General features: G+C 42.1%; 4 protein-coding genes and 2 long non-coding RNA genes across 17 annotated transcripts; all 6 read left to right on the top strand.

Moving 5' to 3' along the window:
- Nucleotides 1-50,703: 50,703 nt before the first annotated feature.
- On the top strand, nt 50,704-58,666 carry LOC128791784 (uncharacterized). Its single transcript, XR_008432142.1, has 3 exons — nt 50,704-50,789; nt 51,086-51,737; nt 58,567-58,666. It is a non-coding gene; the product is annotated as an uncharacterized LOC128791784 (long non-coding RNA).
- A 20,083-nt stretch (nt 58,667-78,749) lies between these two features.
- DUSP5 (dual specificity phosphatase 5) lies at nt 78,750-88,633 on the top strand. Its single transcript, XM_053949706.1, has 4 exons — nt 78,750-79,249; nt 83,441-83,583; nt 84,993-85,212; nt 87,001-88,633. The coding sequence occupies exons 1-4, from the start codon at nt 78,856-78,858 to the stop codon at nt 87,399-87,401; spliced, it is 1,158 nt and encodes a 385-aa protein (XP_053805681.1). The 5' UTR covers nt 78,750-78,855; the 3' UTR covers nt 87,402-88,633.
- Nucleotides 88,634-101,277: 12,644 nt separating this feature from the next.
- Nucleotides 101,278-125,317, top strand: SMC3 (structural maintenance of chromosomes 3). Its single transcript, XM_053948909.1, has 29 exons — nt 101,278-101,400; nt 105,251-105,326; nt 106,881-106,919; nt 107,731-107,798; nt 108,165-108,236; nt 108,419-108,498; nt 109,058-109,136; nt 110,505-110,622; nt 111,173-111,348; nt 111,944-112,024; nt 112,289-112,453; nt 112,601-112,722; nt 113,037-113,250; nt 114,866-114,969; nt 115,186-115,285; nt 115,724-115,884; nt 117,166-117,307; nt 117,609-117,759; nt 118,773-118,925; nt 119,779-119,930; nt 120,158-120,316; nt 121,005-121,112; nt 121,496-121,604; nt 122,110-122,357; nt 122,479-122,691; nt 123,369-123,560; nt 123,723-123,900; nt 124,418-124,524; nt 124,834-125,317. The coding sequence occupies exons 1-29, from the start codon at nt 101,386-101,388 to the stop codon at nt 124,903-124,905; spliced, it is 3,654 nt and encodes a 1,217-aa protein (XP_053804884.1). The 5' UTR covers nt 101,278-101,385; the 3' UTR covers nt 124,906-125,317.
- A 101-nt stretch (nt 125,318-125,418) lies between these two features.
- RBM20 (RNA binding motif protein 20) lies at nt 125,419-249,498 on the top strand. 10 transcript variants are annotated; one of them, XM_053948899.1, is made up of 18 exons: nt 125,419-126,105; nt 134,565-134,829; nt 135,624-135,714; nt 137,519-137,717; nt 139,287-139,437; nt 226,087-227,266; nt 228,905-228,966; nt 229,128-229,219; nt 229,567-229,655; nt 233,511-233,654; nt 234,548-234,679; nt 236,508-236,587; nt 237,371-238,055; nt 239,894-239,992; nt 241,406-242,075; nt 244,433-244,552; nt 245,247-245,368; nt 249,288-249,498. In XM_053948899.1, the coding sequence occupies exons 5-18, from the start codon at nt 139,298-139,300 to the stop codon at nt 249,396-249,398; spliced, it is 3,726 nt and encodes a 1,241-aa protein (XP_053804874.1). In that variant the 5' UTR covers nt 125,419-126,105; nt 134,565-134,829; nt 135,624-135,714; nt 137,519-137,717; nt 139,287-139,297; the 3' UTR covers nt 249,399-249,498. The 10 variants fall into 10 exon arrangements, with proteins under 10 accessions (XP_053804874.1, XP_053804877.1, XP_053804879.1 ...); XM_053948902.1 differs by lacking the exon at nt 135,624-135,714 and having other exon boundaries at nt 139,291-139,437; XM_053948904.1 differs by lacking the exon at nt 135,624-135,714 and having other exon boundaries at nt 237,374-238,055.
- Nucleotides 141,575-150,432, top strand: LOC128791334 (uncharacterized). The gene is made up of 5 exons (XR_008432029.1): nt 141,575-141,669; nt 147,973-148,153; nt 149,434-149,477; nt 149,920-150,034; nt 150,162-150,432. It is a non-coding gene; the product is annotated as an uncharacterized LOC128791334 (long non-coding RNA).
- A 14,565-nt stretch (nt 249,499-264,063) lies between the features above and the next one.
- PDCD4 (programmed cell death 4) lies at nt 264,064-282,683 on the top strand. 3 transcript variants are annotated; one of them, XM_053949769.1, is made up of 13 exons: nt 264,064-264,083; nt 267,730-267,877; nt 269,039-269,135; nt 272,433-272,729; nt 273,280-273,374; nt 275,021-275,134; nt 275,394-275,615; nt 275,882-275,979; nt 277,473-277,587; nt 278,443-278,550; nt 279,716-279,826; nt 280,578-280,717; nt 281,953-282,683. In XM_053949769.1, the coding sequence occupies exons 3-13, from the start codon at nt 269,096-269,098 to the stop codon at nt 282,011-282,013; spliced, it is 1,401 nt and encodes a 466-aa protein (XP_053805744.1). In that variant the 5' UTR covers nt 264,064-264,083; nt 267,730-267,877; nt 269,039-269,095; the 3' UTR covers nt 282,014-282,683. The 3 variants fall into 3 exon arrangements, with proteins under 3 accessions (XP_053805744.1, XP_053805743.1, XP_053805745.1); XM_053949768.1 differs by lacking the exon at nt 264,064-264,083 and adding an exon at nt 266,561-266,806; XM_053949770.1 differs by lacking the exon at nt 264,064-264,083 and adding an exon at nt 266,855-266,872.
- Nucleotides 282,684-287,746: the final 5,063 nt, after the last annotated feature.

Genomic DNA, 287,746 nt, shown 5'->3' with positions numbered 1-287,746 from the left:
TGAAATTATTGATTTTCTTTGTCTAAGGGAAACCTAGCACTGCTTAACTAACTAACAAATGATACATTTCTAAAGAAGTCAGAAGACACTGCTTGTTTAGAAACAGCTCTAAAATTTCTACCTAAAATCATAGTTCCCTGTGGGTAAGGCTCACAGCTGTTGCCAGTGATGGTCAAAACAGCAGTGCCTGGATTGTCCCTGCATTCCTTAAATGAAAGAGAGAGTGGGATTTGAGCAAGGACAAGTATTAGCAATATACATCTTACAGAGATTTCCCTGAATTGCTGTGAGGAAATGTCTCAACTTTGGCATTTAGGAAGGGTTGGGTTTCTCCAGTAAAGGGGAGGTGATGGTTTGAGGTCAGCTGTGTCTTTTCAGCAGCTCAATCACTCCAAAACTTCCTCTTCTGGGTACCTCATTTGTTAGAGACAGACCAACTGTTCTGAAAAGTAAAAGAAGAGTCCAGTCTTTCTTCCTGGAGGGTATATGAGTTATGGAGAGGCAAGAGAGGAAGGAAGGCAGGGGAAACAACTGGTCTCTTCATTGCTTTTCTTTATTTCTGTTTTCAAAAGGGTTATAAATGTCATTTCTCTTTTAATGTATCTGGAATCTGAAGCACTCCTATAATGGAAATGGTCATATGGTTCTAGCACAACTGGGTTTTTTGTGCTGTTTTTCATCTCTCTTCTTGAAAGAATCATCTAAGGGCAGGGTAGGGTAGGAGTTTATCCTTTCCCTGTTAGAAAGCTTGGATTGGAATGCCTCCTGGTTTTGGTTTTTGTTGGGGTTTTTTTTGGTTTTTTTTTTTTTTTTTTGGGGGGGGGGGTTGTTGTTGTTTTTTGGGGGTTTTTTTTGTGTTTTTTGTTTGGGTTTTTTTTTTTTGTGTTGGTTCTTACAAAGATCATCTAAAATAATTCAGTGGCCTCTATCACTCCAATAACAAGCAGGGGGCTGCCTCCTATAGAGTTTTTATTTTTCTTCTCCCTTCCCAGCTATATCCCATTAGCTGGTAGTTTTAGGACAGAATTGAATGAATGGGTGCATTCTTTCCTGTCTTTCCTGGAAAGTTCCTCAGGTTGACATGTATTGAGTAGGAGTAAAATTGCCCTTGCCCTTGGTCTGCTTTATAAGTAAACCAAAGAATTGAGCTCATTGAGATGTCAGTCAGTTTTGGTTCCTTTTGCTCACACAGAATTCACATAACTTTCTTCACAGAGATATTTATGAAGCTATAATTTTTTTTTTTTTGTGTACCTTGAAGTATTCTGGTGAGCAGAGCCCTGAGTACAAAGGTTTAAACAGCTGAAGCAAACTATACCACATGTGCTCAGAAAAGCATTTGCAAAATGCTTTGTGAAATGATAAAGTTTGCTTCCCACACACACCTCCATGTGATGCATCATGCACATCTGCCTAATGAACTCTGGGGTGGACTGGAGCAGAGCTGTATCTTCAGAGACATGCTGCAGAAATAGAGACAGTGAAAGGAGAGTTTTCTGTCTCTGTCAGCTGCTGGCTCATCCCAAGGCTTAGTCTATCTCAATTTATTTGTTAAAGGAGAATCTATGATTTTGTTTCAACTTCAGCTTGGTAGATAGCAGAGCTTGCCACCAGCTCAAATATTCTTTTGGGGCTTTGTTTTTGGGACATAATATAAATAGGTGAGAGATGGGAAGCTGAAATGCCTGTAAGCAATACAGGTAAAAATAGAGCTGAAGCAATCTTTGCTCCACAGCCTCTGGCCTCCTGTGTTTGTAATGGACGTTGCAGGCTATAGGCAGTGATGACTTGTCTGCTAGGCTGTTTCCTCCATTTGCTGCTCTTTTCACATGAGTAACTTTTTTTTTTTAAAGTAAAATTCTTTAAAAAAACTTTGTGGCAAAATAATTCAATTGTATCCTATTACACACACTGACTGCCTTTGCAATAGCATACCTGATTAATGAGGTGTTAATTACACCTGCAAAACATGCAGACTGTTTGCACATGGAGACTTTGTCATATGCTAATACTCTCATTTCCAGCATATTTGCATGCTCTGATGAATGGAATTCCTCTCCAGCCTCTCTTTTATCAGAGGCATGATTTATAGCTTTTAGCCTCCCACGGTCACAGGGAAAGTTGGGAACAGAATCTGACTCTCAGAGTTGACTTAACCATGTAACCATCCTTCCATGTGTTGAGTGGGTTTGGAAAAGTGCAGGAGGGTTGACCTGGCAGTTTCTCCTGAAGATTAGTATTTCATTTCTCACCAGAAGGTCAGAGATAGGGAAAAGAATTCAAAAATATAACTGAAATCCACCAACCTAAAAATTATGAAGTCAGTTTTGCAAAGCTGCTTTACTCTCTTGATACTCATCTGCCTTATAGATGGGACAGCTCCAGGCTGTTGGTAGAATTTCTATTCGTTTGAATATTTCTATTTGTTTGATTTACATATCTTCCCTGTTCCTTGAAAAGGAAATCTATAAAGTTGTACCTTTCTGATATGGGTTAGACTTTTCTGTCCTGTCAGATTGCTGTTTATTCTATACTGAAATTCTTTGTGGTTCATCATTTCCCAAAAATACTACTTTATATGTACATTTAGTGTCTGAAGTTAATTGACAATTATGCACATGTGCTCAGTGTCAACAGTGTTGTCCAGCTGTTTTTGTTTGAGCAAGATCTTTGTAAAAAACAACTGAGCTACTGCAGTGGGGTCAGAGTAGTTAAGTAATGCTTGCTATATCCTATTAATCTACATAATTTAATCACTGCTTTATAATCTCCCCCATGTGATGACATGAAAGAATTTTGCCAACAGCAGTAATCTGTTAATAGGACTTGGAATATGGCCCATTTTTAAGAACTTTAACCATTTTGTGAAATTCAATGAGAAAACGGGTTATAGAATGACTTTTAATGTGCTCAGCTGTGATTTCAGATAGATAAAAATTGTTCTTTGTTCAAATAATTGTTTCTTTTAATGTCTTTTAAAACTGGAAGTTAACTGATGTCTATTCTGACAGCACAGGAGTAAAGAGAAACACAGAGCTCAGCTGAACCAGTTGGAAGGTGGCATAGCTCTGTGCTTTGGTTTGCCAGACCTATGTTATTTTCAGTCTTTGGTAAAATTATCTGATCCCTTGGAGGTTTAGTCTGCCCCGTGGTGGGTATGCTATGACTGCTTCCTACCTCAGCAGTGCTTGTGGCAATAAATACCTTAAATATTATGAGGTGACAGAGCTGGGGTTACTGTTGCACCAATGATCTTACAATTAGAAATGAGGGCACAGTGGTAGTGCTGAGATTTTTTCTCTTTTTCCACTGTTCCAACTTCACCTCAGCACAAGCAGAGATGAAAAAATGTCTTGAAAGCTCTAGTGGAGTGTCAAGAATTGAGTAGCAAGTAGGTAGGCTAGTGGGATATCAGGCCCACCAACTTATTTAGGTAAATAATATCAGTGATATTATCAAGGACAGGTTTTTCTCTTGTTCCCCCCACCAAGGTGTAGCTTCAGTTTTTAATTGTGACCTTCAGCATGGATTAAAAATAAGTCTATGCCTTTTCCCTTTGTTTTTTTCCCACTTGTACAGGAAAATACCTAATCCAATGCAGCTTTTTCAACCACTGAATATTTACAGAGAGATTAGAGACCTAGTTCTACATTGGCCAGTGGTTTCTTGAGTTTCTCTGCCAATGCTTGGTGTAATAAGCAAATGTTTTTCTGCAGGGAGCCTTTGGTTCTAACCCTAATGGGAAAACTCCCTTTGCTATCTGTGTTTCTTTCTAAATCTTTTTGAAAACAATGTTTTCTGCAAGTTGTGGTGACAGGAGACCAGTGAAGAAAATTCTTGTGTCTCTGGTTCTGCAGCAGAGTGCTGGGTGACCCACGTCACCAGATTTTAATAAATACAAATCAGAGGTCATGACCAGTAGTAGAAACTCTCATGAGTTGAATCAAGCAGCAATTTGCAGTTGTGTTGCCTGGCTCCTGAAGCTACCTGGAAGATGGGTATACTCTGTAGCCTGTAAAACAGCTACAAGTCAGACAGAGATGCCAAGGGAAGGGAGTAGAGAAGTCTCTGTCAGAGAGATGCTCAAGAGAGGTTTTGAAGCAGGATCATGTCTAGCAGGGTTCTTGCCCAGTACAACCCACACTGGCTACAGATTGGTATCACACAGTGCTGCAGTCACATAGCTGTAACTCATCTGGAGTTCCAGGAATGGAAAAGAGAGAGATTCTCTACAGTATAGTTTTTCTTTTATTTATGTATCTTTTGCCTAGCAAAGAGTACTGCAGTGTTTCTTTTTTACCCAATGCAGGTTTTCTGGCTATCTCACCATCATCTTTCTTCTGTTTTAACTTCATATCAAAAATAGCCATGTTAGCAGTGAAATTGTCATTAAAGCCTCACTGAAATTACTGTGATGTGTTACTGTCAACAGATGAGTTATATGTCTTCATTTACATTTCAGGCAAGCAGTCTCTAAAAATGCAAATATATGGTTTGATGCAGTGTGGGCTGTAAGGAGGAGGAACAGATGTGTGGGAAAGCTTTTTACTACTGCTTCCTTTCATGGTGGTGATGGTAATTAGCAAAGGAAGATATAGTTTTATTAACATGTGTGTATTGCAGCAAAAAGTATTAGCCAGGGCCTGTGACTCACTGAAGCGAGACTTGGAAAATGCAAAATCTTGCACTGCACAGCCCTTGGGTTCAAATCTAGCCCAGGGTGTTTGCTGGATACTGTTGGATTTCTTAATACAGTAGCAATAAGCAACCCTATCCGGCACACGGAACAAGGTGTTAAGCACAACAGCAGTGTAGTCAGCAGTGCTCATGTTCTAAAAAGTTTACAATCTTAATACTTCTTTAAAAACAAAACAAAACAAAAAACCCAAACAACCCAAAATCAAACAAACAAACGAAGTCCCAAACAGGTTTTAGGCACCCACATGCTGGGTTTGGCCTCAGAAGACAGCCTCCCTTAGAATACCCTCGTATTCTTGCAGCACCTCTGTGCAGCTCAGAGGATACTTCTTGTGGTTCTCCTATTCCACATGAGCAATGCCCATGTAACTAATTGATATCTTTACAGGATACCAGGTCTGAAAAGTAAGCCATCCTCCCCTCTCGACAGTGATTCTCATGGTCAGAGACTTGCAGCACACCTTCTGACTATTCCTGCTCTTTCTCAGCAGCTCCATTCAGGCATTAGCTGGGCTGCCCTTAAAGGCCATGGTGGTTCTCCTCACCTTAGGAGATCCCCAGGCTTCAATGCCAAGTGTTGTGACCAGGGCAGCTGTATGGCATTTAATTAACTGAGCATCTTGCCTTTGGCAAAAGGTGTGACAAAAGCCCTGGATTTTCCAAAGTACAGAAAGCACAATTTCAGCAGTGGAATATCTTTACAGGGAGGGAAACTAGGAAAAGGATGAAGCTCCCATGTTTCTGCAATCTCTGTTTCTTCAGTACCCTGTATGTTACAGTTCCTTCAGCCTCTATGCTTTCATCCATTTTCTTCCCAATTATTTTCTGCTAGGGATCGTCTTGGAGTAAGGAAGGTGAGAGTTTCCCTTCATTTGCCCATTTCTTATTACACTAGTAAATGTAAGGAATATCTTTAGACTGTTCCCTTCCTTTATACCACTAGTTCAGCAAATCCCTAAAATAGGGAAGTACTCCCTATAACAGGACAGACAGATGGAGAAACAGCATCCATGGTATCTCCAGTAGTATAGTGTTTCTTGCCTCTTCCTCTTGTCTAGAATCCACCATGTCTGGTAGATGCTGTTAAAGAAAGGATCTGGAGCTAATGAATTTCGGGTCTAATTCAAAATACAGGTATTTTCCTGTGCATTTCTTTTGTTGTTTTTAGTTTTCATGTCTTTGTTTTATGTGTTTGTTTCATCTGTAGTACATCAAAAGAAAAGAACATACAGTTCAAGGCAGGTTCAGTAATGAAAATACGTCAATATCAAATCCAAACAATATTGTAAAGCTCACACTGAGGCTTCTCCATATGGTATGTTGATATTGCCAGCCAAAAACACAACATGCAACTTCCAGAGCTGGGTTCGGTGAACTTTTAAATCTGTACAAAAATAACTGGCGACAGCTTTCCTCATTGCAAAATCCTTTCTACTCTCTCCCAGAAAGAGCTGTTCCCCTGCCGGTTTTCAGCACCTCCTCCTCCCCGTCTGCTTGTTCCTTCCTCCCTCTGTTCTGCTTTTTCTCACGTTTGTGTGAATATTCTCCATCCCCAGTTCTTGTGACGGAGAGACGATGCTTCGGAGCTCTCTGCCCATCTTGCTTTCCAGAGACATTACATCACCTGCTGCTGAGCAAAGCTGATTCCCTGCAGCTCTCCCTTTCCCAAACATGGTCTGTCCTGGATCAGTCCAGTTGTCTGGGTGTGTGAATCAGTATTCCTCACCAGTCTGCAGAGTCTGCTGGTTTCCTTGTCCTCAAGTTTCCAAAACAGCAATTAGTTCCCAAGTCTTGGAGCAAAACACAAATGTGTGGCTGAAACCTCAGCTCAAGTTGAGGAGAGCGCAGCTGTGGGATGATGCTCACTGACCACAAGTTGTGTGAGACAAGAGGTCAGAAGCTTCCCCCATCACAGACCTGTTCTCAGGTTTGATTGGTGCTGATTTTTCTGTCCATTGTTGTTCCTAGATTTGGGAGCCTGCAACTGCTATAGTTCACAGGAAGAGCCACGTATGATGTTAGTGTGCAATAATTTACCTACTCAGTGTTGTAGGCCAGTAAGAAGTGAGGGTGATGACCTCCAGCCTTCTTTGTAGGTCACCATGATTCACTTGGTTTTTATCGGGAATTATTCTAATATTACACCTGTGGATATAATACTCAGGATATCTTTCACAGATATGATTTCCAGGAGAACTGTGGAGATCTCTCCATCCGAAGTGTTGGTGGGAGCAACACAGGAATTGTGATCAGAGCATGAAGTACTTGTTGCACTGAAGTGGGAAATCAGGGAGCAGAGTGCTGACCTGGGAGCAGTGCTAATAGCTGCATGGGCCACTGCTGATGGCAGTGAGATGAGGCCATAAGGTGATTGCAGGACAACAGTAGGTGACAACATAAAATGTTGTTTTCCTGTTGCTGTTTCCTGGGGAGGCTATCTGTCCTCAGATTGCTGTTGCCAATGATTTGATTTGTCTCTTTTCTGTCTCCCTAAATAACGCCTTTTTTTCACATCCTACTCTCTCACTACTCATTTGGGCTGTTAAGTACCACCTGTTATCTACTCATCTTTTTCATGTGAAGAAACCTCCTGTGTTAGTGCATTCGTGTTCCTTAAAGCAGAGCTTATTGGGTTAGTCTGGCTTGTGGTAACCCACACAAGTATGGGCATTAATGTGATGTCTGCCAAAACCCGTGAAAATACCAAGGACAATGATGGGCATGATAGGTTCCGTTAAACATGTCAGTGAAGCTATTTGTTGTGCTCCTTGATTAGGTCAATTACCCTTAAATCCTCCATCCCTGAAGGGGTTAAGCCACCCTTGGTGACTGTCAAAGGATGTGTGCACACCTTTGTTCCTGGTCTGTGCCAATGTGACTGTAAATGAGGGCATGTCTGCATGGCATGAGCTGTCTGCTAACTGGAGCAGTTAAATGAGAATAGAGGTCCCTACATCAGTAGGACTTATTCCCAACAAGCACATTTTTAAAGTTTGTGTTTGATAGGCATTTCCTAGAAAAATGGCTCATCTTTAACCTCTAGTTACACAAGTGCAAAAACGTGCATGGAACAGCACTGAGTGGGAACGTAGTGAATTAACAAATGGTGATTAATGACATCCAGCTCAAGAAAGGCTGTTATTTGGGGGAATAGAGGTTTCCTCCTTTGCTGATGGGGATTCTAAGGAAAAATGTGTCATTGTGGAGTAATCATCTGACATGAGATCAGTAGAAAAGTCTTTTTTTTTTTCCCATAACTTCTCCCTTTTGAGCCATATCTGTCCATCAATGTAGAAGGGAAAACGCGTCATAATACTGTAAAGCATGAATTAGAAATGACAGGAGAGATAATAGTGGACATTAGAGAGATGAGTCAATGCTGAAAGAGGTGGATGAACAATATGAGCACCAGAAGATTTTCTGAATTATCAAAAACCTTATATATTTTTTACAGTGTGGAAAGAGACAAGACACTTGTAATGGATCTGCAGTACTGTGGAATCAGTGGAAACTTGATTGTAATTTTACCTATTATTGTCATTAATAATGCTACATGAGCCTTGTTTTGGCTAATCATAGCTAGATTTTGGTGCAGGGGTTTAAGAACAGTTGTGTAGTTTTGAAGTACATCTTGGTAGTACTTCTAAGCAAGTTGTTTTTATTCTATTTCTTCTTTCTGTCCTTTCTGTCTTTCATTGGTTTCTTTCTTTTAGGAAGACTGTATCATTATCATACTAAAGTTGAAGGAATTGGGAGTTTCTCAGCAAAAGGTCTAGTAAGAAAACGGAAGTAACTTAAACCAGAAATATATCATAAACAGAGAATGGATTCAGATTTGGGGTTAAGGGCAGAAAATTAAGGTTGTAATGAATACATGTTGCTTGTCTCCTTGAGTCATCTGGGAATTTCTCCACTGGGCCATGGCAGAGCTACACTGTCAGCACAGGGAATCTCCTGGTTAGCATCGAGGTCCTCTCTGTTCTCCTCCCTGCTTACTGGCATTGCTGGGAACTTTCTTAAGTAAAGGCAAGCTTTCAAGTTGCTGCACCAAAGGATTCCCATGAATTGCTTTTAAGGCCTTTTCTGGTTTTAAGTACCACATTTCTCCCCACCTGTGCTCTTCTCAAAAGGAAAATAAAGCAATTAGAATGATGCAAATTTCATTGCAATGTGTTTGGTTTGATATCTCTCAAGCTCTTCAATCATGTTACCTTGCTTCATGCTATGTTAGTCTCTGTCAGGGTACAAAAAAGAAACTGTGAAAGGATGCTCAGGGATGCCTACGAGCTGGAAATGTGAATCTGTTGCTGCATACCCGCTGCTCACTCGTATTACAACACAGTCTCAAAATACATCCATCCTCTTTGTGGCCATTTTTAAGAGTTGAGCCTCAATTTTCTTCCTGGGTCATGAAAGGATCAGGACAAGACGGGGCTCAGGTGTGATTACACTCCAAGACTGGCATCCTCGGAGTGTGTATAAGCCTCCAACCCTAGCTCCATGGAGCCTATTCGTGCCCAGAAGATTTTGATAGCAGGTGTAGGCCAAGGACACCTAATAGTAAATCACAGGCTGAATTATTGAATTCACTTGTCACCTTCATGATTTTAAGAAATATGTGTTTTCAAATTCATGTCATCATTTAGAAGGCTTCCCCTGACTGACTGCTGTCCAACAAGGATTTATCTAAGGTGCTATGTTTAAAGCAATGTTGTGTGTATTGGCTATTCAGAGAACAGGGCTATCTCTGCAAGCATAAGTAAGACAAAGTACCCAAGGAATTTTTTCACCTACAGCCCACACTGTTGGGTTTTTGCCCCATTGCATCTGAAGCAACAAGTCTTTTTTCATGTATTTAATTTCTTTTATAGGATCCTTTGGGTCTTGTTCCCATGGACATCTACAGAAATACCCTCTTTGTTGGCACTTGCTGTGATTCGCTAATAAAATAATGTGTTAAGTTAATGGTGACATGAGACTTGAAAACTGAAACTCTGCCCTTAGCCTGAAAGCAGTGTTTGTGTTCAGAGGTACAAGCACAGCAGCAGAAGAAACTATCACTTGAAGCTTTTTCTGATAAGTGCATCTGTGTGTGAAGTCTTTCCCAGCAGTGTAGTTTGTTAAGGATTTAGACATGTAATTATTGTTTTGTTGGGTGTCTGTTGTGCATGCAAATCTTGTATGAATCACTAAGAAAACAGTTTTGTCTGTCACATGCAACTTTCACTCTGTCATCTAGGAATGTCTATAGGGAACATATTTCCTGTAGAATGCCTTGGCCCTTGAGCAGTGTGCCAGGGTCTTCTAGTGCCAAGCTGAAACTTTAAAATATTCCTCTTCTACCAGGAGCAAAAAAGGTTAACAAAATGCTTATCTTGGTCATGGCAAGATATGAGAGATTTTGTGACAACCACCATTGACAAATACAATACAAATTGATTTTAGAGGATTAAAAACGAAGGCAGAATTAATATTGAGTTTAGGCTTTATCAAGTTTTTTAACTCTGAGAAGAAAATAATTCAAAATTCATATTGTTCAGAAGAGAAATCTAGAAAATTATAAGTGCTAAAGAAAGCCAGCAGGGACAGGGAAATTAAGCAAAAGTAGCAAGAATGTCAAATTGGAGTGTTTGGAAGAGCAGTAGGTCTGGGTCTTGATCAGGCAAAACTCTTGAGTCTAGACCTGACTAACACCCTGGTCACTACCTTCCTTAGCCAGCACCTGATGCAGCCCAGAGGGTTTATGTGGGCCAAAATTAATGACAGGTCAATACAAAACATTACAATGCTTTAATTATCAGCAGTAAACTGAGTCTTAGCAGAATAAATCAGTCTGTAGAAAGTTTCCAGGTGTGCAGGGAGATTATGTGTGCCCAGATGAGCTCCTTTATAGTTAGCAAGAAAAAAAAAAAAAAAAAAAAAAAAGCATGTAGAGTTTATTCTTATTTCTTTGAAAGTCTAGCCTATCATCTATAGTTATTTTGAATACACTGGTAGTCATTTTTGGTTTGTCAAAGGCGAGGTAGTTACTTCTCTTGGCTTTCCTTCAGGTTCTTGGGGTTTTTTGAGGGGAGGAACATAAGTCTTCATATTTCCTGCCCCTTTACAATCCTTCAGTGACGTTATGGGCCTGTGCGTGGGAAGCAATTTTTCAATTTTGTTCCTGCTGTGGTTGCAGTGAAAGCCCTCAGGAGATCTGGCTACCTGATGCTTTCTGCACATTAGGGAGATAATTTACAATTATCATTTGTGACTTTAGTTATTTATATATGCAAAAGAATATAGCTGCAGTGAAGATTTCTGGGGCCCTCGGAAAAATGTGATTCCAAAATTGATAGCATTTCTATTTCTCCTTATTAAAGTGTATTTGAAGTGAATCTGAAGTTAGGAATGAAAATCTAGAATTAGTTCATTGGGCCATTTAAAGTTGTTGGTCCCTTGCACGATGATTAAATGTTCTGTCCAGGAGGAGAAAGGAAATTGCATCTTGCTGAGGACAAGAAAGAAATGGCCCTGAAGTTTTTTTGAGAGGTTCACTCAAGAACACAGCTTCGGTGAAGGTTAATGAATGAAAAGTACTTTGCACAATTACTGCTCCCCCTGCCTCATGCTGGGGACATTGTGATCGCTGCAGTGGCATGCTTTTGTTCAGGAGAGGCTCCTTCCACCACCGTGCACAGCCCCAGGCACCTTCAGATGCCTTGATTTCAGATGGAAGGGTTTCCTGCACTGGGAGACACCCACGTGCATGAGCAGCGTGTGGTCACTCCACCTCAAGCTGTGTGCTGGAAAAAGCCTCCTCCTGCATGTGTGCACATCCCCGCTGTGTTCAGGGCTGCCTTGTAGGCTTATCCTGGAGACTTAGCCTAGCTCCAGATGCCAGAAAGCTTAGGTCAGGAGTCCTTGTGCCAGTGCACACACACTGTTGGCCTGGGTGTTCTCGTCCATCTGGTGAGGCAGATTAAAGCCCAGGCTGTGTTTGAAGGTGAGCTCTGCCCTGCCCACACTGCAGGAGGCTGTAGATTAAGCCAGGGGAAAGGCAATCAGTTGTTGTAACATTCCAGCACGCTCCTACCAGTTACTGGGCTTGGGTACTCCTCAGGCAGCTCTCTTCTTTCTAAATGGGCATTTTGACCAGGAGGATTTTGAGGATTTTGCATACTGGTTTGGGATCTTAGGGTATCTCACAGTCCATCTACAAGTGCAGAGCATAAGAAGGTCCAGGGCTCTGGGTGGACTGTAACTACAGCGTATGTAAAATGGAGTTGACATCATCATGGACATATCATACCTGCTGCTCATGTGATCCCTTACATAGATGTCTACTTCCCTCTGAGGTGCCCTGTGAAAAAGTGGATATTCTTGGGCCCATAAGGAGCTCTTTCTGTGTGCCTGTGAGAGCCAAACCCTTAGTGGTTCCTGACTTAGCTTCAAGAAAGAGTGTGGTGCCTCAAGTCTGTATTCATATGGTTGTGAAGCTGGAGATGGTCCCAAGCAAAAGGTTCCATGGCAAAGACTCTTGTATTTCTGTAGCTAGTTCAACACCTTTCAGGACACCAGGAGAAGCTTTCAGAGGAACACCTGTCCTCACATAACTTATGGCACATCCAGAACTACATATCATGTCTAGGTTTCATGCCTTGCTGTACAGCTACTGTCCAAGCTCCTCTGCAGTCCTCCAAAAGTTTTGTGACAGCTCTGTACCCAGTCTCACAGGACAGATGTTCTCGGAACGACAAAGAATGAGGCTCTTGGAATCTTCTCCAGAGAATGTGAAGAAAATTTTTATCTTCAACAATTCACACGCCTGCTTTTTCCTCATTCTTTGTTTGACAAATTGTTTTCTATTTACAGCCAGCACATTTTAATGCCTTCTCCCTCCCCCCAGCCTACTGGGTTCTTTTTTTCTCCTTCTGACAATGTTACCATATGGTTCTATTATTCAGAGATTCCTCAACATGTAGTGCAACAGTCCTGAAAAATAATTAGGTGCTGCTGCGGTGTAAAAGCACATCTGTGATCAATGGCTTCCTCTGGAAATTGTGGGATAAAATGTCCTGAGACTTTTTTCTGTCTTTCTACTTTCTCTCTGCCCTTTTCTCTCCCTCCTGACCCCCAAAAGTATTATAATAAAGGGAAGAAATTCTGTGTGAACTGCTATTTTAATTTTCTTTCTTAAAAGCAGTGCACAGTGTGATTGGTAGATTTTTTGAGCTGTGACTAGGGAAAGAAATCTCTGGGGAGAAAAAGGTATATATTTAGCCTCTGTACATTTAGAATAGAACTTAATTCTATGGTGGTAACCAATGATTTACACCCTTTAATCCAGAAGTCCTCCCGTGCCCTGTGGGAAATACAACATATGTCCAGCAAATTGGTAACCATATGCTTCAGTGAACACATGCTCTCTCAGCCCTTCCCCTGCCTCATTCCATTGATGGTTCCCTGCTAAAGTGCTCTGGTCTCACAATTTATTCTGCCTTCATTGAAGTCTTTGTGAAGAGAAGAGTTATTTTCAGATTCCTTCTAGTATTGCACATTCTGTGTTTTTGCAAGGTTTCAGGCAGTTGTTTTTGCTGGGGAATTTCACAAGTGAATCGATGAGTAAAAGTTTTCTCAGCTCCTGATAAGAGTCAGCCATATCTCCTACACAACTTTTTCTCCCAAGTGTGTATTGGGAAAATAAATTAAAGTCAACTTTATCATAAACAAGTTTCACAGAGGCTTTTCAAAATGGATTTGTTTCTAAATCCTTTCTTTCACCTCCTCATAATATCAGCCCTCTAGTGCTGCCAATGAAACTGTAAAGATTGTAATGAATAATCCTTATTTGTCTATTTGGCACATGGTGAAGTAGAAAGAAAAATTACACCTATATGTATTTTTTTCCTCTTTCTGGTCACTTTTAAACAGAAATGCTATAACAGAGCAGTAACACTGGCTGAAAGATAAAACTAGTTCATGCAAATGGGGACCAAATACATTAGCCTGCAGCTACCCTCCTCCAGCAGGAAAGATTATCCCAGATAAGCAACAGCAGGGTAATGTTGAACAAATTAGCTTGACTGATGAACCCTGAACTCTCGTCAGTATTAATGACTGCTAAGTTAAGCAGGCCCAGGCTTTATTATGAGGACTTATCCTCAGAGGCCAATGCAATAGAACCTATTTTTTCTTACAGATGTCGTGAGGAGGGGCTCTGGGGCTTTTCCAATGATCCCAACAGGCTTTTACAGTTCTGTTTTTTTCCCTAACCTGAAGGACTCTTTGTACTGACAGTGGCTGGAGGTGAGTGGCTTTGGTGGTGCTCTGCTGCTGGTGTATCCTGTGCTAAATTCTTTGCATAAGGATGAACTTTATTCTGTGTTTGCACCGTGTGGAGGAGCCTGGGCTGGCTCAGCCCAGGACCAGCTCCTAGGCATTGCTGCAACAGTAGTAATCCAGGCAAGCCAGTCCTGATTACGTTCCTGACAACATGGTGTCTTAGAGTTCATTTGCCTTTTCCACATTTAGGCATTTGTTTCCTCCCACTGCATACCCTTAGCCCCTTCCAAATTCAGACTTAGAAAACCAGAGCCCATCAGTCCTCTGTCAAAGTGTGCTTCTGAGTGAGCATGGCACAATGAAGGTTTACCACCTGCTCTTCCTCTCAGCAGCCAGGTGCTACATGGTCATGTTGTGGAGGTTTTCTCAGAGGGAGATAGAAAAATGTATATACTGCAAACTGCCATGGCAGTGGAGTCAGCCTGCTGCCACACAAGAGCCCTGCTGCATAGTGGGATTCATGGACTGGTGGATGGCTGGGTGGGGACAGACGTGCAGAGGTGAGTGTGCTGTGGGACAGTGTTGTGGGACAGGGTGTCAAAGCTGGGAAGCCCCTCTTCTGCTTGTCTGGTCTTTCTCATGAAGGCAGCATGCTCTTTAGCACCAGCCAGGGAACCACAGGGGGTCAGTGCAATGCCACCAGCATTGGTGGGCTGAGACATCCAAAGGGGCACCACTGGGCATCTGAAGTATGGAACAGAGCTTTGATTTAATGTGTTTTAATGTGCTGAAGAACGGTTTCACCGTTCAAGTCTTTAAATTGTTTGGGAAGTGAGGTACAGGAGAACACAGAGAATCACACACTTCTCTGACTCTTCATTTCCTCCCTTATTCTTTCATTCATGGGCATTTCTTTAAGCCATCCAGAAAAGCAAAAGCTTTCCTAAAAAGGAAAGCACACCGTAAAAAATATTTACTGCTACATATCTGAAAACCACCTGGAGTGAGTGGTATGATTGGTGTTGGATGTGAACTCTCCTGGAATGTCATGAAAGGGATGGGAAAAGTTGGTGCTCTGGTTTTATTGCTTGTCTATGGGTTCCCAGTGCTTCTGAGGTGCAAGAACAAAGATCAGAGATTTTTCTTTGAGCTCCAGCATCCGCTGGAAGGGGCCTTAGAGATATATGTTCCCATGAGGAAGAGAATATTTGTCCTGTCACAATGTCAAATTCTTTTCCTCTCCTCTTCCCAATTTGGCATGGTGCTTGCATATCTCCTTCCCAAGGGTACTTGTTTGGTTTTAGTTGCCTAAGGGGCAGATTGTGAGACAAGATATCAAGATTCTTATTCTTGCCTCTGCCAGAATATTCTTGTGACCTTGGGTAAGCAGATTTCTGTGCAAGACTGAAATAATCTTTTATATAATGCAGACAGTCATTCCTTATTTCAGAGCAATATGAGGAAGTTGGTTCACATTTATAGGATTCAGACCTGAGCTGAATTTGCTTAGACCTGTTAGGGGAATCTGAGGTTGAAACTTGAGTTCAATCTGTTCAGTTCATTTTTGAGATTCTCTTGGGGAGGCTGCTCAAACTGAAAAATCTTCCCAGCAGATTGGCTAAAATATCTATGTTTATTCTGGAGGAGTAACACCAATAGTGTATATGTATGTATATATATATAGATAGACATAAAAATTCTCCAGAAATGTGTAGACTTCAGTGAAGGAGCTATTTTTATTACAGGAAAGGCTCAAAAATAAAATATCCCTGGAAAGCTGTGCTGTGTTCATTATTTCTGTGTCTCTGCTTCTCATCTGCTCACTGGAAAAGAATGGCAAACAAAAGCCCTTTTGTCATGAAAATCACCCACCAACCTCTGCCAACTGTCAGTCAGAGAAACAATAAATTTGAGAGCCAGATGTGCCACCCACCAAAAAAGGGTATGTGAGATTGGGTTAAAGGACAGAGAAAGAAATTTGCTGTCATAATAGGCCACCACAACAGTGCAAAACCAGCTCTGCCAGCACTGCTCCTCTCCCCCATTAAGGGAGTTGATGTGACCATCTGGCTTTCTCTGGGTTCAAGTTTTCATGGGCACAGTTCCCATCAACACCACAAAACGGAAATAATTTGTTCCCAGACCTGATTGCAACACAAGTTGTAATTGAGTCCTTGACTGTTACAGTCTAGATCAGGCTATGGGCTAATTTAGGATGAACCAAGAATATAGATGAGAACAAATATGACAAAGGAATGTCATACGTTGAAACTAAATCTGGCCACAGCTCATAAGTAAAAATTGAAATCAAAAATCCCCAGGCAGGCACAGAGGGGTTTATGAGGCTATTCTTGTTCACATGATGCAATCTCATGGTTTAATGCCACCAGGAGTAATGACTTTTCACCACTTCCTTTCACCTTCCTGATATCAGCTGGTACTTTTGGGGACTCAGGAGTCTCTGATAATGCTGCACCCTGCACACGTGTCCCACTGAGCCTTCAAAATGACAGCTGGAACAATCACAAATGCACTGGAGTTGAAGGTGTAGTTGAAGGGGACTATCCAAGAAAGCAGCTGGTTGCTTTAGCTATATGCTAGAATAATTGGAATAATATAATTTGGTATTGATGCTGTAGTTCTGAGACTGACTTCAGGCTATTCAAACTAGTCATCTGCTCAGCAAGCCCAAAATTACAGTGCCATGTGCTTAGTTTGCCTGAATGGACAAGCAAGGGGAGTAATCACAGTGACAGTCAATTACTGCACCAGAGCAGCTTTAATAGAGTAGGGCATTAACAGGGACATCTCCAGAGGCTTTTCAGCATTTACTGGAACAGTGGTAATTTTGAAGCAGGAAAAATATTTCACAATAGAATTAATTCCCTTTTACCCTCAGGTAAATATTTTCACCATAATAATGTTATAGGTATTATGTAATGCAGAGATAGTTTTGTTCCTGGTGGCTAGCTCAGGATTCCTGCTATCCAGTAATTTCCAAATCGTTTATTTGACGTGTCAAATCACTGGTGCTCATCTGACCCACCCTGCTGTCCTGTTGTATGTGTCAGGGGAACATGGTACTGCAGTAACTGTGCTGTTCAGGTGTGTGGTTACTTCTGTTTTGTTTTTCACACAAGAGTTACAAAGCTGCTTGTGACTATGCCGCTGTTCTAAGAAGAATTTTTTCATATAACACAACTTATTCCCTTTCTGCTCTTCAAACTGCACCTCTCTGCTAGATACAGATGGGACTCCACCAGCAGCACTGGAGGACTGGCTAATGCATAATATAATCTCCCTGTATAGGAGTGTCCTGGGTACTTTTGGGATTCTTAGTCTTCACAGCACTCAGTTGTACTTTTGCCTCACATAACCAGGTAAGAGCTGCTGATAAAATCCCTTTCTCAAGGACTGTGTTTAGAAGCTGTTTATGTGACCTGCAGCTTTGACCACATAATCTTTGGGTTTTGTTCCATTACCCACAGATATCAGATATATTCAATTCATTTCCTGCTTTCCAAAAACATTGATCAAAACAGTTCTGTGGGGCTGAGCTGGCCATTGCCCAACAATATTATATAAGGGCTGTAGAGTTACTGATGAAAACAGCAGAGTATGTCCATCAAGCCCATAACAAGATACAGACATATATATTTCTTCCCTCTCTCCCTCCAGAACTCCTCTCTGTCTCAAAAGAAATTTCTTAATATTTCCCATTGATGAAGCAATAATGTGCTACTCTTTACAAAGCCAAAAAACCTTCCTGACTATAGCACAAAAAGCTGCAAACCAGGCTTTCAAAAGATAATAATGCTTTAGTGCAGCTACATACAGGACAAAAATCATTTGAGGGAAGCAAGATGCCAGAATTAGAAATTCAATGCTGGAAAACAGCATGCATTTCCTGTCACTGTGATGTTATTATATAGAAAAGGCTGCTGCCAGGCCAGCTCTGCTGTGCATCTCTTTGATAAATAGAGAGAATCTACCCAAATATCAGCCCCTCTCTGCATCAACTTAGTAACTTGTGAATAACTGGCCCTAACAGACTTGCTCTGATATAGCCAACCTGTAAATAAGTGCTTCCTATATAAATTCCCACCAGGTTCATGATGTGACACCAAATCACTCCTTCATTTGCCATTTTGCTACCTGAAGTGTTGATTTGGGCAGCCTGATAACTAAATGGGTGACCAGGAGAGATTTCCAGGCTCTCATGGTGTTGCAGACCAGATTGACTCAATATTCATGGCAGAATCAGGGATACAGAACATCTCCTTCTCCTTCAATGGCATGAACTTTGATCACTCTCAGAATCAACCCCATTTGTGTTCCCTTTTCCCTGGTTTACAACACAGAAATTAACTGCTGCTGAAATATGTTTTTCTAGAGAAGTTCATCCTGGTGCTGAGCTCAGTAGCTTCTGGGTTTGTTTCCTTTTGTGGGTTTATTTGGAGTTTTTTTAAAGCACATTCCTCAACTATATATACATGTTTTCTGTTTGAAAATCCACAGAAGAGTCCAACTCTGCCATGGTTAATGCAGGCACAGGTTATGCAAGAGTGAAGATCTGCAAATTCGCTGTCACCTTCTTTGTGCCCACTGGGCAGTTCATGTAACATTGTAGAAGGTTTTTATAAGCATTAAGTTCTGAAGAAAGATGGAAATACTAGATCCTGTCAGTGGTTTCTTCTCCAAGTTCTGACCTGGAGGTGGGCCTGGACTGAAGATTTTAGCCTTTTGCTTTTCCAGTGTTTGTGAAAGCACAGATTCCAGTTTGGACTAAAATCCTTACAAATTAAAATAAGGTACATCTACAAATCAAAAGGCCAAATTCTTAAATGTGTGATGGGTTATAACCCATGTAAATTATATACTTTTGCTTTTTGCCAGTGCAATGAATCTTCTAGATGGGGTGAGTCAGACAAATGGGTGAAAGTTGAACTGTTACCTTGTCTCTCTGGAGAGAGATTTGGAAAAATCAGTCTTGTCCACATGCTGCAGTGAGGAAATTGTGGCCCCAGGGACAAGCAAATCCGGAGATTTCAAGTCACTCTCCCATGACTTGGCAGTTGAGAGTTGTTTCCACACTGCCAGGAACCGCCTATGCCCTTTGCACTGCCTGGCATCTGTGTTAAGGAACTGGGGAGAAATGCCTGAATGGCTCCTAAGTCTCTGCTGGGAGAGACCATCCCCTCAGGGTTGAGATATGTGCTAAAGAACATCCTATGTTCAACTGGTGCTTAAGCTGCTGCACAGGGAACCCCACAGGTAGAGGGCATCAAGCTCAAGTCTCTAAATTGATGTTTACAGTATTTCTTTATGGTTTGTGTTGTTTCCCTTGCAGCTTTCCCTGCTAAAGAAGGAAAGTGTTCATTTGGGAAGGATGTCTCATTTCAATGTGCAGATTTAGGCTACAGTCTTCCATGGCCAGTGGACCAAGGTGGACCACCTTGAGGCTGATATTCTATTCAGAAGTGCAGAACACTCTTGAAATTATTTGATGTTGCTCAGGTAAGTGGAATAGGGCTGCCACTCCCACATTCTCTAAAATTAAATATTCACAAATCATAATCTCAAAAACTCATTATTAGGATGTTCAATACTTCACATCAACCCAGCTTTACAGAACTGCATGCATGGATATCCAGCATAATGTTTGCTAAAAAGGAAAAATCTGCTGTCACAGAGCTTTCTCCACTAAAATTTAATGGCTTGTACCCACATGAGGCCAGAAGGAATTGTGCAGTGTACTGATTCTCATATTTTATTGTATAATTATGTATGTAATTGATCCTGAAATATTATTGGCTCAGTTAATATAAGTAAACCACTCTACCTTGTAATTTATTTTTATGTGTATTGTGTCAATGTGAAGGACCCTCAGCACATGCAAAGCAGGTTGGTTTGCAGCTGATGAAGCAAATATCTATTTCTATTATTATGTCTGACAGATGCAGAATGAACTTTCAGTAAAAAAAGGTCAGCATTTAAACATGTCACCTTGCAGGTGGTGCTATTATGTTGCTACTGCAGTTCAGTTTCTGGTTTCCTCTACATCATCTTTAGTTTCACATGAAAGTTTAGCTTGGAGGTGAGCATGCTCAGTGGGGATGCTGTACTCTAGCAAGCTGTTCCAAATTAAAATGGAGTCTCTAGAGTGCTTGGAGTGTGGATTTATGCTTTGGGTTTGCACTGTAGCCAAAAGCAGCAGTCCTGCCCTCCCCTGAACATCTGGCTACATCTTCCTGCCACCTCCATTCTTGGTGCTGGCACTTGGAGTGGGGAGAAAGATTCGTTTCTGCCTTTCCCAAGACTTTTCCTTTTCAGGATTTTGATTTTCAGCTGGATCAGCAGGCCAGTTTGGCACTGCACCTAACCCTGTGATGATCAGTACCCACACAAGAGACTTGATGGCAGTCTATGGCAGGGAAGAAGACTCTGAGTGTCTAAAACTGATGATGGAAACAAATCTGTAATGAAAGCTGCTAACTTGTGTTAGTGCTGGTTCTTCTTCCACCTCTGTTACAACCATCCTCCCTTTGAGTTCTTTCTGGATTTCCTGCTTGGAGATCATTGCAAATTCTTCCCTCTCGGTAACGTCCAGCTTTGAGGCAGGTCAGGCCACATTATGGAGCCAAAAAGAGATCGCAGTTTTCATCTGATTTGATCTATCTGGGGATTTACACTGCACTCTCACCCTAAGGTTTCACTTCTTGCTTTTCATTCAAAGGAAATACAAAACCTGAAACAAAAAATCGTTGAAGCCACAACAGTTCCCTTGCTATCTTTCTGCCTTTGGTAGCAAAGGCATGGAAACTCAGTCTCTGAATGGTGCTGAACATCATGTTCAACTTAATTCAAGAGGCCTTTAGCAAACTTAGTGGGCCAAGGCGTAGGTTGGGCCAGAGCAGCTGTGGATGTTTGGTTTGGTGATGAGGGCTTTGTGTTTTTAGGGATAACTTCTGCACTGGGGTTTGCTCTCCAGGTGCTGCTGTGTTTCTAAAGCACATTGGCTAGATGGCGCTGGGACACATTTGTGTCCTGGCAGGAATGGGGCTGGCTTAGGATCAAGTCAAAGGATTGTTTGAGGGTGAAAAAACACAGTCGACACTGTTTTCCAGTGCAGACATGACTTCATGAGTATCCCACCCAGGGCTGAAAGGCAACCTCTGCTATTTGTTGTACCCTCCGAGCCCAATATTTGAGACAAGGCATTGATGAAGTGCAGGATCATTCAAGGTGTCTGTGGAGGTGGGGTGAGGGTCTGTCAGCAAGTCTGCACAGGATGTCCCTTAGAGGGTCACCTGGTGGGGAATGGCTCTGCTTTTCTTCTGCATGAGAAAGGTAGTGTGAGTAAAATGTCTTTAGTGACACTGCTGCTTTCTTTGAAGAGCTGGGAGGCATGATTTAGGGGAATTAGCAAACTTACCTCATTCCTCATATCCAGGCTGTCTCGTAAGCAAAGCCTGAGCTCTATATTTTTGCAAACTGAGAACTGAAATGGGAAATATATCTTCTGTGGTTGCTTTTATGAGAAGAGCACTTTTAAGGTTTTCTCTTCATCTGAAGTTATACAAAGCTGCACTAATGTGAAGACAAAACACTTCACTTCTGTTCTGAGGGTGCTAGAAGATTGTACATGTTTTTTGTGACCTTCCATTGTCTGATGAAAGTCCCAGTGCAGCTGGGTTGAGCACCTACACAGGTTATCTATGATGGTTTCAACCACTCAGTGAGGCCCTGTGCAGGTTCTGAGTGCTTGAGCTGGTCTCCTTCATCAGACAGCATTGTGTAAAGCAACATAATCCATTCATGGCCCTATAAAACCATGCAAAATGGGAGAGGACCTCTAAAGAAGGTTCTTGAAAGGCATCTCAGGGGTTTTTTTGGCTTGTTACTAGTCATCCTTCCTGGACATCTTTTCCTGACTTAATGTGTGTCCCCAGATGGAGGTGTGTTGGTTGCAAGACACTGCACAATGAAGGGCATTTGTTTCCTGCCTGACAGTTAAGGGATGTCTGTAGCCTGCTTTGAGGCTCTCTTTCTGTGACTTATTTCTCTCCTGAAGAGTTCCCGCTGGTAATTCACAACATTTTGTTCAAAGGGCCTATGCATTATTTTGTAGGTTTCTTTCACTTGCTGCTTCCTGTCCTGCTCTCTTCCAGCAGCTGTGAGCAGATAGCACGGTTGATCCAAACTACCTCCACCAGAAGCTCTTCTTTATATCTATCCTCCCCAGGTTTCTGTGGGAAGACACACCTCTAAGCACAGATTAAATCAACATCTGAAGAACATCTGAGTCTTGTGCAGCTGCTTCTCTCTGTTAGAAGCTTGGCTGGGGGAGGAACTGAAGGCAGTCAATGAGCAGAACTGAATCTTGTCTGTATTCAGGTCATGAAAACTCTGCCTTTTTTTGAAAGCCCTCTCTTACAAACAAGTAATGGAGAGTCTCTAGGGCAAAAGATAGCATTTTTTCATTGCTATTAATAGTTGCTTGGAATTTGAAGTCCTGCAGCAATTAAGTGTCTTAATGCTGGATTCATAAGTTTGCTTTCTGGCACCTGCTTCTCTTAGGAGCTGTGTGTCTTCAAAGGCTGAGTAAGTCAGACAGGAGAACAGCTAATTGGGCATGACTAGAAATAGCATGAAAAGCTTAGTAAAGGAAATGGCATTCCTCATGGGGATATCCATGAGGCAGCATTGTGAAGGAAGTGGTTGAAAGCCATGAAAGTTGTGTAATGGCAGGCTGAGTTGAGCAAAGTGCTGAGGCAGGGAATGGTCATGGACTGCTCACAGATGACCCCTGAGTCCAGTGGATGGATGGAAAATCCTGGAGCCCCATGAAACCCCCACTTTTCATTGGCCTGGCAAGACTGGCAAGCAGGGTAGACATTCTTCAAAGTCTGGGTAGAGCTAAAGTCTATCACTAGGTGATCCTTCTGGAGTTGTCAGCAGGAATTTCTGCTGCCTCTGCCTCAGTTTAGCCCACTCCCAGGCAGAAGGGTTATGGTCAGTTGTTAACCTCTGCTGGCCTGCACTCCTCCAGAAGGCTGAGAGGCACAGGCTGCTGTGTATATGAAATTCTCAGTCTCTGAGGAAAAGGCACTGCCCAGACCAACCATTGCAGCTCTCCCACCCCCAGTTATCCCACAGCTTTGTTCCCACGTTGTAGCAGCAGAGAGGAAACAGTGAGCTAGACTGAAGGCATTGCTGCTACTTAGTCACTTCGGCCACCAAACTCCTCCTTCCAGACTTTTGTGGAAAGGTGGGTTTTTCTGTAAGTCTCAGCTTTTTGGTTCTCATCTGAGGAAAGCTCACTGGTTGTGGGACCTGCCTTTTTGGGTGGATGTGCTCTTTCTCTAATCTGCAGGTTGGAGATTCCTTCTAAGATCAATGCATATAATGAACCAGACAAGTTGTGAGGTTTTTATCAATGAGGGAAAGGAATTTTACCAGAGTAATTGCACTTCATGTTACACATGTATTTCCACTCTATATCAATTTTCTTATTTTGAAATAAGTGCGTCCAAACAGAGCTATACTGGTATTTTTAGCATTATAATTATGTTAATAAGTTCTGAGTGAAGACCAACTTTTAGACACCAGGGTTATTTTGTAGCATGAAAAGCATTATTACAGACAACCATTGTCTTCTGATTGCTAGCAATCTTGTGTAGTCTTGTTCTATTACTTATTTTCACAGTATCACTTTTCCAGACTCTTCCAGAGTTATCTCTAATTATTTGAGGACCCAATAATCTTTTTCTTTGTCTCATATCTGAAATACATGGCTTTTACTGGCTGAATTTTTTGACAATCACAAGTGCAATCTGAAAACGTGGCGGTTCTGAAAAGTGAGTGCAAAATTTCATTACACACAAGGCCCTTCAGAGAGGATATACAACATGTAGCTGTCCCCACATGCCCAGCAGCACCACACTTAATGATTTAGGCTCAGCATTATTGCCAATATATTTTGCAGATGGCAACAGCTTATGCCATGTGAGAGGGAAGGGACATTTCCTAGCAGAGTGCCCTTATGTACAAGCTTAATAAAGACACCTTTAGAAGGACTCTGTCATTAATTAGAATCACAATTCCCCCCAGGATATTGATGCAGGCTGTGCTTGCAATGTGTGCAAAACCACGACTCTTGGAAATAGGTTTGGTGAAGCAAACAAGAGACACGCGACATCCTGAAATTCTCCACCTGAGGAAAAATCAATGTTGCTTCCCTTGAAGTGCTTACAAACATCAGCACCCAGCAGCCAGGAAACCTTATGAGAGGAAAGAGCAATAATTTAACAGATCATTATCTGTTTTCCAGTATGGACAGAAGGTCAGTTTAGCTGGGCAGTGTACACACAGATTAATGCCCAGCAGCGCCGGGCCAGGGTACAGCTGCATAGTCACGTTCCCTGCCCAGGCTTAAGTGAACCTGAGATGGTCCCTGCTGATGCATCTAAATGGCTTCAGGAGCCCAGCAGCCCCCAGCCCTCTGGCAAGGCAGAGGTAGCATATGACTGTCTGCATCTGACCATGTAGACGCTTCCTGTGGTATGGGACCGGCTGTGCTGGCATCTGTGTACAGCACAGCCTGTGATGAATGCAGCCAGAAAAGTCAAGCAAAGGATCCTTCTTCTTTAGAGGCAAAGGCTTGTTCATTGTCTCACAGTTGTATCATTTCCCATCCATTCCCCTTGGTCACTGTGGAGCCCTAACAGGGAGCCTGGGCTGCACAACCAACTGGATCCCAGTATGCAGCCATCTCATCCTTGGCATATTTTTAGTGAGAGGAGAGGCACTTCGTAGCAAAGCCACAGGGTCAGTAGTCTGATTCTAAAATTCTTGTGAAACAGAGATCTAAAAAAAGTTTCAGTTACCCAAATTTCTCTGTTTTTTTCTCAGTTACATTAAATGGCCTCAAGGAAAATCTCTCCAAAATCTGCCTTCCCAAAGGGCAAAGGAAGATCTCCACTCCTCTAAAGAGCATCTACCAAAAGCCCACATTGAAGAAAGAAGCTTTTTAAGGGAGTCAGTAGGAAACTGAGAAGAATAATTTAAATTTACACCATCCCGTGGCCCATGTGGGGCCTGCTGGGCTTTGCAACACTTGAAGGTCAGTGTTGGTGCCATTTCTTTCAAGAGTCAAGCAAAAAATATTTATTTCCAGCAGAATCCAGGAGACAGGATCCCAGTAACAAACTGTTGCACACTAGGCTCTTCTCAAGAGGAGAGATGCCTTTCTGGAACCCTGACTCATCTGCCCAAGAGCTGTCCTGGCCATCAGACTAGAGTCTGCTTTGTGGAAGAAGGGAGTGTGCAAGATGTGCTCTTGATCCATCTTGTTGGAGTTGGCCACACTGCATAAATTAATTCACCACCGAGCCAGAGCTGTGTTTCTGCAGTCCAGTGGCCCAGAGACTTTATGAGAGACAGAGGTGACAGTTTCAGTGACTGCTTCAGGCCCTTAGACAGAGCTGGGAGAAATGATGGTACCAGAAAAAGAAATCAGATTTTAGCCCAAGTCCATATTGTGAATGCTGGGGTTCTTGTATTTGGCCCAGTTGTGTATCTGCTGAAGTAGAGATGGGCTCAAAACAAAAGGCAAGAAGAGTTGTGAGGGGAGCCCACCACCTCAGCAATAGAAATGACAATAAACAATGGTTATTTCTTCCCTGTTACAGGTTTTGCAGGATGTCCTAATTACCTTGACATTATTAGTGCGGAAGTTGTGCTCTATCCACCCACTAAGTACAGGAAACATGCCCAGTGTGTAATTCTATCCTTCACCTCGCATGCCTCCGATGGGCTGGAGTCTGAGAGGAAACTGAATAGCCTGGAAAGGTTAGCCAGAGACAGAGAGAAATTAACCCTTTCATTTTCACTCACTGCCCCTTATTTTCTGAAAGTAGGGTTGGTGGGTGGAGCACAGGTGTTGCCTTGGAGGTGTTTAGAGAAATCTTATAGTATTAGATTCACCAGTTTCTCATAATCACAAGAGGTGCTTGTTGTGCAGCCTGTTTGTTTCAGATATGTTCAGTAACTGACAGAAATTTATTAATGGTTTATTTCTTACTGGTTATTTACTATCACATCACTAAGGCTGAAATCAAGGTTGCAACTTCAGCATGTCAGACTGGGAACATAGACACTGCACAGAGCAAAGAGTTTGCAGTCTAATGTATGACATGTAACAGATGAAAGAGGAAAAGCTACAAGAGAGAGGCTGTGGTCATTGTCTTTGTTTTTCCTAAATATGCAAATTTAATATATATATTAATAGTCAAAAGAGGCCTTGCCATTGAGGACTAATTATTTCCTCTCCATACCCTGGTTGGAATGGGTGTCCAGCAGAGCAGCAGCTCATGGAGCCTCTGATTATTTTGAGTAGATAAATACAAACCCACTTGTGGTTCTGTGTCTCAGCTGCTCAGGGGTATTTGCACATAAAAGGGTGGTGCAGTCTGGGTAGCTGGTAAAAGAGTAGATACAGGTGGAGAAGGTAATATAGGGAGGCACAGGATAAGAACAGATGAATTCTATTGGTGCAGATGAGTGTTTGAGTTTTGGCATTGGAAACAGTAGGAATATATTCTTTAAGGCAAGAGAGGCCACAGAACAACAAGCAAGAAAACTGTAAGTTAAACACAATGGTTGAGTTGGCTTGTGTGCATTTGAAATGCTGCTCTAATTTGTATCTATAGGACAAGAAGGATTAAATGGAGATAATCTCTTTACGATGGTGTAATTGGTACAGGTGAGTCAGTTAGCATCAGGATTGTGTACGTGTAGAAATAATTGTTTAAGTAAAGGGATTGGAGGAAATACTGCAGAGTAGAGCAAGATGTACTCATAGAAATGTTTATTCCCTATTATAGCCACTTGGAAAGAGGTAAAGAGCAAGTCAGAATAACATTGCACTGTCTTATTTGCACATTGAGTTCAGGAATACAGAGTCTCTGCACAAGAAAAAAAGAATTGGCTACATTTATATTAATAGAGTGAAAAAGAGCTTTGCCTTTCACTGTTCATTCCAGCCTTGATTGTCCATGAAGGAAAGGACAGGTCTATAAATTTCGTACATATAGCTATGAAGTGTCATTGAAGTCCTCTGAAGTCTCCCATCTGTGAGGGGTCTGCAAGAGAAGAGATGCTTTTCGTGGTCCATTTTGAGGACTGCCATAGGAGGGACTTGCTATGCAGGAGACTTGGCTTTTGTTCTCATTTGTTCTGTGTGTTTCTCAATCAGACATAAAAATCATTCTGCTTGAAATTACCCATCTGCTCTCTGTAATTCAGGACAAAGCCACTAAAAAATCATCACAGATCTTTCTCCTCTCCCTACACATTACTGTGTACTTGAAAATTACAGTCAGCTCTGAAAGCAGATTTCTATTTGCATTTAAACACTTCCCTGAAATACTTGCTGTAGTAAAGTAGGAAATGAGGGAGGGGGAAAACGCAAAAGTCTGAACACAGTATGAATCCTGAGAACTCCAGGTCTGAAAGTGTTATAATTGAGTTGTTTGTGGCTTAGAGCTTTTCTCAGCAGCAATTTCACAAAACTAGACATTAGATTTACATGAAATGCTCGCTTTGAAACCATGATTTGGATGACTTGTCATGTTATGATTTGTGGGTGGCTTCTTTGTTTATTTGTTTCCTAAGGAAAATAAGTAATAATTATTTCTTTATCCCACTTGAAAAGATTCATGTTGGAAAATTAAGAACTTGATAGAAAAAGTGTAACATTTCTGTGCTTACTGAATTCATCTTTTACGTTTTCCATACCTCTGCTGATAATGCAAGTAAGGATGCTTAGAAAAGGGGTAGAAGGAGACAGCTTGGTTGTATTCCTCTTCTCCAACTTTTAAAAATATCCCGGTATTGTTTGGAGAAATTTGCAGACTAAGCACCTTCAGATGATTCAGCTGACAAATTTATTTCTGTTTTCAAACTTATTACTGTGAAAGGAAAAAATGCAATTTTCTGGTTTCAAACTTCTTTTAAGGACAACTGACTCGTGCTTATTTTGTAACATTTGTTGCATTTGGGATCAATTGGTCCTGTCATCAGGTGTCTGGCACAACTGGAATAACAGGCTCCTTTCTGCCAGTTCCTTTTACTGATTTGACAGAAAAAGCTGCTGCAAGTAGTTGCAGCAGGTCCTGGAGAAGCACAGGTCACATTTATTTTCCTACTCTTCCCTTCCAGCAACATGGGCATCACAGGAATGAGTGCTGAGGAAGTGGTGTGAGGAGGTGACACTGCAACTTCTTGATGGCACCGTATGAGTGCCCTGGGATTATCCTTTAATTGATGCCTCTGGGCTGGCGGAAGATGATGGAGGATGAAGGAGGAATGCAGGAGGTTTTGAAGGCTCATAATGCCTTCTGTGAAGCCTGGAGAACACGCATAATAGGTTTTGACCAGACACCAGGGAAATAATATTTTAAAGCCAAGCAAACAGCTGGCTGACCCAGAAAGGATAATTAGCAAAGCTGAGCAAGAGCAAGGTGCACTAAGGCCCAGCTTGCATTATGCTTTCACAGAGACTGGCTTAAATTTCTCCACTTCACTGTTTCTGTTCTCCTGTCTTGGCCCTATGTATTGTGGGGCTCGTTTGAGCTGCCAGATCTGAACACAGTCTAGTTAGAACATTTCAGCACAGATCAAATAAAATTCCCTACTTCCCCCTCCCATGACCCTTGCTGTGACATTTACAGCATTGAAGTAAATTGTTATTTTAAGCTGCTTCTGTACTTCCCTGGAGCCCAGCAAGGGGAAGGAGCCTCTTTATGCTGGCAGCGGGGTAGTTAACTTTCCAGTAAAGCCACGGAGATTCAAATAAGTCCAAATTGTCATTAGTCACCTCAGGATCAGATCAGCCAGTGGCCATTTCGGGAATCCAAAGGATTTTTTTCTGACTCTCTCTCCAGTGGTTAAATCACAACCTGCTTGAGGCCGTGATGGCTGTGCACAGTCTGGGCTCAGCACTGGCTCCTCAGAGCCTGACACATAAACAAGAACGACAAGATTTCTCTAATTCCTTACAAAAACTAGATTAGCCCATCCGTCTTCATAGCTACCAAGTGCTTGAAAAGATTGGTAAAAAACAAATCAAGCTTTTATTTACTAGCAATTTACTTCCCAGGAAGAGCACTTAAGGGGCATGCAGAGAAACTGTGACACTTCTGCCTGGGGGTGAGATTCCCTATTGCTGGATTTTTCTCTCTTCTTTTTGCCATGGCCTCACCCTGGGGAACCTCTGAGGACCCAGATTCTGCAAAAGGTGGAGAATGCTGTTAAATCAGCACTTGTGTAAAAGCCTGGCCCTGGGCATCATGCAGGGTTGGGAGTACACAGCAGTGAGAAAGCTGTTTTCCCTCTCCTCCTTGGGGATTAGGCTGCAGGGCATCCAGTTGGTCTGCACTGCAGTCCAGTAGTGGACTGAGGGGTGTGTGGGGCTGTGCTGTTTCAAGTTGCTTTGAGTTAAACTGAGCTCTGTAGAAACAAAAGCCATTTCCTCCCATCAAACCATGGTCCTATACCTGATGCTTGACCTCTGTGGCAGTGAAGTCCCCAGATCTCCTGGAGCCAGGCTGTCATCTTGGCTGGTCTGCCCACTTATGCTCTTCACTTGCAAGTGGACAGCTGATAGTGGAGTTAACTACATGCTCCTAATTTTCTCATATTAATTAATTCCTGCTTCCTCCCACATCAGCTTTTCCTTTGTCGTCATCACATTCCCCACTCACTGTCCAGCCTAGTCCCAGCCCTCTGTTTATCAATATTCTGCTATTATTAGCTGGCCCAGAAATGCATGTTATAGCACTGGTGCCACTAGAGCTGCAGGGTGCATTTTTCTGTATTATTGATGTCCTTCTCTCTGCTGTGAAAATATCACCTTCCTATTCTCTGGAACTTTCAGTCTGTAGTGTTGGTAAGGCAGAGACATCTTTCATCCTACTTTTGACCAGTCCCCTTTCCCTGTCATTAGGAGAGATGGTGATGGCTTCATAAAGAGAGTGATGGAAGTAGAAGTGGGTTCTCATAACTAGTTTGTGGTGTTTGGGGTAGATGGACTCAAAGCAGGCTGAGCTGGCCACAGAGTGCACTGGCCACAAAGCTGACAACTAGAAATAGTTGTGTTTGTTCGTGTAGGGCATCTTATGCTGACAGCCCTAAAGGTGGGCTAATCCCCCAAGGTTCAGGAATGTGGAGAACAACTGAGAAACCTTTATTACTTTGTTGCTGAAGTAGGTATTTTCAGTAGTAGTTGTAATTCTTTTCTTATTAAAGGCACACGTAATAATGTAACCAGCTTCCTCACTAGTGGTATTGAGGACATCTGAGCTCAGAATAATTATTTTTAAGTACAACATATGGTCACTTTTATGTCTGAGCATGGTTCCATTGCCGCTTCTGTTTCATCCACTCTACTGAATTTTGCTCTTGACTTCTCAAAGCTACTTTGCTGTAGCAGTTCTGATGCTGTTGTTTAGGCAAGTTAATTGTTAAAATCTGCCCTTCTAGACTTATTTAGCTGGAAGAGTTTCTCTCATGCATGAGCTTGGCCACTGGAAGCAGGGACTAGAGGCTGAGACTTCATTGCCTTCACAGGCATTACCAAACTGGTTGTTTTGATTTTCTTTTCTTATGCTTTTCAAACCTTGTTGTGTTCTAAACTACACCTATGGGAAAAATATTTACACTTGGGGCTTTCCTCAGGGGAGTTTTTCAGAGCTGGTTGTATCTCTAGTAATACCTCCTCTTCAACAGAAAAGGAGAAAATTGCTTTTCAAATGAAAAGTCCACAGGATGTAGTTCCAGAAAGAGGCTTGACAACCTTCACACACTTTATAAAATGTTTCCCAGCAAGATATAAATCTTTCTTCCTTGTTGCTGTTAGGCTCCTGCCACAGCCATATGGCACACAGACACTTGGATCCAGTGTTAATCTGTTCTCCCCCATGCCAGCATGACTCCTGGTGCAACCCTCTGGCTGTGGGGACACAGGGTACCACTGCAGGGAAAGCTGAAGGAGGGAGCCAGGGAGGGGACAGGCACTGCCTGTCTTGCTCAGATATCTGCAATTTCAAGTGGCTGTTTCCTCAACAAAGCCTAGAGGTGTGTGGCTCTTGTCATAGTGCAAGGCATTTTAGCAGCTACCCATCATCAGACAGAAAATATTTTTTCCCCCCACAGTTTTGGTCTTTGTCACCTTCTCCAACCACTTACAACAGTTCTTCGAATGGTGCTCCTTGAATGCTTTGAATGAGCTGGTTAAATTGTTATGCTAGAAAATATCTGCTCCTCCCTTTTTATAAATTTTATTTATTTCACATTTTTCTGATCTTGCAGGGCTAGCAAGCTGGATCAGCTAGAGCGTATGGCTGGGCACTGAGAGAGGAGCAGGATCTGTTCTTTTTGGGCTCACCATATGCTGTGGGGTCCCACATGACACTTGTCCCTATGCCTTGGGTGTCAGGTGATGCTACTGCAAGGCTGTGGATCCTTGCATGAACCAAGCAACAACTGAGGTAAGTGTCCCACCAGGGCACAGATCCTCTGTGACAGCAAGGAGCAAGTGTAGTGTGTGCTGGTGTCTGCTTCTCCAAGTCTGGGCCCCAGAGAGCTCATGGACTTATACTGGCCAGTGCTCTGCTCCTTGGAGACCTCAAGAGAGGATGCTGGCTAGTGCTCTGCTCTCCAAGAACCTGCTGACACTGCCTTTGGTCATGGTGAATAAGCACTGGCTGTGGCATTGACCTTTCCTGTGGACCTGTAAGACTCACAGTGACACCAAATCTCAGATGTTCTCAGATGCTTATGTTGCATTCATCTCACCTTCCCTCTGACATCCATTCCTGCAGCTCTCTGGGCACATGTGGCTTCTGCAGTCCTCTGGCCTTTTTCTTTTTTCCTAGTGTAGCCTCAGGATGGGGAGGTGAGCACATTGTGCAGCTCTGTGAGACTCTGCTTGGTGCAGGATCTTCCAATCATGCATGACAGAAATGGAAAGCTGTCACTTGACAGCTGCCTGGAGGAACAGGTCTTACCGATCCAGCTGACTGTGCAGCTGGAAGAGGTTAAAAATTAGCCCTGCAATAATATATGTGAGTAATTGACTTTCTGCTGGTTTTGTAAGTAGTACCAGTGTCATTCCAAGTAACCTGAAGTGGGAAAGAGCAGAGGGAGAGGGAGGAATGGGGTGGAGATGGGCAGGAACTAGAAATACTTGTGGTGTATTATATCAAACAAAGAAAGCCTTTGATTTTTTGTAAAGGGAGAGATGCTTTGGTCATACTTTTCTGCATGTCTCTCTTGAGAGGGTTTTATGTATGTTTTCCTCCATTACACCAAAGATATACTTATCCACTTTATTTACAGTGCCAAGAATGTTGATTCTTCTCTTTGCCATTCATACACTGAACTGTGTTCTCAAAGGGCACAGACATGAAGAGGGGACTCTTTTAACATCCCTGCCATGCAGGGACCAGGTGACTTCCCCTTATTTCAAAAATGCGTAACATAATGAGGCATTTTTGGGAAACTGTTGGATATGTAGCACAAAAATCAGTTCCCCCACCATGCTTCGATTTTACTCCACAGTTAACCTGGCCCCATCTCAAGCAGAGACCTGCCCATATTTCTGTGACCTTGATGATGCTGTGGTAATCTGTATGTGTCTGGCCACAGTCTCTGGTGCTCAGAAGATGTGTGCTTATTTTGCAGCCACTTGGCTACCACTCAGGAGCTACAGGAGGTGCATTGGAGAATCACAAGAATTTAAATTATTTTCATTTCATTTTCCTGTCTGCAGTCACAGGGTAAAGAGGTAAGGTCCAGTCCCAGGTTCTGCACTCCACAGCCAACCACGTAATCTGGTCTGGAGTAGCAGGACACTCTGGTCTGTCAGAAGTTTCTCTTCTGTGTATGGCAAGAGCCACTGATTAATTTGAGTCAGAACATGAGTTAACTGTGCAGTGGAGAAATATCCCCTGAGCAGCTTCTCAGGATGTCATCATAAGTCTACAGTTGTGGGAAACAGGGCAGTAAGACTTGAATTTCTGGTGTTAAAATTGGAGAGGAATGATATTGCAGCTTTGGTTTTGTTTGTTTTTTCTTTTTTTAATTCCTTAAAAAGAAGTCACCTTGAAGGTCACCTTTTAAGAGTTCTTTGGCTGTTCCTGACAAGATGGCTTGTGAGAAGCAATACTGTTTTCTGTGAAAACAGCTCTGGAGAGGAGAGGTACAAGTTCTGAAAGACCTGATTATGCTGGACCAAGCACAAAATCTATTATGGAGGTATTAATTGCTTGCACCATTTATGTAGTCACACATTACACCTGCTCTTTCCTGTGGGAGTCAAACACCAGTAGTGTTTTCCATCCCAAACTGGATGTGATGCTAAAATACCAGGATTTTGCAAGGAGCAGGACTGAGCTGTGTTAAACCAATGACTTAACTTGACTTAAAAAGAAAAAAGCCACACAGGAAAACCAGATTATGAGATTTGCCACCATTCAATTAAAAAGTCATCCCTTCCTGTTGTTCCTTGAGCACTGGGCTTTCCAAGTTCACCATTTTTTCCTGGGACAAGTGACTCATGAACCTGATAGGAAAATGCACCTGTTTTTAGCCAGAGGTTAGAGCAGCTCTCCAGTTACCAGAGTAAACAAAAGATTTATTTCTGTCCTTAGCAGTTACCCTGCAAAGTCCAGGAACACAGGAAAGCTGGCAGAAGCCATTAGGTTTGAGCCAAGTTTGCTGAAGTCAGTAGAAAGTTTGTGACGTCCATAGTAAGATGCTCCTAGATGCCAGTGGGATTTGGCCCATGTCTTTTGCTAGAGGGGAAATGGGAGGAAAAAAAATTGGTGCAGTGATTGTGCTGACAGCCAAGGACTCCAAGGAGCTGGAGGGTGTCACAGTGTGGGATATGTATTCCCAGAGTTGTTTGTACTCTTGGCAGAAGAGCAGCTGTCAGTCACAGAGGTGTGATGGGTATTGACACATTTGAGACTGAGACTGATCAGACACTGCAGTAATGGCAACCTTGCAAGTGGCTAAAATATTTGGAAATCAGAGTTTTGGCTGTATTGGTATGATGGAAGCTGAAAGGTTTTATGAGCCAGGAGTCACTTACTAATCCCAGAATGAGAAATGGGATGTGTTTGTTCTCCACTATGGAGACCATTGAAAAATGTAAACACATTAGCTTTTTTCAGGTCAGCACTCAACACAGTATAAAAACAACATAGATTTTAGCCTTTATTTAACTGGATTTAATTATATGCATGATCTTCAAAGTGCCTAAGGCCTAACGAATGGTGACCTAAGGTCTGATTAAAAAAGCAACAACACCCTAAGCCTTAAGCTTATTAGACCATATGGCATGACTGGACCATGCAATGTTTCAGGCAGACATGCTAAGAATAAAGCACCCAGTGCATCCAAAGCATTTGCAAAATTTCTACCTTTACTCAGAAGAATCTGAACACTGATCTTCCCTGCCCTCTGTACCAGCATGGCTCAGGAGCTTGGCTAGGATGGAAAGGTGACAGTGTTTCCAACCACACCTCCCTGAAAAGTCTGCAGTGCCCTGAGAGAGAGTATATTGACACTTGGAAAAGAAATCGACCACTTGACTTCTCAGTTTGGGAGATCCATGTGGCTAGAAAATTCCAAATAACCAAATTTCAGGAAGAGACTATCATCAAAGGCTCATTATCTTAATTTATTTTTTATTTAGTATTAGGATATCAGATATTGTGACAGCCATCTATTTGTATTTCTGTGATTGATTTCAGAGAATCCTGTTCTTGGGTCTGGATAAAGTACAAAATCTCTCTTTTTCCTTTGGATAGCACAACACAGCTTTGTGTCATCTCTGTAAAGGATACCAGCCCTTAGCAGCCTCCAGGAGTCACCTCAGTGCGCTGACTGACGTCCACCTGCTTTGTGTCTGAACCACACAGCTCATAAATGTTACATCCATATCCTCCTTGCCTGCTGAGTGCCACCCAGACACAGCGTGGCGAGGACACCTGATGGGTTGTGCTGGCTCTGTGCTTGGCAGGGTGAGATTTGCTGCCTGTTGTGTGAAGCAGTGCACCCATCTACAGCTGGGGCATGGTCCTGGGGTGCCTCCAATGCCTGACCATTTTCTGGCAAGGAGACCCAGTCCAAGGTCCATTGATGTGTGCTGGGCTGAGATTCCAGCTGGTGGTTTTGCTCTTCACACCCTTTGATCTTAGAAGACCCTCATCAGACTTCTCCCTGGGGAAGCTGGTAGTTCATAACCCTGAGGTGGGGAGTCTCTGGAATGCCAGGCTGTGTGCAATATGGCCCTTACCCTCAGTGACTTGCTTGGGTCTGCCTTCAGTGCCTCAGCCATGGGAGCAGGGAAGGACCAGCACTAAAGGAATGGGGCAGGACATCCTGACCAAGTCACAGTGGCCTCAGCTTGGGCCTGTTGAAGATGTCATGAAACTGCCCTATAAGCCTGATCCCCCTTAAAGAGTAATTCAGCATTCCAGAGGGAGTAGCTAAACAACAAATTTAATTTGATTTTCTACTATGTCCTCTCTCTCATGTGCTCCTATTCATCCATGGACCCCATTAACTCTGTCAGCTTTCTGCTTCTGCTGTCGTTGAAAGTGGCCTATCATTCCATTTTATGCTTTTAGCAAGTTGCTTTTCATTTTCTTGTTCTTTATTGTTCTTTCACATCCGCTTTGTCAGACTGTATTCTTTTGCATCTTCCTTAACTCCCTATCTTTTAAAGAAGTTATTGTTAGATCTCAGAAATGTTACATGGTTTAATCATGTTGGCTTACTTTTTCTTTCTACTTTGAGTATTTTTTATATGATGAGGAGTCTGCTGTATAGTGTCTCTAAACAATCTGATGTTATCTAAAAGTGCTTTACTAGTTTTAGCTACTGATTTCAATGAATTTCATCACTTCTATGAGATTTCCCTTTTTAAAGCCAAACATTTAGCTTGATATTCAATCTATGTAGTTCTTCTGAGAACCTGAGTCACTTTTATCTTTCTGGCATGAACTGTTCTGACATTTATACTGTTTAAATCTGGTATAATAATATTTTACTAATTATTTTTTTCTATACAGTTTCCCAGATACATAGACTGCCCATATACTTATTTGAATTCCAGCATTCTAGTTCATCATCTCTTATTTTCAGATCACTGCCATTTGTACCAAAATGGTTTTAGGAGTGGTTGCAGACTAGCAGCAAATTTTTGTGTGCTTTGTGTGTGTGTGCGTGTGCATATTACTCAATTAGGGCTTAATTTACAGAGACCTGTTTTTTCTGTTTCTACTTATCTCCATTACCTTCTGTCCTATCCTTTTTCTTAACAGAGAGGTTTGAGAGCTTCAACCAAACTGTGAATTCTTCCATCTCTTCCTTACCCTGTCTTTAATTTAAAACTCTTTTTTAACTCTGATTCCATTAAGTCCCAGATCCTTTCTGTCTAATTTACATAGATGCCTTTTTTTTCTACATATACTTCACTTTTCTCTATAACTTTCCCCTTTTCTGATAAACCCAGCAATGTCTATAACAATAGTCTTGCAAACTTCAAACATTTATTTTGCATACATGGAACTATTTAATATCACTTATCATTCATCTCCAGGTTTTGAAGTGCTCTCCCATGCTGCTCACTTGTGCTCTTCCCCTTGCCACAGTTAATAGCACAATCAGTCATGCTGGAAAGTTACACCCAACCAATATTGGGAAATGCTCCCTCCTGCCTTCTAAATCCCTGGTGCCACCAGCAAGAGTGGAGGAGGAGGAGGAGGAGGAGGTGGAGGGGGCGGCATTCCAAGCATATGGATTCTCAGGCAAGGGAAATGAAGCTGGGTACGTGAAGCTGGGTACGTCACACGTGCTGCTTATCATGGTCACATTTACTCATGGTGAAATCTTTCCCACTGAACAACGGCTGGGATTCTCACCATTTGCTGTTCCAGTGGGAATTTCATGCTCCTTGGAGATTTCACCCTTATGCTGCATTTTCACAGTACCTCTCAGACGATCGGGCAGCCCCTTCCCTCTGCCCCAGCTGTGCCGTTCTTCCTGTCCCTCCTTGGTGCAGGCACGGGTACTCACCCAGCCCATGAACAGCAAGGAACAAAGTATCACATCAGCGTCTAGGTGTTGTTAAACTGAAGCTCTTCCACACCGTGTGAGGTGGGCTCTGCAGCATAGACAGGCTTTGTGTTTACAGCATTCTCCTGTCTTTAGATGTTTTCCTGCTGTAATGCACAGGACTGATCAAAACTGGGATGCACTGTCTCATGAACAAGACAAGCACAGGATGAGGGACAGAGATGTGATACACACTCAAGGAGAACAAGTGTGACTCCTCTCTAGGTAGTTCCCAAGGCTCCCACCATGCCGACTTCCCTCTGATCCATGACCACAGCGCTGTGCGTCAGACGTCACCCCGGAGCAGCACAGCTCTTTCCCAGGAGATAAGTGAAGGGTTTTTTTGACTACACAAGAGCTCTCCTGAGCTTTCCCATGCTGGGAGGGAAGGTGGGAGGGAGGAGATCCGGCTTCCTCCCTGTCCGAGCGCCAGCCCCGTGGGCCTGCCACAGCACTGCTGGGAATATCCAGGGGCATTATGCAATTTGCAGAGGCGGTTTTTCATGCAGCCTGGCAAGGCAGCGTCTGGTAATGGCTCTCCCTTTGTTTGTAGCACACAATCGAGCTCATGATCTTCTCTCCAGTGCAGGCAGCCCACAGTGTTATGTCCTGTACCGCTGTGACGATGAGAACAGAGTTGTGCACAGGACAGGGAGCCCTGCAGCGCTTTCATCAGTGAATCACTGCTCCAAGTGCTCATTAGGCACAAATCATTAATGGTCTAAAAGGACTGGAATAATCTAGCTAGGCTCCCGGTGAAAGTGCAGTTTGTCTCTTTTTCAGGAGGCATGGGAAACCCTTCTTAAATCTGTTTTTAAACTTTGAATTTGGCTTCTGAGTAATGCCACTGATTTCATTTTTCAAAGGTCACAGGAGAATTCTCTTCTGCTATCTCCAAAGGGCATGACAAATGTTCCTGTAACAAAGTAATGAATTGTTCAACACAGTGCTCTTAGCAATTACCTTGCCATAAAGGTATTTGCAGCAGGTAACAGTAAGATAAACCAGTTTGTTTCCTATTGTTTTTCAAAGAGATAAAAATTGGGGTAAGGCTGTAGCCATTTGGTTGTGAGTTTGAGGAATAAATAGAATTTGATGTATTTGCTGAATGTTTTAGTGGGTCTTAAAAGATCCTTTAATAGATTTAAAAGTCTATTTATAGACTATCCCTTTTAGAGGTTGGAAAATGTATTAACTTCTGTATTCTATGTACTTATTTAAATTGCATCCAAATTTAAAGTTTTCCATAACATTAATTTAGCACCTTTTCTGAATGCTTCCTCTCATGTAGTCTTTATTTACAAGATCCTGTATTATTTTCCCCAGCATCATTCTGCCTCCTGCATGAGAGCTCTTTCACATTTTGGACTCAAATTCCTTTGTAACACGGTGGGCAAAGGAGTCAGCCATGCAAGAAATTAGAAGCAAAGAGTACAGTATGTTACTGGATGCAAATCTGGGTTTGTTTGGCAGGAGGGAAACCAGCCCTGCATCACCAGCAGCAGCGTGCTGGCCTGTGGGTGAGAAGTGTCACTGCGAATCCAGTTATACCAGTGTGTGCCTGCCTCCCTGACCTCTTCCACTTGGCAGTCTTTTCTCTGCATTTTTGTCTGAGAGGCTAATGTGGGAGTGAACAGTGGGAAGAAAACTGCCCCTCCAGCCCCAGGCTGAGCCCGATACATCCCAGTGCACATGCACTGGCTGGGTGGGGGCAAAGGGAGATTTCATAGCTCTGGCACGTGGGTAAGTAGAGTCCAGTGCAATCAGCCAAGTGTTTTTTTCACCAGCCTGAAATAAAAATGAGACTAGGGAAATGCAGCCACATTTGATGTAAAGGCTGTCTGTGGCTATGCAGTGGACAGATGTTCATACCTACTTTTGCTGCAGAAGGGGAGGCAGTGTAACAGCTCTCTGGAGTGAATATCCCAGGAGAACACCTATTCTCTTGGGGCTGGGGGCTGAGATGTAGCCTCTGGCTGGAGAGAGGACACCTATACTGGATTTCCAGTTTCTGTTTGAAAATCTGGGTGACCTTTACTGCTCCAGCAATTCCTGTGCAAACAGAGCTCCCCACCCTGAACTTTGGTTTACACTCAACTAGTAAAAAGAAAGATACTGTAGTTAAAGCCTCAAGAAATAAGTACAAAGAAGAAAAGTGTCTGTAGCTCTGAGACCAAGTTTGGCTGTATAGTCTCAGGTTAATATACAGAGTCTAACCCCATAGGGCACTTTTTCTCTTACCTGTTTCGTGGTGTTGTGTCTGGGCTTTGCAATAACTGTCATGTGGGGTCAACCATTACATGTTTGTATTATGTATTTGTGTCCAGCCTCCAAACGTTATTTCATTCCCTGAGGTGAATACTGTTATCAGGAGAATGAAGTATCCCAGTCCCCTGGTAATTATTCATTAGGTAAGATATAATGTGTGCATGCAGGGTTCATAGCTACCAGTGGATCCCACAGGAGAGGTCTGTGTGAGCCAAGCTTATGTCAGCTTTAGTGTAGGGATGGGTGAGTAACCGGAGTAAAAACAACAAAACTAGAAGATCAGGAGCAGTCTGCCCAAAACTAAACCCAAAACCTTTTCTTTTCATCTCAAGGCCAAACTTGCCATTCAAATCAGAAGGCTGGGATGACTCAAGGTCAATTTGTACCCACATCTAAGCATATCACAGGGCTGCACTGAGGCAAAGCAATGCATGGGATCACAAACCTGTGACTGTTCTACCCATACTTCTTGAGGTCTGAAAAATGCTTTAACTTCTTGCCTTTTTTTATACACTTGTTCCCCATCTGACACCAAGATTCTTGTTTTCCTGTTCAGAAGACTGCCTCTGCAATATTTACTGCCTAAAAAATAATTGTTTGCAGCCTTAGTTGCATGAGTTTTGCATGGTGAGTGTCTGTTAGTGGATATAGGCATAAGCTAAGGAACAGCACACAAAACTGCAGTGGACATTATACCAAGGAAATCAAGTAAGTGAGAAGATATTAATTGGCTGGAAGTTAAGAATGGGGGATTGATGAGACACAAATCTCAGACAAAATCCTGTTCTTCTGGGTGGACTCCCAGAGGAGAGGCCTATGACTGGACTGATTGATGCAGGAACTTGACACTGGTGGGATAGACTGAACTTCAAGGCTTATTTAAAGTTAGTCCAATACAGTATAGGTGTTTGGGAGTTGTGGGGAGCAAACCTTTTCTTGCATGCTCCAGCAGTGAGGATGTAACAAAGGGAAGAGCACTGGTGACATTACAGCTCTTGGGGCTCTGGATATTCTGCCTGTTTGGCTTTTCTTTTCTGCTATACTCTGTTCTATGTGTCTGTTATTCACCCACAAAATTACATGATATATCACCAGCTAGAACTGCATCTGCCTGCTTAATGGATAGTTCATTATCTAGGGAGGGAAACAGAGAGGGCAAAAGCTTTTATGTGCCAATAGCACTGCTGAGATGTCACGTGCGTTACAGGAGAAGGAAAGGGTGTAACACGTCTGTCCTAATTTATAGCCAGATGGGCTGAAAGAGTCAAGGTGTAGTGAAGGTCAGCATCGCTGGAAATGGGGTGGAGGCAGTGGAAGTTACTCTCTTGACATAAAAGTAATTAATTCTCCAACGAAGTCCCTCTCTCATGCAGCAGAACAGAGTGAGGCAGTCCTCTCTATATTTAAAAGCACTCCCACAGCTTTGATCTTTTCCATTTTCTGGAAATATAAGCTTGCAAAGAGGGTCTGGCCCCATCTGGGATGATGTATTGGGCCATGTGGTGCTGGCCTTGCAGAGCAGCATGGGCATGCCTGCTGCTCCCTGTCCTGCGTCATTCTGGAAAGATCTCCAAACACTCTGGTTACTGCAGTAAAGGCAACATGCTGCTGCACTGCCCAGGTACCCTGCCTGCTTGGAAATGCCATCACTTCTCATAACAGCAGGGTTTGTCCACTATCAGTCACACAGATGAGATTTAGCTGTGAATGAAAATGAAAAAGCAAATGAGAGGGAACACAGTCTCCTACCAAAACTCCATCTCCATGTACCTCAAAATGTGGGAGTATATAACTGTATGGGATTGAAAGCAACCCTTTAGCCCTGCATACTCTTCAGTGTCAGATATATCCCATTCCAATCAGTTAGATTATGGCAATCAAACGTGGGTTTTTCTTTTATTGATTGTTAAAATAAACACTTATTTTGAGCTCAGGATAGAGCTGTGTTGGCACCAGGTATCAGACCCAGTTTCAATAGAGCTTGTGGCAGATATGTACTGATTGAACCATATGGTGGGGGGTTTTGTGCTGCCTGTGCTGGCAGGAGACCAGAATGTTGCTTTGGGCTCCCCCAGACATAAAAATCCATGAAGTTTTGCAGCTGTAGTTTCATTTAATTTCACTGTCTGACTAACCTTCTTACTTGATTTTCTTTTATTTCTTCTATATGTTTCCCACACATAAAGTCAAAGATTCCGAGTTGCATTTTGAACAAGTTTTGAGATTAACTTCTCCAATTATGTGAAGTGACTCTGGGTTTTGGTAATAAAATATGCTGGGATTGTGGGTAGAGGGAAAAAGAAGATTCCTCAGTGGGGGTGAGTGCTGATGACTTTGTTAAAGTCATGGTGTAATATGCTATTACACCATTTCTGCTGACTTTTGCCTTGCTTAATTACCTTCTGAATCCCAAGAGGCTGAACTGTGCCTCACCAGCTCATTATGTCCCCTGGGTTTGCTCTCCCCAGCAAACAGGTGCTTTCCCTGCAGTCTCTAGAGGCTCTTAGTTGCTGTTCTGATACATCAAATATGTTTGTTTTGCACATTGATGCTTGTGTTTTCCGCACCACTTGTGTTTTCCAATTCCTTGGAGTACTGAGGATGCTGCTGAATTGCCAGAATCATGGTAGGATGCTGACTTGAGATTACTGTCAATGGCCTCATTATGTTAACAAAGGATATTTTAAGAAATACAAAAGATGTGGCATTTACTTTCTTGGGAGAGGGAGGGGAGAGAGAGATAATGTATGTGTATGAATGGACTTACACTGCAAGTCCCCCCACTCTTCAGCTGGAAATGACCGCCAGCCACTCTCCACATGGTCATCGGAGTAAGGACGGCTTCTGATTTGTATTTTGGGGCTGCTCTTAGTGTGCTTGGCTTACTCGTGCGTGCAAGGCAATTACTGTTCCTCCTGAAGAGTTCCTCACCTCTGTCGTGGCCTTCATAGGCACAGCAGTGTGACTTGCAGCATCACAGCATCTTTGTGCAGTTATAAGTCAGAGCTGCTGTGGTCTCATTCCCTCCTTCGAGCCAGCACTAGCATTGTTGTGGCTGGAAAATTAGTCACTTTGGGAAACTGAGCTGGGAGAGAAGTAATGCTGTGAGGAAAAAAGTCATTAAGTCCCTGTCCACTTCCCTTCTGGAGGAACACAGCTAGGTGTGGCCAGGGCTAGGGAGGAGTTGGCTCCTTAGTCCGCTCTGCTCCCTCCAGAAATTCTTGAGGAAGAATATCAAAGAGGAGGACATTGACTGCAAATCTTCTGTCTTTAATGAAATGGAGACTTGTGCACAGCCTGTATCTCTGAATCAAAGGGACCGAGCTCTTTCCCTTCCTCCCTGTTGTCAGGCCATCAGAAGGTAGTTGGCATATCCCTAATTAAAGGAAGTGTGGTCCTTCCCTTAAGCTTGTCTGCTCGGTGGCAGTTCTGTAAACACAGATCAGTAAGGTGTCGCAAATCCTATCCTATTACCAGTATTCAACAGCAAATGAAACACCCTCAAGCTTAGCATATTATCATTTCATGAATTTACAATTAAGGACCTAGATAAGACTAATTACTTCCAGGGTGACTCTTTACAATTGTCTCTTTATAATGGAGTTTGTAACCAGCCCACTGTGGCTTTGTCACCAAGAGAAATCACAGACAATTTAACAGTTGGATAGAAAAGTTTATTTAACAGGCCTTTTTCTTCTTCCCTTATAGTTCCCTTAAGAGAAAAAAAATTCCTAGCAAAAAGCACATCCAACTCATAGTGAACTTGAAAAAAAACCTGTTTACAACTGCAGTATTTATTTTATTTCTGTTGCACCAAGTAAAAATATTTTAGGCATTGTGTTCTTCCAAGGCCTCTGAGTCAATGAAATGTAGCAAGATTGCAACAGAAAAGATCTGTACATGCTGAATAGAGTGACCAGATCTCTGACAGCTTTTTCCATACAAAATGCTGAGACAAGGAAGAAAGGAGACTCTGAATTCTACCGCAAAACATCAACTGCATATTTAATTATTTGTTAATCTGCCTTATGCCCAGCTGCAAGGGACCGACCTAGGTCCAACAAATTGCTGGCTCCCAGGTGATGGGAAGACTGTAAGCAAAACGCAGCATGCCATGAGGAACTGGATACAGAGGGGTGGGATTTCCCCAGAGGAGATGCCGCTGCCTGAGAAAGAGCCCTGTTACTCCTGCTCAGGCAAAATGCTGATCTTTGTGTGAGAAGGAGACAGACTCTCTGCTCTGCTATGGGCTGTATACCTCAACCACAGCTTGACCAGAAAGGCTACATTAATTCTATGGTTGTTCCTGGCCTTCCAATATACAGACCAAGAAGCATTATCTTTAGATGTACATGCTAAATTTCTCCCACATGAGACAATAATTTCTTTTTTTTCTTTCCCAAGGTAGCATTCAGGGAAATTGATTAGTAATCACTGTGCTTGGGGGTTAAAGTTCAAGCAATAAAAAGCCCTTAGCTTTTTATTTTGTAGTTGTTTTTGATAGGTGGCCTGTTCCAAATTTTGAAGCTTCTTATTGCCCACATTTTTCAGTCTGTGAAGTAGAAACCTGTGCTTTTACTTTTGTATTAATTCTTGAGGGTCTCAGCTCTTGCCCAAACTCCTGAGAAGATGGGCTTCCTGGAAGACACCTTATATCACAAGATCTGTGGTAGAAGCCTCATTTAAGCTTCTGAATTGTAATGCAAAAGCCTGCAGGAGTTAGGTGGGAATTGTGCAACTCCCTTGCAATCCTTTCCCATATTCTTAATGAGCTCTTGTCTGCTCCCTAGTTACAAGATCCCAAAGCAGTTCACTTCAAATTTCTGAAATATCAGCAAACCCTCCTCCACAAAACTGGAAATATTTTGAATATTAAAATGAGGGTGAGATTTTTCAAGTTTGTCTGGGTGAGCAGAATGACTTGGCCCCACTATGATGAGGAGAGACTGTACTGGTACCGTGCCTGGGCAGCTCTGCTTGGGACATCATAAATGGGACTTGTCAGTCTGTCACAGGCTGAGAAGGGGCAGCAGCAGAAGACTTGGGCTGTGAATGCTGGCATAGAGAAATCAGAGAGCTCCTGGGCTGGTCTTCTGTGGGTGCCTGGCTGCAGCTTGTTCAACTGTAAGTCAATCACTGTAGATAGCAGCTCTGCCTGAGAAGCATCTGTATGATGGATCTATAACTGGGCTTCATAATGCATTGGCAGCAGTTTTTTACTGCATTTTGCCAGAGCACTTGCATCACGTCATTCCCAAGGCATGAGTTGTTTATCTTTGGATGAGGATTAGCACAGCACTGTACCATGGTCTAGCACAGCTGAGTAAGTGGGTTAGTGTAATCCTCCTGAGGATTGCTGTCCTGAAGGGATTCCTAGGAAGGCTTCATTATTCTGCCAGGATTTTAGATTATTTTAAATGAGATTTTTGAGAGGGGTTTCTGGCATTTTATGTGATGCAGTCTGTCCCCAAGACATCTGGGCAGTAGCTGGGTCAGCAAAGGCCATTGCTGAGCTTAAAGACAATTAGTATAGGTGTATGGGGAAAACACTACTGAGACAACAGATGACCAAAGTATTACTCTGACAATTGGGTACCCCAGTACAGAATTCAAGCAGGGTCCTGCCTGGACAGTTGTGTTTGCTGATGATGTCTGGCACTTACTAGATGTTCTTCCTCAACATATTCTTGTTTTGCATCAAAGCACTTGCAGAACAGCAAATCTTGTGCAGCACTGCTCTTCAGCAGGGGGGTAAGCATGCCATGGCACTGTCCAGACACTTTGAAATCTGTATCCTAGTGTTTAGAAGAAAGAGCAATCTGGAGTTCCTCAAAGCCATAGTAATTTGTATCCTGTATCTTCTTTTATACTATTAACTACTTGGTGAAATTCTCTGTTCTGAGTTATGTAGGAAATTTGGTCCCAGTTCAGGGATCTCAAGTGCAGAAGAGACCTTTGAATTAAAGTTACTGAACAATGTTTTCCAGCAGGAAAAGAAAGTAAGCAGTACTACTGCCTTAGAGGGACATTTCTAGACTAAGAAATGTCCTACACAATAGCCACATAGAATTATAGTAGCTACCCCAAAATGAACACAAAGAAGGCAATAGGAACTTCTCCCAGCAGTGAGAATGGGAACAGGGACAAGCAGGGATGGGAGGAGGAAGAGCATTTCACGCTTTTGGCCACAGCAACTCCATCATGACGTCTCATTTCACCCTCTGTTGTGCCATTGGCGTTGAAAATAGCCCTTTTAAAATAAAACAGGCTGTGGTTTGGACTTGGGTGGTTTTCAGCATGCACGAATCTGGATCAGCTCCAGAGCACAGTTCCACAACTTCTTGCACTGGTCGCAGCAGAGGAAGTGATTTTGGGATGCGGGAAGCAAAAAGGGGGGAGTGAGTCGGCAAGGGGGGATACTGAGCTGAAGAGAAAAGGAGTGGGATTTCTCAGCCTCGCTCAGTCAATGGTGACTTCAGCCGCGTTGTACAGACCCCTTTCCTGCCGCAGCAGTGGCGCTCAGCCGCACCCCGCTGTAGCCGCGGCCGTACGTGGTTCCTCTCGGGGCCGCCGGGCCTGGCCCGCGGGGCCGCTCCCGCAGGAGCCGCGCTGCCCGGGCCCCGCTGCCCGGGCCCCGCTGGCCGCTGCCTGGGGCCGCTGCCCGCCCTGTCTGACGGGCCGCCCCTGCCGCTGCCCTGGCAAGGCCGACAGAGGCGCTGATGGGAGACGGGCTGCGACCCCAGCGTGCGACTTCCTCTGGAAATAGAGGTGATCGCCTCCTCCTCCCCCTCCAGTGACAATTGCCGCGACCTGAGCCAGACCTCCTTACTCGTACAGAAGGGGCCTGACCTTTGGGACCAGTGGTAGCATCTCCTGCAGCCAGTTAAGCTGAGACTCTCTGGAGGTTGCACTTCAGTCAATTTGAAGCTGCAAGGCTTGAGAGGAAACAGTGACTGACGTATTAAACTTTATTCCTTACAGAAGGTCAGACTTAGTCCGCTGGCCTTCAACTGTGATGTGGGAGTTTCCATTTCACTGCTAGTTGCCAAAACGAAATATCCCCATAATGTTTCTGTCACAACCCTTACTGAAATTCAGGCTTTGATGCAATTGAACGTTGAAGAAATTTTGCCCTGCTTGTACAGTGGCTTAATTCACTATTGCAAATAAATTTAATTTCTTATTGATGATTCCTGGTACTGCTCCCAGCCCACGATCCTTTATACATCACTGCAATTTCTAAACATGGTTAGTTTTGCCTCATGTCTGTAAGAGAGGGGAGCCCCTTTCATCCCATAGCTTGGGAAATGGAGGCACAGACCAGCTACTTTCAAGGTCAGTTGTGCATGCCCCATCCCTAGCGTGGATGCCCCACCCCTGTAATTGCTCAAGGCCAGGTCGGATGGGGGTCTTTGAGCAGCCTAGTCTAGTCAAAGGTGTCCCTGACCATGGCAGGAGACTTGGAACTAGAGAATCTTTCAATCCAAACCATTCTAAGATTCTATGATTAACTAGAGCCCTGGGTTTAGATCCTTTCTTGGCCATGGACAATCTTTGTCACCTCATGTGTGTGCCTTTGGTTTTTAATCTGGTCTTAAGTGACTATCTATGGTTTATGGTACCAGACTCTCCAAGTTAATCTAAGTACCTAGGATCCCAGACAGTTTTGAGTAGCTTATGGGCACTTTGGAGAAAGCATCAGGTACCTTTTTATGTTTTAGGAGGAAAAATTTAGGTCAGAAAATAAATTTTCTTAGGGAGCAGGGGAGAGAGGACCTGAGCTCCAACCTGAGAGCATATGCTTGAAAGAATGGCTGATTAGGTACAGTGCAAATGTTATTCTTCTCTTCCCACAAGTGTAAACTTCTTGGAGTTCATATATGTTAGGCAGGAAAGACATAATTTAATATACCAACTCTGTGTATGTAGAAAAAATGTCAGGACCAAAACTGAATGTGTGAATGTGGGGAAAGAAATCCCATTTGTGCAGCAGAGCAGGAGCTTGATTTTGGTTATGATTTCTTCCCACTAGCTGGTCCAGATAACTGCATGACATGTCAAATCAAGCAATCCTGCTTTGTGTAATATGTAAATTCATTTACAGGCTTCTCTTATGGCAAAGAAGATATACACTGTGTGTCCTCTGTTAACTGTATTTTTTAAAAAAGTTCAATCAGCAAGCTTTTAATTAGCTGGTTACCTTAACAGCATCAGAGAAGTCTGTGCCTGCTTTCCTTCTCACAGACCATATACCCTGCTCCTGGAAAGTGCTGAGCTCTTGTGTCTTGAGCATGAAACAAGAAGGTAAGGTGAAAAAGTGTGAGGTCAATCAAGCTCCAATTCCCCACAAACAGGCATCTTAAGTTATGAAAAGAAAACCCCAGGGAAGAGAGGATGCCAAGAGAGAGGAGCAACAGGTGGAGCAAACATGGAACACATCTTGGCAAATCCGTTTTGGACAAGTATTAGCACTTCATTTGTAGCACATGGCAATGTATCACTGTTCCAGCTGCTGAGGCTTCAAACCATCTTGTGAAACTTGTTCAAAACTCTGGAGGAGGATTTAGCTCCTCAAGCTCCCCAACCTGTTTCAGCAGGGGTTCGTGGGCAGTCAGCAATTATTGGCAGGACAGGCTGATGACCTAATGCCTGTGCTGGCATGAAGAAGAGAAGCTGAGGTTTGATTAGGCCTCTTTTTAGGAACTATTAGCAGTGTTTGCCTTTTTCCCCATAAAACACAAAGTAAAGGAAGCAAACCAACTCTCTCTCACACACACATGCACATGTGGGTGATTGACTTGTTTGGCTCTTAGTGCCTTATCCCAGGCACCTGCTTGCATAGCTGTGACACCTGAGGTGCTTTTGGGATTTCATGAACTGCAAAGGCATATGTGGCATCCTCAAAAATCCCTGTGCTAAGCAGAGGAAATGTAAAGCTAGTGAGTATGTGATGTTGGTAATTAACATGCCAAGGAGAAAGGGAAGGTACAGGGGAAGAGGAAGAGGAAAGGGAAGAGGAAAGGGAAGGGGAAGTGGAAGAGGAAAGGGAAGGGGAAGAGGTTTTGGATGCTATTTAAGATAAGATGGCTGAATAGGGGCCCCATGGGAGTATGCCAGGAGAGGGAGAGCAGAGCTGCTGACAGCAAGTAATGCTGTGACAGGAAGCCAGTGCTGTCTGTGAGCTTGAAGAAGGAAGTGTAAGGGTTAGGGTTAGGGGTGTAAGGTCTTGAGCCCAATGCTTTTTCCTTGTGAAAGAGAATTTCCCTTCCTTAGTGGTACAAAACTTCCCTTTTATCCACCTAGTTCACAGACTTCAGGCAGTGCCTGTTCAATTGAGTGGCCTTTGTATGGAGAATTATTGATAGCTTCATGTTTTATGTGCAAAGCAAGAGTGAGACATATCCTAAAGGTCAGGAGCTGGGTAGCCATGTTGGGGTTTCACATCTCCTGTGAACCCAAATGCTTCACGGTAAAATTAATGGGAGGTCACAGCTGGGTTGTTGCCAGAGAGGGTAGAGAGGAAGCACCAGCGTCCTGCTCTAGGAGCCTGTGCCATGAGATGGACATCACCACTTGCTGGAGAGTCACACTGTGGGATCACCTGGGGCTGGAGACCAGCACAGGCAGTGGATCCAGGATCCAGGATCGTTCTCTGCATTCTGTCTTCTGTGCCTGTCACACCTTCTCTCATCCTTTTCCTCCCCAGCCATAAAACTCAACCATGTATTTGTGTGTGCCCCAATTTATTTACTGCCCAACAGTACAAGCACAGGCAGCAGGTGAGATCCTTTGTGCCAGTGCCAGCACTAGCCCCACTTTTCTGGGTCTCATCAAATCAGCTGGTGACATGTCCCCCAGCCATGCAGAGCAGGAGAGAGAACAAATAAATTAGTCTCTGTTGAGCTGAGATTGACTTTGCATACTTCACGTCCTCATAGAAATATTACAAAGAAAACATTTAATTTAAAAAATGTCCACAATCTAAATAGCAGCTGCTCTGGGCTCATTTAATTTGTGTTGTAGCTATGTGTTTATTTAAAATGTGACTTTAGGCTACAGCATTCTCTACCCATGGGTATTGCCACAGCAACAGCAGTAGCACATGCCACATTTTCTGCCTTCTGAAATGTAAAGCCCTGTCTCACAGAAACCCTGGCTTATGGGAACCTCATCCTTCTGCATGATGATTTAAAAATAACACTTACACATGGAGCAGGCTCAGCAGCAAGACAACGCTTTTCCCTGTGTCTCCAGTTTCCTGAGAGCACAGCCGGATGTTTTTAGATCATGTTAGGGATGTCCCAGGAGTTGTGGAAGGGGTGGCAGCATTGGGACTGAACATAGGAGATGGAGAGAGAAATGACTAAGCAACTATCAATTGTAGGAGGTGGTTCCAGTATCAATTTATTATTGCACATTTGATCCTCTGCTGCAGATTCTGTGTCATCATTCTGGTGCCGAGCGATTGTATCTTCACGCACTAAAAAAAGATGGTAAGAGGTTATGCTGACTCAATGTTTTTAAGGCCTGAGCAAAGTTAGAAGAAACTGAAGATAGTTACCAGCATCTGAATCATGTAGTGCTGTGGTTGCAGCAGGCAGGGCTCTTCTCTTGTGGGGGATGCTTCATAATTTCAGACAGATAATTTGTGACTTTATCCAACTTTCAGTCATAGTGGTAGGAAATTGGTAGGTCTTTTTGGAGCCTGACATTCATGAGCATCATTAACAGAGACCTCATTTGCAGTCATCATAGAAAAACAATCTGAGGTGCTAACACAGAATTTAGTGTGCATGGCCATAGTAAAAAAGGGTTTGAGAAGCATTGATGTATCCTCTCCTATGCTGTATCTTCTCCTGCTTTGTGACCTGGTCCAAGACATTATCAGCCATGGTCCTCCCTTTACTTCTTCTGGGGGGTCTCTTCCACAGGGTACCAGATTTGAGACACAAAAGTGCAAAGAACCAGAGCAGCTTCTGTACAAATCACCAAGCAGACAAGCTCCAAACAGGTGACAGGGGTCTCCAGGCCCTGTGATATGTGGGGTGACACAGGAGTGGTGATGAGGGAGCAGTCATTATACTAGGGAGAATCAGATTAAATATCAAATCAGTTTGTAGAACAATAGAGTATGCTTTTTCACACAATTTGCCTTGCACACTGTGGTGAATGAAAAATGCACTTTAAATATGGAGATAGTATCTTTGGTTCAGGAAGTCTCTGGTATTTCTGGGGAAGTGTCACAACAGGCTTTCCTGTCATTTACATCTTCTCTAGGCATCTGTCACCGGCTGCTGTCAGAGACAGGACGCCTGCCTTCAATGACCAGACAGGTTGGCTGCCCTAGGAACAGCCTGTCCCTGGCACAGGTACAACACCCCACTTCAAAAATCACCATCTTTCCATAGCTCATTTGCAGTTCCCTGCTTGGGGGGAAGCTTTCAGTGCAGTATTTTGCTCAATGGTGGCAAAGAAGTTCATCCCTCACTGAAATCTTCATGCTGTTGTAGTACGATATTTGGGAGGTGGGAAAATCTTGCGAGATGACAGTGTGGGCTATTTCTGCATGACCTGGTCCTGAGAGGGTGGTAGCCACTAGCCTGACCTCTCATGTGTGAATGGAGTGATGTTTTGCTAATGTGTCAATTTTCATATGTTCTCATAGCTCTGGAGTCTTCAGACAATGTAAGAGAAAGGCCCTGCCTGTTTTGCCAAGGGCTGCATAAGAGTCCCCAGGACACTGTTTGGAGATTTGCTAGATTTTCTTCCTTTTACAAGAAGACAAAGTGCAACCAGGAAAGACTCGGTCACTTTGGAAACTCTGTGCCCTACGGTATAAACCCAAACTTTCCTACACCATCATGGGTTTGGATTCAGAGGGGACAGTTTGGTGCACGCAAACACAGATTTGGCATCAGTACCACAACCCTTCTGAAATTATCATTTCTCCTGGACTTCTCTGACATCTCTGTTCTTCATAGGCCCTCAAGATTGAATTGACATCCCTACCCTCCCTCACCAATCCCCTGCATTTTGGGACTCCTAAAATATGGGCTTCTGAAGAGAAAAGAAGCTGCTCCGTTGACAACAGAATCTTCTGGTATTGCGCAAGGAGTAGCATTAGGGGAAAAGCCAGCAGTGATGAACCACCACTACTTTTAGACCAGCAAGTGCACGAGATCCTGCCATTCACAAAACCACAGTGGTGTCACTAGAGCAATGGATGTTTCAGACGTGGTAACCCATGAACCAAGGCAAAATTCTCCTTCAAACAACATCCCTTGACAGTCTTAACTGGCAGCCAAACTGCATTCGAGGTAATTTTTAAAGTGAAAAGAACTTTTTATTATTGTTGTTGTTGTTGTTATTATTTTATTTGACAAGACAAAATATACTGTACCAGTGGAAATCCTACTCAAAATATCCAAGCATCCACAAGCATGAACACCTAAAAGATAAAATGTGATCCTCTTTTTCTAGTATACCTGGCCATCAAGCTGATCAGCATCAATTTATTGGCATTCAGCATTCCCAGATACCTGAGCTGTTTGTGAATGCCTGTGGATGTCTGATTTACTACTGAACAGCAACCGAGCCAGAGAAACTCTATTGAGCATGAAGTGTTTCTTTCTCCTGGTTCTCATTTTTGGCTGGGCAGGCTGCGCCTGGTCAAAGTTGCAGCACCATAATGTAATAAGGACATAGACCTCTTAAAGCAGGTCCAGAAGAGGCCATAAAAATGCTTAGAGGGCTGGAGCACCTCTCCTCTGAAGACAGGCTGAGAGAGTTGGAGTGGTTCTGCCTGGAGAAGAGAAGGCTTCAGGGGAGGACTTCTGTTACCTTCCAGGACCTAAAGGGAGGAGGTGGGGGAGGGACTTTTCACAAGAGGCCTGTAGTAAAGCATAGGACAGGAGGGAATTGGAGCTGCCGGAACTTTAGGGTCCCTTCCAACCCAAACGATTCTTTGATTCTGTGATTTACGTGCTCTTTGAATTGCACTGTGACAGCCCTTCTTCACATCAAGCATGTCCAGCTTACATGAGTCTGTCACAGCTGCAAACTCAGGGTGTCCATGGATCCTGATGGGGAAATCGGGCTGCTGGCTGCAAAGGTGACATTGCTAGAAGGGTGCCAGCCTGGTTTCAGTGTCCTGGTTTTATTTGCTCACCCAGAGGTTCCACCCTGCACTCCACCCGTGGTTAGCACGGTGTTAATTACTGGCCATCCCAGTGGGGATTGCGTTAGGCTGAACGATTTACAGATTAGAGCAGTGTGGGTCACTCTGCCAGGGCAGGTGAGCCGTGGTTAGTAGGACGCCGTGACACACTGCCCCAAGCAGTATCCGGCAGGATTTGGCACGGCTGTGTGCAGTGAGCTGTGCCAGGGCACAGGGGAGGCACGGCCCGAGAGCCTGGCTGAGCGCCAGGAGCGTGTGCCCCTTGCATGGGCTGCAGCAAACAACTCCCTGGGATGTGCTTGCCAAAACAAGCCTCAAGGGCATGGCTTTCGTAGCAGCTTTTAAATGAAACTGATCTCCCCTTGCCAAGACAGCCCAAGTACTTAACGGCGATGTTTTTGTGGCTAAAGCCTGGGACAGGGGTTCACGTCATGTAGGCGCAGTACCAGCCCTGACACTGCTTTCCGTGAGACCTTGGGCAAACCCCGTGTCCTCTCCATGCATCAGTCTCCACACGGGTCTAGCTGTGAGGGGGTCTCGAGGCTAGGGAGGCTATGGTATTGCCCAAGGACAAGGTGCCCCATGAATACTCAGAGGGGTAGGTAGTGAGTGGTCCTTATCTGTTTCTTATTTTGTCTCCTTCAAAGTACTGGACCTTCCTGTAGTCTTTGCAGCTGGGTACAGCCCTGCCCATCAGTGTGAGCTGGGCATCCCTTTCTCAGGACTTGCTAGCCCACAGTGCTTCCTTACCCTGACAGGGGGGATTGCTGAGAGAGCAACACTGGCTACACAGCACAGCACAGCAAAGGGCAGCTGCAAAGCTCTTTCTGTTCTTTTGAAAGCTAACGGAAAAAATGATGATAAGCTAAATCTAGATCTATGCAACAATTATATGGGGTTCCAGACCTTGCACCTGTAGCATAATACATGGCAGAGCCAGATAACTACCTCGCCTAATGATTGCTCTGGACAGAATACAAATCACATTATGCAGGGCGAGCTGAAAGCCATTTTTCAGTCAAAGCTGATGAGCTTGCAAAGACTTTCCTTGCCCGGTTTTCTCTCACTGCAAGTTTGTCCTCTTCTCATTGGAATCCTTCCTGTTATTTTTCTATCTTCCTGTTGCAGGATGCAACATTCATTACAATAATAGATCAAACTTTGAGTGGAAAAACTCTGCTTTATAGATGTCTTCAAGATTTCCCAGTTTTGTTCCTGTTTACAAATCTGCAGCCCTGACCTCCCAGCTCACCCTGTCAGGTACAATGTGGTAATAACATGGCAAAACCAAATGCAGTGGGCCTGTGTACATACCCATAATTAGCAGGCAGGTGTTCTCACTGGATGCTTTGATGGGCAAAAGATGGAACAAGAAGACCGCATGCCATCCCTTACTGCAGTCATAGTTAATACATGTTTAGAGGACTGATTCCAAAAACATCTCAAAATCAAAGTCTTGTTATTTAAAAGCAGACCTGAAGTCTTCAGTACTTAAATCACAACTAAAACACAACTGTGGGCAGCTAGTAATGAGTTCTTCTTAGCTACTGTTAATCACCCAAACACGCGGTTTAAACTAGTTGTATAAATTCTCCTGTAGTTAAAGCAGAGAAGCACCTGTAAAAAGTCTGTTTCATTATCCTCTTAGCTGCCATCTTAAAAAGGAGTAAGTAATTCTCTGGAGATACCTTTGTTTAGGAGCTTGCACAGCAGGGAAAGATGAAACTCCTAAGTGCCAGCCATGGGCAGAAGAGAAATCCCACCCCAATGGCACAGCTCCTCTGGGAACTCAACCCAAACTTAAAATTACTGTATCAATTTCTTAATCTTAAAAAGTTCAGTGCTTTAGAAGTCCTGAGTAGATATCCTGCTCTGGCTCTCTGCACCTAAATATTTTCAAAATCTGGTCAGAGGTGGTCCCAGCAAATTCTGCAGATGCCCTAGTGAGATATACAGGAGGAAGCTGGGAGGCAGAACAGCAGCATTGGTACAAGCATGTTTGGAGAGGTTTTTATTGACTGGATTTCTGTGGGGATTTTGCTTGTTTGTTTCCTGTTATGTTATCAGCATGGAAATACTGAATTATGTGACCAATGTAGCCAGTAAGACTAGCCACAACTATTATATAACGTCTGGTTGTAGCAAACATCTCAACAATTATTTCTTTGATTGCAGTGCAAACATATCCTGTGTACAATATGTGGGTTACTGGGTAGAGCTATGTCATGACTCAGAATGAGCCAATATTATAAGCAACTCTTAATGAAGGGTGGAATTTTCAGTAGTTTCTCTGTTTTGACCTGTTTCTGTTCCTACTGAAGGTAGTGGCTGAGGAGGGAGGCCCTCAGGAAGGGGAATCTCAGATGATTTATGGGGGTTTGGATCATGTCAGAAGGTGGTGGGCAGGTATGAGAGGGGTTTTATCAGAGCAGAGGCTTTGCAGCGTCTCAAGGACAGGTGACTGGTACAGAGGGTTGGCTCTCATGCTCCTGCCCTTCTGCATCTCACATTTCACCAGCCCAGGGTGTGCAGGGTTATGGGTCAGAGTAAAACAAGTCCCTCATGGGTGGTTAGAGATCAGCACAGCATCTCTGGCTCAGGAAACCCTTGGGCACGGAAGGGGAGAGCGTGCTGGGGAAGCTTTGCCGCCTGTTCCACCTCACACTTTTCCCTTAGGCAACTGCTATGGGCAACTGCTGGAGACAGGATACTGGGTTAGAAGGGTCTGTGGTCTCTCTCAGGGTGGTTGTTTTCATGCTGTATTCTGTTAGATAGTTTGAGGCTCTTTCTGTATTAAAAATAAAAGCCTCCAATTCTCGTGTTTCCTTGTGGAAAAAAAAAAGTTATTTTGGTATCCTGCTTATATAACTGTAATAACTTTTGTTCTCCCTACCACCAAAAGAAAAGCAAAAGGCTTTTGTATTGTATAAGATATTAATGAAAGAGGTTTCCTCTGAAAAAAGGATATTTGGAGCATTGCTAAAATCTCTGCTTAGGAGAAGTTTGGTCCCTTCATTTGGAGACAAGTGATCTTATACAGTCTTTCTGAGCCACTACCAACCCACATCCCTCTGATTTTAGTAACAACTTTTAAAGAGTTATCCTCTCATTGTACCTATTTTATGACATGAAAATAGCACCCAGCTCTCAAAGGAGGAGAATTAAGAGGCTTTATGACATTTTAAAGGGAGCGATATTAAATTGTTTTCCACCTTTTATTTGGAAAGGGAAAGCAGTACAGCAGCTTCCAGGAACCACAGCTCAGCCCCATTATGGAGAAGATGGCAGAAAACAATTTAACCCATCTAGGGAAAGGTGACAGAAATGGAGAGGTTAAAAGTGGGTTACTGACAGGTAGATGAAAGTTATATAAAGTCACAAACACATTCAGGAACAAAGCATTGGTCATCTGACAGCCTGTCCACCCTCTCTGCAAATATTATTCGTCAGGTAAAAGAATTATTCTCATGAATCACTGCCTTGTAAGAAATTTTAGAAAGCTCAGAGCAGTGATGGAGGGATGAGCTTGCCTACTCAGTCCTAGGAAAGCCACGTTCAGGAGAGGAAATTGGTACCTGAGCCCCTGAAATGCCAGGCAAACAGAGTTTGAAAAGTGGACAGTACACTGGTTTTGAGTTGGGGTTTTTTTCAAGTCTAAGATTTTTTTCAAGAGTTCCTCTACAACTAAGAAGCAGAAGTGGTTTGGATTTTCCTATTTTGAAGCCTTCCTCTCTGCAGTCTAATTTAGGATGTTATTAAGGATTTTTTTTTTAAGTGAGTTCATCAAAAAGAACCCAACAACAAGTGATCCCAGACAGTGCCACAGATAAAACAGAGCTTTCCATCTGTACAGTTTCACTGCTGTACATATTTATTTCTGGTAGTTAGCTGCCTGGTTTGTCAGTGTGGGTCACATGCTGCTGTTGTGAACAGGAGCTGTCGAGGGCATGTAAGACACATCTTTTTCCATCTGCTTCAGTCTGTGAGCTGAGAGGAGCTTGGTTCCCTCTGCTCTGCTGCACAGAGGTTTTCTCTGAGTTCATGCTGTGCTGGGGCTGGGGGAAAGCCACTGGCTGCTCAATCAGTGCAGCTGCAAAACGTCCCCCTGAGGTGTCCATGTCCTCTATCAGCAGCCTCTTAGGTGGGAAGGATGGCTTTGTGCTCAGCTCAAGGCTGGAGGAGGTGGTGAGAGGGCAGATTGCCTGGCTGAGCATGTTAGCCAGAGTTTACAGAAGGGCTAACTAGTACTTTGTATTATGAACCCCTGGCAATGCTGGAGTGCATAGCCCCAGCCTGGGAAGGAGGTTGGATCCATTTTACTTAGGCATTACAAATTGCCATTAGCTTTATCGCCCCAAAATTCTTCACCATGGTATGCAAAGTTGACTTGGCAGTAGCCAGAGTATTTTCCACATTCAATATGTAATTACTACACCTCCCCTTTGGATTCTCCACTGCTGCATATATGATTCCCGTTGAGCATCTTAGGTTATAAATGCCTTGAGACAAATGGTCTTTTGGGTCTGTGTTTATCCAGGATCTGGCTTCCTGCCAGTCTGGTCAGAGGCTGGAGTCCCTTAGTACCTCCACATCACAGAGAAAGATTAATCATAACAATCCTCAGCCTCTTGCATGACTGGGTGATGAGTCCTCCCACACTCCTGCAGTACCAGTGCATACAGGAGATCCATTGGCAGGGTGTGACTTTACAGTGCCCCAGTTCAGAAAGTCCAGATGTTTCATGCATATTAAACATCAGGTATCATGTGCTGCTTTTGAGGTGCAGCACATCTCCTGTGCTGTGCTCAAGCTTTCCACAAGAAGCACTTTGCCATCTTTGGCTTGTGCTCTGAGCACCACTGACCCCTTAGAACAGCTGAGGAAACTGAGGTGCAGGGTGGGGAGAAATTTATAACCAGAAAGCAAGAGAGGGAAAAAATCCACTGTTCAGACCTTTATGTTTATTCAGATCATGCTGACTGCCCTGCAGCTCCCCATCACGGTGTTCTAAGTCCCAAGAGCCTCCCAGGTGAGGTTTAGCAAGCTGCCTTGAGCTGTGTGTAACATGGCTCTGACCTGCTGCTGTGAGCAGGCTGGAGAGTAGGATGTGTCCTCCTGGACATGTCAGCATCCCTGACTGTGCAGCTGCACTGCCCTAGCTAATGGTACCTCACTGGCCACACTGGCAGCAGAGGTGTCAATGGGGAATGTGAGGAATGGGCAAGAAAGCTTCTTTTTGGAAAGGTGCCTAACACAGGAACCAACTTTCTTGTTGGATGTGGGTGTTGCAGAGGAGCCAGAGGTCTGCTTTGTGTTGCTTGAGTCACAAGGGATCAGTGCTTGCAGGAATAAATGTGCCAGTAGCAGCATGAGTGTGTGGGAGAGAAAAAGCATTTGGGGTGGTGCCATCCACCTCCTGCTCTGGCCTGGCCCCATCATCTCCTCCCAGTTCCTCCCAGCTGCAGCAAAGGCTACTTGGCTGCTGCTGAGGGGCAGCAGCTGGACACTTCACCTCAGTACATTGCATATGTGCAAATTAAGCAGCAGCATAAACAGAGTTGGCAGTAAATATGAGTTATTTGCCACAACAGAGTCCCACTGAAAAGAAAGGCAGCCAAGTGATAGGGCTCAGTCCTTGAGTTGGCTTCTGGCAATTCTTGCCAAGGGATCAGTCTGCAACATGCATGTTGGATTCACAGAGTCAGTAATACCAGGCTTAGTGCCTGGTTATGATCCTCCCCTTTACCACTTCCGACACTTCCTGCTGGGATGTGCCTGGATGAAGACAAACAACACTGACAATTCTAAGGACTCAGCTGGCTAAAGAGGGATGTTGATGCATGAAGTCTTTGGTCATCCTGTAGATCCTTAGAATGGCTTAATACATTCCTAGGCCTTTGTTTGTTTGTTTGTTTTGCCATTTTGCACCATTTTCCTTTGATTCATCTACATTCATTTCTCTGTTCCAGGATCCAGGGATTTCTGTAGCTCAAGGAGCAGGACCCACTGGAGGGAAGTCACCAGTCATTGTGTTACAGGATGTGGATAGGAGCTGCAGTAACCCCCTGACCACCCCGGTGAGGAGCAGCTCCTACCTCTGAGTAAGGATATGGGTGTTGCTGGGAAATGAAAGGTCATCTCCTGTTTTAGGAGGTGGAGGCTTAAATGGAGGAAGGAGAAGCTTACAGCCAACACCTGACTCTGCCTGCATTTAATTATCTAATGTGTCAATGCACAAATACCAGCTCTGCTGACCTCAAACATGTAAAAATCCCAAGTCAACCCACTTCCCCTTGTCCCCCAGTGTGGGTTTTCCATGCAAAGAGAGTACACTGGAGTTCCTGCTTCCTTTTTATGTTGAAGCCTTCAGGGGACATGGTTTGCATTTGTCTTTAATCAAAGCAACTGCCTTGAGGTAACCTGTAGGGCCACAGGAGTTGGTCTTGCAGAGCATCTCACAAGCAAGTCAAAAACTTGTCAGGTCCTGCCACGTGGCCACTGGGATGTTGTGGTCGAATACACAGAACCCTGCAGCAATAAGAAAACTGAGGGTAAAAGCCCTATGTAGGTGTGATGAGAGGGTTGGGTAGGGGGTCCAACAGCTGAGTGACTCACTGGTAAAGCAGCAGCCCTTTCCACTTCATGATCTGGACACTGCTTCCCTGAGGATGATGGATGAGATCATATCCATGGCAGGAAAGCATCTGGATTTAGGGGTGTTGGGGTTTTTTGTTAGCCAGGATTCCTAGCACTTAGGAGTGGCTGATTCTGGTCAGAAACTTATCTCAATTGATCCAAGGAGTCCTTTGTAAATGACCAGCAGAAGTTGACTGTAATATGAAACAATTCTCTATAGTGTAATCACCTTCTCAGGAAGCACTTTAAATATTTAAATTGACTGTCTGCTGCTTTACAGACACTCCGACCAGTCTTAGGTGGCAGGTTATAATATGTGCAAGGATCCACAGCCCAGAAGACAGGGAGACTTGAGTTTGCTCAGGGGTGTTGTCATGGACACTGAGAGTTTCCAGCTATACTCCACTGTGGGGATTTCTCTTAAGGATTTTTCTAAGCATTATTTGTAGGAACAGTGAAATTCCCCTTTTGCTCACACTTTTTGTTCAATCACTCATCTGATGTGGCTCTGCTGTAGTTAACAGTCGCTCTTTGGGACTTTAAATAGATATTGTATTACTTTATACCTAGACCCTCAAAGTATCCATTTATATTAGTTCTTCCAGGCTGATGTAACCAAGTTTTATCTGCAAATTCCAGTCTAGTTGAAATCCTGCAGCTGATTCTAAGGCATATTGCTGGTGATTTCAGAGTGAGCCCTGAGCAGTTTGAATGGGCAGGAACACATCAAGACACTGCCTTTGTGCTCAGTGCTTTTACAGCTCTGCTCTGTGTTAACCTGCCTGAGTCTCTATTTCCCGAGCCCTTTTCTTGCTTATAATGCTGATGGATCAATAGGGCAATTGTAGCCTTCCACATTATGCAGGTGCTTTTATTTAATGCCAGTTAAAATGTTTAAGACAAAGCACAGAGACTGTGTACAAGCCCACTTGTACTGGTTGGGTGGGTGCTATGAATTAGTTGGCAGGTTTTAATCCAGTAAAGCCTAGTTAACACTGTCCTTGTGCCCTAAGCTGATTATGATAAATAGGCATGCTGTGTCTTAGCAGACGCCTGAAATCAGATCAACCAAATGCAGTTAGACTGGCCAGGCAAGTTGTTTTTTTCTTCTCTTTCCCTTTTCTTTTTTTTTTTTTTTTCCTTTTAACTCCCCCAGTGGTTCCTCCTTTGCAGCCAAGGTCTGCTAAGGATGCAGTGATGGCAATTGGCTGCCATCCACCCACTGAGGTCACAGAGATTAGAGGAGCTTCTGGAGGAATGCTGCAAGCTCACGTGAACCCTTGGCAGCTGCTGGCTCCCTCACCCTTCACCTTTCGCAGCAGGGACTGCACATCACTGGCCAGGAGGAGGCCAAGAACGGGGTCATGAGGTGTGTGGAACTTGGAGGAGGTGGCTGCAGCGAATGCAGATTCATTCCTGCCCCTCCATCAGCAATAAGCCCTCTGTGTGAGACAGGGGACAGTGGGGTGCTTTGCCTTCCCTCTTCCCTCTTTGCAGGTGTAGAGAAGCCTCTGGCTTCCTAGAAAGCACCATGGGTCGCACTCTTGGGTTTCACCACCAGCTATGGACATGTCCATGTGCCACTGCCCCCTGTGCAGGGACATGTCAGGACAAAAAAGTTGCCCCCATCAACAGGGAGAATCAGCAAGGTTTGAAAATCCAGAGCTCAAGGGGGACCTCTGAACCCAAAAAGGTGCTTTCTGGTTTGGGACATGCCATTTTCCCTGGCCTTTACAGCTCATCAGTGGGAGAGTTTTCTGCAGCTCCCCAGGTATGATCCAGGACACCCCATGCCTACAGGGAAGGTTTCCTGTCCTGAGGGGGCTCCTGAGCGAGTGTTCCAGCATTCCATATCTGAATACAGGCTCTGTTGAGCAGAGCAGGAGAATAAAGCTCCCATTTAGGATATTGCTGTTGCCTAAGAGGCTTTAGGGATTGTGGAAACTCTTGTCTCTCGGGAAACAGTCTGGATTCATCTGTTGCCAGTTAGAGCCATGGGGCTGTGTGGAGGCCTGGGGTGAGTGTTTGAAGCTCCTAACCTTGCTTAAGACAAAGCTTGTGGGTGTGATGCAAGGGCACAGGGACGAGGGGACCCCTGCCACAAGGAGAAGCTGCCAAAGCCCACCAGCAGCCATGGAGCGATCTGGACAGGCATTAGCAAGCAATGGCATGAATTAGGGCTTCCCTTGCATGCATGGATGAGGGCTGAAACATCATCCCACTTTTTAGATGTTTGTCTTAGAGGTATTAAAACAACGTTGAACTAGGAAGCAGGAATTCAACTGGGCAGAGGGAGAAAGTAGATTATGTCCCTTCTGTGGTGCCCTGTCTAGGGGAGTCTGCCCCCAGGGGCTCTCTCCATCAGCACTCCAAAGGACAGGACCCTTGAGATGGTTTGGGCTTAAATGCAGCCAGCTCCTGTCTGGGCTGTGGGCTGCTGGCAGTACCACGGTGAGAGGGTGGCCCTGCATGAAAGAGCGACGAGCACTCACCAAACAGATGTGGAGCAAATTCAGCCTGCTGGGAGGCCCCAGGGAAAACCTCCTCTCCTCTGAAGGGGTTGTAGCCCTGCTCTGAGTTATTGTTCAGTGTGTTGCTGGCTGTCCCCTCACTGAGAGTGAGGAGGGAGCCAGGTGGCTGTGTGCTGCACACCTGGACAGGGACTGCAGAGCACCTCTCAGAGCCAGCACTCTGTGGAAAGCTGGTTATCTTCAGGTGGTGGGAAGGGTTTGGTGTAGAGCTACTGCTCCCTGTTCCCCACACGCCCTGCCCAGTCACTCCAGCACATGTGCATGGAGGGGGCAGCATGGGGTGCCCCTACAAAGCCCCACACATGGCAGACCAGGGCTGCAGCTGTGGGTTCTCATTGTTCCAGTGCATAGCAAATGGTGGGGGTTGGTTTCTGGAGCTTTTCACTACCTGAGCCCTGCAGTGTTTGCACAGTACTGACCTCAGTCTAGGTTCAGCTCTCCCACAGAGCCTGAGTGCATTATGAGTTTGTAGACACAACTGCCTGGAAACCAGGTACTCTCAGGAGCTTGTTGACTTTGCTGTGTTGTTCACTTTGAATACCAGGTTTAAAAGGCAACCCGTGGCTTTGTGCTTACTTCCAGCTTCTGTTTACCTACCACATTCTTTCAGCTCTGAGAGCCTGTGTTTCATTCACCTTGACAGACTTGTCCCCTTCCAGAGTGCTCCTCTCTCTGCTAAGGTAGCCATTTCTCTGCAGCCACTCATTTGCCCTGTCTCAGCTGCTTTCAGAGTCTGGTCTCCAATTCACCTTCCCCACATCCTTTTTGCTAGTAAGTGTTGTTTCATCTGTGGTTTCATTCCCCTGATTTAATTATTTACACAATTGGAGCATGCAGAAGGCTAGACCACCCAGGAGATGGACATACTGCCCTTACTAGTCCAAGTGCTGCCCTGGAGAGCTGTCAGTGCAATGCAAAAGGGCCCAAAGCATCTCTTTTCTTTGGGCAGTTTTGTGAAGGAGAGCTCCTTGGAGGGGAGGGACATGGCTTTTATGGTGTGTTACTCTGCTCTCTCCACTGTGCTTCACTGAGGAGGGTGAACCAGGGAGAGATCCTACAGATCTGGGAAGGTGCTGAGGTGCCAAAAAGACACATCAGATGTGCACTGAACTTTGCAGTGCCTGAGTGCTGGTCAGGTGGCAGCGTAGTTTTGGTGAGTTAGGAAAAGGCATTTGTCTGAGCTCAAACACTCTGGGCAGTCTGGTCATGGGCCAGCAGAAGGTGGGTCCTGTGGTAGATATGTCATGCCAGCACCAGGGCTCTGCCTCAGCCAGGGCCCCAGTGCCTGAGGAACAGCTTCTTGCCACGTGGGGTTTCACAGGGTCTTGACTGGAAGAGCACTCAGAGAGCCCTGACAAACAACCTGGCCTAAAGCAGTGTCACTTCTTGCCCTTGTGTTTAGGTACCTCCATCGAGGATCAGTGGGCAGGGGATGCAACCGGCAGGAGAGAGTTGTACACACAACAGACAAACAAGTCTGATACAGGAAATACTAAAAGAGAATATAAGGCTTATTTGGGTTTGGGGTTCTTTAGTGGTGTGTTTCTCCATCTAATTAATTGCCCTAATGAGGGTGAGGCTCTTATCAGACCCATGAGGGAGTCCACATGGGAAGAGTGGGGGAGAAAATGGAGGGTTCATTAACATATAAAGAGTGCTAGTGAGAGGTAAAGATTGCTGTTGACCTCAAGCAAATTCAATCAGGCTGTGTCCTTTCCTCTTCACTTTCATGTTGAGAGCTGTTTGCTCACTGTGGAGCCGTTGGGGACATTGCTGAAAGTGAGGAGGGAAGAAGCTTGCACAGCTCCCGCCCCTGCTGGTGGCATTCACTGGGAATGCCACATCTGCACCAGTGATGTGACTGCATCTGTCCTCACTGGAATGAGGACTGAAGTTCTGAGACCTGAGGGGTTGTCAGTCCCTATTAATAAACAGGTATGGGAAATGTCTCTAGGCCCAGAACTGCAACAACAATAGCAGAATTGGTGATGCACAAGTTTGTTCTCTATGTGAGTGTCCCACATATGCCCACAACCAGAGCCCAACCTCCAGGCTGATTCTCAGCAAGAGCTGTGGTCCCCTAGGCAAGGAGGACCAAGAACCATTTCGCCTCTGCCTTGAGAGATAGAAAGCCCAGGTATGAATGGTGAAAGATGATGAAAGCTCTTTCCTCTTTCTTATATACTTCAGAGGTTTTTTTTTAAAGAAGGCAAGCAGGCTGTCTGACTATGATCTGTGTAGTGCCAAAAGATGCAGCTGCGGGCTCAATGCTCCCAAACCTGCTGATGTTTGTCTGTGCTGCAGGTGTGCTGGACCTCAGTGGGTCAGGGGCAGAAAATGTAGGTGGTATGTGGGTGTATAATGAAACCCCTGCACCCTTGTGCTGCTGTCAGGTTGCATCATATTTGCAATCAGACAAACAAATCAAGGGGCTGGGGAGCCCAGCCACTCGGCCTGCTGACTAATCTCCCCTCCCCACGCCTCTGGCTGCTGAGCCCTACCGTGGGTTTTTGGCACACAGGAGCCCTATGGCTTGGTAGGAGCTCAAAGGGGTTTGACTGGCAGGAGGAGCCCCCAGGCTGGGGACTCTCCACTAAACCTTTTTGCCCATGGTGTTTTGAGCAGGGTGTAGCAGCAGCAAGGGAATCTCTAGAGAGTGTGATGTTACAGAATAAAAGTGTGGGTGGCAGGGGCTGTTAGCGTGCTGGCAGTAATTCCCAGCTCCGTGACAGTGAGCCACTGATATCATCACACATGCTGGGCCGGATCCCACATTCCTCCTTTTGCCTGAGTACCTGATGAAAGCAGTGGGAATTGCTATCCAAGATAATGATTGCAGGATCAGGTGGATGATGACACCCTGTTTTTCTTATCGCTTTATCTCTGGCACTGCCTCTCTCTCTCCGTGTCTCTTTCCACTAGCAATGTTTTTATTCTGTGCTTACAAAGCGTAAGGAGAGCCCACTGGAGAGGTCCAGTATGCATGTGATCCCTGGAAAGTCCACAAACTTTTAGGGAAAACACTCTTCTGCTTTGTTTCCAGCAATTAAGTTGCATCAGAAGATTCACAAAGCCATGTAATGTCTTGTTGCTGTTGCCCTGGGTAAGCAATTGCTGGGTGATCTGTAGTAGGGAGCAGCTGAGGAGGTGGCATGTGAGGAAGGGGTGCAGTAAGATGTCCTGGAGATTACCTTTGTTTGCAGACCCCCTTCATCTACACCTTTGAGATCCCACTCTTGACAGTTTACCTGGCTGAAGAGATCTTTATCAGGCGTGATTAACAGATTCAAATGTTTGTATGATTGCTGCTGTGTCTGCTGCCTTGCCCTGGTAGGACTTTCTATGGTGCCCTGGATCTCTGCAGGCTGAAGTTCTCTGGCTCTTTTTCAGAGTAGGAAGGCAAAGTGAATTTGTGTCATTTGAGAGTCTGAAAGAACCATGGGAAGTATGAGTTATAGACAATGTTCTAACTCCATCATTCCTGCAAGTTGAAGCCTTGGGGAAATTGAAACGTTTCCCCCTGCCCAGGAAAGCATGTCAGCCCTGCTGACAGGCACCCTGAATTAAAGTGGGAAGGGCTGGTGTTTGCAAAAAACCCTACCAAAATGGCATGGTCTGGGAGGCTGACACAGCTCTGTAAGTAACACTGAGATGAACAATGAAGACCTCCTAAATTTGCTTGTGTGAAATCAAAGGTAACAGAGGTATCAGTCATGGCCTACCTAAACTGGAATATGTGCTCTTACAGCTGCTGGCACTGGAGGACCCACATGCTGCTCCACTTGGGGATCTCTCCTCCTGTGTGGAAGTTGGCCATGGAGGAGGGTAGAGCTGCAGAGGTGTCTTGGGGCAAGTGCAGGAGCACAAATGTGGCAGCCAAGCCTTTGGGTGGATATTGGTCAAAGCAAAGTTCCCCTTTATCCTGTCTGCTGGCTGAGGCTTGGTTGGAAGTGTAAACATAACCCAGCTGGGTTTTGTGTCTGTTTCCAGTATGGCAGTAGGAGATTTCTCCTACTTGATAGAGGAGAACCTGCTGAAAGATTTTGCATTGCACCCACTCAAATTCTTAGACATGGGAAATTAATACAGATTCAGTTAATAGTTTGTGCACTGGTTATCTTTCTGCCCATGGACAGGCAAGAGACTAGTGTGCTGTCATATTTGAGTGCTCTTCACACCACATGCAAGAGAAATGAAGAGAAGTTGAGAGCATGACCTCCCTGTAAGGACGAGGTAGTCCTTGGTTTGGGTGGAAGCAGAGCTGTACTTCAGAGACTGCTTTGACAGCTGTTGGTCTCAAGTGGGCTATAATCACAAGAGATATAAATATGCAACTTTCTCCCCATTTTTCTGTCTTGTCTGAGGATCTGAACTGCACTCCTCCTGTTTGGGCCCCGCGGCTACAGAAGAGCAGGTAGGGGACCATGGGGAATTGTGCTGATGGGGACCTGCCAAGGACCAATCCTCTGTCATTCAGACATGCTGAGGCTGGAAGAATTTTTCAAGTATGTTGTGTCAGCTGTATGTGAACCTCATCCTTTTAGGTGATAGTGGCCATAGTGAGGTGGAATCCTGACTTTGTGGTGTCTTTAGGAGCCCCATTCCCAGTGAGGGCTGGGGAGGTCGGCTCCTTCTTAGAAGAATGCTAGTGGCACTGTCCCACAGCACTGCTTGGTGCAGAGACCAGCATCAGGAGCTGCAGGATCCCTGACTCCAGCCCCACTCCTGATCACACGTGGCGGCTCTGATCCCTCCTCTCTCTGCAGGATGGTGTCCTTTTCCTTATCTATTTCCTTTCTGTAAGTGCTTTGATCTCTGGGTGGATTCAGTGCCAAAGCCAGGTGTTCCCAGATACTTTTTTTTTCACTTGCAAGGTATCAGTTATCAGACATGTTGCAAGTTTGCCTTAAAAATATTGATTTAGTTGAGGACTGGTGTTGCAAGCAGGCAGGAAGATGTCCTGGTCAGCTTTTTAACACTTAGAGCTGTAAACCAGCAGCTTTCCTGGGAGAGCACACCCATCCCTGGATGTGCTCTCCTGTCTCCTCACTGCACAATGATACAGGGGCCAGGCTGAACTGGTACAAACACCTCATTTGTAATACACTACAGCTGCTAATAGGTTCCAACCAGTATGTCAGATCACAGGACAGCCATGTGATCCCTGGGTCTGCACAGTACAAGCAGTTCATGGTTTTTAAGGTGTGATGAACTGATCCAGCAATTCCTGGTCCAAACCCTGTGACTCCTACTTGACAAGAGCATTTTTTGCTTTGAAGACATCAGGGTAGGGAAACTCCTTCACTTCCATTGGTAGTTTGTTCCAGCAGTTAATAATTATTGCTGCTAAAAATGTGAGTCTCATTTCTCACATGAACTTGGTTGACTTTTGCTTCCCATTGTCTTTTATGCTGGTCTCATCCAGTGTGAGCAGTGGAAGTAGGCCAGATGACTGAGAGCATCTCAAGTTCAGATTCTAGTAATCCTGCTAAATTTTCTGGAAGACTGCAATTTATTTTCTTCAGGGAAGTGATGGACAAAATATTCTGCAACAGCTGGTAAGAAATAACCCTTCTGACTTTAAAGAATAGACCCCCACCCTCTTCTCTCTCTCTGCCTCCAACTCTGTTCTCCAATATTTTTCTACAGCTGATTAAGAGGGAATCCCCTGCTTGAAGAAGAAACTGAAATAGAAAATTCCCTTTTCAGGAATGGGCACTCTGTGGCTAATCAAGCTGGGATTGCATTGTTAGGAGGAACTTTTCAAAAATCAAGCCCACAGCAATGCACAGCAAGATAATCTTTTTAAGAGCTGCAAAATAAGCTGGCTGGCAGCTTTATATAGAGATGCAGAGATGCAATCCAGTTCTTGTGTTTGGAAGCAAAAGAAAAATGCTTCAATATAAGTTTAATTACAGTTGTTTTTATATATCCTTTGTAATGCACATTTCAGCTTAAAAAAACCCTTGCAATTAATCTTGTAGACAAAAGCCTGATGTAACCAAAATCTGATATAAAATCTATCTCTACTTTCCTATCCCTTCTTGAACTGTAATCTAAAAAGAGAAGAAAAAAAAACTTTAAGGAACTGAAAGAGAGAATTTCTGTATCTGGATGTTTTTGCAGTACAGTCATACAAGCCTGAGCTATTAGCATTCAAGAGCAAGGACATATCACCACAATTGTTGCCTGTTGATGGGCTCTGTCTCCCACTGACCTGTGCTCACTGGAGAATTGATGAGATGATACTTGATGTGACAGCATCACTGTCATAGTGTCTCCTAATCCCAAATGTCAGAGTTAAAACTCCTGTCAGTAACTCCTCTGTTTTTTCTCTAACATATCTAGCTGACATGGGTGCCTGGGAATCATTTGCAGCCAAGTACTTAATGAGTGTCCACCACCAGACAGAGTTTATTTGTGGCTATGTGGCCACCTCCTTCTGCACTGAGCTCAGCATGTCACAACACCTCCTGCCTCCCCAGGCAACATCTGCATGGCAGCCAATGTGACAGGCTTCACTGTGCCTTCTCCTGGGGTGTCCAAAATGATCCAATTTAGGCTGACAGCTACAACACACAAGAATAAATATATATTGTGATGATCCTGTCAGTTGAGCCTGGACTGGAGAAATATCTTCTGCCTAAGTGCTGAATTTTCAGACAAAGAATTGAATCTGAACAAATGGATAGAATTGCCTGCTGTGAAAAATGGTAGGTACTAAATGGTCCTAAAGCCTGGCCCCAATTAAATGCTTTGACATCGGTTTGGGGTGAGATTTTTTTTTTTTTTCTTCTTTTTGGTGGTGGAAGGCTTTTCTGCATGTCTGTGCGCCTGTGTCCAGGCACAGCCCCCTGGAGGATGTCAGGATCAACCTGTCCAAGCTATCATCTGCTGTGGTACAAAGCTGCTTCATTTCTGGCTGGAGGAAGACATTTCTCACAATAGTTTCAAGACTCTGTCCATGCCAGATGCCTGTGTAGCTCCCTAAGCTCCTCCCTCTCCAAGATTATTTAAGTCATCTGTGGTTGCACATTCTTGCCTAACTTTAGACAATGCCACAATTTTCCCCTCATCTTCCTAATTTCAACCCTTTTTGTCTTTTTTAACCAGAGGTGGTGGAAAAAAAAAAGAATCCTTTCTCCAGGAAAGCAGTCAAAAAGTCTTTCTTCTGTCACTGATTGACATGTGTGACTTGTCCTAGAAGAAATGGTTCTGTGTTTGGCTTTGGACATGGGTTTCCTCCTCCTCTCTGCAGATCTGCATTCAGAGGGATATTTGAATTTTCCCCATAATTCCTGTCTTGGTTATCTTGGTGCATGACAGGAGGCAGGAGTTTCTGTATTTTTGGAGTGCAGAAACCATTTGTAAAGAACAACATACTGTACATTGTCCTCTGAAGCAGGCACAGCACTGCCAGCAGCAAAAAGCTGGAGAGTCATACATGACTTTTCCAATCATCAGGCCCCACTTTTCCTCTTGTGCACTAGGGTGGATATGCAATGCAGGAGACTTCTACTTAAATGCCAAGTGAAACACAAAATGAGTATATTGATGTCTGAAGCATCTGAAGTGCTCCTCTTGTTGAATAAAGCCCTAACACCTCCCACTTCCACACTGTCCCAGAGCACTTCCTGCTGAAGGCAGGCAGCTCTAAGCCCTGAGCACTTGTGCCTGCAGCTGACCAACCCACTGCACCAAAATCCAAAGTGTCTCAGACAGGGAGAATGGGCTTTGGCTGCCTCTGGCCCCTTCCTGGTTTCCAGCTCTTTCACAGGGTAAATTGAGCCTTTGTCCTGCTCAGCATCATGAGGCCAGGCTCCTGCCAGCAGGGACAATGCCCTCTTGTGAAGGAATAAGCCTGTAGGGAGGGAGCTGAGCCGTGCAGCACTGTCCAGCACCAGCCTCTGATGTGAATGGTGCCAAGGTGAGTGTTAATGGAGGGAGGGATGCCCACCTGCTGCTCCTTCTGGGGAGTGATTGCCCCCATACCCATCCACACCATCTCCCTCTTGCAGGTTTTTGTCCCCACAGCAAGAGCAGCAGAAGCAGACACATCTACCTCTCTCCTGGTGTGTTCTTTGTTTTTTTGTTGTTTTGTTGTTTTTTTTTAACCTGGGAATTATATTAAAATAGAGCCGCCTACACCACACTGAGGTGAATGGCCAGCACGAAGCAGACACGCAAATTCATCACTCTGGGCTTAAAGCTGCAGCACAGAAAGGGCAAAGAAGGGCCAAAGTGTGAGCTGGTCAAGCTGAGGCCTCTGGAAATGTCAGCAGAATCTGTGTCAATCAGAAAGAAATTCCCCAGGCTTGTCCCAAATCTACGGTAGGTCTGGACTTGTCAGGGAAGACTCATCACACCTCTGTTCATGGTCCCTGCAAGGTGCTCTGTATTGCTCCAGGAGACCCTGAGGAGAAGGCTTTGGCCCACAGTGGGAGAGGGGAGCAGATACTTAAACCTGCCTTTAGGAATGACATTGGGTATTGCCAAAATATGCAAATTTATCCCTGTGCTCTCCCTGCTGCAGCAAGGATGATTTCTCTCCTCTTTAAAGACATCAGGAGAAGACGTACAGACAGTCTTTTGACACTAACCTTGTGACAAAGTAGTCACCATACAGGAAAGCCAGGCTGAGCTGAGATTCTCCAGGCTTGTCTCAGCCTGTTACTGTCCTTCTGTGGAGCCTTTGCTGCCACGCCACCAGGCAGAGGTAAGCCCTAAGAAGCTCCATTGTTTGCACATCTCTCTGTGCTTTCCCTCTCTGCCTCTGGAGGTTTGTGCTCAGAGGTGTCACACCATGTGTGTGCTTCTTGGTGGGACACCTATGTGGGCTGATGGTATTTCTGGCTAGCTAGAATGCACAGAGGGTGCTGTTCTGATCCATGTGGAAAAGACTGCCTGTCACCATACATTCATAGCTCAACATTGTGCCAGGCACAGCCCCAAGAGCAGACTTGCAATATCACAAATGTGTTTTATTCCTGGAAAAGCTTTAGCTTATGGGTAGGCACTTCTGGGGTTGTTAGGATAAAAAAGGAGCGGCAGCTTGAGCAGCATGTTTTCTGTAGGCTTGAGTAGTAGGACAGGAATGCCATGTCTGCACAGTGAAGAGTTTCTCTAGGACTGACCTCCCTTGGTGGAATGGTTTCTAAAGGAAAACCTGGGTTTGTGTATCTTTAAGCCCCTTGGGTTCAGGTGCTCAAGGTCTTTCCAAATCAGTCCAAATATATATTTTTCCCTTTCCTGGTAGATGAAGGATATGTTGTAAACAACTGAAACTGTCAGTGATTCAGCCAGTGGAAGATGTATCAGATGTCCCTATTCCCAAAGCAGTACTGCTGAGGTCTTGGTAGTGACATGTCCCAGTAACCAGCCTTCCCAACTGGGACACTGGCCCTTAATCCACACTCCTGATACAGCACTGCTTCCCAGAGCACTATTTGTTAAGGGGCTCCTGAGAGATCCCAGGGGTGCAGGAAAGGAAACATTCATGTCTGTGCCACGTTCCTGGAGGAGGAGGTTGGTGGGAAGAGAGATGAGCAACTGCCATGGAGGCTCACTTTGCCACCCACTCCTAAACTGGACTTCCAGTATCACTGTAAGCAATGCTGGACAAATGTTCTGGCAAGTGACAAATTGTTTCCCAGCTCAGCCCCATTCTCTTCCCACCTTTTTTTCCCTGTGAGTCAACTTCTGCCTACACAGATGCTTCCAGAGCAGCCCAAATGCCCTCTTCGTTTTGCGCTGATGGGATGGTGAGTTTGCACTGAGGCACATTTTCTGCCCCTGGATTTCTAGATTTTCCTGCATGTGGGCAGAGAGCAGCATGATCCTGAGTGACTGAACTCCCTGTTCACAGTTCATGAATAATAAAGACTGCCAAAGCTTGCAGCCCCAAAGCCACATTCCGTGGGACCTCCAGCATGCAGGCAGCAAACAGCTCTAATGATATGAAATGGGATGTCATTGTGCTGATCTTCAGCCAGAGGTTACACTCCTCACTCCAGAGCTGGAGTGAGGGATGGTGATGGATGGTCCAGCTCCTCCAGCATGGCAGCCACTGGCTCTGCTGGGACCTTTCTGCTGATATCTTGGCAAAGGAAAGCAAAGCTGAATCTGCTGGGTGCAAAAGGGGTAGAGCAAGCAGCAGTTTATAGGGGGAGCATTTTCCTCATGCTCTGAAGGACTGACTTACTTTCTTCATCAGGATTGTAGGATGGGACCCTCTGCTAGCTGTAGGCTATAAGGTAGCTCTAGAGATCCTTCACTGTGAGCAGTCTCTGTCAGAACAGTCATTTCCCAGGACAAACTTCGGCAGGGCAATGGGAAGGGCTTGACTTTGAAGAGTTTTTTTCTCTTTAATAAACAAGAGACTCTTAATAAACCTGGAAATTCCCCTTTTAAATTTGATACACTGGCCTCTTCCAGACTCCCAAGCTTCAGGGAGGAAGTAATAGGAAGTGAGATTAAATAGGCTCAAAGCTGAAGGATCACAGGACTGAGGAGCCAAGCCCTGCTTGCTGGGGTGCAGTTTGCACACCAATGGGCAAGGCAGTTTCTGGTGCAAGAGTTCCTGTGCAAGAGGCCATTTGCCATAGCTGCAGAGGAAATCAGATGTGTCACCCCACAGACTTTTCTGTCAGTAGGAAACTGTGGTGAATGCTCATAAGCAGCAGCATTGTATTGGCAAGGGTTTCCAATACAAAGTTGACTTAGAAGAAACCAAGGGGCTGCAGTGGTACAACCGTGTGTTTGATAATACCAATACAAATCACTGCTCGTGTCCTGCTGGTCTCAGATCTTGTTCTTCCTACAGGACAGAGGTGAGCAAAAGCATGGCAGGTATCATGCCTTATTTTTAACTCTTCTGTTTTTAAATGAATGGCATTGTTGCTGGTATTTACTTCCATTTTACCTTACCTTAAATATGATACCCTCTTACTCTGCCTGTGAAATACAGGGGTGGAATGTAGTCCTACTTGCAGAAAACACTTTGGTGCAAAGAAAACTATAATGGGCCCAAAGTGAGGGGAAGGTTTATTTTATAAAGATGCTCAAGTGAGCTATGCCATCAGAAGGATACAAAGTCGCAGCCACATCCTGCCAGCTTGGCTAATCCATAAAAGAGCTTTCAGTGTTTTCCCTTGGAGTAACAGCTTTAAATTTTAATAAGCTGTAGTGTACTTTCACCGGATGTAATAAGCTGATACAAAGTTTAAATGGGGTTAAGTAAGTAGATACCTAGGAGAAAGGAACATAAAAGACATAAAGTATTTCCTCTCTTTTGCAAGTTTATTTCACTGGGCTTATTTTGGGAAAAGAAGATTTCATTAAAATTATTTTTTTGTTCTCTAGATGATTCAGTGTCAGGGGAGGGAGACAATATTTGCAGTAACCACAGAGCAACTTGAGCAGAGAGGACCCTCAGTAAAAAGAAATCAATTTATCAAGTTATTAATTCAGGTTACTTTGCCATTTAATTTTAGGACAGTTACCAAGTCACAGGCATGTGTGCCTGAACGTGACCCACATAATCCTGTAAAACAGGGATATGTAAGAAGACTCCTTGAAAGGTCATCCAGCCCACCTGTACCCCGAGGCAGGATGGATTCTGTTAAGTCTTTCTGGACAGAGTTTTGTTGAGCCTGTTCCTGGAGCCCTCAGTCACGGAGAACCGCAGCCGCAGGGAGCGACCCCAGCAGCAGCACTCAGCTTCCCTGCTCCTGCAGCAGCTGTCCTGCCTTCCCTGTCAGCCATTACCCTGTTACTGCTGGGAAAGGCGAGCTCTGCTTTATCTGCTTCCCCTCCGCCGCTCCAGGTGGCCCCAGCCTCCCCCAGCCCACTGGCTCCAGCTGCTTCCTTTTTCCCCACAGCTGCCTTCTAGACACCCTGAGCAGACCCAAACAGCACTCAGAAACACCATCTAGGGTGATGTCCAGAGGGCAGACCAAAGCCAAGATCTACTTTTTGTGTGTTTTCTGTTTGCAAAAGTGGGATAAAGAGCTTTTTGGGCATGGGATGTGCAATGCCATGCTTGTGTTGGAGTGAGGTGGTTTGTAGTCTCCACCATGACCCACTGGTTCTCCTGTCCTGACTGTGTCATGCCTGGGGATCCCTAAAAAGAAGCAGGGGCTGTGGGATGGGAATTTTTCTTGTTACTGGCAGTGCTATAGATAGCAGAGGCATATGGGGTTTTACTGAATGTGTTTGTTTGCTTATATCTGTGTAGCCTACTGAAAGGGCTCAAAAACATTCTCAGCTAAAAGCGTGAGCTGTTCCATTTTGAGCTTAAAAAGTAATTTCTGTACCCAGGAACTGTACTCATTCTCGGTGGAATGGCTATAGTAACACACACTGTGCAGTGGATTATACTTATGTGATTATAGCCTCTAGGCAACAACCTGGTGCTTAAGAAATGAGTCAGTCAGAAAGACCAAGGCAGAGGGAGTCAGATTCAGCAATGATAAGATTTACTTCCAAAAGGTCTGGACTGAAGTATACAGCATTCTTTCAAGATATGCTTGTCCTAATAGCCAACTAAACAGCATGTGTAGGAATATTTTACATTACTTGGTGTCTCACAACAGTCTAAAGAAGCAATAACCACACACAAGGACTTGCAGTATGACAGGTTAGTTGGGTACAGAAAGGCAGGAAGAGCTGGGAGACAAGAGTGAAAGCCCAGCCAGGCTGGTGATAGCTGTGTTAGTGCAGGGAGATCTGCCTGTGCAGAACAGGAGCAGGTTCCTGGGAAACACATCCAGGAAAAGCAAAGAGACAGGATGAGAAGGTAAGAAATGCATGTGGGGAAGCAGTGGCAGGAAGAGAAAAGAACAAATGAGAACTGGCAAGTTGTTAAAAGAACAAAATGGCTTTGTCTCTAATGGCATTAAAGGCAGCTAACTGCAGAAATCATTTTCCCAAGTAAGCAATTACTGCAGCTACCCTAGGGATAGTATGTGGTTGAAAATGGGAAGACGGGTTCTTTACATTCATAACTGGGTCTGGCAAGTGCTCCATCAATATGGCTCATGGTGCTGTGGGCCATATCAGGCAAGCAGAGAAATTGAAACTTAATTATGCAGATAGATGGATTCCCTGTTTTAAAAATTATCTTCCATCTGTATGCAGGGTTGAGCCACCAGCTAGTGGAACAGAAAGAACAGAGGCTTCAAAAAGGTGACAGGAGTTTTGGTTCATTCCTCTTTCACTCCTGATGTTAGCTGTTGACAGCAGCTTACAGCAGTCAGTGCAGTCACAGTCACATAGGCATGAGTCAGGTAAAAAAATCAGACCAAGACTGAGATTTCCTTTCAGCCTGATTTTCAGAAATGCTGAGTGCAGGCAACTCCTGTCTGTGTCTGATAGTGCTTTTCACCCTGTAGAATCAGCTTTTGGCAACAGGTGTTCTGTTGAGGCTGAGAGAAATTCATAATGAGACAAATGATCATGATCTGATCTTAGATCCTAGACTTTATTTTGTGAGTGACCAAGTCATGACACCAATGAGGTCTCAGTCTGACAATCTCCTATTGCCACTGCTCAGCTGACCTTAGCCCTGGGTATAAATTTCAGTGTCTTGAGGCTCTCCATTTACTGGCACAAACCTATCTCACTGCTTGTCCTGTAAGTGTTTTGACATCAGCCACTCCAAAATTAGAAACTGATTATATGGAAAGCTTAATAACATTAAAGAAATGCCAACCCATCTTCTCTGCTGCCTTGTGCTATGCTTTGTTCATCTGAGGAATTTCTTGCATTTCACAACCAAAAGGAGGATGTGGGTTCAGGATTGCTCCCCAGCAGGGATATGATGCAGCTCAAGCCCCAGACTAAGACCCCATGGCATTCAGGTTACTCTCTATACCAGCCTCCCTGACCTATCTCCTGAATGATCTTTGGTCTTCTCCTTTCCAGGAGCTCACTGGCTTTCTCTCACCTTTGGTCTTGCTGAGGTTTGGTCTTAACTCTTTGGAGTTACAAGCACATTTGTAACATCCAGGACAGGACATCCCATGTCTCATATGAGGCAAGTCAAGCCCTAGAAACGTGGCTGAGCCTGTCTCTTTTACTTCTCAAGAAATGGTGTTCATTTATTCATGTAAGTCTCCTTTTTAAACTCGTTTTGGTTTTATCCTCTCCAAAAGGCATTTTTTTTACTCTTGGGCAGTACCTTCTGGATGCTGTTCCGTTGGGTGGAGGTCCAGCTGCACCCCTCAGGAGATGGGGTGACCACTCCCCAGCTGCAGCAAGAAAGTTTCCCTTTGCAGCGCTGAGAACAGGCAGAAACAAAGAGCCAAGAGGAGGTGGGGAGGGGAGAAGGGAAGAATGAGATAGGTTAGGGGAAACACAGCCTGGAAGAAAAGGAAAGGACCAGCTGATCTGAAAGTCCCGATAAAAGCCCAAGACAAAGCCCGAAAGAGCCTGGGAGATTATGAGGGGAAGCGGGAGGAGGAGCAGAGATGCAGCAGAACCTAAGTGGGAATGATGTAAAATGCTGCAGGGAGGAGGGGAGTTTCCTACCTAAAGCAGAGAGTGGTTTAATTTACTCAACCACTTCCATTTACAGGAATCGAGGCCCTTTCTTCTGGCTGGGAGCACCTGACAAATGAAGGAGCTGCTCCAGCAGGAAAGACTATCCATGTCCATCCCGTAGCTCAGACAGGGTCAGCCCCGATTGCTCATCTGTTTCCAAGTACAGCTGAGACATTTTGCTGGTGGGTAGAAAAGTCAGGGACACTGCATCCAGCACCCTGCAGCAGAGGAAGCATTAGTAGTGCTGTTGTTAGCCTTGTTATTTTCTCCTAATAAAAAGGTGGTCGTGACTCACTCCATTAAAAAACAAAAGCAGAGTTGTAATCTACTGAAAGGCAGTTGTTTGGATGCTCAGCATTAGACGTGTAAAAGGAGGAAGGTCAGGTGCAGGTCGGGTCTGGTGATATACACCCTACCACCAGCACGGGCCAAACTTCAGGTACTCCCCAGAAAACCGATTTTCTGGGCTGGGGTAATTTGCCCCGGCTTCAGAAGCATCACTTCAGGCAGAAGTGTGGAGGGAGAAAAAGCTCTTTTTCTCACCCCTCCACATTTCAGTTGGGTTTCCTGAGAGGAAATGATATTGTGACTGTGCTGGCCTGCTCCTTCCTCTCAGGAGGGAGGAGCACGCCAGCATCTGCTCACAGCACTTCTTCCCCTCCCTATGCCCCACTGGGACCAGTTTGCCAGCTGAGCTGCTACTGGGGTCTGAGTCCCAAGGGAAGCAGGCTGCTTGTTGAAGAGGAAACAGTGGCCCCTGAAGCTGGGTGCTGAGAGGCAGGAAAGGCAGGCTGTGTTCAGGTGGTGTGGAGGTTTCCTGTGTGAGCGGGACTAGGTTGCAGCACCCCTGCCTATGCTAGATTTCCATCTAGTCCAGCTTTTGGCAGAGCTGTAGTGATCCAGTTCTGACAGGAACCATGCTGGGACGTGGGTCTCACTCAGCCATGTGGCTCTGACAATGCCCAGCTGCCTCCCAGAGTGGGTGCAGGGCAAGGGAAGGAGCCAGGGTGCCGTGATGGCAATGGCCAGGTGAAGACAACACCCACGCTGAGATGCGCTGTGAACATCTGCCCCTACCCACAAGCTACTTCTATTTTTGTTCCATCTCATACCCTGGCTGACTCAGAGGAGGAGAGTAAGGGGGGGGTCAGGTTAGAAGGAGCCAGATGGGAGGACTGTAGGGGAATTGAAAGAGGAAGAGGAGGAGGAGTTGCTTCAAAACCAGTAGTTGCCATTCTTTCAATCAGCTTGAACGTTCTCTTCACAGAGTCTCTTTCATGCTTCTCTGTTTCAGCTGCAGGCAATTTGAGGCAGGGATGGCACTTCCTGCCTGCTGTTGAGGTGAGCATTCTTTCAGGGCACCATCAGAATAAATGACACCCTGCTCTTAGATAGCTCCACTGTCATCTACCTGGGCTTCAGTGAGCTTAACTGGAGTTCACCCTTTTGCTTAACTTCTTCTAGGAATTTCCACTCATCATTTTGGTGCCTTTACAAAACTATCTACAATGAAAGGGCAAGTGCTAAATTTCCTAATTCCTGTGCGTCTTAGTGTCGTGACTTCTGAACACAGGCACAGTCAGCAGTGTGTGGTGTAAGTCTTGCAAGTCCTTGAGACACAATCTTGCAGCCACGGGGAAAGGGACCCTCCACTCAAACAGCCATACCAGCAATTTTTGTATTGCAAGTGGCCCTCTCATCCTTTGTCCCCATTGCTTCAGAGCATTCACTAATTTTGCAGAAATGGCACATCTTGCTTTGTCTCAGTCCACTACTTTTTGTTTGTTCCTTCAGCTGTAAACCTTGGGCTAAGTAACAGCATCCTCGGGGTTGTTCCCCAGGCAGTTCTCGCTGATCACTTGGTTGCCAAAACTGCCTTATTGCAAACCATGGCCTAAGCAGGGGACCCAACTCTTTCCGAGGGGATATCTCCCATCCCGCGAGCAGCAGAGCTCTCTCAGGCAGGTCTGCCTGGGCTCAGGCTTTTCTGGGGGTGAGGATACACAGTGAGGGGGGAATAAAGGGAACTGAAACTCCATTCGCAACCTGGTGCGAGAAGCCTGCCCCAGCGCTGCCCACCCTTCTTTCCTCCCTTCCTTCCTTCCTCCCCCCGCCCCCCACCGTCCCCCCGGCACGCTTCCCTAGTCTCCTGACGCTCTGGGGAGGGGGCGGGGATGATGTCGGGATGAGCGGAGAATTTTTGCAGCGTTTTTCAGCTTCCTCTGCCTCCGATCCTGACCTACCGCCGCTAGGGAGGGAGGGGATCCCCGCCAGGGGGCGGCGCGCGGGGCGGGGGATGTCCATGTTTGGGAGGCGGGCGCGTCACTCCCCTTATTTGGGCAGTGTCGTCACGGCCCGGCCTCCCATTCATATAAATGCCCGGCGGCGCCGGCCGGGATTCCCTGCCCGGGCTCGGTGCGCGGAGCCTCCGCGGTGCCTCCGTCCCTCCCTCCCGTCCCATCGCCGCCGGCTCCGCGCTAGCACCGGGCACCCTCCTGCCGCTTTCTCCGCTCCTGCCCCGGCTGCGGCGGGGCGCGACCCTCGGCCGGCATGAAAGTCACGTCCCTCGACTGCCGCCAGCTGCGGAAGCTGCTGCGGAAGGAGCCCTCCCGCTGCCTAGTGCTGGACTGCCGGCCCTACCTGTCCTACTCGGCCTCCTGCCTCCGCGGCTCGCTCAACGTCAACCTCAACTCGGTGGTGATGCGGCGGGCCCGCGGCGGGGCCGTGCCGCTCCACTTCGTGGTGCCCGACGCGGCGGCCCGAGCCCGGCTGCTGCCGGGCGCCGAGGGGGCGGCGGGGGCTGCCCGCCTGGCGGCCGTGGTGGTGCTGGACCAGGACACGGGCCACTGGCAGAAGCTGAAGAAGGACAGCACAGCCCAGATCGTCCTCAACGCCCTGCTCTCCAGCCTGCCGGAGGCCGGGGCCAGGGTCTGCTTCCTGAAAGGTGAGAGGGGTCGCGGGGACCCGAGGGACAGGGGCTGGGGGAGAACGGCGCGGTCGACCCTCAAACCCCCCCCCTGGTTGGGGGCGGCCCTGAGGTGCTCCCGTTGCCTCTCCTTCGCCCTGCAGTGAACCTGATTATTGGTGGAGGGCAGGGAGGTAACACCGGGATTTTGTTTCTTTTCCACCTACTGGAAATAAATCCCGGATAGACTCTGCGGGCTGAGCCGAAATGCCTTTCCGCTCACCCCCACCACGCGTTTAAGACGCCGAGGGGAAAGCAGAGAATATCAATAAAGAACAGCAAAAGTTGCAGATTATCAAAGGGGGAGAGACATCGGCACTGCGTGGGAAACAAAATCAGCCCTGCGGATATGAGGAGAGACGAGGCCACCGCTACTCGCTCTCCGCCCGGTGACACGGACGCCCGTGTTGGGCGCCCGAAACTCTGGAACCGATGCCCGCCCCTCCACCGAGGGCAGAGAGGCTTCTCTCCGTCGGGCACATCGGGACGCTGGCAGGGGAAACCTAGAGGCGAAACTCCGGGGCTCGTCGGGAGACAGAAATACCTCACGTGTATTACAGCCCTTCGATTGCGGTTCTTTGTTTTCCTTCCGTGTAACCCGGGCTAATAAAACGATAAATAGCATAGCGAGCATAGCAGCCCGCCCTTTCCCTGTCCTTCCGCCCCTGCCTCCCCCCTTCTGGCAGCTCCTTTGTCCTTCTGCCCTCTCGGTTTTCCCAGCGCAGCTCCCACCCTCTCTGGGAGCGGGGCCGTGCCCGGGCGGGGCCGCTCCCGCCCGAAGCCCCGCACACGCGGCGGCCGCGGGGCTCCCGCAGCGGCACCACGCCGAGCAAGGAGTTTCCAAAGACCCCCTTGCCATAGCATGAGGCCATAAAAGGGAGGGGAAAACCAGACGATATTTCTTGGATAAAGCCTGCCCCTGTGTTCTAACGGGCCAGGGTTAATTCACTTTTAATAAATCTTTTATCACTAGTTTTTGACCTGAGGTACCCAGTTTTAGCCTTCTGTAACGACCTCTCGCTGGGGCAGAGGCATCTTCAGCCCGGATATTGCCTGGTACTGAGATAGGAGGATGCTCCCCGGCTGTTTGCCACCACCCTGGTTCCGTCCAGCCACTATCAGCCTTTGCTGGATCAGACAGTCACCCAAAAGCACAAATTCTGCTACTGGAGGGTAGAGATACTGGCACTGTGTCATTCAAATCATTAGGGACTACACTAAACTAGAGATGAAGAAATATCTTCAGGGTCACGGTGGGAAGTCTGTGGTAAACTAGGGGCCAAATTAAGTTCTGCTGACTCTCAAACTGCTTTTTTGGCCAGACGATCATCCTTTTCTCTTCATGTACCAGCCCCACACTTTGAAGTGGTGACTGTGGCTGTAGGTAGTTTATCCGGAGTGAGGGGTTAGTGTAGGCTCTGCTCTGTACATCTTGTGAGTTGTGAAGTGTCTTATCTTGAAAGCCTGTTGATTTGAGGCTAAAGACATTTCCTCTCAGTGTATGAGAAAGTTTCCTGCTTTTCCTGCTGCAGTTTCCTTTTGCTTTTTTGGAAGTGCTTAGGGCTGCAGGTTCAGGCCCATGACTCAGTGGGCAGCACTGGTGATTCACTGGGGCCACAGACCCCCAGGAAGCTGTTGTGGTCTGGGGGAAGATCCTTGGCACAGTGGGAATATAAATCACCCTGGAACACTTTGTTCTGATCAGGAGAAAGGGTCCTTTGGAGGCCTCTGCTACCAACTTTGCAAATAATAGGCTGTAAAACCACCAGGAAAAATCCTCCTTGAGGTTTCCCCTTATATTCCTGTTCTCCCTAGGCATGGAGAGCTGGGAGGAGGTGTTGGCTACTGAAGTGGTAAGGGGGTCTCGTGGCAATAAGATATGAGGAGGTCATCAAGACCACCAGGTCATCAAGATGCTGAGGATCTGATCCCAGAGAGAGCAGCTGGAACTGAGTCATTGCATGCCAGGCCCTGTTCCCTCTGCTGCTTTCTGGCTTGCAGGGTCACATCTTTCATCTGTGTAGGTGCAGTTTCACTCTGGGTGAGCTCAGCCCCAGCATGGTGAGAGTGATTGTGTGTCAGGGAAAAGAAAAGATAAAATAACAGATCCTCCCTTGGCGCTGATAACGATTCTATTACTTATCGATTAAAAGGGAAGTGCAGCTCAGTTCTCCATGATGAGCAACCCAGTATTTGCAGAAATGACCTCAGGGAAGGTAGGTTGAGTGGGGAGGGGGAAGAGAGGAGATTGCTGGAGGATGGGATGAGCAGATGACTCACTGTAAGAATGGCCTGCAAATATCCTGATCCCCAAGGCTTGTAATTAACCATTCACCAGCTGCATGTGTTAGCTGCCCCAAGAGACACGAGACATGCATGTCTGTCCAAACACACATGCACATTTGGCTGGGGCAGATTTCTGTGTTCATTCAAGTGTAAAAACAGCAACATAGGGCATAAATGGGGATCATGGCTATTTATATAAACTGGACATACTTTTCCTATTCCATGGCAAGGACTGGGGGAAGATAAGGTCAGCTATGCAAAACAAGAGGATTTAAAAGTTCACCCCATGAAGGGCAGTTGGAAATCAGGGAATTCTGTAGAGCTTCTTGTGTTTGTTGGTTTTTTTCACACTGTGAGTTGCTAGGGATATAATTTTTTCAACCCAGTTGTTGCAGATATCATTTTATCAAACACCTCCCACCACCACCATGTTCTCCACGGTCACTTGACTGCTTGGACCACTGCCTCATGCTGTGAGCTCTGGGATGAGCTGGCAGAGTGTGGCTGGGGGTAGGAGGAAAGGTGCAGGTGCTGAGTGCCTGTTTGCTGTAAAGTCACTCTCCTGCCCTCTGTCATGGAAAACAGACTTTCATCACATTCAGTGGGCTTTGGGTCATGCTGGCCATTTGCAACACGAGGACCCCACGGCAGGAATGAGTGGGTGACAGCAGCACGTCATGAATTTGAGCACACAACTGCTCAAACATTGCAAACAGATGAGACACCGGCATTGCGGGGCTGAACTGTCAGAGGTGGCTGTACCAGGCAGCCCTGGCAGTGATGCTGGTGGGGGTCCTGCAGCTGCTCTGATCCTCAGCACTTCCCTTGTTTCAAAATCCTTCCTTGCACCCGGGCATCCACACCGACACAGCTTATCAGGGTGAAACAGTTGCAGGTGAATGAATCACAAACGGGAGGCTTTGCCTTCCAAGCCTTGTTTACTTGAGGGCCACACTGAAGGATAATTGAATGTAGCTGTTCAGGAGCCATTCATTTCTGCTCTGAGAAAGCACAGGTGGCAGACATGTGGCACACTGCTGACGTTTCCAGGCTGCTTCTGCTACCTGACTTATTCAGGCACTTTTTGGAGATGATGTTCTTTCATGCAGAATATTCCCAGCCTGGAAACAGGCAACAACTTAGCTGATGACAAACTTTGAGTAACAATGTAATAATAGGATTAATTCCTTTTCATTAGCAGCACATTGAATGGAATGAACGCAGCACTTAACCGTGCAGAATGGCTCATGTGGGGCTATTCAGTTGTCAAATGCTGTCACAGGATTTCATTAAGTTTTATAGCTGTTATTTAATAGATTGGTTTCAGTGGGACCATCTTCATTACTTCACTGTCTTCATGCATTGTGGTGATTAATGAGACACATGCAAGCATCCCCCTCTTGTGTTTATGTCCATTTAAAAATGCAAATAAAATATTTTGTGTATTGTCATAGTGAATATATTCATGACAGGTTTAGAAAAGGTGATCCTGAGTACAGAAATCTCTGCCTCAAATGCTGGAATTAGTGGTCATGTATAAAACCTGGGGGGAGGGAGTTTAGTCCCCACTGTACAGGAGTTAATGGTTGCTAGACCTAACAGAATTACATTTGCTAACAGCTTTAATCTGAATTCACTGGGTTTTGGCAAGTTAATAATTGTCAGTGGTATCAGAGGTTTTTCCTTGGGTGCCCAAAGTCTTTTAAGCAAACCCATTTTCCCAGAGGAGCACTATCCTTCATTGACAGTCCCCTGGAGCTCATTGCTGGGCACTGCTATCCCACTGAATTGCAAGCGCTGGAGCTTTGTTTGTCCTTCACTTGAATTAAACCAGTACTTGGGAGGGCAAATATTCATATTTTCCTCTTTTTGTTGTTTCCCTAGGGGGATATGAAACCTTTAACTCTCAATATCCTGAGTGCTGCGTGAATGGAAAACTCATTTCCCCAGAGAGGACAGAAGCAGAGAGAAACCTTGCCAGCCACTGTGAGAAGCCGAGTGCCAACCACAAACCTGCCTATGACCAGGTGTGTGTCATGGCTGTGGGGGGTGACCCTCCCCTTGGGAATTCTCCCTGCTGCCACCAGGCTCTGTTGGGGGCTGGCAGGGTGTCAGTGGGCCTGGTGCTGCCATGGGCTGTGAATAAGTTGTCACAGTCCAGGCTGACAGCCTGTGTGCTGAATGAGTTGCCCTTGTGTGTGGCTGGTCAGTATCACCTCCACGCAGCTTCAAAATTGGGCAGAAGGAGGCGAAACACTGTATCTAGCCCCCAAAACTGTATTTATGAGCTCTCTTATCACACACCCAGGCAGCATGAGCTGTCAGCAGCTCACTACTCCAGTGGAGACTGAGAATGGGCAGGGGAGAGGCTGCCAGGGGTGTCACTTTTCCATCAGACAATGGAGCACATTTTGCCCATGACTCCTCTGAGATCTCAGGAGGAATTTGAGGCTGGCAAGGAGCCAGTGCCTCTGAGAAGTGAGACCCACCATTGGGCTGGGGAAGTGGGGTTTCCACAGAGGAAGTCATCCTGTGCCCACCCAGCCCGGGGATTATGTGTGCTCCGAGATGTCACCCTGCGGTCAGGATGCTTCCGCCAGGGCGTGCATTTCCTGCTGCTCAGGGGAGTCCCTTGTGACGCCTCTCTGCTCTCCAGGGAGTACCTCCCACACCAGGCGTCCTCCTGCCACCTTGGCTGGATGCCAGCTGTCCCTGATGCATGGGGACCCACCATGTGGGCAGTTCAGGGGGAGTGGAAAGGCAGCTTCTTGCAGCTGGGGGGTGGCAGCAGCTCCTGTGCATCATGGAAAGTTACCTGCCAGCTCAGAAAGCTGTGTCAGATGGTGGCTTTTCTTTCACCATCTCGTCATCCAGCCTTTGATTGTGCTGAGGAAGGAAGGAAGAACTGAACTGACGTCTCAGAGTGGGTGATGCAGCGGGTGCTGTGCTCCAGAGAGGTGTGGGGTGAAGGGGGATGGGGAGCCTATGTCCAGTTGTTTTGCTTTGTTTCGCTTTTGGAGGTGTGACCAGAGGGGCAAAGCCCTGGCTGAGCCAAAGCAGCCTCTTCCTATGTCCTAATCTTTATCCCTGCTGGATGTGGCTCCCTGCCTTGCCCCATTTGGGTAAAGCCTCAGTGGAAATGGGCACCACCTATGAAAGCACTTTGGGTGCACTGCAAGGGGCAGCACTTTAAAGAAAGCCACAAACATCCTGCACATGAGTCGGTTGGCTCTGACTTCGTACCTTGCAGATGTGGACAAGAAAATGAAAACATTTTTCCTGCATGGGCTTCGCCACTGATTCACTGGCCAGCAGCGCTGGGGTCCAAAAAAGTGAGAGAGGGAGGGAGCAAGCACCCACATGGGCTCCCTTGGTCGCTCTTGGGTCTCTGGACTTTTGAAAAAAGAATTACATGTTTCTGCTCCTTCACTTCCAGGGCGGTCCAGTTGAAATCCTGCCTTTTCTCTACCTTGGTAGTGCCTATCACGCTTCCAAGTGCGAGTTTCTTGCTAACCTGCACATCACAGCCCTGCTAAATGTGTCCAGGAAAAGCTCAGACTCCTTCAAGGACCAGTATTGCTACAAGTGGATCCCAGTGGAGGACAGCCACACAGCAGACATCAGCTCTCACTTCCAGGAAGCCATAGATTTCATTGGTAGGTACAAATGAACAACTTTTCAGTTCTTTATGTATTTTAAACTCATTTAAAATGTAAAATCAATTAAAAATACATTTAATTAACTTTAAAATAAAATACATATTGAAGTTTACTGAATTTTGTGAAGGAAAAAACCCCAGTTCCTTGGACTTGCATGCCGGAGTCTGTAACAACCAGGTGAAGCAGAGTCAGCTTACTGCCTTACTGTGCTGAGATATCCCAAACATGGAGTCTTAGAAATCCATTGTCCTCCCTTATCACAGAGCTCTTTACATTCCTCCTTTTGATCATACTGGTATCTCACCCTTTAATCAAACACCCTAATGCAAAAAAATGAGGAGGCCTTTAGAAAGTTAGTGCTATTCCATTTCAAAGCTTCCTGTGTTCGGCTGAGTGGGTGAGTGAACACGAGCTGTGCCAGGGAGCACAGGAGAGGATTCTCCCCGAGAAGCACAACATGGTTTTGTGGGACGGAGAAGCCTTAGCCTGGGTGGACATCATGTTGAAATTGGTACTGTTGCTCTCCAGGAATATTCAAGAGAGAAAGAGAATAAAACACAGTTACAGACTCACTGGACTCAGTGCTCAGCTGAGTTTGAGTCCTTCAACGGTGCAGGCAGAATTCCAAAAGCCTGACCTGATGGTGCTCTCTATGTCCTTCCCCTTCCCGGACATCTCGCACCTTTCAGGGAAATAATAATTTATGGCACCTTTCTGTTCTATCCTCAACCCCTTCTGATAGTGTCGAGTCACTTAGAAATTTCCCAGATTTTGAGGACAACTTTAATTTTCACTTTCTTTTAAAATTGGGCATGTAGTGTAGATGCTGGGGATGACTCAAATCCATGTCTTCTTTATTTTGTGCACTAGCTAAATATAACTGGTCGTGGCAGTTATAGTCCCCGGGCAGACAATTGAAGGCAGGCAAATGATAACTTCCTCAGCTCTGTGTGTTTCCCTGGGCACTGCACTCACAGTTATCCATAAATTGGAAATTGAACATGTTGCTCAAGGCAATAGAGCAGTGGCAAGTCTATTTTTTGAACAGTGTTTTTGTGTGGAAAGGGCTTATTTTAAGCGCATTCTCCTTAATAACAATCATTGTGTTGTGTGAGTAACCACAGTGGCTCCTGTTGTGTAAAATGGGTGCTTTGCATAAGCCTTTTATATCCTGACTTAAGTCCAAGCATCCTTTAACCAGGCTATAATTAGCAGCTGCCTACCAGTGCCTGTGTGCTTTGTGGTGAGGCCCCAGGGACTGAGCTCAGCCTTTCCACCCAAGGGTACCTCCTGATACTGCTGTTTGCTGCCAACTGGCCAAGCAGGGAGTTAGGATTTTGAAGAAAAATCCTGTTTTTCTAACAAAGATGATGACAGCCCATGCAGTTTTTGAGTGACCAGGTAGTGGGAGGGCTGGCCAGGCTTAGCTTTATACAACATTTTGAGCTGCAGGCAGAGAAATGCAGCTACAGCATTGCCTGCATCACAATGTTCTTGAATGTCATTTGTTCCAAAAGAGAAGTAGGCACAAGGAAGGAGACAAGGATATACTTTCCTAAAAAGTGCAAAAAGAGCCAAATCAAGATCCACAGATTCTGAAACCATGCTCAGGTCTGTCATAAGCTGGGTTTTGTCCTCCTTGTCTTTTAATCTCCATGTCACCCTAGTACCCAACAGAAGAGCAAACAAGCCTCTCTTTGCTGGTAGACTGGCTGTGTCCCCTCCAGCACAGTGTCCTTTCCATGCCCAACAACAGCTGATGTCTGCAATGGCTTTTCCCCCCAGATTACGTCAGGCGAACAGGCGGCAAGATCCTGGTGCACTGCGAGGCGGGGATCTCGCGCTCCCCCACCATCTGCATGGCCTATCTCATGAAGACAAAGAAGCTGCGCCTGGAGGAAGCCTTTGATTACATCAAGCAGCGCCGGAGCCTGATCTCACCAAACTTCGGTTTCATGGGCCAGTTGCTGCAATATGAGTCAGAGATCTTGTCTTCCACCCCCAGCCCCCCTGTCACCTCGTGCAAGAGAGAAGCTGCATCTTTCTTTGCAGAGGAACTGACTTTAGGCAAAAACTTTGAGGGCTCATGCTTCGCCTTTCCTACCTCAGTGTTGAGTTCTGTGCCCATCCACTCTCCTGTCCACCAGCTGAAGCTCAGCCCAATGACGGCATCTTCGTCCTGCTGAGCACCGTGGGGAGCCTGGAGCTGGTGTGGTCCTGATCCAAACTGTGATCCCCAACAAGAACATTTCATGAATGTGCAATAGAGAAACTTCATCCACTTATTCTGAGATGGAGTGGTTGTCATGGGTCATACTTCCCATATGTTGTGACTGTAAGATGCAAGAGGTCTAAGCGTGGCAGGTTTTCTGAACTTTTTTTGTTCTTTTTTTTAAAAAAATACAAAGTGCTTTTTTAGGGTTTTAACCACACAATGTGCACCCACTACTGTATTTCCAGATTCCTGGGGAGCAATGAGAAATGCATTTAGTATGTTCTCAGTTCCCATCTCCTTCCAATCTTATTTTTGAAAAGACCCTTATTTAAAGTTTCTAGCAATAAACAGCAGCAGCAGGGAAGGAAGCAAAATGAAAAGCACTACCTTTGCAACCACAGAGGTGGCGGGAGTGAATATTTGTTCAAATCTTTCTCTGGCTTTCCTCCTCCCCTCTCCTGTGTCATGTTTCAGGTAGCAAAGGGCTGGAGTGGGGAGAGGGAGCACCTTTTCCAGGACACTGCTGCACAACCAGGTGAGCTTCCCCTCTTGTGCTCCAGCCTCTGAAGTGTCAGGTATTGTCCACAGTGTAACTGGATACCAACCCCGACCAGTGGGTCCATTCAGGTGTGGCATTTCCTGTACTTCTGTATTTGCCTTTGTACTGGATGTGCTTTTAAGTAAAGCAGGGACATAAGGTCTATCAGCTACCCTGCTGAGTTATTATCCTCCCATCTGTTATTTAAGAACAGCCCTAGAATACTTGAATGTCTCAACAATCCTCATCACATCCACATCCCATCAGATAACACTGTAAAACACTGTAACTGCTGGACTTCACACCAAAAAAACCTGACAAGCTTTCAGCTCCAAAACAACTTTTTCTCCATCCCTTCCCAAGTGTTCCCATTGTGTATTGTGTATGGTCAAGTGGTCTTTTTCAGTGTTATGTGACTTGCTTAGAATGTGTAGTCACCTCTAGTCAGCCTTTGTCCAGGAAAAACTATTTCTGTCTTGCTCACGTTTGCTTCTGTGTCCACAGAGAGTTCAGAATGAGTGTCTCTGTCTGTTGACCTTTTTAGTATTTTTTAATATGTAATATGTATGGGAAATGGCAATAATTTCCAGGAGATCTCGTGAATGTGAAAAAAAAAAAAACTGCAATGGTTTTTATGGTGTGTAAAAAATAATAAAGGAAAAAATGCCAGGAAAAGCAAGCTGTTTGTTTTACTTGGAGTGATCTGTGAGAATGCTTTGGGAGAGCTTGGTGGCAGGAGAGGTCACCTGAGAAAAACACCATGGTGCAAAAGTGGTGTAAGAAGGTAGGAGAGATGGGAAAGTATCACTGTGCTGTGTGCTGAAAAGCCACCAAGGTGCATCACTACAGAGGGGAGAAGGTGAGGGGGAGGATTGTTTTAAACAGAATGACATGAGTCACGGTGGCGTCACTTCCCAGCAGCCGGGCAGGCACTTCTGTTTTGATTCATGCATGTTTTATATAGGATTTACCATCTTGCTGAAGATGAAAATCTGAACTAGGCACAGCCCCCACTTCCTTCCAACCCATGACAAGGGATGCTACTTGCCCTGGTCCTTAGAGCAAAGCTTATGTGTGACATGCAGCACCTCTGGGTGCCAGGAGCTGAGGCATGTGGGTAATACTCATCTTTTCACTTTTTTAAATGAAAAAAAAAAGTTAGAAGGACCAGCATGTCTGATGCATGTACCCCTTTTCATCTTGAATTTTCTAGGTTTTTCCCAACTCATCACTGCAGCACATTTATGATCTGCAATTCCAAATTATCGAGCTGAAAAATCTATGGCAAATATCTGGGCTGCAGAGCATGTGTGCATATACCATCCACTTGTAACTTCTTACCTCCAGGGAAGTAAATCTGACAGATGAGAAGGTCTTACTGGAGATGCACCTTGGATTTCTTACCCAGTGTCAGAGGGATGTGTCAGCAGCCCTGCCTGGGCTCTGGGAAACCTGAACATGGGAACCAACAGCTAGGGAGGTAAGGCAGATGATCTAGTAAAAGCAGATCAATTTATTTTCTGAAAGACCTAATTGGTCCACTTTGGGAAACTCTGGACAGGGCTTTCTGCCTCTCAGCCCACACAAGCATCCAAGCAGAAAGGCTGTTGAGCTTAGTGAGAGTGGCCATGTCCAGAGTACTGAGACCTACAGTCTGGACAGAAACAAAGCAGACAACAGTTCTCATTAAAACTCACTAAAACTGCACTGCAGTTCTCATTAAAACTGCACTAAACCTTTCTGGGCAGACAACCAGCTTTGTTTCTTAAGGATTGGAAAGCTGAAACCCTCAGCAGAGTCAATGATGGAATATTTGCAGGGCACAAGGCAGTGAGCTGAAGGGGTTAACAGAGGGACTGCTGACCTTGACCTTTGACCAAGGCAGCTGGAAAAGATCACAGGCCAGGTGGAGGAGCCAGGTATTAGCAGAGAGGGAAGGGCACCACTTTATGTTTGGAAGAGAGCTCTTATCCTGGGCTTTAAGCATAGTGTTAAAAGAGGGAGATGCTGGGCTGGGATTCAGCAAGGATAGAAGGCCACAACCCTGTGGGAGCCTGAAGAGGAGTTGCTGTCATGCCTGGACACAGGACACTGATGTTTATATTCCTGCTCAGGGCAGGGGCCCCCTCTTCTTGGCTGGAGAAGCTCAATTCACCTCTCCTTCTTGCAAAAGGAAGTCCAAGTCAGAGTGGGATGCAAATGCTGCCTCCCAGAGGGCTGTAGTCCCATGCTCATGCTTATGCCTGCTCTGCTACTTCAGTGCTAGTGTGAGTTCTCTGACCTGAGCACTAATATATGAAGGTGAGTGTGTCAAATCAGGGTAGAACCTACCTGGGAAAAAGCAATGTGTTTGAAGTCACATGTGCAGGGTAGGGTCCCTGGTTCTCTGCTTCCAGACAGCAACACCCAATAGGTACCTTCATCCTTGGGGAAAGGAACAGTTCCACTCACATTTTGTGGTTTGTGCACTGAGGAAATTCACCAGATTTGGTTGGATGGAAGATTTAGGAGGCTTTTATAGCTCAAATGAGCTTGGGTTCGAGTGGCTCATTGCTAAGGATGGAAGCTCAGATCAGGCAGGTGTGTGGGGAATCTCAGAGCTGAAGGGTGGAAGGCTGAACTGCCTGGTTCAATGTGCCTGTGTCCCTCTGCCAGCTAAGCTTCACAAAGGAATAGAGGCCTCAAAAACAAAATTCTGATGGAAAGTAGAGACCCTTATAGCTATAACAAGGGGAAGGCTGCTATCAGGATGCTTTCATTCTTCAGAAGAGGCAAATGAGGGAAAGATGGCAGGACTGGTATACTCTGAACTTTAGAGCTTATCCATTATGATACCAGAATCCAGAGAAGATGAGAGCAAATGTTTAAGAGGATTTTGCAAGTTCTGTTGCCTATAGAAGTGCTAGTTCAGAGCTGTGCTGGAACGTGACATCTCCCCATTCTCACTCCTGATGGAGCACCCTTGTGCTGTCCAGGGACAGCTGGGTGCCTCTCAGGACCTGTTTCAGATCCTGGAGGACTGAACAGGGCTTGTGACACGTAGCTTTTGGTCCCTTGCTTTTAGGCTTGCAAGGAGCAGTTATGCTGCAAGCATGAGAGCAGTTGCTCAGCCTCTGGCTCTGCTCTGCACATGCTGCCTTTCCTTTCTGTCTCCAGGAGAAACAAGCATTCAAGAAACTGCCACCAAAAAATACATATCTTTACATCACTGCAAATCAGATTGTGAAGAAATCTAGGGTGGAGTTGGATGAGTGGGTGTTGTCCTTAATTGTCCCTAAGTGTCTTTTTAGTCCATACATTTGCTGGTGTGATTTGCAGTCTATTCTGGTTACAGAGCACAGGCTTTCTCCTGCTTCTTCCTGCCTGAAGAGCTTTCCAATAGGTAGAAATTGCATCCTTATCAGTAAAACCCAGGTCAAATTGAGCTGCTCCATGGGGAGCTGGTCCTAAGGTGCCCATCCCCAGTCCCACCACAAGGTAGACAGCTCTTCTTAGCTTCTTGCCTTATCGTGGGAGCTTCTTTTTTTAGGAGACAAAGTATGAATGAAGAAGGTATTCTGCAGGCATTGTCATTTGTATGCTAAAAACAACACTTGCCTTGCAGGGAAGTCAAAGGTCCATATGTGCCTGTAACATGGGAAAAAAAATGTGTGAGGCCCCAGGTATGGTGAATTTGACCCTCCCTCTCCACTTTTCACAGCTTCATGTTAATTGGAGAGTAGACACACTGCCAGCTCATTCTCTGGGGAGAAAAAAGCAGGAACCAATTTGCAGAGCCACATAAATATGGAAGTAGGATTTTTTTTTTTTTTTTTTTTACGTGGGAGGTGTTACCAGTACCACACATTATGGTTTCTTGGCTTTATCACATCATAGGCTTTTACTGAGACATGAGTAAGTTTGCTAAATAGGAAATATGGAAATAGCTCGTGAAATAGGTTGAGTCATCAGAGAAAATCAAATGGAGTTCTGACACCAGGGCCTCAGTTGTAAAGTCCTACTTTATTTTACCATTGCATTAGAAACTTTGGGGTAATTTCAAACTTTTTTTTTCAGCTTCAAAATTCAAGGTACTCTGACATATAAGTAAAGCCTTCTAAATCCATTCATGCTTTCCATCAGCAGTGGTGATACATCCCTATGTGTCCTGTCAATGAACACTTTCAGGGAATGTAAAGGTTACCAAACAAATGGCTTCTGCAGCAATAGCTGCAGAAATGCTCGGTAATGCTCAGAAATGCTGAAATGCTCGGTACTTCCAGCCTTGTCTAGCTATTGAGAAGTGTAGTCTCTAGATATCCCTTTCATGTACTAGCCTATCAAAGTCACTTGCTGTTATTGGTAGCTTCTGGGAATCCTAGCAGGACACCAAACAAACCCATAAAGGCAGCATCTCAAGATCAGGAGTGACCATGGTAGATAGAAAGGGGGAAAGAACCTTAAAGGGCCTCAGGGATGGCATTGCCTGGGGACTTTCATATTTCTGTCAGGGATTGTTCTCATATCCCAGAATATGACCTCTGTTGGGCAGATCATGTATGGAAAGGACATTGGACACATGGGAGCCATGGGACCCATAAGACACAGTGCATGAGGAGAAGTGGGAAAGACCTTTTATATAAATCCTGCTCCAGCCTTAGCCTGTGCTACCTGCAGTCACGACTAGGACTTCAGAACATGCACCATGTAAAGGTTGCTGATCTGCTGGGATGTTAGAGGCTCAGAAATGAAAGGCAAACTGATAAAGGCCTCAATTCAAACTTCAAACCGCCTTGGCATAACCATTTTTTTTCCAGATTTGGTTTTCTAAACGAATCATGTTAGTAAAGTTAAACATTTGAGTAAGTGTTAATTGGACCAGGTTTGTCTCCCAAGTGACATGACAATGTAGTTTTTATGGGCTCTCTTTTTTTGTGGGGGGTTTGGGGGGTTTGTCTGTGTGTGAATAGTGGTTGATTTCTGTCACAGTGATCCTCCATTTCTGATATTCCTTTGTAAAGCAGATAGTGGGTGAGTCATCCCTCGTTATTAAATTGCCCATACATTGTGAGCTGCCTCCAGGCCCTGAACCAAAGCCTATTGCCTTGGTGGGGAGAAGAGCCCGGGAACACAATGGGATTCGGATCAGGCCCTGGATGAATCTTTCCATTATATCTTTATTTTAAGGAACCTTTTGTTCTAATTGGAGCTAAGACTTGCTTCTGCATTGAAATGACATTTGAGGTCTACAGGACTCACCTGGAGCAATGGATATATCCTCTCTGCTCTAATGCCTCCAATCACGTTAAGTCAAGTTAACTGGAAAATCAATTGACAGGAATTCCAGCATGACCATTAACTTCCATCCGGCTGGGCCCCAAGTGGCTGGCCAGGGTGAAGAGATTCCTAGCAGGGATGGAGCAGAACTGTGCTCATCTCCTAGATATGCTTTCAGCCTGAGGTCTCCCCAGCAATGCCCACATTGCCCTGAGTAATTACTGCGGCCCACAGAGAGCCCAGGGGTCAGGCAGTCTGGGATCAGTTGTGGGCTGTCCCTGTGGATTTCCAGGGCAAGTGATGCAGCTGCTCCTGCTGGCACAGCCACATTTGTCAAAAGCATAGAGGAAGTGAGTGAGACCTGGACTGACCAAACTGACCAGATGGGTCCCTTGAGTATATAGAAAAGGACTATAGCAGCAAAACTGTGTTTTCCACAGGACAGCTCATTTCTGCAGAGGATATTTCTGCTCTGTTGGTAAAACAGAGCTTTGCTGATGTGGCTTTGCTCATGCGAGAAGCATTTTGGTGCTAGAGCGAACCTGAAATTCTCTCTAAATGTTTCTCACAGGCTTATCTGTATGTCTCTGGATCCTGTCTTGCATCAGGGATAATGATATCAATCTCATTCTGAGAAAGGCATAAAGCTTTATTCATATGGTTGTAATGCATATTAGACCCATGACAAAGACTATCCAAAGCACAAAATCTTGTTACCATGATGTATTTATTGTACTGTGCTTGTAAGTCCATATGTTCCTTATTAGAAGAGAGAGTTTGTTGTGGGGTTTTGCTATTTTTTTTTTTTTGTGGGTTTTTTGTTCTTTTCCCCCAGAATATAATGTATTACTTAGTTAAAAAACAAAACCAATTGTGGAGCACTTTCAGACAGCCACAACAGCCACTCTGCCAGGCGATGTGAGACCTGGATGGGTGGCAAGAAATTGGTGTGCTACTGAGTGCTAAAGCATTGACATGGTTCAGTTTACTAAATCCAGCTGTGAAGAGCAGCTGGTTTTCTGGCAGTCAGCATGACAGAGGCAGGCAGATATGCTCGAGGGAATTGATCAGGGACCACCAGTGGAGAGAAGGGGAGGGTAAGTTGTTCCCTGTGCTACTAAGTGTTAAAGTGGCTCCTGGCAGCTCTGATTACTAAAGCCAGCTGAGAGGCGTTTTTCTGGACTTGTCTGTGAGATCTGGTGGGGATACACTTCAGCCATGAAGAAGGGGGAAGCAGAAGAGTTCTGCATAGCCAGCTACTGCCATACTCTGTGCTGTGGCCTGTGGGATCCTGGGGAAAGGTTGTCGGGACGCGTGGGAAATGTCTGCAGACAGCACGTGAGGCTGCCAAGAGGCTTCAGACAGTGTTCCCATCTTGGTTTCTCTTCTCATTTCCTTCTTCATCCTCCCTCTGTGAGGGAGCTGGGGGTGCAAGAAGAGGCAGCTGGCACAGCAGGCCAGGGCTAGGAGAGATCGTGTAGAATAAACAGCAAGACACTTCCTTGGAGGGCTGGAAAAGATAATAAAGATGTCTGTTATCCCGACCGAACGGTGAAAATTGCGGCGGTGAAGCCTGCCAGCTTGGGTGTGATAGGACAACGTCCTGCTGTGTCCCTGGGCTCTGCCTGGGAAGAGCCTGAGAAATGCTGAGCGCTCATGGGGAGTGAGGCCCAAGATAGTCCCTGGGGCAGTGGTTTCAGTTTCCATGACAAAACTGGAAGTTATCTTTGTTTTCCTTTGATCTTCAAAGCGCAGGGAGAATTTTCACACTTAGGGGAGGCCACCCGGTGTCAGGTGAAGTTGCTGCAGCTTGTTAAAATCAGTCAGATGCCATAAGGTCAGCAACTCACCTGCCTCAGTGTGAAAATGCCTTGCAGAAAGGAGGCTGCCTTTTCGTGGGGCTCGTTTTGGTTCTCTGGTTTAGAAATCACATTTGTTTGTGGATCCCAAGGCTGTAGACGGATGGCTTAAAGAGGAGTAAAGCCCAGACAGTGTGATTCTGATCACTTTACATATGTATTACTGTGTTGAATGGATGTGGTCAGCCTAAATAACTATTTTTGTTCTAACCTAATTACAAATTTACTGCAGCCACCTCCTTCCAGGGTGCTAATTAGGAGCAGAGGGAAGGGGAAAAGGTTTTTCAGAATTTCAGGATGCTCTGTGGAAATCAAATACCCAGTCTGGCATCTCTGTCAGATGTAATTTTGTTTGCACTGGCCACAAAGACTGAAAAAGCTGACCCAAGATGAGGCAGTCTGGGTCACAGACCTACACAGGCTCTTTCTGCCTCTGCCCCACTGTCTGGCTCATCACATGTGCTGAGTGCAGACATTCAGAGATTTCTCTGCATCCCACCCCCAGTTTCTCCAAGGAATTTCCCTCAGTCAATCTCTGTCTTGCCACTGCTGAGAACAGGTTGCAAAATATCCCTTTAGTCAATTATGTCATCAAACCAGCAACACCTCCAGGGCCAAGACAGGCACCACTGCTTTCCCTTGGTTCCTCATGCCCTCTTGTGTGAGGGCAAGAATCAGTGCCTGCCTTCCTGCAGGCACACCTTCAGAGCAAGCAGCCAGTCCTGCAGATGGGGAACATGTATTTATGTCTGTGTGGCTCTCCTGCTGTCGGGACTGCATTTACTGCTCGCTTGAACATTAGGAGACTTTTGGAAGCAAAATTGACTGCTTTTAATTCACCTCCCTGTTTCCTAGTCTTGCACTGTTGTCTGAGCTGGCAATCTTTCACCTGGAGCTTGAGATTAAACAAGTCTTTAGATGTCTACCTTTGTTTATGATTTATTTTGATGAGAACCAGTTGACCTTGTCCTCTGTGGGCTGTCCATCAGCCCTGCTGATGGATGGGCAGGTGCTGGCCTCAAGAATGTCATAGAGCGCCGTGAAAGGAGCCACCCCCTTGCCCTGATGCCTGTGAGCTTGTGCCAACCCAGGCTCTCCTCAGGGAAGCCCCTACTGAAGCCAAGGGATGGTGTGGGCTGCCACCCTCACTGCTAGGGCAGCTACTGGGTGCAACAGATCTGTGGGATCCAGCATCCCTGATTCGCTTCTCCTTCGTGTTTATCCATCCAAAACCAGGTCTGGAGTTGCATCGATGGGTGCCCTCCAGCACAGCTGACCCCGTAAACAGCTCAATGCAGGTCCCTTCCCTTCTCCGGAGTTTAAAATAGAAAAAACAGAGAGCAATGCTTTCTTCCACAAAATTTCCAAATGCAACAAAGCTTTTTTTGCATTGCAGCAAAGGAAAGCATCGCTCTCCCCCCTCGGGCAGGATGTGACCCAGGTCGCCCCGTGACCGGAGCCGGCCCAGCCCACGGCACCTGCCGGCGGCGCTCCCGGCACGGCTCCGGCTGCGGCGCTCGCTCCCCGTGTGCACAATGCCTTCATTATGAAATTGGTGAAGCGAGGGAAATTCATTCAACCACAGCCACATTTTATTCACAGAGAGGTTCAGCTGAAAGGTGATGAGCAAAACAACTGTTTTCCTTAGTAAACCTGCGGCAGATCCATTTGTAATAACCTATGCTCTTCTTAAAAAGGAGCCTTTCTCTGTTGTTCATTTTATGTCGATGCTTTACCCTGCCAGTCTCTTCTTGACAAACATGTTAACTTTCTTAAAATGTTGTTGGATTAAAGGGTTTATGGATGAATACTTAACAGTCAAAAAAATTATTTAACTTTACACATTCAAAGGATCATAGGGATCAAGAGAAACTTTTTTTTTTTTTTTTTAGATTTTTAAAGAGGCTGACTGTTTTGAGTTGTTTAAAGTGACTAGAAACTGGGTCAGAAAAGGAGAAGCAAAGAAAAAAACCAAAAAACCCCTCTGGTGCTTTTCATGCATATTTTTGATATAGATGCCTCCCAGCCAATTCCCCAGTACAGTGCATCATCCTGGCACCCCTCGGGGCACACTGTGGTAGGGACAGGGAGCAGGAGTCAAAAATGAGCAAGAAAAGGGTCTGTAGGTGGTGGAAACAGGTACCCACCATGGAACAGAGATGTCACTAGCTAATGCTGTGCAGCCAGCATCTCAAACTGTAATTACATCCACCCCTTATCAAACTGAGATTCTTTAAAGGTTCTTACAGGCTTAGGGCTCCCACTTCTAAGTTTTGTGGCAGGCAGTTGCTCACTGTCAAAATTACAGACATTTCTGCAGGTGCTGCTGAGGAGTCAGAGTGTGCATTGCAAGGCATGGGTCACTACAGGGTTTGAGAGCAACAGAGTTCAGTATTTTGTTCAACACAAAAAGAAATTGTTGGAAAGGAAGCCCATGTGTGGTTTGCTTGCATTTTTTTCACTGCAAGTGCTCCTTTTCCCTCAAAAGCTTGGTGGGTTGTCTGCATTGAGATGGATGTGTGTGCCAGGGTGTGTCAAGAAAGCACTGGTTTCTCTCATTTCACCTGCTGGAGTCTCTAGTGAGTTCAAAGGTGAGAGAAAGATGCATTATGGCTCTGCTGCCTTAGGAGTCAGGATTGGGTGTTCTAGGAGGAGAGGTATTCTTGGCTGTCCCACTGTTACCCTGCTTGACCTTGGGCAAGGTACTTTCTCATTGCCTTTGTTTCCCAGCCTGGCAGTAGAACATAGGAATATCTGTTTGTGAGTTCAAAGTGCATTTGGACACTGGTTTCTGCAGGGTCTAATCAAAGTGTCAACCAGAATCCAGGTTCCCCGGTTTGCTCCTGAGATTCTGCTGCAACACCAGCACTAAGAAAAACAGTCTCCAGAAGTTCTGCCTCCCCTAATGATTTCAAGCGATGGGAGCACAAGAGATTGATGTTGCAGTGAACCTACTGATTTCTACAGGCATTTGAAAAAAGCAGTAAAGCTCAGTGATTGCAGCCATTCATGAATGAAAGCAGTCTATACACGCGTTGGTTCACAACTGAAAGTGGTAATAGAAGAGGTTAATAACACTTCAAGTGCTTTGTCCTTCCCTGCAATAGGTTTAACATTTTTTTTCTGAGAGAAATTCTACTATTTGAGAAGAGAGAAAAAAATTCAACAGAACTGAAATCCCATCTATATGTTCCCGTTAAGTTTAATGAAAGAAATGCTTGACATATTTTTATGCTGATGAAGACTAGATGAATTAAAGCAGTGTTCCCACTTCCTCCTTTCTGATGCTAATGTCTAATTCTAGCATAATTATACAAAAACGCTGCTTATAAAGCAGGGACATGGAAAAAAAATCTCTGCAGCACCTACTGAAGCAAGGTGAGCTCCTCGTGTAGCAAGCACTGATTATATGTTTGCAGGTTCTCAATATAGAGTGCTGTTTTATGAGCTGCCAGCTTTCTGCACTCCTACAGCCACAGCAGCTTGACAGAATAAAAATTACATGCATCACACTTGGGTTGGAAGCATATTTTCAGCAAGTACTACAAAACCGAAAGAATAACCGAAAATATAATACCTACCCCACCACTCCACTCCATCAAGTACAATCTCTAAAAGCTATGTGGCAAAACCTGTGTGCAGGGGCCTTATTTGAGTATTTGAAACACTCTTTGAACCAGACAATCATTTGCCACTTAATCCTTAATGAATACAGTTGCTATTTTTGCAAGCACGTCACACTGGTGAGAATGTTTGCTGATGGAATATCAGTGGGATGTGATTTTATTCTTATGAATAAATATAATGTGGTGTCTGTGCACATTTGTATGCACACGAGCCCACTCCAAACTGCCGGGGTGTGCTGTATATCCAAAGTCCTCAAGAGAGAATTAACACCTGGGGATAAAAGAGATGCCAGGTCCTTGTTTGTGCTTGTTCATAACAGAGTGATAAACTTCTTGGTGCACCTCAACAACAGGAAACTGTCTGGAGCACCAGATGTGGCTTGTTTGGCTTGACACAGGGTTTTCAAGAAGACTTGGTGCATTCAGGCACAACAATGTCATTGCTGCAGTCAAGAGAAAAGGCAAATTTTTCTCAGCTGGTTTCTCTGAACCCCTTCTTTAGGGCAGGGAGATTAATTCCTTGCTCTGGGAGTCTATGATTAAGTGAAAATAAGCTTCTGAACTACAAAGGAAATCTCTAAAACGTGACTCAAGGCGTCCTGTAACTCTAAAAGTAGAAGACAAAGAGGAATTAATTTTACCGTCCACATCCACCTGTGTCTTTAGCAGGAGATTGGTAGTGAGGAGAAATCCTGGCTGTTTGTTGGGACAAAACCCTCGCTGCTGTGTCTCAGCAGAGGTTGGACTGCCCTGCCTGCTGTGGAGTGCCAACAGAGTCTCAAACACAAAACATATTTCTGTTTTCTCCCATTTGAGTGCTCTCAGGTGGTTTTGACAATTCCAGGTTTACTTAGAACATATAAATCTGTATAATCTAGATTGTGTAAATGGATACCATTTATTTGCATGATAATGTTAACACAAAAATAGATGTAAATAATTCTTTTAACCAGGTACAAGGTTGTTTAATTGTGTTGTAAGGAAAAGTGGGGAATGTGACTTTTGTTTCTTTTCTTAAACTCTCTTCTGCCCCCTGCCAGGAGTGTCCTTGGATGGGCCAGGCATGTGGGACCTGAACTACCGGCATCTCTAACTCACTTCACCCCCGAAAAAGCGAAGAAGAGTAAATTTAGTATCACAAACTAATCCCAGAAAGATGTAGTGAGACTTATTTGAGGATTTAAAATTCCCTGAAATCCTAAGATGAAAGGGATTTTGGAAATGCAGATACAGAAAATATTTTCCCGTCAGTCACATTGAACTAAGCTATTTAAAAGCCAAATAAGACAGGCAGGAAATTGTCATTTTGAATTTGTTTGTAGCGCAGCCATTAAACGCTTTAGTTTTTTAAGCCCTATGTTTTCTGAAGAAACAATGGACTATTTCTTTATAGGTGCTGGTAAAAATCTGTTACAATAGCCTCTTGAAGGGCTGTTAGTAAAATCATTTAATTACGTGGCACTTAAGAATGTCTGGGACTGGTGAGATTTTCCCATTAGAGAAGAGAAGTAATTAATCCATCTATTATTCTAGGAGAAGCAGAAACTAGACTTTTCTGTTTAAATCTAGTTTTTATTAGTATTAAGAGGCTCAGAGGCGGAATTCTATTGCACGTCTAGAAGTGCTGGCTCCGGCTGTAGTTTTGAAGGAGCACTGTCGAATCGAAAATTGCATTTTCTCTGAGATGTCGCACCCCGACTGTTGTCACAACACCTGAAATCACCGTAAGTGGAAGAGATTAAGTTAAAATTAATGTTTCTCTCCCACCACTTTGCTTATTTTTGTATGTTTGACAGCTCCTCCGGGGAGCTGGATAGTGGCTCGGCGAGGTAAAGGAGCGGGCACGGACTCCAGCCAAGCTCTTTTCCTGGGAATGTTTCGCACCATCGCTGTTTGTCCAGCTCACCCCGGGCACCTGTTTGGCTTCGCCCAGACTTTTGCCCTGTGGATGCAGAGCTGGGCTCCCAGCCCTACACAGCCAGGAGGACGTGGCTGAGGGAGCGGCTGTGCTGGGACAAGGGGCGCGTCAGCGCAGGCCCTAAGGCTGCTGATGCCTATTTTTTAGTATCATTTTTTATTTTTAAAAATTATTTTTAGTTCCTCGAACGGAAGCCGGGTGTTCAGACCGAGCCTCTATTTGACCTCCCGCGCAAGCGGCCCCTCAGGGCGTCCCCGACAGCGCCCCCTAGAGGCGCGCGCCGCCGCTCGCTCCGCTCGCCTCAACTTGCCTTTGGCGCCCAATCCGCCCCTCGACGGGAGAAGCCACTTCTCCCAACTCTCCGGGGGGACCCCGGCTCCCGGGAGGCAGAGTGGCCTGCCTTCCCCGCTACGCAGCGCCCTCCAAAAGACCACTGAGGCACTTTAGAAGATTGGAAAAAGGAAAATCCCGCTGCTTCACGTGGTGTCGCTTCTCCGGCGGTATAGGAGCGCATTCTCTGCTCCGCAGTCCTCCCTCCAAGTGGCGCTGAATGGTTCGCGCCCGGACGGGACGGGGAGGGTCCGCCGCCATTTTGTTTGCGTGAGGGGTGAGCGGGCCCTGTGCGGGAAGCGGGGGGCGGCTGAGTGGGCGGGAAGCGGCGGCGGAGACCCGCGGTCAAGCCGAGCGCTCGGACCGGAAAGAGACGGCGAGGGCGGGCTGGACGACAGCCTGGCGGGCCTACCCCATCCTCGGCAAATATGTACATTAAGCAGGTGAGCCGGCGGGATTCGCGCCGCCCGCAGTGTGCGGTGCGGCCTGTGCCTGGCCTAGGGGGTTGGCCCAGCTCGCCCCGCCTCGGGGCTGGGGGCTCTGCACCTTCACGTCTGCCCGGCCCGAAGCAGGGGGCCCGTGGGTTTGCGGCGGGCTCGGAGGCTTTTCCTTCGATCTTTTCTGTCCCAGGGGGCGGGTCGAGGTCCAGGCTGAGGGAGGTGCCCCCGACCCGTCCACAGGTCAGGTTCAACCGCCGGCTGGGCTGGCGGCGCTTTCTCTCCTTCTCTGCTTCCCTTTCATTCATTGCAGGTGTGAAGTGGCGCTGGGGTCTCTTTCATGGACCCGAGACTTGTTCGCGGGGCCCCTTTGTACGCCAGCCCCGGTGTCCCGGCCGCGGAAGGCTCGTACCCAAAACAAAGGGCTCTGCTCAGCTGTCAGCAGCATCTTTCAGCTGTTCAGATTGTGGGGTCTCTGCCTTGGAGTGCTGTCTCCGGTCCCCGGGCATGAACCATTTTACCTCTTATGCTTCACCTTTGCCAAACGATCTATGGCTGGTGCTCAGTTAAAAGGATCCTGGTGTACACCTTTTTCAAGCAGTTTTTGAGGTCATCATTATATTAGTTCTGCAGTTTCCCTGCAGCCAGTTTAGCAGCAGATTTTATTACTGATCTCATAGTGCTGCATATGTGTGTTCATACAAAGCTTACCAGGATTCTCATTTCCTGGTGGACTCAAAATTGACCTGTTTCTCACACCCTGCAGGTGCTTTTCTTAAGAATAATACTTTATTAGCTTTGAAATGCATGTTCTACATAGATACCAGGGTTTTATCGACTGTTTGGCTGACTGGGCAGTGTTTCAAACGCCTTTTGATCGTATTTTTGTAAATCACTCTTGATTAATCACCATAGGTGGGCATATTGCTTTAAAGACTTTGAATAAGAGTTTTTGTTCTCCACATTTGAATTACTCAAAATCAAACAGTAGTGGAGATCTATAGAGTAAGTCTAAATTAGCTCAGAACAGGGGAAACGTTTCATTTTGACAAAAACAAAAAGAAGGAAATTTGGGTGGCCAATAACCAATACTGTTATAGGGGCTATAGAAGAAAATGTAGCACTGTGTGGACATGAGAACAAAAAGAACGAGAATTAATTTGATTCCATCAGCATCCCCTGTTTTGTTGCTTTCCAGAAATTGTTCCTGGACTTTGAACATTAAAAATATTTAAGTCTTAATTTGAGTCGATACAAGGCAATGAAGAAGTCATGAGGTTTCAGAATATGTAGGATGGATAAACCATCTAGAGAAAAGCTCTGGGGAGAAGATGATGGTATTCAGAGTCTGCCTGTATCACACTCCCGTGGTGCCCGGCTCTGTGGCTGCTGAAAGTTTGTGCTTCTATAGCAATATTCAAGAAATAGTAATTGGTTGGGTTTCTCATTTTGTAGAGGCTTTAAGGTTCTTATGAGAATAAGTGCATTATTCCAATTCAGATGTTCTTTATATAGTATGTGAAAAAATGAAAAGTAGAGACCAACTTTTTTGCCCATTTTTTAATTTCTCCCCTGCCCCTTGAAATCTAGTGAGTTTGAAAGCAGCACTGTCTCAAAATGTCTGGGTTTTTAAAAATATTTTTATTGTTAAATATGTTAAATCAAAATGAATGAACATAGTTGTTGTGGCCTATGGTCAATGGCAGGACCTGATTAAGATATTCTGTTCCAGTTTTTCCTTTGAAGGCTGTTGGCACAGAGCTTGCTGCAAAAGTCTCCATCTGGCAGATGAGGGAGACTGGTTTTTTTTAGGGGAGGTCAGGGGTTTGTGTTCACAGCCACAGTACCTGGGTAGTCTTCAGTCCATACATTGTCTTAAACTTGCTTTCTGTAGTTTGGTCTGTTGAATTCTGAAATCTTTGATTACTTCCAGTGCAGTGGATCTGAATATAGTGCAGGTGATTAAAGAAAACTGTCTGGCCTAAGGAGAGGGAGCACAGACAATTGCAGTTCAGAAGAGGTTTAAGGTAGGCAGAGTACTGAAGGAAGCTGCAGTGGAATACTGTTCCTTTTCCAGAATAGCTTCTGCTTCGGTCTGATGTTTGATGATCAAGGATTAGGAATTTGCTGCCTACCTGTATTCTTAGCTTCAGATTCCAATAATGAAATAATTTTGCAAAGAGAATTTGACCAGAAAGCCACAGTGCCTGGGAAGAGAAGGGCTCTCGAGTTCTGACTAAAAGTTAGTTAATGCCTTAAGTTTTATTTCATTTTGGTTTTTATAAATTCCAGTGTTTGATTTGCTGTGTGACATGGCATTTTCATTCAATATTAGTGAGATGGTTTTAATCCATTAGTACAAACAGGTGATAAGAGGAGTTTTCCAAAACAATACTTTAGTGGCCTGTCACATAATGGGAGAAGGACTGAAGATCAAACTTGATACGAATAAATATGGGCATTTTCTTCTCCCAGTCTTTTGTCCAGGACTTTTTGTGGGCAGGATTTTTTCCTCCACTGTTTGTTTAATGCTGACAGAATATGACAGTCATATGAATGCAGTTCTGAAGGTAGTTGTTTCTTGAGGTGCTGGGGTGTACACTTAATAGAGGCTTTTGTGGTAGTGAGAAAAGGCTTGCTTAAATGTTTGCAGTACTACTTCTAGGATTTTTGCTGAAGTTGTGCTTCTTGAATAAAAAGTATTATGCTCATTTTGTGGAATATGGGCTTCTTTAATACTTGAAGGTGTGAGAGAAGGAACAATATGTTCAGAGAAATAGAAAATGGTGATGGGACCATAGACCTTAGAAACAAAAAATCTAAGTAATTTCATATCTTAAGCTTCAGCACTAATAATACTGAGAAGTATCTTGCAAGCTGTTTTTGTGTCTTCTTAAGAAGTAATTTTTAGTGTATTGTAGCTGTCCTAGTGAAATTCTGTCACTGTTTTAACTGTATCCTGTTTCTGTTGGGGAAGAGCTAGGCAAAGAACACACTATAGTCCTGTTTCAAGTGTTCTTGCTGAAAAATCTGCAGATGTCAAACCTTCAGGTGGCTGCTGCCTTCCTGATGTTGTCCTGAACAGAGCAAAGCTGCTGTGCTTTCACCACAGCTTTGATGTATGGAACAGGTTGCTTGGTGCTGGAAGGTGGATTAGTTTTGCTGCTATGCAGAGCTGAATTTTTAGGTTGTTGTAACTCTGTACCTTGTGTATTGCTAGGCCTGGCAAACCTCAAAATGCTGCTGGAATTAAAGAGTGGAATTAAAGAGTTTGATGTGCTGCTTTCAGATGACTGTTTGCTGCATAGCTCTTGAAGTTATTTGTGTACGTTTTTGTCTCTTTAGGCTGTGAGTTGGAGCCAAGACCAGCTTGCTTTTTTATGTTTCCCTTTAGAGTGCATAGTAAAATAAGACTATTGCATGTGAAATAGGCAGTCTAGTACAGTTTTTGCAGCCTGCAATGGCACTGCTTGGAGAATTCACCAATAAAATTCTCATACTGTAAGTAGATTGCTTGTTATACTCAGTTTTCTTTTCTCTATATGATACTTCAGGGAAATAGATTTTTTTTTCCTAGTTTGTTACAAAAAAAAAACCTCTTGGAACTCTCTTGCTTGCCGTGCTTTGGCCTGCACAAGTGCCAGCATCTCTTGCTAGGGGAGAAATCTGTCCCTGAATTGATGCTTAGGTGGGGGGCAAGTTTGATGTAAGTTTCTGATCTTGAGCTGGAAAGTTGAGTGTTTGCAGGAAGGGTAGGCAAATTATAATTGATATAAATATTCTGTCAAACCTTATAGTAGAAGAACTGTTCAAGAGCAGAAAGAACTTTGTTAAAATAACTCCCTCTTCTCACCAGGTAATCATTCAGGGCTTTCGAAGCTACAGGGACCAAACCATTGTGGACCCATTCAGCTCTAAACACAATGTCATTGGTAAGTTCTGATACTTGCCTTTTATTGCTAGTTAAAATTACACTTTTATTTCAGATTATATTCACATTAATCTCCTTTATAGTTTTTAATATTCTGGTTACATTTGATGATTATATTGTCTGTTTTGGAAACTTCTGTGTGTAATGTACCACAGGGTGTGTTCCACTTACAGCAAACAGCTATTAACATTCAATTTTGCTGGGACAAGAGCTGAGTCTTCAGAAACTGAGTGAGCTTCAAAAACTCCTTCCTATGTACACATTTCTGTATCAGCCAGACCTCCTCTAAAGGTTGTCCTTGCAGGAACAGCAGCAGAGCATTTGTATGGGATTCTTATTTTTTTGTCTGTGCAAGTGTTGTTATTTTTATAAATAAGCACACCAGCAATTATAAACTCCTGCAGAGAAAGATGATCATTTTTCTTCCAGTTTTAAAGGAATTAATTTCTGGACTGTAGACTGTCAGAAAGTATAAGTTTTGAAGTGCAGTTTCAGGAATAATTTCTATTTTAATAGCATGTTGTTGTCCACCATTCTCACACCTCTTCTATTTCTGCCTATGGATGCCTGGCCCTGCCTTTTTTGTTTGCATTGATTTTAGTGATTGTGCAGCAACTTTTGAGACTGCTGATCCAACAGCAAACAGTCAATTTTGGACATAAAATCTTAATAGCCAGGATTTAACTCTGGCACTAGGAAAAAACAATGCATATGACATGAATAGATGTCTTGCTTAGTACTGTTATTTCTGCAGGATCTAAAACTTTATCCAGGTATTAATGTTTTTAAAATACACTAAAAAAAATCTCTTTTCACTGAGAGATTTTGCTTTTTTTTTAAAGACTTCATAGTAATCTCAAGTGGTTTTTGGAATGAGGTGAGTCTGGATGCTATGTAGGCAGACAGAGATGAAAAGGTTGGGATGTTCATTGCTACTGGAAGACCAAGTGGATTTGAAACTTATACAGCAGGTGCTGATCTTAAAAGAGAAGACACTGCATCTTGCTGAAACACTGTGGTATAAACACTGAGATTATATTGGTGTAGTGCTGTGTTCTTACACCTTTATTTTTCTATATAGAAGTAGTACTTACTCCAGTCTTCTATGATTAACAAATGGAGTATTAAGAAGTTAATGTGCTACATGAAGTTCATACAGTCAACCTGAATGTATAAGCAAGTTGTTTCCTCTGGATAAATGTTCTGGAGCCAGGAGAATTTGACTTAGGTTTCCTGTTCTTATGCATCAGATTAGCAGTATAAGAACCAAAAAGTTGGCAATAAATAGGATTAGTTTAACTATTATTCTCATTGTGGAATAGTTTTGGAATTTGTAAGTCAAGGTAATGTGTCTGAGTGGGCAAAGGGTTACTGTCTTGTACTCAAGTGATCCATCTACCAAGTTCATCTCATTCCCTGGAGATTTCATTTGGCTGTGTTATATTTGGGTTCTGATCTTGAATATTTTTGGGTCACATTTAAGGTACATTGCACTGTTAACTTATGTCAGCTATAACCTACGTCATATGTTTTAATTTTGTGTTTTAATTTTCAGTGGGAAGAAATGGATCTGGAAAAAGCAACTTTTTTTATGGTAAGCATGGATTTCTTATTAGCCAAGAGATGCTGAAGATACCAGGTTTCTCTGCTTGTTTTTGCTAGAACTTGGTTTAACGAATTGTCTTCCTCAATTAGGAGTGGCAGATTGGAAATTACTTGGCAGTGATGAAAGGCACATCTCAATGCACTTGTTTAATACTTGGTCCAGGTTTTTCCCTAGAATTCATCTTCTCTTACTAAGGGCCTTCTAAGACTTTCAGCTGGCAAAAGTATTTACAGGAGGAAACTGATTCTAAAAGTTGCCCTCCATGAAAGATGATTATGATATTTGCAGTTGCTTTAGACATCCTTAGTGGCTAATTTCTACTAAATAGCAGTTTGGCACAGCTTAGACATTCTTTTAATATAAGGTTATGAGGGCGATTTTGTGAAGTGGGAGTATTAATGGAGGAACAAAGATGCTAATTAAATGAGGTGTTAGTAGGCTTTGTGACAGTTGTGTTTATAAATTGTCTAATGCTGAGTATTTTAGCAATATTTTTAGCCTAGCCTGTGTGCTGTGTATATGCAGAAGAAAGCTCATGAATGTTCAGCATTGTTAGTGATTATACAGTGAACCAGTAATGTGGCAACAATGACTTCTTCAGATAAATCCTGCTATACAGCAGGTTGAGTGATAAAGATCCAGCAGATTAAGGTTTTTAATGAAGAAATATTGTAAGATTTTAGCAACAGCTTGATTGTATTATACAACAGTAAACCAGTGTGTTTTGAGTTAATGAAATTGTTGCATATCTCCCTGAAGGAAAGAATAAATTTTCTGTTTCTTTACTATTTTATTACAGCAATTCAGTTTGTCCTCAGTGATGAGTTTAGTCATCTTCGCCCAGAGCAGAGACTGGCTTTGTTGCATGTAAGTGAATGTGTATAGCAGCAAAACTAAAGAATAAGCTAATACATTTGAATGGTACAACAAAAATGTTAAATTGCTGGGCTGTGGATATTTTAAGCCAATTATTTTGAAAGTAACTTTCTTTGTTTCAGTTGGCAAAAGGGAAGTTATTACACAGTAGCACATTATGTTGATAATGCACACCAGTGGATGTGTAGCCAAGGTTATCAGAAATAAAAATGTGTGCTGGATCTTACGTAGATGCTCTTGCATCTCAAGTCCTTGAAAGGAAAGGGGAGGTGGGGTTGTCAGGGAAAAGAGGAGAAGAATGAGTTCAAAATCTTTTCTAAGATGGCAGCTGTCTAACCAGAACATCTCTTCTCTTAGGAAGGCACAGGTCCTCGTGTTATTTCGGCATTTGTGGAGATTATATTTGACAATTCTGACAACAGATTGCCGGTAAGTTCAGTGAACTGCTTTGGACATAGATTGTCATTTCAGACTCAAGTGATCTCAGTCTTATGGAAGGCTTCAGCACAGTACCTGCTTTTGAGTCATTTCTGGTAAAAAGTGTCATAAATGTTCTGGTGTTAGTTACAGCTGCTTGTGTGTGTGTATTTACTGGGTTTTGTTTTCTTAAGATTGATAAAGAGGAAGTCTCACTTCGCAGAGTCATTGGAGCCAAGAAGGACCAGTATTTCTTAGACAAGAAAATGGTGACGTAGGTACTTCTTTTCCTTATCTGAATGAGAACAGTAGTATTTCTGTAAAATTCTGTAGGCAAACTCAACACTTGCATCCCTAGCATGAAATAATTTATTCCTGTTGTGTAATACTGAGTGCCAGTAGTTTGACAGCTGGAACATTAGTCCTTGTGCAATAGAGAGCAGACTTTGAATTTGCAGTTTAATCCATTGATGTGGTGTTTAACTGCTTGCATAGTATTTCTTTCAGGTTTTTTTTTAAATAGAAGAGTTACCACACTCTCAGTGGTTTTATATCCTTCCTTATAATATGTTTGCCTGTATTTCCCTCCTCTGTGCTTTGAGGTGCTTATTTCTTAATCTCTTTCCAATTCTATAGTATTTTAGGTATTTTCCATTTTTATTCTCTCATTTCATTTTAGGATTAACCATTTTCAAATAAAGAAGGTTGTTGAAACAGAGCATGCATTGCACACAGTGATTATATTATGTAGTGTATAGTTGTGATATTTTACTGCATTTTTATAGCTCTCACTTTTACTGTAAGTTTTTAATGGATTCATAATAACATTTCAGGAAAAATGATGTCATGAATCTTCTTGAAAGTGCTGGATTTTCTCGCAGTAATCCCTACTATATTGTCAAACAAGGAAAGGTAAGATTCTTTTTCACAAAGTAGAAGAATCACTGTCAAGGGTATCATGTTTCCTGGATGCCAAATTTAGTTCATTTATTTCAGAAGTAAACCAAAACCTAAATCTACCTCAGTTTGAAGTAGTTCTTGTATATAGATGCTTCTTTGGCAGATATTATTGTTTTAGTAGTTCATGTTGATTTAAAAAGAAAATCATGCCTGTAAATATTGATATTTATCAGAGAGTTTTTATCATGGTGATCTTTACAATCAGGTTTTTTTTTCCATATACTTAAATACAAAGCAGACTTGATTCCTGTGAAATAGTTCAATGTAAATTCAAAGTTTTCTGGGCCTATAGATGAGGCAGCAAGGTAATGGTAGAGAATTTTAAGAGGTTGAAAATACTGTTAATGGAGAATGAATGGAAAATGCAGAAGTACCAAAAGTGAACGCACATCAGGAAAAGGGCTCATGGCATGCTCAAGGGCTGTGTTCAACTGGTGTTCAAGACCCAAGCAGCTTTCTACAGCTTTCAAAGGACACCCACATCTGCAGACAAAGCACAGACTACTTGTAATGGCTCACAGGGTGGATCATCAAGGAGACCGGGAACTGTCACCTCCAAAGGTTACTAGAAGGCATACTTGAAGAGGAATGCAAGAGGAGAAGACTTGAGGAGCACTTGATGTCAGGACTGCTAACCCATAGTACAGTCTGCCAGATGTTTATCAGGATACATTTTCCCATACAGTTGAATGTGTGTGTTTGAAAGAAACAGCTTGAGCTGGAAAGTTGCTAGTAGTAGGGATTGGTGCACACTACTTAACAGCCAAAATACACATACTGGTTTTAATATAAGACAAATTAGAAACAGTTGCCTTCTTAGAAAAGCATGCAGCCACTGAAATTCTATTGAAAGGAAGTGGGTTTTATGCTGAGTGTAATTGTATGACCGATTTGATATCATATTAATGAGTGTTTCATGATGTGAATTATTCTAAGATTTATAACCCCTGCATTTTAGTGTGGTTTTATGGAGGCATTTAAACTATTTGCTTTAGCACCAGGACTTAAAAGCCCAAGCTTGAGTTTCTCTAAATATGGTGGTGGTTTATGTTTTCCTCAGTGTACATAGTACTTGTATCCTGAGTTTTATCAACAAATGGTAACATTTGAAAAGCAGCAAATTTCATTACAAGAAGAATACTTTCTGTCCTGAAGTAATTGTCTCAAAAGGAAAGCAGTATGGTGTATGCGATGTATCTGAATCTTCTTGCCAAAACCTCAGGCAAGCAGGCAGAGCAAAAGAGGGCAAAATCTTTGCTCTGTTGTGGTTAGCCTTACATCCAGAGCAGGTTATTGAAATCATAGATCTTGAATTTTCAGATCAACCAGATGGCCACAGCTCCTGACTCTCAAAGATTGAAGTTACTAAGAGAAGTAGCTGGTACCAGAGTGTATGATGAACGTAAAGAGGAGAGTATTTCACTAATGAAAGAAACAGGTAAAATTTTAAGAAATTATTGCTTTATGCCACAGTAATTCAATTAACTCTAAAACATCAAGCTTTTTCAGTAAAGCTAGATAGATATTATTTGTGGTATGTTAAACAATGCAAAGCTTGTCATATTTCTTCCTTGAATTTACAATATCTCAGAAGGTTTAATAAGTTACTTTCTGTGTGCTTTTAGTAATAAAACCTTTTAGCTAAGCTAATACAGATACATTTACTGTTCAAAACATGTGAGTGATGTCAGCTGGTAGTGATCCAGAAATCAGGATACCTACTGCTGTGCAAACACTAAAGTTCATGTTGTACAGTCAGTATTAAGTTTGTGAGCCAAGAGGGTCCATGCTTGTGTTGCCTTATATAACAAGTATCAACAGTTCTGCTGTTGGGGTGTTTTTTTGGAGAACTTCTGGACATGGGCTGTTTTTTACATTTCAATTATGTTGACAAATTGTGAATCACTGGAATAGATTTAGTGGCTGTAAAGGTGGGGAATTATATTACAGTGTTTAACTGAATTTCAATTGTGTCATGTTTTCTAAAGAGGGCAAGCGAGAGAAAATCAATGAGTTGTTGAAATACATTGAGGAGCGACTGCATACTCTAGAAGAGGAGAAAGAAGAGCTAGCACAGTACCAGAAATGGGATAAAATGAGGAGAGCATTAGAATACACCATTTATAATCAGGAACTTAACGAAACCCGAGCTAAACTTGACGAGGTAAAATATCTTGGCTAGTACAAAATGTAATGAGCTGTTGGTTTGTTTTCACTACCATCTCCTTGTGATCCTTGATAGAATCTTGACCATGTTAAGGAAACTTTCCTGTCCAGCCATCCCAGAGCCACTCTGGCAGTCAGAACTGCACCTGAGCTAGGACTGAAACCCCCTCCCAGTGCAGGTGCCTCGCTTGACTCCCTGCACCACAACAGGTTTCCCATAGCAGAGACTCAGATGTCTTGATCCTTAAAATAATTTAATCTTGGCGCAATAACTAAATAACAAAGGAAGGTGGGACCCCAGCAAAGGAAAATGGCTTTTTATCCCATCAGAGTAGAAGTGTGGGGCTTCTGCTGTGTCTCTGAGTGCCACAGGTTCCTGTGCCCTTTATTTTGCAAAACGACATTAGTTCTGTTGCCTGTGGCTTCCACCCTGCAGAACTTAATCTGCAGCAATCTGCAGCTGTACACTGAACTAACTGCACTGTATGTGCTCCTCAGCATCACTGTTCTTCACTAAATAAATTATTTTCTTTCTGGAACCACTACTAAAGCAGAATCTGGCTACTTAAGCTATTGGTGATATTTCCATACAGCTTTCTGCTAAACGAGAGACAAGTGGAGAAAAATCGAGGCAACTAAGAGATGCACAGCAAGATGCTAGAGATAAAATGGAGGTAAAAATACTTTGAAAAGGGTTCTCCAGAGGTGTGTTTTGCTTTGTGGTTTTGGGGATTTTTTAGGGGAGGCAGGGAGGGAGAGGATGAGGGCCGGTGACATCTATATTAAATGCAGTTGCATTATTTCATCCTGTTTGGAAATTTGGGGTTTTTCACACATCTAGTGTATTATGATCTACAGAATAATGATCTTGTGAGTTTTGATAAATAGTGAAATGTTCATTCAGTGTTTTAACATACTGCATACTTAAATTTGCATAGGAAATAGAACGGCAGGTTCGAGAACTGAAGACAAAGATTTCTGCAATGAAAGAAGAGAAAGAACAACTCAGTGCTGAGAGACAGGAGCAGATTAAACAGAGGACTAAATTAGAGCTGAAGGCTAAAGATCTACAGGATGAATTAGCTGGCAACAGTGAGCAAAGGGTACGTAACACCAGTGAAGTCTTAAAATGTCATTGGCACAAGGAAGTGTTCATGTACACTGAAGTTTTTGTTTTAGACTGGAGCCTGTCACTATTTTGTAAGGTTTGTTAAATGCTAACTTTAAATATTGCTTTGTTTGACTTTCAGAAAAGACTGCTAAAAGAGAGGCAGAAACTTCTTGAGAAAATCGAGGAGAAGCAGAAAGAATTGGCTGAAACAGAGCCAAAATTTAACAGCGTAAAAGAAAAAGAAGAGAGGGGAATTGCTAGGTCTGTGGTATTCTGTGCAAATTTTATCAGTGCTATCCATCTGCAGTTAACTACTTGGAGATGGTCTGTAAAAAGCCTGCTTTATGTTGGGGTGGGAACAGTATTTGGCAAAATGATTATCTAAGCTTAACCACTTCTTGTGGATGATTTTATTGTTTATACATGATCCTTTTCTTTTTGTTGCTGATTTGGTGCTCGAATTTGAGGGGCTGGTATGACACGTCTTGAAAATTCCAGTAGTAATTCTTAGTTCTTGCTCCTAATAAAATCAAGATTTCTTTATAATACAGCAAGTCTTTCCCTTCTCAAAACAGACTTGCACAGGCTACACAAGAAAGAACAGATCTTTATGCAAAGCAAGGTCGAGGGAGCCAGTTTACTTCCAAAGAGGAAAGGGATAAGTGGATAAAGAAAGAACTGAAGTCTTTAGATCAAGCCATCAATGACAAGAAGCGGCAGATTGCAGCTATACACAAGGACTTAGAGGATACAGAGGCAAACAAGGAGAAAAACTTGGAACAGTACAGTGTAAGTTTTCAGCTTATTCTCAGTCTTTTTGAGAGAAGGGTTAAACACTCAATCTTGGATAGTCAGTCTTCAATACCTGTTTATAAGGAAGATGTGACTTTCTGGTTGGATGTGGTATTTGAAAAATGCTTATTAAAAGCATCTACATATAAACTTTAAATTCCTTTAGCATTGCACTATCTTCACTCTATATGTTGGCTTTGCCTTCTGGTACTTTCCCCAATGTGTTTGTCCTGAGTTATCAGGAGTAGGCTTCTATCTGCCTTGCTCTTGGCTATGTTGAACATAGCCATGTCATAGAAAACAATTTGTTACATTCTTATAGAAGTCTGTGTTGGTTGTTTTCACTTCTCTCATTTTTCCCAAGCAACAGGGTCTTTTTGACTATGAAGCAGGCACTGCACCCTTGTACCATGATTGCAGCTAGTTAGAAGATATATCCCTAGCCATATTAGAAGATTAATCTGTTACCTGCATAACTTAGATTTTCATTTCCATTCAGGAACAGCTCTTAGAGTGCAAGTACAGCAAAATAATCCAAAGATAACATTCCTGCTAGGAGCTCCAGCTGTGAAAACCATGCTTTTATACTAAGAGAGCATATAGTGTCAATGCTGCTGGTCTTCTTGGTCTTTGTGTAATATACCTACTGAAATTGAGAGTCAGTCTGACACTGTGCAGGAGTGTAGTTGTAGAAAGATGATGGCATTCTGCTAAAATATTGCTTGATTGAGACCCACATTAGCAAAGTTGTGATTCTCTGAGTTGGTCAGTGAAGAAAATAGCATTTACAACTGGCTGACTGCAATTGCACTGTACTGCTCAGTGGTAATTCTGTAGAATTGAAGGGCTTAAATTTGTTGTGGATTTTGATTCCTTTCTATAAACATGTCTTGGTTTCCTTTTCCTCTTCAGGGAAGATTGATATATGCTTAGGTGAAAAGTTGTATGCTTCTTGTTGTTCAAAGAGAAGGTGTCTTGGGTGAATGTGATTGAGAGCTTGCAAGGTTAGTTTGGAATGAGCTGGCTGTGTTTTTAGAATAGTTATTCCTCTTTGTACACATATATATACATAAACACTATTGAGTAGTAGCCTTGAACTGCTTTGAAAATGGCAGGTGTTAAATGAGCAAAGGGAGGATGTCCGTGCATTGGCTTAAACAGCACACTGTTGACAGCAGCTGTCTTGAAAGTCTAGTACTGCTGGAGAGCAGGCTAAGGTTCTTGACTAATAGCAGGTTGACATGGTACACAAGATTAGTTGTACTTATCACAAATGTCATTTCAGAGCATGATTACACAGAAGGTATATGTATGTTAGTTACTGTTTTGATTCCTGTTCTTGCTGTGACTTACAGGGATCCATTTCACTTTAATGCCCAAAGGCGCAGTTCAACTCAGTGCCTGCTTTGCCATCTGTGTGGCACCTACACCTTGTTACTGCTTCTTTACAAAGCTGTCTTTATTCTTAGTGCTTTCGCAGTGTGTTGTAAACTGGTTAAAATGTTTGTAGGAATTTTCTGAATTTTTAGTAGTTCAGATTTGAATAAAACTAAGTTTTTTTTTTTTCAATATAGAGAGCTGTGGTTTCATGCTGTTCTTTTCTTTGTGTTAGAAACTGGACCAGGATCTTAATGAAGTGAAGGCTCGTGTTGAAGAATTGGACAGAAAATACTATGAAGTTAAAAATAAAAAGGATGAACTACAGAGTGAAAGAAAGTTAGTAATTAATTGAAATATGTCTCAATCTCACTTAAGGTGAAGGACCCCAACTGTGTAGTTGTTAACATGGCATGTAGGTATGTTTTTAAAATATGGCCATGTATGAACTTCTGCACTTTGCCTTCCCATTAGATTAGCACTCTTTAAGAAAACAGTAATAAAACTTTCAGATTACATTCATACTTAGAAAATTTTATTGGTTTTCTTTTGTAGTTATCTATGGAGAGAAGAGAATGCAGAACAACAAGCTCTTGCTGCAAAGAGGGAGGATCTAGAAAAGAAACAGCAGCTTCTCAGAGCAGCAACAGGAAAGGTAAGATAACCTCACTCTTGATAATTCCTCGTGGAATTTCATTCTTAAAGTACAAGTCAGTTTTATCTGAAAGATATGATAGTTATTTTTTTAAATTACAGTCTTTCTGTCATAATTAAGATGAACAAATTATATTCTGGGCTGAATTTTTCAAATATTTATAGCTCTAGGATGACTTGAAAATTTATTTTCTAAGATCAAGGTAGTTGATGTGAGGAGACAAGGCAGAAATGGAATATTTTAAAAATTTTCTCTGATATCTTTTTGATTTAAAAAGCCCCAAACAAAACTGAGAAGTGATGGTCTTTTAGGGCTGTAGGTTAGTTAACAGAAATTTGGCAAAAATGGAGATTACACTTGTCACAAAGTTAAAGCTAGAATTAATACTATGCCCACACATTTTAACTGCAGTTCAGTAATTAGCTGTATTTTTAACAGGCCATTTTGAATGGTATAGACAGCATAAACAAAGTTTTGGAGCACTTCCGTCGAAAAGGCATAAACCAGCACGTTCTGAATGGCTATCATGGAATCGTGATGAATAACTTTGAATGTGAACCAGCATTCTACACCTGTGTTGAAGTCACTGCAGGGAACAGGTAATTATGTGCTATTTAGTGCAGCGTCACAGTTTAGTTGTTGTTGCAAGCTTCTACTGAAATTTTATTCTTTTGAACTTGATGTCATGCCTTTTTTTGTCAAAGTGCCTTCTATATAGCATGATCAAAATGCTATTTCTTTGTAAAGGAACTAAGAAGAATTCTGACTATTTAAATAATAATCCTAGCTGCTCCTGACTTTGTCTAAAAAAACCTAAAACAAAACCAGAGAGGGAAAAAAAAAAGAAAAAAAAACCAAAAAAGGCCCCAGACCCTTGTGACACTTGCCAGGGGGATTGGTGGTGAGACTGAATTGTATTGAATAAAAGGGACAGCATCTTCCAGAGTGGAGAATTCTACAGTAAGCAAGGCGGACATTTCAATAATAGTTCTAATTATTTCACTTGTACTAGAAAATCTCATGGTTGAGAATGGTCTCTAAACTGTCAAAAACTGCTGTCTAAAAGTTATCTGAAAAGATGTTGAGTGTTAATGAGTCTGTGTAAGATGTTTTCTCGAAGAAGTAAATGCCTGTTGGGTGATCCACCACTTGATACAGCATTTAACACTTCAAATTAATTTAAATTGTCTTTTTGTGTGATCAGTCCCTGTTCCAGCTCATGAATAGTCATAATCGTTCTTGTTCTAATGAAGTGCAGATAATGCATAAGAGCAGGAAAGAGGACAAAGGTGACTTGGTATTGCAAAGTGTCACATAGAAATGTTAATGCTACTATGATTGGAAGTGCAGTCTCTTCTGAAACTTGTGTCAGTGTGAACAAGGGTGTCTCTTCCAAGCACTTCACAGTTCTCCCTGAATCCTGTGCCCCACAGTTTGGAAAACGCTGTAACAAGGAAAAATCACTTATTTTGGTCCCTCTGGTGCCAGTACTCATAGTGCACAGGGAGATGGGGTCTCTCTCTCTCTCTACGTGTGGTGTATAGAGGCAGCAGAGGCAAACTTTGGAGATGCATGCAGAGAGACAGGGGCTGAATGTTGTGTGATGGAAATGCAGGACAGAGGTGTGGACACAGTGACACTGTACACATACTGAGCTGCTCCTGGTTGGAGAGTGGAGTGTAAAGTTGTTGGCTAATCCTGCTTTAACCAAAGTGAAAAGAGTATCCACTTGCTTTTTCTAAGGCATGGAATTGGAAATGCAGTGCAGCTTTATAGTGATGTGTTATGTAATGGTGCCTGCCTGAATACTGTCTGTATAAAAATACATTTGTCCTTTTAGCATAGTAAAGTTTTGCCTACTTGTTTGCCTTGTTAAATAGGTTGTTTTATCACATTGTGGATTCTGATGAGGTCAGTACAAAGATCCTAATGGAATTTAACAAAATGAACCTTCCTGGAGAAGTTACTTTCCTCCCTCTGAACAAGCTGGATGTTAGAGATACTGCTTATCCTGAGACTAATGTGAGTTAGAATTACTTTTGAACCTATCTGTGCTTCCTAACTACAAAGCCTCATATTTTGAACTGTTTACATTGCTTATTGCCCACCAGTTGCTTTTCTGTTTGTCTGCAGTAAAATACTACTTCTAACGTATCCTTCTGAACCTAAAAAAACTGTTACAGAAAAACATTTTTCTATAAGGTATCTGCTCTTTATTAACTGCACTTTACAAGTGAAAAGGCAATACTAATAAGTAGAGTTTTATTGTAACCTGATACTCAAGAATTACTTTAATTGCTGAATTGTAGTTCTCTCACTTCAGGATGCTATTCCTATGATCAGTAAACTGAGATACAATCCAAGATTTGATAAAGCTTTCAAACATGTTTTTGGGAAGACTTTAATTTGTCGTAGCATGGAAGTGTCTACCCAGCTGGCCAGAGCTTTCACAATGGATTGTATCACTCTGGAAGGTAAATACTACAATTTTTTTATAAGTTATTTATTGCAAAAATAGAATTCCTGGGAACATGGGGCTCATTAAACGTGGTCTGTTTAGTGTTGTTGAATTAAGATTATTAAAAATAATAGTATACTTGACTGAGATGTATGTCCAAAGTTGCACTTGGTTAAGTACAGTGCTTAAAAATACAGGATTTCTTTACAAGTTATGGAATTGTCTTATGGTCTAAATTTTAGTAGCAATGTATCTCCATCCTGAGAATTACAAAGCAGATTAGGTTTGCATTCATCCAGTTTTTTAATCCAGTTTAGCAGGCATTTGTTTACCTGGAGTGTTTTTGGTATTTTCCCCAAGCTCAAACCAGTGTTTAGGGTGTGAATGAATGGCCTTAATTCCTTATAAAGGCAATGTGAATTCTTCTGTGCAGCAAATGTATTTATATCTTATGTTTGCTGAAGTAATCTATATCTTTTGTTAATTGCCTGTATTAAAGAGGGCAGGTTCCCTGCAGGCTTATTGTTGCCTCTTTGTATCTTAGAGTCAATCTGAAAAAATTCCTAAGGGTGTCTGTGGAAGAAATTACTAATTTTTCAGTATTGGTATACTATATAAGCCGCAGATGCTGCTAATTACTTCATCTCTTTATTTCCTCATGGAAGACTTGAGATTTTTTTTTTTCAAACTGGTAGTGCTAGGCATTTGCATTTTTCCCTTAATGTAAGTATTTTTTTTCCTTCAAGCTATATGTTTTCAGAAGTTAATTAAAAACAAAGATAACCAATGCTGAAAGGAGATCCTAGCAGTCTGTGATGATCTTGAGAAAGGAAATAGCACTTAAATGGAATACAGAAATAAACATATCCCTAATTACTGTAAACATATATGATTGCTGAGACATTCAGTGCTTTTGTAGCTTAATTGAAATGTTCTGCTTAACCTGCTAAGTTGCGCTGTAGAAACCATGCTGGACTTTATGGCAAGAGTGTAGTGTGCATTTTACATCTCATTCTGTTCTGCCCTCAGGTGATCAAGTCAGCCACCGTGGTGCTTTGACTGGAGGTTATTATGACACCAGGAAGTCTCGGCTTGAATTGCAAAAAGATGTTAGAAAAGCAGAAGAGGAACTTGGTGAACTTGAAGCAAAGCTCAATGAAAACTTACGTAGAAACATTGAAAATATCCTTTTGTTGTTAATGGGGAAGGTTGTATGATGACAGAGACTGACTTGTTACATATTATCTGTGTTTTGTGAGCGGCCTGGTTCTCCGTGTTACTGTATTTGATATCGATCTTTAAAGCTTAGAGGTGAGGTTAAACCCTAGATCATTATGAGGCTTTCTATTCCTTTTAGAGTCTGTTGTAGTAACTGCCATAACCAGATATTCTTGTTATCTGTGTTAATCTTCACTTCCTCTTCTGACTCAGGCTATACTTTTAGTACTTGTGTCCTGAATTGATGTATTACATAGTCCATTTATGCTGTGGAGGGGAGGTGGGAGACCGTTGTGTTGTAATAAGCTCTGAGTTGCTTGACAGTTTGGTCTTTCCAGTCTCTTTGCACTGTATCCTTTTGAGATCTAATATCTACAATTCAGGGGTAAGGGAGGTTTATACATTTTTCTTACACATCACCCAGGTCATTCTGTCCTTCAAACTGAACTCCTTTGCATTTTGACTTGCATCAGTGCATTACAGACATCTGTTATGTATTTTGTATGATCTGAGCTTTCCTTGCATGTTCAAATGTATCCCTGTGTTCTTCTGAATGTCATGTTCAAAATAAGCAAGGAAATCTTCATTTAGCTTAGTTCCTGATATTGGTAAGTTACTTGATAAGTTGATAAGCTGCTCAAGTTATTTTTGTTGATGATTTTTGATTTTTCCTCTACAAGTGATCATTATGGTTTGGTGGAGTTTCGTTTCCTATTTTGATGAAAGATTAATATGTCAGATAGAAAAAAATTGAAGGTACTAGTAGGAATAAAATGATTTTTGAAACAAGGACAGAATTTTCCTTAGCCCACAGTACGGATTAATAATGAGATTGACCAGCTAATGAACCAAATGCAGCAAATTGAAACACAGCAGAGAAAATTCAAAGCCTCACGAGACAGTATTTTGTCAGAGATGAAAATGCTGAAGGAGAAAAGGCAGCAGTCTGAAAAGACATTTATGCCTAAGGTTGGTATGGGGATATTGAAAACTGTTACTTGGTTTATTTTAATTGTTTCATTAATGTTACTGATAAACTTGCATTCCTTTCTGGTTAACATCATAATATGAAGAGATAACTAGAGATATGTCACTAGATAATTAGAGATAAGTAGAGACACGTTGATATGAACAGGTGAAATGCATACAAATCTAGAGATTGCTTTGAGGAGTGATTCTGTCTATCTGTCCCACAGCAACGTAGCTTGCAGAGCCTGGAGGCAAGTTTACATGCCATGGAGTCAACTAGAGAATCATTAAAAGCAGAACTGGGGACAGATTTGTTGTCTCAGCTCAGTCTTGAAGATCAGAAACGTGTGGATGCTCTTAATGATGAAATTCGACAACTGCAGCAAGTAAGGAAAAGAAAATATCTTGCCCTTAAATGTGGTACCTTTCTTAGCAATAAACTTTTGTCCTTTTGTATGAAAAGTCACTTATGAATATAGTGTTAGTAAATTAGTGCTTCCTCAGTAGTAGGTAGGTGTGTTTAAAGTTCTCTCATTTGCAAAGGGTATTTACAAGTTTTTCTCAAACACTAGGTGAATTTTTCCAGTTGATTGTGTGAGAATTAAGGCTATATGTGTTGGAATCATTGCAATTTTCTTGCTCTTGCTATTGACTTTCCAACAATAAATACAAATAGATATAATTTGAAGGGAGGATGCACAGTATGAGGAAAATTTCTGTAAGTATGTGGTAGGTGAGACAAAACTAAGTTTTTGATTGACGCACATGTTGCTGGAAAAATACTGTTTCTTAATGTACTCTCTGAAGTATTTCTGGGTTTAAAAATTGGGTTCAGATACAAATAAAGATTAGTACACTGATTTGTACAGTTGACTTTTACACTAGACACCTTTTAATTTGTTTTTTTTTCTGTCAGTTAAAATTAGAGGAATAGTCCAGAGAATTGTGAGATTTTAACACAGAATTGTGTGAAGAGGGGTTTTTTTGTTGTTGTTGTATTATTTTTTTCCTATAACAAGGTAAAAGTAGTCCTAGTCAGGTAAGGCAATTAATATACTTCTCTACTTTCTTCAGGAAAACAGACAGCTTTTGAATGAGAGGATTAAATTAGAAGGCATTATCACAAGAGTTGAAACATACCTCAATGAGAATCTGAGAAAACGCTTGGACCAAGTGGAACAAGTAAGGATTTTCTTTTAAATGTACTTTTGCAGTCTGGGTTTTGGTTTATTTCTAGAGCTAACACATATAAATCATAAATACTTATTCGTTATACTGCATTGTCTATGGTGGGGTTTGCTCCCCTATGTATAAACTGAGTTAAGCATTCATTTGAATTTTAGCAAGTTTTTGCCAAAAGCTACTGTGAGTACACTGCCTGTGTGTCAATAGGACTATCATAATGACAGATTTGTTTGAAAATCTTAACTATTCTCTTAGAACATCACGAAAATATTGAATAGTATATTATGTAATAGTTATATGTAGACTAACAGGAGTTAGCTTGTTTGTTGGCTTACGTTCCCATTCATGCTGAAGCCTGCTGGCATTTATTTGTCCCATAGGAGCTGAATGAGCTTCGAGAAACAGAAGGTGGCACAGTTCTTACTGCCACAACATCAGAACTTGAGGCTATCAACAAACGAGTGAAGGATACACTGGCACGGTCAGATGGTTGGTAACATCATGTTTTGGAAAGAAAACTCTCCAGGGTTTTGAAAGTTCACACATACCATATTTGATTTAGAAATAGACCACAATGTAATTAACTCGTATTGGTGGTAATGGGTTTCCGGTTTGAGGGTGTGATACTTGTAAGGCAACTGTCCTACAAGCAAGATCTTGTATAATTGTTCCTGAATTTTGTCTATCCCATTTAAAACTCAGGTGCTGTCAAATAGGCTATCACATCTGTTTGGCTTGAAACTTCCTTTGCTTCTCTTTCTAGACTTGAACAATATGACTGTAGTACATATGTTTGGGTCTTTTAAGCCATATACTCATGGGGAAGAAAAGAGGGATTTTCAGCCTTTTGCCTGAACTTTAACCTTCTGTTCCTTAATAGATCTTCTTTAATCTATCTTTTTGTTTCATAAATACCTTATTGGAAGATTGCTGATCTGATAGAGGTGTGTAAAACTTACAGCTTTGGGTTTTGTACTCTTGTTCAATATTGCAGATCTGGATAACTCTATTGACAAAACAGAAGCAGGAATTAAAGAACTTCAGAAGAGCATGGAACGCTGGAAGAACATGGAAAAGGAGCATATGGATGCTATTAACCATGATACAAAAGAACTTGAAAAAATGACAAACAGGCAAGGCATGCTGCTCAAGAAGAAAGAGGAATGCATGAAGAAAATACGAGAGTTGGGTTCACTTCCACAGGAGGCTTTTGAAAAATATCAGACTTTAAGTCTAAAACAGGTAAATAGTGTGCTTGGTTTCATGTTTTATGACCTGAAACATTAGTGTCGCTTGCATCTCGTGTGTCAAATGAGGCTAGAATTGCAAGTCACTTTGATGTGTTAATGTTTTTCATTTACAGTTATTCCGCAAGCTGGAGCAGTGCAATACTGAACTGAAGAAATACAGTCACGTTAATAAAAAAGCCTTAGATCAGTTTGTGAATTTCTCAGAGCAGAAGGAAAAATTGATAAAAAGACAAGAGGAACTGGACAGGGGCTACAAATCCATCATGGAGCTGATGAATGTCCTTGAGCTCAGGAAATATGAGGCTATTCAGCTGACTTTCAAACAGGTAACAAAATGGGAAAAATTGTAAAGACACTGGTTCTGAAATCAATCAAGCTGTCCCATGGTGTAGCAGCAATGTGACAAGATGATACTAAATAAATCTGTACTAAGAGAAGGCAGTGTCATGTAACTTGAGGCTTGTGGGTTTTTTAAATACTGAAAAGTAAATAAGGTTACAATTTTCAATATGTGCCCATCTCCAATACAACTCTAGCTTTGCTTTAAATTTCTGAAATACTCCCTGTCAAGTGAGCTCTTATATACTATGCATGACCCTTTCTGGGAACTGTGGCAAAAAATGACACCAAATCCCTTCTCCAGACTTAGTGAAAGTAATTCTAATGTTAACAAAGAATCTTAACAACAAAATGTGTGAATTGTTCTCTTTAAAGGTTTTTTGCTTAACTGAAGGTTACTAAGTAAATCTTATTTTTGCTACAGTTCTATGATTTAATTGTACCATTTTCTTGAAAAAAATTTTGAAAATTCTCATACTACAAAACCAGTTGTTTTGACTCTTGTTTTAAGCCAGGCTTTGTACAGCATACATTTCTCACTTCTCCTTAAGAACGTGGATCTCTTCTTTGAAGCAAATACTTTTTGTGTTCATGCAAAAACACTTGTCTGCATTTGATTTCACTCTGTAAAAATTAGTAGGTTTATTGACTGTTTCTTTTTCAGGTGTCAAAAAATTTCAGTGAAGTATTCCAAAAGTTAGTACCTGGTGGCAAGGCCACATTGGTGATGAAGAAAGGAGATGTGGAAGGCAGTCAGTCCCAGGATGAAGGTGAAGGCAGTACTGAGAGCGAAAGGGGATCTGGATCTCAGAGCAGTGTTCCATCTGTAGATCAGTTCACTGGAGTTGGCATAAGGGTAAAGAAAAATATTTGGTTTTTAGTCCTTTGAATGTTTGTTTGGGTTGTCTTTTAATTACATTTTTAAAAGGCAGCATTTAGTTGATCCTGTTTGTTTAATAGCAAGTGATGCTGTGGTTTAGTGTTTTGAAATCATCTTGCTGTTGCATTGTTTTCTTAGGTATCATTCACGGGGAAGCAGGGTGAAATGAGAGAAATGCAGCAACTTTCAGGTGGACAGAAATCCTTAGTGGCCCTGGCCCTAATATTTGCTATCCAGAAATGTGATCCAGCTCCATTTTACTTGTTTGATGAAATTGACCAAGCCTTGGATGCCCAGCATAGAAAAGCTGTGTCAGGTACTTGTCTACCTTTAATAATCTTCATTGTGGTTTAAGGTAATAGTTTGTCTTATCATCTCTGATGTTTAAGAATAAAGCTTTTGATTATAAAAACACATTTTTGAGAAGCCCAGTGTTTTCATGAACTTGGTTTTATGTAGAAGCTCTATTCTGTTACTGCATCTAAAGGGTCTCCTTACTGCACTTCAGTGTGTTGAAAAACAGTCCTGTTTTGAAGTCTAGTTTCATTTTAAAAATTAATGGACGAGTGTTTAATCTGTTTTTCGTCATAGAAATTTAATACTGTACTAGGTTTGCTGAGTGGCTGGACTTGTCAGAGTTCATACTGGAATTAATGAGAATACTTGTATGTATTATCTGGGAAATAAAATTGGTATAGATACTTTGTTGATTTGTGAGGTTTGCTTCATTAACCAAAACCTCATTTTGAATAAGGCAAAGAGTTTGCTATTCTTCTCTGTTTTACTTTATTGAAAATACTACATTAATAAAGAATTTTTGTGTTCTTTTTTAGATATGATTATGGAACTAGCTGAACATGCTCAGTTTATTACAACAACTTTTAGGCCGGAACTGCTTGAGTCAGCTGACAAGTTCTATGGTGTAAAATTCAGAAACAAGGTAAGTAGTATGATAAGCTTCTCAGTAAACACCATAATTAAGATAAGTTGTGCATTTGAGACTTAGCAAGAGTTCAGAGTGAATCAGACTCACCTCAGCTGATAAATTTCTATTTGTGACACAGTCTTCTATAAAAAGTTCTCTTGTTCTTGAAAGAGAATTTAAATACCTGCAGATGTCCCATGTCACATTATTTAAAGGGATTATTAATTGATCATAGACCTGTTGCTGAGTCCTGGAGCCTTCAGAAATGTCTGTCATATTCTGCAGGAGGTACTGTAATAACTGAATGCTTCTTTGTTCCATCAGGTCAGTCATATTGATGTGATCACAGCAGAAATGGCCAAAGACTTCGTAGAAGATGACACCACGCATGGTTAAAGGAATGTGTAATTACTGCTTATTTGGAAGATGTGTATAGTGCTATGTTTATGCCAGGGACCTGTACATTTAAAAAATGAAGTATTTAGTCCTGGTTTAAAATAGTTTTTGAACACACATTTTAACCAAAACCTCAGAAGGCTTAGTTTCAAATGAGCTTGAGTATCCATTTTGTCTCTGTTGCTGTATTTTATAAGATAATTGTTAATGTTACCTTTATACAATACCTGTAGTTTGGAAATTTTATTCTCTTCCTTCAAATCTTTTGTAAAGTGTTTGTTGCTGTTTTAAAGCTTTTCAGAAAGTGCTAGCTATTTCTTCTTAAGTATAGTTTTATCATTTATATTGCGTCACACTTTTTTTTTTTTAATGGCTTCAATTAAAATGGTTGGTTTTATGGCTGTAACTTGTATATATTAAGTTTTTGGGTTATGTTGTCTCTCTGAAGAGGAATCCACTGAGATGGAGGAAACACTTCAGTCATATTGAAGTGGCATATTTCAGAATATGAGACAAAGCAATTCTCCCAAACAACTCTTCCTTTTTCCCCTCTTCTGCACATTGCCAGTGCCAGAAAAAAAGCTGCCCCAGATCTATGCTTGTCCAAATTCACAGTGTTCTGGTTATCGAACTGAAAAAAGGTAAATATCAGAATCCTGAAAAGTCTGAAAAGACCCTAGAATTGTGTCAAGACAAATCACAGCCCCTTCTTTTCCTGCACATTGTCCCATGTAACAACTCCTCCAATTACATCCCATACATCCCCCAGACCAGAATAACTTGAGCCAAGTGACAAAAAGTGAAATCTTGTCCTGCTGTCTACAGTTTTGGCAAAGGAATATTGAATAGTTTGATGTGTTCTCCTGGAGCATTTAAAAGATTTACCACAAACCATGAATTTTGTAGGTAGCAAAGCAGTTGTAAAAAGAGAATCCATTGATGTTAAAACAGTACACTTATAAAAACATAATAACCTTGAAGAATAGTGTACGTGACTTTCAGTAGTACAGTGAGAAACAGTGAATTTGTATGTTGCATTTATTCTGTGTAGGGCACGTTCAACAAAGCAGAAGAATAAAGCTCTCTGATAGGTTTTGATCTGCACACACTCTTGCTCCCCACTGAGAACTTCAGGAAGCGCAGGAAAGGAGAGCATGAACTGATGGCTGGGCTCAGGAGTGCTTATCTTTGCATCACAAGGTAGGCTGAGAGAAGAGTACTGAAGCTAATATGGAGCAACTTCCCCAGGTAGTGATGGAAATTACTACCTGCAGTAAGTCTTGAGCCAGGAGGAGGATGTTGTGACATAAAGCTTTCTGTAGTTCCAGGGTCTCAATAGCTGCAGAGAAGACTCAGTGAAGAGAGAAGTACAAAATGTGAAACAAAGTGTCCCAAATGACCCCAAAATTTCTAGCATGGAAAGAGACTATATTTGAGAACCCTGAAGAATCTGAAATTTGTCCTCTTCATACAGACCTCTGAATATTAGGGTTAGGGTGGCTGCTGCAGACCAGAGTGTTCCTGAATTACTCACAGGTGAAGCCAGTGAGTTCAGAGAAGGACCCAAAGAATATGGCCACAGGTTAAAGCCTCAGGTTACTGATTCGGTGCCACTTGGTCAATAGTGTGTAAGGACACACTTGAGGTGTCTAATCCATGACCACCAGATACGTAACTTGCTGTAGTAGTAGCAGGCTCTGCTCTCAGCTAGTTCATTAGGCTGCTAGTGCTAGGGATATCAGCACGACAGTTGTTAGTTTGAATTTTGGAAGAGAGAAGTACACATGCCGTGAAGCTAATTACTGTACTTATTAAGAAGTGTCATACTAAATCCATCTAAGACTGATCATGAATTTTATCACATAATCTCATTAAAGTGGAAGTAGATTAGAACAAGGGGTTTTGTTTGATAAGTTTTTTTTTTTTTTCCTACGATGCTCAGTGTAGAGAAGCCTAAATACAGCTGAGTAACTTGAACAACTTCATCTGTGTTAGGAGATCTCTGGGTTGGGTGGAGCATTAAATTGGGTTAACAAGCACAATAGGAAAATGGGTAACCAGCAATTTGGTGGAAACAACACTATGTTGGTAACAGCGCAAAGGAAGCTATCATTCAGTTTCTCATCTGCTAAAGAATAAGGTTTGAACTACTTGCACAAAATTTGGGAGATCTATCAAGATTTTCAGAATCCCTCTTCAAGGTAAGTTTGGAGGGGGGTGGTGTTTCTTTGTTTAATTGCTGCTAAACTTCAATCTGTCCTTGAAAAGGCGTTTTTAGAGAAGCTACTTTCTAAGTTGACACTTTGTTGCTCTGTGACCATATTCCTTCCCACGTGCTCCTTTTTAATGCTGTGATGCCTCGGTTGTGTAGCTACTGTGAAAAAACATGATGTCACCAGTTGTTTCATCTGATGTACTGAGTGTGTTGCAATAAAATTGGTACACATGAGACTGGAATGAGAAAGGCTGAAATAGCAGCACCTCCTCGAGATGTGAAAGTACAGCCTCTAAAGTGCTGTGAATGCCCTGCAGTGAGCTTGGGTTGCTAAGTTAGAAGCTACAGTTAGAATTAAAGAAGGCCTCAAACAGGGATGAATCAGTCAGATTATGTAGCAAAATCCATGCCAGCTCACTGTGTTGAAAAATTAATTGCATGGGAGAGAACTACATGAAAGTAGGAAAAGTAGAACCTCATTTGTTGCTGCATTTTTTTAAGGAAAGTCCTTATACAAAGGTCAATACCAGTACTTAAAACCTAAAGGAGTTTTTCTTCCCCCAGACTGCTGTTAAGGTCAGGAGTAGCAGAGTTCTCCTGGCTGTTTGCTTCAGATTGCTATGGAATGCAGTGATTGGAGTAAGGTTTCCAAGGTGGATGATCTTGTGTTTTCTTTGTGATGGCTCATATCTGCTCCATACAACATCAGAGTTTATAGGTTGCCTTTTCAGTCTGTCAGTGCTTTAAATTTCCTAGAGTTTTTAAAATAAGCTTTGTTGAGAGTTACTGCATCCCTGAGTTTCTTCAGCGTCCTGGTTTTTCCACCTATAATTTTAAAGGCAGAATTCAGTGAAACTACACACTTGATTTTAAATGTAGGACATCTCAGAAATTGTAGATATTCAGAGTGCCACTGGTTTCACCAATACAGGTGTTCAGTTGTTCTTTTTAATTATCAATATGTGAAACTTAACACCTGAGTCACTGATCACTTCTAATATCTTAGGATAATTTTCATCTCTAGCAAACATTCTTCAAGTACTTTGTAAGATTAACACCTTTGAGGTTCATATTTTTAAGCTTATCTAAATGTTACAATATGTAGTTTGTTACTTTGAGCAGGAGATGGAGCCAAACTGGACTAAATGCAAAATGGAAGTTTGCTTTATTGTTAAAGTTGAGAGTTAAATCATAGCTTTCCTGTGAGGATTTTTGGAGTTCTAGAGACTTTTACAGTTGTTGTGAGGATTCTGAACAAACTGAGAAATACTAGTTATAGATAGTTTTACATGGACCTGAATGTAAGTAAATGGAAATAATTCACAGGTTTTGCTTTAAAAATTTATAAAAGCCTTTAAAATTTTACTAATTTGCTAAAATATCCTTATTGGGTAGAACTTTGCCAATCTAGAAAAAAGTATATATAAATTTATGTAAAAATAAACATTGCTCAAATAAAGTAAAAATTGGAAAAAATAATCACAAAAGTACATGAGAAATTACTAATATTTTTTTCTAGCAAATGAGAGCCTTGTTCTCTTCATACAGAACTTGTGGCTGTGGGAGGTGATGGATTCCCAAGGCACCAGTGATCAGAGGGGGTGGTGGGCTGCTTCTGTTAAAGTTCTGTCAAATTGGAGGTATGAAGTGAGTTACCCTGACTGTTGAAGTCAGTAACTGCTGGGATCCTCTCAGCTGCTCCTATTTGAGTGTGTTTTTTTCCATAGGCACACAACAGCATAGCCAAAGAACAGCTGCTCTGTGCTTGGAGCACCAGGTTCTGATGGATAAGAACTGGGGGGAAATAGCTGTTGATTTTGCAAGCTGAGAGTCTTCAGACATTGATCTTTATTTCCAGCATCTGCTTGCTTTCTTCCTTGGACACAATGGATGCTTTTACAGTCTCACTAACAGCCAGTAAAAGTATTCCCAGTTAGAAGATGAAAATCTTTTTTCACATGTGTGCTGAAGTTCACTTCACCAGTGATAGCATTTTAACTTCCAGAATGCTTATGAAAGAGGGAATTTGGTTTTACAAAAAAGCATATATGTAGCCACTTATTCTACTGCAATTATAAATGTATTTGGGGACTATTTTAGTTGAACGTATTTCTCACCTCAGTCCTGGCATTGCATCCCTCTTCTCCCTCTTAAAGTCAGCTGAAGTGTAGAGAGAAACCAAATTAGGCTAAGATCCTTATTTCTAGTTACTTTGCTTTTTTCCTCCTTTAGTGTCATTTTTGTCTCTTTCCTTCTTGATCTCTTTAGTTCCCCATATTTTGGCTGTGGCCACAAGAGGACAATTCTTGGGTTTGGTCACCTTGACTGCCTTGAGTTCAGCTTTTTGATTTTAGTTTTCTACCTATGTATTTTGTCTCAGGCAAATGTTTCTTACATAATGCAGCAATAGTGAAGAACAAAAATCATTGTACAGTTGTCCTTGACATTATTTTTTTTTTAATTTATTAAGTACCTCAAATTTCTATTTGCTAATGCAGATAAGGGCTTGTAATTTCTTACTGTAGTCATGGCTTGCATTTGGGATAGCTTAATTCCTCTGTGGGGAAATGTAATGATGAGAAATGACATGCAGGTTCTCAGGTTCTGATGCCTGACAGTTCCCACCATTCTAAAAATGAGATTTACATTGGGTGGGATGAGCATTTAGACCTCACTTCTGCAGCTATGCCTATTAGATATTTGTTGGGTTACGGGATGTCAACGATATAGAATCTGCGTGCACTGGGCTTTAAATAGGAGGCATTCCAGACAGAGCATGTGTTTGAGTCAGAAGTACATCTAATTGCTGTTGATATCATTAAAGGTTGTAGGCAGATGCTGCTGGAGCTTTGAGCACAATGAAAATCTGCCTCTGCTCCTTCACAGGTTTTTCTGCTTACATTTTGAAGAATAAAAATGCATCTGTGACCCTCAGAGTTCAGATCTGGCCAGCTGGATGCAGGCCCTCACAGTGCAGAGGAAAACATCCCCTTGCTTAAACTGGGGGAACCCAGCTTGTGAATTAATTTCTGGCCAGTTTTAGAATTCACACTTGTAAATATTGAGTAGCTGGGATCTCTCAAGTACAGCTGTAGTTTGCAGCACTGGTTACTTGTGAATAAATTACATTCTCATTGCTTTGTAATTACAGTCAGTCTGACAAAACTGTGCTGGGGTTACTCTATGTTGCTTCCATGACAGCTAAGAGGGATTTCTAAATTTTATAATATGTATAAATTATAAAATATGTAATATTAAAAGGTATAGATGATATATAATAGATGTAAAAACATCTAGAATATATAAAGACATAGTAAGGAAATAGCCTTCTTGAGTTTAGCCTACAGCTGTATTCTAAATTTTGTGTGAATTTGGACAGAACAGCATAGGGTTTTCTTGCTTAGATGGTAAAAGCCCTCTAATGCAGAGGAGGCATTCACGCAGTTCTTGCAATGCACAGTGGTGGTATCTATGACCTGCTTTAGAAAACACTTTTTATTTAAGAAGGCTCAAAAAGACATGTCAGTTCTGGGTTTAAGCATTTATTTCCCAGTTGTGCTTGCCTACAATAGTATCATGTGTATTTGCCCCTAGATAACAACTTTAGGGATATTTGATGAGTTATAGTGTGGATTATTTATCTTGAAAGGATACCAAGAAACTCAGTCATTGTTATGACTACAGCCTCTCTCAAATAGTCTTTTGCCAAGCCTATTTCTTTTATGCATGACAATTCTTTGACCACCTTCTAGTCAGTGCTCCAGGATTTTTGATCCCTAGCATAAGCCATACCAGACACAGGCTGAGGATGAGGTTCAAACTGATCTTCCTTGATTGGTGCTGTTCTCTGGTTCATTCAGAGAACAAATTTCCAACAGAAAAATACTATGGAGGACCAGGCAGTGCTTGTGAGACCAAGTTTTAAATTACTCAGTCTCATTGCCTTCATGAATCCTCTCTTACCCCACAAAGATATTTATGCTGAAGATGGCTTTGATGCTAAAGAAAGATTCAGATGGGTACCTGGGTAGATGCATGCATAGCTTGGAAGTACGGCAACATTTAAATCCCTTGTTTAATAAGGGACACTAAAAGGTGTGTTCACAACTGTACTTTCAAAATACATCTCAAAGCTTTCAAGAACAATGGTCTGTGTTATCTAGATGAAGGGTGTCTTGCAAATCTAGTAAAAGGCCTAGAGGCCTTTTACTTTTTCACCCTTGAGGGTGAAAAAGAGAGGGGAACCCATACAACTGTACTTCTTCAAATGAGGGAGGGGAAATAAAACAACTGGGGTTGTATTAGTGTGAGGCACCTGAATCCAAAATGACCCATTTGGTCTCGTGTCCTGGGAAGACATCTCAATCTGCTACATAAGACATCAAGGGTCCAAGCCATAAGAGAACCATTCCTAGATTAGATGTCAAAGCTGATCACATAAATATTCCCTCAGTATCCAGTGTAGGGGCAAAGCAGAGATCACAAGCTGAATGGAGGAGGAGGATTTGTTTTCATGAAGAAATAATCTGGTGGATAGCTAGAGTAAGAGGGAAAACCAGAGAATATTTGCCTGCTTTCTGTCTTGTAGTTCCTCTTCCCTCTTCCTCAGGAGGCTGGGGTACTTCCTGGATGTAGAACAGTTCTTCATGATGATATTCAGCACACTATATCTGGGCTTCATTGTCTAATTCCTCTGTTTGAGTTGTTGATGCAGCTTGGGCTTGTTTCTGGAATGTGCAGTGAGATAAGGGAAAAACATGGATGCATACAGCTGGTGTGATAAAAGGAGACAGCCAGGTCTTCAGGGTGGTTTTTATCTTGGCTATGTAACAGTTCAGGAAAAGTGTCTGTGGTGGCTCTGAGGTAGCAGGGCGGGTGTTGTATTGGTTCTCTGACTCAGCACCAGCTTCTAGGAGACCAACCCAGAACCACAAACTTGGAGACTGGCAGACAGATAGGGATACTTGAATTGTTAAATGCATTTTTCTTGTTGAACCTACTTGTACAGAAAAGAATTTCTTCTCCTGTCCGATCCCTCCAAGGTCACCTGGCAGCAAAAGGAAAGGCTGCCCCGTGGGTTGCAGTTTCAGATTAGTGACAAGAATTTGCAGAGTTATCCATACCATGTGCTCCTAAGGAACCCCTGAATGGAGCCCTTGGATCTATGCGTGGGTTTTTACACTGACTGAGTGTGGAGGTTGTATTAATAACTCTCTGTTGTGTAGAGCACAGATGTTGGACTGTGTAGAAAGAGAGCTAAAGGGCTGGATGAAGGCCATGGTCAAGCTCTCTGGCACTTGCTTTGTGACATTCAGTAACTCAATGGCTGCTGTTGTCTTTGTAGGGAAGCTGTGCTCACAAAACCACTTTGAGCAGTCAGCCTGCACAACAAACACCATTACTCTATTTCCTTCTCTCTGTGGATTTCTAGGTGCCAAAATTTGAAAGGCAGCATCCAGGATGCTCTATTGCTCCTTCTGTAGAGAAACAAAAATACATGATCTGGGAAAAGCTCTGTTTGGTTTGCATTCCATCCTCCCAAAGCAGCATCACCAGCCTTGCCAGTTCCTATGAGGTTCTCTGCTTGGTGACAAGAGAACTTTATTTAGCAGGACATGCCATCAAATAGCTTCAATTGGGAAACTATTAAGATAATAAGCTTAGGTATAAAATACTTAGTATCAGCTCCACAGACAACTTATGCATTGCATAAGTGCATTGTTTATAAATAACCTGTAATATCACATCAATCCCTAACTTCTGTGTGCTGTTTTTCCACTAGGGCTTGGATGATCATTTTATGAACCAATTTCCTGAGATCTCAACACCCTTCATGCTTTGCAGTTTCTTCTGAGCTCACCTTTCAGGAGCTATACCCAGTGACTGCAGTATGGATATGTGTATAATGGCTTGGCAGGTCTCCACAGTTGTGGAATTTACAACCATTGCTGTGCATGTAAAGCTTGGAACAGCTTTTTTTTTTTTAATTATTTATTTCTGGTGTATGATGAATTAGGCCATCTGTCTCCAGTGTCTGCTGACCCTTCTCCCCCACTCTCCTCTTGCCTGGTATGCTGGCTCTGTCACACAGTCAGCCAAGGTCAAGGTCTGGAGGCTGGGTCTGTGACCTTCGCTGCTGAGCCCTTGAGGGCTCAGTCCTCAGTTTCCCAGGGTAGTTCTCCAGTATGTTATGCACCTACTGGCCTGAGATGCCATGCAAGGAGGAGGGATCTGTTTACAGTAACATTAAGAATGTGATAATAGGAACTTCCTTCACACACAGAGCCAGTGCTTGCAGAGTACTTTATTTAAGCCCAAAGTTAACAAGAGGACTAGTTTTTCAAATCATAAATGAGACACTTCCTGGTTTACATCTAAAATGGCAGAGGACACTTGACCAAATGAACTGAACATAAGTCTTAAAATATTGAATGCAGATGCAGTTAAACATACTGAGACGAGGCAAGCTTTGATGAAACAAAAATAGCCAAGTAAAATTATCTGGGCTTATCCCATTGTGCTTCTTGTCTGAAATAAAAATATATGATAGTGACATAAGTATCAGCAGCCAAACAGGTATGAAGGTCAACGCTTATAAACTGGGCTAACACTAGTAACTCTAGAACTTGGTCCAAGATTTCTGAGATTAATGGAAATTTTTCAATGGAGTTTAATTGTGCTTTAGATTAAGTGTGTAGATGCAAAAGATTTTATGTAACAGTAAAATGTCTGCAAGCACTTGGGGAATCTTTTGGAAGGTTTCCTGTAAATAGCTAGATCTTTAGCATGAGTGTAAGACTGGAAAGTGTATTTACTGCTGTTGGCAGCCATCACAGGGATATACAAGTGCCTGGGCAGCTCCTCAGGGAAGTGACTTTTGTAGTATTGCCAGTGCTGTTACAAGATGATGAGTCAAGTATTAAAAAAAACAGTGAGAGTGTATGGAAATGATGGGTCTTTGTTTTTAAATAGAAGGCTGTAGGTTCTTTTTGTTTGATGCTTCCCTTTTGACCTTTAAAGGTGCCTGCAAACCATATTCAAAGCAGTTGTATGTACCCAAAAGGGCCAGGAACAACTCCCCAATCAGAACCTGAAATTGCCATGCAGTAATATGACCAAACGATGGTACAGAGATCATGGATTTACATTAACACCTCTGGAAGAGGTGATACTGAGCTAGCAGAGGGATTGGTGGAATGAGATTTAATGAAACTGACCAGCAATGAGGAAGAGGAGGAAATTCTTTCATGTAGAAAGTAGATGACAGAGCAGACATAGCATGCCTGGAAAATAAATAAGTCTTGTGTTAGTCTAGATCAGGATTACCTCTGACAAGGAAAAGTTATGTGTGGTGCTATGTGAGTTCTATGCACAATATAATTTAACCCAACAACTCCAAAGAGTTGTTAATTTTCAGCTCTCCTTTTTTATTTTTTTTTTTCAGCTTGACTGCATGTTTTTGTACCTCTTTTGGCTACAGTGTTCAGAGGTTTGTCTTGTGGGTCCAAGCAGTCCTGTCTGGATGTGAAGTAGCTGAAGAGGTTGATGCTGAAGGCTGATAATTGCAAATACAAATAGCTGGTCTCACCCCTTGAGAAGAGTCCTGCCTCTTTCTAAAGATCAGAGCCTGCCCAGACTCAGCTGTATTTGTCTATTAACAGATAAGATTACTGCTTTGAGATGAGGTCCTTCTTATGCTGCCCTAAAAGGTTGGTCTTAGAGCAGTCACAGGTATGTGAGGCCACATGACTGCCTGTCTTGGCGCATGAAGCTGGATGCTGTGCCACTCCCTCACATTTGGCCTAGAGTGTACATTCACAGGCACTTATAGGACCACACTGTAGAGAATTAGTAGATCTGCCATAAGGGAGCCTTGGCCCTTCTGTAACAGGCAGCACAGACATAGCCTTGGTTTTTCTGGATTTTAGCTTAAAAAAAACCCTTAAGTCTCTCTCAGTGACTTTGCTGGGAGTTACTGTGGAGTGAACTAGAGGAAGAGAAAATTAATCCACTGCATGTAACCTCACTGTGAGAAAATGGGGGTTTGGTGGTGGAGTGACTGATAAAAAGTTTAATGTGTTTTCTTGTTGCTTTTTTTAGTGTTGAAGTGTTAATGAGCCTTAGAGACAATTTTTGATCAGTTCTCAGTGTATGCCACAGCATAAGGGATCATAGTTTCAAGAACAGAGATGGACTTATGAGTTGAAATGAAAATCAAACATTCCCTTCATTGTTGTTATAATAGTTCCTCTGTACTAATAATCCCTCAAAGACCAAAGCAAAAAATGGCTTGCTCCTTGTAAGGGAGAAAAGTTCAGAACCATAAAATTCAGATTACTTTGAGACTTCTGTCTCTCTGACTTTACCAACTGGCAGAAAATTACATGACATCAAACAATTACTGGAAAAGAGCTTATTTAATTTTGAAATTAACTGGAAATTGTCACATGTATTTGTAATGCTAACAGCTGCTTTCATGTCACTTTACTGTGACATGAAAAAGAGAGCAACATTATGCCTGGATAAGAATATAGAAGATGAAGCTGTGAACTGTGATAGAGATATAAGTTGAACTTAATGGGATGCACAGTCAGGTATTTCTGCTGTCCGTACTGCACCTGTTAGGTGTTTTTTCTTTTGTTTGTTTTGGAGATTTTTTTAAGAGTTGAATGTTAAAATGAATTAAATTAATTCTTAAATTTAAATAAATATTTTTACTTCAAAACAGTTCAGATGAAATATGCAAATAACAATCCTGTCCTAAAAAGGAGTTGGAAAAATATCTACTTTTTCATTGTTGTTTTTGTAACATGATGAAAATACCTCTATGGGAGCTCAAGCCTTCTGTAATTTCTTACACATTGATCTAGGTCATATGTTTTTAGGGAAGGAAACAAAGAGGGAAGGTAGTTGCAGTAAAACTCAGCTGCAGGCAAACATGGGTGAGTTTTGCCAGTGAAGTCTATTTCAGAGTGGTTTATTGATCCTTTGCTACCTCTGATTAGTGTGGCTTCCCACACAGCTATTGGCTGCCTTGAAAGATTTTTGGTAAGCAGACTAAAGAAGTATGGTTCTAATGAAGCAACATTTGATGCACAGTGTATATCTGAAGGATTATCAGAGGCCTTGGGTATACAGTGAGATACAAGCCTGTGGGCCAAGTGCTTTCAACCACTATCAGTATAATAATTCATAATTTACCCATCTAATTGTAGAATTTGCAGGGAAATTAATAAAATCCAAAATAAAATTATGTAGGGTGTATTGATATCTGGTGTGAAAAGCAAAATTATTTCAAGATTTGCATATCTGCTCTGACCTAAAAACCCAATTCCTTAAAAAAAACACATTTAAAGCCAAACAAAATTTATGGAAGCTAACAGTTCTTCCTGCAGCAAGACTTTAACAGTATCCAGGGTCCATTAATCATGTTCATTGGTGAGATCCCAATTGCAGTTTCTGAGATGGCTTTCTGGGTTTGGGACTTGGGTGTTCTGTTTGTCTTAACCTTCCTTCCACCAAAATTGACATCCTTATAGCAGCACCACAAATTATGCCCTTATGAAAAACCTCATCAGGATCATTCAGAAAAGTTTTAAGGCTAATTATTTGTTGCTCATTTAAAGGAGCCCTATTTATAGCAGCAAAATCCTGTCTTGTATCCCTTGAGCTGGACTGGTGAGAGGAAAAGACCTTTCACCCACTGCTTAGACTGTCAGGAAAATAGTTTGGGTTGTGGGAGGACAAATAGAGATTGAGAGCAGCCTGGGGGATGGCCTGCAGCCACACAGTGCATTTGTCATCAGTTTGTAGGTCTGCCCATCCCTTGCTGTTGAGCATAGGCTGTTAGTACTACAGTTTCCACTGTAGTGGAATATTCAGTGAAGATGCTGAGAAAAGCCTCCCTGAGTGTATTATGCAATCTAGTATGCAGAATTGGAGCTGAAACAGCCCATTCAGTAGGAATGGGTTTGTTTTAAGTCATTCTTCCAGCACAGGTTTATCTGTGTGGACTGGAAATTACAATATTAAATGCCCAGCACGGAAATTTTGTGTGAGGATTATCAGACTTAAGTTTTCTCAGTGACTGTAGTCTGGGCTTCCTGCTGGCACAGGAGCTTCCACTGCCAAGGTTTTCAAACACTAATGCCTGGAATTATGAAAGGAGGAATAAAAGAAGAGAATGTTTTCTCTGTTTCACTCCTTCTGCATGACAATGACTATTAAAAACTTTTGCTCTTCTCTCACTTCCCATAAGCAATTCCTTTTAAGCTTCCCAGCTGAAATAAAGCCATGGCATTTTTCCACCTGAGTAAAATTGCTCAGTTTTCTTGAAAATAAAGCCTTGGATACCAAAAAGTTATATTTTTAATGCTGCTTTTATTTTCCCTTCTCCAGATTTACACATAAAATACATGTACACAGAAGACTTGGGGTGTTTCAGATACTGAGTGTATCAGCTTCCTCTCCTGAGCTGAGTCAAGGACAGTTATCTGCAAATGAAGCTGAGGCAGCTGCACAGCTGCTGCATCCTCAAAGTTTGAGTTGCTTACTGTTGCCACCTCTCTTTTGCTGGGTACAGCTCATCACATTCAAGGTCAGCCTTTCTCATTCTCGCAGTGCATGTGAGGTTGTGAGCACTTGCATCTGATTCCTGTAGTACTGAGACCTGTCCAGAGGTGCTGCATGTCTAATCTTAAAATAGATTCACCAGATGTTTAGTATCTGAGTGCAGTGTGATTATTTAGTGAGGATTATATTTCTTTTAAGTCTTAAACAGTAATGCAATTGGGCTGTGTTCTTAATGATGTGTTCATTTCAATGAGTACAGCCGGTGCTGCAGTGGTGGAAGGCAGTGTTTTTGAATCCATGTGATGCATCACCACCACGTGCTTGGTGCCTTGCTACTGGCCTGATCTTGTGAGGTGTTCATCACAGTCCAAAAATAAAACTTGCTCACAATGTGATGTATGGAATAGTCTTACAGGGGAAGGTGAGGGAGAGTTTTACTGCTTGTATCACTTGACATTGGGACTGAATGGAAACTGGAAAATATTATGCCACAGCAATAGCCTTTCAAATTGCCTCTAGGTTTGCAGGAAGCAATTACAAACATTTATAATCCACTATATAGCTTTCTTTTCTTCATTCCATTAGCTTAGTTTCATAGAATTTCTTTTGTTTGGTGTGAAGGCCAAGTATTCCCAAAGGGTAAAGGATTTTGTTGGAAAAACTGTTGCTCAACTTTCTGTCTAATTCTGATGTTCTGTTAAAAGTTTATATTAATAAACAAATGATTGTTATAAACAAATGAAATTCCAGCACCTAACTACACAGACCCAGCATTTCACTGCAATCACTTTGAGCTACAGCTAGGCCTCTTGCCTGAGGCTGCAATTCTCCTACTATAAAGCAATTGGTCACACCTCATTATTGAGGTTATTTGCAATAGTGTGCAAAGGACCAAGTAACAGATGTTTTGAAATGGCTAATCAATTTTTATAGATTTAATTAGGTTGATGCCTGCACATATTTCCAATGTGCTTTTCCACCAAAGCTAGGGAAAGGATCTTAATTTCAAATTCAGCCAAGCCTTTGTGAGGCTCAGAGCATAGTTAGAGCATAAGTATTACTTGCATGCTATTATGATATTGTATTTTGGCCACTTACACTGGAGATTCTTGTCTCTGAACTTCACTCTTAGAAAGTTACATTTGGACTTAGATGTATGACACTTGTTGTTTGGAGTGACACACACAAATCCCCATATACCAGAATGAAAATTCAGCCCTAATCATCAAAGGGAAGTGAGGACTAAATGAATGTGTCATGCGTATCCAATTTCTCCACTGATCATCCAGAGAAAATAAATCACAGTGGATGTCCTTCCATTTCTTATTTGTTTCAAAAGCTAGAAGGAGTTCTCTGTTAAAGTCACCCTGGGTTTCCCCAGGGAATACTAAAATAAATTAATATTGTCTGATTAAATATTTTGACCCATATTTAAACCACTGGAAAATGATAGGCCTATTTTATCATGGCAGCAGGCCAGCTTTTTTTTTTCTTGGTGTGCTACTGGAATCAGAGGATCACATCTTAACTGAACTAATAACCAATTTCATTCATTTTTAATACATCTTTTTCTTTTGTAACTGTACTTTTCCAGACAGATTTTTCATGTATCAATCGCTCAGCAATGTCTATTGTCCATCTGTGCTAAGATCTCCTGTCATCTTCCTGTTATACATCAGAAAAGACTGCAAAAGTGATCCACAGAAAAGAAAAGAGATAAAAATGGAGAAAGGCATTGCAGAAAGGTATGGCTTGATTAAGTGGAAAATTTTAAATGGTACACATTGCAGATAGGTATTCAAGTCACATTGATTTCAATGAGAATAAGATAGCTTACAGTCCCTCATCTCTCTGAAATGTTCCCTTGCACCCTAAGGCAATTTAATTTGGAAAGAATTGTTGGAAGAAATATGATAGGTGTATAAAATGAGCAGTATAAAAAGCATGCTGCCACAGCAAGGGCAGTGCCCTGAGATTCAGAACCTGCTCAGAAGTTAATTGAAATCAATTTGAAAGACTTCTGTTGACTTAAATAAGCTCTGGATCAGCCCTTGTGAGAGCTACTTTCAACACCCAGGTCTACCACAAATATTTGAATGGCTCAAAGTAAGTAATTCAAAGCCATATCCAGAAAGGGGGCCAGATATTGTAATGGGATTGCTCCAAGTGAAGAGAGTGTGAAAGGTTCCCTGTGCAGCCTCACACTAGGGCTCTTTTCAGAAATGTGTTATGAGCTGCTAATGTAAAAAAAATAATGATCTGTATTTAACCTGTGGTGCTTACAGTTGTAGGATGTTGTCCAGATTATTTAAAAATATTTAAAATATTAGGATTAAGCATTTAGGATCTATAAACAGCATCTGTAGTCAGATTAGTTTTGATTAGTCAGATTAGTTTTTCACAGGCCACCAATCCTCATGTTTCCCAGCATAAACTCACCACGAGCTGGAATAATGAAGCAGATACCTCAAAGAAAGAATATGTTACTGTTAAGCAATTTATTGTATCATTTACATATTTTGTTATCCAGCCTTTATGTGGATGGAAAGAGGATCTATTCTCACTGCCTGGAGAATGGCAGAGCTGTCTATAATTTGTGTAACTGGGGCCATTCCCTTAAGGTGATGGAGGTTCCTGGTGAGTTCTGGACCCTTCAGACCCAATGGGCCAGGTCTCTCTGGCTGCTCTAACCCCTCACAAGCTCTAGCAGTGTTTTTGGTGCAGTGAAGAAGGCACTGCAAGCAAAGGAGCTGGGCAGTACTCTGTGGGATGGAGCCTTAGCCGTCTGAAATGACATCAGCTCAGATGGTCAGAGCATGGTGTTAATAACACCAAGGTTGTGGATTCAATCCCTGTATGGGCCATTCACTTAAGAGTTGGACTTTTAATAATTTGCCCTCTAATAATATCCTAGGAAAGGACAGACAGTTTAGCTGGAGATATTAAAAAAGCTCATCTGGAAGCAAACATTTCAGCCAAATAACTGCTTCTGATCATTGTTCAAATTCCATTTTGTTTATGCTTAACCCAAACCAACTTTTATGTCAATATTTTGAGAATTGAAGGAATTCATTTTATGCTTACACGTTTACTCCAAAAAAAAAAAAAAAAAAAAAAAAGAGAAAGAAAAATAATCACTGATCTTGTGAAACCTGCACCAAAGTCAGACTTAGGGAGAGGTAACTTGCATTTTAATTGAATTCCTGCTGCTTTGCCTGTTATATATTTATATTAGCTAAAGTAACTTCCATACAAAAGAAAGAGACCAGTCCCAGAAACTCAGAAGACTGGAAATTAAGGTAACTTTGGAGAGATGGGAACATGCAGTTCAACCTCATCCTCTGAAAAGGCAGAGGAATTTGAACTTTCCTGACATTTCTCTTTACTAAGGATTTTTTTTCAATTACTTAGAATTTTATTGAACTGGAACTACTCAGGTTTATATATCTTTCCCTTTGGATTGTGTCTTACCTTCCTTCTGCCTGTCCATATCAATGGGATTTTTTTTTTTTAATCACGGGGGTTCTGAGATGTTTTCTTGCCTCTTTCAAGCATGTGACCTCACTTGCAATGTCTGTGCCTCTGCTTACAGTTTTAGTGTCTCTTGAAACTGAGAGGGTAAGGACACAACTTGCTTGTGAGAAAAGTTAAGAGAAATTATGTAATTCTTTCAGGAGTATTACCTTTCTCCTAGGCTATTCAGCATGAGTTGATTGATAAAGTTTGCCTGAGGCTACATATTTTTTGATAATTGATCAACTTACTGGAAAAAAAAAACTAAGTGACATGTCAAGTTCTCTATGAAAAAACAAGTGGAAAGGGAAAAAAAGGAAGAGGAAAGATGTGATTTTAAAAGCTTCTTTTTCTTTTTTATAGCTTTTTGTCCCGAAAGTGCCCTGTTTAAGAAAAAAAAAATAAATTGAGTAGCCTATATATTGTAACTCCAACCAAATGTATTTCTCTGTGAACTGTGAAAGGTAAGGGAGCTTTCAGTGCCTAAGATGGATTATGTGTTCTTTGGTTCAAGGAGACCACTGCCACCACTGTTTCCAGAAATGAGCATTTCCAGAAATCAGAATTAATTTCATATGAGATTTTAGGTAGACTTTAGGCTTTAGCCTTTTCCTGGCTGAAGGCTGTTTTTGTTTTTTCTTGTATCCCGAGCATGAAGTAATCAAATGGCTTTGCTTTGGTCTGTTTGCAGACTGCATGTAGTCCTTGCATTCCAGATTGTATGTGCGCAAGGTTTGGAAGATTAGTAATGATGTGCTATCACAGCCAAGGGCAGTCCAAGTAAAAGCTTTGTGGACTGTGACTGATGGGTGAGGCTTTGCCACTTCTTTCACCCTGGGATTGCTAGCCACAGTCTCATCATACATCTTTTTTTAACAGTGGAGGGAAAAGGGCCTGCGTTTATGAGTGGATTAAAGCATCTGAGTTTTCAGACAGGATTCTTTAAGTGCAAACTATCCTGATATGATCGTATTTATTTTATATTTTGTATGTAGAGACATGTCTTCTTCAAGACTTTTACTTGAACTGCCTATTAGCCAGCCAAAATATTTAATAACTTGGATTTAAACAAGCATCAGTTAAACTAAGATTTCCTGAGGCTCTGGTTCAGGGTTTCCTGGATAGAGCTGAATTTAAGGGACACTCCATGTGTGAAACATTATTTTCTGTTTAGGGCCTGTGTTTGCAATGGCTTCTGTGTCTGGGAGAATGATGCATTCATTCCTTAGAGACACTGTATGACTTCCCTTTCACTAGGAACAAATACAAACATTCAAAATGTTTGTGTGATCTCTGCTTCTGTCTCTCTCCCTAAGAAAACATCCTTTTCTTCTTCTTTACTTTGACTGTATCACTTTCAAGACCCTCTTTAGATGCATGGTCATGCCTTTTATTAATATAAATTGTTTGCCATCTTCAAGCCACCTGAACCATGGACCTGTAGGGACTATGAAGACTTGCTGGACCTGCAGACTACATAAGTTATATTAACTTTTGCACTTCTTGCTTTCCAATGGATTTTTCATTGCCATTCCAGAGTTTGCTTGCTTCAATAATCATGCCTAATGGGACACCCAGGCGTCCTGCCCCAAAGTTGGATCATGTTTGACTCATTCCTGACAGATGGTTTGTGCAACCTATTTTCAAGCTGCTATGTCAGGTGTTTCAAAAATTGGTATATTCTCTCATTTGTGACTAGCAGATTTAATCTGAACTTCTCTTGCTGTGACTCAAGTCCGCTTTCCTCTCTTTTCTTCACCTTGGGGATCAAAACCAATGTATTCCATTTTCTTTAAATGTTATTTTCTGCTTTCAGTCTTTTCATTTCTAGACTGAGCAATGCCCTTTCCATCATCCTTTTTTTGGTGACTCTTCTTTTGTAGGCTTTTGGTTAGTCCTATCCTTTCTGAATTTTTCAATCCATTTCCTAGTGAAAGTACCACTGCCAGAGTGATGTAGTGTTCTTACTGAGGCCTTATCACCACCAAAAAAAAAAAAAAAGAGAATTACATCAGACAAAACTCCTATTTATATAACTTAGTTTGATGGATGCCTTCCTTGCATGATGTTGTTGACTCATGTTCAGCTGTGATCCTCTGTAATACCCGCAAGTCTTGTTCAGAACAACTGTTTTCTGTCTAGTCATTCCCCATCCTGTACTTTCCCAGACAATATTTTCCTTTCCTAAGTACAGGACTTAACACCTGTCCTTCCTCAGCTGAATCCTGTGTTCTTCACAGTTTCTCTGATCTTTCCAAATTGTTCTGAAGACTTGTTCTCAGATCCAATTTGCCTATAGCACTTTACCCCACATGCACATTTCAGACGTGTGATCTGTTCCGTTACCCAGACTGTTGAATAACAGTATAGGAAAGGGAATTAACCCCTCCAGATTTCCAAATTATACGCCTTTCTAGTTTGACAGCAGACTACTCATACCAGCTGTGACTGAAGGTTTCCAAGAAGCTATGCATTCATCTTCTTGTAGCCTCATCTACAGTATGCTACTAGTTCTCTTTTAAGATTATTTTCTGTGATGGTGGAGCTTTTGCTGTGTTACCTGTGAGCACGAGTTATTGCTCTTTAATTCATGTTTCTTTTTACCCAAATATTTATCTTTGCTTTTTGTTTTCTATGCCCTTCCTCACAAGTTGCTGATAAAGAAAGAGGTAAATTCACTACTAAAATGGGAAGTAATAAAGGAGAAGCCCTCCAGAGCTCAAGTCAAAACATATATTATTCTTAGTATTTCCCTATCCTAGATGGCACATTTCAATAAACTAATTTGACATCACAGTAATAAGTTATGTGTTTTCCTCCATGGTTATAATAACATTTTGGGTTTTTTTCCCTTGATAATTTTCTTTCAATACTGTTGTTTCATTTTTCAGTCCCTATGATAATCATTTACAAAATTTGTTACAATCCTATGTATTGCATATTCTTCAGCTTCCTAATAGGGAAACTACTTTAAAAGTCCTTGTAGATTTTCTAACGGGAAGAAGCAAGTGAAAGGTTAGCAACTGTGGTAGTTCAGTGAAACAAAAAAGAACTGTAGGTTCTAAACTGAAAGGCTAATTTTAGAAGATGACCTCAACAGGTGAGCAGATCATTTCAGGTGACTTCAGAGTCCTTTGCTTCTCTGCATTAAATGTCAATGTGCATTTCTCTGTTGACTGTTACCCCGAATATATAGATTGCAGGAGCTGAGTTAGATTCCAGATCAACAAGATCATGTTTTCCACTGGAAGTATTCCAGATGATGATAAACATCATCAAATAACTTCAGGCTCACCATGAATGTTGATGAAAGCATATCTCAGACTTCAGCGACACATAGTCTCACCTACCTTATCTAAATGCCATGAGAGTTGTTTGAAATCACTGTAGTATCTATGCAGTAAATGCTACATGGATTTGGCACACTTTTGCAAGCCTTCTTTCAACTGTAGATCTGGCCTCACTGCTCTAGACTGCCTATGGTTACATGACAGCAGGTCAGAATGTCAGTGGATTCCCCACTCTTGTTCACTCAGGGCCCACGGTTCCCTCAAGAAGGTTGTCTCAATGTAATGGCTCAGCGCCACTGTCTGGCATGCAGAACATTCCTGGTTTGTCTCCGGAGATCCGCACTGCAAGTGCTGACATGTAACACCACAGCTGTGCAATTTGTCAGCGGACAAGGGGAAGGAGCCGTGCCTCGCTCCGTCAGGAGGCAGTGCAGCTCTGGCAGTGCAGCTCTGGCCTTGGCTCTGCGCGAGCTCCGCAGCCTCCCAGAGCCAGGACACCTCGGCAGCTCGTGCCAGCAGGCGGGGCTCGCACAAGTGGCCTGTCAAAAACTCAGTCCTGCAGAACATCTTTCACAAGTGAGAGGTCCCAGGAACGGGTCTGTTTGCCATAGAACAGACCACCATACCCTCACTATAACCAAACGTCATTTATAGGGGCGTAAATTGTGCAGTCTTTGGTGCTGTTCTACTTAAGCAGATTTCCATAAATCACTTATCTTCGTATAAAATATTAAAAGACTCTACTTTGTAATCTAATTTATACCCAGTTTGTCTTTGTGTGTCAGTAGTATTTATCATTATCAAATGGTACTCAGCAGTTATGCAAAAATCAGTGTTTTACCATGGGTAAAGAAACCATTAAGTTTAGACTTCACCTTCAGCTTCTACCCTTTGAACTTGCATACACATAAAGAAGAATTAGTATTTAAAGGCTTGAAAAATTAAGCTTTTTAAGGTCTGGATATTACTTCTAATATAGTATCTTTAAAATTAAAAATTACTGAAGTAAAATCTGTACAAAATATATTAATTATGAGTAGTTTTATTAATAGTGAAAATGTGATAGTTATTAATTACCACTTTGGCAACGAGAGGAAAAACTCCCCATGCATACATTAGAAAGGAGTGGGGTAAACAAATAAATAAACAATTATTGTTAATTCTCTTGTGCTTATGGGGCCATGAAGGATGAGAACCAGAAGTGAGGATGACTGGAAGCAGACCAGTTACACCATTATATGAATGGAAGTATGTAATAGTGAAGGCACAGAAAGATAAGTCAGGTTATTAACATGCATATTTCAGTTATCAGAAAAGATGAGAGTAACATCAAGGATTTTTTTTAAAAGCCCTTTTTTTTTCCTCAGAGTAGTTTAACATTCATTTTTTACTGTTTCCATTATATTTTCTTTAATTACATTCTGCTGTTCTTTAATACAGCTAAAATGGTAAACATTTGCCATTTCTGCAGCTGGAAAAGAGCATGATACAAGACATTAATGACATAAGCCAGTCTTTTGGGATCAAAGAGTGTGTATGCTTCCTAGGTATGATCAGTTGCACATTCCAATATTTTCTAAATTTATAATATGTGAATTGAGGATTATGTTGTCACTGGCTCAAGGTGCTGAGGGAATACACAGCTTCTCACAGTACCTGCAAAAAGACATCATTAGTTTATTCCACATTGTTCCGCATCAGGCTTAAAATTCTGCGATGTTTGCCTTTCACTAGCTGGCTGCCCCAGCATATTTGAAAGTCTCAGCTATCCATAACTGAGTGTCTGATAGCTTATCTCCAAAGGTTATTCTTTAGCATCTTGATCTGCTTGACTCTTGAAAGCACATGATCTGCACACTGCACCAGTCAGTCCAGCTCCTGAGTTTTGTTTTTCACCTTTCAGAAGTCTGGAACCAGGGCTGTATCTCTTGGTGAATCATTTGTAAGCATCATTATCTGGTTATTCATGGGTTGATTATTTTGCTCCTAACCTAATGTGCTTAGTCAAATTCTTCAGGTGATTCTGTTCTCCTATAAAAACATCTGCTCTATAACCATCTAATTCTAAAGGACTAGATCTCCCCTGTATTTTCCTTTCAAACTATTAGGAAACTTTGTTCTTTCAAAAATATTGAAAGAAAATTTTGTTTGTTTGCTTATAAAGCAACTTGCAGGCTAGAGCTAAATTTTACCTGGTCCTTTATAAATGTAGCCTGAGTATTTCTGAACACCACCTTTTCAATGACATGCAGTCATGAGCAGCAGAGCCCACACAGGTGCAGGAAAATATAAAGCCAGAGTAACTGCAAAAGAACCTACCGGTTGTGGCCACCTGTTGCCATTCACATCCAGTGAAAAGAAAATCACTGAAAAGAAAAAAGTCAAAAGTGGTGCTGACTGAACTATTTTTCAGGAGAAGCTAATAGAAGTAAATAGAGACTTACCCAGAAGGCGAATTTCACATACCTAGGCACTGGAAATTTCTGCTTCAGTCTTCAGCTTCTCTATCCAAACAATGATCGGAGAGAATAAGAAAACATGTACAGCAAGCTCCAGAAACAGGGTTCAGGGTAACCTGGGAAAACCTGATACATTGATAACCATAAACTGACTGAAGTGTTTTTTCATTTTTTTTTAACCTGAATTTTCCTTCATTAGTTTTGGAAGTTGAGTGAGAGAGTGCTTTTCTACCTCTCTCCATAGTGTGTTAAGGAGTACGATGCAGCCATTCTTCCTAGATGAAGTCTTTTATTCCTGCAACTGGATACTTGTGTTACTTCAGTCCTATTTCAGAGATGACATCTCATTCTACATGAAATCATGTTTGTATTTTAATGACTATTGCTGTTGCAGAAATGTCACAACACTCTCTAGATCACACTTTATAAATATGAATTGAAGTACCTGTGCAGAGTAGTAACAGTAAAAAACAGAGTTTATTCTCCATTGAGTCTGGGTCCCTTACCCGCTTTGGGAATAAACCATGTCAGACATGCAGTGGTACCTAAATTGGTGCTGCTCATTGCTGTTTAAGTGAGCTGGACATTTACCCCCGGGCACAACATGCACAGCTGGGCCAACCCTGGCCCTGACGTACTCACATTATCTAGGTTTTCCATATTTCTTTTTTTTTTCCAGCTGCTTATTTTCCCTGATAATGAAGAGTTGATTATATATTAATTTTCAGAAGATTAAAATTAAGGCAATTAATTCTCCAAGGATTAAATTTCAGGTCACAGAATAACAGATTTAGGCATGAACCAAGAAAGGCCTTAGGCAGAGTAATAGGCAGATTGACATCTTTTATTCTTAGATGTGTTTCCTTGCTACTGTGTAACTCTACAGTTAAATAAGCTCTTAAAGCAATGAAATCATTGCTGGTTTTGTTATTTGATGCTGAACTATTTGGGGACACAGTGTCTGTGTGTGCCTGACTCCATCACTGTCCTACTTTATGATCCCTTTCTTTTTCTCCAGGTTCTGCCTGTGCCTTTCTTGATCTGCTCCTAAAAATGGAATATTCTGTGTGTGAGTTCATTTACACCAGAGAGCTGCTTCTGATTTACCCTCATGCAAGTTAGAACAGCAGTTAGATCAGGATTTCAGTTTTAGCATGCAGACTGCTACAACTGGAAACTCCAAAAAGGCATTGTAAGAGGTGGGAATTATATAATTGTACTGGGAGATGCAGTAAGCATATTAATCTCAGCTGAAATTATTAGCCAGGAGTGTTTTTTGCATAAGGTCTCATTAATACCCATGGCACAGATACTTTAAAAAAATCAACAGTTTTAATCTAAAATCATAGATATTTAATACATACAAAGTCAGCAACAGGAAAGTCAGTGTTTTGCCAATATTTTTAACAAAATCTCCACTAGCTGACAGACACAGAATATGTCTCTAGCCAAATTCTACAGCTCTGATTTTTTCCATGAGCATAACTATGTTTCATGTAAGAGAACAGGAACTTGTAGAGCTGTTAGCTCTTGTTCAGTTCTACTGCCAAACCCAAACCCTAAAAGTGTGTTTTTTGGACTAGCCACTGTTGTTTCTCTCTTATGGCAGTGCTCCAGAAATACTGTAAGGGTTGGCCAGAAAACTGCTTATATTGATTTCTTGAATAAGAGAGTCCATGAACATGGTCAGTCTGTGCCTGCTCACACCCACCCACTTATTTCCCTGTAGGACAACCTCTGAGTGAGCCTTTGCTACTGCATTATGGTAAGGCAGGGACCAGCTGATGGTGAGAGTCAGTGCTTTTGTCACACCAGATCATGCCAAGCCAAACACTGGGATATGACAGAAAAAGAGAAAAAAAAAAACCAAAAAACCAACAACAACAACAAAAACCACCTTGACAAGAAGCAGACACAGGGATGAGAACTGTTAAAATAAATGGAGAAAATCTTTGCAGAGTTTTAGGACCCCATGCTGAGACTGAGTGCTGAGTTGTACAGTGGATGTATTAAGTGCAGAAATAGTAGTGCCTAGTAAAACACACTTGATCCATTATTACAAGTGATGTAATACGTCTGTGCGAAGTAACACGTTCTTGTGACTATCCACCTCCTAATCCAGGGCCATGCATTAGTGTCATAGCTGTGCTCCTGTTGCCCTCTGAGCCATGAGTCACCATCTTTCACTTCCTCAAATAATTACAGGCAGCAGTTGGCTGTTGCTTGGTCTCAAGGGCTTTCACTGTTACTCAGGAAATTCACACAAAGCCACTGTGGATTATCAGTGGACACCTGGATTTTCTTTAAACCTTGGGCAGAGATGGTCCCACATGTTAAACTTTTTTTTCCCATGAGTTGCCTCACCTGTCTGTGAGACCTTACTTTTCCTTTGTATCTTGTAGCTACACAGTGCTGACCACCCCTTGGCCCTCACTGAACCAGAAAACACATAATTTGCAAATTTTTTTTTTCCTTGTAGGAAAGGATGTGAAGCTCCATTTTTTGTATTTCTCAGAACATAGTGTAAGTCAATGTGTCTAAACAAGTACTGATGGCTATTCATTTTTAGAAGGTGCATTTAGTGTTACATTACCATTAAGCAACTGTGCAACTGAAATCTGGCCCAATTCTCTCCTGCACCTGGTTGGTGCTCTCCATCTGCAAAGTGTAAAGTACGTGATTAATGCAACTAACTTAAAATTTTCCAGTCACCGGAGGTGGCATTTTGCTCCCATTTAGAAGGCTACATATTTGTAAATGACTGTGCCAGGTGCAGGAGAGGAGAACCTGACCCCTTCAAAATTTGTCTTCCCCCTGAATTAGGATTAATTTTTCAAAGAAGCCAGGATGTTTCTGCTTTCTTCGGGGTGTGTTTGTGCGTGTGTGTGTGTGCTGGGGGGAGGGTGCGTGGCAAGCAGAGGTAGTGCAGGAGCAAGTACTGAAATGGTCCCTCTCTAACAAACAGAACGTTACAAAGGGAGCGAGAGCTGGAAGAAACATTCTCAGTGCTACTTGTTTAATGCAAGAGTGCAATTTCTGCTCCATCGGTCATCTGAAATTTCCTACCAAAACGTGTGCAGGTAAAACGTTTTTTGTCACACTGTATCATCAGGCAGCAATTCCTTAGTGCTGTGTTATTACAGCAGCAGGTAAAGCCTTCCTGAGTAGGTCATGATCGCCCTTAACGTACGTATTATTTGGAAGCAGGAAGCCCAGGATCGACGTCCTTTATTAAAAGCTCAGACGTGGTTGGGCCCAGCTGTAGAGATGATTTGTTACTCGAGAAGGTTTATTAACTGGCTGGGGAACACTCCTCTCCCGTTTTATATCAGCCGACAGAGCCTACGTCTGATAAAGGACTGATAACATTTCTTCAGAGGCGCTACCAGCGAGCGATTAGAACAGTACACACGCTTTTCCCCTTGCCCTTGGCGTTTGATGACAGTAAATTATTGCCGAAGTGTGAAGGCATTGCTCACTCTTTGCTGTACAGCCTGTACTTTGCCAAGCGCGGTCCCCGGGACCATCCCGGGCAGGGCCAGGTGCGCCCGAGCCACCCTGCCCCGAACAGGTGTGCCCGAGCTACCCTGCCCCGGCTAGGACACAGGGCAGAGCCGCCGGGCTGTCGCGGGGCGTGGGTCCCTCCCGTCGGGCAGGTGCGGGCAGAGGAGGGAGGGAACGGGCCCGGCGCCCAGGTGGGGCCGGGCCGGGCCAGGCCAGGCCGGGGGCTCCGCCCGCCCCTCCCTCCGGCTCGGCCAGCGCCTCTGGGGCTCCGTGCAGCACCGGCCGCCCCCGCCGGTGGCCGCAGCCCTCCAGCAGGGCGGGCTCAGTCGCAGGGGGTTGCTTGTCCCGCCGTCGCCAGCCCGGCGGGGGGGCGCGGGGGGAGCGCGGTTGTCTCCAGGGCCGGTCCTCTGCCCCCTCCCTCCCTTCTCTCTGCCACCCTCCCTCCCGCCGCCGCGGCCGAGGGCTGCGCGGCCACCCGCGCCTCCCGCCGCAGGGGCCGCCCCGTATGGTCTCCGCCGCTGCCATGAGCCAGGCCCCGGCTCCCCGCGGCGCTGACCCGCCGGAGAGCGATGCCCGCAGCGGGGCCCCCAGCCGAGGGATGCCGCCGCCGCCGCCCAGCCTGCCCCAGCTCCTCCACAAGTAAGAGCCGCCCCGCGTTCCGCCGCGCCGGGAGGGCGGGCGGGCAGGCGCGGGTCGTTCTCCCTCCCCGGTGGCGGTGCCCCCCTTCCCTCCCCCCGCGCCCAGACTGACAGCCGGGCGGGCGGACGGTCGGCCGGGCACCGGCCCTGGCCGTGGCCGAGCGGTGCCCCGCGGGGCTGAGTCTCGCTTCGCCGTGCGGGTGGCGGCGGGCCCGTCCCCGCTGTTAGGGACACGGACTCCCCTAACGACTGGCAGTGGCCTCGCTGCCCTCAGAAGTTTTCTGCCCGAAAATCCGCTCGTGTCGGTTTCCAGAGGGTTCGCCCCGGCGTCTTCCGCGCCCGGGAGCTGGGCCGGGGAAGTTCCCGTCGCTTGCCCCGAGGCGGTGTGTGCCGCCTGCCCGGCCGCCGTTCCGCTGCTGCGGTCCCCCCCGGCAGGCCTGGAGCGAGGGGCTTGTGGGGTGCCAGAAGCGATCGCATCTCTGAACAACTAACACGGGAAAAGTAACCTGTGCGGGTGTGGAAGTCTTATTAATGAGTGCAGTGATGCGAGTGGCATTTTGCTGTTTCGTTTTCCACTCAGAAAGAGGGGAAAAAACACTTCTGCTACACACATGCAGTAGTGCCAGTGATACTTATCTGGCTAAATGAGAAGCTTGAAGACAAATCGAATGCTCTGTAGTTAATAGGTGAAGCATGAGTAAGGCCTAAGCTGATGATCTGTGTTGATTCAAGGTGGTTAAGTGCTCTGTATCTGATTTTCCCCAAGTCATAACGTAGTAGAAGAGGTAAGGGCTTTTAATCTGCTAACAAATATCCGGCTATGGAGCTATTAGAATTGCGTTCTATTACTTTAAGATTTACTGCTTGAGTTGACGAGCAGGACCCTGGGTGCTGCGCAGTGGTGAAGGTTGAGAACCGCTTTCGATATCATGTCCCATACCGCCAAGTGGACTGAGTCCGTGTGCGGCCCTCAAGCAAAGCGCGAGTATGACAGAGCACTGAGGAGCTGCCACGGCCTTGACGCTGGGCTTGAGCTGCTCTCCTCCAACAACTCCTTCAGCAAAGGCGCTGGCTTAGGCATCTCCATTATCACTTTCTTAACAAAACCCAGCAATGTAACTAGTGGAGGAAATGCTTTCAATTCCCTCACATTTGCAAAATACACACATGTACAGAAATACTTAAGTGCAATGTATGTTTTGGTATTACCGCAAATTTAAAGTATGAACGTTATTTTGAGTTGGGAATCACATCAGCTTTTATAAATATGTAAATAACTGGACTTTCAAACTTTCTGCAGAATGTGGTCCATAAATTTGATGTTTCATTTTCTTTTAGTCTGTTTGCTTTTAAATCATGGTTTGTAATTTAGTCGTGAAAACTTTCAAGGTTCTCGTTACCTACGTTTTTATTTCTGATAGGAAATACAGACTTGGAGATTTGCACTGAAACACTAATTATCTCTTCCTAAGTCCATTGGGCTGTTGCTATGATACATGAGAATTATCGTGTAACCACAGAGTAATTTACACTTACTCAAAATCAGTCTTAAATTTTAAACTACAGTCTCTAAAGATGACCCTTATTTTCTCACAATTACCATGTGGCTGTGTATTGCAAGTCAGGTAGATCAGTTGAGAATACTTCACAATTGTATTTCTGATGTGGTGTATGTAACTTATGAGGGCATCACGTTCTTGCAGTCATGCTTCCTAGCAGATTATTGGTAGGAGAACTTGAAATGGTTTCCTTTTGACCCTCCCTTTAATGGAAAGATTTGAGAGAGATGCTGTGTTCTAAGTGTTCTTTGTCATGTTAATGTGACGTAGGGTGGCAAACACCAAACATCTCCATCTAAGGTCCTGCAACTTGATCTTACAGTTTTGTAACAGTGTGGCGTAATTTGGTGTGCGCCTGTTTACCTGACAATTAATAAATGCACTGAATTGGAAATGCAGGCAAATTGTACTTTGTTTTTCTGATAATAACTTGGTATTTTATAATCTAAACCGAATATACAGTGAATATTTGAAAGGGAGATGTTACGGAATATCCAGAATTACTCTTCCAAATTTATTTCTGACACGCTAGAACAGGTATTACGACTGGTAAAATACAATGGAAAGGAAAGCAGTGATTCTTTCTACAAAATGAAGTCATGGTTTCATTACAGGAAAGAAAACACTGATCTTTTCTGAGCATTTTGTTTTTCTTTACTTTTTTCAACAATTGCCATCTTTTTGCTTTCTGAGCTGCAGTAAACAAATGTGCAGTTGCAGAATGCTAATTCAGAGTCAAGTAGATCAGAATATTCTGTGGTGTTTAACAAAACACCTCCCTGTTTGAAGTCTTTCATTATAATATTGCATCAAATATACATTTTTCATTATTCCATTTAAACTTTGAAAGTTCTCTGGATTCCTTCTTTCTTCCCCTTCAGTAGTTTTGTTAGGAAGGTTTACAGATGTTAGGTGAAGAGCAATGTAATTTTAAGAAATGGCTTCCTACATGGGCAGCTGATAAAGCTTCATTGTGACTGCTGAGATTTGAACAGGGATTAAAATTTAGTCTGAAAGGTCTTAGCAGCTGCACTGGCTGAACTCATGCAACACAGGTAGCATGTACTATATCCTTTAAATGGCCCTCTGTTTTAACATTTATAATGTAATTTTAATATAAAATTATTACTGAACCTCTAGTTTGAAATTCTCTGCTGATATTATCCAACTACAATAACATATAAATTAAAATATGCTCTCTACATAGTTGTACTTTTTCCCCCTGAGTGACTACGTCAGTTGAGTTGATAGTAACAGTCCAATGATAAGATTTACAGAGTTAAAGCATTCTATCTATGCAGGTTGTTGTGATGTTTGATGGGAAAATGCTTCTTATATCCAAAACTAAAAGCCTTATTGCAGTCAAAGCCCTCAAGCTGTAGAGCTGAGAATGAGAAATTGCTGGGAAAGGGAAACCTGAATTCACATGCTTCAGAGGATGACTTACAAAAACATACCCTTCTGTATGAAATAAAGCAGAAGACTGAGAAGGAGGACAGTTGTAATGGTGTTGGCCAGTGTTCCTAACCAGTTTCTGCTGCAGTTGTATGGAAGGAGTGGAAATACAGGGTAGGGTCTGTAGTGTCAGCAAGTGAAACAAGTATTGGATATCTCTGCAAAGACCAATGTGTGTTTGGAATTGTTTGTTGGCTTGGGGTTTTCTCCCCCTCTCTCGGTAAGTCTGCTCTTATGAGAAAATTTATATGGTTTAAAAGTTTTATTTATAATTTGCAGTTGCATTGCAAAACGTAAGTTTTAGATGACAGGTCAGTGTGTGACGAATTTTAGTACCTGCTGTTAGATTGGCTGGAGTGGCTAAGCAGCATGAGAGAGTGGAGACTCCTATTAATAATTCCAGGTGTGCGATTCATTGCAGTCTGACAGAGCAACTAGCTGAAATACCTGAGAGAAAGGACTGAGTGGTGGCTGTGGGTTAACTATAGAGATGTTGCATAAAGAGTGCTTTCTATGAGAGTTCTTGCTGAAAACATTTGCCACGAGTAAACTCTGTGATTATAATAGGAGACCTCATTGTATTGAAATCCAACTCTTTGTATGCTTTTGGTTCTAATGGTTTGTCATGGGTCATATGTGTCCAGTGGAAATGGAGCAGTTTTTAACTCCCTGTGTTGATACAGGAATATATGTTTGGTTTACAAATTGAATAAAAGGCACCTTAAAACAATGGGGGGAAAGGCAAAATTAATGTTTTTTTTTTTCCCAAAGCATTGTGCCCTGGAGATTTTGAGCTCCTCTGGAAGGAAGATGGAATTTCTAACATCTGCGCCCAAGTTGTCATCAGTTTGTGCCAGTTCTGGGGGCAGAGAGGAGGAAGCAGGCGGGTGCTGAGTGTTTTGAGTCCTTTATTTCCCTATAGCAGCAAGGATAAAACTTGTTGGGAAAAATTATTTCCAGTTTATATATATTTTTTTTAAACTCTAACCCATTATGTTAAACATGTTTTTTTTTTTTTTTATTTGCATCATTGTCTGTTTGTTTTGTGTAGTGTGGGATTTTCTTTTCCCTTTTCCTTTCTTTTTTTTTTCCCTCCCCTACTCAAAGTCTCTCAGGAGAGATAAAATATGAAATGTACTCCCATTATATACATTAGTCATGGCAAATAGTTTGGCATATATGGCAAAAGCTAAGCTGTTACTTAACAAGGAGAAACACTGGTTTTACTGTTTCTCTTCTTACTGTTACTGATACAGGCTTTCCATACTTACTTGCCTTTTAAAGTACCTCTCCAAAATCTCCGTTTCTTCTCTACCTGATACGGCTCTGAAAACTCACAGAGTTTGTGTTGAAACAAACCTAACAGCCCTGAGTAGAGATGAAAACAAAACAGACGGGGCTGTAGTTGTCTTAGCTGAGCAGCTTTACCAAAACAAGGGACAGGAGCTGTAAAAGCAGCATGGTGTGGGACTGGCCGGGGAATGTGGGCAGCAAACCCACATTGTTAAGCTCCTCCTTGTGTTTCCCATTTATTGTCTCTGTATATTATGAAACAGGCAGTGGGGGAAAATGCAGTTTTTCTGGAATTGTCTAGCTTCTTGCTGTAAAATTACTGAGACTCTTCTTACACCTCACCTGAGATTAGAATCAGGACTTAAAATGCCAAATGTGTGTACCAAATGTGTGTGTGAATGGAGGGGACAGGGACAAACTGAGGATGCTTCACTTTTAAGTTTAGTTATTTTCCAAAATCAGCATCAGTGATTATAATTATCTTCAAGTCATGTAATTAAAATTTCTTTTTAAGTTTATTTTCTTTTTTTGATGGAAAACAATGACCCCTCCTTTATGTCAGCTGTGACCCAAAGGTTTAAGATTACTTAATCATATGGAGGTTCTCTGCTTTAAACAAAAATGACTGAAAGTGTGGAGTTTGGAACTTGGGTTTGTTCTCTTTGGTTGATTTTTTTTCTTTAATCACTGATTTAAAACCCAACAGCTTACTGGCAGAAAGGCAAAATAAAAAGATTGAAGAGAGAGCACAGAGGTACAAAAGCAGAAAGGGGTCAGAACAAAAGAATTTAGAAGGAATGTATTGCATGCAAACATTTCCAAGTAATCTGACTTTTATTATCAGTGATCAATCTATTCTTAGTTGCCCAGAAATGTCAAATTTTAGTGGAGAAAGACATAACAGCAGTGATGCCAACTTTAGTGAATATTTAAATAATGCGTAATTTATAAGAAGAAATATACTAAGTGACTTTTGGAATACAACACACGGCAATGGAGTCCTCTTTAGTAAAACTAGTTGCCTGGATGTTGCTTTTTATTGGAAGTTTAATATACTGTTCCCATCAATGGGAAAGATGGAAAATATGTTCCTTTAGTTTTCCTCTTAATTCACCACTTGTCCTTTCAGAGCTGTGTGCACCTAACAGTAAGAGTTGTGTGTGACCTGCTGAGCTACTGCTATTGCTGTGGTGCTAAAATCTTTGTGATCTCATTTGGAGGAAAGTAAAATGGAGATGGGAAAAACCTCAGTAACCAGTTCTGGTCCTTTCTGGGGGCTATCAAAATGGGAGGAACTAGATCTTCAAAGATACATTTTTACTTCATAGAGACTGTAGAAATTTAGTTAGGATGGAAAAATGGGTTATTTGCATGAAATAATAATGTCAATCACTTTAAAATACTTCTTAAAATATAATCTGCTTTCTCAGAAGAGTAAGTTGTCTTGATTTTTCTTTTATTTAAATTAATTCATTTCATATGATTTGCAGCTAGACACTTTATCAAACTGACTTTATTCCCCTGAATATCCTCCTCCCTTTTTTCCTCCTCTTCATCCTTTGTAACATTTTGTAGTTGATTTAAGGGTGTAATCGCTCTGTTAGCCTCTGCCCCTCTCTGTGTCCAGATGCTTTCCCTTTGTCACGCTAATGACCCATCACAGTGGAGCTGTCACTTGACACAGAGGGGGAAACTAGAAAACGTCTCCCTTTGGGCTTTAGAAGCGTTTAATATCTGTCTTGTTCTGACAGCTCAAGCCTAGCCCGTTTTACAAATGCCTCTTGCCTATTTAGAAGAAAAGCGGAATAAAAGCATCGGGTATTCTGTTGCAGGAAGGGGGCAAAGGCTTGTTTTCGTTAAGGATCAGTAGGTAGGAGTGCACAAGCAGTTACTTTGTATCAGGCTAACTGCATTTCTGGGTGTGTGTATGCAAACTTGTGAAATGGGAGTTTAACTGATGTTGATTATGCAGCTTGTGGTACAATTATCTCGTGCATCTAAGGAACTACAAGGAGGATGCATTTGTTGTTAGTTTTCTCCATGTCTCTGTGGGGAGATGAGCTGAACATCATGCAACGAGCAGGACCAGGGTGGAGTTGTTCTTTGTGGCTGTTGCATGAATGATGCATTTCAGATTTGTTCTTTGCCATTTCTGTTTTTTAAAGATGTGCAGCTGTTCCACCAGCGTCTACAGAGTGCTCCAAAGATGCTATGAGCACTGCCTGACTCTGGGGGCGACAGGAATCTGTAGCTCTGATGGTTGTGAGGAGCAGTCTATCTCCTGCACGGTTTTAACACTGTGTTATGTGAAATCTTAATGACAATCACTCATTGGAGAGTGATTCCACTTCTGAATTACTTCTTCCCAAGAAAAGGCAGGGACAGGATAAGGAGGTCTTTAACTTCTGTTCCCTTGAGTAATGTCTCCTGCTGGCCAAGATGAACAGAGAAAATGACATTTTGGGCAATTTCTGAGCAAGCTCCCTGACAGCTTTCTGATCACCTGGTTCCTTCTCTGACTTACCAGCTTTTGAGATAACAAAAGCATCTGGTGTTATCTAGTCTTAACTTTCTCAACTTGCTATGAAACTTGTGATTTTCTGTAGATTAGGATGCAGAGTTTTAGAATTCAAGCAATGTCAAATGTCTTGAATTTGGTAGTGTCAAAAGCTACAGTTTTGTGTGTCATGGCTTTGCTTTTTTCCTGGATGCGTGAGTTGATGGTGTCTGTGAGTTAGGGCCACTTTGGAAATGTGCAGGAGTTGCAGTGCATTTTTACTTATATTTTAATATTTGTCTTAGGAAACAGGCTTTAAATACTTCTTCAGCAAGTGGCTTGATGGCTGATATTGCCTTTACTGAGATAACAAATACTGTCTGTTTCTGCAGGAACAAATCTTATTTCTGTCTCTGCTGATTAACATGTTTATCCTCTAAGGGAAGATGCGCTAAGTAGTTTTATTAGGTTGATGGCACATGCAGTTCCTTACACTGACCAACTTTGACTGTCCTATTTTTGGCCTCATTTTTAAGAAAATATTGTAATAATGTCTTTCTCACCCTTCTCTCTGTTCTTGTTGGAAGTAGAGTGAGAGCAGATTAACTTCTGGTACAGAGAAGGTTGCTCCAGTCCCTGCAGAGCTGGGCACAGCTATTGGTATTTGCGTGGTTTACAGTTTGGATGCTATTCAGTGATTGTCAGAGGTTTCCTCTGCTCCTCCACATAAAATTCTGTCTGAGATTATTCATAATTCAGACTAAGGATGGCATTTGGAGAAAAGATCACTGTCATCCTCTGAAACCATAGAGAGAATATTAGTGAAATAGGATGAGATTTTTTTCAGCCCTAGGCTCCTCTTATCTTTCAGAGTCTTCCATTAACACGTCTTAACATTCACACCCTTGCTATCCATGTACTCTGCACCATCCATTTGTGTCCCTCTCATGGCACATTCTTTTAAGGTCACCTACAGTTTTCCACTGTCCTGCCAACTCACAACCAAACATTGGCCTCTTTTCTTTATTTACGGCTTCATTCAAGGTCACTGGTGTGTTCTGTAGCAACACCTTCTCATGGTGCAGACAGGGCTAACCCTTTGGTTGGCATCTTTTGTTGACTCTCTGAGAAGAACCAGGAGGTCTGCCTCAGGTTACTCTGCCATGCATTACACTTAGCAAAGTGTCATTGTTGCATCTAGAGGTGGACATGTTTGTAAGAACTACAGAAGAATAGTAACTGAGGTGGTTATGTAGGTACCTCTGTGTGTGGCATGGACAAACAGGTTCATAGTTGAAGTGTTGTAATAAAATAATCAAAGTTCTGTGGTACTTGAATCCAAGTCAACTCATTTTCTGCACTTGAACATACCTCCTCTTTCCCAGCTTCTGGTGAATAAAAAAGTGCTAATTAAATACTCCAAATTTGACAATAAAATTTAAATTAATCACATGTCATGTATCTTTGGTAGATCAGACTTCTACAAGGCTTAGGATCATTGCTGTTTGACCTAGGTTTTGTGCATTGCAGATTACTAAAAGATTGAATTTCCTTCCAAATAAAAAAAATTCCTTCCAATTAAAAAAAAGGAGTTAAATCGAAATTTGCAAGGGCTAGAAGTGACTTCGTCATTTTGTGTAGATGGTTAAAGTATATCTATGCAGAGTAAAGCAATATGTCTTTTTATTATAAATATATAACATCATTTATAGCATAACAATGTTATAAATTACATAAATAATGTTAGGTGGCCAAGCATTTGCTTGTCAGCAGTAAATAGGACTTGAATTCCTCTTTGGATATAGTGTATATGCTATGATCTTCTAAAGCCTTATTCATACACATGAGGATTATTTATGTGTATAAGGCTTTAAAGGATCAGATCCTATCATCTAAATTTGCAAGGCTTTATGACTCTTTAGTGTTTGTTTTTTGGGGTAATTGCTGACAGAAGAGACCTAATGTAGTAGAAGCCAAAGTAAATAACAGTTAACTTATGTTGCAGCATTAAAACTTCCCTTTTAAAACAGTATGGATCTGTGCAGGGAGGAGTACAGATCCATGCTCTTTTGTCATTCTTAATAGCATATTAGAGGTCTGACATGTTTTCAAACCAGTACTCTGGAGTGTTGAAGCCTCACCAGCTGCAGGGATTTGCAGAGTTGGATGTGGAGAGGGGTCTACAAAGAGCCCATCAGCTCCGCTGCACAGCACTGCCCTTACAGGGGACCATCACTGCTGTCTTCTCATTTGTGCTGAGCCTTTGGTAGAAATAAAGCATGGTCCTATCTCTCATCTAAGCTGGCTACTTGCTTTACTTACTGTGTAAGTTCTCAGGATTTTTTGTTTGTTATTTTTGCTGCCCTTTTAAAATGGAATAACATGAAAATAGCAGATACAATTTCAGAGAAGCTTTTATAAATTTTATATCCCCATCCATATGGCAAGAACATAAAATATCAGCAAATAATATTATTTTCTGGATCACTGGCAAATTTTATGGAGAGAATCTGCTCTTAAACTGCAAGACAGCAGTTTGTAGTCTTTTCTGTACAACATACTGTCTCTTACTGTGTATTTTGGCAGCACTTGTAATCTCCTTCTGCTCTGTAAAAATATAAGAACCTTTTATACAAAGATACAAACACTCAGAAGGGAGCCTCTGCACGCTTGTCTTATTGGTCTGTTTAGTGTGATAGATTTTTCTCGTACCCTTCTCTGAAGCATTAAAACCTACTGTTTTGCTTTGACATTTCTGTAATTTCAAACTGTATTATGTAGAAGTTGGTAGCAGTGTTCAAAGCCAAGGACTTGATTGGCAAGTTTTAGCTGTGAGTAAATTTTCACAGCTGATCCATAAATCCCCAACAGACCATTAGGAGCTTCGGAGCGGCTCTGGCAAACTCCTCTACAATAATTGTAGTTTTAAGTTTGTTATATTTAGTTTTCTCACCTCTTAGCTGGATGTCAGGGGGACCTCACTAGAAGTAAACCAGCTTTTTATTTACTTTTTTTCTCCAAGCTAGCAGTTTGCACAAATAGCACAGCGTGGGAGGAGGGCTTGCTGGTTGGCTCCTGGTGGACAAAACAGAGACTGACCAAGAGTGTGACTTGTGACAAATGGACCCCAGATCTGGGGTTAGACATTTTAGTAATTCGAGAAAACTTAAGTACATAATGTTTAGCCCTCCACCTCCAGCCTCTGTTCTTAAGAAATAACAAAACCATCAAGGGAGCAGGAAAAAATGCATCTTCAAACATGAACATGGCAGAGTTGTATATAACTGTGTGAGACAGAGAGGCAGCTCTTAATTTAAGTTCCCTGAGGTAATTGTACTTATTTATCTGTAGTGAAGCTGGCAAAGTGGCCAGCTTTTAGGAGTCAGCACTACTCTAAGAACAGAACTGCATGGGTGGCAGCGGCGGGGGCAGCAGGCGTTGATGGTGGGAGTATTTCTGGATCACTTGGGAAGCTGGCTTGGAGAACGCATCCCCCTCACATGCAGGAAAGCCAGTGCTGTAGGGACTGCATTGCATCTTCAGTAAGTCCTGGAGAATGCTTCTTCTATAGTGCTACCAGACAGCATAATAAAGCCAGAGAGGTTCCTATCGTTCCCCTGCATTTAGATCCTGCTGGGCGGGCTCTGAAGCCAACTCAGACTTGACTGCTTGTTTGAGCAAGCAATGAATATTTTCTATGTTTCCTTCTGAAATCGGAACTGCTTTCCAAAAATGTACTTGCTCCCTGATGGAGTCTGGTGTATTACCTTGCTGAAGAGGGCTGTATAGAAGGAAGATGTGTCTTCATGGTGAACTCTTTCAAAGGGTATTTTTCCTTTTTCAGAAGATAGAAAAATAAATGGAATGCCTCTGTCTTCTGCCACAGAAAACCAACCTTTCATACCTAGAATCCATGAAGGATTTGTTTACACAGGAGGGTGAAAGAGAATCATTATCTGAATGATTTAGGAAGGGAAATGAAGAAGAATTGGTCTTTGAATTTTCAATATTTTCTTTAAATTTAGAGCAAGAAAAGCAGAAATCTCATTTATATTAAAATCTCTTTAAAACAAAAATGCCTTCATGTTACAATTTTAATTTAGGAGGATCAGAAGCTTTGTTGATTAAGGTCTTGTTAGGATAACGATAGAGTAAGTAACTATAAATAGTGATGCAGTGAGTGATGATCTCTTCCTACAAACTTTCTGTTGAACTTAAGCAGGAGAAAGTAAAAATATCAGTCGACAATCTTCTTGCAAGGGAGCATCTCTAAAAGAGAGGGATCTGCAGTAAAACAAAAGGACTTAGTCATCTCTTCAGTCTTTAGTTTCAAGTGCTTTAACTTCATTTGGTGCAAGAAGTCAAGTGGAAGTTGTCATACCAATGGTGGGGATAGAGTGCTCTTGATGCCTGGGCCTGTTTTGGTATCTGACACTTAAACTAGAAATGCTAGGAGTGATAAGAGTAAATGAGCTCATTTCATGTGTACAAATGAAATGCAGAGCATGCTTATGGTGGGAGAAAAGACAGTGACCTTCATCTGAACAGCATAATGGAGAAAAGTTTTCAGAACTGTATGGAACTTCTAACATAAATTGGGATTGGGTTAGGTAGGACTCTGGGAAAAAATACATTGTGGTAATTAAAAATGCAAAACTGTGTTAAGATTAAAATCAAAATATATCAGTTATATGGGTGTAAACAAATGACACATCTTCCTAGGCTCACCTGCCTAAGTGTTGTGCTCTACTTTATTTCCTCAAGAGCTGAATGGATGGGAAGCAGGTCACTAAAGGGGATGGCATGGTCCTTCTGTGCTTTTGGGGACACAGTTCACTAAGGCAGTGCACTAAAGATTATAATGGCAGGGCATCCTCACCTAGGAAGTGCTGACCAGCAGGTTGTTAATGCAAATTTCAACTGACTTGCATTTCACTTTCCTGGCAAATAAAGCTTGCAAATGCTTATTCATAGAAGGAGCTGGAGTGAACCAATAACCAGTATTAATGCATGTGGAATTTTACAGGTGGACCCTCAGATGAATCAGTAAATAAATGCCAGGTGTAAGAGGGGGGATCTTTCTGATTGTCGCTCTAAAATACAAGCAAGGAATGTAACTGTGGAAGAGGATGGCAGACTTCATCAGGCTTGTTTTCACTGCAGGATTAACTCAGACTCCTGCCTAGGTTCTAACCATTGTCATTTATCAATAAAATTAGTCTTAGTTAAAAATGTGATTTTGTGACACCTGAGAATTTGGGGGAGAATCTGACCTTCACTTGCACAGCTGACAATTTGGGAAGAGTATTTCAGAAAAATAATCTACAAGCTGGTTAGCCTTCATTTCCACCATTCCCCGAAGGACAGAAAATTTTTCAATGTGATGCTATTGAACAAGAAGAATTTCAATCCTGCCCCGCTGTCAAAATTTGCCAGCCTGGAACAGTGTTGGATGGGCAGGGACCCAAAAGGGGGAGCTTTTGCTTGGATTAGGTTAATCAGAGAAGTGTCAGGAAGGTGAAACGTATGAGGGAGCCATACCCAGAGGAAGAATCTGCCTTTATGTGGGAAAACTTGGTGTACTTCTCCCAGCTTCCTTGGAAGAGCCTAGGCATTACGCCAACATTAAGTCAAACAACACTTCTTCCCTCCTGCACCCACCCACCTTTCTGGTTGGTGTTGACATTTTTTTCCCAAGTCTTAATTAAAAAAATGGGAATGAAGTTAAGGTGCAAACTCAATCATTTGCTTTTCCCTCCTCATGATAGAAAACTACAGCTTTGGTAATTGCAGTAGGCACTGATGGGAAAACAAAGTGTCTATTCCTGCGTGGATGTTATTTACCTGTGAAGTGGCCAGAGCAGTAGCAACGTTCTCGAAATTCTGTGTTTGTCTTGGAAAGTGAAGTGATTTGAAGATGCAAACCAGAACTTTTTCCTGGTTGAAAGGGTGCCTAGGCTTATGTACAGCCACAACAGGATATTAATAGAACATACTGCATTTCCTTCACATAAAAATACGAAGGGCACTTTGCTGAGAAAAAATCCTGCTGTCCCTTTCTGTCTTTGGGACCAGCTCATCACCCAGCTAAAATTAAAACATGAAGTCAGGCAGTTCTTGCTCTCTATTTTTAAACTGCTTCAGCATATGAATGTGAGTGTGAAATCTTTCTTTAGGCCTCTCTTAACTTAATTACCTACTTATTCAAAATATTCTCTTCTCAAATTGCTGAGCTATAATTATATTAATCTTTTCTGTAGACACACTTTTGCTACTTGATGTTTGTTTAATTAATTTTATGCTTAATTTGTAGTTCTGTTATTATTTACAGTGATGGAAATCTCATGGTAAGTGTTTAAAATTTATTTTGATATGTTAAAATTTAGCAAGTAGATAAGGTTTTTGTATATCTGTTCCATGTGTTCTTCTGGAAAATATAATGAGAAAGTGCACTTCAAAAAAAGTATTCAAATTAAATTAAAGGGAATGTCTTTCTATTCTTTCTTTTCTTCACATGTTTTGCTTTGTGTGAGCTTATTTTATTTTGGTTTCATGTCTTTTCCTCTGTTTATGTGAAAGGGGTGATGTGATCCCAGAACAGGAGGTGCAGTGGAACTGCTTATATACCGTAGATTTGTACCGTTTTTCTGCTGATTTAGATATCCTGAATTCTTCTTCCTGCATTTCAGTGAGTTTGAAAAAAAAATCCGTGCAACTTCCTTTCAAACTGAGCTGCCTTTTCTTGCCTAGAGAACTGCTTTTTTCCAGTGGCACAGTCTCAACCTGCAGAGGGTGTGCTTCCTCCTGCAAACCCTCTGCTCCCAGCTCAGCGCCTGTAACACCCCGTCCATGAACACGGTGTTCAGAACCCAGCGTTGCACCCAGAGGTACCAAGGAAAAGGGTGTCTCTGTTCCTTGTGGCATTTGTCCCTTGACTTTTTTGACTTTCAGCTGTTTGAAGCACAGGCTGTGTGACTTATTCCCGACTGACTCCTGTCGCTGGAAAGGACACTCCTGAGAGAACACAGCGCTTCTTTGCGTACTCATGTAGCTGCTCTTGATCCTAAGCAAAGTGCAAAATGGAAGAAATCTCAGTGTTTTCCTGCTTCATTTGCTTTTGTCAGTGGGGAGTAGCTGTGGCATCGGAGATTTTGGGAAGAGTTTTCCTAGCAGTTTCTCCTGTCTGGCTAAGCAGTGATCAGGCTCCACTGCATGGGGTCCTTTTTGTTCTGTCAGGTAAATGAAGCTGGGTGAGATGATCAGTTTCAAAAGGCATTACCTTCATCATCCACATACTCCTGCAGCGTGCATATGGGAGTCTATTTGCACTCCCACCCTTGACAGCTGAATGAGTAAATGGCCTGCTACAAACTGTCTTTAGGGTGGCTGGTACCTGGGCGTGGCAGTAAATGTGCCCGGGCAAACCCCACTTGCTGTTCTCACTGCTGGACTTTCAACATCTTCTACTTACCAGAAATTCCGGAGCTTTCATAGAATTGGGTATTGGATGACAGCACATTTCTGTCACTGGTGAGAAACATGTTGCTATTCACAGTGGTTAGTGTCAGTATAGTTGGATAGCCAGACAGTGATGTTAAGTAACACAAACCTGGAGTCACAGTCTTTTGGACATGTCTTCCCGTGCCAATCTTGGTTGGTGCCTGGAACAGTTTGCCCATTAATTTGTTCCAAGCTTCCACCCCCTCCCTGCCCTCTCCAGAAAACCCTTGGCAAACCATCTCTTCTGTAAATCCTCCTGCCTTGGCTGCCTGCTGTCTCTCTGTTCATGCTCTCCTGTACTGCTGCCCATTTTTTATTTCAGATTAAAAAATTGTCAGCACAAAGATTTATGTGAGCATATTACATCCTGTAAAGAAATACATAGACCGCTTATTCTTTGAGAAATGTAAAATTTAATTTTCAGACTTCAAAACAGATGTGATGTAGACAGATGTTAACATAGACACTTAAAAAGAAATAATGCTAGTTACATTAGTAGATTGTCTTTTCTCCAACTGAGACTGTAGTCCAATGTTAAAAATGCCAGACTAACAGTACCTGCAGAACTTCTGCTTCTGCCATCTTTGTCTGCATCTTCTGCTGCTGTTTAGCTTTCTAAACTGATTAGTTTTGTATGTTTATTTTTGTAAATGAATTAGTGAAACACATGCTTGACAAAAGCATCTCAGCAAAATCAGTGGGTTTTAATGGTGTTCACATATTTCTGTGCTTGAAATGAAGCCTGAAAAATTTGTCCTCTGGAATATTACATTATGTTTTGGCCACTGGAAATGAAGCACCTGACAGCATTAAGCTATCAGAAGGATTTCCAGTCATGGGCAAGCAGCCATCATGTATATGTTGATCCACAGTAGGAGATCTGGACAGCTTGTGATTTACTAGTGCTCATCTGTTCAATATGAGCTGGTGATCAGGACAGCAATTACCTTCAACATTGATTGAAGAGTACTGAAAAGGAAAGGAGAATTTTATGCATGCAAGTCTAGAAGAATTGCTGATTGTTCTTCTAGATGATCTTAAAAGTGCACTTCTCAAGGTGGCAAAAAGAACTATTTTTGTAATATCTATGCCTGTTTAAAAATATCTTACCAGCTTTATCTTATTTTAAAGCAGACATTTTGAATTCTCTAATGTCCTTTTCAACAGATGGGGTTAAATAACTGGAGATTCAGAAACTTTATCTGTTTTTTAGCAGCTTGAGCATTTATCCATTTGTTTGAATGCTGCAGAGTTCAGATTAACAGATTTATTAGCTGAGCTAAACATTTGGTTTTAAAAAGACTATAAAAATTCTAACATTTTCTTCATATTTGGGCTTTAAATAATTGTAATAATAGACTTAATTTGAAGAATTTGAAACATCCAAAAACGTGCCATCCAAAAATGGCACATGAATTGTATTTGTTTAAGTGGGTAATAAAACTAAAGAGCTAGGTCATAAAACACTTTTCACTAAAATTAATAAAAATAATGGCAAAATTCCTGTCATGTGATCTGATAATGAAAGCAGACCTTCTTGTGTAGCATATCGTGCAGGTGGAATAGAAAACATCTATCTTAGTGTTAGTAATAGAGTTGTGTGTAATACATCAACATTTTTGTGTGCGCATGTGTTTTTTGGGGTGTGTATGTTTGTCCAATTTTATACAGATTTATTTTTGTAAGGCACTCTTGTTTTAGAGATTATGCACAATTTTAGCTATTAATATTACTAACCTTTCCCAATGTATAAATACTCCTGGTCTCCCACACAGCTGCTGTGCCATCCAAAAAGGCCTGTGCTCCTTTCACCAGTCAATTCTGTAAAATCAGTGTTGGAACACCGATGTGTAAGATAAATTACATTGTCCCAAAGATCTCTTGGTTTCTTACCAAATTTCTGGGGCTGCCTGGGTCAAAGCATTGATATGGTGGAAACTGGCTTTATATTTCTAAGGCACAATTTTAGAAACAAATAGTTTGCTTTTCTCTAGTTGAGATTTCACATTATTGCATGACCTGTCACATGACCTAACTTTTACAGAAACTTCTAAAAAGTACTCCTTCTATAGGTTTTACCACATTTGTAAGAAATTTGTGACAAGGTTAGCCTGACCTGATTGTTTGAAGAGCTGGAGATCATGGAAAATTTGAGCTAGTTGTATCAATGTGGTTTTGTATGGAGAGTGTGTTTATATATATATATATATATATATATATATATATATATATATATATATACAGACATAGATATATTTTCTTCAACTGTGAATAATCACTCTGTTGCATATCTCCTTAGGGATACTGAAGTCTTGGAAGTAAAATGGGAATGGCTGCCTGGGAAAGCCAATCCAGAGGTTTCATTTACTGGGCTCTCTGCAGGTTGCCCTGTTAAGGGCTTGGCTTTGTCTTACTGGAAAAAATATCTTAAGGAGCATGGTGGGATTTGTCAGCCCAGGGCTATTTGTAAAGGGGATTCACTGTGAAACTAAACTTCTGCGTGTTGTTGACCCCTGTTGGCTTTCAGCCGTGGAACAAGTTTCACAGAAATGGATCTAAGGGCTGTTGTGCAGACTTTGCTTCGTATGTCAGAAGCTGTGCTAGTCTCTTGCTGTCAAGGAGCAGGGCTGGCTTCTCGTGTAGTGAGAGCCCTGCAGTACGTGCATCCTGGGCCAGGAATAAGCTAGGATGCTGGACGTTACTCCTGGGAAAAGTGGGTGACACTAAAGGCACCTGTGACTATAAAAAACACAATGTCTGCTGAGTTGCTCTGTGGTGCATTCTTAGGGCAGCATTTCTCTTCAGCAGCTGACCATGAGCAGTTTTTTCTGCCCATCAGCACAGGAGTGGTGGATAGACCAGGAATACCCTATAGCCCCTGGGACTGCTGTGGCTCTGCCCACTGCCAGCCTGTCCCACCCACTCCCTGAGCTGTGACCCAGCTTTCTGTGTTGCTGTCTAATGCCATCACTCTTCTGAGTCTCTCTGTACCTCTCATGGAGGGTGCTAAGCAGATGCTGGGGAATGTTCAAATCACTTTGCTGGCCTTGGAAAGCTCTATCCCAGTATGGTTTCTCTGAGCTAACAAATCCACTGCAAGAATGGATTTAGCAAGAAAACTTATCAGTGGAGATATGCATTGGTACATAATTGGTTAAGGATATAAGCTGAAAATCGAGTTTGTACTTAGGTATGGTTTTTATTAAGAACAATATCCTACTTAGGATTTCGGTAACATGTTTTACAAATCACTCTTCAGATGCTCTTTCTGGAACTCAAACAGTCACATTATAAATGAAGAACAGATTCAGGAGGCTTCACAGTATTAGTGATTATATTGTAATGCTTTCCAGATGGTAGAACATGATGTAATCCATACTGCCCAGTTTGTTTCACTGCACTGGATACTGTTATACTCAGTAAGTAACCAAGAGACTCTAAGAAGCTCATCAGGCTGTTATGAACAATAGCTGGTTAATCCATATGTTCTTTATTATGTTATGAAAACTGCAGATTAACAGATCACTTGGTGAATGCAGGAAGATTGATTGCTACTCAAAGCTCTTCGAGAACTGGATATGCAACTCGGATTAGCTTAGCTCAAGCTAGACATTGGTGAATGAATTCCATTTTCCTCAGAGCTATGAAGTAGTTTGCATCTGTTCAATTGCAAATTCCCCTAGCTGCACTGGGTAGTTTTGATTCCTCTTTGGAGAAATGGCAGGAATGTTGATTTGTTGCTGTTTACATTGATCTGAAATAAAATCACAGCATTAGCATCACTGGTTGTGTGGGCATGGTAGCTAAGGTCAAATTAATTGCAGCTTGCAGTTGCTCATAATTCTGCCAGTGTTCGTGCAGTAATGTTGTTTACTAACTGGTGCTTTTATTAGGCTGACAGACCATCATTTGAATGGCAAAGCCATCAAATTTAAGTAGGCACTTAACTCAGGATTTTCTCAGCATTAATTGAAGGCGCCAGGGGTACTGTGCTGGGACAGGTGCAGTGTTGCTGTGAAGAGGGAGGATTTGAGGAGTACATGGGGAAGGAAAACTCCCTGTGCATCCTGACATTCAGCTGTGTAGGGTTTCTCACTTGAACCCACATACAAGAAGTGTTCAAGGGAGATTAGGTCTGGGATAGGAGATTTCAGTCTGCTGGCAGTTATCCTGTAGAGTGGGTTTTGTAGGCACTTCTTTAGGCTATCCTATCCTTTGGTTGAATCCAGAAAAATGGGATGGAGAGCAAAAGAGACATAAATACATAGTATTAACTAGCTCATGGAAACAAGAAAATTTCCTGAGGTGGGTTTAGTATCTTGTGATTGTCTAAATATCCACGGACCATCTACCCATAGGTTGCCATTGGCAGGTTCAGATCACTGGGATAGTTGATATGATTTGGCATAGCATTTTCTACCCTGTCTGTAGGCTTTCAGGCAAGGAGGGTTGGAACAGGAGCTGAGAAACACTGGAAAGAAGAGCAGTTTCCAGCACAGTTGGTTTTTTAATGGTTGTGTGATGCTGTTTTGTCCAGTGACTCCCTCATCTGGTTTTTATCATACATGGCATTGATTAACTGCTATCTCTTTTTATTTTTCCTTTATCAAGTCTCTGGGGAATTCCACAGATCAGTGTCAGATCAACGCCTTGTAGGGAAGGGTGGAAAGAGGAGAGGTTTACATGATGTACATGTCTCATTTTACAGTTTCCTGATGATCTTCAGTTTGGCTGCTTGTAAGAAGCATTTGTTGTTTGTAGTCACTCAGCCAGGCTTGTTTATTGGCTTAGGTTGTCATTGTTCACTGCAGTGTTTCTGGTGATTGAAGTGCTTCGCTGTTCTGATTGCTTCAGCTTGTCCTCTGAAACAAAATAAATGACAGTAGCTTTTGGAAATTGAAGAGTAGCAGAGACCTAATTACATTTTTCATTAAATATTCCTCCTAGCCCAGGGGAAGAGCTGTGATTGTCCTGCCACATCCAGACCTGCAATATTCCTAGTTTCTTCTCCTTTATGAAGCCTTCTTTGATTTTAGGTTTTGGTTTTGTTTTTTTTGGTTGGTTTTTTTTTTTTTGGGTTTTTTTTTTTTTTTTTTTTTGTGTAATAATTGGCTGCTTCTTCCTCAACAGGAAACTTTGTATATAAAGCACAAAGTAGAAATATCCATTGCTTCTTCCTGTTTGTAAGAAATGCCATAGAGAATCACAGCAGATTGGACACCTGAAAGAGTTTTTGCTTAGAAATCCAGCCCACTGAATTGGTTTACGATGGTAGGAATAGAAATTCAACATTTGTTTGACTGAGAGAGACCAGAGATTTTCAGACTTGACAGAAAGAGAAAACTTTATGTTCTGGAAATGTAACATTTATCTAAAGCCTGAAAATGCTCTATTAACAGCAGCTTTCTAGCATTACAGAGTCTCTACTAAAAAAAATAAAAAGTACTTTCTTGATGAAGGAGGGAGCAACTGTAAAAGACATTACCTTTCTGAGGAGGAGTAGGGAACCTTCTGTGATTCTAGGAGCCCTTTGCTGTATTTTAAAGAGGCTATAAACTGAGTGGGGATCCTGCCTGGGAGGATTGTTGGTGTGCAGACTGCTGCTGTAAGCATAGATTTTGTGTTGGCTCAGTGCACAGACTGCAGGGCTCGCAGCCGTGAGCGCAAAAGGTCAGGATCACATTTAGCCCATAACTATCAACTCTGTGATACACTATTAGTCATAGAAACTTGAGAAATTTGTTAGATACCCTGAGTTTGATTTGGATATCTCGGGACAGTTTTTAAAATTCCATCGCCATTTAAAGTGGTACTGCCAGGAGGAAAATCAGTTGATCAAAAGACATTGTTTTTAAAAGCTTTTATTTCTCTCCTACTTTTTGTGTATTTACCATCATCTTCTAATTTTAAAAGAGCAAAGTTATATGTCAGTGTAAAAGCTGTCTGCCTAGAAGTAAATTCATTAGGCATAATATGGTTAAAATACTTCCACACATCTATTCAATTGCAGCAGTTTTACCAGGATCATTTTAGCACAAATGGGTTAAAAAAATATTCAGATACAAGTGATATTTTTTTTATTATGCAGATGTTCCTTTAAAATTCTTAACTCCATTTTTCTTCACACCTCAGCTTTCAATTTCAAATTAATCCAAATTAGGCAATTTTAGTTAATCAGTAGTGTGGTACCATATTTTGTCGCTGTTTCTTAGGAGAAGTGTTTATCTAAATCCGCCATGTCAAACTGTAAGTTTTATAGGAAAGCTACAGAGCAAACCATAAACCATTTATCCTGCATAAATCACTTTAGTCATTAAACATCAGGTTGTACATATTAACCTTACCCTTTTTTTGTTAAAGGGAGAGGTTTTATGAAGCAGTCACAGGACATGGTCTTTTGTTCTACTTAGATTTTTTTTTTTTTTCTGCAGAAATCATAGAACAGGATATCAAACTGGATTGTTTATTTATTTCCCATTGGTAATAGATAAGATCAAACCAATAACCATCCAAGTCTTGTCCTATGCAAAGACTCTTTTGAGTAGGTTAGTGGGAAGTGATGTGCAACTGCTGTGTGAATGGGACAAGCAAAATGGAAAATCACTTACGTTCATCCGTTGGTCAACAGTAACATACTGTGGCACATCAGACAATTTTACTGCAATTAAATATTTTCTATTTAGATTTAACAAAATAATGTCTCACATTTGTTCATATTGTAGCTCATTCTTGCTTACTCTATCAGTGTATTTCTTCCCTTGAAGACAACTGCAGAAATGTCCCATTTTTGTGCTTGTTCTCTAGATATCTGGAGCACAGAAGGTGGAATCATTAGCTCAAGAAGCTGATACTTTATGAGTGAATTTAAAATTGTTTCCCATTCTTGGATATATATGTAGTGGAGAAGGAGAACACATGTTTTTATTTGAATCCCATCAAGAAGCTTGCATGTCACTGAAAAAACCCTCTTCCAAAAGCCAGAGTTAATTTTTCTGGCAAAAGAAATTCCTGTGGGGTTAGAATCTCAGGCTGGAGACAGGCAGGTCAAATTCTTTATTACTTCTAAATTAAACATATATAATATTTAGCTTGGAATTTTGTTTAATTTATATAATGAAAGCTATTTAGGCATGCCTGGATCTCCATAGTGGTATTTTGAATTATTTTTTAGAGTATATACAGGAAAAACTTTTTTTTTTTTTTTTTACATTAAATGACTTATTTTTTAGCTTATGCTTGGATAGAATTCAGTAATTTTATTTAGTTCAAATTTGTGAATACAAATATTTTAAATAAGAGGAAGTCACATTCAAGAAGAAATGTAATTGAACAATGTTAATTTCATTGGTTTAGTGGGTGTTTCCGTTCTGTTCTATACACTGATACTTTGTCAAATGTGATTATTTAAATGCTACTTAATACTACTTTATACTACTTAATGCTACTTTAATACTACTACCTGTGCTTTCTGTTACTATTTACATGTGATTTCCCCCCTTGATTTAATGAAGTTTTTGATCTCTCTGTAACTATTCAATGCCTTAGAATTCCATTATACCTGAAGATTTTGAAAGGCAAATATTAATTATTTTCTAAAGCTTTCTGATACTGAATTTAAAACACATTATAAAATTTATGTTTGTGTATCATATTGGAAAACTGTCAGTACTCAGTCTATAGAACAGATGATTTTAGAATATATGATTTTAAAATAAAAGTGAAGATTTTCCTTAAAAAAGAAGAAAAAAGTTTCTTATGCAACAGAGCCTTCCACCGGAAAATATTTTTGTTCTGTTGGTTTGCAAGGAAGTCTGCATGTTGCAGCTAAAAAGCATTCCACCACCTTTTTATTAATTAAACTGCATATGTCAGAATCTGGTTTATTTAATTTTATTATTAAATTATGAAATTCTGTAGTGGAGAAAGTGTGTATCCAAAAATCTGCCTATTCAAATTAGATAAAATGAATTGATTTGTAACTGGGAACACCTAGTGGAACCTGGCAGATAATGTTGTTCAATGCATTTACTAGGTCCTTCATCTACAAACTCTAGTTTAGATTAACTTAAAGATTGTCCTGACCTTAAGTTCTGTTTCAAGCACCCTCTCCCTTTCAAAAGATAAATTTTCCATAGGCCAGTGCTTATCTGCCTGGCTTCCTGGCTGACTGGGATTTAAGCTATACTGGCTTGGACAACACAAGCAGTTGAACCGTGTGAACTCACTGGAGTGCTCAGCAAGAACATGTGGAATTACTGAGTTTCTATCAGAGGAAAGCAGACAAAATTTTATAAGAGGAAAAACACAAAAACAAAGATAATGAATCAGAAAAGGTAGTGTATTCATTTGACTTGATGATATTGATTTTTTAAAGTTACTTAGAATAACATTTGTTAGTTAATGCTATTTTTTCCTTGATAGATATGAAGTAGAACACATTGTATCTCACTGCTGTGTGGCTTTCCAATCTTTTGTTAAGCATTTGTGCCTTCCATGTGGGATATTGTGTTGAGTAAAAAAGGCAGAGGGAGGTCTATGTATTTTGGTTTTAATTTTCAGTGGAATGGGTAAGTAGGGGTTTGGTGAAGACACCTATTGAAAGCATAATGTACAAGAGAAAGGACTTCAGGGTAGGATTTATTTTTCTTAATTGCTTTTGAAAAACATGCTTTTTCTTAAATATCATTCAGAGTTGTTCCCAAATGATTCCACAGCAGATATGGGTGCTGTTTTTCTGAAGTGCCTAATGTGCTTTGCAAAATGACTAAGAATGAGATAACTGTGGAAATGTTCTCTGCTGCTTTCAGATGCAGACAGTCTATTTTTGACCTGGAGACCAATATCAAGCCCTGGGTTTTTGTTAGGTCAAGGGAGTGGGCACCAAAGGCCTTATCTCTTTTTTCCTTTGTTGACAACATACCCTTATCCTTCCTGGGTCCTGTGGTGTCTGCTTGATAGTGCTGGCATTTGAAAGACCTAGATAGGAGAAGTCACAAACTTTTCTCTGTTTTTAAGGATGCTCATTACAGAGTCTAGCAAGGCTCAGTGAGCTACAGGGCTGTGGAAGAACACTGCTAGTGAGACCAGGAAGCCATAGGGAACCATGCTTCCTTGAACAGAGATCTGTTAAAAACATGAATTAGTGTAAACAATTTGGAAGTATAAAAAATTTTATAAAGATATTTATTTATTTATTTATTGGTTTTGTTCAATAGGTATAGTTTCAAAGTGTATTTTTCTGGCACATTTAGGATTTTCTTTTTAATTAAGCAGTTAATTCCTCTTATTTACTTTTTAAGAAGGGCCACTGCAATTACATAATGTTTTATTTAAGGAGAAGTTATTTATGTGCATTATTTAAAGATTGTTTGTTAGATAAGAGGTAAAAACTTAATATAGGCCCTCATAAAGGTAAGGCATTGAAGGAAGCTTTAGAAGGAACACATCAAATTCTGTGCAAACTGTTAGAATGCATAAAAAAATGTTTTGTCTGTGCTGGAGTGTGGTAGTGGGCCAATTCACTCACATCATATTAAATGATGGGTTTTCTTTAATCATTTAGTGTTTTGGCTTGACACTGCCCCCTGCCCCAAATTCTTGGACCCTACAGTGTTGAAAGAATAAAGCAGCTTAACTGCAGAGTTGCTACTCTGTCTCTGTGGGTTAATAATAAAGAATTATATATCTGAGAAACTTTATGCTTTGATTGGTTTTATTTATGTTGGTATTTAAAAAATAGAATAAAATAATGTAAATAAATTGTAACTGTGAAAATTTATTTTTTATTTTTACCTATAAATAATGCCCAAGAAGAAAATCCCATAAGAGCCTGTGCATTGTTATCATTATGGATAAATATAGGTGGTTTTGGCAAAGTGGTAGTTTTTCCTGTTTTCAGTCTCTTACATATTATAGCAACTTCCTTTACTGGAAGGGAAGGGGCAAAGAGAATAAACTATTTATTCAATATAGGCATTTAACTGGCAAATGGTTCCCTATCTAAAGACACATTTGCAAAAGTTAAGGAGAACTTTAAAGGCGCAAGTGAAAATTCATGAACTTCTGTGTTAACAGAAAAATGAAATGTTCTTTGTGTTTGTTCAGACTGTATAAAAATGTGTTTATTAATAATCACTAAGTTGCCTCTGTCTCTTCAACTTAATCATACCATGGAAAATAAATTACAGGAATACTTTCCTTGCGGTAAATATAGAATACACTTTTTAGGGGTAATGGAGGTTATTTTATGCCATTTGCTGACATGCCTACCAATATAGCAATTGTTGTGTGATTGGCAGTAGTGGTAAATTATACCTGAAAAAGAAAATTAAGGTAACAAATAATATATATTTGACCTTGTGTTAATGAAGGCTTGCAGAAACCACTATTTAACACTGTAATTTTATTAGTCAGTGGGTGAAAATCTCGGTATGAGGGGAAAATACTGCTGTGAACAAAGGAAAACTGAAATTCTTTCAAAATGAGTTCTTAATCAGAGAAAACATAGTTATCACAGAGGCAGCTTACACAGTCCAGTAGTGCATGTATAAGGTCTTGTCTGGTCATCTTCAATGTATTAACTGCTTTCTGTCTAAATGGTGTTTATCTGCAATATTAATGTCATGAACCTGGGCGAACTGTTTTAAAATGGTTAGAACGAGTTTTATGAAATCTAACTCAGAGTATTTTTGTACTGAGTGAAAAAAAGTGCTGCAAGTTGGTATTGAGTAAGGTTAAAAAGTAACTTGAAGAGTTGAACAGATATTTCCTTGATATCATACTTTTACTTCTATCACTATAATTTCTGAGTGTCAGGTGAAAAACAGAAGCTAAGTTGAAACCACAGAATAAATCATGGCCTAATTAAGCCCCTGTTTTTCCTGAAGCGACAAAGGTCTTCATATCCTTCAGGAGAAATTTGTTAGTGTGTGTTTAATTAATTACTATTATCATAAATGGTTTCTGTTGCTGTCATCCCCGCAAGTAATACTCATATATTAACTACAAACAGTCCTAGTTATTAACTAAAAAATCTGAATCAGACAATGTGGTCATTCCTTGTCCTGGGAGTTTGTAATTCTAACTACACAGAGTTGTGAAATGCTCTTATAAAACATGACAAATGTAGCAGCATAGGCTGCTCTGAAGCACTCCCTAATTCTATGGATTGTAAATGTAGATGAATCCCCAGTGACTCCTAGGACTAGATGAGTAGATACAAAAGTGTTTACCTGTTAAATAGCATACTGTCGTCTTTTTCGGTGGATTGTCCGCGGCTCTTGGTTAGAGATCTGTGGAGTGGCCGAATGAAAGTGTCAATGTTTTTTAGTGTCATTCACCCGTTTTCCAACTGCCAAAAAAGGGAAAAAAGCTTAGAAGGGAAAAAAAAAAAAAAGGCAGAAAAAATTAACTGTGGTAGAGTTAAAAAATTAACTGTGGAATGAGCTGTTTTGGTCCCAGCCAGGTCCTCTCCACCTCTGCAGTTGGAGAATTGGGATTATTTCTTTAAGCCACCTATCTTGAAGGATTTAAACAGCTAAAATATTCTGCTTGAGTAGTAGAAATGGCTTAACATCTGCAACACATTGATGTTTTTTGTTAAAATTTGTCCTGGTGACTTTTAAAATTTTCCAAACCCCAGCTTTCAGGTTCTTTATGTATCAAACAGGTAATACAAGGCAGCAGAGTATCAGAGCCATTGCTGAATGTAACAGATTCCTTCAGTGGTATTTTGCTGTCCTTCCCTTGGAGTTTGCTTTCTGAAGCAATGACCCGTGTGTTTTTATTTAAGCTGGAGTGAAAGCTAGAAAGGTTACTTTTTTTATCAGATCTTACTGCTGGTCTTCAATATGGTTTGAGTAAAATGTTTCCCAGTAAATGGAACAGCAAAGAAAACTCGTAATCTTGTCGCTGTTGCAGCGTTGTGTGACTGAAAACTGGAGTTGTTAAACTGCAGCAAAACTTTTCAGTACTGGCAGTGACCTGCTGTATACAGCACTGGGAGCAAACCTGTGAAGGAGTTTAAGCTGCAAATTACTCATTTGCACAATATATGAAATACCACATTGATGTGACATGAAATTTGTTTATTTCAAATACTCCAAAGCCATTGTTAAAGTACACTTAATAAAATCAGAATGGAATTGTATTCTGTAGGAATTATTAGTTCTGGAACAGTTCTTTACATTTGCACTTAAAAAGTGCCTTTTTACTCAGTGCATATGTGTTATAGGCATATAACTAAGCAAATCATGCTGTTTTAGAACTCCAATAAATTACCAAATTATCCAATAAATTATACCAATGAATATATTCTGTCTTATTACCCTTAAAGAGCAGGAAGCAATATGAATCTTTCTGTTTCAGGAGCATGAAAATACAGTTTTTTATTCCTTTTATTATCTTCATCATATCTCTCAGTGAGATTGTACCAAAAATTAGTATTTTAGAGACTCCTGTTCAACTGTCTCAGAATTTTAGTTTTATGCAAAGTTTCAAAAATCAGTTGGTTTGAGGTTTTCTGTATAATATTAATTAGTCCCCCTGGAGCTTGAAAATTTCTATTTTAGAATTAGCAATTCTTTTTCTGAATCTTTGCTTCAGTAAACCTCCCAGGGAATCCTCTGCATGCTCTCTGGAATCTAAGCAAAATAGGTGTTAATATCCAGTATTAAGATTTCTTAAAGAACCAGCAGAAGCTGCATTTCTCAATAAAATGGCGAAAGAAAGAATGGAAATGTTGGCTTCGTTGCACAGGAAAATTATCTCATTACTTTCAGTTAGTGATTTCAGATACTCCTTTATGAATAGATGGCATTAGACAATTTAAAGCCCAAGCCCAATTAATTCTCATCAATACATCTTCAATCCTAGAGATGCTATTCATAAAAATTTGTTCACTTATCTTTTTGGGCTTGAGAGAAAAACAAAATGCACCTTAAAATGAGCCAACTGTCAAACCTGTGGAGATGTTGGTAACCTTGATCACTCTCATTGGGAAGTGCCCCCTAAAGAGCCAGTGGAATTATCAATTTTTTTTCCTTCATAACACAACTGGGACAGAGAAACCCCGGTTTCTTTAGTGGGAAGCTTGGACACCCTCCAGTCAACTGGGAACAAAGAATTGTCTGTAAGGGTCCAGGGAGCCCCCGCATCTGCTCTTTAAACAGGATGTGGGGAAGGGTAAAATCCTCTCCATTTGTGACGCTAACATGGCTTTGAGAACACCTGGAATTACTGGACCCAGCATTTGAAGCTTATCTCTGGAGCTGATTTCTGATAGACTAAATCCCTTTAGAGGCCAGCTTTCTGTGTTGTGTGGGAGATTGGAGCTTGGGCAGATTTTCCACTGAAGGTACTGAACACTAAAATCTGAACCCAGCCCTCCCTTGGTAAACTGTAAAATAATTTAAACAAATCGCTTCTGGGGAGACTGCTTAGCCTGATTCTAGATTTAATTTAAAAAAAAACCCAAAACAAATGATAAAACAAAATAATAAACAAACAAGCAAAATCTTTGAGTAGTTTTTACGGCATTTCATTGTCCACTCAGAATTTTGTAAGCAAAAAAATGTATGGCTTTTTTTTTTTTTTTTTTTATTCATTCCTTTCTGGTTTAGTTGATTTAATTTGTGTGAATGTTCAATGAAGCAGAGAACATTAAACACGTAATCAGATTCTTAAAGGAAGTTTTTTCTATGCTTGAAAGAGTGCTAAAAAATACCTGTGCATTTTCAGTAGAGCATGAAAGTGTTTCCTCTGATCAACGTGCAGTGAAAATGGCCCAAGTATGTCGTATTAACAGTCAGCTTTTAGCGGAATGTATTTCAACAGCTTCTGAGATAAACGACTAGTTAATAAAGGGAAGAAATACTTTGACAGACAGTTTTTATTTCTATATTTCTTCATCATCTATCTCTGTTTCCAACTAAATATACTGTCACAGAATGCTGTAAAAATTTACATAAGTAGTGCTGTTTACTTTTATTAAGTTTGGGTTTCGTTTTTGTGTATCATGTCAAAAAATATGCATTATTTTGTTTGTTTCATTTGCAATGGGGAAACCATAAATAGTCTACCATGGCCTGACTCTTAACACTGCTAGATTTGAGGAATAATTGTTACAAAACTTGTCTGGAAACTTATAAAAACTCTACTTTCTATTGCAAAGATTTTTTTTTAATCAGTGCCCTAATTGCCTGCATATTAAGTAGTAATATAAAATGAATTTTTATATAAAAATGAAGAATCTGCTTCAGAATACATGTTGCAGTAAATTTTACAAAACAGTTGTAATAAAAAAATGTGGTTACAGTCATCTTTACTTCTGGAATTTTAAAGTTTGTGGGAAAGCTGTGAAAGTACAGGGTTGACATAACTGAAATTATGTGTTATCGAAACTAGTAGATAAGTACGTTAATGACTGCTTTTTGTATTTATTCCTCATCATGTATGATGAGGAATGATGATGTATGTATCTTAAACGTATATCAACTTGGTTTTGATGTTTTTAGTATTGGAAAAACCTGACAATGAAGGGGGTGATGCAGTACTTGTTGAGGGGCAATTGAGTGTGTTTATTCTTGCTGTTTCATTTTTATGGTAAATGCCAAAAGTTAAGGATGCTTATGGGTATTTCAATCATTTGAGTTTTTGCTAGTTTTCTTCAGTGCAAGTCTCAGTGATGTGCTTAGAATATTAAAATTTGTTTGTATTCAGCTTTGGTGACTAAGAATGAATGTTCAATTTCATCTGTTGTATAATTGTCATCTTTAAAAAGTCTTTAAGAAGCCACAAATCACAAAAGAGTTAATGTCTTAGATGGAGTTTGTTACATCCTTCTTAGCAAAGAAGTCTGCAAAATACTGAAACTATAGCACTGGACATATCATAAGTTCAAATAAAGATAATGATAAGATTGTTTCAATGATTAGTTTTAAATCTAAAAAAAAAAAGAATATTTTAAATGTAAAAAGTTAGGTGCTGGAAGGAAAATCCTAGTGACAGCACTGGTGTTAATCTGGCTGGTTCACAGTTTGCCTTCACTCTTTCTTCTGACAGTTTTAATGCCGTGTAATCCTTCATAATCTAAAACTGGCTATGCACTTCCTTTTACTGTGAAATAAAATATCACCTAGAGGTAAAAAGAAAAGAAAGAGTAACAGCTATTAACAAAACCCCCGATGTAACTAGCAGATGTTTTTCTAATTATGTGGGAGAAAGTATCATAGTTGCTAAAACTTTTAGAAAAATTTCCCATTACTGTGCTGCTGGCTATCTCTTCAACATTTAAGAAATATGTTTTTCTGAATTGCTGTTCTGAGATGATTGAGTTGCACATACATCTAGAAGCTGCTATGCTGTTGGTTTGTTGGAAAAAAGCACAATGAAAATAATCCTAGGTGTTGGCTGTCATAGTAGGAAAATCTTATTTAAAGCATCTAATTCTTTGTGAATGCTGTAATAGGAATTTTTCTTATGTTAGAAACTTATTTTTAAAAAATAGTAATACTTAGCATGAATTGATGTTTTGTTATCTTTTTCAGTCAAGTATTTTCAAACTTTTTTTTTGTAAATTTTAAGTATATTTCTAAGAAGGTCAGTATAAGGAAACTATAGCAAATATGAAGGACCGTTGATTGGCAGTAAGGGAAAAATAATACATGAGAGTAGTTAAAATGTTACATAATTTCTGTTTCTCAGGAGTTAATACATGCATGTCAATACTGGCAATGAAGAAATTTTCTTGAAATCCTCACTGAGCTCAGAAAATTCTGTGCTGTCCAGAGTGTACAGGAAACAAGTACAAAAACATTTTGATGTTATAGTTAAGTGCCAGTATATTACAAAGATGGAATAATAAAAGCTTTTTGTGTCAGAAAATTCTTTGATGTGTTTGGCATTAGGTTTTTGTGGGAGACATATATATATATATATAATAGATCATTACATAAATATTTTTAATTACTACTCGTCCATCTTATAATAGAAAAGTCAACTAATGGTTGTACCTGATTATTACAGTAGGTTTAAGGTTGCATTTTAAAATTTTAAAGGATATAAATTTGTTTTTCTCTACATGTGTTTAAATATCTTGAAGGTAGATTAGTTTTCGTTCAGTTGTATAACTGTACTTTTTCTTTATTGAGCCATTTCTATTCTTCTACCTTAGGGGAAATTGTTTGCCAAACAAAAAATATCGTAGTGTGTTACCCGCACACTTGAAAACGAACTGGAAATAAAAAGCAGTCGTGCATATTATGGCTTCCCTGTCTAAAACACACATATCGTGCAGTCTCTTCTTTCTTTTTCTTTGAGTTTAGGAGACTTGAAACTAACTGTCTTTTTTAAAAAATAAAATTTATATTAGATTTCATTCAATTTTTATATCCAAACCAATTATCAGTGCTTTCTTTTCAAGTACTTTTAAGGAACATGCAAAATAAAAATACCTGACAATTATTTTGTAACTCCTGTAAGATCTGTACAAAGTAATGGCTGGAATATAGGGCAGATGAAATTACAGACATTGCAGTAATCTACCATGATACTGCCAAAATTAATTAAAAATGTAATAACTAAGTAAAAGGCTGTTGTTTCCCACGATATTTAGGGTGGGAGCAGCCTGTCGGTGTAGGACAGGAGCGGGCAGTTGCAGTAAAGCTGCGGAATTACCCACCTGCCTTAGGCTTGGGGACCGCTCGCCCCTCGCTCCACGGTGGCACTGCGCGCGTGGCAGGACCGGCGGGCGTCCTGTGGCCACCTCGGAGCCAGAGCTGTCCCCCTCGGTACCACAGAGCTCCCTGTGCCGTTCCCCTGTGCAGATCTGACAGCAGTGGGTGCCTCCACCTCAAAGACTTTGTTAAGGATTAGAGGGCTTTAGCAGGAGTTCTGTGGTTTCATTGCCCCGAGCGTTGGAAAATGCGGTTGCAGCTTACACGGGTAGAGGTTACAATCGTTTTGAAAAATGAGCTACTAGAGGTCCCCATTTAATCCGTGCTGTGGATTAAATAATGTGAGTTGAAGCACTGAAAAAAATAAAATAAAGGTGGAGAGAACAAAGGGGAGGAATAACACTGACAAGTAAACTGGACACACAGACTACTTCTGGAAGTAATTGGGTTGCCTTGACACAAGGGTAAATATCTTAATAGTTACTTGCCAGTATGTATTTGGCTAGTGACAAGGCTCTGCAATATCTTGCATCCTTTAAAATTTACATATTAATTAAAATGGAACGTATCATACCCATGTGAATGAACTGAGATACTCTCTGAGTGCAGTTTAAAAGATCAGTATTACAATTTCAGCCATAGAAAACACAGGTGCAGAGAACATAAATAAGATTGCACATGTTTTAGCCATTCCATATCATGAACTGTTTAATTATCCTTCTTTGCTTGTAATTGAATATAGCCAAACCAGGCTTGTGTTTATGAACAGCAATGGGTGATATTTCTTACAAGGTTCCTTTATGAGATTGCCGTCTTAACTGACACTCTTGACCAAAAGTCATTTTATTACCTTTAAGCCTGTCAAGATCAGTAGGTGATTATTTTTTCAGAGCTTAATATCATATGAGACTAGTGTGCACATGGAAATACTATTTGTGCTAAGATGTAAACTATTAAATTTTATAGCAGAGAGTTAAGAAAGCTTGCAGCTTTTTCTTTTTAAATGGGTATGAAAAGCATTGATGTGCGTCATCAATGGTAATAGTCATCTCTAAGGAAAAAGCACCTGCCAGGAAACTTCATGGGGCAGGGAAAGACTGTCTGTGTTCACACCATGGCTTTTAGTGTAAAGCCCAGTTGGAACTATGAGCTTGGATGTTTTTGTTGACATCTGCACAGCAAACTGATATGTCCGATTTGTATTCCCAGTGAATAAACATCCGTATCACGAAGCTTGCCTATTGTTCTCAGCAAACGGAAACTGCATTACTTTAACCTCTGGAAGAAGTCATTACCATGGTGTGGGAGCTGCATGGGTTTACTTTGTCCAGTTCTGGCTGTGTTGCTATTGCTTGGTGCATCAGTAGGATGAGGGTGGTTGGGATGGCTGTATTTTCCAGTAGTCTGCGGACCTCTGGATTTCAGCTTTATTGACAACTGGGATTATATGTGGCTTTTGGTGGCTTTCTCAAGCTGCTAAAATGGCCACATTTTGCTGTGTTTGCCAATCTTGGTCATGTAGAAAGTGTTGGACGGGAAGAAAATATGAAAGAGGGGTGAAACCCCGCTGACTTCTGAAGTCAGTGTCAGAATTGCAGTCAACCTGTTTAATTAATTAAGAATGACACTGCAGAAATAACCATACCCCAAAACAGACTTGCCATCAGGAAGAAGAAAAGAAAATATCACTTTTCTTGAAGTTCACTACAGGGAAGCAACATACAGGCTTTTATATGCATTTTTCAGTTTGGAGAGGAGCTAGGTTTTTTCAGGCCAGTGTTAGGCTGGAGAGAGGTTTTCAAAGAGGTCACCAAGCTGCTGGAAGAATTAATGTGACATTGTTGCAGTTAGTGGGTTTGTCATGTTGAGGCACTGGAGTGACATTGAGGCTGGTTGATCTCTTCCAGAAACCTCTGAACTCTGAGAATAAGTTTAGAGGTGATTATAGTACGCTGTATCATTTACATAACTTATCTATCAGTAACACTTCCCGTATTGTCAAGTGTGTGTGTTTATATATATGCCTGCTGAAAGGATTGGGTTCAAAGGATAAACTCTGACAGTGATGTGGACTCTATTTGACCTTGTCAAAAGGTAAGTACCTCCTCTTTGGTTGTACTGCTTTTCATAAAAGAAAAAACAAATGTCTGCATGAGCCATTTCTTCTTCCCCTACACAGGCTATGCAGGACTTGTAAGAAAAAGGAGCAAGTCTGATTACAACCTTGTCATCTTTTGATGACAATCTATTTTAGTTTTTGTTTATATGCATTTTATATTGTTAAAGACTTGACTCAAGTTTAGGATAAAGGACTGAAATAACAGGGATTTGGGTCACTGTTGATAGTCAGCAATGTCTGTAAGTGTGGCTTTTCACCAGTTTTCATGCTATATTAATCACATAGTTTGAGAGCAGTGGTGGGACCTGTCTCCTTGCCATCAGTCCTCAGCCTGTGTGCCGGATGTGCCAGCACAATGCCGCTGGCAGATGGAAGAGTTGCAGTAAATATGCACAGTTATGGTTTAAGTGAAAAAGCTGTGGGAAAGGAAATACATTAATCCACTGTGGCTGTTTTTGCTTTTATGTAAGCCTCTGTAATAAATTGTGAGTTTTTCCTGGACTTAGCCTTTAAATATCTAGATTCCTTTCTTGATTGGAGGAGGGAGTAGAGTAAAAATTTAACTGTAGCATTGAAACCTCCCAAAAACCAGAAGCAACTGAAAATTAATTAGGTTGTGCAGGTGCAAAGAAGTCCTCTTCCATGTGGCCGTTTTCTTGAACACACTTGAGGAAATCTTGGTGTAGCAGATCATGAAATGCACTCTTGCATAGAAGTGCACTGTTTGTTTTGGTAGTGTTGTAGAAGTGATGTTTAGGAAGTGCTTTAAAGGCAGAAAAGATCACATGGCTGCATCTGGGAAGAGATAAACTTGATGAACGATTGAGTACGAACTTGGTATTTGAAAGTATACTAAATGTTTGGTCTTTTAATTCATTGGGGTTTTGATACTTTCTTCCTACATAATCAGGAATTTCACTGAAAGAGTGTATCTGATTCTCTTTCTTTGATATTTGCAGTTTTAATAACATTTAGCATGTAATTGCTCATGCCAAAAAGGAGAGGACATTGAAAATTTTACAAAACTTTTTTTTTTAATTCAAAAGTATTAATATAGTTTTGTGTCTCGGACACCTAATTTTTGTTTTGATTCTTATGTCATCATCTTGTTATTTTTTCAGTCACTACAGTTTTTATATCCTGAAAGGACCTAGTATGCTAAGAAGGAAATTTCATGTGCCATACAAATTTGGAGGAAAATAGCTTTTCCTGTCCCATTCCCCCTTCTCCACTTGTTGTAAATCACCTTTGAGGTACATGAAATCTTTATTCCTTACTTTTACATTGCCCTCTGCCCAGTGTGGCAGCAGTGCAGGATACCACTGTTGGTATACCACAGTGGTTGTTCCAGTGCAGAGTTTCCAGTGTCTCCATAGGGTTCTGAGGGAGGGGTTTAGGCTTCTGCTCTCTGCAGATGCCACAGCTGCCCTTGTGGCATGTGGCACTGCTAGTTTGCCTGTTTGATGTTGGTGTGGGTGTTGCTGCAAGGGCTGGTGACAAGTGGCTGTGCACGGAGAGCATGGGTAGCAGGAGCCTAAGCTTTCTCTGCAGAAGTGCTGTTAACATGGAATAAAATGCCTGCTCAAAAAGGGGTAGGAGCAGCAGAGGTTGGTACTGATCCAAGTCTAATGTATCTGCAAGCTATGCCAGTTGCTTTTGGTACTTGTGGGGATGGATGAAGCTGTGGGCAGAGCTCTGTGTTGTTACATCTCAACCCATTTCTTGTGCTCAAGCCAGTTTATTTTAAGCTATCTTGAAATATCTCTATGCTGCACCATAGTGGGTAATGTATGCAAAGTCATGCATCTCAATGCTATCAGTTGCAAATTACTCTCCTGTCACATGGAAACCTTACAAGGAAAAAAAGATAATAGATGTAAATAGTGTAAGACTCAAGTTAAACTGTTGCTGACTTTTAAATATTGCTCCCTTGCTTTCCAGAAACTTTTGTGGAAGCTGGAAATACTCTAGGAAAAGGTGGCACTTAAGGACACAGCTGAATTAAGCCATGGCTTATGTGTGTTCTGTTGTGTCAGTAATTTCATATCCTCCTAAGAGCTTGTTGATCTTCTTACAAGGGTTTGATGTGAACAACATCAGGGCAGAAGCTGATGTAAAATATGTATTACACAGCCAAGTCATGCACAGTGAAATGGGTAAACCCACATGCATATGGCCTGTGGGCGCCTCCTCACTGGTTAAATGTTATTTTTGTCAGGTCTCTCGTGGTACTTACATACATGACCAGTTTTGTTCACCTGCTTGTGGCTTTTCACTGAAAGTGCATTGAAAAAATGGAAATATTACCTAAATAAGTTAAAGATCAGGAAAACTGCATCACAGATAATTTTAAAAAAAATGTTATTGAAGTACATTGTGAGCAGAATAACTTCAACTTGCAAAGCAGCTTTTGTCCTTAGGAAAAAATCCTTTCCAGAGGAAAATTTTGTATTGGCCAGCGCTAGCTCTGATGCAGATGGGGCACCTAATTCCTTTGTGAAGGAGACATTGTAGCCATGTAAAAAGGAGAAGATGCAGATGTTTTCCTTGTTCAGATCCTCTCCTCAGTTAATGCCATACTATGCACCATGTGTGCACCGTGCCATGTGGATCCTGCAATTTTAAGAAAGGCTTTCTTTCAACATACACTGCAGCATTCCAGAGCTATGGCAACACAGATCCCCATCACAACCTTTCTCCTTCATGCGTCTTTTCTAGTGCTTGACCCATGCCAGATACATAAATATCTTAGGAATGAAGTTCTACAGACTAATTTCCCTTGCTGCTTGTTTTCCCATGTAAGACATCTTTCTTTTCCTGCATGAGTTGCATTTATTTGGAGTTAGATAAAAGGTACAATTTCTTGTTCACAACCACAGGACAGCAATCTGAAGTTTCATTAGTGTTTGCACAACTTTCTGCCACCTTTACATTTTGAGATACAAAATGTGAATCTCTTACCCCACAAGCTGACAGATTGCTTTTCTTCTTAAGTGTTTAATTGTTCTGTGACTTGTCAAAGTTAAATATCCCAGATGTTTCCATCCTACTAGATTAGGGGAGAAGTTTTCTTGACCTCAAGAAAACAGACTGAAGAACAGCCTAATGTTTTGTTGGGACAGTAAACTGTGGTTCCAGCCTCTTGTCTGAGTGCCTTGTAATCTGTGTCCCTAATGGAAATAACCACTGGCATATGTGGAGACTGAGAGGAAGGATTATACCGTGTTACTGAGTCTATTTCAGCATCAAAGAAACAAACTCATCAGCTGGGGGAACGAATTCCTCAGTCTGTTGTATTTTAGAAATAACCTTCTATTTAATTACTTAAAAGCACTTTTAAAGTACCTTTTGTTGCATCGGAGGACGATGCTGTCTTTCTGATAAATGTCCCTACACAGACTACACAGGCCATGACATTCCTCTTACCCCATCTTGATAATCTGAAAATCTTCTGTGCTGGAGCATCTCCTTCAGGGCAGTAACATAGGAACATCAGATAAATTCTGTGTTTCGTTCCCTGGTGGATACATTTGCCAGTAAGTTATACAATAAGATTGTGTGAGAAAAGGGTGTTACACCAAATCCTAATGGGATCTCTTCCCTAGGAATGGGAAAATTAGAAATATATTAATGGCAGTGCATAAAGGTATTGATGACTAGAAGAAATAAGACTGACTCTTGACATAATTAAGTTATCTAAGAAGGAAATCTTACACTAACTTCAGAAAGAGTATTGTAAGGCCACTGCTTAATCTCTGTACATTGTGTCAGAGCCCTAGGTCGGCTGCACTTGCTGCACTGAGCTGGAGAGCTGCACTGCTGCACTAAGCTGGAGAGCTCCATTCTCCTGGGTTTGTAGCAGCTTTTCTTGGGCTGTCCTGAAATTTGGGGCCTCATTGCATGATGGGATAAACCTTCTGAACTGGGGGATCATCTGCTGTTTTGTTTCCCAAAATACATCGTTCCTCTACCATAGTTTTAATTCATGTTTTACTGCTTTTTTTATATATGAACATAGTAGCACTATTTTTCTGATCCTACCCCAAAAGCAGCAGCAGCTGTGCATGTTCACCTGCATAGCATTGAACCCCCTTTATCTTTAGCTGAGCAAAACAGAAAGCTTGAAAATGAGTTTGGGAGGACAAGAGAGGCAGGAATCTGATGTGCAGGAGATACAGATTACCCTACACATGCAAAGGTCACACTGCCAAAAGGGCTTTTAATCTCTCAGACGTTGTGAGTCTGAGATGTACATTGGCTAGTTGAACATAATCTTTAAACAGCCGGTTTCAGTTTCTTATCTTGGTGTATTTTAGCATGTTCATCAGAGGGCTGTGAGGCTTTCAGCCTTCCCCTGAAGAACTGGTTATTGCTGACAAATGCAATGGAAGCTTTGTTCATCAGTAAGTGAATATTCATCATAATGAATGACATTAAGTATGCTGATTAAATAGTAGTGGCAATCAGTAAGTTCTAACAAAATTAGCACAAAGTGCCCTATTTTTTCTCTTGATGACTCAGATCTCTGAAAACCTGTTAGAACTCAATCTCTTTCTAAAGAGTTTCCCTGATTGTTTATGAAAACATACCTCAAGGCATCAGCGACATCTTGTCCTTGTTCACCTCCTCTCTGCTCTTCAGAAGCTCTCCAGAGCCCCAGGCATGGCTCTTCAGGGGGTTGTTCAAGTGTCTGGAATGCAAAGTGACCTTTGCTATTAACCAATGCTATGGAGATCAGTGGGAATGCAGCAGAATATCCCAGTGGTAAATCTGGAATCCTTCATTTCAGTTGTGTGTATTTTTCTAAATCACTTGTGCAACCAGGCTGAAGTTTGGACTCCATGTGGCTCAGCAGTATAGGCTGATTCAAGAATTATGAACAAGTGTTACTTTTCAGAGTCTTCTGCAGTTCAAGCTGCATTATTGTCAGGAATATGAATTAGGAAGATATTTAATGGCATCAATAAGCAATTGAATGAAACAGCCTAAAGTTTAATTCACTTCAAAGATTTTTGTAACAAATTTGACATCTCACACAAAAACTTCATAGCATAAAAGTATGTGACAGTGATACATAATGAAATGTAATTGCACAATCCAAAGTGTTTGCCAAGGAGCAGAGAACTATAATCTTCACAGAAGAGAGAGATAATAAGTTGTTAGTCTATTTATTGTTCTAGCTACTACTATGATCAAACATCAGTTTATTTTGAGAAGTACATATGTATGTGAATATTTGTAATAAATAATTTCTCCCACATTCCATTCCAGGGCAAGATTATTATAATGTGCTGACTTTGGCACAGAATGTGAAATCATTTAGAAGATAAAGCCAGTGCAGAATGTGTCAGCTTGCTTGTTAAAGCATTGTCCCTCCATGAAAAAACACAGCAAGTATTGTGTGATCTTAACTACTGGGCTGCTTCTTGCAAGCCTTTAAGATACAAAATTTCTGACTGGTTATATTTTAATTCTCAAATGAACCAAGTAGGAGCTTTTTTTTTGAGAGAGGCACTGGCTCTGAATCTGTTGCTGCATTGCATTTGAGGTCTTTGAGTTGCTTTGGCCCTTTGCTCCGGAGGCTGAGCTGGAGGAGCTCTTCACAGAGAAGCAGGAGTTCCTGGCAGTTTCAGCAGCATGTGCCTGAGTTCCTAGGATGGAGCCAGCAGTGGAGCCAGTGCTTCATGTTCCTGCCTCCACAAATGCAAAATGCAGTCATGCACTGCCCAGCACCTTACTAAGATCCAGCAGACCAGCCCCAAAAGCCCTGTCCACAGCCAGCTCTCCCAGGTCTTGCCAGGTTGGTGGTTGATGGTGGAAAAGAAGAAGTCCAACCTTGCAGACTTTAGTGGTCTGGCAGAAAACCTCAGGAGACCTGCCAGGGTTGTGTTGCCCTGTACTTTTGCAAAGAATATTTTGATTGCAAGTGAATTAAGAACTCAGAGTCAGAGGCAACATTTTAAAGCCATGAGTGTACTAAGGACTGACATTGAGGAAGTCATGGTAGTTATTTACATGATACATAATAATTCACAGTGTAAAATTATTAGTGTTAGTATTCATCTAAGCATGATAAGTGACACAGACTAAGCTTGGGTTCTCATGGACATTAATTGCAAGAAGACTTGTGTTCACCCAAATAACAAATGAGAATTCATCTGTTCATCCAGAACAATTTGTATGGTGAACTGGAGTTGGTAAGACTGGAGTCATCATTCTGTTTTGGAAGTCAGATTTCAGATTTATTTTCTGTGCTTAGAGAGTGGATTCCAGGTGATGCTGTGCACCTGGTTGAGACACAAGATGTGCATTATTTTTCATTAATTGATTATAAAGAGGAGAAAAAATGGGAATCCATTTTGACTTCAAAAGCTCTATTCTGTTCATTAGGCTTATAAAAAAAGTACTAAACTTGTTTTTGTTTCTTGTGGGAAGAAGTCACAGAGAAATGTTACATTGTTCCCAATCTAGGCAATCCAAAATCCAAAGTGTAAGCATCGTGTGACTTTATTTGTTGACCACCAGTTTTATCTGTTGACTGTAGAGGAAACGAGAGGTGATTACAAATCTAAGCTTACCATATTTGTATTGTAGGTAAATATAATAATGGCAGTATTCCCAGGGAGAACTCCTTGATTTGAAAAGCCATCAATTGAACTGTAGAGCAGGTTTTCTGGGCTGAGATACAGTCACTGTTTAATAGAGCAGAAAGGAGCCACCATAGAGCAACTGAGTCCTGATCCTGTAGATCGTTATCTCTGATCAAATTCTTGTATTTGCCCAAACCTGATCAATTAAGATCTTGTTGCCCTTTGCAACTTCTTTCAGCCTGCTACCCAGGCTGAGCAGTCAGCAAGGGAGAGGTGGGCCAGGAGGCTCTTTTAGGAATATCTTCATAAATTTGCTATAGGGACATAGAGTGACAATGGCAGACAAGAGGAAACTAATACAAACATAATAGGTAATAAAGGCAGTAGAGATAATTGACAATACTGTGCAAAGTAAGTGGCTTTACATTTAATATCTGAATATTTCACAGAGACTTACAATAACCTGCAAGGTTAATTTGAGATGAAATAATACTGAAATTGATAAAATGTGAAGTGGTGGATATACAGTAACACATGCAGTTCTCAAGTCTGAGTTCTCAAGTTCTTTCCCCTATCTTCTGCAGACGGGCTTGTTTTGCTTTCCAGATAATTTGCCTGATGTTTCTCGGAGGTTTCCTGAGGGATTTTGGCCCTTCATGTTCAATTGGGGCTTCCCTTTTGATCTGAGCAGTAAGAAAAGCCTGTAAGTCTGAGGGCAGCAAGTCCCCTGTATGTTTCCAGAGGCACAAGGATGGAAAGACACACTTGAGAGAGACTGCAAAGGTCACTACTGCAGTGTCCATTCAAGAGCTGTATGGCTGATAGAGAAGGGTTAAATGTATTTGCCTGTTGGAGAGTAATACCCAGTTGTCACTGATCATAAATAATCTAAACTGCAGGTGGTCTTTGGTATCGACAAATGCAGGCTTTATGACCTATGTTCAAGCTAGTAAACACTTCGGTGCATCTCTGTGCTAGTTGGGCTAAAAATAGCCCCTAACCAGTGAAATCTACTTTAAGGATTTCTGTGTTTAAATAACATTTCTCTTTTACTATCTACACTGCAAGAGAGAATGAGTAAGAGGCCGTGATCAAAATAAGTAAAATCTTTGTGGAAAATAAGAAAAATTTAGGAGAGGAGTGATTACAGCAGCCAAGTGTGAAGGCTGAAGGCCAACACTATAAAGCTGTGTTTAGATTTGTGTCTTAAAATTATGGCAGTGCTAGAAGCAAGGAAGCAATATCCTTGCAACATCTGTAAAATCTCAGTCAGCAAGACTGCCATTTGCTTGAATTTGTTTCTCTCCGTTTAGATTAATTTTATGCTGCAGGATAGTTACTTTTATATGATCATGATTCCAGTTAATGATTAGAAATCAGGACTTCTGCATATAGTTATGAATTGTAGCTGCAAAACAGAGAAATGCAACAAATCTTAGAATAGACAACCAGTCCACCCTTCCTGGCACATTTCTAAAATCTGCAGTTATTTAACCTGTGCATTGTTTCAAACAGTAGGTACCTAAGCTTCAGTGAGCAATGAACCTCTCTGCTGTAGAGCACTATTGATTTAATTTGTGGAAGGCTTACTGAAGTTATGTGTGTACAGCTCCTGCTAGTTAAGCATGTGTGTTAATCTGTTAAGATTTATTTAAGAAATGCCAGTGTCATGGTCCTGCTTTGGGTGGGTTTGCTCAATTCCTGTCTTCCTTCTCCTTGCTCACCTGTAAAAAGTACATTGCACTCAATAGCCAACAATCCAAAACAGCAAAACATCATTAAGCAGAAGTCCTAAAGCACACAGGAGTTCTTGAATAGAGAAAAGATTTTGAAGATTGAAATAGTAAAAGCTAATTATGAGCAGGCAAGACCAGCAATAGAAGTCTTTAATGTGATAAATCCAGACTGAAGTGATTTCTCCAGCTCTTACAGTGTTGCAAGATGGGGGGCGAAGCTTAACAGCAAGAACTGATTCTGTATACTTTTGAATAGTACATACCAAAACCTCTACATTTTGGGGTGCTTGCCAGGCAGTAAGATATGATGAAATATTTTGCCTGGAATTTGTAGCACTGGAAAGTGCTATCCCCATGCAAGCAGGGATGTTAGTGGAAGGGGTGGGATTCACTTGCATAATTTTTCAACATCTCGAGGCTGTTGCTTATTCCCTGGTGGGAATGGGAAGGAAGAAGGAAAGTTACTAAAGACCAGCATGGAGAAGTGCTAAGAATATTTCCAAAGAGGTTTTTTGGTTTTTGGTTTGTTGTTGGTTTGGGGTTTTTTTTGCTTTATTAGGAATTAAGATTTATCAAATTGTTTGGCCTAACAGGTAGGTTTGTCTACTGAAACTTATTCTGAAAACTGTGTAGCTGCTAAATTGACATTTTATTCATTCCAGAGCCTAGCAGAAGTGAATCCATGCTGTCCCTTTTAATTAATGGCATAGGATACCAGTAGTTTTGGACAAGTGTGGTCCAGTGTCCTGTGGATCTCCGTAATCTATGCCTACCTTCATCCAGGGAGCTAAGTCATTCTTTTACAAAAGCAGAAAAAGCAAAAAGTTTGTATAGAGTTAATTTAAGTCAGATATGATTCACAATGCCTTTTTCTGGAAGCACGTGTGCACATCTGCTCCAAGAAGGACCTGTAAGACAGGTTGTAGTAATAAAATTATTCCCGTGTTTTTATCTTTGCAGACTCTGGCTCTAGGTATTTAATCACTTGCAAATGTGTTTAAAATAACTCAAAGGGAAGAAGGGAGGTAGAGTGTTTCTATTGTAAGGTTGGCTACAGAGAATTTTTTATAATGTTTACTCATACTAAATTGAAGCACACAGAGTATTTTCTGTTTCTATCACTACTCTGAACGGGGAAATGGAGAGAGAGAAAAAGGTTCCTTACATACATTCTTGGATTTATGATTTTCGGTATACTGATTTAGGTTCTGTGCTATGCTCTGCATCTTGTAACAATCACCCACTGCCCTTCATGTAGCTATATGCAGCCCAGTTCTGCCAGATCTGTTCTGACTCCTGGGAAGCAAAAAACAATTTGCACATCCACGTGTAGATGTTGCAAACTGCAAATTGCACCGGAGCAAATGAATCCCTTTTTGCCTGTTTCTGTGAAAGGTTTGATGTTCAAGTTTATTTATATACTGCAGTCCTTGCCAAGTGTATGATGTAATTTCCTAACTTGTGGCCTCATGACTACTTGCTGATGTTATTCCATTTCAGAAATAGCATGAATGAAATACAAACTTTGTACACCTAAAAGAAATCTTGTCTTGTCTGCTTCTCCCACCTGTCGTGTCTCTGTATCTATAGAAGATGCTGCTGCCATTGCTGGCTTCAGAGATCATGTGGTGAACTGCTGCTCCAAGGACAGTTCCTGTATAAATCATTCTGTGAGAAATACAGAATACCTTTTCTCTATAAATATATATGTTCTAGCTTCAAGGTTCAAATACATCCCGAGACTATGATGCATATGGTTTCATCCATTTACATGTGCATTTAAGTTGGTGCAATAGCCTCCCATTTCTTCAGTTGAAGGGCTTACGCAATTTTAAATCCACTGCCCTTGTAAAAACAATAATTTTATGGTTTGTAGCTGTGTGGCGTGTGCACAGTAGGCTAAGCTGATTGGTAACACCAAGGTTTCCCGTGAAGCTGGTGGGATTGACAGCCACAGCTTGATGATGAAGACAGATGGAAATCTGCTGTGTCTGCAGGCTCTCATGCCCAGCAGGTCTTAAGGCTGCAGCTATGTGAACACCAGTCACACAGCAAAGCCAAGGCCCCAAACCCCTGGTCCCTGGAACTGGTGGGATATGGAGGAATGAAGACAGTTTTCCCTAAATGCCTGTTGTTGTTAAGCTTCTTGACTTGCTGCTTTGGAGAGCTAATGCTGATATTAAGACAAGCCACGATTAGTGCAGCAATCCCACAGAGGTGAGGAGTTAATCTAGGTATATTTCTCATGCTTTCCCCAGGGAAGGTCTAAGTAGCATCTACTTCACTGGTGTTGTTGATGCATCTGCTGAGTATGTGTCAGGTAGAACTGTCACTTGACATTGCTTGTGTGGAATGACTGTTCCCTCCCTCCATCAGCTGGGCTGGGGCAGGCGATGGCCAGGGTTAGTCAGTGGCTGGATTTGATCTTGTATCGTGCTTGTCTCTCCTGAGGTGCTGAGATCTAAGTGCCAGTTTTAATCACTATGAAGAAGTTTTCCCTTACTTCTCTGGATCTTTTGTGACAGACAACTAGAAGTGGCACATTTTTTTCAACCAAATATAGAAAAAATGTTGTTTCATGCCCATCACTCATCTGCAAGAACATTTAGAAAAATATGTTGTTCTCATTTTCCTTTATGTTTCACATATTTTTTTTTTTTTTTCCTTTTCATTAGTTTTAAATCCAAGTGTGGACCATGTAAATAGGAAATATGTATTTAATTCCTTTATATTATGTCTGCTTTTTTTTTTAATCATGCAGATGTAGTTACTAAGTATAAGAGAGTGTGATTCAATTGTTACCTTTACACAATAATATCCGTGTTTTGGTAGCTGGCTTTAGTCTATCCATCATCATTTAATTTTAGGTTTGCAGTTTGGACTTTCTTAGCTTTTTACTCTTACCTGTACAAGATGTCTTTAGAGGTAGTTAAGAAAAACAGTCCTGGTTTTCATTTAGTTCTGAGCTATAACCAGAAGATAATTGTCAGGAGAAAGGAAGAAAAGTATACAGCACCTTATGAGCTGTTTTCTTATAAAGCAGTAGAACTTACCCTAATAGCAGAGCCCAAGCACAGCTCTGGGCTGTGTTCCAGGGAGCTGCAGAGCTCTCTGCATGCAGCAACCTGTACCTCACAAACTGGAAGGCAAAGCATGTCTGACATTACAAGAAGCAGATATAAAGGCATTGAATTAACATTTAATTTACTGCATTGGGTTTGTTATTGCTAAGTCAAATGTACAAACTGAGCTCAGCTTGCAGTGAACAGATTGATCCTCTAATACAAAATATGTGTGCTCACATAGCTCTGATGGGCTGTGGGAGACCAGCAGGAGGGAACTGATATTTTCAGTGATTTTAAGAAATGTGCATTACTAAACCCTCAGGGAACTATTTGTGTGATGAGGGTCATAAAACTCATGGGATACTTCAGTGACTGAACCAGTGCCAGGTCAGACTACTGTGACTGAACAGCAGCTTTGAGCACTCGATGCAATTCTTGCAAAAGATCTCAGCAGCCCCAGTGGAAGCAGGTTTACAGAGCTCTGTCTTTGTGCTTTCTGGTCCCTCCCTTGCTATATGGGGCCTGCTCACTTCTCATACTTTCAAAGGCCCTGGTAGTGCATGTGTGTAGTGCAATGCAGTTTGCTGGGGGTGTACTTTGTGAATTCCCTCTCTGCTCATGTGCTCATCCAGATTCTTAGAAAGGATGAGCACAAAAAAAAAAAAAAAAAAAAAAAAAAAGAAATCAAGCTCGATGTTATAGTATTAAAGAATTGATGAGTAACTCATATCCACTGAGTTTTGACTGCATAAGGATTAATTTGATAATCAATGTCTGGAAAAGAATCCATTAAATAAAGCCAGAGACCAATAGGAACTAGTCTGTTGTATGGCAGTATGTGGGAGGAGAAGGAAAGCAGATATGGAATATTTAAAAATGGGCCATTCAATGTGCCAGAGATCTGATGAAGCCAATAATAACTCACTTAGCATTGCTAAAAAGAGATAATAATATTTTAATGCAAAAACCACAGCACACAATACCAGCTGAACCCATTTCAGACGTCATGAAGAGGGATGCAGATGAATTGATCAAGGGAGTGAGATTTGGTGGTTGCCTAGGGACCAGTGAGCCTGACCTACTTCTCAAAGAATAGGTTTGGATGGCTAACATGCTGATGTGGCATTTCAGAAATGCTGAATTTTGTCACTCTGGGGAAAAAATTAAATTGAGATTTTGTAAAGAAACCTTGTAGAATATTTACTTCACTTTTCCCACTCAATAACAGAAAAATCAACAGGGACGTTATCTCTGGGAAGTATAAAATAAAATCTATGGCTGATGGAAGAATTTAGATGTTTCAGGAGAATGACACTAGAAAGGACTGAGATCCAGTACCAGATAAAGACTGTAAAGGAGCTAGAATTGTTGCAAAAAAAGTAGAACTGTTTGAGAAATATCTTGCTTTCCAATAAATACTTCATTTCTCTTTGGAAAAGAGCAAGATAACCTTGTTGTATCGAATCAGAAGGATACAGTATACTCAAGTCAATATTTAGTGAGAATATGGTAATGTTTTTCCTAGTAGAACTGCACTAAAAATCAACCCATCTGGCTACCTGCATCAAAGAATCTGATGAGCTGGATCCAGAAATTCCCAGACATTTTTGCCCTGAGAATTTAATTTAAAAATCATGGAATAAATTCAAGCTGAGGAAGAAGGGATAAGCATTGGAAAATGATGACTGGGATGGTCTGTGTACCTCTAGTGTTGTTAGTCTGATACAAGCAAGGAAGAATATTACAGGAATTTTTTAAGGTGAATACAATTGATAAAGACTGAAGAGGGTAGAAGTGTAGTTGTTTCTGTCAGTGTAATCTTCTGTTAAAAGGAGTTAGCTGACTTTCCCCCCCACCAAGATTTTTAGTTTTGTTTGATAAAATTTTGTATATAGCTAATGAGATTTCATGTTTGCCATGTATTTTGCTTCATATCTCCCAGACCTTTTATTTTTAGGGAAGAACCACATTATCTGTACAGCAACTTCTTAGTGTGTTAAAAGCCCCAAATTTTAAAATGTCTGAGAACCATTGGCAGTAGTGAATTTCCTTCAAATGGAAATCTTTTCATAGAGGCTTGGAAACAGTCTTATTCAGCAATTCCACCAGCAGTTAGAGTAAACCTAGATGCTGTTCACTAGAAGCATAAAAATTGCTGCAGTTTTGCATAACAATATTGTAACCTCAGTTTGTGCCGCAAGCTGGACCCTTGTTAACACAATATGTTCTAAAGCCAAATCCAAAGTAGTAGGTTCAGAAGAGGATATTTGAGATAAAATTCCATTGCAATAGTAAGGGAAATTAGATCAAAACAGTGGAGTTTTGCAGAAAATCTTACTTCTATGCAAATACATGTTACTGGGTTAACAAGGTGAAGCCTCCCAGGCTGTGGCATGCAGGGTGATGTGGAGGGTGAGCCAGTGGCATGACCAGACTTGAGCTTTGCAAACCTCTAATTTTATGGAGCTTAATAAGAGGAGTGGAAAAGGCAGATGAGGCAGTGTCAGGATTGAACCAAAATTTGCAAAAGGAGAAGACTGAAGAAGCAGTTTTCAGGTAAAGACAGGAACTCAAGTTGCATTTATCCAGTAGGGAGGCAATGAAAGTATTAAAAATGGAGAAGTGGTGAAAAGTAAAATCTCTCATCATTCCCCACTGCTTTGCTCTCTCCTCCACTTGGATTTCTGGCTCATGAGCAAACATTTTTGCTAAAATCCTTTTTCTGTTCCTATTTGTGTCATGGAAATAATCTGATCACCAGTAGTCAACTGTGAGTACTGGCTTCTCACTCATACCACAGCATAATTTCCTTTTGTGTTGCCCATACCTGTGCCAGAACGAAACCCACGGCAGGATGAGGATAACCCTGACTTGTCTGTCTTGCTAGAGCAAACTGAGCACCATGTGGGGAATGCTGAGATATTTGATGGTTCAGGCATGCTGGTCTCCAAGCTCTCAGACGGGATAACTTGCAGAGGTTTGATGATGCCATAAATAGGGTTGTCCACATGCTGGTGAGCAGCCTGTGATGGGTCTGATAAAGGTCACAAGTCTGTGAGTGTCTGGATCCTGTGTGTTCACTGTGGCAGTATCAGAGGATTGTCTGGAGTTCTCTCTCAGGCTGAAGGTATTTAGGCTCTGTAGGGGCATTGTCCACTGCAGAAGTGGACATGCTGTAAATACTGCATATGACTCAGCTGTTTTGTGTTGTCTTTGGTGTGGAGGAGGCTCATAACTTACTGGAGTGTGAAGAGATGTTTATCTAGCTCATTTGGTTCATACTGAAAGATTCTCTTCTCCAAAGTGAGTGTGTACATGTCACCACAAGGATCTTTGCTTTCTTTTCCTGAACAATTTATCCTATGGTGAGGGTGAAGCAAATGCTTTTTTGCAGTAAATGTGTAAATATAATTCCATACTACAGAGCTTCATTGATGTGTAGTGTCTGGGACTTAAACTGACCAAAAAATTCCAGTATTGCTTATACTGGAAGCAACAGAAATGGATAATTGATTTATTCCATTGCCTTAAATCCATCAATAAATAACCCACTGAAAGTTAGATATATGCTTCAGTGGCCAGGAAGAATTAGTGGTTAAGAAAAGAGTGACATGATTTAATTTTTTTTTTTTAATTATAGTGTATAGCCTTTTCTTCAGCAAGTTTTCAGCTCTAATCATGGATGCTAATGCTGCTTTGAAGATACTAGATTATCTTGGAGGGGGTTTTGTAAAAATTTGACAAGGAAATCTTAAGTTTGTGGCCCTATTAGGTGTCCAGTTCAGCATTTGAAAAGGGAGATGTTTGTATGCTGTGAAACATCAGATTGCAATTGATGAGGTTCCTCTGTGCTTCACCTAAATCAAGTTACATTGAGCTGAATGAGTCTTGGGCTGATATTGCTCTGGTGATGTCGAGGATCCTGTGCTTTTGCTGAGGATGTAGATGTTGTGAAATAGTGTGAAGCCACTGAGCTTTGCCCTGGGGCTGGGAGGTGAAGCATTTGCTGTTGATAAACCAAAGAGGTAAATTTTAATTCAGAGCTTTGAGACCTTTCATAGGTACAACCTCCATGTTCTTGTTAGGCTTCTTGAAAACACTGAGATTTTTTGCATACCCCACTAAATTGGTAGATTTAAAGCAGGTTCTTCCTCTTTCTTCTTCTAACAATGCTGTGAGCATCTAAAGAAAATTTCCTCTTAACTTTTTTTCCTGGGTTCAAGCAGTTCATCTTGAGCAGATACTGCATTGCATCCAGCTCATCTGTGTGGTGACTGGTGTTCACAGGCAACTTTCTCTTTGCCTTCTCTTTCCGCAGCAAATGGCTGCTGGGCCTCCTTGATGGGGTCTTTTAAAAAGTAGAAAAGATCAAATGTGTGTACAGAGTACTTCAAAATTACAAGAGAAATGAATCTACAACATTATTCTGTTGAAGAAAAGTTGTATTGTTGGTAAGCACTACCCACTCCTTGCAAGAAAGTCCCACGCTGGAACAGAGTGGGTACAAGGGCAGTATTGTTTGTGAGTTCTGGCATAAATCTCTGTCCTTGCTGCCCCAGCACACTGGAGCAATGCAGAGGCAATTGCTTTAGTGCAGCAGGCAAATTGCTTTGTGCAAGCAATTCAGCTGCTGCTCATGAGAACCAGAACTGCAGGAGCTGTTTGACTGACTTTCATATAAATGAAGCGTGATCAGAAGATGTTTCTGGTGGAGTTTTGAGTCCCAAAGATTTCACACTTCTGCACTGCCCTGTGCAGATGCCAGGGTCCTGATCTTGAATGCTAGCCCAGAATTCCCAGAGAGTCAGTGTTCAAGTGCTGGATGCAAGCTAAGAGACCTCTACAGATGGTTGCAAGGTGGTTTTTTAAAATGCTTTTGGGAATGTGAGAGCTGGCACCAAAATTATTTTGGAATGCAGTCCGTCAGAAAGATGTGATGTAAACCAGATTTCTGTGTGCTGTTACAAGTCTGTACAATATTAATCTGGTTGAATTAGTATCATTACTTTGTAAAGAGAGATTGTTTTATGGCTTCTCACTGACTTTTGTGGCTGTCTCTGAAACACAACAAGGCATAACAATATTTTTTGGAGATGAGCTGAATTTGTACACTGGAAGAGAAGGCACTTAGAGGGCTGCCTTCCTCACTGGTGTGAATTTTACAATTTCACTGGAAAAATGGCCACTTAACTGACTCTGAACTTGATCAAAATGCTTGTCTACCAAATCTTCATTCATTTTGATGATGATCCAAAAACCAAGGCAGGGAACTGGAAATACCTGTACCAATTCATGTTCTGGGTAAAACCCTTTATGAATAGCATTTCTTGGCTCAATTTTTATGGCTTCATGTGTCCTACTCAGACATATCTGTCACTGTAAAATTATTTAGCAAATGTACCTTTTGTGAACTGGGACATGGAGTGTTTTAAAACTTGAAATGGCATCTTTGGTAGAAGAGGTTAAATGATGAACTTTAGACAACTTAAGGGAGATTCAGAGCTTTGCAGAGGCTTGGCAGGAAGAAGATGCTCTTCTGTGGCAGAAAATCTAAATCAAGATGTATTTCTGTGTCCCAAAGTGCCATTCAAATCACATGCTTCAGCTTGTCTCTTTCCGGTAATGCTGTTTGACATATTGTCAACAACACCGAGTATGTTTTTTCCCGTCCTCACTCTCTGAGTGTCAACACATTTACAGCTGTGATTAAGAATCCTCTGTTTAACGTTTCATAAGTTTTTGGGTTACCTTACACTGAAATAAGCCAGTCTTCATCTGAGAGCACTAAACTCTGTGTACATCCCATTGCTTTTTCAAAATTAAAGAACTCTTGAGAATGAACCATGTATGAAATAATAGAATCATGTGTGTATACCTAGGGAAAAGGTTGGTGAGAAAGCTGAAGTTGTGTAACTGAGTGGGAGTTTACTTCTACAGTATGTTGAGAAATGTCATAAATGTATTCACAAATTGTTAAAATTCTTAAGGGAGGCTGGAGGGTTTCTAACATGGCAAGTGAAGATTTACTGCCATCTACTGTGCAGTTGAACAGTGATTATGCGTAACAGATAAAACAAAAGGAATGAATTGAGTTAGTGTACATTTTTTGGAGAGGGGGCATGGGTTAGGGTTTAAGGTATTATCCCAAACAGACTGTGGGGTTTGAAATTCTGGCTGAGCAAGAGCAGGGCAATGATGCAGAGCAGAATCCAGTGCATCAACTTTCAGACTGTGTGTGTGACCAAGTGGCCAAGGCAAAGCCCTGGGCTCTCCCACCCGGCATTGCAGCTACAGATCCGAGAGGTTTCTTTAAAGAAGCCCTTCAAGTGTTAGAAGAACCTGCAGCAGTTTCCAATGGATCGGACTTTTATTATCTTCATAAGGTAGGTACTTATTCCTAAAAACCCTACTGAAGGTGGTACCTCTCAGCACATTTGTATGAAATAGACTCTTAACCAGAGATAGAGATTTTTAAACCCCAGGTAGGGTGGTTAAATTCCTTTAAATTTCTGCATGTTTTGTTATGGTAAAAGGCAAAATGCTGAATGAGAAATAGTTGAAGTGTCTCAATGCTCAGGCAAGGAGGGGAAACGTAGTAAGTGGCTTCTTGTTAGTTACTGCCCTCCCACCTGTAATAAGGAGCTTTTGAGCTTCTCTCACAAACATTTTGCCGTGATATGTGAGTTTTTGCTTCAGTGTGAATCTCTACTTAGTACAAAACTGAATGGGCTTCTGAGCTCTTGCATCCTGCAGCTGGGGCTGTCCCTTCATGTGGGCGAGAAATGCAGCCCTTCAGATGACTGAAGTCCTGTGCCTCTCTCAGGCCGGCTGTCTGCCTCCTTAAACCTGCCTCTGGCTCTGGCTCTGGCCTGCCTCCTGCTCAGGCAGGCTTGTTCCAAAATTTGGAAGATGCTGGTTAGATGTCTGCACTGGCTGTTGAATCCATACTAGTTTGGCAGTGGAGAGAAGCAGGTGGGAGTTTAGATGTGGGTGCTGCCATTGAGACTTTCCTTTTAGGATCATTATTGTGCTTCAGACTTTTGCTAGACAAGTCTTTGTAAGCTAAGAGAGAGATGAAATGGTCCTCCAGCATTAGTGCATATTTTCTTTACATCAAAACTGTGCATTTCTTTTAAGAATTAATTAAGCCTACAATTAGAATTGCAAATTAAGGCAATTCTAGGCAATGAGGAAGCTGTAGTGAACTAATCAAGAAACTCAGGCTCTTGTTAAATCCTTTTCTCTCCCAAGCAGAAAAGTCTCAGGCTTTCTTTTCATGTCTTCACCTATTTAGAGACAATGTTATTTGGGATAAAAACTTAAAATGGAGTTTATTATATAGAAAAAAAAAAGCCCACATAGGTTTATATTCCTGCAGTGGAAGGAATCATTTAGGGAAATATTCAGAAGGCAGATTCTTCTACCTTTTGCTTTGTGCAAGATTGTAATTTTTTCTGAAAAATTCTTACATGTGGGCTTGCAAATATGCTGTACCTTGGTGCTGTACTTGTGCACTACCTTTGGCAGTGTGAGGAGTTCTGATTTTCTGCTGTATAATTTTCTTCTACTGTATAGGATCAGTGGTGTTGGTCTTATTACAGCTGTGTAGAACCACAGCTCTATTGCATCTAGTTTTATGTCCTTCACTGTAACAGTGCAGTAAATTCTGGTAGTAATAATGCTAATTATATCAGGAAGGAAAACAAACAGGGTGGCATTAGTGAGGAGTCCTTTTTCACACTTCCAAGACCTCATGACAAGGATCTGAAATTTCTTATCAAAATGTCTGAAAGAAATTGCATCTCCTCTCCCCCTGTCTGCCATGTTGTATTATCTATTAAACATAATTTTTCTAGCGGTTTGCTACAATTAGGAAAGATTTCTAGCAGGATGAAATTGTCTGAGCTAACTGAGGCTGTTCCCTTCTTCCTGTAGAGAGTTGAATGATGTGGATATGATCTTTGTAGTCCTGTTGCTGAATCTCTGACAGATACACGTGCATGTCAGTTGTTAATTTAATTTCTCTGAACTCACTATCAAATTTCTTGATAGATCACCCCTTAGGCCTGTATGTAAAGCATGTTTTAAAAAATCCCACTGCATATAGAAAACATGGTCCTGGGAGACTGATGGCACATTCAGATCATTGTGAATCATGATGTGGAAAATAGATTTGTCTGGTTTTCTTTTAGGAGTTCTGCTCAGCTTTATCATAATTAAGGTTTTTCACTGTTTTGTTGGAGTTCAGTGTGAAACTACACAATTAGTGTATTATTAATACTGTTTGCTCTTACTCCATCAAAATAACACCTCAGGGTGCCTACTATAAATGAGATCCTGAGATCAAGGTAGGGCTTATGCATTTTCATTTATAACCATAAAAGAACCAGGTGTACTAGAAGTGCCAGTGTGTATTTTTTGCTGGATGACTTAATATTGTGCTATTTCAAATAGTGCTACTTAAAACTGATGGGTATTTTTAGTGGTATTTTGGGTTTTCACATTTAAAACACAGCAGTGTGGAATTTGGTCGTTTGTGGGGAGGATCTACAGCATCTGCTTTTCACCCTTGCTGTGCACCCTGCTGCTCTAAGACCTGTGATTCCTTGGAGCAAATTGGGGTTGTAAGATCCAGATGTAGAAAAGGGACAAGGATTCTAATCCCGAAGGAATTTGGCTTTTTGGCAGGCACTATAGGCAGACAGGTGTGGATGACTTTGGAGCTGGCTTTAGGTCTGTCACTTGATAGGGCTGCTAATGAGCTGTTTTATGCTTCCTTGCTGTAGTGGATGATGTTGTAATTCCGAGGATAGAATCAGGTTTCCTTTCGGGAGTATTGTCTGCAGCTCCTCAAGAGATCTCTGCCCAGGATCTTTCATGGAGCTGTAGTTAAAGTCTTTTCTTATACACACATATAGTTATTCTTTTAGTAAATAGGAGTGCCCACCCAGATACTGGTATGCTCAAGCATAATGCAATGAATTACTTTCTTCATGCCTGATGGGAGGGAATTCCACAGCCTAATTGGCTGCACGGAGCACAGAGCAGGACCAGAGCATGGGGAATGCTGTCTTGCAAATGACAAAATCTTCTTTACAGTCAGATGCAGAGCGTGTCAAAGTCTGTAATGAGCCTGACTGAATGTTTAGCAGTGCAAAGGCACAGAAGTTTTAGAATTACATTGAAAAATGTAATTCTGTCACTAATTCTGTCACTGTGGTGTGACAGAATTGCATTGTAAATGCACTGAGGGTCCCATGTGACCATTAACAGCATCTTCTCAGATCTCAAATATGTTACAGCAAATGCCCAGAGGAGGCGGAGTCTGTACTGATGAGATCAATACATATTTTATCTTTGGGTGAAAAGAATGGTAGTGAGGAATACAGCCTGCAGTGCTTTTTGTATTTACCTTTGCTTTCCGGTAGTTGAAAACTATGACAAAGCATACTGGACATTGACTATTTCTTTTGTTTGTTTACTCAAGAGTATGAAAGGCTGACTTAATATGTCATCTCTGAAACACAGCTTTAGAAATAAATCCAAGATTTTGCCCCTTAAGTTGAAGGAAACTTTTTTAATAACCTTTTTTTTTTTTAGTTTTGTGCCATTTTTCACTCTTATACAATAGTGTTTTAAAAGGAGATGGCCAGCTACTTTCAAAGCATTAAACAGTGGGGGTTTTTTGTAACCTTTTACCTTGGGACAAGAAAAAGCAACTGATGAAAAGTTTAAAAAACTTCATGTGTTATTTTAATGTGAACAAATATCAGTTAGAAAGCTTTTATGTGAGTATATAGTTTTCAGCTTTGGAAAAAGGAAGATCCAGTTAATTTGGAATAACCCCAAATCTGTCTGTATTCCTGACAGAGCTCCCCAGGTGTCTTCTGTAAAAGAATCTGACTTCAGAGTGCCGCCTTCTCTTGACATATACTGGAATTTTCAAGTGATGTATGAAATATTTAAGTATATCTGAGTATTCCCCCACTTCTCTGCTGTTCTGTGATTATTTAGCCACTGTCTGGGGAGGAGGGTAATACTGGAAGAGAGAATTTGAAGGTGGAGAGAAAAGGGACCTTGGATTTTAGTACAGAAGGCATTGCACCCGCAGGGAAAAAGAGGGACAAGTGAGCCAGTGGGCCCCAAAGCTGATAAAGTGGTAAAGAAAAAACATTGCCTGTGCTGTGAAGAGTTTGAGGATGAGAACTTTTGAGAGAGACTTCAAGCCCTGGGATCTACAGAGCTACTTGAAGAGCTATGTCATGGTGGAAGGGATGAGGGCCATGGACATCCTATGAAGGTCCTGTTAATTTAGTCAGGAGATGCATGTTGAGGTTCTAGCTGTAACCTGATGAAAAGACATAGGGGAGTAGCAGGATTTGGCAACCAGATGCTGGAGGGAAGAAGAGAAGATCCATGTGGATAGCAGGGTGGAAAAAGGACAAGCAGGTGGAACTGCAAAAGGTCCCTTGCCAGAGAAGAGAGATGGTTGGAAGTGGGAGAACCTGCTAGATGGTTGGGGAGATAAATCAGCAGTTTGCTCTTGCCTGGATATTTGTTGAAACGATTTTCAGGTCAGTTTGGAAATATGCACATTGATCTGATACTGTTTTCTACCTGTTTTCTCTTGTATTGTTTATCCCTTGCACAATATAAATCAATTTGTGGTCTTTCACTCAATCCAGCAAAAGACATGGAGAAGGCAAGTGCATGTGTTCTCTGTTCCTCTTATTCCTTTTTTTCCTTTCTTGTCAATACTCTGGAAAACCTTTATTGTAGAGTTTGTTAACACTGTTTTTAACGGTTGTCTCTTTAACGTTGTGAAGCCAGACATCCCCATCTAGTGGTTATTCCACCTTCACTCACCAGGTACCACTTTGGGAAGAAGACTGCCCTGCACACACACACAGAGCAGGAAGACCAACTGTAGCCCCTCTGTTACTTCGGTGCATTCTTTGTGGGTGTCTTAAACTGCTGTGAGTCCAGAACAAAGTACTTACAATTTTTTTCCTAAAGGAAATTTTTTTAGTACTTAGTGGAAAAAAATTGGCTGATGTATGGAAGGGAATTATTTTACTACTGACAGAGCTTATTATTTTACTTATGACATGGCATATACATATGAAGCTGCTTATCATCATAACTATATGCAGAAAATAAAGCAGAATCAGTCTTGTTTGTTAACAAAAAAATGACAAAAAGAACTAGTCACTAGACATAACTTTGTGAATCAAATTATTGCATTAAAGTTAAATTGTTAGGACCTTGTAGCACATATAATAATGCAGAATAATATTTCTGCTGCATGTAATATTTCTGCTGCTTTGTAGCCTTTCAGAGAAAAACAAAATCTCTTGTTTTTCTTGCTGGAGTCCTGCTTCCTGAAGGCTTCACCATAATTCCCTGTTGAGTGACTGATGGGTGTTGGTGGTGGCTGTGAGTCAGGAGCAGTTCAAGGCTGGTCTTTGTCTGAGAGGTGCCCAGGCTGGGGCTGTAGTGCACCCATCTGACCCTCCTTGGCTGTGAGGGAAATGGTGCCAACAAACACAGCCTCTCACAACCTGGGAGACATTTTCAGGACCACTTGGGATGGGAGAAAGAAGGGAACTCCCCTGTTATTCAAAAGCAAAGTCAAAGTGTGCACCAGGTGTAAACTCCCATCTTCTTCCTCACAGGAAGCTTCATAGTGCTTTCCCCACCATGGGGTCTCTTCCACCTGTTGGCAAAGAAATCTCTCATGGACTTCACTACAGGAATGGAAACAGGGTTTTCTATTCCTCCTCAATCTTTAATTAATTTTGCTTCTCTTCTTGAAGGCCCTTTTACTTTCTCTACATACAAACATACATATATATTCAGAGATCACAAGATAATTTGTTGGATCCCTCTCCATGCCCTGAATTAAAAAGTCTTGAGGGCCAGTCAGATTTGCTTTATGTCATGAAGGGCTAAAGTGTAGCCAGAGCCAGAAAGCCAGAAAGGAGAAAAGGAGGAGAAAGAGGCTGTTTATCCTTTCCCCTGCAGTGGGGGAACATCTTCAGAAGTGCCTGGCTGAGGATTGGGTGCAGAAGCTGCTGTCCCTGTCAGCTGAATAACTCACACATGTTTATTGCTGGAGATGGTAGTAAGAATATTCAGCTGAAATTCTGAGAATTGGCTCCATTTCCACCATCCTCAAATGAGTATTTTTAACATGTATTTTATATGGTCTTTTTTCAGAAGAACTCTTTACTGAGAATGTCCTACTATGAAGGTGCTTTCTGTTCCCGTAGCTGAAGCAGAACTGGTTCTGCATTACATCTGCTTTAATTTTATTTTTTGTAATCTGTTAATGACTAAAGAGCCATTGGGTGGCAGTATCAGCCAGTGAGCACCTCCAATAGTTGCTGAGCTAAATGGAAAATCTAGGTAGGAAGAATGAGAAATTACAAGTTTCTTAACATGGGGAGCATACATTAGTTTTTATTTGAAGAGGCTGTGTTTAACTCCACATCGTATATGTTTTGAAAATTTTTTAAAATTAAGTATGATCTCTTTGCTCTACTTTCTTCAAAAGCAGAAATCTTCATTTGTAATACAAAGATTTTATATTTTTTTTTTAAAGAAGCACCTATGAATGTAGAATAAAATTAATCCCATGTTAAGAATAAGGGAAACTGCAGTGCAGGAATTCTGGTTGATGTGTGCCTTTAGGGTTTGCCTGCACAGGGGCTTAGGTGCTGTTTGAGCTTGGTGTTCCTGAGCTGAGCACACACATCAGGGGAGTAGCATCGGGGATTCACATCATACATTTATTTTCATTTCATTAAATTTTTTGGTTAATACAAAGCTCACTTGTGTGTTCAGCTTCATGACTGGAAAATAGCATTTATGGTGACCTACTATTTAATTCTACATTTGGAGGCAGCAGACTTTAAATACCAATGTATTTGTGATGATGTAAAACTTGCAAAACTGACTAAGAGTGCCTGCTTTTAGGCTCTATTTCTAGCCAAGACTGTGTTTTGTGTGATAGGAATTGTAGTTATTTTTGTCATGGGGATGGTGTCAGTTCCATTATAGACATTTTCATAGAATTACTGTTTTATACATTCACGCTGTTAGCTCTCAGCACTCTCTCCTAAGTTCAAGGCTGGCAAGACTATGAAAGCTGCAAGCAAATTTTAACTTGTTCATAATATCCTTCACTTCACAAACCCCATTCTGATCCTGAGCAGGAACATTTTGAGAGGTACCAAAAAAAGCCCCCATGATCATGTTGTTCACATCTTGCTTTCAAATGCACCAGATAATGCCACTTGTTTAAGCTTAGTCATGTCTGGGGGAATGTCAGCAGTCTGCATCACATGAGCTGCTCCTCAGATTTCCCAGCCTGCATCAGCATGTTTTCCTGGATAGAAGCAGAGTGGAGATGTTATTAAAATGGTTCATCCTAGAAGTTAGTATTGATATGAAATCTCAGGCTTATTCTGTGATTTTCATGCAATATTTCACATTCACATTCAGCTGATTTATGTGAAAATACTTTAGTATCTTTTTTTCCTTGAGGTATGTGTCTCAGAGGGGAGAACATACATTCTAACCAACCACCCTCTTTGTGTTTTTGCTGACAATTTCATCTTCTGTTCAACCCCCAGACTTACCACCTTGGGGCATCTTCTAGCTCAATTTTAAACACGTTTATCCTTTCCATGATCTGTTTATAGACCTAGTGATGCTTGTCCTCTTTCCCTCCTTGGAGACCAGGAGGCCAAAAGGACCATTGGCATGTCCTTGCTCATGCTTCAGGTCAGCAACCTTCTCCTGAGCAAACCCAGCATGCGACAGACAGGGAAGCACCTGCTACAATCTGGGTTTGTTCCCTCCTGCCTTTGCAGAACTAGTGAGAAATGCACCCTGCCTGGAAATACTCCAGACTGGTGAGATCTTTGAGCATTTCCCCCTGAGCATCACTTCAAATGCTCAAGGGCCACTGTAGTCACCACACCAGCTGTGCAAAACCTGGAGAGGGTGAGAGATGAGGAACCAAAAAGGGTGGCAGCACCAAAACGCTGGGTTTTCTTATGCCTTGCCATCAGGTGACTCATATTCAGGAAAAAATCTGCTCAATGTGTTCAACTCTGCTCCAGGGCTCTGTTCCCAGGGTCTCTGATCCTGTTTCAGGAGTCAGGAGTAGATTGGCATTGCTTCCTAAGGCTTCAAGCCTGTGTTTTGTCTGTCCTCTCCCTGCAGTCCCTTCCCCCTGGTGCACATGGAGTCGGATGCCCCACATGTGCCCATATAGGGAAGGGCGTAACTATCTTGTTGACATTGGCTAATCCAGGCAGGCATGTGAAGGGGCAGCAGAGTGTGATACTCACATGTAGCGTGGCAGATGGCACTTGGGACTGGCTGTCTCCATCACACCCCTCAGGATCAACACACAAGACAGGGAAAGAGCTTTTTTGTGTACCTCTGCATGCTCCTGACAGAGTTGCTGAAGAGCTGGGCCTTCTAGCTCCATGTACTGAACCACACTCATTCCTGGAGGAGAAAATTAATTACTCTTTCCTGTACTGCAAATTAATGGCAGTTCTGCCATAGTTTTATTTTCTACAACATCAGTTCATTGTATTAGGAGAAAATAATAAACAGGACCAGATGTCTTACAGAAAACACCATCTTGCATTGGTGAAAGCCTAGTTGACCATGCCCTTTTCCAAATGTATGGCCAAATGGAACAAAACTCAACTAAATTATTTGTTACTGAGTTTTAATCAATGACATCTAGGTAGCCCTGTAAGTTATCTGTATGTGAATGCTGGAGTGGGCAGCTGAGCTTATTGTGTGTATTATTCTCTTTGAAGCTCCAGTGATGGACAAAGACTTTGCTTTCAGTAGACACGTCAGAGGGTGAAAGTGTCTGAAAGTATTACCAACACAGAGAACACAGGCTGGATCATAGCTAGAAGACCTGACTGAAGGCTTACTAAATCTGACAAGAGACTTTGAAATGGATCTGTTGTGCAGGAGGATTTTAGGTAATCCAATTAAGTAACTGCAAACCAATGCACCTGTGGAAACTGCTCAGGATCTCTTTATAATGGTGCTGAGCACTGAACACTTATCTTCACCTGCTGTCTCATCCACCCAATTATTTCCCTCTGTGATAATGAACCACTGCATTCACTGTGGACTACAATACAAAACCTAGTAGGAATAACAGAAAAGTAGGAAAAACATCATTAAAGCAGGTGACTGTACTCTGCCCTTAGATGGAAGCAGCCAGCAGTAGTGCAGGGGGCCAGCAATTTCTCTGCAGTGAGAAGGCTTCAGCCTACGTTACACATGTGGATGACTGAGGATTTATTGGTCCTGCTTAAAGTATAACTATTTTCTCTGCTAAATTGTATTTTATGTGCAGCAAAAATACTTGTTCGAGTATTTGATTAGCACAGTCTTTGAACCAGGTGGAGGAAAAGCATGAATGCTGGACACACGAGCAAATCTCATCCTGGTAGAGGTTTTCCTAGCTAGAAAAGACCACTAAACAGTCAAGTCTGACCTCAGATGTAACACAGATATTTCATACTGTGGGACTCAGAGGGTCCTTTATCATCCCAAACCCAGATTTTACAGCTCATCCCCTCGATACCAAGATTGACCTGGACAATGGCAGCAGCACTACATTGAGATTTCAGTAGTATATATTGGCAGATAGATTTGATGCTGCCAATCTCTGAAGCTTCAATCTCTACAGGCACTTGAGTATCTAAAAAAAAAATTAGAAATATTGATGTGGGCCTGTTTTATTATTGAACAGTGGTTGCACTTATAAACCCAGAATACTAAGGTCTGTCATTGTTTCTTGATGTCATGTTAAAAAGTATTTTTGAAGTTTGAATGGTCTTGCTAGTGGTTGTTCAAAAATGTCAATGTCCAGATACCCAAACATTTTGGAATCACAGTTGTGTGGAATATTTCTGGTCTTCAACTTACTAGTTTAGATATAGACATTCAAGACATATGTTCAGTTTTCCTCTCTATCATAATGAAGATGTCTGATTCCAGTCCCAGTAAGGAAGGTGGTTTCCTGTCCTGGTCAAATTAGGCTGTAATGCTAGCTACAAAAACAATTGTAGCTTCCCTTTTTAAAATAATTTGTTTGAATATTGCTATATGGAGCCAGATGGGAGCTCAGGAGGAGTGACTGTCTGTGAGAAAAAGCAGAAGAAATACGTGTGAATTTTCTGCATGCACTGTGAAGACAGTTTATTCAGGTTTTTTCTTGGGTGAAGAAGATAATCTCTGTTTTACTGTGCATTACACTGTAGAGGTTAAGATAGATTAAATGCACTCCATTAAAAAAAAACAAAAAACAAAACACCTTATTTGATTGTTTTAGAAATATGGAATTCTTACAGCAAATCCAACCACAATTCTGTCTGCCAGCATCTCATTTCTTGGGTATTATAGAAGCATGACTCTAAAGCTCATTTTTGTGGAATATGAAGATAAACTTCTTCCAAACCTCAGTCTGTAGAAGGTGGTTTATGCCAAGAGACTTTCAGGCTCATATTCCATCCAAATATCAGGACGTGTTCTTTATTCAGTAATCTTCTCTGAGTGGGGATGCTCCCACATCTGGAGATCTTGGTCCAATTCTTTTTTAAATTCTGCTGTTTAAATATTCAAATTGATCCGTCACATTTCTGCTTGGCTTGCATTGATGCTCTGACTTCTCAGGATGTTTTCAAAATGACGTACTGATGTTTTTTGTAACAGTAATACTATGATCCAGAAATTCTGGAGATAGGGGCAGAATCTAAATTTTTTTGATGCTTGCTGCAATAAAAAGAGATTTTTAAACAAGTGAAGAGACCTCAGAGCCCAAAAATTATGCTTAGGTGATTTATATAAAAAGATTGACCACTAAATTACAAAGTCAAGTCTAAACAATCTCAAATTAGAGTATTAGAGAGCAAAATTTCCTGAAAACCTGCATCACAAAACTTACAGCTCCTCATCAGATATATTGTTACCTTCGACTCAATATCTCTTCTTGCGTGCCAACCGCTCAGCTAAAATCTGTTCTCAGCTGCATTACTTCATATATGCTTTTTCATTTTTTGATCCAAGTGGTCTGAATGGTTTTTTTCCTTACTCCCACTAATATTTAAAGACTGCCAGTGAGCCTTTCTCATCTCACCAGCCTCTGAGAGCATCATATTACCTTAGCAGAGGGCATCAGGCAGTTTGGAGGCCTTGCATGTGCCAGAAAGGTGGGTATTGAGACTATCTGAAAACAAAGAAGATGCTCCCAGCTGGAATTGAACCAGCTGAGAGACTTCACAGTCTCTCTCTGAAGTGCATCCACTTTCAAAATTAATGTTTTTTTTTTGATCCCTTCTGATCACTTTTAAGGTTGCAAAAAAAGCTAAAACAGCACATAATAGTGACTGTTAACTGATTTATTCTGAATGGCACGTCTTTCCTTGTGGGCAAGTGGGGAAAGGACTAGCTGCTGGTTTCTTTCTCTTTCTTCTTTCCTTCTAGCTTAGCAGATAGATGAGGTGAGGACATGCCACAGGGACGAGACTTGCCAGACTGCCTGGAACACCACAGTTTTGGGGCATGTTCTTTCCCTGCGTGTGAAGGGAAACTCAAGTATCTGATGACAGATGAAAATGCAGGTTGGGGAAAACCGTGTAACTGAGAGAGGGAATTTTTTCCCTCTTTGGAGAGATGCAGCTCTTTGCAGCCTGTGTGTTAGGCAGTGCTTTCTGAAATCAAACTGCCTGTGTTACTCTCCTTGTTTTCCCTCACTGTTGGCCTGCTCTGACTCGGTGGAAAGAATGCCAGTCCGCCTGCTGACAGGGTGCAGTTGGCTGGGCCGGCAGCTGCGGGCAGGGAGAACCTGCAGCGCTCAGTCACATGAACCTTGTGCGGGCAGTGGTGGGGATTAGCTCTGCTCCTGGCCGGAAAGGTCCCCATGCGGTTCCCAGGCTGAGCTCACCATATGTGCTTCACATGATTGTCCTGAGGGTGACATGAAGTGAAGAGTTCAGATTCGAGTGAAAGTTGGTTTGTGTTTCTTCACCCCGTTTAATGTAATGCAGATGCAGAGCAGAACGTGAGGGCGCCTGTGCTGGGGGGAGATGTGACAGGCTGTAGAAAAGCCCTGTAGCTTTTACTAATTCCTTCTCCTTCCCCTGAATTTTACGCTGTTTCCTGATGGGAGTTGTATGTGTGAAGGAACCCCTTTGGACCACCTGTTAGGTGCCTTTCCCCTTTCAGTCATGGTCTTTGCCATCTCTTAAACATTGGGGGTTTTGCATTTGGAGAAAAGCCAAATACTTGAACAATAGTTTTCTCCTTTTGCGGGGCGGGGAGAGCTCTCTGACGTGGTGCAGGAAGGAAGAAAGAAGGCAAGAAAAAATGAGAAAATATGGATGGAGAGCCCTCCAGTCTCCACTTTGAGCGAGTGTGAAGTATTGCAGGATTATATTTTTTTTAAAGGTAAGAGGTGTGTACTTGCAGGCTGATTTAATTAGTGTACTTGCCTTACTGCAAGGTAATTTTGGAAATGGCATCTTCCATAGAAGGGTCATGTCACATACAGAGTGCCAGTGCTATTGCGAAAGGTTTCCAGAGTAATGCTGGAAAAAGGAAGTTTAACAAGCTCTCACTGTCAGTAACATTGTCTGATGGGCTGAGAAGGCTCATGTCCCTGTGGCAAAATAGGAATATCTACCTTATTTTGATCTTTGGATATGAGAGAACAGCTCATTTATTTATTAATAATGGAATTTATTTCTTAATTGACATATATACTATGTCATGTTAGAAGCAGAGACAGCAAAATAGAAGGTTTTCTGTCTATCTTCATTTTTTTAATAGTGTGAAATATGGGAAAGATCCCATATGCCACCCAGATGTAAGGTGTAATATATTTGAGTTTATGAAAGTGCAAAATTTGTTCTTGGAAAGCTTTGGTTTTCAAGGATGGGTGGAAAAGGTGGATCAGCAATATGAAGAAGCGTGCTGAGATAACTTGCCGGAGGCTGCATGCGGGTGTGCGGGCTCTGCGCTACCTCTTGCTCTTGCTTTGGGGTCCCAGCAGAACCTGTGGCACAGGTCAGTGCTCATACACTTTTGGGGCAGTGGACTTGTGCTGGATGATGATTTTTCCTTTTGCTGAGTGTTTCCAAGCAGGTGGAGAGCTGATTTGAGCGATAATACTGCTTGAGCTAACAAATATCAGCAGTGTCTTTCCTCAAAACTTCAACTGTCCTTAGGAAGCAGGACGAACATGGACAAATTGCTTAGGGGATAAAATGTGATGTATTTGAGTGCGTGTTTTAAGAAACTGTTAAAACTTCAGCTGGGGAATGCTTGTTGCCTTCCAGAGCAAGGGCTTGCTTTGTAAAATTCAGTCTCCCTTCCGTCTTCATTAGTGAGCCGTGGTTTTTCTGCAGTTTGCCTAATTAGACTGTGACCCTCCTCCCAGTAGGATCCCGTGGTATTACACTGTACAGAAACAGGATTTTGGTGCCGATACTTGAAGAGATCGAGAACATATGGCATAAACATCAACCGATATTGTTTGCCATCTACACTTGCTGCGTGTAATGCAACAGGACCGGCTCCTGGTAGCCACGTGATCCGCCTTCCAGTCCTCCATTTGGGGTGGGTTCTTTTTTTTGTTCCTAAAGTTGTGACTTTCTGGAAGGAAGCGTGTAAATAATTGGGGTGCAGAGAGCAGGTAGAATGTCAGTGGGATGTTACTGGGAGGCATGTGCGCAACGCTGACATCGGCTCCTGGCCGCGCTCCTTCCGCACCAGCTCGCTGCTCCCGGCAGCCCTTCATGTTGCAAGAAGGTAAGATCATGTTGTGTCACCCGTGTCCACCCACCGCCTTGCCGAAATGCCCCTGTCCCTGTCCTCTCAGCAAGGAGGGACACTAATATGCCAAGTGGAGTATCTAAACGATCTTTAAGATTTAATTTTGAAGTACGGCTCTTTCCGTAATGGAGGGAAAAGACAGGGAAGTGCAGCTCTGGCGGCAACAGCTAACTGGGATTTCAGATTAAAGATAACGGTCTGCTTTGGGCAGTAGCTTCTTATCGTGCTTAGCTTTTTGTAATAAAGGGCTTTTAGACTTTAAAAGACATTCCACACCCAATTGTATCCTATTGATTTGCCATGGTTAACCACCCAGTAATAAGCCTCATAGTCTGTGTTAGTAGGCACAAAGCAGAATTATATTAGTGCTGTTTACAGCCAGTGGGCAAAGAGTTATTTGCAAATCATGGAAGAACTCAAAATAGCAAAATTTTTTGAAGATGTTTGAATTTGGAAATGGCTTCATTAGGCTATGAATAGAATTCTTTGGAATAAAAAAAGAAACAAAGAAGAATCAAAACATTATTATTTTTTGTTTGTTTTGTCATTTTATTGTTTGGGGTTTTTCTAATAACTGATACTTTATACTTCAAGAGAGCTTTTTATTTTCAGAAGTAAAGCCTGGTAAATAAATATGATAATATTAAATAAAATAATATTTAAAAAAAGAAAAAGCAATAGCAGTAATAACTTTCTTAGATGTCTTCCACACAAAAATGAATCTGGGTCCTAGGGTGTTTTGCAGTTAAAAGATACATCAATAACACAAGGTATAACATCTACTGTGCAGGCCAGTGAGATAAGTAAAAACTTATTTTTCTTCAGTCATGTAAGCTCCATAGACATTTAGACAATAGCTACTCAGCAGAGCATGTGCATTATAGTAAAAATGGACAGACCATCAAGCAAAAATTAAGAGGAAATAAGGCAGTGCTTAACCAAAAAGTAGTGGCCGGCCGTCTCCATTGACAGTTCTGTCAGCAGGACTGGGCAAATGCCCAGCTCAGTGCTGGGGATAGGTTATTATCTTCACACTTTTTCCTCCCTCACGGCTGCCACATGCAGTGCTCCGAAACCTGATATTTTTCATCAAAAACTGATTCTTATTTTCTGTCTTAGTATATTAATCAATTTTACCATGCAGAGCTTGGAGCATATTGACTGTCAGCTACTCCTAATTAATACTGAAGGCAGACAGAAAGAGAAAACAAAATAACTGATGTTATTTAATACAAAATGCCTCTTCCAATTTTGTTTCCTTTGTGGAAAACTCTTTTGGTTCCTGTTCAAGATTTAAGCAGAGTCCTGTTTTATGTTTTGTTTCACAAGGTTGATTGAATGGCAGTTTATTATTCAAGACAATAAATTAAACTTCTCAAAGCCAAAGAGTTGCAACAGTTCTGGCACAGGCTGTTTTCTGCCAGAAGAAACATGCTCCGATCTGATTCATACAACTATTGCCCTCTAATATAAGAAAATTAAAGAAAACCTCTTATAGATCTTTTAAGATTCACATTAAATTTCTTTAGCATAGAAATTGGAATTCATTAAAGCAGACAATGAGTAGCATTCATTGCAAAACAGATAATGAAAGCTTCTAGGCTAAAATACACTATGTATTACTTCTGTGTAACAGTGTGAATATTATGGCCTAGTATTAAAGGCTGATTTCAAAGAGATCATGGAAAGAGAGCAAACTTCTTTGATGTTTTATGCTTAAATTGAATATAACCAAAATACAGGAGCATTGCTCTTGTTACAGTGAAATCAGGAAGGCTTTGAAACGTGCTTCAGTAACAGCTGAATTAGATTGGGGCTTCACAAGGTTCATGTATAGTTTATGTACACAAGTAGCATGTGAGAGTACCTAAACAATAGGAATTTATAACATTTATGTTGTTTTAAAATATGCATAAAAGGAAAACCGAAAAATAGACCAAAGTATATAGTCATGTAATATAAATATCTTAGGGAATCCAAAGAGGTTCTGGTTTTCTAATCATAAATCTGATTGAAAAATAGCTGAAGGTTCAGGGGCTTTGGTTGGTTTTTTTTTTTTTAATAATTATTACTTTAAATTGCCAACATTTCAACATTATCAGTAAAGAGAAAGTAAATCATCTCGGCCACTTCAGATAGGAGCTATTCCAGCATTTCTGCTCCTGCACTCATGTGCTGTTGGTTAGCAGCACATAGCATGTAAACAGCTTTTAGGGGAGATGGTGATACTAGATTAATTCTGAAATTATTGTGATGTGACTTGTGGTCAAAAGCTGTCACTTTTCAGCTGACCTAGGGTACAAACAGAAGATCTCAGGTTTGCATGCGATTTCTGTAGCCTATGTGAATAGTATTCTGCCAGAGACTTAGTTTACTAATATGCTTTTTCATTAAACTTTTCAAATGTATCACTGGCACTAATATTTAAAAATAAAAGGAGAGTTTAATTTTCTTTCCTCCGCAAATGGCAATCCTTTCTTTGGACACAAATGAAGCTACTTTAGAAATAAAAATCCTTCTTCGTACTCTACCCTTACCACAGTTACATGTCATTTTCCTGTCTACAAACAGAAGATATTACCTTGGTAAAAGGGCTTTTATATTGTCTTACGTTACTGTGAAGTAGAAATGGCTTATTCAAATGAGGAATTATCTGCCTACCACATTATGGTTCCTACTTTCAACATACAAATGAAAACAGATGTGCCTCCAGGCACTGCAAGATATTGATACATTCAAACTTCTTATTATTGTAGTGGTTAACAATGCCATGCAGAGTACACATTAACAGGAGGTGTGGTGAGATATTACTGTAATATCTCTTGTAGTAAATAGTGTATGTCAAGAATTATTTTCCAGTTGGGCATTTGTCTATGCGCTCATGTAAAAACCTTTAAAGGGTTTCTGACTTGTTTTTGTTTTTGTTTTTATTTTTATTTTTAAAGTCTGCATTTTCTTTTCTTCATTATATTAAAATAAGCTTTCCAGATCCTTTCCCCCCAGAATTCTGTTCTTTCCGAGGGGAGGCCGGGAGAAGTGGTGGGAGCACAGAGCCGTGTGGCAGAGCAGCAGCACCCTGGGGCAGGGGTGCATCTGCTGGAGCCCTTGCCCTGTTCCCGACAGAGTTACCCGGCACTGCCAATGCTAATCCTTGTCCCTGCCTTTTTGCTCACCCTTTGGATTTGCATTATGGTCCGTACCACCTTTTCTTCTGCTTTTCATCCCCCAAGAGACCTTCTGTGCTCCTCGGCCCCAGGCAAGTCCCCAGAGCTGTTCTGTTGGCAGCCTGGGGCAGGAGCCAGGAGAGGTTTGAGCACTTAGCACCCCAACCCCACCATCTGCACGGGGCCCATGGCTGTTGGGGTCCTGAGTTATTGGGGTCCCCCAACATCCCTCCTTACAGGACCCCTACTGGGATGCTGGTTTGCAGGTTTGATCCAACCAACCAGGACTTTGGTCAGTAAAGGGTATTTGAAGCCTAGTTGATAAGAGCTGTTGCAGGAAGGGTGCTGGGGAGGCAGGCATGGGCTGCATGGCACTGCCAGACTGTCATAGCAAGCTTTGAAAACTCCACAAAACTGTGACACAATTTCTCTGCTAATTTAGAACTTTACAACACATTACTGAGGGCACTGATCTGGTGCTATAGCTATTTCTGACAGGTTTTAGTGTAAATTTAAAATAAATTTTGAAAAATATTGTTCTTTAATTTCAGTAAATAAAGGATTACATTTCCTTGGGAAGCAGTTGCAGCTGGATGCTTGCAGTACAGCTAAAGGAATTAGTATGGCTGCCTATTGAAATTTAAAATATAGGCCAATGTTCCTATGTACACACTAATGCTCAGAGACATCTTTGACATACTGTGGCACATCATGAAAACCAAACAAAATTTAAATATCATGAAACAATACAATAACTTTTCCAGCTTTTGGAAATAGTGACTTAGAGCCTTGGGTTTATGTAGTACATTTGCTAGACTATGTGTCTTACTTGAAAAGATCTGAGCTTTACCTAACTAAATATTTATGGAGAGATGCATTGTGTGGGGGGAAGCAGAAATAAGCCCAGTATGCAATCTGGAGTTCCACACAATATAGGAAGCATATTTTCAGGATAAAACATGTACTGAGTAACATATACTGGAAATGTGATGGCCAGCGCAGACCTCAGTGGTACCTGGTATTATTCTTGTGTTGTAAGTACCAACTGTTTTCTATGGCATTGGACTCAGCAACTGAAATCAGCTAGAATGAAATAGAAGCAAATGTTGTTGCAAAGAAGCCAGAACGCGTAGTTGATTTTAAACAACAATCTGAGATAACTTCCCCAGAAATATAGAGCAAAAGTTGTTAATAAGAAATCAGTCTCACCAGAGGTGATCCACCCTTTTATTCTTGCAAATGCAAATATGTTTTGTTGTTTTTTTTTTTTTTTTAGCAGAAATGACTGTCAGGGAGGAAAGTGGTCTTCTAAGCATGCAAAGCAGAGCTTCAAGGTGGATAACATATCCTTGAAATAGTGGTGTTTGAAAAGCAAATGGAAAGTGTGCCACAGTTTCCTTATTTGGAACATCCTTAGTTTATTTGATGCCTTCATTGATAACTTGGGTGAGCAAAGTATCCATTAAATCTGCAATCGGTGCCGAGAGGAGAGGATTTACAAGTGCTCTGGAGGCACCATGGGAATTCAGAGTAATCCTGACAAACCAGATCTGACTTAATGTGGATGCAATATTGATGAGGATAAAATGAAATTGTGATACAATTCATCCTTTGGACAGTCAAAAGAAGCAAGGACTGAGCTAGTCCTTTTTGTGTGGGAAGTCAGACCAGCTGAGCTCCCAAGATTCCTCCCAACCAGCAGATCTGGGCAATATCCCTTCAGGGAAGGGGTTGGGTGTAACAGGGAACCACAGGGCTGTGCTGTTATAAAGAAAAGCAATCAGCCTGGGATTGCAAACAAGTTCAGTACACAAAATGTGTAGAGAAAGGAGCTGGGATGATTGTAGAGAAGATATGATAGCAGCAGCTACAGGTAAGAGAAGCCCTTCTCTGTGGGCATGGGATGATGGGCTTAGGGGTTCAGCAGACAGCCACCATAGGGTTTTGATGAGTTTTATAAAATTAAAGGGATTTGAGCAGTTAATTATCCCTAGAGATCATGAAATACCCACCAAAGAAGCTTCCTAAGAGCAGATTAAACTAATATGTCCTGAGTGGTTGAGTTCAGCTTGATCCTTCTTCAGGAACTGGTCTAACCATCCTCCTAAGATCACATCCAATTTTATTTCTGTGACCAAAACAAAGAACTGTTATCCAAGACAAAGCTACTGTGTTTTGCCCCTTTATCTTGTTCCTTTCTCTGTGAAAATTGCCTGGCAAGAGAACCTTTTGGCTTGAAAGTTTCACACAAGCAGAAGGACTCTTGGTAGGAGGCAAGCACTTAACTCCCATTAGCTTTGTAAACATCAGGGTTAGCAGCTCTGTGATAACATTTTACATTTCATCTTCTAGATAACTGTTAGGTTAGATAATTGTCCGGTTAGTAGAGTTTAGCATTGCCAAACATGCAAAACTCACTTGGCAAAGCATGTGTATACATTGGCTGATGTTTTACTTTCCTCTCTCAGTAGTGTAATGGAAGGCTTTAGAAATCATTATTTGGGATAAGAAAGGTTTTATTTGCAGCTTATACATGTATTAAAGTAGCTTAAGGTTTTTAGTGCTCCCCATCATTAGCTGAACTTACTAGGAAACATGATCTCTTTATTTTATCATTTCTAACCAGAACTCAGGAAAAAAAATTGGTGGTAGATGATTTCAGAGCTTAAACTATGAAGGTGAAGGGTTTTCTCCTTTCATCAGTCTTTCCAAGCTTTGATGACCAAGAAATTAATTTTACTTAAACAAAAAACCCAACAAAACAACTTCTTGTGGAGCTGAAGGGAAAATGAACAGTTATTTAGTATCAGCCAGAAACCATCTAAGGCTATAGGAGAAAGTTCCAGAGTTCATTTTTTTAACCAGTGCTCCAGTCTTTATTGGTATAAGTGCTAGATTTATTCAACAAGCAAAAGTGAATATAGATCCTGTATTGTTAATAAGATCAGCAAAACAGCATTATATTAAATGTAATTATAATAATTAATTTTTATTATAATTAATATATGTTATGGAGTTTGCTGAACCTTGTCTTTGCTCCTAACAGTGTTTGAAATATGACATTGTAGTTCCCTTGTGTTCAAGAGGCTGGATTTTGTCCTTACATACAAACTTGCAATTTTAATGAAGTGCTGTCAAATTATGTATTTTAATTTGAAAACTACATCTACCCCTAATATCTTGCCAACTTCATCATCAAACAGTTGACTTGTATATTTTAAGGCATTTTTATTTGCTTTTTTAGTACAGTGGTAATTGTTTTGGATGAGTTTAGAGAAGGCAGCCCAATATATTTCACATAAATTATACATTACAGGGGAAGGGATGTTCACGTTTCTGCATAACAGAATGATTTTGTGCTTGCATAATTAGGAAATAGTTCTGTGTGATGTATTCAGGGGTCCTGGATCATGACTTTAAAGTTTCTAACTGATTCAGAAGCAGCTTTAGAAAAACCAGCATGCTACTGCACACATTTAAATCTAATACTGTACTAGTGCAGAGTGATGATATGTTTAGGATACTTGGGTATGTTAGTGTCCTTGTCATTTTAATTCTGAAATTTTAACATAGTAATACAGACTGCTTGGGGAAAAAAAGGGCAACTCTGGAACAAAAATTACCAAAAATTTCTCATGTGAATATTTTGACAGGTAGCTGTAATTATATGTAAAGACATGTCTCAGGGAGGGAATGCAAAAATCTTAGAAGATATGCAAGATTCATGGAAGATACAAGAAAAATTCTGCACTGCTATGAATTAGTCTTTTTTTTTTTAAGGATTCAAATTCATACCTTATGCAGCATTTCAAATATTTGTGAATATATAAATAGTTTCAACTCAGATCATTAATTTATTAGTCCAGATTTTTTTATTTCTTTCCTAATTTTGAAAGGTGCTGGGCAGTATTTTGAAACCCTTAGTTTCATCAGTTGAAAATCAAGCTCCAGGCTGTTGGTCTGTTCTAATAGACATGTTTTGTGGTGAACCTTTTCATCACTCTTGTAGACAGGATTGCTCAAATAATCCAGCCATCTAGATACCTTACCTCTGACACTGTTCCTGGATACTAAAAGCATAATAAAGATTACAGGAATAGCAGGTGGGCTGAATTGATTTATGGTGATATGACCTTGCCAGTGTTTGCAATCCTATTGTGAGTGCTGCGATATCAATGTACAATTTCAACTCCTGTCTCTCAGAGCTGTGTGAAAACTTGTCTGGGCTATGGATTTCTTTGTCAAAACTGTGGGGCAGCACTCCTGCCTGTCATTATTTCAGCAAAGAAAAACCATTTCTGGCCTTTCTAGTGGTGCTGGTGTAAGCCAGCTGTACAGCGGGTGTTAAATAAATAATTGCAGAGGACAACTTCTGTTTACTTTTTACATTGCTGACCTTATAATCGGGAATGTTTTGCACGGGATAGAGCTAACTCTGTCTGACGCAGGCCAATTCCCCGAGCACTTGATGGAGAATGAGAGCTTCATTCAGCTGCTTTCAGTCATCTTGTGGCAGAGACCCCCCACGAGCAGGTGGGGGCTGCCTTTTAGTAACCTGAGGATGAGCTGGGGGTGGGAGGTGTGTCCAAATGGGGAATGGCACCCACAAAATACCTTAGCTGACTGCTATCCTCACCTTGTGTTTGCACTTTCCAGTAGGTTATTAAGTCTGTAGCAAGATTATTTACAAAATCATGTTATCAAATACATAAACACTGTGGTAGTAGAATAGAAAGAAACTTTCAAAGCTGTGCACACTGACCCAGTGTATCTCTTGTGCCACGTATTTCACAACAGAATAGAAATCCTCAAATCTGGATATCTCTCTAAAAGATGCTTATGTACAGCTCTTCTCCAACCTTCCATCTGCATATCTGCTTTCCCACTGACCCAAGAGCAATTACTTCCTTCTTTGCCTTGGTTAGATGATAAAATATTCTGTTTCTGCTGTGGGAGGATAAATTTTGCAACCTGAAACACCCTGAAATCTGGAAATTCATAATAGACATGGATTTTGAAGGTTTGGCCATTCCCAAACCTATTGGTGCATGGGAACAACTGTTCCCTCTTATTCTGTCCCTCTCTAAGTGGATTGGAGGCTGTGGCTTCTTCATACAATGTTCATTGTCGGTAAGGTTTCCCACAGCCCCAGTCTTCCCTTGGTTTGGACTGCTGGCTTGCAATCCAGGGATGAAGCCAGCAGGCACAGGGAGCTGGTGCTGCCCTGCTCCACAGCAGGGTCCAAAGGCTGTTGGTCTGAAGTGGCCAGAGCATTTCCAGTGCAGCTGTGCAGGGCACTCCTGGCCTTGCCTTCCCCATACCCAGCAGCAGATCCCAGGAGTAAGCACAGATCTAGGGAGAGGCAGCACCCAGGGCATTGCCCAGCTGGGGGTGCAGGTTCTTAGAAACAGTGCTCCAAACTTGGTCAAGACATGAGGAGGCTGAGGCAGCTTCAGGGCTCGTGGCAGTGTCAAGTGAGATGGCTTCTCTGGAGAGGGAGCCTGTGCCTGTGTCCAGCAGGTAGCCACCAACCAGAGCTGGGAAGTGGCTGCAGCTGTTGGGATAAGCACACTGCTGCGTAGGCTTGCAGCACAGTGGAATTAGATTGCTGGGAACAGGAGTCATCTGTGGCTCCTGAGCTGAAAACATTATATGCTGCTGGCTTTTCTTTTTGAGACCATTGGGCAGATCTTATTTGCATGCTTTGTAAAAGTTTTTAAAAGAGTTCTGCGGCTACTTAAAGAACAAAAGGTATAACTAGCTATAAAATGAAGCAGTTGTCAGGACTCTGGTAAATGCCAGAAAACACACCATGAGTCAGGACACTCCAGATGCTGGTGGCACAACACAGCCTAGGCACAGGGCCATGCCATGTCCCCCCGTGGCAATGACAGTGAGTGTGCCATTGTGGCATCCCCTGCTCATTGAACCCCTCTCACCACATGCACTCCTCAGCAGCTTTTGTGGGTCCTCAGGATCTCCTGGGCTGGGGTTTCTGAGGCCCTCCATGTTGTTTTGACTGTACTTGCACCCTGACTCTCATCCACAATCAAATTTACAGCAAACTGGATTGTAAGTTCAAGTCAGAGAGTAAGTGATGGAAACCACATGGGGAAACAAAAGGCACCTCAGCTCTGAAGCTGAGCGCTGGTGTCAGCCTGTGCTGGCAGGGAGTCGTGTCATTACGTAATGATGCATTTATCCAAACGGTGTTTTGTGTTTTGGGAGACAGATGTGCCTTGCAGTTGCTAGTGGAAGTTAAATGTTAAATATGAAACCCATTCATTTTCTTTTAGTCATACTTTGGATTTAACCAGATGTTTTCCTAATTTGTGGTTTTCAAATGTAGCATGCTGACAAGACATTTATCATTAACTACAGCTTCATCCATGCAGTTTAGCAAATTGGCCAATTATTAACAGTGAGGGTTGCGTGGTGGTTGATGCATAGTTCCTGCTACTTTGAAAGGCCTCAATTGAAACTCAATACATTTTTACAATATAAATTAATTGAGCTTTGGACTACATCCCTGTTGTGTGAGTGTTCTCTGCTCTCACTGTCAGAATGAAGAGCCATTTGTAATGCAATGAGTAGCTGTGCTGTCTGTGAGCAGAGGTGGTAGAAAGTGAAGGATAACATTTTTCCAGTAGGAGCATGAAAATGATGGTTTGGTGGTGGTGCTGTGAACTGATGAGATGTCTCAAAGGTGTTTCCCAAAGCAAGGAACCACCATATGCCTGAAAAATTCATCTCCTATTTTCCCAGCTCTGGAATTCAAGCAGGCAATTTAGTCATTTATTCATCCCATGTATGAGACTTGAAGGACAACACTCAGTGTACCTCTTATTTCTAGGAAGTATAAAGACCTTGATTTTCACCAGCTGGCACTGCAGAAATTTTGTCTTACATTCCAGCTGAACAGGGAAAACTCTTCAGGACAGCTTGTTTGAAGTTGCTTCTCATTCAGTTTCTTTCCTCCTTTATATTTGCATTTGCAAAACTATAGGCTTTGTTACAGCACAAGCTGCTTTGCAGATTAATAACATAAGGACTGTAAACAATTAAAATAAATGCATGTGGAATATTTTCTCTTGCTTTATTCAGCCAGATGTGCTAGGTGGAAAATACCTATGGGGCTGGCTTTAAAATCCCATTTGATGTCCTCTTCTTCACATCTGCCTGCTTTGTAGGAGAAGGGAATAATGATGGTATCACAAAATCAGTCAGGATCAGTGATGTCTCAGCAGGGAAGCTGGAGGTTGCATGAAGAGCAGAAGAGAGGGGAAATTGCTGCTTCGGGGATGGTGTGGGAGGGCCTGTATGGCCTTTGCTTTCCGAGTTTGGATACACTAAATCTCTGGAAGTGGCTGTGTATCCCATGCTGGGCTTTAACAGGAGGTGAGTGTAGGTAGGCATGGGGTGAATTTGGCTAACCCAGATGCTGATTGTTTGCAGTGCTGCCAAGCTCCTGGAGAAGAGTCCATTCTCTGTTGGTGCCCCGAGCCCCCTGCTCCCCTCGCCGGCGAGCCTGCAGCTGGCGCAGCTCCAGGCACAGCTCACGCTCCACAGGCTGAAGTTGGCTCAGACTGCCGTCACCAACAACCCGGCCGCCGCCACTGTCCTCAACCAGGTGCTCTCCAAAGTGGCCATGTCACAGCCACTCTTCAACCAGCTGAGGCACCCCACGGTGATGAGCGCCCCGCAGGGCCACACCGCAGGCCCGCCCCAGGGGCCTGGCATCGCCGGCACGAGGTTCCCCTCTGGTGGCATTGCCTTTCCTGCCCAGAGCCCGGCCTTAGCTGCTCAAGGGGGAGGTCTGGGAGCCGTCCAGGCCCAGGCGCCCAATGCAATTGTCATGAATCCTTTTGGAAGTGTCATGGCTCCGACCTCTGGCCAGCAGCCCATGGTGGTGGGTCTCAACAAGGCAGGTGCTTCCACATCTACTGCTGCAGGGAGCTTTTATGAGTACAACAAGCAAAATGCCGTCAGTGCCACATCTCAGGCATTCGCCTCGGAGGGGGAACAGTCCAACCAGCATGGCTTCCTTGCTGGTGGCACCCACACTGCCACCCCAGCAGCAGGGCCACACTACGAGAGTCACTTTGGGGCTCCCGGCCAGCTGCAGCACGAGGCGGCAGCGACATTTCCCAAAGAGTCCTACGGGGCAGCAGCACAGCATGGTGCAGCACGGGCCTTCCCCAGCGACCCACACACGGGCTCCCATCCGAAAGGAGATCCCGGCCCTCTCTTGCATGGCAGCAGTACAAGCAACCAGTGGGAAAATATCCCTAATTTCCCCAGCCAAAACAAGCCTGACCTCATGCCCGGCGACAGCCTGTGGCCGTCAGCGAGTCAGCAGCAGTATGAAATAAGAAACGAGCTGTACAACCCCGAAGAGCCGACACCTGACACAAAGTTCAGCACGGCCGCCCCCCCCGCCTTTGGCCGCCTCAACCACAGCGCGCAGAGCTTCGGCAGCCCTCGCATGAGGCAGAAGGAGGAGCGCGGTGGCGGCACGCCCGAACTGCCCACCCGCTCCCTGCCACCGCACCAGCTTGGCGACCTCCGTGGCGTGGCCCCTCTCCACTTCCCCCACATCTGCGCCCTGTGCGACAAGAAGATCTTCGATCTGAAGGTGAGTGGTTTGAGGGTGTCCCTGGGCACGCTTCAGACCCTTGAACTGGCTGTCAGGTGACTGATCTGGCCACCAGCTCCTGCCACCCCTCACTGCCAATGTCCATCACCACGGAGGTGCCCTGAGAGACGCAGTAACAAAGGGCCATAGTTTTGCTGAGGGCATGGTACATCTGTTTCATGGCAGTTACTGGGGCTTCGAGATCCGGTTTTGTTCCACATGCTGCTGTGAAAGACAGTGAGATTACAGCACTGATGTGAGAAACGTGAGGTCTGAGCTGAGGTCCTGGCTCACCTCATGGGCCCGGAGCGAACTGGGGAGGAGCTTGAAGCTGATCCCCCGATACTCAAGCCAGTGTTGCAACCCCACATCTGTAGTTTCATCTGCTTCTCCTTTTCTGATCCCAAAGGCTTCCCCCTAACAGCCTCATGGAAGCAGCTTGCTTAAACAAACCAGCACATTTTTTTTATAAACTTATTTTAACTATTCCTCTGTAGGGATTTTTTCTTCCTTGTGTCTCACAGGAAATTTAGGGCTCAAGGTTCCCAGGGACTTTGACCTGAAAGCAAGAAGCTGCTCAGTACATGTGGTACAGACTGTGCTCTCTCACACTTCTCTGTTCATACTGCCAAGGAAGCTCCAAATTCAACCTCACCCTCAAGAAACAGCTTCCCAGTTTCCCAGGACATGTGTTGTAGGTCACGTTATTTAGGTCAGGTCTGGAGAAGGCCACTTAAGTGGCCCTCTGAGCCCCACAGCCATCCATGGTTGTTCTGGCCTCCTGGTGAGCCCTGTTCAACAAGTCCTTATGACCTTTTCTGTCACATCACAGGACCAACACCTAACCACAAAGGCATGTGTTCTCATGCTGATGGTGGCCTGACAATAAAATTATAACAGCATGTATGTAGGAAGGAAAATGACCAGCAAATTAAATAGTACCTGATCCCTACACACCCTGGGGATTTGGGGTATTTGAATATATTTGCTTTCATGTTTACCTTTTACTCCTTTAGCAACTGCTTGCAAAAGGTTTTGCTTTGGTTACTGCAGCTTGTGGGACTGGGCTGAAGCAGACCCTTTCTAGGGCATGCTGGGCATTTCTTTTTTTATTAAACACTTAAAAAGTGCAGGGGGAATGCCATCACAGTGAGTTTCAGGGGATCTGTTAGTTGGTGTTTAATGCACTGCCTCAACTGAATCATAGAAATGTAAATAGCTAAATGTACTTTGACAAATGTTGCTGATCTAGTGAAATAATAAGCACTGTCCTGGCTGCCTAGAATACTGAACACATTCTTTATGGACATTACAGGAATTGAGGGTGCTTAGCACCTTGCAGGATGAGGTCTTCAGCAACAGTGAAATAACTTCATTACTAGAAATGCACTGAATTTAAAAGCTAATATAGAGAAGGTTTCCCTTTGTAAAGTAACTGATAATTTAACATTCAAATAACGAATCAGTAAATGCATTGATCAAAAGTGTGCTTGGCTCTGACATTACATGGTTTGATCTTCAGCATTGTTTTTAGAATAAGGTATTGTTTTTAGAATAAGGTAAACTGAATGGAAGAATAAACTTTTGTAAATTTCTCTCAGGATTTTTCCTGTGTTCATTGTCTCTGTTTCAACATAGGACTGGGATCAGCACATTAAGGGAAGTCTTCACATCCAAAAATGTATGGCTTTTTCAGATAAGTAAGTATTATTTTAAATTGAATTAATTCTTCAAACTGAATTGTTTACAGAGTATCCCTTACTTCAGTGGTTTTCCACTGGAAATTTACTGCCTAACAATGAAGCTTTAATATTTTTGGCACATCATGCATGTCCCTAAAGTTCTTTTCTTTCTTTTCCAGCACTGGTATCCGGTGTATGTTAAGCTCAGCAGATGGAACATTGCATTTATCGCCAAATAATGCAGCAGTTTTCAATCCATCTAGTATTGAAGGTGAATGGTTGTATGTGCAATAGTTAAAAATACTTTTTTTTAAATTGAAAGGGAAATAACTCTCTGAGGAGAACTGCATTTTTTAAATGAAATGTGATAAAAGTTTCCCAGGAAAAATTTTGAGAAGTTGTGCACAAAATAAATGAAAGCCAATACCGTGCCCTTTGAAATATGAATTTAGTTTTCTTTCAAACAATAACTTGTTTTCATAGTACAACAAAACAGGGTATAATGGTGTAGAGACTATGAAATTATTTACTATGTAAATGGGGCATTGCTTACTGAGCACGTTAATGCAATTAATATGAGCCAAGATTTTAATGAAATGTGTGTAATCCTTTATTTAGATTATTCACCAAATGTTGGCGCATCTTTTATTGCTACACCAGCAAGACCCTTTGGCCAGCCAGGTCCATTTTCTTCTCCTCCATCAGGGGTAAGAGTGAGTACCTAAGCAAACTGATGTCTGTGTTGAGATTCTTGTAGAAGCCACTTCTGCTTACTGGAATTAAAACCCTGAAGGCTTTCTTTTAGACAGTAGTCTGAATATTCACTCTATTATTTCAACTTCCCTGCAGTTCTTTTATGCTTTTGATTTTGACCAAATATGAACTTGGTTGTAGTTTTTGTTTTGCTTTGTTTTTTCCAGTGCTAACAGTTGTCTGCTTGTCAGAGTTATTTGAGGTGGTGGCTAAATAGGTTTGTGTGTGTTTTCCATTCACTTCTTTCCCCCGTTGTCTGAGTCTTTTTGACCCAGGAAGGTCAGCTTCACCTTGGAATGAAGATTTGGATTAGTTTTGAGTTACCTTCAATATTGAGCCCATCAAGCAACCTTCTAGCTCTCTGATTATTGCTCTCTGCCTCTCTCACACAGACATCCTTCTCCCAGAGCAATAGTGGCAAAAGACAGTGACTGCAGCTTCACTGTTATTCTCCTGGAGGTCCCAGATCAGATCATTATACTGGACTAACTTTTCCTTAGTTTATTTTAGTGTAGTATTTATATCCTCTGCTGTCACTGGTAGCCTTTCTGCAAGTTTGTTTTGATGTGGTGCCTTCCATGGTTTAGGTTTATTAGTCCCTGCCCTGCATTCAACACAGGTCCCCAGTTTTATATTGCTCTAATGCACACTTGAATTCCTAGCTCTATAATCAAAAAATGCCAGAAAAAAGAGCCAACATTAAAAGGAGTTCTTACACTGACAAAGCAGAAACATTTTAAAAGGGAAAAAAGGCAAATAAAAGCAAACCATATTCATAATGAAAATATAAAGTTGTTAAGACTAAAATGAAACTCATCACATATCAGAAAGATACAACAAGAGCTGGGTGCACCAAAGACTTATGTTAGGGCGTTCATGGAATAGCAGCAGTAATCCAGGGATTCAGCTTTTCACCTTGTTAACTTTTATGTATATATCTCTCCTGATGTGGTCTCAGACACTCTGAAAAGCCAGGCTGAGTTGTGTCCCTGTGCACTCCAGTTCACATCAGGCACTGCTTGCAGAAAGTTCACCCAGATTTCCTTAATCCAACTGATTTTCTACCGTGCAGTTTTACTGTGCAAGAGGTTATTTAAAGGGGTTTCAGCTTCTGCCTGTCACAGGCACTGTGAGTGCAGGCCAGCAAAGAGCAGAGCTGCTCATGACAGCTGCCTCCAAGGTCAGAGGTGGACTAGTAGTGGGTGCAGAGGAATGTTCCTTTTCATCATGTCTGTCAACTTTGCAACAAATGAAATCACTGCTAATACCAGTGTCATTTCTCTTTAGAATCTGTCACTATTTATCATTTAAGCTGCCTGAAGGAGTCCTCTTCTGAATGACCTGTAGTATTTTGAGACATAAAAGAAACAATAACTTTGATTTTCCTGGATGCTGTAAATCCCTTTTTTCTTCAGAAGCCTATTGCATGAACAGGGAGCTATATTAGAGGTGTTAAGACTGAGTTTGCCAGCTGTCATTCACTCTACAACCCAGGTGGCTTATAATTTATTACACCTTTGCATGGTGGTATTCACTTTCAGCTAAGCTGCTGCCATTTAACTGAGCAGTAGGAGATTACACTTGACCCTGTATGTAATCATAAACAAAGTGTTCAGATTTCTGGAAGAGCTTGCTCTGTGCTGTCCATCTGCAAATAACTCTATCCCTCTGTAAAAGGCAAGTGCTACCAGTCTTCACTTGGATGTGGTGAGCCATTAGCACTGGAGGGATAAGACTGGCAGTTTCTTACTATCTTTAGAAAAAAATTCATGTGAAGCTCGAGAAAGGGATAAAGAATTTGAAAAGTAAGAAACAACAACAACAAATGTAACAAAACAGCTGTAATTAAAAAATCACCAAATTGGATGGGTGAAATAATATTGTAAATAACATGAGGTGCATTTTGCTGTTGTACATAATTTTTTTAGACTTGTTTTTTTTTTAATAGCCATGCAGCTGCATTAGTAACCCCTGGTAGATGTTGGTTGCCAAGAAAATTAACTTTGAATCTTACTGAAAATTACATTCAACACCTGGCATGCAACAGCTCCTCTAACTTCCTGATTGTAGATTTGGAAGGTGTATATTCCTTTTCTGGCTATGATTTACAGCTCTGTTTAATGAATGGATCCAGTTTAACTGCAATCAGCTGACAAGATTATTGCTTGGTACAGCCTGTTGACTTCTGGCATGAGTATGTGACCACTTCTTAATCAAGAACTACAGCAGGTTTATGGCATAGCATTTTAATTTAAGCCATTGCCAATTGTGAGGAAGTGACAACGTCTTACAGTTGTTTGATTTAATGTTCTGAGGGCTGTGTGTGGGAACATGGACTCTGGAGCCAAGGCAGTGAAGAGCTGAGCCTTTCTAGTCCAATAGACTCTTACATACCATCTTTTAACAGATCTAACAAAACAAACAGAAGGTGAGTGGTGACCTGGGGTGTTCTTACACTGGGAATGCATTTGATGTTTCCTTTTCCTTTTCTTCTAGCTGTAGTAGTGTTCTTCTGTTCTGTGCTACATGCTGCCTTGCCAGATGTGTGCAGACATCACTACTTTTTCTGTTCAATTGGAGTTGAACTGCTTCATCTTTTTTTCAGGATCAGGTCTTTGTTATTTTTCTGCCAGAATAAAAACCTTACTTCAGGACTTTTGCACTTCTTTGACTTACCTTATGCACCTGAGCGGGCTCTGTGTGATCCAAGCTCAGTAGCAGATCACTGTGTAATGCAGGGTTCTAATGCAGCAAAAATACACAAATGGTTAAGTGGTGAAGTCTGGAGGGAAGGCAATAGGATGGAGGTGTAAATAAGATAACATTAGCTCTGTAACTTGTGAACTTGCTGACAAGCCAAACATTTGTGATGGCTCTGGTGAACTTGATCCCACAAGATTACATGATTTGCCTCTTCCCTTGAATGGCACAATTTTAACTGAAGGTAGAGTTACTTCTTCAAGTAAAATCCTAATGCAGAGGTCATAAGCATGGAGGTAGTCTGGAAAGATTTAATCCTGTGTGAGTGACGTTTTGCTTGTCATTAGCTATGGTAAATTAACATTCTCTCTGGCTGTACCCTGATGCCTTTTGCACAGGGAGTGTAGAGCCTGCTTTCCATGCCAGGGAGATGGGCAGCTCTTTCGGAACTGCCCCAGCACTCCAAAATAGACTTCCACCCTTGGGAAGTGATCACCACTCCAGTACTCTGTGCCTGTGCCAGCCCACTTTGGGAGCTCTGCCCCTCTGCATGTCCAGTGCTCACTGTGCCCCTAGGGGGAAGTCCTTCCTCCTGTGTGTTGTTGCAGTGAGAGGGAAAAGCAGCAGGTTTTCTAACTCGAGATACAGCTGTGTGTCCTCTCACAAGTCAAGTGAGATCACTTTTACCCCAGACCCAGTCTGTTCCATGAATAAGGATTTAAATTTATTCCCTGCTATCCTGAACACCCATGTAGTCACATAAATTGATTTCCAATATCCATAAATTCAGCAAGGACTGCAGTGAGTCGTTAGTTTTTGCAGGAGTATTGTTGATCCTGTTTGAAGGACAGTCTCCCTTCTAGAAATCCTCTCTGGACTTTGCAAAGTCCAGTGATGGAGATTCCATGGCAGCACGCACTGCAGCTAAACATTTCCCTTCCCATTTGTACTTCTAAACCAGAATGTCAAAATGCAAGTTTTAAAGAATTTTTTTTTTCTTAATAGCAGGTGAGCAGAGCATTTAATTTTTTGCAGAAATTTAAGATGTTATCTAGCAGAGAGAATATCTAATATTAAACCATTGGCTTGCATTGGGCTTTTCCCCCCAGTTTCCCCAGAGGAAATCTACACTGGGTCGAGTTGTTCACATTTGCAACCTGCCTGAGGGAAGCTGCACAGAGAATGATGTCATTAACCTAGGCCTCCCCTTTGGAAAGGTCACCAACTATATCCTCATGAAATCTACTAATCAGGTACTGTACATTTGGGGCTACCAGTGTTGACATCTGTTGGCATAAAGACATAAAGATACGAAGACAGAGTCTTTGGGGGGAAACCTCTTATCTAGTAATAGAAACTTAAATATATGAAACCTGCTCTCAAAGTGAAAAAAAAAGTTGGTGGGCACTGAATTAGATGATGATGTAAACATGACCACATCTAAACAAGTTCTTGTTTAAAAATCCTGGCAATCTCAGTGAAAAAGTGTTGTGAAACTGTACTTTTACTATTTTTTTAAAAAGTGAATTACTTCCTGCCTTCTCTCAGCTATTTGTTAGGGTTACTTTCAGACTTCTCTTGTTGTTTATAGTAGTTTTAAGTATACCCTAAGTATCTTAAGTGTACCAGTGGTGTAAGCTGGTAAGAATAGAATATCTTCTCTCACATTTCTGCAGCAGGCAAAATGGATGGATGTAGAATCCATGCTAGTGGAAAATGTTTGAGATTGTAATGTGTAAAAATCACAGAACCATAGAATGGTTTGGGTTGGAAGGGACCCCTGCCATGGGGAGGGACACTTTCCACTAGAACAGGTTGCTCAGAGCCCCATCCAGCCTGGCCTTGAGCACTGACAGTCAAGGAAGATTTGATACCAGTCATTTAGTTTTTAACTGAACCATCTTCTAAGGTGACATATTCGCTTTAATAGCTGGTTTGAAACCATTATTTGCAGTTCAAGAAAGAATGAGAAATGGACTGAGTATTATCATTTCAGCTTCAGGCCTGGAAAGTTACCCAATTTTGTACTATCAAGACATTTTGCATGAGAAGCATCCACAGAAAATTTATTGTACTGCCTTTTCTCTCTTTTACTTTGTATTCTTAACTATGTAATAGATTGTAAAGTTCTCTCCATTTGTGCTAGGCCTTTCTGGAAATGGCTTACAGTGAAGCAGCCCAAGCCATGGTACAGTACTACAAAGAAAAACCTGCTATGATAAATGATGACAAGTTACTTATTAGGATGTCTAAAAGATACAAGGAATTGCAGCTGAAGGTAAGATGGTCATTCTTGATCAGATTATATGAGTTTCCACGGCACATCTGGAGAATACATTTTAAAAGATTCTTGCTGATTACTGATTTCTAATCAATGCTTTAATATGAAGGAAAAAGAAATAAAGAAAAATTAAGGAATTTATATTATCGATCTTTTACACTTGCTCTTATTTTAAATTGTAACTCTTGGAAGAGACCCCATTTTCTCTGATCCTTTCATACCATTATGTCAAAAATCCCTTCTGAGCTTCCTTGTGAGCAGGCTTCCTACATTGCTTGGTCTAACAAAGGCCTAAAACACAGCCATGTGTAAGATACAACATGTCAGCAAAAATAAAATGGTTCTATCCTTTAAGTCAGGCATTAAGCCCAGAACAATGCTTTTTTCACTGCTTCCATGGTTGAGCCATAGCACAGTTTTGACACCAAGCAGTGGTAACAGAACTAAACAGCATACTGATTTCTTTTTATTTTTTGTGAATGATCTAAGTTATAAAGCAAGTTGGTTTTTTCTTTTTTTTTTTTTTTTTTTTTTTTTTCTTTTAACATAGAGTCAAACCAGAGCAATATTCTTTAGACTTTCTGTAGAGTGTGTGACACTTCTGTTCTGGACACTTGAGTGATGTCCAGAGATCACTGCTCTTGTGAAAGTATTTATAGAGGCTTATATGCTACCATGTCATGACAAGAGAGTAATTTTATTTCATGGTGACTTGGACCAGAAGTGGCAATGCAGAGCTTAAAAGCTCCATATTGTATTACCTAACACAGCACGAAGTTATTTTATAGAATGGCTCTGTAACGTTCCAATTTAATGTTAAGAGTCCTTTTATGAGCCTTGGGGAAAAAAGATAAAGGAACTTGGATGGTTTGGCTTGACCTTTGGAAAAGCCTCTTTCTCTCCTGTATGTGTATACTAGTTTAAGGAGACTTAAAATGAGTTGGCAAAAGTTCATAAATCAGGGCAGACATTCCTAATGTGGTACAGGGAGGGGTTCAGATGTTAGGTGGTGGAGATTGTGCATCTTGACATAGAGGCAGGAGTTACCCAGGAGAATGTGATAGTTTGCCTAGATTCCAGGAAGATTTTTCTGCTTTTCCAATGGCAGTTTTTCAGGTCATGGAGTTATTTTGCTTTGCAAAAGAAAGAAAGCAAATAAAAATGCAAAGAGGGAAATATGCATGAGCTATATACCACTACAAACTGCTGAGTTCCTGCACAATTATGTTGCTCATCTGTGGGTGCTCCAAGAGTTTGAGGAATTGTGAGCACTCCGGCCTGTGTAGTCATCCTACCTAGGAGTACCCAACACCCCAGTATACATCTTGCACTTAGCTTGTCTGAAGCTCTCCTTGTATAAGCATAGTCCTTTAGAACTATACTCCAGAATGAATAACTCTGAGATCAAGAGAAGGCAGTTCATATCTAGAGGATCAGAGATAGGCTGCTATACATATTTGATTCTGTATCAGAAAAATAGTCTGGTTTGTTTCCTCTTAGATCCAGTTCCTAGAAAATGCTCTGTAGTGGTTGTGTAGCAAGGTTTGAAAACAAGCTAATTTTCAAAGCCTGCTAGAGCAGCCAAACATGAGGAGAGAGTGCTACAACGTAATGGAACAAATTTTCCGTTTGTATCATTTTACTGCTTTGATCCTGCTGTTGAGAAGCCAACTGCAAAAGGGAGTGTAACCACAACACTGAAACAAAATATTTCTAGTTATAGTATAATTGAATGAAGCATGGGTACTGTTTCTTGAAGGACAAATCACCTGTATCAGCTTGGGGAGTAGAGCAGCATGCTAAACAGTGTCTTTGTTTTTATTAGAAACCAGGTAAGAATGTGGCTGCTATAATCCAGGACATCCACTCACAGAGGGAGAGGGACCTGCTGCGTGAAGTGGACAGGTAAAGTTTCTCCAAAGTTTGGAATTGGAAGTCTGTGAACCTACAGGTAGAAGGAGTATTATCTGTGTGATTCCCTCTCATATTTAATTTGCTTTCCTAATCTGGATTTCACTTATAAAATAGTACATCTTTTTATATAGTTCAATAGTTGGTACAGGGCCTTTATAATGAGATCCAATTGAAACTGTGCATGTTATGAAAATAATTATTTCCTACTGATTATGTCTCAGAAAGTATGTCTGGCATATGAAAAGCATAAAAATGAAACTGTTCCACTCTCCTTCCTGTTGACTGAAAAGCATAAAAACTGGGGGTGCTTTGAGACCAAGTGGGAAGGAGGCAGTTCAGATTAAAATGTATTTGGGTACATTTCTGATCTCTCTTTCAGCAAAATTGGAGAGGAATCACAGTCCTAAAACATCTCTTTTAAACAGGTGGCCTTTGTCATTTTGTGTCAGAGATGCCCTAGCTGAGTGAGTATTAAGGGTATACACATTAGGGTCATTGTAAAGGTATTAACATATTACAAGCTTTTAATGCTAAACCCCTATGAGATGCTTTTAAGAATGAATGAATATATTCTTGACGGTTCTGTGGGGATTTAGTTAAGCTCTGTGGCTATGACACTGCCTTTTCTCCTGTTCACTGTTTGCAGCTGTGCAGTGCATGTCTGTGAAAGGCCTGGGTTCGCAGTCCCCAGGGCAGTCCCCATGAGCTTCCAGTGTACAGGAATTGGTAGACAGCAGTGGGTCAGCCAGTTACAGCTGCCTTTTCCCCCCGCAGCAGGTATGGCACTGAGAGGCCCCGCTCCCGCAGCCCCATAAGCCGCTCGCTGTCACCGCGGTCCCACACGCCCAGCTTCACTTCCTGCAGTTCACCACACAGCCCGCTGGGGACCAGCAGGACCGACTGGGGAAATGGGAGAGAGGCATGGGATCAGTCCCCCTATTCTCGACGGGAAGAGGAAAGAGATAGCAGAGAATGGCGAGAGAATGGGGACGAGAAGAGGGACAGGACTGACACGTGGGTACACGAGAGGAAACATTATTCCCGACAACTGGACAAGTTTGATTTGGATGAACGGCTTGAAGGAGGCAGAGGACACCGAGAAAAATACTTAAAGACTGGTTCCCCTGGGTCCCTTCACCCTTTATCTGGCTACAAGAACAGGGAAGATGACTATTACCGGAAATCCTCTAAGTCAAAATCTGACAAGTTTCAAAGGCAGCTGCAGGATTTACCTGGGAGATCTAAGAGGAAGGAAGAGGCAAAGTTAAGGGAACGCAGGCATTCTTACAGCGAGGACACTGCCAGGGAGGAGGCAGCTGAACAGAAGCACAGCAAAGCATCTGAGGGCTCCAGGCAAAAACAAAGTGATAAGAATAAAATGAAGAAAGCTGAAAAAGACCAAGAAGATGCTACTGCTGAAGGCAGTGATGTAAAGGAAACAAAACCTCCCGAGAATGAGGTAAATAGAGATCTAAAAGTTTATGTAAGAAGGCGTGTAAGTGGTGAAATAATATATTTTCTAAAGTATCTTAGAGAATTTGTTGTGGGTGTGATGCCAGGAATGTTCTTCCATGATAAAATCAGGGAATGTAGTCATAGAAGAAGTCTTGGGAGGTCATCTTGTCCACGTTTTTGCCCAGACCATGCAGATCTATTACACTATTGTGGTGTTGGGTATATGGACATTATCATTCTGTTTCTAGCATAGAACTTTTGGGTAACAAATGAGGGGATGGGGTCAGACAGCTGAGAATGAAACCAAGTGACAGTCTGCTATTTGCATGCAGGTTGTGTGTGAAGAGGCAATTGTCCTCCTGAGAACTCTGTGCAGAATGCCCCATAGCTGCTCTTTCTGCATCCATCACCTGCTTCCACTGACAGTGAGGAGGGTTGAGTTATCTGGAAATTAAGTGATACTTTACAGAGGCGCACAGTATTTATACAGGGAAGTGGTTGCTATACTATTAAAATGGGGAATTAACTTTTAATGAGAAACGTTTCTTTCTGGATAACTCAACAGAACAATTGTTTCTATTAATCATGTGTCCCTACCCTCAACTGTGGCAGGGATAACTCACACCACTCCCTTCAGTGTTCTGGCAGAAATCTTTTCCCATGACAGAAACCACTGAATCAGCTCACCTATAAAATTATGCAATCTCTGGAGAAATACTTCCAGTGGTAAAGTAGCAATGTTTGTGGGTTTGATTCTCCACTGGGAAGAAGTAGGAGGGGGAACACATCCAGATACCTCATTTGCTCAGTCTCAGTACAGCCCATACTCACATCCCCACCCCTTGGAGATCTAGTTACTGGCTCTTGGCCACCTTGCCACCCCTGGAGTCCCCCAGGGATAGCTGCTGCCATCCACCCCCAGGTCTGTTGGCACAGGAGGCTGCAGAGCTGCTTGGCTGACCAGGGGTTCATCTCTTGCTTGTGCTTTTGTGCTGCCGGGGCTTATTGTTGGTTGTTTCCAGTTGACCTTCTTATGTGGGTCTAAGCTGGTGGAATTTCCTAGGTTTGAAACTCACTAGTCTGTAACCAGCAGCAGCACTGCCTCATGCCATAGATAAGCATGTTTGTACCACCTTTTATCATCTTTCTCCTTTGGCTTGTATTTTACTATGATGTATGGTTCCTTGGGAGGAGACGTCAGAGAGGAATGTCACACAGCATCCTAAATCACACTCCTCTGCATGTTTTCCAAGTTGTTTTACAGTGGCTTTGCTAAAGACATACCTCTCTGAGGACCATTGCTAGTAATTTATTTTAAAAGGAAGAAATAGTTTTGCATGTCTTGAACTCACTGTTGCTTTGTCTCTCTTTTACTAAATACAAGGTAGTACTGTGGCTTTGTTCTTCCCAAGTATGAACTGTACAACCAATTCCATTTTCAACTGATCCTCTGTCAATAAACAAAACAGTCAAGGTCTTCTGCAGAGTTTTAACACTGCTGCTCTCCTTACCACATCTGAGCCAACATAACAAATGTGGGTAGAAAACAGAAGAGTGGAGGCTGGAAAGTTTAATGAATTGACATTCTCCCCCACCTGTCATTTAGCCAATTCTGTGATATGAATTACACCTCTAATTTTGTTTAAAATTCTTATTCTTAATTCTTATTTGTACAGCTTTGCTAATTTATTGTTGGGTCTTTTCCCACAGCCTAGTTGACTTGCATAAACTTTAGAAATAAAGAATGTGACCTTGTGAGTGACTTTGCTTCTCTAAACCCAGAATAGAAACATACTAGAGCACCACTGTATGTTGCTATATGTGTATATGTATTTATTTTAGCTTGAAAATGAGGAGCAAGTTCCAGTGAAGAGCTCACCTTCAGATAATAAACAAGGAAAAGAATCTGGAGAGATTCTGGAAAACACAAAGAAAGAGAAGGTTGGTGACACATTGTTGGTGTAGCTTCTTTGAGAAAATGATTGAAATCTCAGGTTTGGTAGAATGTTCTCTCAAATGAAATATTAACCCCTCAAGAAAAACCACATGAAGGGCTTGGAGAAGGAGATTGTTTAAATTAACTTGCCTTATCATTATCTTGACCTCTGCTTTAAGGGACAGCTTTTCCTGAAGTCTCCAGAACTCTTTTTTTAGTTACTCTCTGCTCATGTACATTGCTTCACATACAGTGCTTGGCAGTGGCAGCTGTAAGGAATGTATGCCCAAGTGAACTGGGTAACTTTGCAAACCATGCCCAAAAATAGGAGATGTGGTCAGTTAGTGGGGAAAGAGGGGACTGTGATGAATACTTTTTAGAACATTTGCCTTATGAACTACAGATAGCAGTCTCCCGATAGTTTCTGGTTTTAATTAAATAATGCCTTTACAGCACCCCTACTGCTGCGTTGCAATCGGGGACAGCAATGTCCCTGGAATTCCTCCAGCTTCATTTCTGTAGGGTCATGGGTTGATGGTCAAATATGGAAGATATTGATATCTGTTGCTGCAGAAAACTGATCTCCTGGCAAGAGCAGTGCCAGCTCACAGAGTTTTCATGCTGTTTTAGGATTCTAGGAGGGGAAGTGTGGGAATGGCCAAACAGGAGGAGAATACAGATTATTAATAGATTATGTGTACACAAGGAGTCTGGGAGTTGAAATCTAAGATGCAAGTGTGTCTTAAAAGTAAGATATACCTTTTAATTCTAAGACTTCTCAAGTCCAGTATTAGTGCCTAAGTCCTGTAAGTCTCAAACTGCATATATGAGATATTTCAGAATATGTACCTTGGGGTATAACTGTAAACCTGCTTTTTCCTAAGGTTTAGGCCAGTGGCTCCCAGCACAATCCCTGGCAGAGGGATCTTGCTAGTGGAAGGAAATGACTGCAGAAGGAAGCCATGTTTTTTCAGTCACCATGTGAATTTAAAGGACCTGGTCCAGGAAAGTGAAAGCCACAGTGGCTCGAATGGGGTTCAGTATATTTTCATTGCACTGAGAAGAAGGCAGAGGAAGGGGGATCACATAGTAGCATCAATTGCATAACAAAGTGTAACACATTGTGCCTTGCTCTACTGCTTACAGAAAAGCAAGAAGCAGGGGACTGAAGAGACTGCAATCCCCAACGCAGTTACAGAATCTTCACAAAGAGAAGTTTATGTGATAATTCAATAGAGATTTTTTGTCCTTGTGCATAAGGTTTAAAATCACAGCACCAAGGCATATCACTCTTTGAAACTAAAATACAAGAGGAGTTAGGCATGGCCATATCAAGGTTCTTCCTGGTTTCAAGGACCACTTTTTAACAGTGATTATCTATAATCACCAATCTCTCAAATGTTTTACATCTGTGACAGGACCGAGACTGGGAGAGTGGAAGTGAAATAGAAGGTGAGACCTGGTATCCTGCTAACATGGAGGAATTAGTGACAGTAGATGAAGTAGGAGAAGATGATTTAATTATGGAGCCTGATATAACTGAGCTTGAAGAAATAGTCCCAGTTGATCAAAAAAATAAAGCTGCTTCAGAAATGTGTCCCTGTATGTCAACCATGTTAGAACTGAAAAACGATCACAGCCACTTGACAAGAAGTGAAGACAAATTTGCCCATAAAGCTTTAGAAACAAACTCCAGAACATCAAAGGGCAATGCAGCTTCTAGTGGCTGTCAGGAAGATGATGAGGATGATGATAATGATGATGCTGTAACTGAAGCATCAAGCCTAAATCTGGACCCTGAACAGAAGCCAGAGGAATGGAAAGAAGACCAATCTGCTAAGGAGTCTGATTGCCACCAGAAGGAAGGAAAAATTGATAAGAGCTCTGACACTCGTTTAGAGCCTGAAGATCACCATATACCTTCTGTTCATCTGAAAGAAGAGACTCTTCAGCTCCCTGATACATTTATAGATGATTACAAACAGATGGGATCACAAGGAGCTGAGAGCAGAGAAGTTACGGAAACGCTCATTAAAAACGCTAGTGAAGAATCAAGACATGGAAGCCAAGAGTGTCCAGAGGCCAAGGGTAACTACTGCTTTTTTTCCCCTTCAGCCTGCAGAGAGCCTTGCATGTTTTCTCTGAGGGTGGACTGAAATTTATTGCTAACGAGAATAAGTGTCGTTAATAGTATCAAGGCTTGTCCTTGGAGCAGCTTAGTAAAAGAATGCCAGTGCCTTTGGCCAAGCTAAATCATTAGAGCCTCTTAGATGAATAGTGTAAAGGAAATATGATAAGCAGCTTGCAAGCTTTCTGAAAGGCATAAGCTGCTATAATTGTCATGTCAAGGTTCACATGAGTTTAGCTGAAGTCTTTCAGTGCCTTGCTAAATTTATTTTGAATTGTCAATGAAATGAGTGACAGTCTCTGAAGGTCAACAGAAAAGTATCTGTAATGTCTGGCTGGCTCCTGGACAAGGTGGGTATTCTTACACACTGTACTGAAGCATTAATAACATGGATATCATGCATAGATTGTTACTTCTCAGTCCCTTCTCGTGCAATTTTTTTTTTCTTTTGCCAGGACTTGTCTTATCATGTCCTGTTCTCTACTGCATATATGCTGCCTTTAATATAACTGATAGGATGAGCTGTGAGATAACGTCAATAAATGTAATCATAGCTACCTATTTTAGCTGTCAGGACAAAAGGGATCTTGAGGTCTGAAAGTCAGTTCAGTTCCTTGTCATAATACTTGAGCAAGTGGGCTGTGCATAGTGAGATGAAGTGAAAACCAACATTGAGTATGTTGGTCAGAAATGCTCTTTTTTAATTGCTGTCAGAGCCCATGTGATGGACAAGGGCTTTTGAAAAGAAGCTGATGGAAGATTTTTGAGAGTGCAATACTGAAAACATTTCATGTGAACATTTGATTTTGAGCTAACTTCTTCCTCCAGGACAGATTTGAACCTCACTGGTTTTTAATACTTACCCAATTGGCCTGAAGACACCTTGCCAGACTTTGCATGTTTGGAGATAAGATTGCCATGGGACTGGCTCTCCTGGGCTTCCTGGGCAGCCAGCTGATGAAAGAGTTGGGTGTCTCAAGAGCATATTTACTTGTGTTTCCAGCATCTCAGCTTCCAGCTTGTCAGCAGGGAGCCTGGAAGCTCCAGGGCCTCTCATGCTTCCCAGGTTTCTGACATGGACTCGTTATCTGGGATCTGCAGTCCAAGGCTCTAGGCCCTCTACAAATGCAGCTGCCAGCTCAGAAGCACAGAAACCAACTTAAGTGGGACTTAAGTTGCTGCAAAGGCCCTGGGTGTCTTAAGAAAAACTTAGCAGCTTACTGGGGGTTTTCCAGGTTCTCTGCTGCAGTATTGGAATCCTGGGGTAGGTTTAAAGTCAAATTGAAAGCCAACCAGTTAGGATTTTATATTATTTTCTTTTAAATCATGCAATAGACATATTTAAAAGTGAAGAAAAATTCATTCTCATAGTCAGAAACTGCAGATCTTTGAACTACAGACTTGAAAGACAGGAAGGGTTTGGTTTGGACAAAATATATTTGTTTTATAAGAAAATACATCCCTTATTTAGGTGAAATTTGCAATGCAATAGAAATTTTGTCAGGGCAAGTGAGGTAGTTCTTTGATGTAAGGACTGAAAAAGAGAAATCAGACCAGTTTATCTGTAATTCTGTAGCTCTGTGATAGCAAATTCTTCTTCTTTTTAAGTAAAATTAATTCATATGATAGAAATCATGGGAAGGGACAGCATCTGTTCTTTTGACTGGCTTTATCTACCTCAGCAAATCAATCCAGTGTTTCCACATCTTGAATCTCCTGCTGTGTCAATTAATGTCAGCCAGCAGGGACCAACCATCCCATCCCTACTATTCAGAAACCAAAACCTATTAGTGGCTGGGAGCCATAAAGCAGGAACCATTCCTTGGAGAGGTGAGGATGGGAGAAGAGTGGCTCCAGGGAGAAGATGCCAGTGATGCTGCAGGGATCCTACAAAAGGCAGGTTTGGAGGATTGTATTCATCAGGTCCTGCTGCCCCCACCATCTCAGCAGCCCCTGTGTCAGCCCAGCTGCACCATGATCATGCAATAACATGTGGCTACAAAGATGCAGTCAGGCCATGCTTCTGCCAGATGTGTATAATGTTATATCTCTCTATATAGAGATTAAAATACAAAAACCCCTCCAAACATAACATTAAATTAGAAATAGAAAAATGGTCTACTGGGAGAAATCAGAGTGACTGCACACCATAGTACAGCTCCTGGAGTTGCACTAAACAGGTCTCTGATTGGAATGGAAAAGCATTTTTTCCTGATTTTACTTCATTTATAGATCCACCCAGAAAGCATTCCCAAGAAATTTACAAACGTCTCTTTAATAAACTGTTTTCATTCAATACATTTATTCATTTGTTAAGCAAATTCTAGGTACTTGGAAATGAGATCTCTGGAATACCCGGAGGTAGAGTCTAAACCAAGGCCCTCTGCACCAGGCTGGGAACAAGAGGACGTCTTCACCGAGCTCAGCATTCCCCTGGGTACGTTGGGCCGCCCACTGCAATACCCAGGCCTTACAACAAGATGTCACTTTAAGGCTACTTGCTATATTTATTTTTCAGAACAGATGTGAGGAGAGAAGGAACAGAGTATATGACAGACGGGTAGCTGTTGAAAGAAACAGCCTTTTGATTCTAGAACATTGCTAATTCATTCCAAATGAATGGCAAAAGGCAGCTGATGAGATAAGTTCCCTTGCACTATATATGAAATACATATGAAAAAATACTCAGTAATTTAAAAGTCTTTGGAATAAAGTATAAGAAAAAGTATTGGCTTTGCTGTGTAAATACTGATTATGAGCAAAATACCTGGAAGAAGTACATCCTCAAAAGCAATCTGTGTAATTTAAACATGAATTTACTGCTAAAAAGTATGATTGCTTTTCTAGCCCTTGAGGTTACAGAGTGAAGTTTCCAGTCAATATTATGAGAAGATAGATTTTAAAGCATGTATATCTAAGAGAGAAGAGAAAAGCTGTGTTTTCAGTGCATGAGATTTTAAAGTGCACCTAAATATTGCAAAATTAGGGAAATCAGAGAAGTGAATCCAGGATTCAGTCTTCCTATTCCTAATATTTAACTAAGTAGCACGTTTTTTCTTTGAAAACAAGTTTATTATGGGAGGGATGGGATTTCAAGTGACACTTTAATGTAATTTAGAATTTCTCAACAGGTGTGGAATTTGTGGTGCCTAGAACTGGGTTTTACTGCAAGCTCTGTGGACTCTTCTATACAAATGAAGAGACAGCAAAGACAAGTCACTGCAGGAGTACTGTTCACTACAAAAATCTCCAGGTAAAAACACACCTGAAGCTACCTAACAATAAGCTTATGGAGAGGTTTGTGTGTAAGGTAGATGATGTGATAAAAAATTAGTTTTTAGTCTGTGGACGGAGTTCAGATGAAGTTAAATTCAGGTAAACAAACTTTCAGTAGTTACAGTCATTAGCATGCTAATTTCTCACTCTCAGGTCCTTGAAATCAACTTCTGGATTGTAGGTAAAATGAGGCCAGGTGATAATTTGATCTTCTCATCTACATTTGGTCCTTGTCACTAGCACAGCATGCAACTCAGATCTTTAATTCCCTATTTCAGAGGATCCTGGCTGTTTCTGTCACTGGGAGTGACCCCAGCAGTAGCAGTGTACAGTACATCCTAATGTCAGGAGCATTAAACATGGCACTTGTCTGACAAGGTAGCCAGACCCATTTCTGTGCTGGTGTGGGTTTCTCAGCGTGTTTCAGCTCGCAGCTCTCTGTGACATGTGGGCTCTGCCAGGCATTTCTTGTGACCCACTGAAATCCCCTCCCTGAGTGCAGAGCACCACTGCTGAATAATTTCCATCAGGATATGCAGGAGCATGTCAGTGCTTGTTGCTCCGTAAGAATGGAACAAAAACATGTCAGCAGCTGATAGCAGCACAGGGAGTCCATGTGTGCCTGCAGTTCAAAGACCTGCCTTTGTCACTTTTGAGATGCACCATCAATAGAACCAGTCACAACAGCCTGAGCATTACCTGTCCCATGCTCAGGGCTCCTCAGAGGAGATGGCCTTGGCTCCCACCCCCAGTCCCTGCTCATGAGCAGGGTATGTACGCTACACACACACACACTTGTGCTGGCATTCTCATACTCTGAGCAAAAGTCATGGCAAAGCAAAGCAGAGCTGCTCCTCTTTTCTCTGTTCCTTCCCTCTGCCCACAGTAAATGTGAAAACTCTGCTTCTGTTCAAGTAACAGCTTTCTTTCCTTAGCTGGCTAGTAGGCATTGACTTTTCTAGTGACACAGTCAAGTAATTTCTCTGGGAGAATTTTCTTCTTGGCTTTCCTGAAATTCCATAGCTGTGATTATACAAAGGCCTCTGGCTTCCAAAGGCTTCCTACAGAGCTCTGATGCTTGCTCATAATGGACCCTCCAAGTGCAAGCTTGAAAAACAGGAGCCCAGTTTGCATTCCTTTTTTGCTTCATACAAAAAAACCCAGAGGGATTCACCAGAGGTGGCACCACTCAGTGCAGGCTGTGTATCCCATGCAAGTCTGTCCCTAAGAAATTAATACTAAAGAAAGATTGCAACTCCTGCCCCTGCCCCTGGAAATTCGTTCCATGTGAAGAAAAGGGATTTTTCTTTTTTAATTTTCTAACTTACTTTGTTAAAGCCATAAGAAACAGGCCTAACTAAAACTGACTTAGTGTGAAAATAACCTATTTTTCTCCATATTAAGACATTTCCCATGAGTACTGTGGTAGATATCTAACACTGACTTGAGATAAAAGAACAAAGACTATAAAAGCTGTTAAAATTAAATCTGCCAAATGCAGTAATAAAAACAAGATGTTCTGTTGAGCCATACCTCTTATCTTACTACATACAGGAAATAAATGTCTTGTCCAACTTCTGCCTGCTCAAGTGGAAACTTAGCAAATTGCAAATCAGTGTTCTGTGTTGCGAGAACCCTTTTAGTTGCCATAATGATCATTTATGCATTCTGCAAGGAATTTGTGTCTTCTGCTGTGATGATGCAAGTTAATGAGTGTATCCACCAATGTAACAGCTAGGGACTCTGACTGCAGTGGAGCTATGGGAGTGCTGCTGCAGCGTTCCTGTTCTCCTTCCCGAATGCCAAATGCCATCATCCAGTGACAGCAACAGTGTCCCAAATTGTGTCATGGTTTTGAGTCTTTTGTAGCTGATTTGCTACTTGTTGTCTCTGATGTGATCTCCTTGAGCCACATCCAAAATATATGTTCATTGTTTGGATTTGAATGCAAAAATGAACAGCTTGTTTGCCAATTTTCTTCCAAAAGCCTTGTTTATATGATGATAGTTTTGTCTTGAATTAAAATAGTCAACTTTATCTAACTGTGATGCCCCTCGAATAACATCAATCACTGATAAAAAAAATCAGCTGTTTCTTTGTCAGCCTTGCAGACCTTTTGTAATTTTTAATTCTCTTCATCATAATAAATTATTTTCCCACATGATATTTGTATTTACAGATACACTGCAATTCCCACATCCAAAAAAATCTATATTTTTGCCATCCCTTGCTCCACTTCCTCCAGCTACAGAAAGCTGTCACCATTCACCTGGTGGAAGCTGCCTTGGCAACTCAGTGCAGTATTTCATCCTGTTTTCTACTGGCTTTATGCAGTATTTGTCAAAACTTTTATTTAAATGAAAAAAACACACATTTTTGCTTGACTGCTATTTTGCTATATATTAATCTGAATCTGCAAATTTCAGATCTGGTGTTTGTGGTACTCATGATAGCTGGCAACATCAGCTAAAGGTAGTGGATAAAACTTAGTCTTATTTTGGTTGGTGCTCATTAAAAGCCCCATAAGCTTGGGTTATCTGATCCAGGGACAATTGTTAGTGATTTATTACAGTTCACGCTGTACAGAACATGTCTCCCAACCTTTATGGTCCCTATATCTCTGTATTCTACTGTACCATTTACTCTGGCTTTTTGCCACATGGAATTTTGCACCCAGAGAACAGGACTGAGAATTGTGTAATTTCCACAGCCCAATTAGAGTTAGTTAGAGTAGCAAGGGTGCAGTTGTCACTTTGTCACGGGTATGTCCATTCATTACCATTGCTGAGTCCCTTTCAGATGAACCTCTTATATTCAAAACTTGTATTTATCTGAGAGGATGTGGCAATTCTAACACAGCCCTTAGTATTTTTACATTCATTTCTCATTTTAATCTCTTCCTCATAGATGCAAAAGAGTAAACTGTACGCTGAGGAAATCCTGCAAGTCGAGAAAATTTTGCAGTGATGTGAAAGGGTCTTTTCAAAATAAATCAGAATGAGTAAAAGGAGTTTTACGATCCTAATAATGTGTAGATCAATTATTCTTGAGTGTGATGTATGTGATGTGTGTAAATCATTAAGAAGAATACCTCTACATTATTATGTTGGAATTTCCCAGGTGTCTCTGCACTCGCTGCTGCTGAAAAAGCTTCTTTCCATCCATTTCTGTGTCTGCTGACCTTGAATAAATAGTTTGAGCACTATTTTGAGACCCATACCCATTCATCATCCATTTTGTGTGCAGCTCTGCCAACTAAGAGCACTGCCAAAAGGCTGAAAGCCTCACTGGCCATGTCTGTTCTTTTAAATCTCAGTGAGTACCCAAAGCAGTGAAAGGCTTTATCTTAGAGAAACACAATAAAGGTAAATACTCTAGCCAAACTGCTAAACTGTGTTAATTATTACTGAGTGTGATTATTCCCTTGAAACAAAATGTTCTCATACAAAAGGTGTATCTCTGAACTGGACATACTGAAAATATAATATATAAACTTTAAATCAAGACTCTGAAATCACATTTATGTTCTGACACACCAGTACTTTCCTAGCAGAATTCAGTTGACTCAGTGGAGTTAGTTCCTGCCCTGTAGCACAGGGGAGTAGAGAAGAGGTGAGGTCTGGTTACACAGACTGATGGGGAGTAGAGTCCTCCTGGTTCTGTCACCAGTTCCCCCTGTGGCACACAGTAAACCTCTGAACTTCTGCATATGTTCAGGTAGTTTGCCTGACACAGCCATGTTTTCTAGCTTGACTTTTCATCAAAATGGGGCTTTTGTGTGCTTTCTTTCCTTTTGAGATATTGGAAGAGTTAGAGCTCTGAAGAGGCATAAAGAATCCTATGTTGAATATTTTCAGTTTTGGTAACAATGCTTTGGTTTTTTTATGTGATTGCAGAAGTATCTATCCCAGCTTGCAGAAGAGAGCCTGAAAATGAAGGAAGAAGGCAGCACTCTGCCTCAGGATGACACTGGCATCGTTCCTCACTTTACAAAGAAAAAACTATGATGCAGATGAACTGGAAGAGCTGTAATGAGTGAATGCTGATACTTTTTTTTTTTTTTTTTTTAATTTCTATGATATAACTGTCAATTTGCACTGTACAGAGGAGGGGAAATAAAGAGCATGTTCCATGCATCTATGCCCAGAGTGCCATTAAAAACCAAAATGCCTGAAACTGTTTCCCACGGTGAAGCAATGCTGGCATATCTGTTAGAAGTGGAGCAATTCTTTCTCACACTCTACGTGCTGGGAGTGGTTTCCTAGATTAAATCAGAATTCTCAGGGATTCTTAAAGTTTTAGTTCTGATGTAACATGTCAGGTCAGGTGGAGTACTTAGAAGCACTCAGCATCCTCCAATGGATGCTGGAAGGAAAGGAGATGTGACTATTTATAGGCTTTAATGTTGCTTAAAATATCTTCAGCCATTTCACTCATTGCCCCAGTGAGAAGTAGGATTTGCATAGGATATCTAAAGCCATTTTGCTAAAATTAGTGAGTAGATGGCATAATGTAAACCCCATCAGCACCCACCTCCATGTCTTAGAGCTTGGTGAAATGACAAATGTTTGTGTTGTCAAGCACTGACTGTACACTGCCAGTGTTGTGTGAATTCTGGGGGAGCCACAGTCTGTCCCAGGGACCTCACAGCCTGAACCCAGCACAGCAGGAGCAGTTCAAATGTATGTGCTGACAGCCAGCCTGCTCTGGTTTCAGCATTTCCATGGTGTGGTCAGGGTGTTCTCCAGGGACCGTTGTGTTTGAAACTCTTATTTTTGATAATTCTAAAGGGTGCCAACTTTGAGTCTTACAGACTTGAAACTCTCATGAGAGGCTTTTTAAAGTGCCACATGCTTGGACCATGTCTCTTTTAGACATTTTATTCAAGATCCTTGCTTTTGGGGTCTTTTTGTTTTCTTTTAAAGCTTGCTTTTCCTCAGCTTGGCAACGTTGAATTTTCCTGGTTTTTATGGAAAGACGCCAGATTTCTAATATTGTTTTTGTATTTTATTTCCCTGAATTTTTTAAGGTGAATACAACAACTGATGGCTCATGGAGCACTGCATTGAGAACACAGGATGCACCAGCAGCTCTGGCATTATTATAACCTATTGTTTCTGCACAGTTGTTGCTCAGTATTTTGCAAAGTCCCTTTGAAATGCACTGTACAAGTTTCTGGTTCATTTCAATAGGGCTTTGTGTACTAAAGTGAATACGCATGCAAACCATTGCCAGGATTGATCCCAGAGTTTATAAAATGCCCTGTGCAATCTGGGCAGATGGGGATTTGCAGGCATTTCCATTCATTGCCTGACTCTAATATTCATCACAGTATGTTCTGTAAAAATTGCTGGTACTTGATGTCCTCTTTAGATGTTGTGAAGAGAAAACAGTTTCCCAGAAGGTTCTAGCTTTCCTGAAGAATGACAGGGATGTTGCACAATATTGCAAAGTGGCTAAATTGCCAAAACTGCTTCCACCAAAGTATTTGTTCCATTATGTCTTGTGCCAGCAGCTGTGCTTGTTCTCTGAAGTACCCTGTAGCCAGGCAGTGTCTCTCAGAGGTGCCTGGTGTTGTTGCCTGAAGCCCTGTTCCATTCCATGGCCTGTGCTTTCCACTCATTTTTACCAGAGGTAGGTTCAGATTTCATAGTTGGAATTCCTGCTCCTTAAAAGTTGAGGGATTCTTTGCATCCCAGATTCAGACAGAGCCTACCAAATGACAAGGGGAAATGAAAAACATTACAGCCTAAATCCTCCTTTGTCCAGGCTTGAAGTATGTTAAGACTTGTGTCCATCTGTCATTTAAAACAGCTAGTTTTGGGGGAGTTTTTTTGTTGTTTTGGTGGGGCTTTTTTTTTTTTTTTTTTTTTTTTTTTTTTTTTTTTTTTTGTTTGGTGGGGGCTCTTTTTGTTTTTTGATGGGTTTTTGGGGTGATTTTTTTGGGGTTTTTTTTTGGGGTTTGTGGTTTTGGTTTTGGTTTTATTTTTGGTTTTTTGGTTTTTTGTTTTTTTTTTCCTTAGGGAGGGTTTAGTTTTTTTTCCCCTATGGAGAAGAAAAAAACCACCAATATTGCAAACCAGGTATTTTTCCTTCAAGGGTTGGGTTTTCCTTTGACTGTTTGTTTTTCACATTGCAATGAAACTTGAGCACAGGGCTATTAGGACAAGATCTTGTATTGCAGGCTGTAAGATGATGAAAATGGCAGTAAAGATTGTGCAATTGTCTTCTAAAGTGCAGCTCTCTAGCTGGTCATATATCATCTGAATATGAAGTTCCCTTTGTGCCCTTCAGCACAAACTGAACACACGGGAAGGAAATCAAGTATCAAATCTTTGAAGCTAACTCTGCCATCAAACTGGGGCTCTCACCAGCCTAATGGGAGCTTGTTAGACCGTGTGGTTGAGCTTAATTGGATGTGAGACATAGCTGACTGTATATCAAAGTCATATGCCTCCAGCAGCTTTATCCCCAGGTAACCTCAAATAAGAAAAGTATCACTGTTATTATTCTTTATTTGTAGTGCAGCAGAAGCTACAGGTCCACTGCCTTTATTACAGGCAAGGCACAAATCCACAACAAAGACTTTCCCAGGCCAAAGAGCTTTAAATCACACTTTCTGAAAACAGACAACAGGTGGATACAGGCAGGCAGGGAAAGCAGCAGGTAACCATGAGATTTTGACTGGCAGCAGAAGAGTAATTAAAATGAGTGTTTACCCAGGGGCTTATTTTTGAATTTATGGGAGATGATTCAAACTATCCCCCTCCTCTGGTTCTGAATCAGGTTCACTCCCTTTATTCACAGCTTGCATTTAACCTCCTTTTTTTCCCTAGACAGTTGTATTAGGAATACAAAATCCCTTCTTGACACAGTGGGTCTTGGTATCCTTTGGTCCCCAGCCATTTAAGTTTCAGTCTCCAGAGGTGGCTCAGCTGGTAATGTCCTGGCTCCAGACACCTTGTTTGGGTCACAGCTACAGGCCCTTGCTTGCCACCGAGGAAGGAGGTGGCTCTAGATGGCATCTCTGCCCTGTGCAGTTTCCTCTTCAGGAGGGAGATGACTCAGGTGAGCAGTGCAGGTGCAGACCCAGCCCCACAGATGTGATCAGAGCCAGACATTTGTAGAGGTGGTTTGGACACCCCATCCCTTTGGGCTCTGTCCTGACAAAACAGCAATCTGCAAAATCCTGGGAACAGCCCAATGGGCACTTCCTCTTCTGAGAAGGTCCTTTCTCCCCAAAACCTCAACAGTTGAAAGCAATCCCAAGTCTCAATTAGCTCCTAATGATGCCCATGATCAGTTTTCAGCCCCATGCACTTTGAGGACTCAGAGATAATCTCCTTCCCTCTCCAACAGGCCATCATGCAATGCTGACAGGCACTCCTCAACTTCTCTCTACTACCTATTCTGCTGAGAAAGAATTCTGCTGTAGGCAGCCCCTTACCTTCCTCAGCTTGTGTAAAAATGTGTTGTTTCTTTTGGTTTATTATATTAAAATCTTTTTTTAGTTGGCGTAATTCATCATCACTATAATCCACGCTCTTTATTTATATATACACATATATATATATATATGTATGTGTATATATATATGTATGTATACAGCAAAAGCAGGCTCAGGTCTAGCCAAACAAATACTGATATTTAAAAAGGAGCTTCCTTAATATATCAAAACCATTTCAATACATCTCAACCAAAGATTGCACTTTTATAATAGGGACTATGTTTTTCATCTCTGTGAAATCTGCATTGATCTCAAATAGTCTTTAATGTCAATCTGCAACCTACTTCCTTGGAAGAAAAAAATGAAAGAATTAAACATTTGCCCCATTAGATCAAAGTTTCACATTGGCTTTAACACTAAATTAGTGTTAGGCTGGTAATATTCAGGGTTTTTTTTTTTTTTTTTTCTCTAAGGATTAAGGCTGTGATTTGTTGAATTATACTTGAACTGGACCAGATGTACTATTTATTGAGCTTATATAATCTTGTTAATTTAAGTTTTGGTTTGTAAACAGTTTAAATTTGTTAGTACTTGTTTAATTATGTAGGAACTGTCACCAATATTAACTGATCTGTGTAACTGATTGCAAAGTGTTTCAATTTGTGTTTCTTAAGAAAGATTTTAATAAAGAGAATTATAAAGCATATACATTGGTGGGCAATTGTCCCAGAAACAACATGCTTCTGGCTTCCCAGGGGATCTATTAAAAATCAAAATGAATAAAAGATCGTTTAAGGAGTAAGAATGAAGCAGGGGCATAAAAGGTTTACTTTTAAATATAATTTTTACAAGTTGTGGTTCATGGTTCTTGCCAGGGAGCTCCCACTGTACAGATTGTGAGTGATTGCCATCAGCTGGTACTGAAGTTGAAGTGAGCATATCTCAGCAGTTCACTCTGTAATTGTAATTAATTGTTGCTAATTACCCACTCCTGTCCCTCTAGATATGTCCTTACTTCCCTTTTTCTCTATTTCCAAATGAGCTGGGCAACCTGGCTGTTCCCACTGGCTTTTTGCCGTCTCCATCCAGGTTGTCTTCTCAGCCTTCTGAAAGCATCACATAAAATATTGCCCAGCCAGGAACTTTCTCCATGTCATCTCAGCCTAAGTTGAGATGGTTGGGTAAACCTTAAGTTTACTCAATTACTCTGTTTCTCATGTGCTCTCCCTCTGCCTTTCCTGATTTTTCTTCTTTTCAGCAGTGTCCTCCCCAATGCCACCCCAGCTATACAAGGACCTTTCCCACTCTGGCCTTCTCCCTGGCTCACCACCACTGCCACCAGCCAGAGCTCCTGGGAGGAAATACTCAGCCTCAGCCAGAGTGACATAAAGACATTCTTGTACTAAATATTTAAAGAATGCGGTGAGGACAAAAGCTGAGGGGAGACTTTACCACCAGATCTGATGAATTCATTCAGTGGAAAACACTGGGAAGAAAACTAAGACACCAATGTCTGGTCCATGTGCAAGGCAGGGCACGGGGCACTATCAAAGCATGAGCTACACTCCCACCCCCCTCTCTGGGAGGGAAATGGGTCCTGTCTGCCCCACGGAATGGCTGGGGAAATGGGCAGAAAGGCTGGCAGTCAGTTTTCTGACTCTGCAGCTCGTTAAATCGGTGTCTTTTAAGTAACTGTTTTGCAGGTGAGGCAGACATGTCATATATTTTAAGGACAAATGGTTTCAGTTCTTCTGTTCTGGGTGTATTGAAACCTTTGTTTGTGTAACACCATCTCATTGGAGCTGTGAATCTCTTGCTCTAGAAATCAGGCAAATGAAATCATATATCCATACAAAAGAAAAAAAAAAATCCAAACTGTGGTGTTCAAACACAATGTTTCAAGGCCAGGTTTTGTCACACTTAATATTCTTGGTGGAAAAGGGAACTCAGGTCTGGAAAACTTCACAGGTGAACAAAACATCAGCTTGGCCTTTTGACACAAGGCTGTGACTGACCTCACTTGCACAGCCAGCCTGTAAACAGAAGGGCTGTCCAGCCTGCCCTGCAGTGCCAGTCAAGGCTGTCCCAAAACAGGAGCCCTCTGTGGGAAGCTGGCCAGGAGGGAGGACAGGGGCATGCAGGGAGCTGGGGATGGTGCTGCCTGCTTTGGGCCAGGCTGATGTGGGGCTTGCCTGGGGGATGCTGCCCTGGCACATCAGCTGGGCTGATGGGCACTGTGTGGAGCAGCCTCCCCCTTCCTGCTTTTTCAGTGCCCTGGGACTCTGCTGTGTTTGTGCAGGTGGCAGCGAGGGCAGCCCAGAGAACAGGTTTGCCTTGGTTTACTTTCCTGCATGCAGCTCCACTGGTCTCCAAGGATCTGTGTCAATAGGTTGAGCTCTCCTCACGTGCTTTGCTCACTGATGCAATGCTGCAACACGAGGCCATGGGAGCGTGTGGTATGTATTTGTGGAGGGAAAGTTCCCCTGGCTGGGGACAAGAGAGGGACTCAACAAGAGCAGGGATTCTCCCTAAAACATCTCAGTGGAACTAGGTAATGCAGCAGTGAAACACAAAATACCTACAAAGATCAGCATTCAATGCCCTGAAGTTGTGTCAGAGGAAGTTTAGGTTGGATATTAGGAAAAGGTTCTTCATCCAGAGGGTGGTTGGGATCTGGAACAGGCTCCCCAGTGAATTGGTCACAGCACCAAGCCTGACAAAGTTCAAGAAGCATTTAGACAAACAGCACATGGTGTGAATTTTTGGATTGTACAGAAGTTGGACTCGATGATCCTTGTGGATCCCTTCCAACTCAGAATACTCTGTGATTCTGTGATTGTCATTGCAGGGCCAGAGCTGGTTTTACTGACCTAGTGGTCAGCAGCCCTTCCCAGCTCTCCTGCCATGCCCCACCTCCCCTTTCCTTGCCTTCAGCAGAGTTATGGTGCATTATAGCACTGGCAATCTGGCCCCTATCTTTTTGGAACAGTCTTGTACTAACCTGACATACTCATGGCACCATGGGAACCTCACACCCCAGATGCAGAAGTGAAAGAAGCAGAGGTAGTTTCCATTTTTTCCTTCCTACCTGTCCCCTTTTACTGCCAACATGAGGGTCAGGAAAGCCCTGGTTGGTGTCACAGGGGCATGGGAGCAGGCAGGGGAGCAGTGGGGCCACCAGGATCCACCTTCCATGCTGTGAAGATGGTTTTCCAAGGGCTGATCTGTACACAGTTGCATCAGCCTTCTGCAGGATGAGATTTCTAATCAGATACCCAAAGCCAGCAGCTCTCTCAGTTCACATCAGGCCTGTTCTGGTTAAAGGCCTGCCTGTCAGCAGCACACTCAGCTAGCTACCTGAACTAGCTTCCTTTAAACTAAAATAGGAGCATACATTAATTTTTAATTAACTGGATCATCTGAATGAGTGGGCATGTCCAAAAGCTTTTTGTGAACTAGAAAGCTGCGTAGGGCATGCTGAATTTAGCCTATTAAATGTTTAAATAATTGCCAGGCACAGTCTTGGACACTATTCCTCAAGGTAACACAGTAAAGTATCAGCAGCACAGCCCTGGGTCAGGAGGCAGCTTTCTCAGCCTAATTTCTTCCCTGTGCCTTAGAAACAAAGGCTCTTGTTTAAAAGCTGTCCTCCCCTTGTTCCTGAGCCTTGTTTGAGGACACACATATTAGTTCCACCTTCCTTAAACACTGCCTTGGTGTCTTTAGAGAACACAGGAAGCCTGTTTTGTTTGTGGGTTTCTTCTCTGGCTGGGCTGCTTTTGCATTGCAGCTGGTTTGTCTTTGGCAGATAGCAATGTGTTCTTGGCAACACATTTTTACCTTGAGCTCATGGGGTGTAGCTACACTATGTTTTGCACACCTGTGGTGGAGAACTAGGAAAATTTTGCCTGTTTGTGTCAGTGTTGAGATGTAAAAACCAGTTTCACAGCAGAACTGTTAGTGCATTGTAGAGGCTCCCAAGGCGTGGGCAGCTTGGAGGGTGGGTGTGCATGTGTGTGCAGGAGCAAGGCTTGTGCTGCCTTGCATGGACTTTAGCACTGAGCACCTGGCAATGGGACATGCTTCACCATTACAATCACAAGTAAAGTTGTTTTGGTGTGCCCAAGCTGAGTTTCTGACCTGCTTATCTACCCTGTTCACTGTCACCTCCCACAGCACTGTCTGTAGGTGGAAGCTGTGGTGACAAGCTTGCCAAGACATGGCTGCACCAAGACATTCACAGGGCCTGGTGTCAGTGTTCCTCACGGTGCCCTTGCCACAATCCACAGAGTCTCTGGAAAGAAGGGAGACCTCAAACAGGTGTGCTCAATAGCAGAGTGAGAAGAAAGAACACTGAGACCAACAGCAAGAGCAGCCCAGGTCTGTCCTGATGCTAATGTTGATCAGCACCACTCCAGCTGAGCTACTCCAGTGCCTGATTCCAATTGGGAAAGATTAACTCAGGCAGGCAGGATGGATATGCTAGGTATTAGTCTTCCAAGATATCAGCAGGCTGATGTCCCTGTGATTGCATGTTCACAAGCTGTGAGTTACATGCTCGTCTGCTTTTCTCTTCCTGCAGAGGCAGGTGCTGATTCACGAGCTGCTGCTGTAGTTCAGCCACCAGCACATCTCTTCCCAAACCCCTTCTGTGGGGTCTGATCTTAAAACCAGCAGTAAGAGTCTGGTTGAATTGAAAACTACTTGAACATTAAGGTGAGTAAATAACAGCAGCAGATATGAGCAGTGTGAGGGAGCACTGGGCTCTGCCAGCCTGGTGAAAGGAGAAAAAAATGGAAGAAACCACTCAGGAATATTGTTTGGGTATGCTCCTTCCAGGAGCTGGTCCATCTCTCTGCACTTGGGGCGTGTTCACACCATAGTGAGGAATGGCATGAGCTCCCTTTCATTAATCACTTGTCAGCCAGGCAAAGTGGGAAGTAAATTCTGTTTGCTGAAAGCACCATGCAGGTGGTCTGAGAGTGGATGTTGGCTCAGCAGGAGCAGGGAGGTGTGAGCAGGGAGTTGGGGTGGGTCAGCCGGTACCGAACTAGAGCCACTGTGTTGTGATTGCCTGTGAACGAGCCTGAAGATGCAGACAAGATAAAGCAGAGTGATGCTTATGAGGGTTTTGAAGCTCACATTTGCTTTATTTGGTCCTAGAGGCTTTCAGCAAAGACGACTCACTGAAACAAAGAAGAATTACCTTCCTGAAATGGAAGGAACCAAGTCATGTATTCAACCTCTTTCAATGCCCTTCTGTGATCTTGTGCAGCCTTTGAATTCTTCTTTACCTACAAAAGGTTTACTACAGTGCAAAATGAGTTCCCAGAGCAGAAAGACGCTCCTTTTTCAAGGGGATAAGGGTTGTTGAGGCTTCAGGTAATGCTTCAAGGTGAGCTGTCATATGTTTCTAAAATAATCTTTTCCCACCACTTTCCTCATGTCAGCGTTTCTAGAGCTCCAGTGCGTTGTGGCTGTTGTTGTTATGTAAGGATTTCTGAATGGCTGCAAAGTTCAAAGGCATATTGGCAACCCCAAGTCCCAAAAAAAAAACAGGAGTCAGCCCAAACCCTGCCCCGTTTCCCAAGACAAAGTTGTTTGCTGACTATTTATTTTCTTAATTTTTTTTAAATTAGCCCACAAACTTTAGGATCTCTTCATTTACCTCCCAGGTTTTTTTAGCTTTTAGGTTGCACTAGTTTCATGGTTTCAAATCTTTCATCCACAAAACCTTGAGGGCTAGGGCCATACTTTGTTTATAAATGAAAGCTAAAATTCCCTTTTTTCAAGGAGCTGGGATTTTAGGATATAATCCCCAAAGCATATAAATTGTGATAAAATCACAGGAAGAGGAATGTTTGGAAGAGGAGGTATTGGATTGCAGTGAGCTGCAGGCATCACTAGCTACTGTCATTTTAGTGAGTCAAATAAAAATAATATTGTGGTTAAACATGAGCTCTGCAGGCCTAACTAAAGAAGATAACCTCTTCTATCTGCAGTGCTTCACAAAAGCACTGCCTTTGTAATCCTCTGGATTAATGCTCACACTCAAGCACTCTGCCCCAGAAGCCTCTGCATCCCTGGCAGGGTGCATTTAAAAGGATAAAGGCTCTCTGGGATGCAGAGGAGGCTGGTGCCAGCCAGGCATCTCCTGGGACACGTGGTTGTGGCTGCTTCCAAACCAGGAGCATTTCAACCCAAGTAATCCTCCTTTCTTCCCCCTCATTGCTCTTGACTGTTGCTTTAATTTCAGTGTCGTGCTGCTTTTCACGTAGCCCCCCTCAGCCTGAATCAGATCCCTATTGTCTGTGTTGTCAACACAGCTGTTTAAATCCCTTCCCCCAAATCCCCCTGCCTTCCAGAAAGCTCCTGCCTGCAAGGCCTAGGCGCTGTTCTGAGTTTGCAGCTTTCTGTCAGGTCCTGGGCTGAGCTCAGATTCCTGTTTGGACCAGCATGAGGTAAAAACGGAAACAAACTCAGGAAAACGCTGCACTTGAGCAAAGCCTGATGCTCCCTGGCTGCCTGCTGGAGGCTGCTGCAGCCTGAGACTGCCAGTGCAGAACGAAGTGAATGATTAGCATTATTAAAAATGCTTTGCAATTATGCAGCACCTTTTCATCTAAAGATTTCAAAGCTTCGTAGCACTCACACAAAGTTACTTATTATCCCCTGGCGTTTAGCAGAGTCAGAAAAGGCAGGAAAGCAGCTGAGTGACTTGCCTTAGGTCATGCAGTAAGTCGGCGTCAGAGGTGGGAACCCAGCCCCGAAGTGCTGACTCTGTGGCTCATGCCCCAGCGAGAAGACACACCCCACCTTCTCCTGCAGAGAGAGTGCCAGGCCAGCTCCTTGGGGTGGGCAGAGATGGGGGAAGCACTCAGCCCACCTGGAGCATGAGCACAGCCTGGGCAGTGCCCTGGAAACACCTGGCTGGGAGCAGCACCCACCGTTCCCAAGCTCTGCTCCATTCCCCAGGAGCCCTGTGCACACGGCTGAGGGGCTGTCCTGGGAGCTCTTGTGCCTGAGGCTGCAGTCCAGCTTGCCTTGGCATGGTGTGGCGTGGGTGAGTGCAGCCAGTGACCTGGAGGGCCTGGGGGGCAAGGTGTGATGCCCCTGGGCTGAACATGGCCACTGCAGCCCCATCTCCAGCCCGATCCCTCCAGCCCACTGGCCATACGCACATGGGAAGACCACAAGGACCTTCCTCAAGAGGGAACAATTCACCTCCACACCCTGGGGGACACTACTGAGGACCAGAGGTGGCTTTCCCTGTATCAGCACTGCAGCCAAGCTGCTGTTCTCCCACGAGCTCTGGCTACAGTGAAGGTGCAGCAGCACTGGCTCCCTCCAGACCAGGTGGTCCAGCCTGCCAAGGAGCCTGGACACACATTCAGACACCTGCCAGGACATCAGGAGTTGTTGTGCTCTCTGGCCAGCTCGGTGGGCTGGGCTGTGGGAGGCACTGGGTGCCAAACCTTTATGCCCTGCAGCAGCAGAGCTGACAATATCAAGTCCTTGTATGCTGACACTTTTCTGGCTTCAGGCCAGTGCTAGGACTTAGGGACAGTGTCCTGTTTTCTGGGAGGAAAGTCAGAAGGAGGGAGAGGAGAGGTGGAGAAAAAAGCAGACGTGAAATTGGGTGAAGAAAAGCATGTAGACATTTAGACCTCAATGGTCAGGAAAACACCTTGGCTGAGTCTCTTGGCCCCAGTGAGTTAAAACACCTTGTTACTGTTTACCATAAAAGGTGACTGGCACAGTTATATTTATAAGGTTAAAAAAAAAATTCTAAAAGACCAACTACTTCTGTTCCACCACTGAACTACTTATTTTTACCCTAGAACTATAATGAAAATACACTCTGGTCAATTTTTTTCTTGGAGACCTGAGATGCTGCAGGGTTTTTTAGTCATAAACAGTACCCAGTTCAAAATATTATATCCCATTTATGAAGGCAGGCGTGACTGATACAGCTTCAGCATTCCAAGGGGCATATTTAAATAAGTAACAGGAACTAATCCATATAGTCAGCTTTCCTTAGGAGCCTGGGGATTTACATGTCTAAATTTCACTGTGATGAGACTCCAGGATAGGGGATAAAACTTTAGTTAACTTCACTGGAGATAAAACCCAGGCAAGGGCAAAAGCTTGGAGACAGATGCTGCAGTTGAATGAATTTATACCTCAGAAATGCTGCTTAGAATGAACAGTCATTGCAAGGAATCATTTTAAAAAGCAAAAGAACCGATTAGATATAAAAGCTATGTCTCAAAAGAGAGTCAGAGTTTTGTCTTTTAAAGGACATTAATAAAAAATGGGGAAAAGTTTTTCCTCGTTGCATATGGCTGAAGAAAACAGGAGGAAGAAGAAATTATAGGGGTTAGAGGTTAATATGCATTGGGTATGTGCAAAAGCCGAACTCATACTTTGCTTTAACTTTTGCTGAGGATGTTAATCATGTGGCTGCAGATGTCAGGGATAATAGGATGGGGGTATGGAAATGCTTGTGGCCAGGATAGAAGCAAATCTCAGGGCTGCTTCCTGTGCTGAAGGCAGAGGAACGGGCTAATCCACATGCCAGAGCTCTGGCAGAACTGGCCCGATGTCTTTAACAGGTCCCTCAGCCAGGGACAGGAGCACAGCAAACCTGTACAGAAGAAGTGAACTGATTTGGGCAAGAAGAGGCATGAAGGTTTCAGCTTAATAGCATAAGGACAGATTCAGAAAAAATGGTGAAGGAAAGGCTAGCAAAAGAGAGAGAGGTAAATGGCATGAGATGAAATGGTTTTATCAAACCCATTTATCTTTCTTGGGAAAGGCAAGCTGCAAGCCATTTGCTTAGTGAAGGAAATGGGGTGGATCTCACCTCTCTGGACTTACATTGCACATTTCATATGGTGCCACGTGGAAAGTTCTTAAGAAGAGGGAGAGGTGATTTTGCACAAGGTGTAACCCCCTTAAAGAGGTGGAGTAAGAGCAGCAGGGCTTCAGACTGGAGGGCAGCTACCAGGGGAGTGTTAAGCATCACTGCAGATCTGGCAAAGTGCTTTTGTAAATGAGCTTGGCACTAATGTTACTGGAGAACTGGTGAATTTGCTGATGACAGAAAATATGAAGCAACCTCGGGAGAAAGGAGGCTTGAAATATTACACAGAGAAAGGTAGATAGCAGAAAGTGCTGGTCATAGGCACAAATGACCAAAGCCTTTCCGACAAGCTCCCTGGCAGCTCACACTTTGATCATTAAGTAACTGACTTGCCAACAGTGGAAATAGGAAGTGAGAAATGCAGTCCTGGAAGTCAGCAGGAGAGGTGCAGCCCAGGCCGCACTGAAGGCTGGGGTGAGCTTGAGGAGAGGCTATCTCACTTCATTTTGCAAAGCAAATACTGTGAGCATGAGGCTTTCTCTGCATAAATACTCCCAGGAAGGGAAGAGAGAAGAGCTGATGGTGCTAAGGGCCAGTGCTGGTACAGAATAAATGATCAAAAGGAGGCATCAGACATTTTGATTAGAGGATCATTGCCAACCATTTGACAATGTGGTTCTGGAATGGCCTCCCCACTGCAGTCGTGCATGTAAAATATTGAACATTTGAGGATGGAACTTGGCAAGGTCATTATAAGGATTATATCAAATGGTGCCTTTGATAGGAGACCTGATAGCACAGAAGTTCCTGCCAGTCCTAAGCACAAAGGTAAATGTTCTGTAAGCCTCTGTCCATATAAATACAGAGCATGTGATTATATACACACAAAAAGCAGGTACATGATTTATTAATCACAGGACCTCGGCTTGTCAAATAATAATTACAAGGCAATAACACACCTTGTTTTAATAAACGGCTCCCTAAGATTTTCTCCCACAGTAAACCAGTAAAAAGGGACAATTATTCTGAGGTAGAGGTGGCATTTTGTGTTTCTGGTTGTTAGCTTTTAAATGAACTCACCGTCTGGAACTCTTAAATCAAGTTCTCCCATTTTTTTGCACATTTCACAAGTTCAGCCCTTTCCAGTAAAGCGTCTTTTCAGATGCGTGATTGCCCTTTGTTAAGGCAAGAATGAACAGATGACAGCGGCAGCACGGAGGAGACATGCCCGAAACAGTTGAACGGAGCGAACCCGCTGCTGCCGCTGCCAGGAGGGTGTACTCAGAGCCCTGAACAGGGCAGGCTTCTTGTGCAGTGTGAGGGGCAAGCCCTGGGAAGCCACGAGAGAGACAGGAAGGCAGTGGCTCGGGAAAGTGCTTATGCAAAGCCATGGCAGTGGGTGACTCTTCGGTCTCCGTGCTCGGGCAAACGCAACGCGATCCCCCTCCACCTCGCCTGGGCGCCCAGCCCCGACAGGCGCTGCGCACCCGGGTCTGCAGCACGGCCCCGTTCCCAGCTCTCGGATGGAGCCGCACGAGGATGTTCAAAAGCAGCTCTAATTACTGAGCATTTAAAAAAGTGAAGGCGTGTTTTAGTACCCTTTCAACCTGGAGCTGACGCTGCCTGATGAAGAAGAATGGGTTTGCTGTGTTTGCAGTTCATTTCATGAAGGCACCTTAGCCGAAGATGCAAAAATAAAAGTAGTCTGAAGGGAAAGAAAGCAGAAGGCCAAGAGACAGGCAACTGAACAGAGCAGATTGATTTAACAGATATGATACATTTTTGCTGTCTGCATTATGTGTGGAAATTCGTATTCCAAGTGACACAGTAACAGACTCGACTGTAATCAAACAGCACTGCTGAGGTGTCAGGAGCACAGATGCTGCCTATCGAAAATATTTAAAACAGAAAGTAAAACTTTGAAAAATCCGCAGTGGGGAGCGCAAGGGAAATGTTCGGTGGTGTTTCTAACCCAAGGCAACTTCTCTCTGCTTTTCACTGCTCTCTGGTGCGGGAGGTCGGAAGCCCTGCGTGAGTCACCCCAGCGACAGCTCAGCCAGAGCTCGGTGAGCAGCAAAGGCCGGCGCAGCCCGGCCTGGCAGCGCGGAGACACGCGGTGTCTATTGTGCACGGGGGAAGGGCTGCTCCACGCGTTTTGGGGAGCTCCAGCCAATGGATTCCTCCCCTGGGTGTTACGGGAGGGCTTGGCCTGCATGTGAGAAAGGGAGGGGAGAGTTTGAAAACAACCCAGCAGGCTGTAAGGAAGGAAGACTGCTAGAAAGTGACCTGCTCGCCTCCGTGCAAGCATTTCGCTCCAGGTGATCGGCGACTGTAGGGGTGGAAGCGCAGGAGGGGCCGGGCGGCTGAGGCGCGGCACAGGTAACCCGGGATGCAGCGGGGTCCGGCTGGACACCCCTCACTGCCTGCCTCGAGCTGCAAATCCACCAGAAACGCTCCAAGGAGTTTGGTTGGGTGTTTTGTTTCGTTGTTTTTTTTTTTTTTTTTTTTTTTTTTTTTTTTTTTTTTTTTTTTTTTTTTTTTTTGTTTTTGTTTTTTTTTAATTTTGCTGTTTTGTTTTCATGGGGATTTTGGTGGTATGTTTGCTATTAATATGTCTGGGGGAGGGAGGGCAGGAGGGAGCGAGTAGGTCTCTACAGCTCAGAGGTTAGTTAGCATGTGATCAGCTGTTTTCTAGTTGTTGCAGGCAGCTTTGAGGTTGGAAAGGGAAAAAGGTGATATCTTTTAGTAGGCTGGTTGATACAACGGAAAAATACAAATTATCTTTCACGCACGTCAGCTCTTTTTCAAGTCATGGTGCTTTAGATATCAGAAAATATGAGCAGATGCGATTTTCAGTGATTGATAACCCACGTGCTAATAGAGATATTCAGCAGAAGAAAGAAAAACCACACAGTTTTCTTTTTTCTGGAGGTGTGTTGGATGGTTTGGGGGTTTCCTCTTCTTTTGACCTCTGACCCAGCTTTTAGGCCTCTTGGAAGTGATCCAGTCCTAAACTTTAGCAGAAAATCCTTCAGCAATTTTCCATGGTGCTTTAAAAGGTGTGATTGGCATGATGCCATATTTTGTGCCATCTTCTCTTGTGCAGGTTCTGGTTACTGTTTCAATCTCTCTGTCACCTCTTTCTTCTTTACTGAAAAATCTCTTTAAAGCCCCACTCTGCCTTGCAGGGAAAGCTGAATTCCACGATCAATGCTAATAGGTAGACTTTATTTTCCAAATCCTGGTGATGACACTGTGGTAGTTTGCTTGGTACACATGAGTCAGCAGAGGTGCAGAGAGCAAACTAGGAACTATTTATTGATTGATGGGGAAACAACATCTTTTAAAGCTGCCTCTAAGTCGCGTGTGAAAAAAAAATCTTGTGTGAGCACGTTGGACTGTTCTGACATGAAAAAGTCTGTAATTTAGTGTCTTCATGAGCTAGAAAGGTTTTCTTTCTGTCATTTAGCTGATGGGGAAAGTATCATGAAAACAAGGCAATCGTGCTGCACATTCTTTTAACAGATAGTTGTTGTTTTAGATCTTAAACCTATTTTGGATGATTCATGCAGAGCCAGGCCAGTAAATTAATTCAGAGGCTCTTACACAAGAGAACTTGGGCTTTTATTTCAGTCAGAAGAGTACCAATCTGGAGTGGAATTATACGGGAAAAATATTTAATGATACTACAAAAGTCAAGTCATAATCTGGTTAACTGAGGGGGTTTCTCTCACTGGTAGCTGGAAAATCCTGCAGTGCGCAAATATCAAAGCAGAAAGAATCTGTATTTGCTTCCCTCCTTGCTTGGGCTCTCTGGAATGACAAATTAGGGAGAGAAAACGAAGAGTGAGCTGAGTTTTGAGGAGAGACCTGAATGGAGGCAAAGCACATGACAATTAGAGGAGACTGTCATCTCTAATTAGGTGTGTGCCCTCAGGCAGTTCGTACAGCGTAAACACCGTAAATGTAAACTAAAACAAGGTGGGCAGTTTGGAAGGCTGTGGACGGACATGCACGGTTTGGCTGTCAGTCCTAAACCTAATCCTTAAACGTGTGTGAAGCGTTTCCGAAGGGGAGAAGGCGGCTGCGGCTGCTGTGCCCTCGCTGGGCCGAGCGGCAGCAATCCCGTCTGCCAGCTCCGGGCAGCTGCGGAGCTGCCCAGGGCCCTGCCCCGCGCTGAGGGAAGGGCTGGTGCGGGGAGGCAGCCAAAGGCCCGAGCTCCTCTTGTTAGCACAGAGAAACACGCACCGATAAGAGGTAATAGATTCTTTTTTCCTGATGGCTTTGCTTCAGAAAAGGAAGAATAAAATAGACTTTTAATTGAAGTGGGACAGCACGTGGAGGACGAACCAGGCACAGCTTCCGCGTTTCCGCGGCTGCCCCGGTGCTAGCACCCAGCACCCCCAGGCGGGATGTGAGGGGCCGTTCTTCCAATTCCCGGGGGCTGCCGCTTGGTACCTGCCCCCCTCGGCGGAAGGGCTCCGGCGGTGCTATCCCGGTGTGGGTGCTCGGGCCGCGTTCCTCAGGGAACTGGAGAGCCAGCTCAGGTGCGCCTCAGCCCCCGCACCAATGGCTCCTTCCCGCTCCCGCCCCCCCGACGGTGTCGCCCTCCCCTCTCCCCCCCGGCCTTCCCTCCGAGCCCAACGCGCGCCGAGCCCCGCCCGCCGATTGGCTGCGGGGCGGGCGGCAGCCAGCCAATGGCGGCGCCGCGGGTGGCCGTGTCGCTGGGGCAGAAAACACGGGCAGGCAGGGGGCGGGCGCGCGCGCGGGGGGGGGGCGGGGCCGGGCGGCGGGCGCGCGCACGGCCGGCAGCGGGAGCGCGCGCGCGGCGGCGGCTGAGGGGGGACTCGGCCCGGCCCGGCCCGCGGCCCTGAGGGAGCGGCGGTGCTGCGGGCGCATCCCGGGGGCTGCGGGCGCTCCCGGGCCGCGGCAGCCACTGCCAGCCCCGTGCCTGTGCGCCAGTCCGGCCCCGGCGGCCTGAGCCCTCGGCCCCGCTCCCAGCGGCCTGCAGCCCTCGGTCCGGCGGCCTGAGCCGTCGGTCCCGCCCGCTCCTCAGCGCCGGCGCTGCGCCGCCGTTGGTCCCGGCCGGCGGCACGGGTTTGGTAGGAGTACCGAATCTTACCGTGCTTTTGTGTGTGTGGCTGCAGAACAGCAGCTGCTGTTGGCAGGTCTCCAGGGCTTCGGTGGTGGGGGGGTGTTTGCCTAAAGTTAGCGAGGAGGGAAAATGAGTGCATGCTATGTGAAAGTTACTCAGGGATGCTTTGCACCTCAGGAGCTCTTGATAACTTTTGGAGGCTTTGTCCTGCTGCGTGTGTTGTTTCTAAAGGTTAATGTGCCTGCTGAGGTAGAATTGCCTCTTTAGATGAGGTGCAAGAAATGGTAGGGGGTACAGAGCACCGAGCATGCTTCATTGGTGGATTTCAGTGACTTAGAAAAATACCCTTGTCTTATGAACTTTAAAAGTACTGTTCATATCACTGATTCATCTTAAAAATTTCCATGGTGTTTCTGCCTAAAGTGGCTTCTGTCCATTTTATTCCTGTATTATCTCTTCCAACATGGATTCTGATGTTTTAAAGGCAGTTCTGCAAATTGTGTTCCCTAGTTTTATCCGTAATGCTGTGTGATGTAAGTCTGCAAATCAGAAAATGATGGGTTTTGGATACAGTGAGGAATCCCAGCATCCTGAAGCTCCAGAATCTTCTGGTTTGAGTTAGTGAGAAGGTGCATTGCTAGACTGAGACTGAGAGTGTATCCCTTATCTCCTGATCAGTATGACAGCAGGACTTGTAAGGCTTGGATATTCCATCATCCTTGTTATAAACAAAGTAGGATGCTGAATCTCAGAATGATACTACATGGAAATTGGGTTGTTATTTATTATGTTGCCACAGGTGGAGGATTTCAACTAGGGTCCTGTACAGGAAGAGCATTTTTCCCCTTGAAATTTAGAACTTGGATACAAATGATGAAAGCTGTGATTATTATTTAACACAGGTTTTGTCCTTTTCTGTCTTTTCCCAAGAGGTGGACAACTGATGGTACATTCCGCTAGGAAAGATAAAACTGTTCTTTCAAGGTAGTTTGCCTGGATTAGACTGAGACCTGCACGGAAAAATATCTCAACCAACAGTGACTGGAAACACTTGAGAAGTCCTGAATGATTGCTTGAGGTAACTCACAAAAATGTTTATTTTAAAAAATGTGTGGAGCAGGGAAGACTCTTATTGCACAAGGCTGGGAACTGTTTGGTTTGGCATTAGGAAATACAAGACCATGACAGCTGAATGCTGTGCCCCAAACCAGAGTTTCTTTATTGCCAACGGTCTGTGATGAATCATTTGCTGTTAATGGGTCTGTGGCAGGCAAGTGGGCATGAAAGGGGAAAACCAGGGAAGGGAAAAGGGGAAGGGAATGCACTTGTTTGGTGTCACAATCTTGCCACTTAATGGTGAACAGTTTTCAGGGCAGCAAAGGATGAACTGGGGAAAAAAGGGCTTCTGAATTCTTATGGGACAGACACAAATACCAGTAATATTCCCAGGCCTATGAAGGGATTTGTAAAAATCTTGCAGGTGAGGTATGAGGGAATTCTGGGATTGCTTAATTTTTTTGTGTACATAAAGTAAAGATGCATAATGCCATCTTCTTCACAGTGACATGGGGTGGTTTGGAGAATACCAGCTACTAGGAAGGGGGAGAAAGAGGAGCAGAAAAAGAGAAGTGTTTAAATGAGAACTTTATCCCTTGTAGATTGAATGGTGTTTGCAAGGAGTATTTGTAGGGTGCAGAAGCACAGATGTGAAAGCTTGATAGCTGTATGTACACATACAGTAAAACAAAGACTATGTCCTTGAGGGGAGGATCAAAAATTAAGTTGTTTTCTAAGGGCTGGGCTGAACTCGATAAATTGGTACCATTTTATCAGCATCATTCACATGAAGAACGTTTCTCTCCTGGATACAGTTGTGACATTGATATTGTACACTCCTAGAGATAATCACGTGGCAGAACAGGACAGTCTAGGTTGATAGAGGTGGCTTTTATCAGCTAAAAAAAAGCTGTCTACATGGGGCTTTTAGCCTTAAAATAACGGCTTTTGTCCCATTTATAAGCACCAGAACTGACAGCTGCTAAGGCATCCAGGCTTAGACGTGTTGGAGGGTGGTGCTTCTCTCTTGCCACACCATTTACCTTCCCAGGAACTTTTCAGCTGCTACTAATAGTTAACTATAGCTGAAGCCCCCGCCGTTTTTATATTTTGTGAGTGAAGCCTTTGCATTTTACTTTGATCTAGAGTTTTTTGTTCTTTAAGCTTTTCTGTTTCTGTTTAGGCCTTGAAGGGAAAGCATTAAGACTTTACATTTCACAGTCAGCTCTGTTAAGCAGTTATGGAAATAGAAAAGGAACACATTTATATTACCCCAACAGGTAAGTAATATATTCAGTTGTTTTGGTTTTTTTTAACTTAAAATTGCTTAGCTGACCAGAAGGGTTCTCTGTAGAAAAAATGCATCACTTGATAATTTTTTTAACAATACTGGTTAAAAAAAAAAAACAAACTTACAGAATAATTCCTTCAGTTGTATATCAAAAATCCTGCTCTATTATGTTTATTTTAAATTTATTAAAATAATAAAGTTAGCATTTCTGAAATTTGCTGGATAGTAGTTGCACTTGTCTCCTTATCATCTGAGTTCAAGTAGTGCTGGTGTGAAGAAAAGAATAAACTTAAAAGTAAAGTGTTTAAATTCTGCTTTTATGCAACAATTTACCTTAAAATTAGGGGATACAAATGTTGAAGGGCTTGACTGGAAGTGGGAATGGGCTGACATGGGAAAAATTTAGGAAGTACACGTTAGAGACTGCCATGAAATTGACTGTTTTGTCCATTTCACACATTTATTTTATGATGCTTAGTCAGGGTAACACAGATTCATGTTGTTTTCTGTATCTTCCAAAGGTTGTGATGGTCTGCACTGACTCTTTCATGTCAAAGAGGTTTTAAATGTTTTTTAGAATAACATATATCTATGGTGGATAATGCAATTGAGGTGGCAATGTACTCCATATGATTTCTGATATTTAAGCAGAATTAGGTTAATGCAGAAGACACATTGGTTCTCAACATTTTAGAGTTATATTTGGGTAAAAGGTGGAAAGCTGCAGGAGAGCTGGGTTGGCAGAGTTTGGACAGTTAAGATTGATAGAAGGCTTTGTTAACGAAGGTAGCCCATAAAAGCACAGATTTTAAGTGAGCTTGCTAGGCTTAATGGTAGGGTAATGAGATAAATTTGGATAACTTCTAAATGTATAGTAAGCAAAGTATTGAAGCTGATTGAAGACTGTTACTGCCTATATATGTATATGTTATATGAGGTGAAGATAAGCTGGAAAGAAGATCTGCACCATTTTATAGGCTCTTATTATTTTATTTTATAAGTTTTTGGAAAATAGTATATGTGTTCAGTCTGTTTTTTCAAGCCTAACTAGGTAACTAATAGTGGAGGGCCGGTTGGTTACCATATTATGGAGAAAGAGGCTGCAGCTGGAAGTCACAGTGCTATATAAAAACCAGTGTAGTAGTGCAGTGAGAAATACTAATTCTTAAGGGTTGGATGCTTCCTGTGGAGGATTTCCTTTAGTCTTGAACCTGAGATCAGGATTGTGTAAGGAGGCTGAACTGTAGCCTCCCCTTTAATCCTTAGCTGTCAGAGTCAGGACTGACTTGTGTTAATTGTTGGCCATTTTCTTTGGAAATTGACAAAGAAGTAAGTGGTAATTGAAGAGTGATGTTTCTGGACAGCCAGAACTCAGGTCTAAACTGGAGAAATTAATGGGAGACTGAGCATGAAGAAGAATTTGAGTGCATTTGACTGAGAGGAGCTGGTTGTTGCTGATGGGGTCTCCTGGGGAATGAGAGGAAGGAAACCTGGTAGGGTTTGCTCTTTTTCCCCTTCTGTTAGCTTTATGCAAATCTCTCATTGTTTTATTAAAATGTTAGACAAACAGAGAAAGTTGCTTGTGCGAAATCTTTTCCTGGATGTGATGCATGCTTTTCTTTTTTAGCTTGCTGCAAGCATAAAAGGAATGCTTTTGTGGGAGTAATGAGTGGAAAGATGGAGCTTAGCCTGGAATGGCTGCATTATTGCTCAGCTGTAGCATTCACATCTCTGAACACCATTATCTAAATGTTATTTCTTTGATCACAAAGGAGGCAGTTCCATCAGTGTTTGCTCAGTTTAATATACTCTTTGATATGGGTAAATACTTGGAGATTGGCAATATTTTATTAGTCCACTTTGCTTTAAAAATAATTTTTCATGAACTTGTTTCAAAGTGAAAAAAAACACAATTCTGGGAAGTATTGCCAAATGTATGATGCTGATGAGCAGGTATTGGAAGGGTGAATTAATATGTTAGCTAAGTTCAAATGTAAACTTTGAATACTCTTCATGTTCTGGGTTTATGGCAGTGAACTCTTCTGTAAAGCAGTTTTGGAAAAGCAGCTTCTTCTGAGTGTCCTCATCTTGCCCTGCTAGTGTTGGGGCTGTGGGTTGTGTCTTTAGGACTCTGCTCAGTTCTGAAGAAATGGAGACCTGTGTAACAGAGAGCTGAGGCTGTTCTCTGTATGTGTGTGTCTTCTAATTTGCAAGAACTCCCAGGGTACTCACTGGAATGTAAATAGGTTCTCAGGTGCTTTTTCTTTTTTTTTTCTTTTTTTTTTCAAATCTTTATTAGTTAAGAAGGGGAAGAATACCTTGTGAAAGCTTTTGTTTATAATGCTTTAAATAAGACATTCTGCTGAACCACACAGCAAAAGTAGGGTACAATTTAACTTTGTGAAATAAGACTTTAGACCTAAATATTCAATGTGCATTAGCTTCCTCAGAGAGCGAAGTTATTGCACTTCTTGGTGCTCTGAGATATTTACAGATCCTTAAGTAGTGAGAAAGTTTTTTGTTGGGTACAAAACGACCCCATTATATTTGATTGTTGTGTTTAGAGACAGTCTTGACAGAAGCTACAGTGAGGGACAATCCATAGAGAAGAGAGATCCCACTGATTCAAAAGACTGTATATTCTAGGAGTCTTCATTACCAAGCTCTCCTAGCTTTGTAGTGAACAGCATTTCCCCCCCCCCCATAACTTCAAAAACAAAACCTAAAATTAATAATGTTTTTATAGTTTTCTATGCTTAAATTGTTGCTTTTCTTGCTAGTGAGCTGTGTTTGAAATTCCTTGAATTGAATAAGGGGAATGTTGGTCGATGATTTAGGGAGTTAATTTCACTTTGGTGACAAGTCTTGTAACATTGGTGAGTTCCTACAGAATTTACTGTATTGGCAGTTTCATTTGTTTCTAAATCAAGAGAAGAGTGGGAGGAGTGAGAACGAGGCACTTAGCTCTATGTACTTAGGCTTTCGGATAGTTTTTGTTTAACAAGGGTGGGGTTTTCTGTGGTTTATGTATTTATGTATGGTTTTATTAATTTGCTTTCTAACTCTTGACATCTGCTCTGTTTAGATTGTGGATATTTTGTGCAGGGGAATAAGGAACTCCTTATTACTGCAGTATGTAGACATACCTTAAAAACGATGTTTGCCTTTACACTGTTGAAAACAAGAATTCTATATGATGTTATAATCCTTTCTAAATGCAATGTGTTTTGGTATTCTAACATAAAACTGTTTAAAATTATATGGGGTTTTTTTCTGTCTTTTTAAGAACTTGAGAATCTAAATGATGCTCCATTTTCTGGTGATGAAGAAAATGGTGGATCTGAGGAACGAAAAACTGAAATTAATGGAAATTGGATTCCTGCAACTTCAATTACTGAAGCCAAAATAAATGCTAAAGCAAAGAGACGGTTGAGGAAAAACTCCTCTAGAGATTCTGGGAGAGGAGACTCTGTTAGTGAGAATGGAGAGACACTGAAGATTGGAGTTGTACCAACAAGCCCAAAGGGGAAACTCCTGGACAGGCGATCCCGGTCTGGAAAGGGAAGAGGTCTACCAAAGAAAGGTTGGTGTAGCTTAGTGAAGAGAGTAGAATGAGAAAGATAAAGATCTGTTCAAAGCACAGTACATTTTTTTCTGCTGGGAATCGTTTTTATAAACCACAGTCTCTGTGCAGGCATTTGGCCCTTTATGTTATTTAGTGGGTGGCAGTAGCAGGTGGCAGCAAATCTAATATGTCTGTGATCAATCAACATCTGTCTTTGATGGAAGTGCATTTCCTTAGCAGGTTTAATACACAAATCTGAATGGCTGATGGTTCATAGGACTGTTACTAATGCAAATTTAAATCATGGTTGTATTTGAAAGTTCAGTTTCAACCTTCAGGAATTCTTGTGCACTCCATACTGCTTCTAGTGGCTTACTGGAAAGTGATGAAAAGTGGCTGAGGAAGTGGGAACTTGTCAGACAAACGCACCCTCTTCAGCATATGTTGTTAGTCAGGAGATGGGCACAAGCAGTGATAGATCGCTTTTAAGTGAAAGAATGTTGTGTTGAAGTCAGAAATGTTGTTTGGAAACTGGTGGTCCTTACTTACTCTCCCATATTTTTGCCAGGTGGAGCAGGTGGTAAAGGAGTTTGGGGAACACCAGGTCAAGTGTATGATGTGGAAGAAGTAGATATTAAGGATCCTAATTATGATGATGACCAGGTATGCAAATAGTTTCTTTGCAGTGTTGGTTTATATTTCCTTTTAATGATTTCCATGGTCTTGTGAGTTAATATGAATGTCAGCCTGGCTACACTGAAATGTTCATTTTTATGCTCAAGAATAGATTATTGGCTAGTAAAAAGTCAGCTGGTGTAGAAGTCACAGTGTAATACTCACAACTCTTGTCCCCAAGCCCTCTTTCTGTGCCAGAATAAGAGTTTCCCTTTCCCAGGTGTGTTCTCCACTGCGGGTTCCCACGGACGTGGATGTTGCAGTGCTGCTCCATATTGCACACAGACACTGTGCTAAAATTGCAACAAAGACTTGCTCAAGTTGGGAGTTTAGTGGGGACAGCATCCTTTATAGATTTTTCTCTTCCATATATTCCCAGCCCGCCCAATGTCTTGTCTGCTTGGTATAAACACTTCATGAAGTTGATAGCTTGGATGTTTTGTTTACATATATTTATTTAGAATATGTTATGAAAGATTGTATCTTACAGCCATATTACTGGGGGAAGGGGAGAGAAAACAAAGCTTATTGGGCAGAGGGGCTTTCTATCATTGAAAGGGAAATGGTGATTAGGAATACAGATTGCTGAAGTCTCCGAGATCAATACAATTGCAAGACAGACTGTCAGTACATGCTGTATGACATAAGCAGAACAATAGTGGTGTCCTGTGAGTAGGGGCTGTTTGCTGTAGCCAGAGCTGCTGAAAGTATGTTATGTGAGAATATAAAAACCTTCTTCCAGGATCAATTTTCCCTAAAATTTGATGCTTTACATAAGCAGAAATAGTCATTAAAAATGGAGCTGACAAGTGCATAGAACAAAATTTTACAAAGAATGAACATTCTATGTAACTTTGGTGTGATAAAAGGATAGGTTTTTTGATTTCTGCTATACTTCTTGATTATGAAAAGTTTCTTTCCATTACACATTGGTTGAAGAACGTCTTTGATCAGATGTCTTTGTTCAGCTCTGTAGTATTGCTCTGAATGTTGCTTCTGTAAATGCAGAGTAGGGAACTGAGTTAAATCAGATCTGGTGCTGCTGGAACTCTGTAGGACAGGTGATATGTGAGGCAGTTGCTGTGTGCCTCTTTTTTCCCCTTCAGGGAATGCCTTTGCTCACAAATATTCTGAAAATGCCTTTTCTGTGATTTGTGCATGGCACCACCTGTCTGGTCACAGAGTCACCAAGGAGGAGGGAACAAGGCTGGGTTCCTGCCAGGGACGGGAGTGCCACATGCAGGGGAAGGTGCTGTGGCACAGCCAGCTCTGCTGGGCTGGGGCAGGAGCTTCTGTCACTCTCCCTTCAGTATGGAGGCGCTTGACCTCTGCTCCTGTGGTATCAGTTTAATCCTAGGGGCAGAGTTCAATGTGTGTACTATTGTTTAACAGTAAATTCAGCCTTTCAGTTGAATTCAGCTAACAGTAAAGTCAAAATATGAAGAAGTATGACAGTTAGCCAGCATTGTCTGCACTTTAATAGTAGAGACAGAGTCTAATGTTTTTTGGCAGAATATTGACTACCAAGAACAAAGCATTAAGGATTAAAAAACCACTATTTTGATGCCATTAGTGCTGCATAAGGTGCAAGAAAAGACAGTAAGGATATGTGTTTCTGTTGTCTTTTAAAACAGGAGAACTGTGTCTATGAAACAGTAGTTTTACCTCTTGATGAAAGGGCATTTGAAAAAACTTTAACGCCAATCATCCAGGAGTATTTTGAACATGGAGATACTAACGAAGTTTCGGTATGTTATCTGCCTTTTTATTTCTTTGTTTTAGGGGCCAAAGCTGTAGCATACAGGGTAATGCAATTGCCAGCTATGAGTTTATAGAGAAATTGGCAAGAAATGTACTATAAGGATATCCAAGCAGTTAGACAAATTATGTGAGCAGAAGCATATATGTAATTGTATAAGCACATAAATATTTATTTGAGGTCTATTTATATATTTAACTAATAAAAATAATGAAATCTCATTGTTCTGTTTTTCAAATCTTACCTAGGAGATGCTGAAGAACTTAAACCTTGGTGAAATGAAATACAGTGTGCCAGTGCTGGCTGTTTCCTTGGCATTAGAGGGGAAGGCTAGTCACAGGGAAATGACATCTAAGCTTATCTCCGACCTTTGTGGGACAGTAGTAAGCAAAACTGATGTGGAAAAATCCTTTGATAGACTGCTCAAAGAACTACCTGAATTGGTGTTGGATTCTCCCAGGGCACCACAGGTATATTTGTAAATCTTTATGCCAGTAGTCAAAAGCTTTTTGTGGCTAAAATAGATAAAATAAAATGAAATAGACTCTGTGTTTTGAAAAATATCTATTGATTATCTTACTGTCTGCAATTCTCTCTCTCCCAGTTACCCAGGCTGTGTTTTCACTTTGAAACAGCTCATTTAAATAAAATCTGAAAACCAAGCACATTATAATTATCTACTTAAAACTTCTTTGAAATTCAGCATTTAATTAAAAATGCTTCTGTTTTGTTGCAGTTGGTGGGCCAGTTCATTGCTAGAGCTGTTGGAGATGGGATCCTAAGCAGTACCTACATAGATGGCTACAAAGGCACTGTGGATTGTGTCCAAGCTCGGTAATTTCCTTGCTTTCTCTTTAGAGACAGTTTTCTATTCCAAATGTCAAAGATGATGATCAGGATTTACAGCTTCAGAATAAATCATGCAGTTCTTTAACTTCTTTTTTTTAAATTTCAAATGGAAAAAAAAAAAACACAAAACCAACAAAATCCAGAATTACTCAAGTCAGAGAAGAAACACTGCGTTCTGAAAAATATATTAATACATTTGAGTTGAGTTAGTCAGGTTTGTTGTCCAGTTTATGTTCGAGGGTAAAAAATGAGCTGAAATAAGCAGTGGTTATGGAAGGTTTTGTCTTAGAAAAAGCTTTAATGTGATTAATGGGTAAATATAGCATCAGGACAGCTGCTGTAAATTTGTTGTGAAATGCACAAGGGATTAACTGTTTTGCCTTACAAAGTTTTGAAGCCTGTGCAGTGATTTCTGAGACTTTCTCTGTAATGTTCTATTTGTCAAGAAGTACAATTGTTTTCCATGTCAGTGTAAGAAGTTTGAAGGAGCAATCTCTGACAAAGAGGGATGTTTTAATAATGAGTCATGTTTTATTTTTCTTACCCCCATAAGTGTATGTTTCAGGCTTATGGAGGTGCTGAACTCCTATTTCTTCCAGAAGTTGCATTTGCAGTGATTATAGTTCAGCACTTTCAGAAGGAAGAGCAATTCTACCTACCTTGGGGGCTCAAATTGAGAAAATTGTCTGTCACTTATATAAATGTGTCCTGTGATTTGAAGGATTGTAGCCTGCATTCTGCACATCTGGGATGCTTTGCTGCCTTTGTTATTTCTTGGCCAGTCTTTCCTGCTCATTAAATATTGGTGAATAGAGTTATTGTTATTGGCTTGCCCCCAGCATGAGGACTGGGAGAACTGTTCCTCCTTTACATGGACGGTACATACTGTATCCCAGACTTCTTTTTTTTTACCTTACTTCCCTTTTTATTTTTTTTTTCCAATAAACTGGCAGGCATCCCTAGCTTGTGCTACTTTTCCAACTACATATTTACCTTCTGAAGTGTTTTCTTTGGCTTAAATTCTAAAGGTTTCATAATTCTTCAGACCCAAACAGAAAATAGTATTTCAGTAGAAAACTGTTCTTGAGTGTGGCAGCAACTCAGGCCTTTTTTGTTTGAGATCTACCTGCCAAGCTGTATTCTTGGAGAAGACTGGATACAATCCATTTCTGCATAAGAAAAATATTTAGGTGTTTTTTGTGAGGATGTTTCAGGTTCTGCATTGGTGATTTAATCTACTGCCATTGCAGCCTTGTTACCTGTCCTTGATATGAGCAGGAGTGTAAGGGTGACAGAAAGACAACGTGGGGAACTTATTTGCTGGTTTTTTGATCTGGATGGTCCTTGTGGTGTTGATAACCCTGACCTCTTCCCAAAGATCTGGTAGCTTTGTCTGAGGAGACGTGGCCATGGGGGAAGTTGCAGATGCATTTAATGAAGTTCTGTAATCAGGTTTAAAGCACTGACTTTGCCTTTAGAGCTGCGCTGGACCGCGCGACGGTGCTGCTGAGCATGAGCAAGGGAGGCAAGCGCATCGACAGCGTGTGGGGGGCAGGAGGGGGCCAGCAGTCTGTGAAACACCTGGTCAAAGAGGTAATGACAAAACTCCCCACTCTCCAGCTGCCTGTTGCTCTGAGCTTACTTTGTTTGGGGCAGAGGGAAGAGAGACAAGTATCCCATACTAAAATGATGCCTTACGTCATGAGTGTCGGTTTTGTTTTGTTGCTTGGACTTTCTTTTTTTTATATAATTGATTTAGATGAAGTAGTAGAACTGATGTAGATAATTTAGTTGATTTTGTAGTATTTGTCACTGGTGGGAACATGCTAATACAACATTCTGTATATTGCAAGTATATGTTTATTTTTACTTTAAGCAAAACTTGTAAGCATTAAGCTTTTTAAGACCTCACAGTATAAAGTGATGAAGTAATGAAAAGAGCCAAGATGAAACTGGCTAAACTAGATAAACTATTATTTTTTTTGGCATTGCTGATCCAACAGTATGGTAATACCTGAAAAAAAAAAAGAGAGGAAGAAAGAGGAATGTTTAGAGATCCATGCTATAAAGTAAGCAGGTCTAAAGGAGAAGGTAATGTTACAATTTCTAGTTTGGGAGTCTAACAGATGATAAGAGGAGGCATTCAAGGGAGAGGATAAACTTAATGCCACCCACATGCTCCTTTTATGGTGACACACAGCTTATAAAACAATGATTTTGGTGCTTCTATATCAACACTGTGGATAGGTATTTGGCTTACACTGTGTTTCAGGTTACTGATAACGTCTCCATTTAATTAATGTCTAAATGTAATTACATTTATAAAAGCATTGGCAGCAAGTTTGAGGAACTAACTTGCTGCTGGGTTGCTAGTGGATTATCAAAACGGTTGACAGCTTTTACATTTTGTATCTAATTAGTGTTGGGTTTTTGTTTAAAATTCAATAGATTGATATGTTGCTGAAAGAGTATTTGCTTTCGGGAGATGTGTTGGAAGCAGAACGCTGCCTTCAGGAACTGGAAGTACCCCATTTTCACCATGAACTTGTATATGAAGTAAGGAGAAATCAGAGTCCCTTTAATAATTGTTGGGGTTTTGATGTGGGCATGCAAATAATATAACTGGCATCTGAAGCTTAGGTTGCTTGTTCTGTTATTTGAATAACTAAATTGTTTCATGTAAAGTTGAAGGTTTGTGTGCTCATTTCTGTGTGCATTGTGCAATAAGTAAACTGCTGCTAACTCTGGGAAGATCCCTAAGTGATTTCTGGGGATTGAATAGTTGAATTCAGATTATTATAAATTCCTGAAAATAAGATCTCAGTTTATTTTCTGCTGAGGAATAGCAACAAAGAAAATCCTCCCATTTGTTGTTTTGGTGTTTGTTTCCTTCTAGTTTCAGATATCTGGGTATTCTAATGGGTGTTACCTGTTTTTGTTAAGTTACAGAGCTTCCTTTTTCAGGGTGGGATTGTTTCACCCAGCACATTTGTAAGAGCTTACATATTTCAGACCCAGCCTATATGGGAGACTGTTCCCATTTGTACTCTTTTATCTGCCAAATTGGGAAATGGTTGTTTACCAATAAAGCTGAACACCCACAATCTACAAAATTTCCTTTTCAGTAAATGGACTTGTTATAGAAAATTCCTTCACAATAGAAGAATCATTCACAAGACAGAATCATTTCAGTTGATGGGGGTTATGCAGTATTGTAGATTTTAAGCTTCTGAGTCCTCCTAAAATCACAGATAAGAAACCCCTGTGGATACAAAATTAAAACCGCATGTGTACAAAATTAATTTCACAAAATTAATTAATTGCCATCTGTACTGCAGCAGCCATATGGATATAGTCATGTAGTGGTGAAGCCAGAGAGAGAAAGGCAATGCTTTTCACTATGTCTAGTCCTTTCTGGTTTTTCATACCTTTTATCTTATCCAAAGAATTTTCATTTGTTTTTCTTTTATAATAATAATAATAATAATAATAATAACAATAATAATAATAATAATAATAATAATAATAATAATAATAATAAATATTTTCTAATAATATAATAATTAAGGTGAAATTGTGAGTGCATGTAACAAATGGGCTTTTTTCCCCAGAAAATTCATAGTAACATATTCATTCCTTTCTGTACCTCATATGGTCACACACCTTGTACCTGAGCCAGTGTTTTCATTTTAGTCAAAACACTTGCATGATTTGTTTTTAGGCCATTGTACTGGTTTTGGAGTCAACTGGAGAAAAGACCTTTAAAATGATACTGGATTTGCTGAAAACTCTGTGGAAGTCTTCTGTCATTACTGTGGACCAAATGAAAAGAGTAAGTACGGCATCTAGAGCAGTTTGTATAAGGTCTTCCAAAACTTCCAGCTGTCTTTATGCAGTTAAATGGTTAAAACTAATCATCTAAAATGCTGAAATATTGCTTCATCTTTCAAATTTGTCTTCTTATCTGGTAGTTCTTTGTAACTGAAGTAGTACAATAAAGGCCTACTAATGACAAATGTGTAGAGCAGTATACAAAAATACTGTGCAATATTTTGCACAGTTGGAACAATCTGTGACTTTACGTCTCAGGACGAATATAGGACAGCAACTCTGTCCCAGGGCAGACTGGGGACCACACCAACACTTACATACCAGCTGTGTTGCTGGTAGGAGGTGCTGAAGTCATCTCTGGTTGTCCCCAGTCTTCCCTGCAGCATAAACTTGTGTTGATCATTTGTGGCCACATTTTGTTCACTTACATGGAAGACTTATTCATTTTCTTCCCATGTTACTACCCTTATAGTAACAGGCAGGTTAACATACAGATTTCATACTGTCTGGATTTCTGACTTCTAAAGAACTTAAAAATTCATGTTGTGTTTTTATGTAGATAGATATTTCTATAATGCCATGGTATGGGCTGATATTATATACCTTATTTCTCTACTGACTTGTAGCTGCAATGCTTTAGGTTTGTAAAACCATTTAAAAAAATAAATCCTCTGGAATGCAGAAGGGTATTTAAAAACACTGTAATAAAATAATAGAATAACCTGATGATTATTTGAATCCTTACACTGCAGGGCTATGAACGGGTTTACTGTGAAATCCCAGACATTAACCTGGATGTGCCACACTCCTATTCAGTGCTGGAGCGCTTTGTAGAGGAATGCTTTCAGGCTGGAATCATCTCCAAACCGCTGAGAGACCTCTGCCCTTCAAGGTACTTGTTTCATTGGAGATAAGCAAAGGCACTGCTTTTCATTCCTATCACAGGTTACAGAAAGCAGCAGCATCTTGGTTACTGATTGGAAGTGGAAACTGGAGGACGGACCAACAGTTGGACTGGTAAAATGTGTATTAAGAAGCTGCACTGATGTGAAACCTGTTGAGACTGGGATAAGTACTTGAAGAAAGGCAGCCTCCTGTGAATCCCAGGCAGCACCCCTCGGTGCTCCCTATAGGATAAAGGCTGCCTCTACTCTGGTTTCCTGATTTGCTTGGTAGAAATCAGTGCAGCACCAAGCTGGAAGATCCTGGTGTCACAATGGTCCACGTAGGTGACAGTGGAAAACTGTCAGCTATATTGGGGAAATGAAAAAAAAAAATCCTTTAAAAATGGTTTAAACTTACCAAACAGTGTGAGTAGAGCTCTAAGATGAGACAACCAGTCCTAATATTTATATAAAAAGGAACAGGACACTAATATGGGATAAGCTCTGCACACCCCATTTCTCATGTCTGTCCTATGATTCGTGTAATGCTTTTGGTTTTGTTTTTTTTGGGGTTTTTTGTTTGGTTTTTTTTTTTTTTTGTTATGGCTTGGTTACTCATAGCATAAATACTGCTGTGTGAACTGTACCTAATCAGTATGCTGTTACCTCCTTACTGGTCACAAAACAGTTAAGATGTTTTATTTCCTCAGGGGAATATATGTTAATTTTAAAATAGTATGTTAATACTATTATTCGCAGTTTTATGCATTTGAAATAGTATTTATTTGACAGGTCTTTTCTATTTTGGGTGTTTTGTTAAGAGTTCTTAAATGTGATAAATTTGGATCTTGGAATGTTAGCATCTTTATTAAGAACAGCCTCCATTTGTGGACTTTACACTTAAAAGTCTCTGTGTGTTGGTATCAAATGTTTTGCAGGTTTGGGTGTGTGGGAGGATAGAGAGTCATCACTGCATCAAAAGCTTGATTACACTTTGCCTCCCAGTTATATGTTGAGAGGCATTTTTGGTTTGTGTACTTCAGTTTTAAGTAGAAACCCCCCATTCCTAGGTTTCCAAACCAGCATTTTTAAGCAGCTGAGCTGACATTGTGATCGCTGCTAACCCTGCTGAACTCACACTTTATATTTGACTTCCAATAGCCAAGAGAACATTCTTCTCAGCGATAAAAACCAAGCAATGCTACTCTAAATTACTGAAAAGAGACTTTCTACTTTCTTACAGGGGCAGGAAGCGTTTTGTGAGTGAAGGAGATGGAGGTCGTCTGAAGCTGGAAAGCTACTGAATGTGAGACCTGCCTCCTGAAGCCTTACAAGCTGAAAGGGAACATAGCTCGCTGTCGATATACACAACACGCATGCTCCTCTGGTGTGTGTATGGATACACATCTAGGACAGACCAAATTTAAGAGTTGCTTAGCACAGTTGGTATTTTTTTAAGAGCACATGTTTTGGGTACAAATTGTTTTCTTTTTTTTTTTAATAGTTTTGTAAATTTCAGGAAGAAGTGTTCTTTCTTTGGGCATATAGTAGAACAACTAGCCACTCTGCTGTGGTGGTGCCTTGAAATAAGCTATCTCTGTATGTGCCATGTTTATGACCTAATCATTCCACGTGTGCATCGATGTCTGACTGCCGCTCGCTCTTTCCAGGACAGTGCTGTCATCATAAAATCACTGGTTTATACAAAGCTTTATTATAGAAGGGTCAAGTTAAGCTGCTGTGATCCCATTTCCATTGCTGCTAAAGAAATACTGTGCTTTGGGAGTTAAAAAAAAATTAGCAGTTTGTTTTCAAGAGCCCAAGAAAATACAGCTGGGTCACAAGACAAATTCATCTGTTTCAGGGGAGAACACTGGTTGGTTTCAGCCCCCATGTACCAAACTTGTCTTTTTTTCTATGTAACTGGAAAAGTGAAAAGTTCTGGTAAAACATATTAAAATATTTTTTTGTGAAGCTCTTGTTTCCTTTTTATTTATTTTAAACAGAATAAATTAAGCGGTACATCTAATGCTGCCCTTTGGTATTGCAATCAGGAGGAGAGCACAGAATAATTAATTAAGCTCATGGCAAGTGAGTATTTACAAGATCTGTTTTGGAAAACACAACTGACTTGCGTAGGAGCGTCCTGGCTGGCAGAGATACTGTGAATGTGTCTTTGCAGTAGAGCTTTGAAGCCCTTCCTCAAGAACAAGATGGATCTAAGGATGACTCATTTACAGGAACTCGGCAGAGCCTCTCCTTTGTTTTTCAGTTTCACGTCAAGATTTCAGGTGTTCCAAAATGCTGGGAATAGCCATTCCAGGGCCGGGAACTTGCTGTGCTCGAGGAGCCAAGCGCATCAGTGCTCGAGCGGGTCTGGTAAACCCGGCTTGGGAGCAGGGGACTGTGGAACTCGCCTCCTCCCGCTTTCCGAGGGGAACTGGTCTAAAGACGCGTTTAAAACAGCGCCAGGGCAGCGACCAGCGCAACTTCTACACCAACAGCGCCCGACGCGCAGCCTCCCCGCCCAGCCGGCACCACCGCCCGCGTTCAGGCCACGCTTTAATCCGCAGCCCCGTTCCACAGCGGTACCTCCGATCGCGGGTGCCGCGGACCACGACCCTCCCCGCGCTACTGCTGGGGCAGCGCGGCCCCCGCGGACGGCGGCGGGGCCGCCTCGGGCGGCTGGGCCGCGTCCAGCGCCGCCCTCTGCAGCTTCTCCAGCTTCTCCAGCGACACCGACTTGAGGGGCAGGATCTTGGGCTTGCACAGCACCAGGGCGGCCGTGTCCTCCACCGACAGCTGCCCTGCAAAGGGAGAAAAGGGCCGTGAGCGAGTGGCGGGCTGGGCGGGCAGGGCCGGGCGGTGCTCGCCGCCGTACCTTGCTTGGGCAGCACCTCCCGGAGCGTTCCCGTTCCCTCCGGCATGGCGGCTCCGGCACGGCGCCGCCCCCGGGCACAACTACAGCTCCCAGCTTGCCCTGCGCGGCGCCACGCCCATGCACCCCGCTCGTGCCCCCCGGTGCGTGCTGGGAGTGGTAGGCCTAACGGGGCTCCGGCTGCCTCAATGCGCGCTGGGAACTGTAGTCCTTGGCGTGGCGCTGCGCCGGGGCAGCCCCGGGCGCGACGGGAGCGGCTCCCCCGGGGCTGTCCCGGTCCCGGGATTCCGGGATGCCGCTCCCCGCCTCAGCTGCGCCGGGCTCTGCTCTGGGGCGGAACCGCCCCACCTGCGCGGGCCTGCCCGGCCCGGCGAGCCGCTGCCTGCCCGCCTGCCAGGGCCCGCCGCGGAACTCAGGCTTTGAGGCGCTTTTATGGTTTATTTTCTGCTCCTGTAAATGAAATCCCCAGCAGACACCGTCCAGCAGACGGGCGTGGCCAGGGCGTACGCGTCCCGGTTTTCGTTTCCAGGCAGCGCCTCGGGATTCGCGCTGTGAATCATGCTGCTGTTTGACATGTAAACAGCGGTAAAAGCCGCTGTCTTTCTAAACACTGAGAGCTCAGATGTTGCCGAACCTGATGGGCCAGTGCACCGGGATCCCCCACAGGGGTCCGCATTTTGCAGGATCTTTGCCACCGGGAGCGGCTTCCCTGGGAAACCCCCGCGGGGAGCCGCGTGTGACCCGGGAGGGGCGGAGAGGGATTCACCTGTCCTGTGCTTTGGCCATGCCTCAGCAAGCCCCGATTCCGGGATGTGTTGTAATTTTAGAGTTCGCTAATGAGCTTGCCTGTGTGCCCTGCACACCCTGTGCGCCTGGGGATTGGCAGCTCAGGCTGGTAATCCTGCTAACCTGGCCTTGGCAGGCGGGGACGCTCCTTTCAGTCTTCTGGGATTGAGATCTGGCTTCTTGCAAGGCACAGGAATGGCCGTGGACTACTAAAAGGAGGGGGGAAATGATCTTTGCTAATAATTGTTTTCCTTTCTGCCTTGGTGGTGGCTGTCTGCATGCTTCCTTCACTCTGCTACCTCAGGTGGGACCTGTCAGCTGTGGGATCCAAGGTTTGCTGACAGAGTAGTGATAAAACTTCCATTAAGCAGCACCTCTCTGACAATTGTTTAAAGCCTCTGTCTGCATTGTTCCAGAACTATTTCCTTTTTCCTCTAAGCAACCTAGAGTAGGAAGCTGACAATCCCTCAGGTAGCCTGATTCCACCTCGCTGGAAGCCTCTCCTGATGCTGGGTTGGGGGCCAGCAGAACCCACAGAGCGTGAGAGCAGGGCTCCTCCTCCCTGCCTTTTGTGGAGCTGGCCAAAGGTAACTCCCGGCAGCACAGAACACGGCCCTTTTGGCCTTACATATTCCACTTTCAGGTCAGAATATCATAGTTGGCGAGGCTGTAAAATGGATGTGCTTGCTGGGGACATCCTTCTCTACCCTTTGAAGTGCTCAGAAGCATTCCCACCGATTTCAGTGAGAAAAGTTCCTTTGTCTGATGTGCTTTTCCATGTGCCAATCAGTATTTTGGGCTGACTGGAAGGGAAAGGACAAGGCACTGCTTTATGATGGATGTTTTTAGACCAGGGCATTTTAAACATTTTAAACATGCAATTTGCAGATCAGTAATTTGTAGTTGTTTGTCAGTTTTTTTGTAAGAACTGATCCAGCATCTTAGATATGGCCATGGCTAAAAATGAACATAAAAGATACCCAGTTATGACTGAAAATTTTGCACTGAGAAAGCAGGAGTTATTCCTGTGGTAACAAATATGGCCTCAGAGCAGCAGAAATGAGCTGAAAGCAAGATGTTGAAATCAAATTGTAGGCCAGGTTTTCCCGCCAGTGTCCTTCACAGTGCCAATGGCCCCCTGGAGTCCAGCATTATGTGAACACTTGCATTTGGAGCCCATCTCAGTTGTGCAGGGAATCACTTTCCAAAAGCAGTTTTCCTGCCAACAGGGTTTGTTTGCTTGGTGATAAGAAACAATGGTCAGCTCAGTTTGTTGCTTGAGCATTTTAGTGACTGAGAAGTCTGGCATCCTGTACTAGATCCATTTTCTTAGCTACTCAAATGCCAGCTTGGCAGCCTATCTAGGAAGCTGATAGCACTGGGACAGGCGTGATTGTGGAGGTTGTTTTCAACAGTTTCTAGTAAGTCTGTTTTTAATACACCTCCTTCCTTTTTTTCCTTTCCTGGGAAAAAAATCATAGTTACCACCTTCATGACTGGGAAGTCTGGATGAGTGAGAGGAGGGAGGCATGGGCATGCAGCTTAATATCCTACTTTTCAAAGTGCCTTAAAAACAGGACTGGGTTTAGTTTTGAGTAAGGCTGGTATTTATTCATAGTTATACCCCATTTTTTGACCTTTTTGGCCTCTGGGGTTGACATGTGCTCAAGCACCCATTCATTTCTCTCATGGGCCTTTCCAGTTGCCAGGAATAGCTAGGAAGCTTTTGCCAAAACCCTTCCATCTGGGAAAAGCACCGTGCACTTGCAGTGGGACTGTGCTGAGTCAGTGCATTATCTTGGTGTCATTCCACAGGGCTGAAGAAGTCAGAACAAGACTGTCCTTGTGCCCAGGTCTCAAGTTGTGTCCCCATGGCATGAAGCTTCCCAGAGTCCTGAGACTCAACCTCGGGATGAAACCCAGTGTTATTTGAGAAAGCCTAAGCGTGGTATCCATGGAGAGGACAACGTGCTCTAGGTTGCACATCCTTATTTTACTGATGTCACAAACAAGTTATTCTTGTGCACTGCAGAGAGCCTCAGAGCCACAAAACCAGCAATAATTTTATAAATGATAAGCTTGTTTTCCTCCTCCTGTTCCCAGATACTCTGAGTGCAGCAGACAGCAGAGATGTGCATTGCTGGAATCCAGAGGGTTTCGTAATTTGGCAGCCACTTGCTGAAAGCCCTGCAGATACAAAACAACACTTATTTCAAGTCTTGAGAAACATCTCCTACTAAGTAGAAGAAAAAAGCATTTAGGTGAAGCAATGTTGCCAGTCCCATTTGTTTATGAGGCTTGGGTTTTGTCTTTATACATTTTAAATGCTTTTTATTTTCCTTCTGCTTTTTAAGCCTTTCAAGTCCATGTTTTCCGTATGACAAGAAAGTCTGGAATCAAGTCCTTACTTTTAAAAGCAAAAATATGGTTCAGAGTCCTGTATAATCATGCAGCTCCAGACATGGAGTGTTTAAAAATAAAGCCACTTTGATGAGAACTACCCATCTTGAAGGTGACTTTCTGTTCTGAGTTTAAGTAAATACTTTGTTGACAGTTTAAGAAGCTTTTAACAGCACCCGATCTGTGTTTGCTTTCCACTTGGATCTCTCACTTTTTTTCTTCTTTTCTAAAATTCTAGAGCTTGTTTCACCTCTCTGTGTGCTGATGAGATCAGAAAGGTAGTGTGGCAGCATTTGGTGAACAATGCATCCCAGTGCTTTCAGAAATACACCTGCAGATTTCATGCTGTTGTCCCTGAAGCTGCTGAGTGGTACCATGGGACACAGAGCCCGGCTTCAGAGAGAGGAGGAGGAGGAAGGTGGTTTGGGTTTACTGGGTGGGGTGAGGCAAGGAACAGAAAGCCTGGCATGGTTCCCTGTGGGAATCCCAATTGCCTTCAGAGCCTGAAGCTTGATCGCTTGGTGTTTAACCCAGTCCTTGTTTTTGAAAGGAAGTTGACAGACAAATGATTTTTTTTTTAGCTGAGCTTTCTGAATATACTTTAAGTTTGTTGTTAGTTTGATACAGATGCTGTATGCAAAAGGCAAGGAGACGTGCCTGGAAATGCATTATCCAAGGGACACAGAAACAGCTTTTTGACAGGCTGCTCTTTCTGCTAACACCTGGTAAATGCAGAGACCTGGCTCCATGTAAGTCCCAATCTGGGCTCCTAAGCCAAATGCTCTACACTGGCATTTCTAGGAGGTTACTGCTCTGCTTGTGTGGTTTGAATCGCTTAAGTCTTTGGCCTCGTGCCCTGGAGTGCCAGCAGAGGCTTGCTGTAATTGCCCGTAAGTGCACCGTCTGTCAGATTATTGTTTAATTATTCCAGCTTCTCACCGCCACACACTGCTCAGTGTCTCTCTTGCTATCT

This window comes from Vidua chalybeata, chromosome 8, assembly GCF_026979565.1.
Source record: "Vidua chalybeata isolate OUT-0048 chromosome 8, bVidCha1 merged haplotype, whole genome shotgun sequence".
Classification (NCBI taxonomy): domain Eukaryota; kingdom Metazoa; phylum Chordata; class Aves; order Passeriformes; family Viduidae; genus Vidua; species Vidua chalybeata.
This window is presented reverse-complemented; position numbering and strand designations above follow the sequence as displayed.

Bases quoted from the DNA above. Each gene is read 5' to 3' on its own strand.
- DUSP5 (XM_053949706.1), top strand. From the start codon at position 78,856: ATGAAAGTCACGTCCCTCGACTGCCGCCAGCTGCGGAAGCTGCTGCGG. The intron at 79,250-83,440 runs GTGAGAGGGGTC...TTGTTTCCCTAG, and splicing joins CAGGGTCTGCTTCCTGAAAG to GGGGATATGAAACCTTTAAC. The intron at 83,584-84,992 runs GTGTGTGTCATG...CTTCACTTCCAG, and splicing joins ACAAACCTGCCTATGACCAG to GGCGGTCCAGTTGAAATCCT.
- SMC3 (XM_053948909.1), top strand. The intron at 114,970-115,185 runs GTTAGTAATTAA...TTTCTTTTGTAG, and splicing joins GAACTACAGAGTGAAAGAAA to TTATCTATGGAGAGAAGAGA. The intron at 121,113-121,495 runs GTAAGGATTTTC...TTTGTCCCATAG, and splicing joins GCTTGGACCAAGTGGAACAA to GAGCTGAATGAGCTTCGAGA.
- RBM20 (XM_053948903.1), top strand. From the start codon at position 139,298: ATGTATCAATCGCTCAGCAATGTCTATTGTCCATCTGTGCTAAGATCT. The intron at 233,655-234,547 runs GTACTGTACATT...CATTTGTGCTAG, and splicing joins TCATGAAATCTACTAATCAG to GCCTTTCTGGAAATGGCTTA. The intron at 244,553-245,246 runs GTACGTTGGGCC...ATTTCTCAACAG, and splicing joins CGAGCTCAGCATTCCCCTGG to GTGTGGAATTTGTGGTGCCT.
- PDCD4 (XM_053949769.1), top strand. From the start codon at position 269,096: ATGGAAATAGAAAAGGAACACATTTATATTACCCCAACAG. The intron at 273,375-275,020 runs GTATGCAAATAG...CTTTTAAAACAG, and splicing joins CTAATTATGATGATGACCAG to GAGAACTGTGTCTATGAAAC. The intron at 275,616-275,881 runs GTATATTTGTAA...GTTTTGTTGCAG, and splicing joins ATTCTCCCAGGGCACCACAG to TTGGTGGGCCAGTTCATTGC.